This window comes from Thamnophis elegans, chromosome 2 (genome assembly GCF_009769535.1).
Source record: "Thamnophis elegans isolate rThaEle1 chromosome 2, rThaEle1.pri, whole genome shotgun sequence".
Taxonomy (NCBI): domain Eukaryota; kingdom Metazoa; phylum Chordata; class Lepidosauria; order Squamata; family Colubridae; genus Thamnophis; species Thamnophis elegans.
Window position 1 is genome coordinate 166,973,786 of NC_045542.1, and position 284,282 is coordinate 167,258,067.

At 42.9% G+C, this 284,282-nt stretch overlaps 15 protein-coding genes, 1 long non-coding RNA gene and 3 pseudogenes across 21 annotated transcripts; 16 read left to right on the top strand and 3 right to left on the bottom strand.

Moving 5' to 3' along the window:
- Positions 1-909: 909 nt before the first annotated feature.
- LOC116502805 (zinc finger and SCAN domain-containing protein 21-like) lies at positions 910-1,779 on the bottom strand. Its single transcript, XM_032208736.1, has 3 exons — positions 1,577-1,779; positions 1,247-1,370; positions 910-1,072 (listed from the first exon to the last, which is right to left on the bottom strand). Exons 1-3 carry the CDS (start codon positions 1,748-1,750, stop codon positions 918-920), a joined length of 453 nt encoding a protein of 150 aa, XP_032064627.1. The 5' UTR covers positions 1,751-1,779; the 3' UTR covers positions 910-917.
- Positions 1,780-13,217: 11,438 nt separating this feature from the next.
- Positions 13,218-29,929, bottom strand: LOC116502804 (zinc finger and SCAN domain-containing protein 2-like). Of its 2 annotated transcripts, none has more exons than XM_032208735.1 (7): positions 29,771-29,929; positions 22,698-23,192; positions 20,986-21,103; positions 20,460-20,515; positions 18,009-18,108; positions 15,594-15,677; positions 13,218-15,186 (listed from the first exon to the last, which is right to left on the bottom strand). In XM_032208735.1, exons 2-7 carry the CDS (start codon positions 23,094-23,096, stop codon positions 14,339-14,341), a joined length of 1,605 nt encoding a protein of 534 aa, XP_032064626.1. In that variant the 5' UTR covers positions 23,097-23,192; positions 29,771-29,929; the 3' UTR covers positions 13,218-14,338. The 2 variants fall into 2 exon arrangements, with proteins under 2 accessions (XP_032064626.1, XP_032064624.1); XM_032208733.1 differs by lacking the exon at positions 29,771-29,929 and adding an exon at positions 26,044-26,146.
- A 233-nt stretch (positions 29,930-30,162) lies between these two features.
- On the top strand, positions 30,163-60,631 carry LOC116502555 (zinc finger protein 91-like). Its single transcript, XM_032208433.1, has 13 exons — positions 30,163-30,313; positions 31,129-31,730; positions 33,433-33,559; positions 34,161-34,243; positions 36,181-36,307; positions 37,798-39,500; positions 46,170-46,760; positions 47,905-48,031; positions 49,887-49,969; positions 50,805-50,931; positions 52,760-52,842; positions 54,694-54,820; positions 59,230-60,631. Exons 2-13 carry the CDS (start codon positions 31,212-31,214, stop codon positions 60,261-60,263), a joined length of 4,731 nt encoding a protein of 1,576 aa, XP_032064324.1. The 5' UTR covers positions 30,163-30,313; positions 31,129-31,211; the 3' UTR covers positions 60,264-60,631.
- Positions 60,632-65,452: 4,821 nt separating this feature from the next.
- LOC116502802 (zinc finger protein 883-like) lies at positions 65,453-76,833 on the top strand. Of its 2 annotated transcripts, XM_032208730.1 has the most exons (4): positions 65,453-66,163; positions 68,381-68,463; positions 71,387-71,514; positions 74,246-76,833. In XM_032208730.1, exon 4 carries the CDS (start codon positions 74,260-74,262, stop codon positions 76,369-76,371), a length of 2,112 nt encoding a protein of 703 aa, XP_032064621.1. In that variant the 5' UTR covers positions 65,453-66,163; positions 68,381-68,463; positions 71,387-71,514; positions 74,246-74,259; the 3' UTR covers positions 76,372-76,833. The 2 variants fall into 2 exon arrangements, with proteins under 2 accessions (XP_032064621.1, XP_032064622.1); XM_032208731.1 differs by lacking the exon at positions 68,381-68,463.
- A 6,381-nt stretch (positions 76,834-83,214) lies between these two features.
- Positions 83,215-85,215, top strand: LOC116502556 (zinc finger protein 558-like). The gene is made up of 3 exons (XM_032208434.1): positions 83,215-83,253; positions 83,707-83,869; positions 84,210-85,215. The coding sequence occupies exons 1-3, from the start codon at positions 83,215-83,217 to the stop codon at positions 84,650-84,652; spliced, it is 645 nt and encodes a 214-aa protein (XP_032064325.1). The 3' UTR covers positions 84,653-85,215.
- A 112-nt stretch (positions 85,216-85,327) lies between these two features.
- LOC116502876 (zinc finger protein 883-like) lies at positions 85,328-99,525 on the top strand. The gene is made up of 4 exons (XM_032208854.1): positions 85,328-85,815; positions 88,095-88,177; positions 91,111-91,238; positions 97,032-99,525. The coding sequence occupies exons 3-4, from the start codon at positions 91,205-91,207 to the stop codon at positions 99,155-99,157; spliced, it is 2,160 nt and encodes a 719-aa protein (XP_032064745.1). The 5' UTR covers positions 85,328-85,815; positions 88,095-88,177; positions 91,111-91,204; the 3' UTR covers positions 99,158-99,525.
- Positions 99,526-103,130: 3,605 nt separating this feature from the next.
- LOC116502879 lies at positions 103,131-104,700 on the top strand. Its single transcript, XR_004254614.1, has 3 exons — positions 103,131-103,597; positions 103,773-103,893; positions 104,624-104,700. It is a non-coding gene; the product is annotated as an uncharacterized LOC116502879 (long non-coding RNA).
- Positions 104,701-105,352: 652 nt separating this feature from the next.
- LOC116502557 lies at positions 105,353-110,628 on the top strand (annotated as a pseudogene).
- Positions 110,514-120,043, top strand: LOC116502558 (annotated as a pseudogene).
- Positions 120,044-127,439: 7,396 nt separating this feature from the next.
- On the top strand, positions 127,440-136,307 carry LOC116502878 (zinc finger protein 883-like). Its single transcript, XM_032208857.1, has 4 exons — positions 127,440-127,701; positions 129,116-129,198; positions 130,472-130,598; positions 131,994-136,307. The coding sequence occupies exons 2-4, from the start codon at positions 129,124-129,126 to the stop codon at positions 133,658-133,660; spliced, it is 1,869 nt and encodes a 622-aa protein (XP_032064748.1). The 5' UTR covers positions 127,440-127,701; positions 129,116-129,123; the 3' UTR covers positions 133,661-136,307.
- Positions 136,308-137,405: 1,098 nt separating this feature from the next.
- Positions 137,406-171,980, top strand: LOC116502875 (zinc finger protein 345-like). The gene is made up of 4 exons (XM_032208852.1): positions 137,406-138,073; positions 139,128-139,210; positions 169,245-169,371; positions 170,097-171,980. The coding sequence occupies exons 1-4, from the start codon at positions 137,974-137,976 to the stop codon at positions 171,968-171,970; spliced, it is 2,184 nt and encodes a 727-aa protein (XP_032064743.1). The 5' UTR covers positions 137,406-137,973; the 3' UTR covers positions 171,971-171,980.
- On the top strand, positions 139,850-145,055 carry LOC116503813 (zinc finger protein 271-like). The gene is made up of 3 exons (XM_032210449.1): positions 139,850-139,942; positions 140,972-141,098; positions 141,789-145,055. The coding sequence occupies exons 1-3, from the start codon at positions 139,850-139,852 to the stop codon at positions 144,413-144,415; spliced, it is 2,847 nt and encodes a 948-aa protein (XP_032066340.1). The 3' UTR covers positions 144,416-145,055.
- Positions 148,635-154,791, top strand: LOC116502873 (zinc finger protein 493-like). 2 transcript variants are annotated; one of them, XM_032208848.1, is made up of 4 exons: positions 148,635-148,758; positions 150,186-150,268; positions 151,563-151,689; positions 151,883-154,791. In XM_032208848.1, the coding sequence occupies exons 2-4, from the start codon at positions 150,194-150,196 to the stop codon at positions 154,297-154,299; spliced, it is 2,619 nt and encodes an 872-aa protein (XP_032064739.1). In that variant the 5' UTR covers positions 148,635-148,758; positions 150,186-150,193; the 3' UTR covers positions 154,300-154,791. The 2 variants fall into 2 exon arrangements, with proteins under 2 accessions (XP_032064739.1, XP_032064740.1); XM_032208849.1 differs by having other exon boundaries at positions 151,886-154,791.
- A 10,900-nt stretch (positions 171,981-182,880) lies between the features above and the next one.
- Positions 182,881-191,357, top strand: LOC116502559 (zinc finger protein 345-like). The gene is made up of 4 exons (XM_032208436.1): positions 182,881-183,513; positions 188,657-188,783; positions 189,507-189,966; positions 190,082-191,357. The coding sequence occupies exons 1-4, from the start codon at positions 182,881-182,883 to the stop codon at positions 191,355-191,357; spliced, it is 2,496 nt and encodes an 831-aa protein (XP_032064327.1).
- Positions 191,358-194,094: 2,737 nt separating this feature from the next.
- On the top strand, positions 194,095-200,824 carry LOC116502560 (annotated as a pseudogene).
- A 7-nt stretch (positions 200,825-200,831) lies between these two features.
- LOC116502561 (zinc finger protein 420-like) lies at positions 200,832-211,866 on the top strand. The gene is made up of 3 exons (XM_032208437.1): positions 200,832-200,960; positions 209,029-209,155; positions 209,358-211,866. Exons 1-3 carry the CDS (start codon positions 200,832-200,834, stop codon positions 211,481-211,483), a joined length of 2,382 nt encoding a protein of 793 aa, XP_032064328.1. The 3' UTR covers positions 211,484-211,866.
- Positions 211,867-216,442: 4,576 nt separating this feature from the next.
- On the top strand, positions 216,443-222,910 carry LOC116502877 (zinc finger protein 2 homolog). Of its 2 annotated transcripts, none has more exons than XM_032208855.1 (5): positions 216,443-216,605; positions 216,775-216,895; positions 217,931-218,013; positions 219,180-219,306; positions 220,057-222,910. In XM_032208855.1, exons 2-5 carry the CDS (start codon positions 216,796-216,798, stop codon positions 221,616-221,618), a joined length of 1,872 nt encoding a protein of 623 aa, XP_032064746.1. In that variant the 5' UTR covers positions 216,443-216,605; positions 216,775-216,795; the 3' UTR covers positions 221,619-222,910. The 2 variants fall into 2 exon arrangements, with proteins under 2 accessions (XP_032064746.1, XP_032064747.1); XM_032208856.1 differs by having other exon boundaries at positions 220,060-222,910.
- Positions 222,911-225,998: 3,088 nt separating this feature from the next.
- On the top strand, positions 225,999-238,091 carry LOC116502874 (zinc finger protein 345-like). Of its 2 annotated transcripts, XM_032208850.1 has the most exons (5): positions 225,999-226,165; positions 226,367-226,487; positions 230,623-230,705; positions 233,791-233,917; positions 235,888-238,091. In XM_032208850.1, exons 3-5 carry the CDS (start codon positions 230,631-230,633, stop codon positions 237,924-237,926), a joined length of 2,241 nt encoding a protein of 746 aa, XP_032064741.1. In that variant the 5' UTR covers positions 225,999-226,165; positions 226,367-226,487; positions 230,623-230,630; the 3' UTR covers positions 237,927-238,091. The 2 variants fall into 2 exon arrangements, with proteins under 2 accessions (XP_032064741.1, XP_032064742.1); XM_032208851.1 differs by having other exon boundaries at positions 225,999-226,487; positions 235,891-238,091.
- Positions 238,092-242,299: 4,208 nt separating this feature from the next.
- Positions 242,300-260,065, bottom strand: LOC116502562 (vomeronasal type-2 receptor 26-like). Its single transcript, XM_032208438.1, has 6 exons — positions 259,868-260,065; positions 256,710-256,949; positions 252,190-253,002; positions 248,798-249,025; positions 245,276-245,402; positions 242,300-243,210 (listed from the first exon to the last, which is right to left on the bottom strand). Exons 1-6 carry the CDS (start codon positions 260,063-260,065, stop codon positions 242,300-242,302), a joined length of 2,517 nt encoding a protein of 838 aa, XP_032064329.1.
- Between the last annotated feature and the right edge of the window lie 24,217 nt (positions 260,066-284,282).

Below are 284,282 nucleotides of genomic sequence, written 5' to 3' on the forward strand. Positions count from 1 at the left end.
GACTGCACTATTTCTGGAAGGATACAGGATGATGAAATGAAACGTCACAGTAAAATTTAGTTAAATTTTGAGTACTATGTATAAGACAAAGTAATAATAGCTATAGCCAAATAAATGATTAAGAATGATAATAAAGCATTTATATATATACTAGATTGATAATATGAAATTTTATACAAACTGTAAGTGAGGATGATGGAGATGATGTTGAAAAACCTTTTTATAAAAGATAAATAATTCTCTATAGAATAGAATATAAAGATGTAATATCATCTGATGATTTCAGGATGATGTAATGAAATGCCATAATATAAATTTACTTCAAATTTAATGTTTCACATAAAAAGGATGTAATAATAGCTATGCTTAATGGCTGTTTAACAATTATAACAATTTGTATACATGTATATTAGATTGATGATACTAATAATGGAAAAAACATGGAATTGAAAATTATTAGAGAATGTTATCAATGCTAAAATAATAGAATGATTTAGAATAGGATATAAAAAATTCTTTATTATTGGATATATTGAAGAGAGTTTGAGAAGATGATATAATAAATCATTATAATATAAATGGATACATATTTAGAATACCTTGTTTAAAATGGAGAAACAATAGTGATAATCAAACAAATGAAGTATAATAAAAATGTATACAAAGATATTTGATTGACAATATGTGAATTTTGATAAAGCTCAAATGATGACTATGGAAAGGACGCAGAAAGACCTTGTAACCAATCGACACACTGTATGCAGTTGAAGAGGTTTTTATGTTATATGTTTTGTATGTTTGTGTTTGTTTGAAAATAAAAATTTTATTTAAAAAAAAGATTACTGGAAAGCTGCTTATGCTTTGAAAAAACTGGTAAGAATAGAGCTAATAAACTAGCTATGGAAAAGATATTCAGATCACTCTGGAGAGAGTTGCATGTTCTTTGAATAAACCATGTGGCAGTTTGGGAGGTGGAATCTTCCTCCTACCTGAATTGGAAGTAGAACTGTTGTTTCTGCTTCATCATAAAAAGGAGACCTTTCCATTGGTACAGGTGCAATTGTTTCATTTTCTGAGAGAAATAAAGGCAGAGGAAACAAAACATGTTTTAAAAGAGCTGGAGAAAAAACATGTCCAAAGGCCAACAAATACACAGTATTAGTGTAAAAGAAATGTATGAATAAAAAGGGTTCAGATATTAGATACTCCTGAGGACTCCAATAAATCAAAAGGAACCTTCTTTTACCTGACCGTATCTTCTGAGATGAGTCTTCCTGAGAGATCCCTCCTAAGACCGGATCTTGAAGGAGATGTGACACATTCTCTGGTGCTTTAGGTTGGGTGGCCACCTCCATGAAAGGCTCATGAACCTGAAATAGCAGTCAAAAGAAAAGAGACCATTACTGGCCCTTGCCCAAACTCTATAACCCCACTGGAAAAAGAAACATACCTGTACTTGGAAACTATCAGGCAAGCTAGGATAGAATCACCTATCTAATGAAGACATGATTTTATTAAAATTGTTCTGATTATATTAGAATGGAAATATGTAAGAATTCATTCATGTTCATCTCACCTGTTGCTTTCTCTGTAATGTCTGCTCCACATCACTCTGGAGCAAGTCTTCAATCAGGGTCATTGCCTGGGAGATGGTCTCTGCTCTACACTTCCAGACCCAACCCTCCATCTCTGGGGGCAAGATACCCAGGGACTGTTGCAGGGCCACCAAGTCCAGCCTCTGAGCTTTCATGCTGTCCTCTTCTCTCAGCCATTGACCATAAAAATGGTGGAGTCGGCTGCACTGTTCCCTCTAAGGTGCGCGCGTGCGCGGCCGCGCACGTTGCAAGAAAATCCCGCGCAGCAGTTTTTATCTGCCGCGCAGAGATTTCTTAAGGAAACGTGTGGAAGTCCTTTGCAGGCGGCTGCAACTGAATCCGGCAGTGCTGTTGCCTGTTGGAGGAGGAGAAGGCGAACCAGCCTGCCACCACCGCCCACCGCCAGCCCCGCTGCTCTTCCCGCCCCCTTCTCAGCCCCACAGTCCAGCGGTCGCAGCAGAAACTGCTCCGGGTTTCCGCTACCGCTCCCCGCATTTTCTGGACAGGGTCTCGCAGGAAGGAATCCCCTCTCCAAGGGATCCCCGTCCAGAAAATGCGGGGAGCGGCAGCGGAGACCCGGGGCTGCTTCTGCTGCGACCACTGGACTGTGGGGCTGGGAAGGGGGCGGGAAGAGCGGCGGGGCTGGCGGTGGCCGGCGGTGGCAGGCTGGTTCGCCTCCTCCTCCTCCAACAGCACTGCTGGATTTCCGCCCAACGCTGCGGGGGCGCCAGCGGGAGCTTCGGCGGCTTCACCTCAGCCGCAGCGCTGGGCAGCAAATGTGTTGGTGCTGTTGGAGGAGGAGGAGGAGGCAGCAATAGCACCTGAGGACAGGACAAGAAGCAATGGAAACTTGTCAGGAGACTCAAGAAGGAAATAAGGAGAAATCTGACAGTAAGAACAATTAAAATCAATGGAATCTTAATTCATTTGCTACAGGTTTTCAAAAGACTGGACGGCCATTTGTCTCAGATGATATAAAGACTCCTGCCTTGGACAAGGGGCTGGACTAGAAGACCTCCAGTATCCCTTCTGATTCTATGATTTTAAAAACCACAAGCTTTTTACAGCTCGCTTGCAATTTTACCAAATTTAATTCAACCATTTCCTTTTGTTATTAAATGGGTATTGCTAGTTCAATGCATATGCACTCCACTTTTAAGATGCTGAAAAAATCCCCATGACCTGCAACAAAATTCATTATTCTACTCTTATCTTGCCCTAACTTCTGATAGGTTCCTGAAATATAGATCTATAAAATTTAGTGAAAATATCTATTTTAATACAGACTCGTAAAACAGATTGGGACAAATGACATTAGTGCTCTGGGATAATAGCAGGTTTACTCTATTTGGATTTTCAGATAAAAGGTATCTTTTGTGCTAAGTTCTAACAATGTAGTTCTCTAATGTAACTATGAAACAGTCCAAATATATAATTCCCCTCAGGGAGGAATTCTGGGAGTTGAAGTCCACAAGTCTTAAAGCTGTCACGTTTGAAGACCCCTGGAGTTTTTTCCCCTAAAGGGTTAGGGGTGCAAGGGTCTTGTAACAACAGCTTTAAGACTTGCGTGCTTCAAATGCCAGACTGTCTGAGCCAACATTTTGGTTGCTAAGCAGGAGCATTGTTAAGTGATACTGATATTATATAACACTTTTAATTAAGCGGGTACCTTGAATAAACATAACTTTGAGTTTCAAATAATACTGATTTTGTTGTTGTCTTAGGTGACATATGTGAAAAAATTCAGGTGCTCAGGCATGAAAATGTGCCGCTCAAACACTATACTTTTCCGCTCACACTGAAAAAAAATTAGAGGGAACATTGGTCGGCTGCATACTTCTTGGAGTCCCTCAACATCCTGATAACAGAGCTCCCTGAAAGGGCAACAATGGACAAAGCAATGGGTGGCTGCTTCTTTCAGAATGTTCTGCCTGGTTCTTGCTGATTGTCCAAATAAATCCAAAGGCTCTTCTAAATCTACAAAGCCATTTTCATTTATGGGAGCAGAATGGGAAGGAGAGCCCCCTTCAGATCTCTTCAAGGATGAGTAATTTCTCCCCTCCATGACTGGATTCTATAGGAAGTATCTTCAGTTTCCAGGCTAAAAATGAAAATGAGCAGAAACCTATAATCTAAACACTGACAAGAACTTTCTTTCATTATTAAATATGTTTGCAATCTACATTCCTAAATCCACAAGAGTTGACTCTGGGTGGTTTGCAAAGAGAAGCACCGAAGTATAAAACACATCAAAATTTTGAAGACACAATTTTTTAAAAAAAGTTTTTGCACTCTGCAGACCTCCCAAAAACGGGCCTTTTTTTTTTTGCATGCATGCATAGCCTTTAGGAGGCTTGTAGAGTGCTGCTGGGGGGCAAAAAGGAGCAAAAGATGGTCTGTTTTTGGGGAAATGGGCCCGTTTTTTGTCAAAAAAAAAAGGGCATGCATAGCCTTTAGGAAGTTTATAGAGTGTTCCTGGGGGCTGGGGCATAAACGAGCAAATAGCAGCCCATTTTTTTGCTCTTTTTTGCCCTTCCCAGCCCCCAGGAGCACCCTGGAAGCATCCTAAAGGCTATGCACAGCCATTTTTGGCAAAGGAGGCAGGGTTTCAGGAGGCCAAAAATGCTGTATTCTGGCTATAAGATGCACCCAGATTTTCACCCTTTTTTTGAGGGAAAAAGGTGCATCTTATACTTCGAAAAATATGGTAATAACAAAAACAGCATATCACAATATTAACGAAAGACAGTTGCAAAGGGATAGCAAAATTCTTATTCATTAGACACAATATATGTCACTTGCACCACAGGTACATATAGGAATAGAATAGAATAACAGTTGGAAGGGACCTTAGAGGTCTTCTAGCCCAACCCTGTTTAGGCGGGAAAACTATACCAATTCAGATAAATGGTTGACCAATCGCCTAAAAACCTTCCAGTGTTGGAAGAAATGTCCTTCTGGGTTCAGTTCCAAGTGGGGAGAAAGACACTGGAAACATGGTGGCTGTTTGAAAGAAGGTTTTAATGGTGGACAGGATCACATGCTTCAAGATCTTGAAGAAAAGAGCGAGGAGATGCTGAGATCCCTGGGTTTTATGCTCTCTGGGCTTTTGAATTTGAGCTTGTATTCTGACTGGTTGTCAGACTCCAATGGGCCATGCAGGGGCAACTCTCTAGGCTGTCTTTTGTGCCCCAAGCTTGATTGAGCCTTGCTGGCTGATGTAATCTTCCCAGGTGCCATGTGGTGAGTTTCTGTTGCTAGATGGGTCCTATTATGGCTCTGCCTGAAGGAGGTAGATCTTTGTTATGTAGAATAGACTGACCCAGGCCTTAATGGCCCATTGACAAAGGTCGGGTGGGGGGCTATTAAGATTGAGTCTGTTTCCTGCCTACAAACATTTCTCCATTTCTCATCCTAGGAAATTCAATATTCTGCCTTTTTAATATTACCTAGGATATTTCATTCTTCTAGGAGAAGGGTGGGTGCTAACTTCCTACACAATGTTGGAGCATTCGGGAGGCAAGACTGGTTAAATGTTCTGTCAGGAAATTTCTCCTTCGTTCTGGATAACTTATCTCCTTGATTAGTTTCCATCCATTGCTTCTTGTCCTGCCTTCAGGTGCTTTGGAGAATAGCTTGACTTCCTGGCAGCCGCTGAGATATTGGGATATCAGAAAGCATATGCAAGTCTCTCTTGAAAGTTTAGAACCCTTGGGTTTTGGGATTTTCTTTTCCTTTTCCTCTTACAAATAGGTGCCAAATAGCTATCAGGGGAACATTGACCAGGGATGTAGATCAGCTTGGACCTTCTGCAGAAGGCAATATTTTCTTGCCTCCAGTCCAGGAAACCCTGATCATCTGACATGCAAATGCTTCAGATGCAATACCCAGACACCCAGCCTTGACCTTACCTGGTTCCCCGGAGCTAATTTTGTGCAAAATTCAATTTTCACTCAGAAAGGGCTCGCCTTGCAGAAATAGACACCCTCCGCACTGTGTAAAAGTGAAGCAGATGAGTGGAAGTGCCGCAGCTGGAATCTTGGGAGGGTTTAAGTTAGCCTAGTCATAGTGGATCAAAGAAGCTCTCTCGGGATCTAGGTCCAGGAAGGAGGTGCTTCCCAAGCCAGGCTGCTGTGTGGATGGATGGACGGATGGAAGAAAGAAAGGAAGGAAGGAATTTATTGATTTCTCGCCCAGACTTAGTGCAAGAAGAAAAGCGCGCAAGGGAGTATTTGTGAAAGGATGTTCCGCGTTCGTTTCCAAGGTTCGATCCGGCGTTTGGAGAGAATGCCGGTGCTGGAAAGCGGCGTGAGAAACGTGACTTCCTGCTCTCTCCTGCAAACACCGGGCAAGATCCTTTCGGGAGCAAAAGCTATTCTCTGCGAAATCCAGGTTTTTTTTTGTCTGTATGTGTGTGTGTATAGAGTGCGCCCCCTACGGGATGCTGAGGGTGACACTGGACGAGAAATGAGGTGGGAACCCAGGCCCCTGCTCAAGCTGGAGATCCTATACTATTTCAGACAAGTGATTGTCCAGTCTCTTCTTAAAAACCTCCAGTGATGAAGCACTCACAACGTCTGAAGGCCAGCTGTTCCATTGGTTAATTTTCCTCACTGTTAGGAAGTTTCTCCTCAATTCCAGGTTGCTTGTCTTCTTGATGGATGGCGTGGGTGGCTCTTCTCTCCATGTGAGACTCGATTGGAAAACCATCCCCAGTATACCATCATCCCCGGCCCTCCCTCTACTCCAAGGTCAAATCAGGTCTGGAAACCACATGGAAATCCTTAAAATCCTCACCCTTAAAACCCAAATGAAGGTGATGACTTACCTCTCTCCATTATTTTCATTTGTAATACTGAGTTGAAAATGAACAATTGAGCAGGAGATGAACTCCAAATCTTTGTTGGAATGATAGCTGAATTATTAGACAAACTATGGAAAAACAGATTTAGCTCCTTTTCAAAAGATTCTACTATCCTTACTGAGGATTAAAAATTTTATACATGCAATTTTTACACATTGCATTTTCCTCAAGAATATCACTTCTCTGAACCTTTTCTGCCCACACAGCACTGACCCATAAACCATGGTTTAAAATATTCACCAACTCATGACCACAATGAATTTTTCATTGCTAAGCAAGACACTTGTGAATTCTGTCCTACTTTATGACCTTCCTTGCCACAGTTGTTAAATGAATCACTGCAGTTATTAGTAATATAATAAGTGAATCTGGCTTCCCCATTGATTTTGCTTGTCAGGTCGCAAAAAGTGATCACATGACCACAGGGATGCTACAATGGTTGTGTGGAAAATGGTCATAAGCCACTTTTTTCAGTGCCATTGTAACTTTGAAGTCACTAAATGAATTATTGTAAATTGAGGACTACCTGTAAATCTTGATTCTCCTGACAATATTAAACCACAATGGGATCATTTAATACAAAGAATGCATTAAATAATGCCTTACTAGTAAATCATGGTTAAGGGAACTCTGGGCCCAGGGAGAAATTCTGAAGAATATTTACCAAAATAAAGATTTAGAGTTTAAGTTAGAATAACAGAGTGGAAGGCACCTTGGAAGTCTTCTAGTCCAACCTCCTGTTAGGCAGGAAATCCAATACTATTTCAGACAAATGGTTGTCCAATTTCTCCTTTAAAATCTCCAGTGTTGGAGCACCCACAACTTCTGGAGGCAAGTCATTCCACTGATGAATTGTCCTATCAGATAACATCTCCTTATTTCTAATGAGGTTCTTTCCTTGATGTTTCCATCCATTACTACTTCTTCTGCCCACAGGTTGACCCTTTTTTATGGAGATGGTTGTCCAGAGGGCAGTTGAGGGCAGTTGTGGATGTTGGCCAAGAGCCAGTCTGTGGTTTCATCTTAAGGGAACCCCTGAAGTCCCATGACTCTCTGAAACTCCCCACTTCAACTGCTATTTGTGACATTTGGAATATTCAGGAAGGGGAATGTTTGAAGGGATGGAGCTAACAGTTCCTTTCTGCTTGTGGAGAACATCTAACGTACAAAAAAAGGAATACTGTACATCTAGTAAAACACTCCAGTAATCCTGTGTGACTCTCCCCAAGAGAACTTTTCAGCTTTTGTACTGAAGATATTAAGAAACACTTTTGTTGAGCAACAGCCTCTGATCTGAGAGGATAAAAGATGGGTTTCTCTGGCATCCGGTGTGTGGCTGTGTGAAGTTATGGAAGAGCAATATGGAGGTCCTGCGTGGGGGGGGGGGGGGAATACTGAAGTAAATCATGTTGCTAAATGAAAAAGTTACCAAATAACCAACTTTTATCACAACAAAATTGCCTCAGGAAACAGAAAAGTGAAGAAACTGAGATGGCAATTTCCTCTCAGTGAGCAAAGTCAAATTCATTTAATGAGAGAAAACAGCTACGTAAATATAGGAGCAGTTTAATAAAGGAATTTGAGGAGAAACATCCATAGGAGGTGTTAAATACAGAATTAAAAATGATCTTCATAAAGTATGAAATTAAGACAAGATTAAACCTAAAGAACTTGCAAGATGGGATCAGTGTAAATTTTCAATGGAAGACCAAAGAAGCCCATATTGAATGAAGACCAAAGATTGATGACAATCATAGCATTTTCTTACAAATGCTATGAAGCACATTGCTGTAGGAACGACTTTATTTGTTCGGTTCTGGATCTCCTTCATTGGACCCTAACATTAGGGTAAGTAAGAGCCGAGGTGGCGCAGTGGTTAGAGTGCTGTACTGCAGCCACTTCAGCTGACTGTTATCTGCAGTTCGGCTGTTCAAATCTCACCGGCTCAGGGTTGACTCAGCCTTCCATCCTTCCGAGGTGGGTAAAATGAGGACCCGGATTGTTGTTGGGGGCAATATGCTGACTCTGTAAACTGCTTAGAGAGGGCTGAAAGCCCTATGAAGTGGTATATAAGTCTAACTGCTATTGCTATTTTGTGAGGCTTTTTTTCACGTCACTATTCAGAGATTTTATATACCTCAATCAGGTCCCCCAGCCTGCTGCCTTTTAAAAATTATTCCTTAACATTCTCAAACATTTTATCCATTTTTATAAAGAGGGGTTCAAGACTCATCACTCCTACGCTTTTGACTAGGCTCTTGTAATTTAGGATTTAGGATTTAACTTTATTTATATGCCGCCCTTTTCCCTGAGGGGACTCAGGGCGGCTCACAATCCAGGGGGAGGGAAAAACAAAACAAGATACACACATAAAGACAATACATCATTAAAAAGCGCAACAGTCATACTATTCGGGTGGGGTTGAAGTCTTTAGCCCCAGGCCTGTCGGGACAGCCAGGTTTTTAAGGCTATGCGGAAGGTCTGGAGGGTGGTGAGGGTACGAATCTCCACGGGGAGTTCGTTCCATAGGGTCGGAGCAGCCACCGAGAAGGCTCTCCTCCGGGTAGTTGCCAGTCAACATTGACCAGCTGATGGGATTCGGAGGAGGCCTAATCTATGGGATCTTATTGGCCTAGTGGAGGTAATTGGCAGTAGGCAGTCTCTCAAGTACCCAGATCCAATACCGTAATAATTTCCTCAATCTCAAAAATATCTGTCCTTTCCTCACCTATAGTAACTCTTCCTCTTCCCTTCTTTTCAGTATATCCTTCACTCTTTGCATTCCATGTAGGAGTTTCATCCCACCATGTATTAGATTATATTCACCGCCATGCTTTGAAATGTCATGTTCTTCATATTCACTGCATACTTTGTGCATTTGTAGAGACCCTGAAATTGATAATTTTATCCCCATATTTGCATGAGATATCCCTCTATCTGTCATACCCTTACTTGCCCCACTATTTGACACCATTGGCAACAGGAAGGGCATCCAGCCATTAAACTAGCTCCATTCAGTTGCCCTGATTCCACCCTGCAAGAGATTATGGGGTCGTTAAATGATATTTTGGGATAGGCGAGGTTGCCCTCTCTCCCCCATTCATTGAAAACAGGTCTTCAGGTCTTCTCTTCAGGTGAGGCTTTCAAAGCACTTTTCAAATATGCCCCCCAATTCTTGGGAGATGTAGCATATCATTACCAATAAACAAAAATACTTGTAGGGTTGAAATGAGGGGTCCTTGGTGCTCTCTGAACCGGGTTGTATTCTTGCAAATGGTTCATTACCCAAACAAGCTACTAGTTACAGACTAGTGAACTTGTCTGCAAGAAAACAATCAAACTCAAGAGAGCACCAAGATAGCATATTATTGCCTGCATCTCACAATTGAAGAATCCAAACTATATTGTACATGTATCAACTTGGTTACCACCTCAATCACATAAGTAACAGTAAGTGTGGTCGATAACTTCCTAGTACTGGTATGTAGTCTGCTTTTTGTATGCAGTATTATTTCTCTTTCTGATCCATATCCTTCAAGCTAAGGTAATAGTTTTACCTGAAGCTCTTTCCAATCTGTATATATGTAGGGTTTCTTAATAATGCAGATTCCTTATGGCAAGCTGATCAGTTTAGCTCTTTTTATATTCTTACATGAGTCCCTCCTATGGGAATTCTTTATGAGACGTAAGAGTACTGGAGAAAGTACTTATTGAAATCCCTAGCATTTTATTATGAAATCTTTATTATTAAAATTAGGGAGGCCCTCAATCTTTTACTTTACAAATTCAGAGTGCACAATATCATTAATACCCAAAGAAAATGATTGGTGGGACTTGTCCTTTCACAAAATGGATGACAATGCAGATATGGCCAAATTCAAAGAAAAAAAATTAATCATGAAGCAGGGTGATTATATCAATTCAAGGGAACATTTTCTGGCTCATCACAATATTTACCATCAACATCTAGCTGAAATGACATTTTTCTGGAAAACAAGAATACATCAGATTGTGCTATATCCATATTTTTTTAAAAATTGATCATTTTCCTGGGAAAATGTAGAAACCACATTCTTGGAAATAAAGATAATTCTATACTCCAGATCTTATTTTTTCAGAAGCGGATTGCAATGTTCCCTCTAATTTTTTTTCAGTTGTGTGGAAAAGTAAAGTGTTTGAGCGGCACACTTTCATGCCTGAGCACCTGAATTTTTTTCACAGAGCAATTGATTTATAGGAACCGAATTGGAATGGAGAAAAATGGTTTTGTGCGTGCATGCATGTTTTAGTGAGCGAGGGATCCAGTAAGGGAACTGCGCCTATTTAGAAAAGAAGGTAAATTATTGCAAACATGATCAGTCAAAGATAAGTATGGGGACAGGTTGGGCGGTAGAGAGAAAGTGATAAAAGAGTGGGAAAGAAGGAGAGAGACAAAGAGAAAGATGGTGAGAGAGATAGAAAGAGACGAGGAGAGAGAAGGGAGGAGAAAGTGACCGAAGAATGGAAAAGAAGGAGAGACAAAGGGAAAGAGGATGAGAGAGACAGAGAGAGAAGAGAGGAAGAGGAAAGTAAGAGAGAACATCTCATTTCAACCCTGAGGTGCAAATATTATCTTTGATTGGTAATTTTATTTGTCCATTTACTATCCAATACTCTCATTTCTCCTTAAATTCATCAAGAATTCCCTTTTTATTGAATTTATCACAATACCTTGAGAACAACTTTTTCAGCATAGCTTTACAGCTATTTAAAATATATAGTAATTTAGGTCAGGTTTTCAGAACATTAGTCTACTATTAATAAGTCACTAAGTGCAAAGAAACAGAATTCAGAAAGTTGGCTTCCCTTTTTGTAATTGCCTATTGCCTGCTTAATTTTCTACCTACATTTTTGATAACTGATATTCACTGTTGACTCAAGAAGCCCATCATAGAAAGAAACCCTCCCTATGAACTTTGTTGGGTTTCCATGGAATGAAGTTTGATCTTTTTCTCAACCATACAGTAGCATATTCTTTCTAAGGAGGATACAATCAAGATAGTCCATAATTGCCTATCAATCTAACAGTATGGCGATTGACAATCTCTTTATATTTCAACTCTAACTCTTAAAGGTTTGGTGAGGAGAAATCCAAAAATTCTTTTAAAGAGGAAAAAAAATGCTTGCACAATTGCACCCATGGAGACATGCATATATACACAACACACAGAGAAACAAACTTAACAAAGTGCTAAGTCTGCCCATCAACTAACTCTCTCTCTGGTGTGTATCCCTCCTTCCTTCAGCCCAACACTCTCACTGGCATCCCAGCCAGACGAGAGGGACTGCAGAGGGTCTCCTTGAGTCGAGAGCAGCGAGTCATTCAATGGGAAAGTTGCCTCTTGGAAGGAATGACCCGGCTTGGTTCCCGCTTTCGATCTGCCGCCCAACAACCGAACAGAGAAGCAAAGAGGCAGGAGAGACGAAGCGGGAGCCAAGCCGGGTCATTCCTTCCAAGAGGCAACTTTCCCATTGAATGACTCGCTGCCCTAGACTCGAGGAGACCTTCTGCAGTCCCTCTCGTCTGGCCGGGATGCCAGCGAGTGTGTTGGGCTGAAGGAAGGAGGGATACGCTCTCTCTCTGGCAAATCCGAGCAGCCGCTGCTGGGAGCCCGTCCCATGCCTTCTCCCAACCCCCACACCTCTTCTCTCAGCTACTTTCTGCCTTGTGGACCTAAAACTGATTGCTGTCTCCAGGCTGGCTTTCCTTTCCTATTATTGTGGAAGGCGTCTCACAAGAACCACTGCGCGGCAGTTGGAAACTGCTGCGCGGTGTTTTGTTGCCAAGTGCGCAGCCGCTCAGCTTAGAGGGAACATTGGTAGATTGTGGAATGGGGTGGAGCATGAGGACTGAAGAAAATTGAAAGTGATATGATGCAAGCAAAAAAAAAACAGAGAAAGAAAAATGCATATTAAATTTTAAGATGGAGTACGTGATCACTTTGTCAGTAAGGTTTTTCTTGATTCACTGACTTTTTAAAGCCTATAAACCAAAAGTTGAGATTGCAAAGGAATTCCTCCTTCAAATTCCACTTGAAAGCACCCATGGTGTTCCATTTGCCTCAGTCATTACAACAGAAAGAACAGGCATTGCACTTCAAGAATTTTATTTTTTCCTTGATCAACTCTCCCATCCTCCACAACATTTAAATTATGTACATTATCCAGAGTTCTTTACCAACAATAGTAATAAAATTTACAAAGGCTTATATGCATTTGAAAAACTTGCCCCACAAGAAAAATTCTTTTTTTGTTTAAAGATACTTCCACATTTCTCTTCCAGAGCTTTGGGAACCTTGAATTAAAAGCAAATCATGGACAAAGGTAAGCAGGCAGCACAACACTGATTTATTAAAAATGACTGTTTAAAACGGGGGTCCCCCACCCCAGGGCCTGGCTTAGAATCAGATTGCACAAGCGGCAGGTGAGATGTGCGCAGAGCTTCTTGCATGCAAGTGGCTTGCACTCACATGTATAATTCTACTTGCATGAGTGGTGGGCACTTGTGTTGAGTGCAAAGCTCCACTTGCACAAATGGAGCTGTCTGTGTGCCTGTTACTCGCACGGAACCATTCCCTCTCCCCCCGCCCCATGCTGGGTTGAGACGGAAAGTTTGGGGATCACTGATGTAAAGTGACAGTATGGAGATATTAAAAAAAACAAAACCCACCACTAACCAACAAATCAGCTGTAGTATTAACTATAATGATGGTTTTCCCCCCCCAAAGTTAATTTGGTCACTAGTTAGGTACCTAATTAAAAAAACAAATACATATATTGGAAGGAATTTTCTGCCACATTTGGAGCAAAGGAATCTTGGCCTACCATGCTGAATCCAGGTTGGCCAGAGAAAAATTGATCCTTAATTATTTACATCTCTTTCCACTGAATTCATGGAATCTCTTAAAATGAAGCACTATGTAATCACTGGAAATCCCCACCCCCACCCCTTTCAGACCATATTACAATTTAATACGATTCTTCCTATCTACACTCTACAATTTAATATGATTCTCCCCTATCTACATTCCCTGATGTGATGCAAGACTTTTGCTTGGGCTGAAGGTTGTTTTGAGATATGGGACTATTTGCATTGCTTCTCACTTCGGTGAATTGTCGGATGCAATTTTAAGCTGGGATATTTCCGTGCATAAAACATGCAGTCGTCCTCTGTTGGAATTCAACCTTTTAAGACTATCAGTGAAATTCATCTCAAACACTAAGCACTTTTACAAGATTTAGTTAATTTTGTATTTTGAGGCAAGCAGAAAGAACTGTGTCGAACTGGGTTTCAAGGGCCAGATCAGCACTGTAGTTCTCTGTGGGCTGGGAGGGGGGGGGAAGGGGGACGGATGCCTCCTGCACCACCCTGTCAACCAAAACGGGGCACCGGGGGTGGGTGGCGGGAACGCACAGCCCCCAGCGCCCCATTTTTGGCCTGGACGACCTCCTGTAGCACTTTGACAGCCAAAACGGGGCACAGGGAAGCTGCACGTACCCAACCCCTGTTTTGGCTGCCAGAGGCACTGTTCCTTTGCTATTTCCATGGGCCAGATTTAAGCAACCCACAGGTCAGATCCAGCCCACGGATCTTGAGTTTGACACCCTGGATCTAGATGGTAATCATGGCTGTGTGATGTAAGCCGTTTTTTTTAAAAATGTGATTCCTGTTCAGCACAGGTTAAAAAAAAACAGGGATTCAATCACATGGCCATGGCCCTCATCTTGACTTTTTAAAATCCCATCTTGCAAACACCCCTGGATAGAAGATGTGAAAAGCAGGATCCCACATCCAACAATATCTTTTCTGCACAATCTTCTTACAGGTTGCGCGTTGACTTTAAACTCGTTCCTTGGGAGCACTGGAGTTTTCTTCCCCTGCATGAACTCTCTGATGCAGTTTAAGGTCTGAGCTGTTACTGAATTGTTTCCCACACTCGGAACATTTATATGGTTTATCTCCCGTGTGGATTTTTTGATGCGATTTGAGATTCATGCTGTACCTGAACGTCATTCCGCAGTCAGAACATTTATACGGTTTCTCCCCCGTGTGAATTCTTTGATGGGTCTTCAAATTCACGCTGTGAGTAAAATTCTTTCCACACTCTGAACACTTAAAGGGTTTCTCTCTCATGTGGATTTTCTGGTGCGACTTCAGGTACATGCTGTGAGTGAAACACTTCCCACATTCGGAACATTTGTACGGTTCCTCCCCAGAGTGGATTTTTTGATGTGATTTGAGATTCATGCTGTAGCTGAAATTCATTCCGCATTCCAAACAGTTATACGGTTTCTCTCCCGTGTGGATTCGCTGATGTGATTTCAGGTTCATGTTGTACCGGAAATTCTTCCCACACTCAGAACATTTGTATGGCTTCTCACCCGTGTGCATCTTTTGATGTGACTTCAGGTTTGTGAAGTTCTTTCCGCACTCTAAGCATTTATAGGTTTTATCTCCTGAATGTGCTCTCTGCGGTTTAGGAAGGCTTACCCGCTCACTTAAGCCACCTCCAAACTCAAGGGATTTCGGTGGTTTTTCTCTACTATGGCTCGTATTTTTCATGTCTTCGTTACAATCTTCTAATTTTGGAATTTGAGAGAAGTCAGCCTCTTCAAAAGGGACAGCTTTCTCTCCCCATTTCTGTTTTTCTTCAGACTTTGATTTGTCCTGTTTACTGCTCTTTCCATCTGAATGAATCAATAAGAAGAATGTAATCAGAGAAAACTTTACCCTCAATCCTGGAAGAGCTCTTAGATTCAAAGAAGAGATGGTGCCTGGACAATATCTTCAACCAAAATGATACTTAAACACATTACAACTAAGTCTTATGTTTGTGCAGACAATATGGTTTGTAAACTATGATTTATGCCTTCACAGTTTATAACTCTGGGTTATTCTTTAAACCATCCCAAAATAAATGCAAAGTGACTTGGCATAAACACTGAAACGATGCAACATACAAACCAAAAGTTAGTTTGTTTAGTTTGGGCATACTGGGCTTTGTAAATCCAGCTTATTATAATTTATTCAGCAAACGTGGCTAAGCAAACCATGGCTTAGTGCAATGTGTGAACCCATGACTCTGAATGCTTACCTGCTGGTCTTTCTTCTTCTTGCAAATCCTTGACAGATGAATCCTCAGTAACTTCCTGCCATGATGTGAATTTAGTTTGGGGCACTGAAACAAAGTACCAAGAAAATAATAATAATAAAAAATTAATGCAGGAGAATTTTATGGTATTAAGCTATTATGGCTGTAAATTTGGACCATTGCTTAATTAAAGTTAAAACACGAATGGCAAGTATTTGTAGTTCTTACACACAGAAGAGCAACAATAGAATAGAATAGAATAAGGGACCTTCCAGAGTTGGAAGGTTAGCTAGACAGTTTGAAGATTCCTACCGTGTTTCCCTGAAAATAAGACAGGGTCTTATTTTCCTCTGACCACCAAATAAGCACTTAGCCTTATTTTTGGGGAGATCTTATTATTTTTGAGGTACAAGAGGCGGCGAGTGTGGTCACCTCATGGCTGCTGCTATGTTGCAATATTTTCAGGGAGGTCTTATTTTAGTGCATGAGTTTAAAAGCTCAATTGGGCTTATTATCCCGGGAAGTCTTATTTTCAGGGAAATAGGGTATGGAAGACATACAGCCAATCTTGGACAAGGAGCCTGGCAGTTAGCATGAATTAAGTTAGTGTTGGTGCTTATTTATTTCAATCCCACCTTTATTATTTTTGCAAATAATTCAGGGTGGCAAGCATATCCAATATATCTCCCCTTCTCCTATTTGGTGTGGGGTTTGGTCTCTGTTTATATATAGTAGCTTACTTTGCCAGAGTTAATGGGGTAAATAAACAGGGAGCAAGTTTTACATACATTAGCTCTGATGATGTTACTTAGTTGGGTGTTGTGACCCCCACCTTGTCCATTCAGAAACTAAAGCCAAACAGAACGTTCAAAGGAATGTTTTTATCAGTCCCGGCTCTTGCTGGCTGCGAGCCCAAAATAAACAGAGAAATGCTCTGGCAAAAGTCCTAATTCATAAACTGCTACAAAACAGGATTATATAAATCAAGTCACTTATCCAAGTGATTTTTCTCGATGGTTGCACATAAATGGAGAACTTGACTAGAACAGAAACGGAACAGAACGTTGGCTTCTGCAACCAGGGTGTGGCACCATCAGTCTTTTATCTGCAGGAGGAGATCCTAACGAGCAACAGCTGCTTGTTATCATCTCCTGTGAGTCCTCAATTGTTCCTTACGGTCAGCCCTTCTCCTGCGTGCATCCCGAAACAACTCACAGGAGGTTTCTGTGTCAGCCTCTCTCACTAATCCAAGGCTCAGTCATTACCTGGAGACCAACTAGTCTCTCTGAGCTCTGCTCGGAGTCAGAACCCTGTCCAGGGCTCTCCGCCTCCTCCAGGCCTGACTCATAGGGCCCCTCGCTGTCAGAGTCTGATAGCAGCTCCAAAGGCTCCTGCCGAGCCACAACAGTTGGGCATTGAAACATCTGCTAGAACACAACTTAGACCCCCACTTCACACTTCAGTTTCACACTGAAGAAAATATCCTGATGGAATCAGTTAATTCCCATCAAAATTCCCATCTCTCTCTCTCTCTCTCTCTCTCTCCAATATCCATGTCTCCATAACAAAAGATTTTAACATTTGTAAAAGATACTAGAATTGAGATGCCATAACCAATCACCTCAACCTAATTTTTATTTATTTATTACATTTTATTTATTTTATGCCTATTATTTTCATAAATAATAAAATATATCTAATACTCCGTCCTCCTCCTATTTTCCCCATAACAACAACCCTGTAAGGTCAGTTGGGGGGGGGGGGAGAGAGAGAATCACTGGCTCAAGGTCATCCAGTCTGCTTTCATGCCTATCGCAGGACTAGAACTCAGTTTCCCAGTTTCTAACTTGGTAGAATTTAGCCACTAGACCAAACTGACTTTCTAGGTTCAAGGTTCAACGTTCATTTTATTTATATGCCGCCCTATTCCCAGCGGGACTCAGGGTGGCGCACAAACCCAAAGGAGGGAAAGGGAAACACAAGAACTACAACAAAAAGTACAGGGAATTTAAAACAACCAACAGCCACACGATTCGAGAGGGGAAGGGAACTCATTGACCCCAGGCCTGCCGACACAGCCAGGTTTTAACGGCTTTTCGGAAGGCCTGGAAAGAGGTGAGGGTCCGAATCTCTGCGGGGAGCTCGTTCCAAAGGGCTGGAGCCGCCACAGAGAAGGCCCTCCCCCGGGTAGTAGCCAGATGACATTGGCTAGTAGACGGAACCCGGAGGAGGCCTAATCTGTGTGATCTAATGGGTCTTTGGGAGGTAATTGGCACTGTTTCCACTGCCTCCCATACTCTGGCACAATGCACATGGATGAGCTACTGCTGTTCTCTAAGACTCACCCACAGAGCAGCGATTAGCACAATGGATGGCAGTCATTTCTGATTTCTCATTGTAGCCAAGATGAAAACTTACCCAAAGAGGGCACCGCCCCATAATCCTCTGTAGTGTCCATCTGGTTTGGATCTAATGGAGTCCTTTCCTCCATAGTCACTCTGTTAACAGGCCCTGAGCCCTGAAAGAAAAAGAAAACATATTATTCTACAAGCCAACATTTTCTCAGTTGCCTTCAAACTTCTTAACAGAGAGAAAGCTAATACATCATGCAAAGCCAAAATATTGGTTCTTTTGTTTAATGCAAGGCAAGGCAAGAGGAATTTGTTGAACACCTGACAAAACTGCTCAGATTCCTTCCCAGTTGGAACCCGTGGGTGTTACAGGTCCATCAGAGCAGGGGTCCCCAACCCTTAGTTTGTGGTCCGACTCTGGTCCTGGACATGCCAGCAACTGAGCTCTATGCAAACTAGTGAAGCCCAATCCGCAGTATGCAGGCAGCATGCAAAACCACGCTCTGTCCAGTCCACGGAAAAACCTTTCTTCATGGAAACCTGTCTCTGGTGCCCAAAAGGTTAGAAGCTGTTGCATTAGATATACCAGGGGAAAGGTCCTATTCAGTTATTTGTGAATGATTCGATTCTGTTAAACCTGATGAAGTGGATACGGTCCAAAATGTTGTTGGTACAACCACCTTAGGTCCCATCCCTCTTGCCTGGTGAAAGCTTCCAAGATGGTGACCACCAAGTAGTGATAAATTCTTCACTGCGGGAAAAGGCGTTTCCCAGACTTTTGATGAGAGCCCAGTTCACCCTCTCCTCAAAAAAACATCTCTTGATTCCACCAGTCTGGACAGTTTTCGTCAAGTCTCCCACTTTCCCTTTCCAGGGAAGATGATAGAATTCAGAAGGTTCTGGATGAAATGAAATATCTTGACTCCCTTCCAGTCATGATTCAAGCCTGGTTATGAGATAGAAATATCCAGAAGGTGCTTTTTCAAGAGGCAACTGGATCTTCTTTAAATGTCTATTGAGATTCTCAGTCCTCCAGGTCATGGTTGTCCCAAAGGTGCTTTTTCAAGAGGCAACTGGACTTTCTGGTTTTTCTTTGAAGACGTTTTTTCTTTGAAGACGCTCACAGCTGGGTAAAATCATCCACCAACATGGGAAGAGGTACCATCAGCGTGCTGATGATATTCAACTTTATATCTCCATTCCCATGACTCAAGTAAGGCTGTTGCTGCCCTCTTGCAGTGCTTGGAGGCTATGGGGTTCTGGATGGAGAACAGCAGGCTTGGGCTCAGAGCTGAAGAAGCTTCTTGGATGAGAAGCAAAATGTCTTTAAAGTAGAAACCAGAAAGTCCAGTTGAAAAAGCACCTTTGGGACAACAATGGCCTAGATGACTGAGAATCTCCATAGACTGGTAGCACTTGTTGATGATCTCTGATGACAGCAAGATCAATGTAGTGTATTCATCCTTGCTCTCCATCTGAGTGGTTTTTTGATACTATTGACCATGGTATCCTTTTGAATTTAGGGCTGAGCAGTGCCATCTTGCACTGATTTGGCCCCTTTCTACAAGGCAGGTCCAAATCATTGCTGATAGAGTAAGAGGTCTAGTCAAGAGCCCCTCATCTGTGGATTGTTGCAGGGCTTGGTACTCTCCCCACTCCCTTTTAATATCTACATGAAGCCACTGGGGTGAAATCATCCACCAACGCAGGATGACGTACCATCAGTGTGCTGATCATACTCAACAATCTGATGATGATAATCAAAGGTGTTGAGACTCTAGAAAGAGTACACAGAAGAGCAACCAATATGATTAAGGAAGTGGAGGTTAAAACATGCAAAACGGTTGCAGGGACTGGGCATGGCTAGTCTAGTGAACAAAAGGATCAGGTGAGACATGATATAACAGTATTCCAATATTTGAGGGGCTGTAGAGAGGAGGGGTTCAACCTATTTTCCAAAGCATCTGAAGGCCAGACAAGGAAGAAAGGATGGAAACTGAACAAGGAGAGATTCAACCTAAAAATAAGTAGAAATTTGCTGACAGTGAAAACAATCAACCCATGGAGCAGAAGTTGCCTTCAGAAGTTGTGGGAGCTTCATCATTGGAAGCTTTCAAGAAGAGACTGGACAGCCATGTGTCAGAAATGGTGTAGGGTCTCCTGCTCGAGCAGGGGGCCAGACTAGAAGACCTACAAAGTCTCTTCCAACTCTTGTTCTATTCTATTTTTCAGAATTTTATATCTACATTCCCCATAACTCAAGTTATGATGCTGTTGTTGACCTCTTACAATGCTTGGAGGCTATGGTGGTCTGGATGGGGAACAACAAATTTGTAAAAGGACAAGGTGGTTTCTTCGGCAAGCTCTGTTTTTTATTCTCTATGCATCATGTATGAAGGGGACAAAACTTGTGCTGGAAAGGGATAGCCCTGTTTTTGTCATTCTGATGAAAGCCACCACCCCTCCAATCCTGCAGACACCTTTACCCCTGAGCTTCCCTGTGCAGTCCTTGTCTTACCTGACCTGCCTGCAGAGAAGCGGTGCCTCTCCCACCGTCAACGGCCACTTGATTTTCTGTAGGTAAAACAAAGACAGATTTTACACTTTGTATCTTTCACACAGGATCATGAGGAAAGGAGAACTGGGTATGTCTAGTTTAAGAGAAAGAAGGACTAGGAGAGACATGATAGCAGTGTTCCAATATCTCAGGGGTTGCCCCAAAGAAGAGGGAGTCAAACTATTCTCCAAGGCCCCTGTGGGTAGAACAAGAAGAAATGGGTGGAAACTAATCAAGGAGAGAAGCAACTTAGAACTAAGGAGAAATTTCCTGACAGTTAGAACAATTAATCAATGGAACAGCTTGCCTCCAGAAGTTGTGAATGCCCCAACACTGGAAGTCTTTAAGAAGATGTTGGATAGCCATTTGTCTGAAACGGTATAGGGTTTCCTGCCTAGGCAGGGGGTTGGACTAGAAGATCTCCAAGGTCCCTTCCAACTCTGCTATTGTATTGTATTGTAATGAAATACCATCCGCTAATCTTTACCTAGAGAGGTCGCCTTATCATTCATGATTTTCTCAAACGGTGGCCTTGGATTACTGGCAGCTGATAAACTGTCCGGGTCAGGAAACTCAGAGGCAGGTCTGGCCAGCATTCCTTGCGCCTGAAACCAAGAGGAAGAATCCATGCAAAGAAAATGACTCATTATTTTTTGCAAATGTGGGTTCACGTGGAATTGAAGGAAATCCTAGACATTATGGAAGCCTGCTCAACGAACAGGGATGAAAAAAAACCTTCAAGACAAGGAGTCTTGGTTTCAAAATCGCTATGATTTTGTTCTGTCACCTTTTAAACCAGGGGTGTCAAACTCAAGGCCTGGGGTCCAGATCTGGCCTGCGGGGTTGCTTAGATCTGGTCCGTGAAGCCGGCCTGGAAACAGCGAAGGAATGCCCCGCAGTGCCTCTGCCAGCGAAAACAGAGCTTGGGAGGGGCATGCGGGGCCCTCCCAAGTTCCATTTTTGCTGGCAGAGAGTTGCAGGAGGCCGTCACAAACTAAAAGGGAGCTCAGGAGCCCATTTTTGCTGGCAGAGTTACCAGAGGCTACCAGAGATTTCCCCAACACAAGTGTTGTTGAGCTGCCCCCACTGAAGTCAAACAAAATCTTGATGTGGCCCTCAATTAAATTGAGTTTGACACCTCTGTTTTGAACCTATTTAACCACATACTTAATGTTCACATTCTAATTTGGTTATGCCTTGCAAAAAAAGAAAAGTGCAGAGTTTTGTTCAGCAGATATATTCTCAGTGTGCCCAAAGAGAGAAATTATCAGTCAGCCTCTACCTAGGATTGAACTCACAGCCTCCTGATTGTGAGGTGAATGCTCCACCTCTAGGCCACATCACCACTCAAATGTTCTTCTCAATATAAGGTCCAATTTAATATTTCAATGTTTTATTTACTATTTCAATCTTTCAGCAGTCCACTTTGACCCCTCTCTTCACCAATTTCTTTACATGATTCCTGCCAAGACATCGATCCAATTGCCAGTTTTCTTAAAATACTGGTAAACAATGTTCATCAAGCACATAAAGGTTTACGGTACAGGTAGTCCCCAACTTACAACCACAACCGAGCCAAATGTTCTGTTGCTAAGAGAGATCGTTAAGTGAGTTTTGCCCCATTTTACAATCTTTCTTGCACAATTGTTAAGTGAATCTGGCTTTACTATTGACTTGTTGGAAGGTCGCCAAAGGGGAATCGCATGACCCCGGGACCCTGCAACCATCATATATACGAGTCAGTTGCCAAGCGTCCAAATTTTGATCAGGTGACGGTGAGGATGCTTGCTGCAATGTTTGTAAATGTGAAAAACAATGTCACTTTTTCCAGTGATGTTGTAACTTCGAATAATCATTAAACAAACTGTTGTAAGTTGAGAAATACCCGTATTTCTGCTCTTGCTGACACCTGCCTGGACTCTTTTAGAGCTTGGGGAGAACTCCTAATAGCGATTTCTATGAATTGTACATTTGGTAGCTTAGCGTGTGAGGTGATCCAAGCAAACACACTTCGTTCGATAAACTCTGGTTAAGCAAACCCAGTTTAATATTGCGCAAACAGAGAATATCCACTTTTCCAGTGCTCTGCTACACTAGAATTGGCTATTTCTTTCTTGGGTAAAATCCAGAAAAGGATGGCTTTTTGGACTGCTTTCCAAAAACAGAGCCAACAATTGAGGCACCTGAAAATACACTTACCTGCGCTCCCTCTATCTCGCTCAGAAGGAATCCTTCTGCCAAAGCAACGGCCTCCGAGCTGGTCTCCGGCCCGCACTCTCGAACCCAGTTCCCCATCTCTGGCGGCAAGATTTTCAGGAATTGCTCCAGGATCACCAGATCCAAGATCTGAGCTTTCGTATGCCTTTTGGGCTTCAGCCATTTGTGACAAAGGTCATGAATTCGGCTCCAGACTTCCCGAGGACCTTCCGCTTCTTGGTAACAAAACTCCCTGAACCGCTTGTGCTGTTCTGACCAGCAAGTGTGCACCCCACGCAGGATATTCTGCACTTTCTTCCCCCAGAATTCTGCCCCATTTCCAACATCCAGGACATCGAGGCTTCTTCCAGCTTCAAGGCTAGTCAAATCTTGGTCTTCCATCTCCGAAGTCTGCCCCAAACAGGTTAAGATGTTCACGCTGCTGGACAGCCAATTTCTTCCGTAAACTCAAATGGTTGAAACTCTTCAGCCTTAGGACTAGCAAGAAAAGATAAGAGAGAAGATAATACTTATTGTCATTTTTTACTGTGAGCACACTGGTCCCCATGAAAAATGAAGTTTTGTTGCCTGCACTCGAAAGAAAAAGCACCGTATTTTTCGGAGTATAAGACGCACCAAGATTTCGAAGAGGTAAGTAAGAAAAAATAATTTTTTTTGCCTTCCCTCAGCCCCCAGCAGCACTTCGCAGGCTTCAGCAGGGCTGGTGGGGAGGCAAAAATGTCCATTTTTCAAAAAATGGGTGGAAAATGGACAATTTTTCACAAAAATGGAGGCGGTTTTGTCTTCTCCTGGCCCCACTAAAGCTTGCAAAGTGTGCTGGGGGCTGAGGGAAGGCAAAAGCACCTCCGTTGTTGTGAAAAACTGCCCGTTTTTTGCACAAACAGGGGCATTTTTGCCTTCCCTCAGCCCTGCTAAAGCCTGCGGAGTGCTGCTGGGGACTCAGGGAAGGCAAAAACATCTTATTTTTTGTGAAAAATGGCTAATATTCAGTGTATAAGATTCATCAACATTTCCACACTCTTTTTTTGGGGGGAAAGGTGTCTTATATTCCGAAAAATACAGGATATATCTATCCATACACATCTGTAACACATATACACATATGCTATATACCTACCTACCTACCCTTTTTTTCCGAAAGTAAGATTCCCTAGATAATAAGCCCAATCTGGCTTTTGAGTGCATGCACTAAAATAAGCCCTTCCCAAAAATATTGCAGCACAGCAGCAGCCACGCTGCCTCCTACAGCTCAAAAATAATAAGACCTCCCCAAAAATAAGGTCCAGTGCTTATTGGCCTTATTAAGATCCTGTCTTCTTTTTAGGGAAAGACGGTGCACATGCGCACACAAATCACTGTCCATTTTGAATACATAGCAGAAAGAGGAAACTTGAGAAGAGTTCACAAGTCATATGGAAAAAACTGACTGAATCTAGATGTCCACGATACCACAAAACTGAAGGTAACAAGGAAATTAGGTTGTGAAGAGGATGTGTAGCATCCCAGAGAATCCTGCAGACTCTATCCAAGCACCACTTTTATGCTATGTCCTGGATAGAAGGAAGTGAACTACCCATAATCTTTTCTGCTGTCCTCACCACTCTCTTCACTGCCTTCCGGCCTCAAGTCAAATTACATTGCTGAGATTAAATGGCATTTCTAAAACTAGACAGCCGGATTAGTTTCTCCCTGGGGATTTGTAGATTATGAGGTTACAGCAACAGAAAAAACGGCCATGAGTCACTTTCTTCAGTGCCTTTGTAACTTTAGTCACTAAATGAACGATTGTAAGCCAAGGACTACCTATAGCTAGCCAAGTCAGATTTCCCTTCCACTCTTTTTCTTTTTAACTCATTCCATCCTTCTGAGGTTGGTAGAATGAGGAGCCAGATTGTTGGGGTCAATATGCTGACTCTGTCAACTGCTAAGAGAGGGCTGTAAAGCACTGGGAAGTGGTATATAAATCTAAGTGCTACTGCTAATGATCTATCACTTGTTCTACTAAGTACTGTGACCATGCTTTATCACTTGCTTGTATGTATGGACTTACTTGGACTTAATCTTCATAAATGTCAACGTATACTGAGAGCTTATGCAGTGGAGACAAATTACTTGTGTGTCCAATCACACTTGTCCAATAAAGAATATTCTATTCTATTCCTATTTTTCTATTTCTATTCTATTTCATTCTATTCCATCCCATCCCTATTCTTCTATTCTATTCATGCTATCTACTCTGGAAACTGCTAGATGCCACCAGCTATTGAAGAATAAGTGGAAAACACCCATGTTGAGTGTGTTTCAGTCTTTGGCCCATGGGGCAGGTATTAAAAGGAGCATTCTCTCAGGGCCTCCCCCCCCCCCACCCTTTTCCACCTTCATCTTCTACCCAGAGTTCCAGCCAAATTAACCACAACATCTCTCCCTTTCCCACCCACCTCTGCCTGCAATTTTTGCATTTGCTTTTTTCTCAATACGGTTTTCACATTAGCAGTCTTCCTCCAAGGAGAACAAGAAAATTAAAACATTGTGCAAGGGGGGCGCGGGGGGGGGGGGAGACGAGACAAGAAGGAAGGATCCTCTCCCAGCCACCCACTTCTGGCCCAGTTTTGCCATTGACGAATCACAATTCTCTGCCTGTGCTTGGTGGGGTTTTTTTTTTGAGTGCCCCTCAAGAAAGGGATTTAAAAAAAAAACTTCCACCCTACAAGCAAAAGAAAGAAAGAAACCCACACCGATTTTTGCATTGCAAAAACCTCCCCGTGGATCCCAGCTCTCCTAAATCCGGTGCAATCATCCCACTAGTTATATCCTTGTAAGGGATGGGGGGATAGCTTTTGGAAGGGCGGCGGGATCTTCCTTGGAAAGGCCCACGGATCCTAGAGGTGGATGTTCCCATTTAAAAAGGGGGGGGGGGAATCCTGCCTGTCTTTCTCTTTCTCTCGCCTCTTCCTTTCCAAAGGGGGGGGGAATCAAGGATCTACTTACTCTCTGCTGGCTAGGATTAGCCTGCGGGGGGTGGGGGGCTTGAGGAATGGGGGAGGGGCGAAAGCAAGGACACGACTCCAGTGGAAAGCGTGGCGGGGCCGCCGAGACGAAGGGTGCAAAAGATGGGAAGGGGAAGAGAAGGAAAGCCGTGCAGGGGGGGGGGGGGGAGCAAGGGAGCCAGGCCACGTGGGAAGCTGCGGCAAGCAGCTCTAGGGACAATGGGAGTTGTAGTACAAGCATCGGAAGGGAGGGGAGCTGGACACAAGGGGGACGCGATCACTGCACCCCGTTTTTAATCCTGCAAGGCGAAAAAGAGCTGAGCGTTGCAAAAAGGACTCACCGGAGCCAAGGATCTCCTCGCGGCGTTGGGGAGCGGGCCGAGGGAAGGCGGGGGCAGCGACGGACGCTTCCCTTTGTGCTTTGCTCCCAGCCTCCCCGCCTAGAAAATGGGGAGGAGCCCATCCGGGAGGCGGGGCGAGAAGAGGGAAGCGCGGGCTCAGCCAATGAGAAAAAGCAAAGCTACCTTGGACGGCTGAGCGGCCGGGGTTGCGCAAGAAGGGAGAGTCTAGGTGCAAACTCCGGACGGCCGCCAGAGGGCAGCCCAAGCCAAGCTTCGGAAGGCAGGATGAGCTGGCTTGCAATTGCGTCTTCCCAGCGGCTCTCAGCCCCGAAACCCGGGCAAGAGTGGAATGAGCCGTTTGGCTGTCCCATGGTGGCCGTCGGGTATGCAAAGGCTTCGTTCACCCCCTTCTGCATCCCAGTTTATGTATCCGTCAAACAGCAGGCCATGCTTTCCGATTGTGGCGTTGGAGAAGGCTTCTCGGAGTCCCTTGGACTTCAGGGAGGTCAGATCGGTCAACCCTAAAGGGGTCCTCGAGAAGGACGCAGAAGAGCAACTAGGATGATTGAAGGTCTATGAGGAAGACCCCAAAAATGCAATTCCTGCAACCGGTCTTCCTAGTTCAATCTTCATAGAGATTGATTGATTGATTTTGTCACTCATGTACAAGATAACAGGGGGGAAAGAAACATGGATAAGAACACAGGAAATGCGTACAAATGAAGGGGGACAGTAGGACAGGGACGTCAGGCACACTGGTTGTCCCAAAGGTGCCTTTTTAGGAGGCCACTGCACTTTCTTGTTTTTTCTTTTGAAGACACTTTGCTTCTCATCCAAGAAGCTTCTTCAGCTCTGACAGGATAACGGGGTGGGGAAGGATTGCTATTCCTTGCAAGACAGATGATTGATTTGCAAACTATAGGAACCAGACGCATGACTCAGGTGACCCTAACCGCCCTGTAAATGGATGTAAATTATTCCCACTATCCTGTCAGAGCTGAAGAAGCTTTCTGGATGAGAAGCAAAAGGTCTTCAACGAAAAAACAACGTCCAGGGGCCTCCTGAAAAAGCACTTTTAGGGCACCCATGACCTGCATGGCTGAGAATCTCTACAGACTATGAAGAACGGTTGCAGGAATTGAATATGGCGAGCCTAAAGAAAAGAAGGACTAGAGAAGAGATGATAGCAGCGTTCCAAAATTTGAGGGGCTGCCATAAAGAGGGGGTCAATTTATTTTCCAATGCACCAGAGGGCAGGGCAAGGAACAATGGATAGAAACTAATCAAGGAGAGAAGCAACGTGGAATTAAGGGCAAATCCTGACAGTGAGGACAATTAACCACCAGTGGAACAGCCTGCTTTCAGAACTTGTGGGTTGTGAGACAGTGGAGGATGGGGAGCCTGGTGTGCTGTGGCCTATGGGGTTGCGAACAGTCAGACACAACTTAGTGACTGAAAAACAGAAAGTCCTGGGATGGGTGTGATTGCTCTGTGTTTTGCAAGGACCCTGGGTTATTTTTAAATTCTGTGTTGCTGTAGGACCTTGATGCTGGCTTGTTTTATGCACGTACTTTGTTTCCTGCCCCAGTTATTTGATAATAGCAATAGCAATAGCAGTAGACTTATATACCGCTTCATAGGCCTTTCAGGCCTCTCTAAGCGGTTTACAGAGCATATTGCCCCCAACAATCTGGGTCCTCATTTTACCCACCTCGGAAGGATGGAAGGCTGAGTCAACCCTGAGCCGGTGAGATTTGAACCGCTGACCTGCTGATCTAGCAGTAGCCTGCAGTGCTGCATTTAACCACTGCGCCACCTTGGCTCTTAATGCAAAGAGGGACAGTTGTATAAATTCTGTGAATGAATGCACAGGTGTCTGGATGGATGCAGTTCAGATCTGTATCAGTAGTATTGTGTAACAAATTTAAGTTGAACCATTGTGTATTTAATTCAAATTTTGCTACAATTCTTAAATACCGGCCATCTTTAAATTGGTGTGTTCTTAACCCAAAGATTTGCAGTACTGATTTTGATCATGATTTAGCCTGGCACCCAACTTCCAACTGATTTACTCTCTTCCAAGAAGTCTTGGGGTTCCTTTTTGCATCTCTTTAGGCAAAACACCTCTATTTTCAGGACATGAGGAAGAGTACTTGAATCTTAAAGGTTTTTGCCCAAGATTCACCTAAGTTGCCTACGGTAGCTCTAATAGTCACTAAAGACATGAAAAAACAGGAGAAAAGCAGCATAGAATTTCTGCATTTCTTCTAAAGTATCTCAACCTTTCACTCTTTGTGTTGTTGCATATCAAAAGGACTTAGTTGTCACTCATATCTATACAGTTTTACCTAGAACAGGCAATGCATCTGATACTTTCCCCCCATAACTGCTGGTTTATAGCGTGAGTTTTCGCTTCTTGCTTTAAATTAAGCCCTAAAATAGCCTCCAACTAGTTTAGTAATACAATGGGATCCTGACGATGATTTTACCAATAGACACACCCTTTTTTTCAGGTATGAATTCTTTCTTAGCAAGAATTCTCCTTTGTGATGATGTCACCACCTCACAGTGAATCAGAATAGAGCTGGAAGGGACCTTGGAGGTCTTCTAGTCCAGGCCCCTGCTGAAGGAGATCCTATAACATTTCAGACAAGTGATTGTCCAGTCTCTTCTTAAAAGCCTCCAATGATGGAGCACCCAGAACTTCTGAAGGCAACTTCTGTTCCACTGGTTAATTGTTCTCACTGTTAGGAAGTTTCTCCTTAATTCCAGGTTGCTTCTCTCCTTGATTAATTTCCATCCATTGTTTCTTGTTCTGCCTTCTGGTGCTTTGGCAAATAGGTTGACCCCCTTTTCTTTGTGGCAGTCCCACAAATACTGCTGGAATACTGCTATCATGTCCTAGTCCTTCTTTTCTCCAGACTACCCATACCCAGTTCCTGCAACTGTTCTTTATATATTTTTGTCGTATGATTTTACCAATAGACTTACACCCCTTTTTTTTCTGGAATATATTCCTTCTTAGAGAGCAGGAATTCTCCTTCGTGTTGAAATCATACCTTACCTCTAGCTTTAGAGGAATGCACAAAGGATGAAAAACAACTTTTTACATTTGTAAAAAAACAATATCTTTATGCCCTTTCGTGGGGTAAATGTGTGATGAGGTTGTGTTTATTGTGTCAGCATATCAATGTCTTTCTGTGTGAGGACGTGTGCAGGTAGTGCTCGACGTACAAGAGTTCATTTAGTGACCGTTCACAGTTACAACGGCACTACAAAAAGTGACTTTTTGACCCTTTTTTCATACTCATGATGGTTGCAGCATCCCCATGGACACCTGATCAAAACTGACACCTTTGGCGACTGACTCATATTTATGTCGGGGGGGCCATGTGATTCCCCTTTTGTGACCTGGCAAACAAAACCAATGAGGAAGGCAGATCCATTTAACAACCATGTCACTACACTAACTGAACAGTTGCAGTGCTTTATTTAACAACTATGGAAGAAAGGTCGTAAGATGGGGGGAAATTCACTTTAAGAACTCTGTGGCTTAGCCGCAGAAATTTTGGCCTCAATGGTAGTCGTAAATCGAGGACTACCTTTCTAAACTCTAATAGGTCTGGAATTTTGTTGGCCTTGCAAAAACGGAGCTGGACTTGCACCCCAAACCCACAAGAAAACCCTATGAAAAACAAAGGAAAGAAAAAAACATACCAAAACTCACCATAATCTGCGGGAGAACGCCCTGAGTTTTAAGAACAGATCCGCCTGCCACGCTGGCAGCCCCGAGGGATCCCTTTTGCCCCCGACCGCAAACGCAAAACTAGAGCTATGAAGACCGATTTCGGGATCTGAAAGTCAACGTATGGGGTGCAAAGGGGGCAGAGAATCGCTCGCTTCGCGCAACAGACGGGCGGGATCCACGAGGTGGCGCTGCTCGGCGAGCAAGGGCTACGCTTCCCTTCCCAAGCCCAGCGGGGGAAGAAGGAGCAGCGAATCTTCGCAGGAGAGGGAGGGGCCCATCACTCGAGAGGTCTTCTCTAGGAACATTACCTTATTCACTTTAACCCTTAAGATTGCCTGCAGAAGACTGCGCAGGCGCGAGCCGCCAGGAAGGCGTCCTTCTCCCGATCGCTGGTGGTGGATGGAACTTGGAGTCCCGGGCGGGTGGGAGGAGTCTGGAGCTGGGCACTCGATCCCTTGGAATCGATCGACGGATCCAGGCGAGGCAACTGTCACCCCTTCTTCGGATCATTCCCTTCTCAAGGTTGGGGCGTCCTCTGCGGTCTTACATTTGGATGCTTTTCATCCTCCCCAAAAAAGCTGTGAAAGGTTGGGGGAAGGGAAGAGAGCGAGGAAAGTCAGGCAGAGCTCCGTCTGGTTCAGCTCAGCGTTGCTTTTGCCTTGCAATTCCCAGGCGGGTCTCTATTTGCAGACACTTCGCGGCGTTTCCAAAGCCTTTTCTCGCTGGCCTCCCTGGAAGGAAGCATTCAACCCCCGAGACAGCCTGGGACTGCTTCACCTCTATCCTCCACCCCCACCCCACCCCACGGCCCCCTTTCCCACCCTTGGTAGGGGTCCTGGCTGGTTGCTGGAGAGCCTGTCCACCGAAGTGTCATGCAATGTTTTTTCCTATATGAACTATCCATTTTGGGAGGAGGTGCTGGAGAAAAAGCCACAGCATTTTGGGGATGGGGCTGCTGTAGGAAAGACCAGAGGGTTTTGTGGTTGGGGGTGCTGGAGAAAAGGCCAGAGCATTTTGGGGTCCCACACTGGACCCGAGTTGAGTGCGTATCTCCAGCTTTGAAAATCTATTTTCAAGAAAGGTCATAAAACAGGCCAAAAGTCACTCAACAACTGCCTTAATTAGCAACATAAATATTGGTTTCAATTGTGGTGCTATATCAAGTCCTACATGTACTTCCTTTTTGAAAAGAAATTGTGTGTGTGTGTGTGTATGTGTTTAAGAGCACTGTCTTCTCTGTCTTCCCTTAAATGTTTCTTGGATAAGAACATCCTATCAACATCTACAAGCAGCTCTCTTTTTTCTCATTTTTCTTTCCTTCTGTTCCTTTCTCTTAGCTTGAAAACTGAAAGCATCCCCCCCCCCACCTTCTGTGGGAGGATTCTTATTGTTTGAGGATTAAAATTCCACATCTCCTGAAATGGCTCATTTCGGTGGCTCTTCTTACTATTCTGCTCCTCTGACCGAAAGTCCTTTTGCAAATCCAGGACAGACTTTGGATGGGTGTGACCCAGTGTCTTGGTACACCCCAAAAACTGGCTCACAATTCCCAGAAGGAAATGGATCCCGTCTTGCCTTGCTTGGACCTACTGAGAAGTGCTGGAGAAGAACGAGGAAGGAGGAAAGTGTCCTGGAAGGAGGAACCAGAAGATGGGCTGGAGATCATCAACTTTGCCGGGAGTTCTACGAAGAAGGCGAGACACCCCGAGAACTTTGCACTCGCTTACACAGTCTTTATCGTCAATGGCTGAAGCCAGAGAAACACACGAAAGCTCAGATGTTGGACTTGGTGGTCCTGGAGCAGTTCCTGGCCGTCCTGCCCCCAAAGATGGAGAGCTGGGTGCGAGAGTGTGGAGCAGAGACCAGCTCCCAAGCTGTGGCCCTGGCAGAAGGTTTCCTCCTGAGCCAGGCGGAGGAAAAGAAGCTGGCAGAAATGCAGGTGAGACAAAAATTATTTTGCAGCTAATCCTGGACTTAATAACAGTTCATTTAGTGACCATCCAAAGTTACAACAGCATTGAAAAAAAATGACTTATTATCATTATGAAGGTTGACTCAGCCTTCCATCTTTCCGAGGTGGGTAAAATGAGGGCCCAGATTGTTGGGGGTAATAGGCTGACTCTGTAAACTGCTTAGAGAGGAGAGAGCTGTAACAGCACCGTGAAGCGGTATATAAGTCTAAGTGCTATTGCTATTCATTCTTCATTGCAGCCTCCCCATTGGTTACATGATCAAAATTTGGCCGCTTGACTCATTTTTATGACAATTGCAGTGCCCTGGGATCACACAATCCCCTTTTGTGACCTGACTAAGCAAAGTCCAGATTCTCCTAAGAAACATATGACTAAGATAAACCCTGCGGTGATTCACTTAATGGCCGTGGCAAGAAAGGTCATAAATGGGGCAAAACACACTTGACAAATGTCTCGCGTAGCAACATAACTTTTGTAAGTTGTAGTAGCTGAAGTTGTAAGTCGAGGACTACCTGTATTTATTCAAAAAGGTGACAGCATGAGAAGCAATGCTGCTGAATTTTTAAATTTTTAATAATTTCTGGGCAGCAATAAGCTTTTTCTTATAATTACTAAAAATTCTTCATCATTGAGATTATTCGAAGTGTCCCTTCCTACAGATTTCCCAGGTCGAGTCCTTGACTTACAACCTTTCGTTTAGGGACTGTTCATAGCTATAACAGCACGGGGGGGGAAAGTGACTTTATCATTTTTCACACTTACAACCATTATAGTGTTCCCAGGGTCACGTGATCAAAATTCAGGTGCTTGGCAACTGGCTCCTATTTATGAAGGTTGCAGTATCCTAGGATCATGTAATCTCCTTTTGGAACCTTCTTACAAGGAAAGTAGTGGTTCAGCCAGACTCATTTTACAACTGTATTACTAACTTAACGACTGCAGTGATTCACTTAACAACTGTGGCAAGAAAAATCATTATATGGAGAAGAACTCACTTAGTGGCTGTCCTAATTAGAAATGGAAATTTTGGCATCAATTGTTGTAAGTTGAGGACTGCCACTTAGTACCACTTCATAATGCCCTGGTAAGGTCACACTTGAAATACTGCATCCAGTTTGGTTGCCATGATGCAGAAATGATGTTGAGACTCTAGAAAGAGTACAGAGAAGAGCAACAAAGATGATTAGAGTACTGGAGGATAAAATATATGAAGAACGGTTGCAGGAACTGGGTATGTCTAGTTTAACGAAAAGAAAAACTAGGGGTGACAGTCTTCCAATATCTCACGAGTTGCCAAAAAGAAAAGGGAATCAAGCTATTCTCCAAAGCACTTGAGGGCAGGACAAGAATCGTTAGAAATTAATCAAGGGGAGAAGCAACCTAGAACTAAGGAGAAATTTCCTGACAATGAGACCAATTAACCAGTGGAACAATTTGCCTCCAGAAGTTGTGAATGCTCCAACATTGGGAGTTTTAAGGAGAGATTATGCAACCATTTGTCTGAAATGATGTAGGGTTTCCTGCCTAAGCAGGGGGTTGGACTAGAAGATCTCCAGGGTCCCTTCCAATTCTATTCTAGTCTACTTGTACGTGAGAAGCCCTCTCTTTTCAGAGTGAATTTGGTTGCAGTGGACCATAAAATCATTTCCCCTCTTTTTCTTTTGACAGGTTCAGGATCCCTTCATGGAAGTGGGTGTTCAAAACCTCCAAGCACATAGAGACATGTCATCTCTCTCTCAAGAACTGGCCTTCGGAGGGATCTCCCAAGAGGATCCAGCTCAGATCACATCCGAAAGTAAAAAAGCAGTTCTGTCTTTGTTATATTTTTATATTGGTGTACTCCATAAGGAAACATAACAGGGTGCAGTTGAAAAGAAACATATTACAGAACGTTATACATTCATTGAACACATTGGTTCAGCTTGGAAGCTTACTCCAGTTTTTCTCCAAGGTCCTAATTTAACCAACAAAGACCACTTTGAACTGCTAGCATTCCCAGACAGAGATGTCTCTTTCAAGGCATCTCTCCCAATGAGGCATTGAGCACCCAAATCCAGGAGTACTCGATAAGCCTCCTAAAGGCTATGCATGCAATTTTTTTGATGAAAATCGGGCCGTTTTTTGCTCATTTTTGTCCCTGTCCCCCCAGGAGCACTCTGCTAGCCCCCTAAAGGCTATTCATGCCTTTTTTGTGTGTGGGGGAGGAAACAAACCAGTGTTTGTGAAAAACGGGCCATTTTTGGGAGGTTTGCAGAGTGTAAAAACTTTTATTTGAATTTGCCTCTTCAAAAGCTTGGTGCGTCTTATACTCCGAAAAATACAGTATATACATTTACTTTCTTGAGAATGCAGTAGGAATGTTTTCAAAATGTCTTCCTCCATTTCTGTCTTATCAGGGAAAGGAGCAATCCTGAGGTTTCCTGCAGAAGCACCTTTGTTTTGTGGTGATTCTGAAACTGCTGTTGTCATTCCAACTCAGGTAGGAGGGATCAAGCTTGCGTAAAGTGTTACTACCACTTTATAATTCCTTGGTAAGGCCTCCACTTGGAGCAATGAAGATGATTAGGGGGCTGGAGGCTAAAACATATAAAGAACAATTGTAGGAACTGCCTACTTTAATGAATAATGACAATATCTAAGGGGCTGCCACAAAGAAGAGGGAGCCAGGCTATATGTTGAGATTTTGGAAAGAATGTATTGAAGATCAATGAAGATGATTGGAGGACTGGAGGCTAAAATACATGAAAATGGTTGCAGGAATTGGTTATGTCTCGTTTAATGAAAAGACATGATAGCAGTCTTCCAATATCTAATGGGCTGCCACAAAGAAGAGGGAGTCAAGCTATTCTCCAGAGCACCTGAAGGCAAGACAAGAAGCAATGGATAGGAACTAATCAAGGAGAGAAGCAACCTAGAACAAAGAAATTTCCTGACAATGAAAACAATTAATCAATGGAACAGCTTTTCTTTAGAAGTTGTGGATGTTCCATTGCTGGAGTTTTTAAAGAAGAAACTGGACAACCATTTCTCTGAAAAGTAAAGGGTTTCCTGCTTGAGTGGGGGGTTGGGCTAGAAGACCTCCAAGGTCCTTTCCAACTCTGCTATTTTGAGGATGATTCTTTTCTCCTTCAGTGTCTAAATGTGGTTTTGATAAGGGGCATTCCAAAGCAAGCTGAATTTCTCTTCCAAAGCTAATTCACTTAATTTGCTCCCTTCTAGCGAGTGGGAGCAGCTTCCTGGTATCATTTGAACATTGCTGGCAACTCATTGCTTCTAGAAGGCCTTTTCCAGCAGCTTCAAATAGCTATTGAACTGTGTGTATCTCTCAGGGACAACATAAGACACCAGTTAACGTATCAACTAGGATTGTCCAAACACTGTGTTGAGGAAGTCACCTTCCAGACAGCACTGAAGACCTTGATCAATGGTGAATCCAAGATTCATCCCATCAGTTGTTCCAGAACCTACTGTTCCCACCAACCAAAACAAGTTTTAAAATCTTGCAGAATCAGCAATATGAATAAAACATTTATTCAGACGTATTTTCAGTCAGAAACTTTTGAATTCCGTTGATTGTAAGTAAAAACACTTACTTATACCAGACACTTAGTGGACTTTGCTCAGTAGAAAAGAGAACTGGGGCCTATTTCCACTGGTTAAAACATGGAACAAGACTTGGTTGAGGAAACCATCTTCCAGAAAGGAAAGGAGATCCAATGCCAATCCCACCAACTGCAAAAAACAGCCCTACGGACAACTTGGAAGTAACTTCCGGTTTGCCCATATGGCCCTTTTTCTGTCTCCGGAGCCTTCAGGCGGCTTCCATGAAGCCTCTGGAGTGCGAAAAAGAGCCCTCCGGGCAACCTGGACTCTGTTCCTGGAACTCCAGTTTGCACGTAGGGCCATTTCTCGCCCTCTGGAGAGCCTCTGGGGGGATGGGGGAAGCTGTTTTTGCCCTCCCCAGGCTGCTAGAAAGCCTCTGAAGCCTGGGAAGGGCGAAAAACGGGTCCATTGCAAGCCAGAAGCAGGGGGGAGGGTAGGGGTCATGCATGCATGCACATGCGGGGGGAGTCGCACGCATTGCATTATGGGTATGGGCATGCCCACGCACAACTCCCCTGCACTTCCCCTGCTTTTGGCATGTGATGGGAAACAACAAAATTTTTGGGGATCAATTGTGGTCACTACCTCAACTATGTAAAAATTGCCCAGAGACACTCTGAGATTTGGGACGGGTGGTATCTAAGCTTGATAAATAATTATTTATTTGTATTTATTTATCAAGCTTAGATACCACCCATCTCACTCTCAGCGTGACCTTGGGTGATATTCAGGTGGTACAAGTAATCCTCAACTTACGACCTCAAGTACAACTTAGAACTGTACATTAAGAGGGACTTTTTTTTTGAATTTCAGAATCATATGTCATTTGAAGATATAGTCATATTTTTTTCTGAAGAGGAGTGGGATCTGCTGAATCCTGACCAGAAATTGCTGTACAGGGAGATCACATTGGAAAATGCAAGGAACATGACCTCCATAGGTAAGGGTTCTCTTTCTACTTTTCTAGTCACATTTAACCAGCTTACCTGCTTCTCAGAACATGCTGGCCTGTTCCTTTTCTACAGTGAAGGAGAATGTATTGATTCCCCCACCGGATCAGGCAGGCAGGGCAAAAAAAATCTTCATGCTGTCTCTTCTCTGTAAAAAGGAGCAAACAGCCTCCTTATTGAGTTTTTCTTTTGGGTGGTAGCCTTAAGGGAGTGCCTTTCATTTTTATGGAATTTGGAAACCCTGATAAGACTGAATTTCATGGATCATGTGAAGAGTTAGTACTACTTTATAATGCCTTGATAAGACCACACTTAGAATACTGCATCCAATTTTGGTCACCACAATATAAAAAAGATGTTGAGATCTAGAACAGGGGTGTGAAACTGGTGGCCTACAGGGTGGATGCGTCAAGCGCAGGCCACGCCCACCCCTGCTCTGCAAAGGCAAGAAAAGGACGTGATATGTCATGTGACATCAACATGATGCGGCGAGTTTGACATCCGTGCTCTAGAAAGAGTGCAGAGGAGAGCAACAAAGATGGTTAGGGGACGAGGCTAAACCATGCTACAATTAGGTATGTCTAATTTAATGAAGGGTTAAATTTAATGAAGGGTTAAATATTCCTGGAGAATTTAGCCAATAGGACGAGTGGGCAGTAACAAGGTCGAGCTTCTGAAAATGTATATAACTTTCATGTATTGCTATGGAAGTTGTCCTCTTTGGCTCCGCCATATGAGCATGGAGGTCTCTTTTGCAAAAGTTCAATAAAGCTGTATTATTGTTCATCTATGTCCTGGTAATTTCTCACCTAAAGGGTTAATCCCTAAGTGTTAATGTCACAAACATTTACATCCATTGCAGTATACTTATGATTGTGTGATCAAAATTGAATACTTTGGCACTGGCATGTATTTATGGTGGTTGCAGTGTCCTAGGGTCATGTGATCCCCTGCGACTTTCTGACAAGCAAAGTCAGTGGAGAAGCCAGATTCACTGCACAACCATGTTACTAACTTAACAACTCCAGTAATTCACTTAACAACCGTAACTAGGAAAGTCAAAAAATGGGACAAAACCTGCTTAACAATTGTCTCGGTTAGAAATTTTGGGCTCAATTGTAGTGTTAGCGATAGCACTAGACTTATATACCATTTAACACTGCTTTACAGCCTTCTTTAAGGAGTTTACAGAGTCAGCATCTTACACCCAACAATCTGGCTCCTCATTTAACGACCTCAGAAGGATGGAAGGCTCAGTTAACCTTGATTCAGAATTGGTCAGAATCAAACTACTGGCAGTCAGCAGAATTAGCTTGCAATACTGCATTCTAACCACTGTGTCACCAAGGTTCATAACTTGAGAACTACCTGTAATGTTCAACACAGGATGTGGCAATAGAGTGATCCCTGATAATGTCTTAGTTTAGGCCTTGAATATCTTGTGAAACTCACCTTTGTTTCTTCTTTTTGTCGCAATCAGGTGAAAGGTGGGAGGATGACGACTCCAAGGAGGAGATGATAGAGCACTTGCCATCAGTAAAAAATGAAATTGGAGAAAGGATGTTCCAATGTCAATGGGGAGTCCAAAGTCCTGAGGAAAAGCAGCTAAACGGAGAGCCAGAGATAGCCCTCGCTTTTCATCGTGCAGATAACAATGCACTTCTGGCTGAAAAAAATCACCAAGAAACTGGAATGTGTCCAGGGTGTGGAAAAATATTGAAGGAGGAATCAGGATTATGTGGATATTGCAGAAGTCACCCTGTCGAGACACAACATGTAACTTGGGAATGGCTCTTTCCTCTTACTTTAAATCAAAATATATCGCTCGAGGAGAAATTATATAAACCTGTGGAATGTGGAGAGAGCTTCAGCGAGAGTAGCCATCTCAGTGACCATCAAAAGAGTCATCTCCAGGAGAATCCATATCAAGGCATGGATTGTGGGAAGAGCTTCCATCAGAAAAGTTACCTTATGACCCATGAAAGGATCCATCGAGGAGAGAAATCACATCCATGCTTGGAGTGTGGAAAGAGCTTCATTAAGAGAAGTTCTCTGACTTCCCACATGAGAATCCACAGCGGGGAGAAACCCTACCAATGTGCTGAGTGTGGAAAGTGCTTCTCTCAGAGAAGCAACCTTACTTCACATAAGAGGATCCACACAGGGGAGAAACCGTATCAGTGCCTGGAGTGCGAGAAGTGCTTCATCGACGTAAGTCACCTCACTACCCATAAAAGAATCCATACTGGAGAGAAGCCGTATAAATGTCTGGAGTGTGGGAAGAGTTTTAGTGTGAGCTGTTCCCTGACATCCCATATGAGGATGCACCGAGGAGAGAAACCGTATCAATGCATGGAGTGTGGAAAGAGCTTTATTAAGAAAAGTTCTCTGACTTCCCACACAAGAATCCACAGTGGGGAGAAACCCTACCAATGTGTGGAGTGTGGGAAGTGCTTCTCTCAGAGAAGCAACCTTACCTCCCATAAGAGGATCCACACAGGGGAGAAACCCTATCAGTGCCTGGAGTGCGAGAAGCGCTTCAACGATTTAAGTCATCTCACTTCACATAAAAGGATCCACACTGGAGAGAAGCCATATAAATGTCTGGAGTGTGAGAAGAGTTTTAGTGTGAGCTGTTCCCTGACATCCCATATGAGGATGCACCGAGGAGAGAAACCCCATCAATGCATGGAGTGTGGAAAGAGCTTCAGTCAGAGCAGTTACCTGAGTTCCCACATGAGACTCCATAGCGGGGAGAAACCCTATCAATGTGCGGAATGTGGGAAGTGCTTCTATCGCAAAAGTCGCCTTACTTTCCATAAAAGGCTCCACACAGGGGAGAAACCGTATCACTGCCTGGAATGCGGAAAAAGCTTCAGTGATGCAAGTTACCTCAATTCTCATAAAAGGATCCACACTGGAGAAAAGCCATATCAATGTCTGGAGTGTGGGAAGAGTTTTAGCGTAAGCTGTTCCCTTACATCCCATAAAAGGATCCACACGGGGGAGAAGCCATACAAATGTATGGAATGTGGAAAGAGCTTCACTGTAAGCAGTTCCCTTAGTTCTCATAAAAAGATCCACACGGGGGAGAAACCGTACCACTGTGAGGAATGTGGAAAGACCTTTAGAAAGAGTAGTTCTGTGACTTCCCACAGAAGGATCCACATACGAGAAACCATATGAGTGCACAGATTGTGAACAGAACTTCAGAGCCCCTAGTTCTGAGGTTATGATCCTCATGCAGAATTCTTTATTGGCCAAGTGTGATTGGACACAAAAGGAATTTGGATTTTTTCCACATGAGGAAATTTAATAGAAGTGGATCTTGGGTTAAAATGAACTGGTGTGGCTGAAGGAAAGAAAATGAGAAATTATCGCCCTATCAGGGAGATGGACGGTTAAGAAATTGGATGGATGGATGATAGATATAACTTTTCATTTTATAAGATTTAAGATGATAGGTTGGTGGATGAGATCAACTGAATGCTCTTGGAAGAGTTACAACTAATTGAGTCTGTCATTTGTACCTCAGTAATTGTCTGGTTTGGCATGGCAACCGAACAGGACAGGTACAGACTTCAATGAATAGTTCCGGAAAAAAACAATCATAACCAACCTGCTTTCCATTGAGCTGTACACTGCATGGACCAGAAAGAGGGCTGAGAAAATAGTAACTCATAATAATCGAAGTCTAATTCCAGCAGATTTGTGAATGTTCAAGTCAGTGTTGCAAATGAACTATGGGGTGGGGGAAATCCTCACCTTCCGTTAGGGTGAATGCGTAACAAAAATGTAATTTTATATGAATGCATGTGAATGTATTTGACTCACAGGCGACTTAAAATTAGGTAAGGGTGTGTTGGGAGAATTTCCCTGAGTCTAAAGAACCCTGATAAAGGGTGTATCTGTGTCTGTGCAGATCAGAAACTTTTTAACTTCCACCAACCCTGTGTTGTGACCCCAATTCCAATAATAAAGTTCAGGCCATCATCTCATTTCTCTCTAGGCTAGAGGTCTAGAATTCTGGGAGTTGAAGTCCACAAGTCTTAGCCAAGTTTGGGGACTCCTGCTCTAGGCATTCCATTCCCTTGCTTTTTTCCTTGCCAAATTAGACCATCTTTCCCCCCTATTTCGTCTTACCATACCAAGGGTAATCCTCAGGCTAGAAAGCCAATGCCGTGAACATCAGTACTATAGGTAGTCATCAGCATACCACCACAGTTGAGCTCAAATTTTCCATTGCTAAGCGAGACAGCTCTTAAGTGAGTTTTGTCCCATTTTACAACTTTTCTTGCTGCATTTGTTAAGCGAAGCACTGCGGTTGTTAACTTAGTAATATGTTTGTTAAGTGAATCTGGCTTCCCCATTGACTTTGCTTGTCGGAAGGTTGCAAAAAATGATAGCAATAGCCCTTAGAGTTATATACCACTTCACGGTGCTTTACAGCCCTCTCTAAGTGGTTTTACGGTCAGCCTTTTGCCCCCAACAATCTGGGTCCTCATTTTACTGACCTTGGAAGGGTGGAAGGCTGAGTCAACCTTAAGCTTGGCGAGATTCGGACTGCCAAATTGCAGTCAGCCGGCAGTCAGCAGAAGTAGCCTCGAGTATTGCATTCTAACCACTGCACCACCATGGTTCTTCCCGTGACCCTGGGACACTACAACCATCATAAATGTGAGTCGGTTGTCAAGCATCCAAATATAAATCACGTGACCATGGGGGTGATGGTGCTGCAATGGTCATAAGTGTGAAAAATAGTCATGTCACTTTTTTCAGTGCCATTGTAACTTTGAATGGTCGCTATATGAACTATTGTAAGTTGAGGACTACCTGTACTGTTGTAATAAATTTATAGAGGTCATCCTCAGCTTACCACCACAACTGAGCCCAACTTTTCTGTTGCTAAGTAAAACATTTTGTTAAGTGAGCTTTGCCCCCATTTTACGATCTTTCTTGCCAGAGTTTTAAGTGGAGCACTGCAGTTGTTAAGTTAGTAACACTGGTTGTTAAGTGAATCTGGATTCCCCATTGACATTGCTTGGCGGAAGATCAGAAAAAAGTATCACAGGACCCCAATTTGTTTATTGGTTAAAAAGAAAGAAAATAAAAAAAAATGTGTATATGGTGTAACCGTCCTGGCATTATCTCTGCCATACAAAACTAAAACATAACATGGTGCTTAACATACATTACTCACGATTACACTTATAAGACCTCTTATATACACTTACTACAAATATTACATCATCTTTCAATCTGTACCTCATAGTTCTACTCTACGACTTCTTTTCCTCAAATCCAGCCATTGATAAAATCTGCTCCAAATCTCATAGGATTCTGTTTCTTCTTTATTTTTTAATTCCATTCTATTCTGCCTAATTTAGTATTTTCTTTGTTATTTCCCATTCTGGGGGTATATTCTCACATTTCCAATGTTGAGCATAAACCTTTCTCGCAACAGTAATAATATGCAGTATTAGATAAATTAACCCTTTGCTTTGTCATTGTTATAATTCCTAGAAGAAATAGTTCTGGTTTAAATTCCAATCTGTGTCCTGTCATCTCTTCCAGCCACGTCAAAATCCTTTGCCAGTAATCTTTTGCCTTTCCACACAACCACCACGTGGTAGTATGTGCCTAATATACGATCACATTTCCAGCATTTAGGTGATAAATTTTTATACATTTTGGCTAGTCTAGCTGGAAGGAGATGCCACCTATAAAACATTTTATTAAGTTCTTATATGGAATGGTCAAAGTTAATTTCCTGCTTCTTATCCATAATTTTTCCCACTTTTCCAATTTAATATTGTACCTAATTTTTTTTGCCCATACCTCCATTATCTCTTTCACTCGTTCTTCCTCCATTGCATATTCTAATAGATATTTGTACATTCTTTTAATTATTTTTTTCTTCTGTCCCCAATAAGTTTGTCTAGTGCCGTTAAGTCTCTATTGATACCCCACATTTCCTGTCTTTCATATAGTGTGATTGAATTTGTAAATATGCCCACCATTCCAATTCCCTTGTTTTAATTGCAATCTCATTTTTAATCCCCTAATTTCAAGCATCCTAATTCTGATCACGTGACCACGGGGATGCTGCAATAGTCGCAAGTGAAAAAAGGGTCATTGGGTCATTTTTTTCCCAGTGCTGTTTGAACATTAAACGAATTACTGTAAGTCGAAGACTACTTGTATGACCAGAAACCTGGGCCTCCTCTTCCCCCTCCCACCATCTGCAACTGGGGCTTCCAGGATGAAAGCATCTCTCAAACCGCTCCATTTGTGCTCTTGGGAATCCAGCCAGCGCTTCCAACCCTTTGGAAAGCTCTAGACTTGGAACAAAGAAACGGCTTTCTTGCTCGGTACCGGCGGAAAAGAGATGGATCCGCCGAAGGCTTTTCTTCGCCTGGGGCTCTGATCTCAAAAAAGGCCGGAGAGCCGCGCAGATGCAGCCGCGCACAGGAACATCAAAGGCTCCGGGCGTCTTCGTTCTCTCCAGGCTTTGCAAGGGTTAAGGAGATCGAGTTCGTCTCCCCAGAAAGTATATTGAGTAGGTGGCCCTTCCGGCCTTCTCCTTCGCTGTCCTGGCGGACTCCCCTCAGGGGAGAAAAACCACCTATGAGGCATCCTGCGAACCTTCGGAAGAACCGTTGGAAGGGGCGGGGCTACGATTTCCCGCCTGTCTGTGAGGAGAAATCGAGCTTTAAATCACCTCTTCTGGTAAAATAACAATAACAATATTATAATAGTAATATAATTAAATAATAGTAGTGCCGAGGGATTCTACCCTAATGTCCTTTTCAAGGATAGGACTTGCCTGCTACTGTATTGAAGATAATACGGTACTAGCAAACATTGTTCCTGAGGAATAGCGGTCTAAAAGGGACAGAAGATGATTGCTGGGACATCTCTGAGGAGAAACTGAGGGAGTCCTGAAGGAAAGAAAAATCCAGAAGGAATCGAATTTCCCCAGTGGGAATGTTTCTCAAAGGCACCCAACTCATTTTTTTTTTAAAAAAAGCTACCTCAGGAATTGCAGAAGTGTGGGGAAATACAGATAGTCCTCAACTTACTATCACAACTGAGCCCAAAATTTGTTGCTATGGGGTCATTAAAAGATGATATGTATTTTGGTATAAACATGCTGTGGTGGGACTGCAACTAAAGACTTGGCAGTTATATTAAACAAATAATGTTTAAAAATGCCAAGGCAAATTGTTTAGGTTGCCAGCAAAGCCAATGATATGGTTACAAGTACCGGTAATACTTCAGAGATAAGTAGCCACAAGACTATTTCTGAAATGAAAGACTGTACAAATTCTTTATTATTCAACAGGGAAACACTGAAATATCATTTTCTTGATAACTTAGTTTCTGAAACACACTATTCTGATAGGATAAACATAAACAATTGGATAAACGAATATCAATATACATTCTTAAATTTTGTGATATTGATATTAAAAAATAATCCAGCCTAAAAATTCTGGGGCAGAGTTGTATAAAATGTATATTCTCTTTTAGGTGGATACACTATCTCAGGGATCTATTGAATTCAATTCTTCCGTATCAACTCAATTGTTTCCTTTACTAATGATTTGTTCTTCGTATGCTTGATTAGATGCTAACAAAAAAAAGTGGGAAAACCACTCTTGCCTATTCCAAATCTTTTCCTAAACAGCTGAATTGGATGATATTTTCTACCAAGGTAATTTATTTTTTCATGCTCAAGGGTTCCAGACACAAACCTATCCAAGCCCCCAATCATTTGAATGGCTGCTTTTGAACTTTGCCTATTTAATAGCTAATTAAGAAAACGAGCAGCCTTCGCATTGCATTTTCTTCCAGTGGCCTCTGAATATGGTTGATCAAAAGAGTTTCTCTTACATATCCAATTGTGGGTTATTATATTCAAAAGGAAATTGGACCATAAATTTAACACAGCATTTTCTCAGTAAATGTAGTAATAGCACTAGACTTACATACCCTCTATAGTGCTTAACTTGCCACAATTTGTTGTGATCCACACAATCAAAAGCTTTAGCATAGTCAGTGAAGCAGTAGTAGATATCCCCATGGACACGTGATCAAAACTGAGCCGCTTGGCAACTGACTCATATTTATGACCAGTGCAGTGTCCTGGGGTCACGTGATTCACCTTTTGTGACCTGCCAAGCAAAACCAATGGGGAAGCCAGATTCATTTAACAAATGTAACTCAAGTGCTTCACTTAACAACTATAGAAGAAAGGTCGTAAGATGGGGAGAGGGAAAATTCAATTTAAGAACTGTCTGGCTTAGCCGCAGAAATTTTGGCCTCAATGATAGTCGTAAATCGAGGACAACCTGTCTAAATAGGTCTGGAGTTTTGTTGGCCTTGCAAAAACGGAGCTGCACCTGCACCCCAAACTCACAAGAAAACCCTATGAAAAACAGTCAAAGGAAAGAAAAACCATATAGAAAACCACCATAATCTGCGGGAGAACGCCTTAAGTTTTAAGAATAGATTGGTCTGCCACGCTGGCAGCCCCGAGGGATCCCTTTTGCCCCCGACCGCAAACGCAAAACTAGAGCTATGAAGACCGATTTCGGGATGTGAAACGCAATGCATCGCGGACGGGGTGCTAACGGGGTAGAGAATCGCTCGCTTCGCGCAACTGGCAGGCGGGATCCACGAGGTGGCAAGCAAGTGCCCGGCGAGCAAGCGCAATGCTTTCCCAGCCGAGCGGGGAAGGAGGAGCAGCGAGGCCTTCTCTAGGAACCCTGCCTTTTTTCTCTAACCCTTAGATTGCCTATGAAATGCGCATGGGCGACCCTGCTCTCCAACTGTAAGGCGAGGACGGAGCTGCGAGGTGGGTGGAGACTAGCTGGGCCCTCGGTCGCTTGCTGCTCATCGACGGATCGAGCTGATTAAACTCTTCCCCTTTCGGATCTTTCCCTTCTGAAGGTTGGGGCGTCCCCTGTAGTCTTAGATATGGATGCTTTTCATCCCTCCGCCAACATAACTGTGAAAGATTGGAGGGAAGGGAGTGAGGAAAGTCAGGTAGAGCTCCGTTGTGGATGCTTCTCTCCCCCCCCCCCAAAAAAAGCTGTGAAAGATGGGTCGGGGGAGGGAGCGAGAAAAGTCAGGCAGAATTCCGTCTGGTTCAGCTCAGCGTTGCTTTTGCCTTGCAATTCCCAGGCGGGTCTCTATTTGCAGACACCTCGCGGCGTTTCCAAAGCCTTTTCTCGCTGGCCTCCCTGGAAGGAAGCATTCAACCCCGGAGACAGCCTGCGACTGCTTCACCTCTATCCCCGACCCCCACCCCACCCCATGGCTCCCTTTCCCACCCTTGGTAGGGATCATGGCTGGTTGATGGAGACTCTGTCCTGCAGGAAGGAAGACAACCCGCCCCAAATGTCTTGCAATGTTTTTTCCTATATGAACTATCCGTTTTGGGTGGAGGTGCTGGAGAAAAAGCCACAGCATTTTGGGGTTCCCATACTGGACCCGAGCTGAGTGTTGAGCATTGGAGGTATCTCCAGCTTGAAAAATATAGGAATATTTTGTGTTCTTTGCAAAGTTACTGGCAAGAAAGGTCATAAAACAGGCCAAAAGTCACTTAACAACTGCCTTAATTGGCAACATAAATGTTGGCCTCAAATATTGGTCCTATATCGAGTCCTATATGTACTTCCTTTTTGAAAAGAAATTGTGTGTGTTGGGTGTGTTATGTATTTAAGAGCACTGTCTTCTCTGTCTTCCCTTAAATGTTTTTTGGGCAAGAATATCCTATCAACATCTACAAAAGCAGCTCTCTTTTTTCTCATTTTTCTTTCCTTCTGTTCCTTTCTCTTAGCTTGAAAACTGAAAGCATTTTCCCCCTCTCTGGGAGGATTCTTATTGTTTGAGCATCAAAGTTCCACATCTCCTGAAATGGCTCATTTTGGTGGCTCTTCTTACCATTCTGCTCCTCTGACCAAAAGTCCTTTTGCAAATCCAGGACAGACTTTGGATGGGTGTGACCCAGCTTCTTTGTACACCCCAAAATCCGGCTCACGAGACCCAGAAGGAAATGGATCCCGTGTTGCCTTGCTTAGGTCTACTGAGAAGTTCTGGAGAAGAACGAAGGAGGACAATGTCCTGGAAGGAGATACCACCAGATGGGCTGGAGAACATCAACTTTGCCGGGCGTTCTTCTATGAAGAAACCGAGGAACCTCGAGAACTTTGCACTCGTTTACACCGTCTTTCTCGTCAATGGCTGAAGCCAGAGAAACACACGAAAGCTCAGATGTTGGACTTGGTGGTCCTGGAGCAGTTCCTGGCTGTCCTGCCCCCAAAGATGGAGAGCTGGGTGCGAGAGTGTGGAGCAGAGACGAGCTCCCAGGCGGTGGCCCTGGCAGAAGGTTTCCTCCTGAGCCAGGCGGAGGAGAAAAAGCAGGGAGAGATGCAGGTGAGACAAAAATTATTGTGCAGCGAATTCTGGACTTAACAACAGTTCACTTAGTGACCATCCATAGTTACAACAGCATTGAAAAAAGTGACGTATGACCATTTTTCATTCTTGGTTGCAGCATCCCCATGGTCACCTGATCAAAATTCTGACACTGCGGCAACTGGTTTGTATTTATGACAGTTGCAGAGCCCCTGGGACACGCTATCCCCTTTTGTGAACACCTGAATAAAAAAAGTGCACCGCAGAGTCAAATTCACTTAACAAATGTATAACTAAGTTAACCTCTGCAGTGATTCACTTAGCAACCGTGGCAAGGAAGGTCATAAAATGGGGCAAACTCACTTGACAAATCTCACTTAGCAACATAAAATTTGGGCTCTGTTATAGTTGTAAGTCAAGGACTACCTGTACTTGTCAAAAAGGTGAAAATGTGAGAAGTAAAATGGAGCAAAACTCACTTAGTGGCCATCTCAATTAGCAATGGAAATTTTGGCATCAATTGTCATAAGTTGAGGACTATCACTTAATACCATTTTATAACACCGTGATAAGACCACACTTGGAATACTGCATCCAGTTTTGGTTGCCACAATGTAAAAAAGATGTTGAGACTCTAGAAAGAGTGCAGAGAAGAGAAACAGATGATTAGGGACTGGAGGCTAAAATATGAAGAATTGTTACAGGAACTGGCATGGCTAGTCTAGTGAAGAGAAGAACCAGGGGTGATATGATAGCAGTCTTTAATACCTCAGGATTTGCCACAAAGAAGAGAGAATCAAGTTATTCTCCAAAGCACCTGAAGAAGCAAGGATAAGAAGCAATGGATAGAAACTAATAAAGGAGAGAAGCAATTTGGAATTGAGGAGCAACTCCCTAAGAGTGAGGGCAATTAACCAGTGGAACAACTTGCCTCCAGAAGTTGTGAGTGCTCCAACACTGGAAGTTTTTAAGGAGAGATTATGCAACCATTTGTCTGAAATGGTGTAGTGTTTCCTGCCTGTGCAGGGAGTTGGACTAAAAGACCACCAAGGTCCCTTCCAATTCTATTCTATTCTACCTGTATGTGAGAAGCCCTCTCTTTTCAGAGGAAACTCGGTTGCAGTGGACTATAAAATCTTCTTCCCTCTTTTTCTTTTGACAGGTTCAGGATCCCTTCATAGAAGTGGGTGTTCAAAACCTCCAAGCACATAGAGACATGTCATCTCTCTCACAAGAACTGGCCTTCGGAGGGATCTCCCAAGAGGATCCAGCTCAGATCACATCCGAAAGTAAAAAAGCAGTTCTGTCTTTGTTATATTTTTATATTGATGTACTCCATAAGGAAACATAACAGGGTGCAGTTGAAAAGAAACATATTACAGAACGTTATACATTCATTGAACACATTGGTTCAGCTCGGAAGCTTACTCCAGTGTTTCTCCAAGGTCCCAATAAGCACATATTTAATCAACAAAGGCCCCTTTGCACTACTAGCATTCCCAGACAGATATGCCGCTTTTAAGACATGTAACATCATCCCTCCCAATGAGGTATTGAGATCTGATCCAGCCAATCAACTCCTACCAAACTCCCAAATAGTAATAGCACTTAGACTTATATACCACTTCATAGTGCTTTACAGTCCTCTCTAAGCGGTTTACAGAATTGACCTAGTGCTCCCAACAATCTGGGTCCTCCTTTTACCGCCCCTTGAAAGATGGAAGGCTGATTTAACTTGAGCCAATGGCTATGGGCAGAGTTAGCCTGCAATAAATTTTAACCCCCTGCCACCAAATGAATGAGATAAGGCAAGAGTATACTTCCCGTCTAATGGAAATGGTACTGTTCAGCGCCTGCCCACTTCCTTGAAATCCTGAAAAGAAATTAAACAAAATACAATCTTAAAATCTCTCTTTATTTCAGTAGATTCTTAAGTCCAGACTTAAGGAACTTCATAGTTCACTGGGCCTTTCAGTGATTGACAGAAGCCCTTGTCTCTCATGACAAGAGAGCCATCTCAAAGCCTAACCCTTTAGGCCTCTTTATTTCACTCCTTGCTACTACCCAATTAATTGGAGAGGCCTTATTGTGATGTTGGCGCAGTGGTTAGAATGCATACAGGCTAACTCTGCTGACTGCCAGCAGTTCAATCCTGACCAGCTCAAGGTTGACTCAGCTGTCCACCCTTCCAAGGTTGGTCAAATGAGGAACCAATGGAGGCAAAGTGCTGACTCTCTAAACCACTTAGAGAGGGCTATAAAAGCACTATGAAGCAGTATATAAATCCAAGTGTTATTGGTAGTGCTATTGCTAACACAACAATTGAAGCCAAAATTTCTAAGCAAGACAGTTGTTAAGCGAGTTTTGCCCCATTTTATGACTTTCCTTGCCCCAGTTGTTAAGTGTCTATGGAGATTCTCGGTCATCCAGGTCATGGTTATCCCAAAGTTGCAACGGCCTCTTGAAAAAGCAACTTTGGGACAGTTGTGAAGTAAATTACTGCAGTTCTTAAATTAGCAACATGGTTGTGAAGTGAATCTGGCTTCCCATTGACTTTGCTTGTCGGAAATTCACAGGTGATCACATGACCCCAGGACACTGCGAATGCTATAAATATATGCCAATTGCCACGAATCCAAATTTTGGTCACATGATCACAGGGATACTGCAATGGTCATAAGTGTGAAAAATGGTCATCAGTCACTTTGTTTACCTGCCAATGTAACTTCAAACAGTACGGGTTAAACGGTATAGGTTTGCCTTGTTCTCATTCCTTCTGGATCCTATGGGGGTGCAGATTACACCCACATCATTACTTTTTACTATCAATCTGGTGTTCTCTATCAGTCCACTTCTCAATATGGAACTTGGAATTAATATACCATGTACAGATCTACTTTGCTTCCCATAATGCTCAGTGTCATAAAAACTGTTGGGGAAGATTATTGGGGCAATATGCTGACTATAACAAGCTTAGAGAGGGCTGTAAAGCACTATGAAGCGATATATAAGTCTACGTGCTATTGCTTACTTGCAGTCTCGTGTGTGAAAGAATGCTCCTTTTATTTTATTTTTTGTATGATTTTGCTCGAGAATGTAGTAGGAATTTTTTCAAAATGTCTTCCTTCATTTCTGTCATTTCAGTGAATGGAGCAACCCTGAGGTTTCCTGCAGAAATGTCTTTGCTTTGTGGTGGAACTGAAACTGCTGTTGTCATTCCAGTTCAGGTAGGAGCTTGTGTAAAGTGTTAGTACCACTTTATTATGCCTTGGTAAGACCTACACTTGGAATATTGCATTGAGTTTTGGTCACCGCACTATAAAAAAGCTGTTGAGACTCTAGAAAAAGTGCAGAGAAGAGCAACCAGGATTATTAGGGGACTGGAGACTAAAACATGAAAAACGGTTGCAGGAACTGGGCATGACTAGTTTAATGAAAAGAAGGACTAGGGGAGACATGATAGCGGGGTTCCAATATCTCAAGCTATTCTCCAAAGCACCTGAAGGCAGAACAAGAAGCTGGATGGAAACTAATCAAGGAGAGAAGCAACTTAGAACTAAGAAATTTTCTGACAGTTACAACAATTGATGAAACAACTTGCCTCCAGAAGTTATTGATGTTCCAACACTGGAAGTTGTTAAGGAGAGATTGTACAATCATTTGTCTGAAATGCTGTAGGTCAGTGGTTCCCAACCTTTTTTTGGCCATGCCCCACCTAAGCATTTTTAAAATCCCGATGCCCCTTCTGTAACATATAATTCTTGCTTTACTCAGAAAGTGAACTCTGCTCATATAAAGGAAGCCTAAAAGGCCATTAACCTGGTTTAAACAAAGTTCAAATTGCCCCCCTTCTCCATTAAAAATCAAATTGCCCACCTGTGTGGCATGGACCCCACGTTGGGAACCACTGATGTAGGGTTTCCTGCTTAGAAGACCACCAAGATCCTTACCATTTCTGTTATTCTGTTCTGTTCTATTCTACCTGTATGTGAGAATCTCTTTTCAGAGTGAACTTGGTTGCAGTGGATCATAAAATCTTCTTCCCTTTTTTTCTTTTGACAGGTTCAGGATCCCTTCATGGAAGTGGATGCTCAAGACCCCCGAGAACACAAAGACATGTCATCTCTCACTCAAGAACTGGCCTTTGGGGGGATCTCCCAAGAAGATCCAGCTCAGATCACGTCAGAAGGTAAATAAATGGTTCTTCATTTACTATATTTTTACATTGGTGGGCTCCATAAGGAATCGTAGCAAGATGCAGTTGAAAAGAAACATATTACAGAATATTATTCATTCATCGAACACGTTGGTTCAGCTTGGAAGCTTAGTTCAGTGTTTTTCTGGGGACCCGATAAGCAAATATTTAATCAACAAAGGCTCCTTTGAACTACTAGCATTCCCAGACAGAGATGCTGCTTTCAAGGCATGTAACATCATCTCTCCCAATGAGGCATTGAGCATCCTGATCCAGCCAATCCACTCCTACCAAACTCCCAAATAGCACTAGCAATACCACTTAGACTTATATACCACTTCATAGTGCTTTACAGCCCTCTCTAAGCGGTTGTTCTGACCCAGCCTTTGCAGAAGAAACAGACCCCTAGCAAAGAATAACCGCTCTTTATTTATCTCTTGTGAATTAATTGCATTCACCAACCGAAAGTCCAGGCAACAGGCCTGCAAGGAGTTAACTGCAGCAACAGACGTTATCAGTTCATTATGATCATTCCAAGCGGTGAGGCTGCAAATTAAGTTCTGGCAAGACAGTCTTTGTTGCATGAAACAAAATTAGGAAAATCTCTAGAAATGTAGTCTTCTACGACCACCACTCCCCTTTCCTTCTATTTATTCCCCAGCTAGGGAGGGGCCATTCAACATCCAAGTTTGATTTGCTTCCCAAGTAGACACCTTGTCCTTGACCTCTGTCCTCTCATATCTGCTCTGTGCATACGTGCATCTGGAACAGGGCCCAGCTGTTCTTCCTCCTCATTCATCTCTGCCTCCAAAGGCAGCAGCCACTCCGGTGGTTGGGAAATGCCAGATGGCCCTGGCTCTATCTCTGTGTCTGATGCTGAGCTCATCAGAGTCTTCCCTAGGCTCCAGAACTGGCCCAAGTTCTTCCCCAATCTCCTCATCATCCAAGTCTGCCACCATCTCTACTGGCAGCTGGTAGGCCACAACAGCGATTTACAGAGTCAGCCTGTTGCCCCCAACAATCTGGCTCCTCATTTTACCGACTTCGGAAGGATGGAAGGCTTAGTCAACTTGGAGCCGGTGAGAATTGAACTCCTGGCTGTGGGCAGAGTTAGCCTGCAATAAATTTTAACCACCACACCAATATATGAATCAGATAAGGCAAGAGTATAAGTCCCCTCTAATGGAAATCATACTGTTCAGTACCTGCCCACTTCCTTGAAATCCCAGGGAAAAATGAATCCAAGATCTTAAAATCTCTATTTCAGTAGTTTCTGCTCATTCAGAGCCCAGACATAAGGAACTTCAATTCTTCATACCTTCATTGGGCCTTTCAAGGATTGACAGGAGTCGTTGCCTATCATGACCAGTATAGTTACCTTCAAGCTTAACTCTTTAGCCTCTTTATTTCACTCCTCGCCACCTACTCAGTTAATCAGAGAGGTTGGACTTCTGGCCACAGTTTCTCATCCCTAGATCAGTGTAGGCAGCCTTATTGTGATGACGGCACAGTGGTTAGAATGCAGTATTCATGCTAATGCTGCCGGCTGCCAGCAGTTCGGTCCTGACAGACTCAGGGTTGACTCAGCCCTTCCATCCTTCCCAGGTTGGAAAATTAGAACCTGGAGTGTTGGGGGCAGTATGCTGATTCTGTAAACTGCTTAATGAAGGCTGTAAAATACTGTGAAGCGGTATTGCCATTGATATTGCTTACTTGCAGTCCCACTTCTCTGAAAGAATGCCTCTTTTTTTTTTTGCATAACTTTCTCAAGAATGCAGTAGGAATATTTTCAAAATGTCTTTCTCCATTTCTGTCTTATCAGGAAAAGGAGCAATCCCGAGGTTTCCTGCAGAAGCATCTTTGTTTTGTGGTGATTCTGAAACTGCTGCTGTCATTCCAACTCAGGTAGGAGGAATCAAGCTTGCGTAAAGTGTTAGTACCACTTTATAATTCCTTGGTAAGGCCTCCACTTGGAATATTGCATCCAGTTTTGATCACTGCAATTTAAAAAAGATATTGAGACTCTGGAAAGAGTGCAAAGAAGAGCAATGAAGATGATTAGGGGGCTGGAGGCTAAAACATATAAAGAACAATTGTAGGAACTGGGTATGTCTACTTTAATGAATAATGACAATATCTAAAGGGCTGCCACAAAGAAGAGGGAGCCAAGCTATATGTTGAGATTTTGGAAAGAATGTATTGAAGATCAATGAAGATGATTAGAGGACTTGAGGCTAAAACATATGAAAATGGTTGCACGAATTGGGTATGTCTAGTTTAATGAAAAGACATGATAGAAGTCTTCCAATATCTAATGGGCTGCCACAAAGAAGAGGGAGTCAAGCTATTCTCCAGAGCACCTGAAGGCAAGACAAGAAGCAATGGATAGGAACTAATCAAGGAGAGAAGCAACCTAGAACAAAGAAATTTCCTGACAATGAAAACAATTAACCAATGGAACAGCTTTTCTTTAGAAGTTGTGGATGTTCCATTGCTGGAGTTTTTAAAGAAGAAACAGGACAACCATTTCTCTGAAAAGTAAAGGGTCTCCTGCTTGAGTGGGGGGAGGGGGAGTTGGACTAGAAGATCTCCAAGGTTCTTTCCAACTCTGCTATTTTGAGGACGATTCTTTTCTCCTTCAGTGTCTAAATGTGGTTTTGATAAGGGACATTCCAAAGCAAGCTGAATTTCTTTTCCAAAGCTAATTCACTTAATTTGCTCCCTTCTAGCGAGTGGGAACAGCTTCCTGGTATCATTTGAACATTGCTGGCAACTCATTGCTTCTAGAAGGCCTTTTCTAGCAGCTTCAAATAACTATTGAACTGTGTGTATCTCTCAGGGACAACATAAGGCACCAGTTAAGGTATCAACTAGGATTGTTCAAACACTGTGTTGAGGAAGTCACCTTCCAGGCAGCACTGAAGACCTTGATCAATAGTGAATCCAAGATCACTTCATTAAGAGATAAGATAGAAAACTTTGCAGGTGATCTTTGATTTAGAGCCATCTGTTTAATAGAATAGGAATAGAAATTAGAACAGAATAGAATAACAAAGTTGGAAGGGACCTTGAAGTTCTTCTAGTCCAGCCCCCTGCTTCGGCAGGAAACCCTATGCCATTTCTAACAAATGGTTATCTAATATCTTCTTAAAAACTTATGGTATTGGAGCATTCACAACTTCTGGAGGTAGGTTGTTCCACTGATTAATTGTTCTAACTGTCAGGAAATGACAGTAACTGCTCAAAGTTACAATAGTAGAGAAATAAGTGACTTAGGACCACTTTTCACACTTATGACCGTTACAGCATCTCCATGGTCACATGATGAAAATACAGACACTTGGCAACTGGTTCATGTTGATGATGGTTGCAATATCCTTTTGCCACCTTCGGACCAGCAAAGCCAAGGAGGTAGTTAGGTTCATTTAACAATTATTATTAACTTAACAACTGTGGCAAACAAGCTTGTAAAATAGGGGCAAAACCAACTTAACTGTCTTATTTAACAACAGAAATTTTGAGCTTAATTGTGGTCATAAGTTGAGGATTACCTGAACTATGTGAAAATTGCCCATAGTCACTATGAAATTTGGGATGGGTGGTATCTAAGCTTGATAAATTTATCAAGCGTAGATGCCACTCATCTTACTCTCAGAGTGACCTTGGGCAATTTTCAGTTCGTACAAGTAATCCTGAATTTACAACCTCAGGTAAGTTGGAACTGTACATTAGGAGGGACTTTCTTTTGAATTTCAGAATCATATGTTATTTGAAGATATAGCCATATTTTTTTCTGAAGAGGAGTGGGCTCTGCTGAATCCTGACCAGAAATTGCTGTACAGGGAGATCACATTGGAAAATGCAAGGAACGTGACCTCCATAGGTAAGGGATCTCTTTGTACTTTTCTGGTCAGATGTAACCAGCTCACCTGTTTGTCAGGAAAAAAAAACCTCTCATAAAAACAAGGAGACCATGAACAATAAAAAGTATATTTATTTAAAATATATATTTTCTTTTGCAAAAGGATTCTCAATCATGAAAGAAAGAAAGGAAGAAAGAAAGAAAGAAAGAAAGAAAGAAAGAAAGAAAGAAAGAAAGAAAGAAAGAAAGAAAGAAAATGTTGGATAAGTCCAAATGCATGGCTTAAATACATTTAGTGTAGCAGATCACCGCCCTCACATACCAATGTCTTCTGAAGTTACATAAGTTCCTGAACCAGAAATCCCCTTTGAACTCCCTTGCCTCATTTCCTCATAACAAGACAATTAATCCCATCATGGCAGTTTCCTTCCTGCCATTTTCCAAAGTAATGTCAAACTAACCTAACCTGGTATGTTCTAATCAATTTTATAGCCTTGTTTTTCCCAGAACAAGCTTTTTACATAATTACTTATTTTAATGCTTTACACAGACGAGCTGCTATAGTTATGAAAAGTGTAAATATAGAGTCACTCTGGTTCGGTTCTTTTACAAGAATCCTATTTTCCTTATTGTTTCTCAGAACATGCTGGTCTGTTCCTTTCCTACAGTGAAGGAGAATGTCCTTAACTGCATTGATTCTTCCACCGGATCAGGCAGGCAGGGCAAAAAAAATCTTCATGCTGTCTCTTCTCTGTAAAAAGGAGCAAACACCCTCCTTATTGAGTTTCGCTTTTGGGTGGTAGCCTTAAGGAAGTGCTTTTCATTTTTTGGGAATTTGGAAATCATAATAGGCCCGAATTTCATGGATCATGTGAAGTGTTAGTACCACTTTATAACGCCTTGATAAGACCACACTTAGAATACTACATCCAGTTTTGGTCACCACAATATAAAAAGATGTTGAGATTCCAGAACAGGGGTGTCAAACTGGTGGCCCATAGGCTGGATGTGTCACACGCAGGCCACGTCCACCCCAGCTCTGCAAAGGCAAGAAAAGGACATGATACATCATGTGACATCAACATGATGGGGTGAGTTTGACATACGTGCTCTAGAAAGAGTGCAGAGAAGAACAACAAAGATGGTTAGGGAACTGGAGGCTAAAGCATGCTGGAATTAGGTATGTCAAATTTAATGAAAAGAAGGACTAGGGGTGACATGATAGCAATGTTGCAATATCTCAGGGTTGCCACAAAGAACAAGCTATTCTCCAAAGCACCTGAAGGCAGGACAAGAAGCAGTGGGTGGAAAACCAGTGGTGGGTTTCAAAATTTTTTTAGAACCTTTTCTGTAGATGTGGCCTGTTTTGTGGGAGTGGCTCAGCAGTCATGTGCTCAGCTTGGCGTGGCTTGTTGGTTGTGTGACCGGGAGGGCATGGCCAACTTGGAAAATTTGATGAAACTTACTTAACAATGCTCTTGCTTAGCAAGAAAAATTGGGTTCAATTGTGGTCATAAGTTCTCTTTCTTTCATTCATTCCTTTTTCCTTCTTTCTTTTTCTTTCTTTCTTTCCTTCCTTCCTTCCTTCTCTCTCCCCCTTTCTTTCATCTCATCCCACTTCTTTCCTTTCTCTTTCCTTCTTTCTCTCTTTCTTTCTCTATCTCTTTTCTCTCTCTCTCCCTCCATTCCTTCCTTCCTTTACTTTCTCTCTTATTCTCTTTCTCTCTCCGCCCCCCCTCTCTCACATACATCCCTTCCAATTATATTCGTAGATATATTCTGTGAACTAAAACTGGTTCCCAATAAATCCTTTGATCACGGCATTCTGTGTCCTACAAGCCAATTCATAGAGCTTCCAATTCAGCCTCTTACTGCTCTGGGGGTTAACCAAATATGGTTAGTCGCCCTGTTATCTCTTGGCTTTGGTGCCCGCCTTTTTAGCAGAGCAGCAGAGGGGGCTAATTGCAGACGGCTTTTTTTTCTTTTGCCGAAGCTAGATTTCTCTGCCGCTCGGCGGGTGACCTGGTGGGTATATGAGGGTGTTGGGCACGCCATGGAAGGCACGCACATCACACACATGCACACACCCACACACACCGCGCTTGCCGCAGTGCAAGGTGCATGCGTAAGGGAGACTGGATCAACTGGGAGGCTGGTAAAAAAGAACCCTCTGTTTTTCCGCTGCCGTGGCTCACAAAACAAAAAGGCAGGGATGCTGGCCGGCACTCTCTTCACTTACCGCTCACCCCTGCGGCTCGCTGTCTGCAGCCCTGCCTGGCTGGGAAAGTGGCGAGGGGCCGAGCGCCGGACATCATCCCCGCCACCTTCTTCTGCGAACTGTGGCAGCGGAGAAACAGGCTTCTTTTTCGCCAGCATCCCAGCTGATCCAGTTCCCCTTATGTGTGTGTGTCTCGTTTCCAATGGGGGAACGGAATCCATGCGGAGGGAGGAAAACCGCATGGATTCCCCCCTCTACCCATTGGAAATGAGGCAACTGTCAAAGAGAAGGAAGCAGTGCGTGCCACGTGGGTTTGTCCAACATCTGAAGAAGAAACAGGAGGTGAGGATTCAGACAAGCCCACATGGCGCGCACTCCCTTCTCTTTGACAGCCGCCTCGTTTCCAATGGGGGTGGGGAAGAAATCCATGCATTTTTCCTCCCTCTGCATGGATTCCACCCCCCCCATTGGAAATGAGGTGACTGCCAAAGAAGGGAGTAGCGTGCGCCATGTGGGCTTGTCCAACAGCCAAAAAAGGAACAGGAGGTGAGGATTTGGCTGTTGGACAAGCCAAGGTGGCGTGCGCTGCTCCCTTCTCTTTGACAACCGCCCTGTTTCCAATGGGGGAGATCCACACACAGGGAGGAAAAACACATGGATTTCTTCCCCACCCCCATTGGAAATCAAGTGGCTGTCAAAGAGAAGGGAGCACGTGCCACATGAGCTTCTCCCAATCCTTCTCTCCGGCAAAGGAAGTGGGTGGGCAGGGCAAGTCTGGTGCGGACAGGCAGAGGGAGCAAGCGAGTGGTGACTGGGCAGGGGGAGCGAGTGAGTGGCGACTGGGCAGGCAGGGGCAGGCCAGGGGAGGGAGCGTTCTGGTATGGGTCCTCCAGAAGCTCAGGTACGGGAAGGCACGCTAAATTTCACAAAGCAGTACACGTACCAGTGCGTACCAGCTGAAACCCACCCCTGGTGAAAACTAACCAAAGAGAGAAGCAACCTAGAACTTAGGAGACGTTATCTGACAGAACAATTAATCAGTGTAACAACTTGCCTCTCGAAGTTATGGGTGCTCCATCACTGGAAGTTTTTAAGAAGTGATTGGACAACCATTTGTTTTAAATGGTATAGGGTCTCCTACTTGAGCAAACGTTTGGACTAGAAGACCTCCAAGGTCTCTTCCAATTCTGTTATTCTGAGCCCCTAGTAATTGGGCTGTACTTATAAATACTCCAGGTTCTGAGGAGATATGAGCGCTCACCCAGGCATGTTTCCTTCCCATTTGCCCCAAGGCCTCTTTGCTGTAGACTCCCAAACTGAACACTTGTTTTCATCAACCACCTCAAAAACAATCTGAAAACCAAATAATCTTCCCCAACAGTTTTATGTTAATACTTAGGATCATGGCAAGCAAGGTAGATCTGTACATGGTATAAATGTCAAAATATTAGTTCCAACTTCCGTACTGGACCCTGGGCTGACAGGAATAGTAAAAATATTGCCCTATGTGTAATCTGTACCACCTATGTGTAATCTGTACCACCATTACACCATGTGTAATCTGTACCACCATTTGTTTGGTGACTTTTTGAAGTTACAACAGCAGGTTAAAAAGTGACTGATGACCATTTTTTGCGCTTACGACCATTGCAGAATCCTTATGGTTGTGTCATCAAAATGCAGATGCTTTGGTAACTGGCATGTATTTATGATGGTTGCAGTGTCCTGGGGTCATGTGATCACTTGTGACTTTCCAACAAGCAAAGTCAATGGAAAAGCAAGATTCACTTCACCTCTCACTTAACAACTGCAGTAATCCACTTAAGAACCATGACAAGGAAAGGCATAAAATAACAATAGCACTTAGATTTATACACTGCTTTACAGTGCTTTTACAACCCTCTGTAAGCGATTTAGAGTTAGCATCTTGCCCCCAATAATCTGGGTCCTCATTTCACCGACCTCAGAAGGATGTAAGGCTGAGTCGACCTTGATTTAGAATCTGTCAGAATTAAACTATTGGCAATCAGCAGAATTAGCCTGCAATACTGCATTCTAATCACTGTTGCCACCAAGGCTCATAACTTGAGAACTACCGGTAATATTCAATACAGGATGTGGCAATAGACCTTGATCCCTGAGGGTGTCTTAGCTTGGGCCTTGAACATCTCATGAAACTCACCTTTTTGTTTCTTCTTTTTGTCGCAATCAGGCGAAAGGTGGGAGGATGAGGACTCCAAGAAGGAGATGATAGAGCACTTGCCATCAGTCAAAAATGAAATTGGAGAAAGGATGTTCCAGTGTCAATGGGGAGTCCAAAGTCCTGAGGAAAAGCAGTTAAAAGTAGAGCCAGAGATAGCCCTTGCTTTTCATCATGTAGATAACAATGCGCTTCTGGCCGAAAAAAATCACCAAGAAACCAGAATGTGTCCAGGTTGTGGAAAAATATTGAAGGAGGAATCAGGATTGTGTGGGTATTGCAGAAGCCACCCTGTTGAGGCACAACATGTAACTTGGGAATGGGTCTTTCCTCTTACTTTAAATCAAAATATATCACTTGAGGAGAAATTATATACATCTGTGGAGTGCGGAGAGAGCTTTAGCCAGAGTAGCCAACTCAGTGACCATCAAAAAAATCATCTCCAGGAGAATTCATATCAGTCCATGGATTGTGGGAAGAGCTTCTATCAGAAAAGTCACCTTATGACCCATGAAAGAATCCACCAAGAAGAGAAACCACATCCATGGTTGGAGTGTGGAAAGAGCTTCAGTCAGAGCAGTTACCTGATTTCCCAGACGAGAATCCATAGTGGAGAGAAACGCTATCAATGTTTGGAGTGTGGGAAGTCCTTCTGCCGCAAAAGCCGACTTACTTCCCATAAGAGGAGCCACACAGGGGAAAAGCCGTATCAGTGCCTGGAGTGCGGAAAGAGCTTCAGTGATGCAAGTTACCTCACTTCCCATAAAAAGATCCACACTGGAGAAAAGCCATATCAATGTCTGGAGTGTGGGAAAAGTTTTAGCATAAGCAGTTCCCTCACATACCATAAAAGGACCCACACAGGGGAGAAGCCATACAAATGTACGGAATGTGGAAAGAGCTTTGCTGTAAGCAGTTCCCTTAGTTCTCATAAAAGAATCCATACGGGGGAGAAACCGTACCAATGTCAGGAATGTGGAAAGAGTTTTAGAAAGAGTTGTTCTGTGACTTCCCACAGAAAGATCCACATGGGAGAAACCATATGAGTGCACAGACTGTGGGCAGAACTTCAGAGACCCGAGTTCTGAGGTTATGATCCTTGTGCAGAAATGTTAGAATTTTTTATTGGCCAATGTGATTGAATACAAAAGGATTTTCACTCAACGAAATGTCATGGAAGTCGATCATGGACTAAAATGAACTGGTGCGGCTGAAAAAAGGAAAATGTGGAATTATCACCCCATATCCCTCTACCACGGAGATGGGTGATTAAGAAATTGGATGGATGGATGATAGAGATATTATCTTTTCATTATATAAGATTTAAGATGATAAGATGGTGGATGAGATCAAGCAAAAGATCTTGGAAGAGTTACAGCTAATTGAGTCTGTCATTTGCACCTCAATAATTGTCTGGTGTATAAAAATCCATACCGTGTACGGGTTCTGGGAAGTCGGGGGGGGGGGGAAGGAGGAGGGGGGGTGGGGGGGTGGAGGGAGGGAGGGATACACACAACAAAAAAAAATTGTACTTTAATGTCTTAATGATTGACAAATGATGACATATTTGTGTTTTTTTTTTTTTAAAGAAAAATAAAAAAGTTGAATATGAAAATAATTGTCTGGTGTGTCACAGCAATCGAACAGGACAGGTAAAGACTTCCAATGGATAGTTGCGGAAAAAACAATCACAACCAACTTTCCTTTCATTGAGTTGTGTATGAACTAGAAAGAGGACTGAGAAAATATATATAGACCCCTCACATCCTGGACATAATCGATGTCATTGTCCTCCCTCAGAACGCTGCTATAGGGCATTGCATACCAAAACAATGCCCTATGCCATCACACTTCATTCCCACAGCATTTCATTTTTCTCATCTATCGTATTGGTTTCTTGTGATTTATCAATTGTTTGTAACATTATTAATGATGAACTATGATTTGTGATCTATGATCTCTTAATTGCTTTTAATATGTACACTGAGCTTATGCTCCTGAGACAATTCTGTTGTGTTGTGTTGTATTGTGTTCTGTTTTACTCCTACTCTACTTCCCATTCTCCTATCCCAGGGGTTGGCAACCTTAAACACATAAAAAGTCACAAAGGTCTTAACCAAAAGCCTCCCGTTCAATTCTGGAGCCAACTGGAAGTCCAGTCCCCCCACCCTCTTCCGAGCGCGGCATTCTTTTTCCTCTGTCCTAACCGAAAGCCCTATCAATTATGGAGCCAACCAGAAAACCTCCCCCTTGCCATAGAGTCTCCTCCTGACACACTTTTCCTTTCCTAATCGGAAGTGCCTCAAAATTGTGGCGCCAACCAGCAACCGATGGATGAAAGAGCCACATGTGGCTCCAGAGCTGCATGTTGTCCTATCATATCCTCTCTGATGGTGCACCTATGGCACAGGTGGCACGCTTAGCCATATTTGCCAGCACTTGAGTAATCAGTTCCAGCACATATGTGCGTGCCAGTGAGCTGATGTTTTGCCTTCCAGAAGGCCAGGGGACGCCATTTTCGCCCTCCCCAGGCTTCAGGAAAACCTCTGGAGCCTAGGGAGGGCGAAAATCGGGATCAAAGGGCCAACTGGAAGTTCGGAAATGATCTGTTGCCAGCCTCCGGGGGGCTGGGGGAGGCAGTTTTCACCTTCCCCAGGCTTCAGAAAAGCCTCCGGAGCCTGGAGTGGGCGAAAACTCTCCCCTCCCATGCATGCGTGGGTGGGTGGGGTGCATTGCATTATGGGGGTGGGCATGTGTGCATAATTTTGGCACACCTTTACAAAAAAGTTTGCCATCATTGTCCTATCTTATCCTATCCTGTCATTGACAAATATCTATAAACCTGTTGATCACCAAAGGAAGTAGATTTAGGGAATAAAATGGCAGGCAGGATCAAAATTACTGTAAGCTCTTGGAAGAGCTATAGGTTAGTAGAGGCAAGTACCTATAAATCTGATCACTAGAGGCAGTAGATGTAAGAACTGTTAGTAGGACCTGGCACTTTACTCTTTCCTTGTGTAGGAATGCTGAATTTGCATATCTACATACCAGGTCTGATTTTCTTAATTCTGATGTCATTTACAGAGTAACAAGTTAGAAGGGACCTTGACCATCTTCTAGTCCAACCTCCTTGTTCAAACAGACTTCCAGTTCTAAATTATTTCTTTTTCACTGTTTCATTCTAGGTCAATTGATCTCTCTCCAGTAAAACTACCGGTACTTAATTTGCATTTATCTACATATTGGATCTCCTGTTTATAACTTGCTTAAAACCTATGGTTGCAAAAATGTATATACTACCTCCTGTTTATTAAAGAAATATTGATGTTTGACAGCACTACCAGTTCTCTTGCATTTAGTTTTCTTCTCTGCCGTTCTTCAGTAATGGAGAAAACTCCATTGTGGTTATGAGACACAGATCAATCGGACAACTTCACATTTTCTTTCATAATCTAACCTCTCAGATAAGGATCATTTGTTTATTCCCTTTTTTGCCATGAGGTTTATGTCTCAGAGCACCTGGTCCCTGTCTGGTATCCTTTCCTGTTCCCCTGCCTACTCTATGTTAGCACTAGTACTTAAGACTTACATACCACTTCACATTTTAATTTTAAAGAAAGTAAAAGACGCTTGCTCCTGGGGAGGAAAACTAGAAAGCATACTAAAAAGCAGAGAGATCATTCTGGCAACAAAAGTGCCTATAGTCAAGGCTATGGTTTTCCCAGTTGCAATGTATGGCTGTGAAAGATGAACCATAAGGAAGGCTGAGCGCCAAAGAATGGAGGCCTTTGAACTCTGGTACCGGAAAAGATTCCTGTGAGTCCCTTAGACTGCAAGGCGATGTAGCCCTATCTAAGTGGTGGAAGCTGAATCGACCTCGAGCTAGTCAGGATCAAACAGCTGACAGTTGGCAGAGTTAGCTTCCAATACTGCATTCTAATCACTGTGCCACCATGGCTCATGTTGCTGTTTTATTGGCAACTATGTAGGATTGATGGCTTTGTTACCCTGTCACTTGTGTGTGTGTGTGGGGGGGGGGGACTAGCAGGGAAGTTAGAGAAAGAACATGGGGTTTTATAGACTGCCCTGGTAACCCCTGTACAGGTAGTCCCCAACTGCTGCTACTATCGGTTTGCCCAATCCAGGCCAAACTTGGAGCAACCCAGAGCATAGGTTAACATCCCATAATAAGCATGGGAGAGTGCACTTAATTAGCTAAACTCTCCACCTTGGGATGTCTTTTTTAACATGCTAATAATGATTTTTTTTATTTCTAGACCTTTACTTTCTCTCTCTCTCTCTCTCTCTCTCTCTCTCTCTCTTTCATTCTTGCTTGCTTGCTTTTGCTCCCTCCCTTTTTCTTTCTTTCTACCTTCCTTTCTCTTTTTCTTTCACTCTTTTCCTCCTTTTCACTCTTTTTTCTTTCTCTCTTTCATTCTCTTTTACTTTCAGCCTTTTCCTTTTTTCTTTTTTTCTTTCATTCTCTTCCTCAATCTATTTCTGTTTATTCTTTCTTTCTTTTTCTTTCTGTCTTTCTGTCTTCTGATGAAAGAAATGTCCTTCTGGGTTCGGCTCCAAGTGAGGCTTTCAAGAAGAGACTGGACTGCCATCTGTCAGAAATGGTGTAGAGTCTCCTGTTTGGGCAGGGGTTGGACTAGATGACTACAAGGTCCCTTCTAACCCTGTTAAAGGTGAAGCAGATCCAGATGAAGGTGGAGAAAGAACTTCAAAGAGATACTATAACAGCATCAAATAAAAACGGTTGAGGCTGTTGAGAAGTGTACAAACCAGAATGTCGTCTCTCCCTCAGCACCTGAAGTGGTAAAAGAGGAAATAAAAATTAAACACTGAAAACTCAAACTTAGTTGAGGGTTGCATAACCCCTTTTTTCTTCCTTATTGGTTCTCTTTCCAAAACTTCTAGTCTTATTTTTAAGCTTCCTCTGTAGGAAGGGAACTTCACCAAGACAGTGTTGTACTAGCAAGACTAGGCCAGAAACCTCAAAAACAGTATTGTCACAAGAATCAGACTAGAAATCACTAGAATAAGAATACAAACGTTGACTCACAAATAGAGAACAAGTCAGAGAAATAGAAACTCTGAACGCATTTTAAAAGAATCTACTGAGGATAATTACAAAGGTATCTAGACAATTAGAAACAGCTGCAGAGTACAAATAATACAAAATATACGGGAGGTTCAGGAAGAAGTTACCTTTGAAATAAAGAAAGGTCAGCGTAGTAACAACTGATTAGCTCAAGATTTAATCATAAAACAGGAGGGAAATACATTAGACACATGATTAACACCCGAAGACACTAGGGCTCATCCCTGCCCCACAGAGATTACTTTAGGGCAGAGGAATAAGAGCAACACAGAATTAGAACCATTAGCAAGGGCACACACAAAAGGCAATAGCACAATAGTACTGTAGGAAGATAAAACCGGCCCTCTGCTAGAAAACTGAAATATCCTGGGAAATATTAAGAATGCAGAATATTATATTTGCCTGGATGTAAAAAGGGAGAAACCTGTTTTTAAAGACAGAGTAGCTTCCTGGAGCTTCCCTTCGTCAATGAGCCCTGACAGCCTGAGCTAGTCTACTTTACATAATAAAGGTAGGATTAGCCTTCCACAGAAACTCACCACATGGCATCTGAAACTCAGTCAAACTTTGGACTCAAAACACAGCTTACAAAGTTGCCCCTGCATGGCCCCATGGAAGTCTGACAACCAATCAGAATACATTTCTTACACAGGAACAGGAAACAGACAGGTGGGGCCGAACAGAGAGTATAAAGCCAGGAACTTTCAACCCTTCTTTCTCTTTTCTTCTTCACCCAACAACTTGAAGCAGGTGATCCCCCTTTTCTGTTCAGGATCTCAAACCATGTGACCCTGTCCACCATTAAACCATCTTTCCAAGCAGCCTCCATGTTTCCAGTGTCTTTTTCCCCACTTGGAGTTGAACCTAGAAGGACATTTCTTCCAACAGTAGGAAGAAAGCAAAAGGACTTCAAAGAGGAAAATGGAATAAAAATGTACACTTATTGTATATTGGTGTCAGCTCACCCAGGAACTCTGGTCCACCTCACTGTTGGTCTTGCCTTCCTGAAAGAAAATTAAAAAAAACTTTGCTTCCTAAATTCTTTTGTTCCAGCTGGGAAATCCGAACCCACAGAGGAAACTTTCTTTCCATCCAACACCACCTCCTCTTAATTGATATGCTTTCGTTATAGGGATCTATGAGCTGCAGGCGTTGAGAACCTCTGCATGCATTTCCAACAGATAGTCCTCGACTTATAAGAATTCATTTAGTGACCGTTTGAAATTACAATACCACTGAATAAAGCGACTTTTGATTTTCTCATGACCATTGCCGGACAAACCACATGATTACGGGACCAAAATTCCATTCCTGGGTTTCCTCCCCTCCGTCTCTCCCGTTTCTCTGACTGCCTCGGGGTTGGACTAGAAGACCTCCAAGATCCCCCCCAACGCTGTTATTCTGTTAAAGGACGGTTCCTTCCAACTGTGCTGCTCCGCATCCCTTTCCCTCCCCTCTTCCCGTTCCCCAGGCTTCGTCCCGTCCCTCTCTTTCCGTCTCTCTGACTGCCTCGGGAGAAGCAGCCCTGGACTCCCTGCCCAGGTGATCATCCCACCCGGGACCCGTTCTCCCCATGGCAAAAGGTAGGGGGACCACCAAGTGGGCGGCGCTCTCTCCCCTTTAGAGAATGGGAGGAGCTGGACATGGGAAGGGAAGGAACTGTAAGCGTTTCCTGCTTGGGCTCTGCAACGTCCTGGCTGGGGTCGTTCCGAGAAGGGGGAATCCACGTGCGTGGCCGGGAAGGAAGGCAGCGCGGCGCTGCGAGGAAAGCAAATCGCATCTCTTGAGAAGCGAAGTCCAAGCGAGGAACAGAGATGCCTCTTTCCTGTCGAGCGCCAGGTAAGAAGCTCCCTCCCTCCCTTCTTTCTCTCTTCCCACCTGGGGAAATGCTTGGACTGGTGAGCCTTCAATGCAGCTTCTTGGGGCGTTTCTAAGATCGCTCCTGCAGTCCCCACCCGTAACTTCCTTTTTTTCTCTCTGGTGCTGCTTCAGACCCAGAAGGCTTGGGGTTTAATGGATGCTAACCTGGCTGGAGGGAAAGGGGGCGCTCCCTCCCAGGAGCTGTTGTTGGAGGGAGCATCAAGTAAAGGCTCCTTCTGATGCCCTTTAACCCTCAGGATTGACTTTGCCAGAGTTAATTTAATTCCTGAATTCCTTTTCATTATTTAATTTAACTGTTTTTTTTAAAGTCTTGTGTGCAGTTCAACAGGTATCACCCTTTCCCTATAGACCAGCATGTCTCAACCTTGGCAACTTTTAAGTTAGCTGGCTGGGGAATTCTGGGAGTTGAAGTCCACGTATTTTAAAGCTGCTTATGGTTGAGAAACATTGCTGTAGGAGGCTATTCCAAAGGGCAAATCCCACCTGCAAAACTTGTTTTTGTTTCTCTTCTGAGTATCTGATGAGGCGGGTGAACATTATGTGGGTCAGGATTCTGATGATCAAGACTGCAGAGAAGAGCAACAAAAGATGATTAAGGGAATAGAGGCTAAAACATATAAAGAATGGTTGTTGGAATTGGGTGTGTCTAGTGTCAGAAAACATCTGATAAGGAGCATAGCTGCACTAGTAAGAAATTGAACAGACAACATACCATAAGGCATCTCACTTAGGGTCCTGTATTAAGGATAATAATTTATTAAGGATCCTATGTGCTTTATTAAATTTCAAATTATAACAAACAGCAAATACTTACAGAAAAATCACATTGTAATGAGGGTCAATCAGACAAGCAGCCAAAAGGGACAGTTTGAGGCTGGTTGGCCCCGACTCACTGTCCAACATGCCGCTATATAAATTCTGCTGTGTAGTCACAGCAACCGAGGCCGTTTTCTCTTCCACTAACCACAATGTCACAACACTGTTATTTTTACATACATTACAACTTGACAGTTCCTCTTTTCCCTCGATCTCAGCTCGACTCACCCTGCAAACTCACCTACCAACAGCATTGAGACATACTATTTCAACATACTTGCAGGTTACAACTTTTTAATAGACACAATAGTATTGAATACCATGATTTTAAAGAGATCATACAGATTAACATTGAATACAATAAACCTTGCCAAAGAAATATCAGGTCCATAGGCATCTATCAAGAAGCAAAGGCCTACATTATGATGAGTTTCACCTCACACTATTTGAATGAAAAGAAGGACTAGGGATGACAGGATAGCAATATTCCATTTATTGAGGGGTTGCCACAAGGAAGAGAAAGTCAACCTATTCTCCAAAGCCCCTGAAGGCAGGATAAAAAGCAATGGATGGAAACTAATCAAGGAGAAAAGCAGCCTAGAACTGAGGAAAAATTTCCTGACCATGAAAACGATGAATAAGTTGTGAAATTTTAAAAGATCCAAAATTTATGCTCACTAATTTGACAGACAACTCTGATGTACAAACAAAGGATTATTGAATTGCATTTGCAAAGGCAGGCCTCCAAGTCCCTTGCCAAGTTGGATTGACACTGTAAGTGTCATAAATATGAGCCAGTTGTTGCCAAGTGTCTGAACGCTGATCATGTGACCACGGGGATGCTGCAATGGTCATAAGTGTGAAAAATGTCCTTTTTTTTTAGTGTCATTGGATGTTTTGGCCCAATCCAACATTAAGTTAATTTTACCCAATGCAATGAGCCAATGAATCATGCCAAATTAAGGGAAGTGGGGTTCACTTCCTCTTTGTTGGTGCCAGGCCAGACCTAGTATTCCTGATGAACAACTCAGCACAGCTCATTGGGATATGGGATGGGATCTACTTGAGGCATCCAGAATCCACTTCTGTGGTGCTTTAATGCATACATTCATGGCTGAGATCATCTGCCTCTGAATCCAATCCCTGGTCCTTCCAGACCTTTCAGTTTTCCTCTCACCCAATGTTAGCAGCTTCTATGTATTGTTGCTGTGGCTGCAAAGTACTGGTACTTAAATAAACTGATTCCCTAGTTAGCTTAAATATACCGTATGTAGAACTGCCCTTCTGCACTGTAGCTTCACCAATATGGTTATGGTGTTTGATAGCAAATTATTCCTTTGCTTTTATTTTCACTCATAGACACTATGATGGCTTTGTCTTCATCTCCTGGAACCCCAGTTCTTTATAGCAGAGGATTAACAGCAGTTCATCTTCCAACTCAGGTAGGAAGAATCTCCCCTCCCTTAAAGTGCCAGTCTGATCTATTGAAGAAGCCCCCAATAACAGAAGGCAAGACAAGAATCAATGGATGGACATTAACCAAGGAGAGAAGCAACCTAGAATTAGGGGATTTTTTTTTTGTAATAGTGAGAACAGTTAAGCAGTAGAATGGCTTGCCTTCAGAAGCTTTGGGTGCTCCATCACTGGAGATGGAGACTGGACAACCATTTGTCTGGAATGGTATATAAGGTTTCCTGCTTGGGCTGGAAGACCTCCAAGGTCCCTTCCAACTATGTCATTGTTACATTATCGGGTTAAAAAGCACACACAGAGAGCTCAGTTAATTCAATGCACAGTTCCCCATACTTCTTACGGGATATTAGTTTAACCTGCGCAGGCCTTCAGTAAAACGGGAAAAAGTAGCAAAAGGTGAGCAAATTTAAAATGTACAATTGTGTGCAAAACCTTCTGGTCCCCATTAAGTGGTGGTTGTAGCAAGAGTGGGATGACCATGTACAGTTAAATCTGACTCTCCCTCATTGGAATACAACCAGAAAATACAGTTGCATGCAGAATTCAAAAATTCAGAAACAGCTTTCTGAGGGTAACGTGGCAAATATTTAGTGTGACCTCCCTCCACTTTGCTCCTCTAAAACTAAATAGACTGGAACCCTGCATGCTGTCATTGCTACCACCTGTATGTGCCCTACTATTTCATGCAAAAATGACTGTTGTCTATCTTTTATACCAGGTTTGTGCAAGGCACACTTGAGCACTCGACAGTGATTGGTATTTCACTCTGCTTATTCCTTCAGTGTGATTTGCATCATTTGAATGATTGGACTGGGACTCCTAGATAGTCAAATAACCACAACTGAGTGCAAAATGCCTGTTGCTAAAAGCGAGATTCGTTAAACGGGTTTTGCTTCATTTTAAGACTTCTCTCACTGCAGTTATTAAATGAATCACCATAGTTGTTAAGTTAGTAATGCGGTTATTATGCAAAACTTGCTTTCCCCATTGATTTTGCTTGTCAGAAGGTATCAAAAAGGGATTCCCATAGCCTCAGGACACTGCAGCCGTCATAAATATGATTCAGTGGCCAAGCGGTTGAAGTTTGGTCTCGTGGGGGATGCTGCAACGGTCATAAGTGTGAAAAAGAACCACAAGGAACTTTTTTCAGTGCAGTTGTGGCTTCAAACAGTTACGAAACTACTGCAAAATCCTTCGGAGGACTGCTTCCCTGAGGTCGTCTCATGGTAATGTGTTTTAAGACAGGGGATCACAAGGATTATTTAGCTGCCATTGTGAAATAATTATCAACTCTGTGTTGTGGCTCAGGGACTCCTGAGTGTAGGATTCCTGTACTCTTTTTTTTGAGGGGGGGGGGCTTCTTCCTTGTCTCCTATGCTTGAGCTTGACATCTTGTACAGAGACATGTTGTATGAATGTAATTCATTGGCAGCTTGCCAATAAGACCAACGTTTCATATCATTCCAGTCAAAATGCCAAAGGACACAGAACTTGACAGACATAAAATCTTACTTTTGTATCAGTGGCACTCTCAAACGGAAAACAACAAACAAATATTGGATATTCAAGATTGAAAATTATGGAAAGTCATGAAAGGTTTGCTAAAACAACAAAATGAGTCAATCAATGAATCAATCTGAATAAAGCTGGAAGGGACCTTAGAGGTCTTCTAGTTCAAGCAGGAGATCCTGTAGCATTTCAGACAATTGTCTGACCTTACTGCTAGGAAGTTTCTCCTTAATTCCAGGTTGCTTTTCTCCTTTTTTAGTTCTATCCATTGAAGGCAAGGGGACAACAAAAAAGGAGGTGGAATACTACTATCATGTCAACCCTAGTCCTTCTTTTCTCTAGACTGGCCCTACCCAATTCCAGTTCCATCCAGTTCCTGCAACCATTCTTCGTACGTTTCACTCTCTAGGCCTTTAATCATCTTAGTTGTCCTTCTCTGCACTTTTTCCAAAATCTCCACATCTTTTTTGTAATGTGGTCAAAAACTGGAAAAAGTTTTCCAAGTGTGGCCTTACTAAGATTTTATGAAGCACTACTAACACAAGAACCCCCAAAGTAAAATGTAAAGCCCAAGCTTTACTCTTGCCCAGAAATGAAATGTTGAACCCCACCTTCCTTGATTTGGTACAATTCATTGGCTCATTGCAACTCAATGTTGGATTGGGCCAACACATCCAAGCACCAGCCCATCAGTGGAAAGCAAAGGAATATGCGGTTGCGGAATTGGCCAAGCCAATAACACACTACCTAGATCAGTGATGGCTAAACTTTTTCCCATCACTTGCCAAAAGCGGGGGGAGTGCAGGGAGGTTGTTCACAGGCGCGCCCATGCCCATAATGCTATGTGCACGACCACCCCGCACGCATGTATGCGTGACCCCTGCCCTCTCCCCTGCTTTTGGCGCACAATGGACCTCTTTTTTCGCCCTCCCCAGGCTCCAGAGGCTTTCTAGCAGCCTGGGGAGGGCGAAAACAGCCTCCCCCACCCCGCCGGAAGCCCTCTGGAGGTTTCAGAAGGCTTCCCTGAAGCCTCCGGAGGGCAAAAAATGGCCGAAAAAGAAGACCGAAGTCAGCTGGCCAGCTTGGGCACTGGAGCTGACAGGACAATGCCTCATGTGCCCTAACAAATTGCCCTGCGTGCCACCTGTGGCACACATGCCATAGGTTCGCCATCACAGACCTAGATGTATCTCTAGCCAGAGGCTCTTTCCTCTTTATGTTTTTGGAAAGGTTCTCCAGGGAAGATGCAAATTTGTCCATCTTGGAAATTCTGCAGGTGGAATATGTTCATCAAGAAGATGACTTGCAAGTAATTTATTGAAGTGTTCATTGTTAAGAACGCTAATGGAATATGTTTAATTTTTCCCCCTCTACCTGTGTCAGGATTTGGTATTGCTTGAGGAACGTAGCTGTGTTTTTCTCCGTGGAGGAGTGGGCCCTGTTGGATTCTGAGGAAAAAGCCCTGTACCAAGAGGTCATGCTGGAAAACGCAAGGAATATGGCCTCCTGAGGTAAGGGTTTCTGCTAAGATATTGAAATTTAATAGTTGGAACAGTGTTGTACAAGGAGTCAGATCATTCAGTTGCAGCTGATTGGTTGGAGAGAGCTGTTTCCTGCATGAGACAATCAATGCTGGGATTGGTTAATATGAATATAAAGAGGGAGTGTCCTGGTTTCCCGCCCTTTTTCCACTGTGGGCTCTGAAATTTTACCTCATGATGATCTTGTGGTGTTTGTTTATCTCATCATGCTCTTGTTAGCCTGAATTTCTTGTTTACTGTAAATGTTTACTGCCAAAGATATTAATTTACATAAAAAGACAAGCTCGTCTCAGCATCTCTGACCTTTTTGGACACCTGATGCGCAATTCCCAGACAGATTCTCTTTCCTCTGGACTGAAAGTGTGGGAGACATGAGCACCTGATCTGTTTTTCAGATAAATGCTATTTTTCCAATAGATAAGATAGTTACATCTAGGTTGTAACTACTAGCAGAATGGTCTGTCTGATCTGCCAGATCCTCTGCAGGTGGGATCTTCCAACATGTTCTTCGAGTCTGATTATCTTGTTTATTGTAAATATTGATGTAAAATACACACACACACACACATTCATATATATGTATATGTATATGTATGTATGTATGTATATATATATATGTGTGTGTTTTTTATTTGTGCTGATAAATAAATAAAGGGAGACTAGTATAGATCTATTTCAAGCTATTTAGCTCTCATCAGCTAGCCATACCCTTACTGGGATTTGAACCTGTGCTGTATTGCATCTTAGGCAAACGTCTTAGCCATCACTAGTCTCCCTTTATTTATTTATCAGCACAAATAAAAAACACAAATATAACAAAAGGCAACAGTAAAAATATTGGGTTTCTGTCGTGATGGACTCTTGTGACGAGCCGATTGACAGATGTTGGAAGCAGTTAGCTTCCTCCCATAATTGGGGCTTACCAGGGGTTGTGACACACATATATATATATATATATATATATATACACACACACACACACATACATACATACATATATACATACACACACACACACATATACACACACACATATTCATATATGAGAGAGAGAAAGAGAGAGAACTGTCTCCTGCATGAGGCAATCTATGCTGTGATTGGTTACTGTGAGTGTAAAAGGGGAGTTTCTGTCTTTCCCGCTTTTCTTTCCCTTTGCACTGTGTAAATTTACCTCATGGTGTTCCTATTAACCTGATTATCTTGTTTACTATAAATATTGATGTAAAATGTAATTTTACTGTAAATATATATTTACTATGTATGTATATATATGTGTGTGTGTGTCTGTGTGTGTGTATGTAGTGTGTGTTTGTGTGTGTGTGTGTGTGTGTAAATGAATAGAATAGAATAAAATAGAATAGAATTCTTTATTGGCCAAGTATGATTGGACACACACACACAAACTTATATATTTTGTGTCAGCATCTCTGACTGCATTTGGATATCTACTGCACAATTCCCTGAAAGAGTCTCTTTCCCTGGACTGAAAGGGTAGTGGACGTGAACAGCCGATTTGTTTCTCAAATAAAATGCTAGTTTGTTCGATGTATGCAGATGAGAGTATCCTGCTCTACATTTCTACTCATACTTACTCTGATAAAGTGGCTTTAAATCTCCACACTGTCTCCATGAAGTTTCCCATCTTAGCCAGTTTCTGCTCCTGCCTGTCCCATTTTCTAGAGAGCTTTTTAGAAGTTGCTTTCATTTGGTTGGTTTTTGGTCTATTATGATGACACTGAAGAGCCCCAAAGGGTCCAAAGTTTTATCAGAAGGATTTATACTCATTGCAGTCATCTGGTCAGAATGAGTGCTTATGGCAAGATGACTACAAGGAATATCAATTCTTCCATCCTCCATTGTTCAATCAGAACTGAACTCATCTTGGATGAGAAGGGAAACAAATTCCAGTTGTCTTAAAAAAAAGCGCCTTTGGGATAAGGATGAATGAACAGCTCAGAGTGAGAACCAGTTTTGTTCAAGGAAAAACCTCTTAATGGAGAAGGGATTGAAATTCAGTTCCAGGTCCAAATCCCTCAACATTTCTACTTTCTCAAATTGAAATTAAACCAATTGGTTCTCCATCCTCAACAGTAGAGCTAATGGAGGATTTTATAAACAAGTAAATGAAATGCCAGCATGTGGTTATGGATTAAATCTTTGGTATAGTTAAGGATGAAGGATGTTTAAACAACTGTAGTCAGCTAAAAGTGGAGGTATGATGATGTTAATATGGTAAACATTTGAGTTAAGATATTTGAATTAATATGAATTAATAGAAGAGATGCACAAAAACTTGTTGTAACCAGCTGATATACTTTTTTATAACATATACTTGTTGTGGTTTTTTTTCCTGTTTTGTTTTTTGTTCTTTTTTGTTTTGATTTTCCCCCCCAATGTTGTGGGTATGTGTTGTTTATGTAACAAAAAAATAAAAAAAAATATTAAAAAAAAACCAGTAGAGCTGAGGACCTCTCCCTCCCCTCCAATTTTAAATGATCTCAACCAAAATGTTCAGGTTTTCATTCTATAACATTGAGGACAAGAAAGCTGCAAAGGTCAAATCTTATATCAAGTTAATACCAAGCATAGCAGAATATTTTGAACAAATGTGTGTTTGGAGCAAGTTTGATATACAGCAATGATGTTTGATCTCTTTTGCATCTAAGTTTGTGTTAACCTTTTTTTTTCCTGTTGCAAGCAGGTGACGGATGGGAGATGGAGGATTCTGGCAAAGAGGCAGCAGCACCTTTGCCAAAAGAGAAAAGGGAAGTTGCAGAAAAAATGTATGGAAAGCAAAGTTCTGAGGAAAACCTGTTAACAATTGAGCTGGAGAATTGGTATAGTTTCCCATGTGCAGACACCAATGTCTTATTGGACACAGATGATTGCCAAGAAAAAGAAGTGTGTTCAAGGTGTGGGAAAACACTTCGAGATGAATCTGGATTATGTGACTGTTGTGAAAGCCTTTCTGGAGAGAACCAAGATGAAAGCAGACAACACCCTGGAAGGACCCTTCCTCCTCCTTTACATGAAATAATACAAGAAGGAAGAGAAGTGTACAAATGTACAGAGTGTGCAGAAAGCTTTAGTACAAGCCGCTCTCTTGCATTGCATAAAAAGACTCACAAAGCAGAGGATCCACACAAATGTCTGGATTGTGGAAGGACTTTCAGGCAGAAAAATCATCTCAGTTCACATAAGAGGGTCCATAAAGAGAGGAAGCAGCATCAATGGATTAATAGGGGAAAGTCCTTCGAAAGCAGCGCCTCCCTTACTTCCCATCAAAGCCTCCACAGAGAGGAGAAGTTGCATCAACTCAGGGAGGGGAGAATGAGGTTTACTCAGAGCAAGGAACCGAATTCCCAGAAAAAAAGCCCCACTGGGAATAAGTCATGTAAATGCCTGGAATGTGGGAAGAGCTTCCGCTCTGCAAGTGACCTCACTTGCCATAATAGGATCCATACAGGGGAAAAGCCATATCGTTGCACTGTGTGTGGAAAGAGCTTCACTCAAAAAGGAAGCTTCAATTTACATAAGAGGATCCACACTGGAGAGAAGCCTTATAAATGCACAGAATGTGGAAAATGCTTCAGGACCTCCAGTGTCCTTAATTCCCATAAGAGGATTCACACAGGCGAGAAACCATATGAATGCTTGGAGTGTGGAAAAAGCTTCAATAGACTTGATACGCTAAATAAACATAACAAGATGCATAAAGGGGAGAAACCTTATAAATGCCTGCACTGTGGAAAGAATTTCAGTCAAAAAGGTCATCTTAAGTCACACGAGAGGATTCACACAGGGGAAAAGCCATTTCAATGCATGGAGTGTGAAAAGAGCTTCCGTTTATCTGGTCATCTTACTGTCCATCAGAGAATCCACACAGGGGAGAAGCCGTTTCAATGCCTACAGTGTGGAAAGTGCTTTACCAATTCTAGCAGCCTTTATGCCCACAAACGAATCCACACAGGGGAGAAACCATACAAATGCCTGGAGTGTGGTAAGAGCTTCTGTAAATCCAGCCACTTAAGTTTCCATAGAAGAATCCACAGTGGAGAGAAGCCATATCAATGTACCGAGTGTGGGAAGTGCTTTGCTAATCAAAAGAATCTTATTGTCCATAAAAGGACACACATGGGTGAAAAGCCTTATAAGTGCATCGAATGTGGCAAATGCTTCACTAGTTTGGGTTCTCTCTCTCACCACAAAATACTCCACACCGGGGATAAACCATATGAATGCCGTACGTGTGGAAAGAGCTTCAATACAAAAAATGGCTATATTGTACACAGCAGGACCCACACTGGGGAGAAACCATATCAGTGCCAGGAGTGTGGAAAACGCTTCATTGATTCTAGAGAACTGACAATCCATAAAAGGATTCACACAGGGGAGAAACCCTATAAGTGCACGGAGTGCGACATGAGTTTCAGAAGAAGTGGTTACCTTAGTATCCACAAGAGAATCCACACTGGGGAGAAACCATACACATGTCATGAGTGTGGGAGAAGCTTTAGACATAATAGTTCACTCAGGGGCCATAGAAAGCTTCACTCAGGGGAGAAACCCTATAAATGCCTGGAGTGTGGAAAATGTTATAGAGAGAGTGGTCAGCTTACCTCCCACAATAGGATCCACACAGGAGAGAAACCGTTTAAATGCATCGACTGTGGAAAGAGTTTCAGAGATGGCAGGAATCTTAAGCTCCATAAAACAATCCACACGGGGGAGAAGCCGTATCAGTGTGTGGAGTGTGGAAAGAAATTCAGAAGTTGGAGTGACCTTAATTGCCATAAGAGGACTCACAGCAGGAAAAAAATGATATGAATTGGTTCATGTTGATTCTCAAAATTTGATTCATGCCCATAGAAGTATCCCAGGAGAATCTGTAGAAATGAGTGGAGTATGGCAAGGTCTTCCGAAGCAGCAGAAACATCTTGATCCATTAAAAAGAATTCTCTTGTAGAACTAGGTATTAAGTTTTAGATATTAGATCTTTGTGGTAGAGTACAGTAGAATAAGATTGGAAATAATAAGAATAGAAATGGAATAGAATATAGAAATGGGAATGGGAAGGGAATGGAATGCTCTCATTGGCCAAGTGTGATTGGAGATACACAGAATGTGTCTCCAGTGGATACGCTCTCAGTGTTCATAACATAGAACAAGTAATCAACTTTTGTCAGTGTGAACAGCAAAGTTAAGTAGGGATTTGGAAAGTAACACATCCAAATGTCTATGGAGTTTCTCAGTCATCCAGGTTGTGTTTGTCCCAAAGGTGCTTTTATCATTTCCTCTGAAGAAATTTCCCTTCTCATCCAAGATGTTTCTTCAATTCTGCTTCTTCTTGAATGAGAAGCGAAATGTCTTCAAGGAAAAACAAAGTCCAGTTGCCTTTTGATAAAAACACCTTTGGGATAAGACATTCAGACAACATAAGGGTGCAGAAAGCTGGCTTAGAGTATAAAGAAGATGCTGAAATATTTCAAGAAGAAACATTGTAATCTAAGTGGTGAGTCCAGACCTGGTGGTGTTAACTATTCATATTTCCCTAACGTTGGAAGAATCAACTAGCGGATCTACTACAGCCATGTGAAGAAATCATGCCAGAACAAAGAAAAATAGTGAGCACATCAATGGGACAAAGTGATGGGAGAGAATGAACTATTGAACCATTACGAGACTCGAGAGTTTTGTCAAAAGTGATAACTGAAAGGATAGTGCTGTGTCTGCACCAACTAACATTAGTTGTGTTTAACCGATTTCTAGTCTGAGATACAATATTTATTGTGCTTGATTTTTATTAATGCCCTAACTTATACAGTAGTTAAAGGTTTAGCGCATACATTTCAGATATAGATTCTTTTGGGTTGGTAAATTGGACAATTATAGGAACCACTTTAGAAAATACAGGTGGCCCTTGACTTATGGCCACAAGCCCAAAATTTCCATGGCTAAGCAGGAACAGTTTTGTTCCATTAGACAACTTGTTTTGCCACAGTTGTTCAGTTAGTAAAATGGTTGTTAAGTGAATCAGTTTCCCCCATTGACTTTGCTTGTCGGAAAGTTTCATATGGCGATCAAATGACCCTGGGATGCTCCAACCAGAACAAAAATGCAGGCCAGTTGCAAAGTGTCTGAATTTTAATCACATGGTATAGGGATGCTGCAACATTTGTATGAAAAAAATCATAAATCATTTTTTTCAATGTCGTCATAACTTTAAATGGTCACTGAAGAAATGATTGTAAGTTGAGGACTAATTGTAAAGCAGCAATTGATTATTTGTTTTTAAGGCACAATCATGAATGTTAAAAATGTGTTGTTTCAGTATAACTGACAATTGCCAATTCATTGAAACCCACCTTGGAAAACATAGGGAAGGAATTTCTTAACATCAAAATCCATCAGGGCCTTGACTAGAGATCTCCAAACTTGGCAACTTTAAGACTTGTTGATGTCAACTCCCAGATTTCCTCTAGCACATGTATTTCCATGCTGGCTGGGGGATTTTGAGAGTTGACGTCTACAATGCTTAAAGTTGCCAAGTTTGGAACCCCCTGGCCTAGACTTATGGAATTATGTTGTTGTTTCTAGTGCCTTCCTACTGAACAGTCTTTAGGTGTTCAATGCATTGAAAATGGAGAAAGGATTACAGTCAATATTTCATTGCTCTTCAAGAAAAGGATTGCAAGCGTAATGAGACATCTGAATATTCACAATAAAAGTTATAATCTCAAAAGGGGAAATATGGCGAAGAGTCCTAGGATTCCTTCGAAAGGCTCAGTTTTCCCAGGGAAAAAGGCCAAATGCACAGTATGGCCTCCAGCAATTGGAAGGTCAGAGTCTAATCCGGATGGTGAATTTTGCTCCTTTTTTGACTTGTAGACTCCTGGCTCAGGAATTTTGGAAGTTGAAGTCCACAAGTCATAAATGGGCCTTAGTTCCCAACCACTGGACTACAGCATTTTTTCTCAACCACCTCAAATTCTAGAAGTTAAAGTCCACAAATCATAAAAGGGCCAAGGTTCTCCATCCTTGGTCTAAACAGAAGGATCCATGGAGATTCAGTTAACAGGGTAAACATAAAATAAAGGCATAAGTGCTTCAGAACCCCAAATGTACTATGAGACAAGGCAAAATACACAAATAGGAACGATTTGCACCTATACAACTCAGTATGCTGTTTGAAAAACAGGAAGTATCATGGAAAACTAAGCAATCTTTATGGAAGTGTTGAGGTTTCTGTGTATACAGGTTAAGATAGCTTTAAATAGCTTGGCTGATTACATGTATGCGGGAAGGCTAAGATGTTAGTGTAAAATAGTCAGGAATTACTGCAAAGGGAGATGAGAAAATTCCTTGTAAACTGTGTGGCAAATGCTGTGTAAAACCTTCCAGTGAATGTCGGTGGGATACAAAGGCTTTGAGGGAGATTTCCTTGTGTTTTTTTTTTCTGCACAATAAAGTTTTTGCTTACAATTTTCTCTTCGATGTGTTCAGTTTGAGGATCTCTTTCCTTCTTTCAACCAGATGGCAAGAGCGACCCCAATGTGTTCAATTGGAGGCATGGGCACATTTGGTAAGGGGGCTGGAGCAGGAAAGGTAAGGAAAACCAAACGTCCCTTGGAGTCCAGAAGAATCTCCTTCCCTTTTTCAACCACTTTGGAAGTGCAATTCTTGAGGAGGAAATGGGGAATACGCCAGGAACCTTCTCTCTGCAGACTTCAAGCATGCTCTGATAGGCTAGGAGCTGTTTTACTATAGGAGAAATAAGGTAGTCCTCAACTTACGACTGATGAGCCTCAAATTTGTGTTGTTAAGGGAGACATTTGGGAAGTGAAGTTTGCTCCATTTTATGACCTCTCTTGCTAAGTTGTTCATTGAATCACCACAGTTGTTAAATTAGCAACACAGTTGTTAAATGAATGTTTTTCCCATTGACTTGGCTTGTGGGAAGATGGCAAGAGGTGATCATGTGACCCCTGGACACTAGATGTGATTCAATTCCCAGGTGTCTGAATTTGGATCATGTGACCATGGGGATGTTGCAACAGTCGTAAGTGTAAAAAGAGGTTGTAAGTTACCTTTTTTTAGTGCCGTTGAAACTTCAAACGGTCACTAAATGAATGGTAGTAAGATGAGGACTACATGTACTGTGCAACTTCATATACTTTTAAATGGAGGGATTACATCTTTCTGAGCTCAGGCCTTTTCAATGGTTAAATATGAAATATTTCCTGAGAGATTTTCTTCCTCTTCAGAATGGAATGGTTGATGGGATTCTCTTATGGAGCATTAAGGGGTCTTTTGACTCTGCATTTAGTGGGGATAATATCAAAAGAAAGCAGTTTTTGTTTTCCCCACTTATCTTTATTCTTCTCTTTTGAGGGAAGACATTTTGGACTGAATGATGGTTGCCTAATACATCTCAAAGTCATATTGCTCTCAGACAAATCCTTTCAACACTTCAAACACAGGTTGTCCTCGACTTTCAACCACAGTTCAGCCCAAAATTGGCTTCCCCATTGACTTTGCTTGTCCAAAGTGTCACATGAACCCGGGACATGGCAACTGTCATAAATATGAATCAGTTGACAAGTGACTGAATTTTGATCACATGACCATGGGGATGCTGCATTGGTCTTTATTATGAAAAATGGACATGTCACTTTTTTCAGTGTCTTTGTAGCTTCGGCCACTAATCAAATGGTTGTAAGTCGAGGACTACTTGTAATGCAGCCATTGATTATTTGTTATTAAGGTACAATCATGAATGTTAATCATTTAAGGGAATAGCATAGTTGAGGACTATGCTAAGTGGATGAGAGAGGCTCCTTTTCCTGCCAACTCTGCACATCCCTTTCCCTTCTCCCACCCCTGAGCTTGTTCCCTCCCTCTCTCCCGTTTCTCTGAGTGCCTGGAGCGAAGCAGTTCTAGACTCGCTGCCCAGTTCACCATCCCACGCTGGGCCGATTCCCCCGTGGCAGAAGGTAGGGCGCAGGCAGGTGGACCCCTGAGTGGGCGGCGCCTTTAGAGAACGGGAGGAGCTGCACGGGGACGGTAGAAGCAATAAGCGCTTCCAGCAAAGGCCTGGCTGGGGTCGTTCCGGGGAGGGAGGCCGGGTCCACAAGCGTGGCCGCCGGCGATCACGGATCTTTTCCTGCGCGCATCTCTTGGGAAGCGGAGTCCGGGCGAGGAAGACAGCTCTACGTTTCCCATTGAGAGCAAGGTAAAAAGCTCCTCCTTCCTTCCTTCCTTCCTTCCTTCCTTCCTTCCTTCCTTCCTTCCTTCCTTCCTTCCTTCCCTCCCTCCCTCCCTCCCTCCCTCCCTCCTTCCTTCCTTCCTTCCTTCCTTCCTTCCTTCCTGGGAAATGCTCCGATAGGAGACCCTTCAATGCAGCCCATTGGGGTGCTGCTACGATCGCTCCTGCAGTCCCCATTTTATCCTTCGGGAGATGGTGATTTTTCCCGTCACTTCCTTTTCAGATCCAGGAGGCTTGGAGTTCAATGGCTGCGAAACCGGCGGGCAGAAAAGGGGGCGATCCCTCCCAGGTGCTGTTGTTTCGGGGAGTTGTTCTGGACGAGCCTCCTCCGGAGAGAGCATCGGGTAAAGGCTCCTTCTGATGCCCTTTAATCTTTTTGCCTCGTTTCTTTCGAACCTGGATTCGTTTTCATTGTTCAATTTAACTGCGTTTTTAAAGTCTTGTGTGCATTTAAAAAGGTATCACTTTTCCTTTGGACAACTTTATGATGTGTGGGCTTCAACTCCCAAAATTCCCCATATGTGTTTAAGTCTACATATCTTACAGCTGCCAAGGTTGATAAACATTGACGTCGTGTCGTCCAGGGTGGGGAACTAAGGCCCTTTTATGACAGGTGGACTTCAACTCCCATAATTCCACTTGGCTGAGGGTTTCTGGGAGTTGAAGTCCACCCCCATAAAAGGCCCATAGTTCCCGGCTTCTGCCGTTGGCTATTCCAAAAGGCAAATCCCAGCTGTGAAAAACGGTTTTGTAGTCTTTCTTCCTTGATTATCTGATAAGGAAAGGTGAACATCATAGAAACATAGAATAACAGAGTTGGTCCTTTGATGCATAAATTCATGGCAGAGAAAGCTGCCTCTGAATCCAATCCTTGGTCCTTCCTCACCTTTCCCTTTTCCCCTCACCCAGGGTGAGTTTCTGTGTATTTGTTGTGGCTGCAAAGGACTCACATAAAGGGGTTCCCTAGTTAGCCTAGAAATAGGCTACAATCAGCTTCCTGCACTGTATGCTCAAGAAGATCCTTAGGATGTTTGATAGCAAATTATTCCCTTGCTGTTTTTTCCCCCCACTCCTAGACATTCCCATGGCCTTGTCTTCATCTCCAGGAACCTCAGTTCTTTGTAGTGGAGGATTAACAGTGGTTGAACATCCAATACAGGTAGGAGGATTCTCCCCTCCCCTCCCCAGATATGCCAATCTCCCAATAACACAATAACACAATTAGAGGGTATCTTGGATATCTTCCAGTACATCCCTTTGTTTCAAGCAGGAGACCCTATACCTTTTCAAACAAGTGGGTGTCCAGGCTCTTCTTAAAACCTCCTGTCCACAACTTCTGAAAGCCAACTGTTCCCTTAGTTAAATTGTTCTCATTGTCAGGAAGTTTCTCCTTAATACCAGGTTGCCTTTCTCCTTGATTAATTTCCATCCATTGTTTCTTGTCCTGCCTTATGATGGAGCTTTGGAAAATAAGTTGAGCCCCTCTTGTTTGTGGCAGCCCCAGAAATACTGGATCATGGCTATCATGTCTTCCCTAGTCCTTCTTTTCTCTGGACTAGGTTATTCAGTTCCTGCAACCATTTTTCCTATGATTTGAGTCTCAAAGCCTTTAATCCACAGTTGCTCTTTCTACTTTTTCCACATCCTTTTTTGTAATGTGGTGAGCAAAACTGAACTCTCTATTCTAGGTTTAGTCTTTACTCAGGTTTTTTTTTACGCAGTGCAGATGAAAGCCCAAAGTTAAAAAGTAAAGTCCAAGCTTGACTTTTTTTAAATCTATTTTTTTATTTTTTATATTCTTTTACATATCAATGCGTGAATGGTGTGGTAATTGGATAACATACATTTCAGTACACATAAACATAGTATTATTCCTAAATAGTACATTTATTCCATTATTTCATTATACATGGCTTTTATTATTACCTTTCATTTCTGAACCATTTTTCTGTCCTTTTGTATATTTTAACATATTAATGTATAATTATTTGCCACTATTTTCTATCCCTATTTTAACTCCCCCCCTTTCATATCATTATAATATTCAAAAATCTGTTTTCCACCTATTTTGTTGTACATATTTCCTTATTTAAGTCAAAGTTCCATCCGTCATTCTTCCGTTATTCAATATCTCCTTCTATAGTTTTGGTATCAATCACAATCATTTATACATTTAGGGTATTTCTATTCATATTGGTTGGATTATTATTTTAGCAGTGTGATAGATACCAGGATAATATTTTTATATAAATGGATATGAAGAATTGGAAAAATAGATTTTGAATGACCACTATTAAATATGTATAAAAATATGAACAACAGTGGAAGGTTAGAATTTAACAATGGGCGATTAGGGAAATATATATAAATAAATATTAACCTAAACGTGTGTTAATAGTAGAATTATGTGGATTGAAGAACTGCAAAGTCCAAGCTTGACTTTTGTAGAGAGCACAGCAGCTGTCCAGATAAAGTTGCAGACACTGAGATAGACTGGTAAACTTTTATATAAATATAAATATATTTCACCTACCAATTTAGAGCAGTCTTTGTCATCATCCAGAGAAGGAAGAACAGAAGATAGTCAGGAACATCATGAGGTAAATCTAACACATCCTACAGAACACACAGAAGGGAAAAAGGAGGGAAAAAAGGGAAACACCCCCTTTATACTTACAGCAACCAATCATAGCGTAGATTGCCTCCTGTGTGAGTCAGTTCTCTCTAACTAATCAATTGCAATTGTATTGGGGCCTATTGTAGACTTTATTGTTCCAGCTACTAAATTCAATATACTAACAAGCTCCTTTGCCCAACTTGGAAACTTTGCAGTTTGTTCATTAAGAAGACTCACATGTGATTCATTCACTGAAGTGTTCATTGTTAGGGATGTTTAGGGAATACATTGTGTTTTTTCCCTCTCCCTGTGTCAGAATTTAGTATCATTTGAGGATGTAGCTGTGTTTTTCTCCGTGGAGGAGTGGGCCCTGCTGGATTCTGAGCAAAAAGCCTTATACCAAGATGTCATGCTGGAAAACAAGAGGAACATGGCCTCCTTAGGTGAGGGATTCTGTTAAGATACTCTAGTGCAATTTTTTTATTATTTAAATTAATGAATGTGAAGTTCTCCAGCATTATTATTTGTTTTTTGCTGCTGTATTCTTCTCTAAACTGCTGATTTTCTAATTTGCAAGCTCTTTATCTGAGGTTTTCATCCTTTTCTATGAAGCCTGGCTTTTCTTCACAAATGGACAGTATGGGGAGCGTGGCCTTCACAATTCACTCTCTCCCATTTGTTGAGAATCAGATTCAATCTTGCACTGGAGTACTTCCTCCCCACATCATAACATTGATATTACCAAACAGCTGTGAGCCAGTCTCTCTCTGTATCTCTCTACAGGACAAGATACTGTACTTTTCCATCAACTCTTTCTTAGGCTAGAAGTGTCTTCCCAACAAAACTTCATTCCAGCTCAACATGGAGGTAAGAAACAAAGAGAATGTATCAATTTGGACTTGAAAATGAAAATAATTAAAGCCCATGAGGAGGGGAAGAAGGTAAAGACCATAGGAGAAGAAGAAGGCCTGGCCTGTTCCACTGTTTCCACAATCCTTAAGGATAAAGAAAAGATAAAAGCAATTAAATCACATATATTTCTTCCAACATGTGAATCACTGCAGTTCTTAACAGTAACATGGTTGTTAAAGAAATCTGGTGTAGTAAGATACCAGAAAGACATAACCAAAAAGCATATCCTAGAAGTTAATAAACATACGGGCAAGAGCCATAGTCAGGAGAAAACCATACATGTAGGAAAACCACTAGGAATAACAAAGACATAGAATCTAATCTAAGGCAAGACAAACATCATAACCATTTACATAAAGTTGACACCTACTCTCAAGCACCCGCACAGGAAACAACCTTCCTCCCCTTTGTGGCAGGATGAACCCCAAGGACAAGACACCTAGGAAACAGAATCAGAAGACAAGAATCAGAGACAATCAGAATCAGAAACAGAATCAGAGCAATCATCCAGAATAAATAAATCTTTGTAAATCAGAAACTTACACAAAAGCCTCAAAAGAAAAAAAGGGAAAACCAATGCATGTACTGTGTGCTGCAGACTCTGAGCTGCGTCTGGTCCTTCCCGTTTTTCTTTCCTCAATAAAACTCATAACTTCCAGGCAGCTGTCTTCACAAAACTTTCTTTTAGCGTCGGTGGTGACTCCCAGCTGGAATGGACCGGGACATTTCTTCCAACACTGGCTTCCCCATTGACTTTGCTTGTCCAAAGCTTCACTTGACCCTGAGACACGGCAACCGTCGTAATTATGAATCAGTGGCCAAGCAGCTGAATTTGGATCACATGACCATGGGGATTCTGCAACGGTCTGTGGGAAGTTATCATCCAGCCCTCTCCCAGAAAAAATGAAATATCCTAGGAAATATTGAAAAGGCAGAATTTGTCTGAAATGGTACAGGGTTTTCAACCTGAGCAGGGGGTTGGACTAGAAGACCTCCAAGGTCCCTCCCAGCTCTGCTATTCTGTAGTTCCCTTCTAACGGTTGCTCCGCATCCCCTTCCCTTCTCCCGTCCCTGGGCTTCGTCCCCTCCCTCGCTCCCGTTTCACTGACTGCCTCGGGAGAAGCAGCCCTGGACTCCTTGCCCAGCAGACCGTCCCACGCGGGACAGATCTCTCCCCCCCCCCGTGGCAGAAGGCAGGGGGCAGGCAAGGGAAGTCCCGAGTGGGCAGTGCCCTCGGCCTTTTGGAGAATGGGAGGAGCTGCACGCGGAGAAGAGGAACCGTAAGCGTTTCCTGCTTGGGCTCTGCAACGTCCTGACTGGGGTCGAGAAGGGGAATCCACGTGCGTGGCCGGGAAGGAAGGCAGCGTGGCCGGCGGGGCTGCGAGGAAAGCAGATCGCGGATCTTTTTCTGCGCGCATCTCTTGGGAAGCGAAGTCCAAGCGAGGAACAGAGCCGCCTCTTTCCTTTTGAGCGCCAGGTAAGAAGCTCCCTCCCTCCCTTCTTTCTCTCTTCCCACCTGGGGAAATGCTTGGACTGGTGAGCCTTCAATGCAGCTTCTTGGGGCGTTTCTAAGATCGCTCCTGCAGTCCCCACCCGTAACTTCCTTTTTTTTCTCTCTGGTGCTGCTTCAGACCCAGAAGGCTTGGGGTTTAATGGATGCTAACTCGGCTGGAGGGAAAGGGGGCGAGTTGTTTCGGGGAGTTGCTCTGGAGGAGCCACCTCCGGAGGGAGCATCAGGTAAAGGCTCCTCCTGATGCCCTTTAATCCTCAGGATTGACTCTGCCGGAGTTAATTTCATTCCTGAATTCCTTTTCATTGTTTAACTTAACTTGGTTTTTTAAAGTCTTGTGTGCATTTCAACAGGTATCACCCTTTTCCTATAGACCAGCATGTCTCAACCTTAAGTTATGTGGACTTCAACTCCCAGAATTCTCCAGCCAGTCTAAGATAGCTGGCTGGGGAATTCTGGAAGTCCACGTATTTTAAAGCTGCTTATGGTTGAGAAACATTGCTGTAGTAGGCTATTCCAAAGGGCAAATCCCACCTGCAAAACTTGTTTTTGTTTCTCTTCTGAGTATCTGATGAGGAGGGTGAACATTATGTGGGTCAGGATTCTGATGATCAAGAGTGCAGAGAAGAGCCACAAAAGATGATTAAGGGAATAGAGGCTAAAACATATAAAGAATGGTTGTTGGAATTGGGTGTGTCTAGTGTCAGAAAATATCTGATAAGGAACATAGCTGCACTAGTAAGAAATTGAACAGACAACATACCATAAGGCATCTCACTTAGGGTCCTGTATTAAGGATAATAATTTATTAAGGATCCTATGTGCTTTATTAAATTTCAAATTATATCAAACAGCAAGTACTTACAGAAAAATCACATTGTAATGAGGGTCAATCAGTCAATCAGTCAAAAGGGACAGTTTGAGGCTGGTTGGCCCCGACTCACTGTCCAACATTCCACTATATACAACAAAGCACAAGACTCAAAATTCTGCCATGTTTGTCACAGCAACTGTGGCAGTTTTCTCTTCCTTTAACCACAATGTCACAACATTGTTGTTTTTACATACATTACAACCGGATAGTTCCTCTTTTTCCTCGATCTCAGCTGGACTCACCCTGCAAACTCACCTACCAACAGCATTGAGACATACTATTTCAACATACTTGCAAGTTACAACTTTTTAATAGACACAATAGTATTGAATACCATGATTTTAAAGAGATCATACAGATTAACATTGAATACAATAAACCTTGCCAAAGAAATATCAGGTCCATAGGCATCTATCAAGAAGCAAAGGCCTACATTATGATTAGTTTCCCCACACACTATTTGAATGAAAAGAAGGACTAGGGATGACAGGATAGTAATATTCCATTAGTTGAGGGGTTGCCACAAGGAAGAGAAAGTCAACCTATTCTCCAAAGCCCCTGAAGGCAGGATAAAAAGCAATGGATGGAAACTAATCAAGGAGAAAAGCTACCTAGAACTGAGGAGAAATTTCCTGACTGTGAGAACAACGAATCCCAGTGAGAGATTTTAAAAGATCCAAAATTTATGCTCACTAATTTGACAGACAACTCTGTCTGTCAAACAAAGGATTATTGAATTGCGTGTGCAAAGGCAGGCCTCCAAGTCCCTTGCCAAGTTGGATTAACACTGCAGGTGTCATAAATATGAGCCAGTTGTTGCCAAGTGTCTGAACGCTGATCATGTGACCACAGGGATGCTGCAATGGTCATAAGTGTGAAAAACGTCCTTTTTTTAGTGTCATTGAATGTTTTGGCCCAATCCAACATTGAGTTAATTTTACCCAATGCAATGAGCCAATGAATCATGTCAAATTAAGGGAAGTGGGGTTCACTTCCTCTTTGTTGGTGCCAGGCCAGATCTAGTATTCCTGATGAACAACTCAGCACAGCTCATTGGGATATGGGATGGGATCTACTTGAGGCATCCAGAATCCACCTCTGTGGTGCTTTAATGCATACATTCATGGCTGAGATCATCTGCCTCTGAATCCAATCCCTGGTCCTTCCACCCTTTTCAGTTTTCCTCTCACCCAATGTTAGCAGCTTCTATGTATTGTTGCTGTGGCTGCAAAGTACTGGTACTTAAATAAACTGATTCCCTAGTTAGCTTAAATATACCGTATGTAGAATTGCCCTTCTGCACTGTAGCTTCACCAATATGGTTATGGTGTTTGATAGCAAATTATTCCTTTGCTTTTATTTTCACTCATAGACACTATGATGGCTTTGTCTTCATGTCGTGGAACCCCAGTTCTTTGTAGCAGAGGATTAACAGCGGTTCATCTTCCAACTCAGGTAGGAAGAATCTCCCCTCCCTTAAAGTGCCAGTCTGATCTATTGAAGAAGCCCCCAATAACAGAAGGCAAGACAAGAAACAATGGATGGACATTAACCAAGGAGAGAAGCAACCTAGAATTTAGGGATTTTTTTTTGTAATAGTGAGAACAGTTAAGCAGTAGAATGGCTTGTCTTCAGAAGCTTTGGGTGCTCCATCACTGGAGGCTTTTAAGAAGAGACTGGACAACCACTTGTCTGGAATGGTATATAAGGTTTCCTGCTTGGGCTATAAGACCTCCAAGGTCCCTTCCAACTCTGTCATTGTTATAGTATCGGGTTAAAAAGCACACACAGAGAGCTCAGTTAATTCAATGCACAGTTCTCCATACTTCTTATGGGATATTAATTGCGCAGACCTTCAGTAAAATGGGAAAAAGTAGCAAAAGATGAGCAAATTTAAAATGTACAATTGTGTGCAAAACCTTCTGATCCCCATTAAGTGGTGGTTGTAGCAAGAGTGGGATGACCACGTACAGTTAAATCTGACTCTCCCTCATTGGAATACAACCAGAAAATACAGTTGCATGCAGAATTCAAAAATTCAGAAACAGCTTTCTGAGGGTAACGTGGCAAATATTTAGTGTGACCTCCCTCCACTTTGCTCCTCTAAAACTAAATAGACTGGAACCCTGCATGCTGTCATTGGTACCACCTGTATGTGCCCTACTATTTCATGCAAAAATGGCTGTTGTTTATCTTTTATACCAGGTTTGTGCAAGGCACACTTGAGCACTCGACAGTGATTGGTACTTCACTCTGCTTATTCCTTCAGTGTGATTTGCATCATTTGAATGATTGGTCTGGGACTCCTAGATAGTCAAATAACCACAACTGAGTGCAAAATGCCTGTCGCTAAAAGCGAGATTTGTTAAACGGGTTTTGCTTCATTTTAAGACTTCTCTTGCCGCAGTTATTAAATGAATCATCATAGTTGTTAAGTTAGTAATGCGGTTATTATGCAAAACTGGCTTCCCCCATTGCCTTTGCTTGTCAGAAGGTATCAAAAAGGGATTCCCATAGCCCCGGGACACTGCAACCGTCATAAATAAGATTCAGTGGCCAAGCGGTTGAATTTTGGTCTCGTGGGGGATGCTGCAACGGTCGTAAGTGTGAAAAACAGCCACAAGGAACTTTTTTCAGTGCCGTTGTGGCATCAAACAGTTACGAAACTACTGCAAAATCCTTCGGAGGACTGCTTCCCTGAGGTGGTCTCATGGTGATGTGTTTTAAGACAGGGGATCGCAAGGATTATTTAGCTGCCATTGTGAAATAATTATCAACTCTGTGTGGTGGCTCAGGGACTCCTGAGTGTAGGATTCCTGTATTCTTTTTTTGGGGGGGGCCTTCTTCCTTGTCTCCTATGCTTGAGCTTGACATCTTGTACAGAGACATGTTGTATGAATGTAATTCATTGGCAGCTTCCCAATAAGACCAACGTTCCATATCATTCCAGTCAAAATGCCAAAGGACACAGAACTTGACAGACATAAAATCTTACTTTTGTATCAGTGGCACTCTCAAAGGGAAAGCAACAAACAAATATTGAATATTCAAGATGTGGTATTCAAGATTGAAAATTATGGAAAGTCATGAAAGCTTTGCTAAAACAATAAAATGAGTCAATCAATGAATCAATCTGAATAAAACTGGAAGGGACCTTAGAGGTCTTCTAGTCCAACCCCCTGTTCAAGCAGGAGATCCTGTAGCATTTCAGACAATTGTCTGACCTCACTGCTAGGAAGTTTCTCCTTAATTCCAGGTTGCTTTTCTCCTTTTTTAGTTCTATCCATTGAATGCAAAAGAAGGGGACAACAAAAAATGAGGTGGAATACTACTATCGTGTCAACCCTAGTCCTTCTTTTCTCTAGACTGGCCCTACCCAATTCCAGTTCCATCCAGTTCCTGCAACCATTCTTCGTACGTTTCACTCTCCAGACCTTTAATCATCTCAGTTGTCCTTCTCTACACTTTTTCCAAAATCTCCACATCTTTTTTGTAATGTGGTCAAAAACTGGATCCAGTATTCCAAGTGTGGCCTTACTAAGGTTTTATGAAGCGCTACTAACACAAGAACGCGAAAGTAAGATGTAAAGCCCAAGCTTTACTCTTGCCCAGAAATGAAATGTTGAACCCCACCTTCCTTGATTTAATACAATTCATTGGCTCATTGCAACTCAGTGTTGGATTGGGCCAACACATCCAAGCATCAGCCCATCAGTGGAAAGCAAAGGAATATGGGGTTGTGGAATTGGCCAAGCCAATAACACACTACCTAGATCAGTGATGGCTAACCTTTTCCCCATCAAGTGCCAAAAGCAGGGGGAGTGCAGGGGGGTTGTACGCAGGCGTGGCCATGCCCATATGCTATGTGCATGATCACCCTGCATGGATGTATGCATGACCCCTGCTCTTTCCCTTTCTTTTGGCGCACAATGGACCTCTTTTTTCGCCCTCCCCAGGCTCCAAAGGCTTTCTAGCAGCCTGGGGAGGGCGAAAACAGCCTCCCTCTCTGGAGATTTCAGAAGGCTTCCCTGAAGCCTCTGGAGGGCGAAAAATGGCCGAAAAAGAAGACCAAAGTCAGCTGGCCAGCTTGGGCACTGGAGCTGACAGGACAACGCCTCATGTGCCCTAACAAATGGCTCTGCGTACCACCTGTGGCACGCATGCCATTGGTTCGCCATCACAGACCTAGATGTATCTCTAGCCAGAGGCTCTTTCCTGTTTATGTTTTTGGAAAGGTTCTCCAGGGAAGATGCAAATTTGTCCAACTTGGAAATTCTGCAGGTGGAATATGTTCATCAAGAAGATGACTTGCAAGTAATTTATTGAAGTGTTCATTGTTAAGAACGCTCATGGAATATGTTTAATTTTTCCCCCTCTACCTGTGTCAGGATTTGGTATTGCTTGAGGAACGTAGCTGTGTTTTTCTCCGTGGAGGAGTGGGCCCTGCTGGATTCTGAGCAAAAAGCCCTGTACCAAGAGGTCATGCTGGAAAACGCAAGGAATATGGCCTCCTTAGGTAAGGGTTTCTGCTAAGATATTGAAATTTAGTAGCTGGAACAGTGTTGTACAAGGAGTCAGATCATTCAGTTGCAGCTGATTGGTTGGAGAGTGCTGTTTCCTGCATGAGACAATCGATGCTGGAATTGGTTAATATGAATATAAAGAGGGAGTGTCTTGGTTTCCCGCCCTTTTTCCACTGTGGGCTCTGAAATTTTACCTCATGATGATCTTGTGGTGTTTGTTTATCTCATCATGCTCTTGTTAGCCTGAATTTCTTGTTTACTGTAAATGTTTACTGCCAAAGATATTAATTTACATAAAAAGACAAGCTCGTCTCAGCATCTCTGGCCTTTTTAGACACCTGATGCGCAATTCCCAGACAGATTCTCTTTCCTCTGGACTGAAAGTGTGGGAGACATGAGCAACTGATCTGTTTTTCAGATAAATGCTATTTTTTCAATAGATAAGATAGTTACATCTAGGTTGTAACTACTAGCAGAATGGTCTGTCTGATCTGCCAGATCCTCTGCAGGTGAGATCTTCCAACATGTTCTTCGAGCCTGATTATCTTGTTTATTGTAAATATTGATGTAAAATACACACACACACACAAACACACACACACACACATATATATATACACACATACACACGCGCGCGCACACACACACACACACACATATATATGAGAGAGAGAGAGAGCTGTTTCCTGCATGAGGCAATCTATGCTGTGATTGGTTACTGTGAGTGTAAAAGGGGAGTTTCTGTCTTTACCACTTTTCTTTCCCTTTGCACTGTGTAAACTTACCTCATGGTGTTCCTATTAACCTGATTATCTTCTTTACTATAAATATTGATGTAAAATATTTTAATTTTACTGTAAATATATATTTACAGTATATGTATATATATGTTTGTGTGTCTGTATGTTGTGTGTTTGTGTGTGTGTGTGTGTGTGTGTGTGTGTAAATGAATAGAATAGAATAAAATAGAATAGAATTATTTATTGGCCAAGTATGATTGGGGACACACACACACACACACACACACACACACACACACACACACACATTTATATATTTTGTGTCAGCATCTCTGACTGCATTTGGATACCTACTGCACAATTCCCTGAAAGAATCTCTTTCCCTGGACTGAAAGGGTAGTGGACGTGAACAGCCAATTTGTTTCTCAAATAAAATGCTAGTTTGTTCGATGTATGCAGTAGATGAGAGTATCCTGCTCTACATTTCTACTCATACTTACTCTGATAAAGTGGCCTTAAACCTCCACACTGTCTCCATGAAGTTTCCCATCTTAGCTAGTTTCTGATCCTGCCTGTCCCACTTTCTAGAGAGCTTTTTAGAAGTTTCCAATTTTCCAATTTAATAAAATTTGTATGCCGCCCACTCCCTAGGGACTCTGGGCGGCTTACAGACAGATAAAAAACATTACAAAATTAAAAAATAAGGTACATTATTAAAATTGCACATCATCCATTCATTGTAGGTGGGGCTGGACATTGATCAACAGCCCCAGGCCTGCCGGAACAGCCAGGTCTTGGTGGCTTTACGGAAGGCCGGGAGAGTGGTAAGGGTCCGGATCTCTACGGGTAGATCGTTCTACAGGGCCGGTGCAACTACAGAGAAGGCTCTCCCCTGGGGAGTCGCCAGCCAGCATTGTCCGGTCGATGGCACCCGGAGGAGGCCCAACCTGTGAGATCTAGTTGGTCGTTGGGAGGTATGTGGCAGGAGGCGGTCTCTCAGGTAGCCAGGTCCTAAACCATGTAGGGCTTTAAAAGTAACGACTAGCACCTTGAAGCACGTTCAGAGACCAATGCGGAGCCAGTGCAGCTCGCGGAGGATGGGTGTAACATGGGTGTATCTAGGTACACCCAATATCGCTCGCGCGGCTGCATTCTGGACCAACTGCAGTCTTCAAACACTCTTCAGGGGTAGCCTCATGTAGAGCGCGTTACAGTAATCCAGGCTTGAGGTGACGAGGGCGTGAGTGACCATTCGAAGTGCCTCCCGGTCCAGATAGGGCCGCAACTGGTGCACCAGGCGAACCTGGGCAAAAGCCCCCCTGGTCACAGCTGACAGATGGTGTTCTAACGTCAGCTGCAGGTCCAGGAGGACACCCAAATTGCGGGCCCTCTCTGAGGGTTGTATAATTTCACCCCCCAGGCTAAGACGTGGAATGTCTGGACTGTCCTTGGGAGGCAGCATCAATAGCCACTCGGTCTTGTCTGGGTTGAGTGCAAGCTTGTTCGCTCCCATCCAGACCCTGACAGCCTCCAGGCACTGGCACATCACTTCCACTGCTTCGCTGAGTTGGCACGGGGCGGACAGATACAATTGAGTATCGTCCACATATTGATGATATTTATCCCGTGCCAGCGTATGATCTCACCCAGCTGCTTCATGTAGATATTAAATAGGAGGGGGGACAGGACCGAACCCTGCGGCACCCCATATTTGAGGGGCTTAGGGGTCGATCTCTGTCCTCCAACCAACACCGACTGCGACCTATCCAAGAGGTAGGAGGAGAACCACCGTAAAACGGTGCCTCCCACTCCCACCTCCCGTAACCGCCGCAGAAGGATACCATAGTCGATGATATCGAAGGCCGCTGAGAGGTCAAGAAGCACTAGGATAGAGGAATGTCCTCTATCCCTGGCCTGCCAGAGATCATCGATCAGCGCGACCAAAGCAGTTTGAGTGCCGTAACCAGGCCTGAACCCCGACTGAAAGGGATCCAGATAGTTGCTTTCATTTGGTTAGTTTTTGGTCTATTATGATGACACTGAAGAGCCCCAAAGGGTCCAAAGTTTTATCAGAAGGATTTATACTCATTGCAATCATCTGGTCGGAATGAGTGCTTATGACAAGATGACTACAAGGAATATCAATTCTTCCATCCTCCATTGTTCAATCAGAACTGAACTCATCTTGGATGAGAAGGGAAACAACATTCCAGTTGTCTTAAGAAAAAGCGCCTTTGGTATAAAGATGAATGAACAGCTCAGAGTGAGAACCAGTTTTGTTCAAGGAAAAACCTCGTATTTCTCTCGGAGCAGTGGAGCTGTGATCTTGGTCTGAGGGGTAGTGAGATCTTACCCCTGTCATGGTCGGACCACTACCTACTGAGGCTTGACTTTCGGAGACCAAACCCCCACTGTAGGGAGGAGGAACCGAGCAGGTGGTTCCGCCCCAGGCGACTTATGGACCCCTTGGGGTTCCAGACGGAGCTTGGGGTTATTCCTGATACTCTCGCCCGCAGTCCGGCGGAGACTCTGGTTGCTGCTTGGAATTTGGCAGCGACGGAGTCTCTTAACCGGATTGCGCCTCTACGGCCGCTCCGAGGCAGTGGATCCAGGAGAGCCCCTTGGTTTACTGAGGAACTCCGGGAGATGAAGCGCCGAAAGAGACGCCTAGAGCACCAATGGAGATCCAGTAAATCCGAATCGAACCGAGCACTTTTAACATCTTGCATCAGAGAGTACATCCGGGCAATCAGGACGTCAAAAAGAACTCACATTGCCTCTCTGATTGCTTCCGCTGAGTCGCACCCAGCCGCCCTGTTCAGGATAACCCGTTCCCTCCTAAATAGGCAGGGCTGAGGATTACGTCCAATTCCTCGCGGATAAAGTTGCTCGGTTTCGGGCGGACCTGGACTCCAATTCTGCAGAACCAGCCGAGGCACTAAGGGATAATCTGGTAGGTCATCGCTGGGTTGATTTTCAGGCTGTTACCCCTGAGGACGTGGACAAGGCCATGAGAACTGTAGGTGCCCCCACATGCGTGCTGGACCCGTGCCCCTCCTGGCTGGTTGTTAACAGCAGGGAGGTGACACGGGGCTGGATCCAGGCAGTTGTTGCCGCCTCCTTACGGGAGGGGGTCTTTCCCCCCGCTTTAAAGGCGGCGGTGGTGAGACCCCTCCTGAAGAAACCATCTTTGGATCCAGCCGTTCTAAACAACTATCGTCCAGTCTCCAACCTCCCTTTGTGGGGAAGGTTGTTGAGAAGGTGGTGGCCTTTCAGCTCCAGCGGTCCTTGGAGGAAGCTAGTTATCTTGATCCATTCCAGTCAGGCTTCAGGCCTGGCTGCAGCACAGAAACCGCTTTGGTCGCATTGACCGATGATCTCTGGAGAGCCAGGGATGGAGGCCACACACATCCTGGTACTCCTTGACCTCTCTGCGGCTTTCGATACCATCGACCATGGTATCCTTCTGCGACGACTGCGGGAGGTGGGGGTGGGAGGCACTGTTTTACGGTGGTTCTCCTCTTACCTCTCGGACAGGTCGCAGTCGGTATTAGTCGGAGGGCAGAGATTGACCCCCAGGCCCCTAACATATGGGGTGCCACAGGGTTCAGTCCTGTCCCCCCTTCTTTTTAATATCTACATGAAACCGCTGGGCGAGATCATTCGACGGCACGGGATAAAATACCACCAGTATGCGGATGATACACAGTTGTATCTGTCCGCCCCATGCCAACTCAATGAAGGGATGGACGTGATGAGCCAGGGTCTTGAAGCTGTGAGAGACTGGATGGGGGTTAACAAGCTTGTACTCAATCCAGATAAAACCAAGTGGCTGTTGTGCTTCCCTCCCACTAATTGGCCAAGTGTTCCATCTCTCAGGCTGGGGGGTCAAATACTACGCCCCTCAGATAGGGTCCGCAACTTGGGAGTCCTCCTGGATCCACAGCTGACCTTTGAACACCATTTGTCAGCTGTGACCAGGGGGGCATTTGCCCAGGTTCGCCTGGTGCACCAGTTGCGTCCCTACCTGAACCGGGAGGCTCTCACAACAGTCACTCGTGCCCTTGTGACCTCTAGCCTGGAATACTGCAATGTGCTCTACATGGGGCTGCCCTTGAAGAGTATTCGGCGACTTCAGCTGGTCCAGAATGCAGCCGCGCAAGCGATCGTGGGTGCACCTCGTTTCACCCACGTAACACCTATCCTCCGCGAGCTGTACTGGCTGCCTGTTGATCTCCGGGTGCGCTTCAAGGTGCTAGTTGTCACCTACAAAGCCCTTCATGGTATTGGATCTGGGTACTTGAGAGACTGCCTACTGCCAATTACCTCCACTAGGCCAATAAGATCCCATAGATTAGGCCTCCGAATTCCATCAGCCGGCCAATGTCGGCTGGCAACTACCCGGAGGAGAGCCTTCTCGGTGGCTGCTCCGACCCTCTGGAACGATCTCCCCGTGGAGATTCGTACCCTCACCACCCTCCAGACCTTCCGCGTAGCCCTTAAGTCCTGGCTGTCCCGACAGGCCTGGGGCTAAAGATTTCAACCCCACTCGAATAGTATGACTTGTGCTTTTTTAATGATGTATTGTTTTCATGTTTGTAACTTGTTTGTCCTCCCTCCCCCTGAATTGTGAGCCGCCCTGAGTCCCCTCAGGGAAAAGGGCAGCATACAAATAAAGTATCTAATCTAATCTAATCTCTTAATGGAGAAGGGATTGAAATTCAGTTCCAGGTCCAAATCCCTCAACATTTCTACTTTCTCAAATTGAAATTAAACCAATTGGTTCTCCATCCTCAACAGTAGAGCTGAGGACCTCCCCCTCTCCTCCAATTTTAAATGATCTCAACCAAAATGTTCAGGTTTTCATTCTGTAACATTGAGGACAAGAAAGCTGCAAAGGTCAAATCTTATATCAAGTTAATACCAAGCATAGCACAATATTTTGAACAAATGGGAGTTTGGAGCAAGTTTGATATACAGCAATGATGTTTGATCTCTTTTGCATCTAAGTTTGTGTTAACCTTTTTTTTTTCCTGTTGCAAGCAGGTGATGGATGGAAGATGGAGGATTCTGACAAAGAGGCAGCAGCACCTTTGCCAAAAGAGAAAAGGGAAGTTGCAGAAAAAATGTATGGAAAGCAAGGTTCTGAGGAAAACCTGTTAACGATTGAGCTGGATAATTGCTCTGGTTTACCTTGTGCAGATACCAATGTCTTATTGGACACAGATGATTGCCAAGAAAAAGAAGTGTGTTCAAGGTGTGGGAAAACACTTCAAGATGAATCTGGATTATGTGACTGTTGTGAAAGCCTTTCTGCAGAGAAACAAGATGAAAGCAGGCAACACTCGGGAAGGACCCCTCCTCCTCCTTTACATGAAAGAATACAAGAAGGAAGAGAAGTTTACAAATGTACGGAGTGTGAAGAAAGCTTTAGTACAAGCCGCTCTCTTGCATTGCATAAAAAGATTCACAAAGCAGAGGATCCACACAAATGTCTGGATTGTGGAAGGACTTTCAGGCAGAAAAATCATCTCAGTTCACATAAGAGGGTCCATAAAGAGAGGAAGCAGCATCAATGGATTAATAGGGGAAAGTCCTTCGAAAGCAGCACCTCCCTTACTTCCCATCAAAGCCTCCAAAGAGAGGAGAAGTTGCATCAACTCAGGGAGGGGAGAATGAGGTTTACTCAGAGCAAGGAACCGAATTCCCAGAAAAAAAGCCCCACTGGGAATAAGTCATGTAAATGCCTGGAATGTGGGAAGAGCTTCCGCTCTGCAAGTGACCTCACTTGCCATAATAGGATCCATACAGGGGAAAAGCCATTTCATTGCACTGTGTGTGGAAAGAGCTTCATCCAAAAAGGAAACTTCAATTTACATAAGAGGATCCACACTGGAGAGAAGCCTTATAAATGCACAGAGTGTGGAAAATGCTTCAGGACCCCCAATGCCTTTACTCACCATAAGAGGATTCACACAGGGGAGAAACCATATGAATGCTTGGAGTGTGGGAAAAGTTTCAATAGACTTGATACGCTAAATAAACATAACAAGATGCATAAAGGGGAGAAACCTTATAAATGCCTGCACTGTAGAAAAAGTTTCAGTCAAAAAGCTCATCTTAAATCACATGAGAGGCTCCACACAGGAGAAAAACCATTTCAATGCACAGAGTGTGGAAAGAGCTTCCGTTTCTCATCAAACCTTAATTCTCATTACAGAATCCACACAGGGGAGAAGCCATTTCAATGCCTGCAGTGTGGAAAGTGCTTTACCAATTCTAGCAGCCTTTATGCCCACAAACGGATCCACACAGGGGAGAAACCATACAAATGCCTGGAGTGTGGTAAGAGCTTCCGTAAATCCAGCCACTTAAGTTTCCATAGAAGAATCCACAGTGGAGAGAAGCCATATCAATGTACCGAGTGTGGGAAGTGCTTTGCTAATCAAAAGAATCTTACTGACCATAAAAGGACACACATGGGTGAAAAGCCTTATAAGTGCAACGAATGTGGCAAATGCTTCACTGGTTTGGGTTCTCTCTCTCGCCACAAAAGGCTTCACACCGGGGATAAACCATATGAATGCCGTACGTGTGGAAAGAGCTTCAATACAAAAAATGACTATATTCTACACAGCAGGACCCACACTGGGGAGAAACCATATCAGTGCCAGGAGTGTGGAAAACGCTTCATTGATTCTAGAGAACTGACAATCCATAAAAGGATTCACACAGGGGAGAAACCCTATAAGTGCACGGAGTGTGACATGAGTTTCAGAAGAAGTGGTTACCTTAGTATCCACAAGAGAATCCACACTGGGGAGAAACCATACACATGTCATGAGTGTGGGAGAAGCTTTAGACATAATAGTTCACTCAGGGGCCATAGAAAGCTTCACTCAGGGGAGAAACCCTATAAATGCCTGGAGTGTGGAAAATGTTATAGAGAGAGTGGTCAGCTTACCTCCCACAATAGGATCCACACAGGAGAGAAACCGTTTAAATGCATCGACTGTGGAAAGAGTTTCAGAGATGGCAGGAATCTTAAGCTCCATAAAACAATCCACACGGGGGAGAAGCCGTATCAGTGTGTGCAGTGTGGAAAGAAATTCAGAAGTTGGAGTGACCTTAATTGCCATAAGAGGACTCACAGCAGGAAAAAAATGATATGAATTGGTTCATGTTGATTCTCAAAATTTGATTCATGCCCATAGAAGTATCCCAGGAGAATCTGTAGAAATGAGTGGAGTATGGCAAGGTCTTCTGAAGCAGCAGAAACATCTTGATCCATTAAAAAGAATTATCTTGTAGAACTAGGTATTAAGTTTTGGATATTAGATCTTTGTGGTAGAGTAGAGTAGAATAAGATTGGAAATAATAAGAATAGAAATGGAATAGAATATAGAAATAGAAATGGGAATGGGAAGGGAATGGAATGATCTCATTGGCCAAGTGTGATTGGAGATACACAGAATGTGTCTCCAGTGGATACGCTCTCAGTGTTCATAACATAGAACAAGTAATCAACTTTTGTCAGTGCGAACAGCAAAGTTAAGTAAGGATTTGGAAAGTAACACATCCAAATGTCTATGGAGTTTCTCAGTCATCCAGGTTGTGTTTGTCCCAAAGGTGCTTTTATCATTTCCCCTGAAGAAATTTCCCTTCTCATCCAAGATGTTTCTTCAGTTCTGCTTCTTCTTGAATGAGAAGCGAAATGTCTTCAAGGAAAAACAAAGTCCCGTTGCCTTTTGATAAAAACACCTTTGGGATAAGATATTCAGACAACATAAGGGTGCAGAAAGCTGGCTTAGAGTATAGAGAAGATGCTGAAATATTTCAAGAAGAAACATTGTAATCTAAGTGGTGAGTCCAGACCTGGTGGTGTTAACTACTCATATTTCCCTAACGTTGGAAGGATCAACTAGCGGATCTACTACAGCCATGTGAAGAAATCATGCCAGAACAAAGAAAAATAGTGAGCACATCAATGGGACAAAGTGATGGGAGAGAATGAACTATTGAACCATTATGAGACTCGAGAGTTTTGTCAAAAGTGATAACTGAAAGGATAGCGCTGTGTCTGCACCAACTAACATTAGTTGTGTTTAACCGATTTCTAGTCTGAGATACAATATATATTGTCCTTGATTTTTAATAATGCCCTAACTTATACAGTAGTTAAAGGTTTAACGCATACATTTCAGATATAGACTCTTTTGGGTTGGTAAATTGGACAATTATAGGAACCACTTTAGAAAATACAGGTGGCCCTTGACTTATGGCCACAAGCCCAAAATTTCCATGGCTAAGCAGGACAGTTTTGTTCCATTATACAACTTGTTTTGCCACAGTTGTTCAGTTAGTAACATGGTTGTTAAGTGAATCAGTTTCCCCCATTGACCTTGCTTGTCGGAAAGTTTCATATGGCGATCAAATGACCCTGGGATGCTCCAACCAGAACAAAAATGCAGGCCAGTTGCAAAGAGTCTGAATTTTGATCACATGGTATAGGGATGCTGCAACATTTGTATGAAAAAAATCATAAATCATTTTTGTCAATGTCGTCATAACTTTAAATGGTCACTGAAGAAATGATTGTAAGTTGAGGACTAATTGTAAAGCAGCAATTGATTATTTGTTTTTAAGGCACAATCATGAATGTTAAGAATGTGTTGTTTCAGTATAACTGACAATTGCCAATTCATTGAAACCCACCTTGGAAAACATAGAGATGGAATTTCTTAACATCAAAATCCATCAGGGCCTTGACTAGAGATCTCCAAACTTGGCAACTTCAAGACTTGTGGATGTCAACTCCCAGATTTCCTCTAGCACATGTATTACCATGCTGGCTGGGGGATTTTGGGAGTTGACGTCTACAAGGCTTAAAGTTGCCAAGTTTGGAACCCCCTGGCCTAGACTTATTGAATTATGTTGTTGTTTCTAGTTCCTTCCTACTGAAAAGTCTTTAGGTGTCCAATACATTGAAAATGGAGAAAGGATTACAGTCAATATTTCATTGCTCTTCAAGAAAAGGATTGCTTGTAATGAGACATCTGAATATTCACAATAAAAGTTATAATCTCAAAAGGGGAAATATGGCGAAGAGTCCTAGGATTCCTTCGAAAGGCTCAGTTTTCCCAGGGAAAAAGGCCAAATGCACAGTATGGCCTCCAGCAATTGGAAGGTCAGAGTCTAATCCGGATGGTGATTTTTGCTCCTTTTTTGACTTGTAGACTCCTGGCTCAGGAATTTTGGAAGTTCAAGTCCACAAGTAATAAATGGGCCTTAATTCCCAACCACTGGACTACAGCATTTTTTCTCAAGCACCACAAATTCTAGAAGTTAAAGTCCACAAATCATAAAAGGGCCAAGGTTCTCCATCCCTGGTCTAAACAGAAGGATCCATGGAGATTCAGTTAACAGGGTAAACATAAAATAAAGGCATAAGTGCTTCAGAACCCCAAATGTACTATGAGACAAGGCAAAATACACAAATAGGAACGATTTGCACCTATACAACTCAGTATGCTGTTTGAAAAACAGGAAGTATCATGGAAAACTAAGCAATCTTTATGGAAGTGTTGAGGTTTCTGTGTATACAGGTTAAGATAGCTTTAAATAGCTTGGCTGATTACATGTATGCGGGAAGGCTAAGATGTTAGTGTAAAATAGTCAGGAATTACAGCAAAGGGAGATGAGAAAATTCCTTGTAAACTGTGTGGCAAATGCTGTGTAAAACCCTCCAGTGAATGTCGGTGGGATACAAAGGCTTTGAGGGAGATTTCCTTGTGTTATTTTTTCGGCACAATAAAGTTTTTGCTTACAATTTTCTCTTCGATGTGTTTAGTTTGAGGATCTCTTTCCTTCTTTCAACCAGATGGCAAGAGCGACCCCAATGTGTTCAATTGGAGGCATGGGCACATTTGGTAAGGGGGCTGGAGCAGGAAAGGTAAGGAAAACCAAAAGTGCTTTTGAGTCCAGAAGAATCTCCTTCCCTTTTTCAACCACTTTGGAAGTGCAATTCTTGAGGAGGAAATGGGGAATACGCCAGGAACCTTCTCTCTGCAGACTTCAAGCATGCTCTGATAGGCTAGGAGCTGTTTTACTATAGGAGAAATAAGGTAGTCCTCAACTTACGACTACACGTGAGCCTCAAATTTGTGTTGTTAAGGGAGACATTTGGGAAGTGAATTTTGCTCCATTTTATGACCTCTCTTGCTAAGTTGTTCATTGAATCACGACAGTTGTTAAATTAGCAACACAGTTGTTAAGTGAATCTGTTTTTCCCATTGACTTGGCTTGTGGGAAGATGGCAAGAAGTGATCATGTGACCCCTGGACACTACAATGGTCATAAATGTGATTCAATTCCCAGGTGTCTGAATTTGGATCATGTGACCATGGGGATGTTGCAACAGTCGTAAGTGTGAAAAGAGGTTGTAAGTTACCTTTTTTTAGTGCCATTGAAACTTCAAACGGTCACTAAATGAATGGTAGTAAGATGAGGACTACATGTACTGTGCAACTTCATCTACTTTTAAATGGAGGGATTACATCTTTCTGAGCTCAGGCCTTTTCAATGGTTAAATATGAAATATTTCCTGAGAGATTTTCTTCCTCTTCAGAATGGAATGGTTGATGGGATTCTCTTATGGAGCATTAAGGGGTCTTTTGACTCTGCATTTAGTGGGGATAATATCAAAAGAAAGCAGTTTTTGTTGTTTTCCCCACTTATCTTTATTCTTCTCTTTTGAGGGAAGACATTTTGGACTGAATGATGGTTGCCTAATTATTAGGCCCTAATACATCTCAAAGTCATATTGCTCTCAGACACATCCTTTCAACACTTCAAACACAGGTTGTCCTCGACTTTCAACCACAGTTCAGCCCAAAATTGGCTTCCCCATTGACTTTGCTTGTCCAAAGTGTCACATGAACCTGGGACATGGCAACTGTCATAAATATGAATCAGTTGACAAGTGACTGAATTTTGATCACATGACCATGGGGATGCTGCATTGGTCTTTATTATGAAAAATGGACATGCCACTTTTTTCAGTGTCTTTGTAGCTTCGGCCACTAATCAAATGGTTGTAAGTCGAGGACTACTTGTAATGCAGCCATTGATTATTTGTTATTACGGTACAATCATGAATGTTAATCATTTAAGGGAATAGCATAGTTGAGGACTATGCTAAGTGGATGAGAGAGGCTCCTTTTCCTGCCAACTCTGCACATCCCTTTCCCTTCTCCCACCCCTGAGCTTGTTCCCTCCCTCTCTCCCGTTTCTCTGAGTGCCTGGAGCGAAGCAGTTCTAGACTCGCTGCCCAGTTCACCATCCCACGCTGGGCCGATTCCCCCGTGGCAGAAGGTAGGGCGCAGGCAGGTGGACCCCTGAGTGGGCGGCGCCTTTAGAGAACGGGAGGAGCTGCACGGGGACGGTAGAAGCAATAAGCGCTTCCAGCAAAGGCCTGGCTGGGGTCGTTCCGGGGAGGGAGGCCGGGTCCACCAGCGTGGCCGCCGGCGATCACGGATCTTTTCCTGCGCGCATCTCTTGGGAAGCGGAGTCCGGGCGAGGAAGAGAGCTCCACGTTTCCCATTGAGAGCAAGGTAAAAAGCTCCTCCTTCCTTCCTTCTCCTTCCTTCCTTCCTTCCTTCCTTCCTTGGAAATGCTCGGATAGGAGACCCTTCAATGCAGTCCATTGGGGTGCTGCTACGATCGCTCCTGCAGTCCCCATTTTATCCTTCGGGAGATGATGATTTTTTCCCGTCACTTCCTTTTCAGATCCAGGAGGCTTGGAGTTCAATGGCTGCGAAACCGGCGGGCAGAAAAGGGGGCGATCCCTCCCAGGTGCTGTTGTTTCGGGGAGTTGCTCTGGACGAGCCTCCTCCGGAGAGAGCATCGGGTAAAGGCTCCTTCTGATGCCCTTTAATCTCTTTGCCTCGTTTCTTTCAAACCTGGATTCGTTTTCATTGTTCAATTTAACTGCGTTTTTAAAGTCTTGTGTGCATTTAAAAAGGTATCACTTTTCCTTTGGACAACTTTATGATGTGGGCTTCAACTCCCCAAATTCCCCATATGTGTTTAAGTCTACATATCTTACAGCTGCCAAGGTTGATAAACATTGACGTCGTGTCGTCCAGGGTGGGGAACTAAGGCCCTTTTATGACAGGTGGACTTCAACTCCCATAATTCCACTTGGCTGAGGGATTCTGGGAGTTGAAGTCCACCCCCATAAAAGGCCCATAGTTCCCGACTTCTGCCATTGGCTATTCCAAAAGGCAAATCCCAGCTGTGAAAAACGGTTTTGTAGTCTTTCTTCCTTGATTATCTGATAAGGAAAGGTGAACATCATAGAAACATAGAATAACAGAGTTGGTCCTTTGATACATAAATTCATGGCAGAGAAAGCTGCCTCTGAATCCAATCCTTGATCCTTCCTCACCTTTTCCTTTTCCCCTCACCCAGGGTAAGTTTCTGTGTATTTGTTGCTGTGGCTGCAAAGGACTCACATAAAGGGGTTCCCTAGTTAGCCTAGAAATAGGCTACAATCAGCTTTCTGCACTTCATGCTCAAGAAGATCCTTAGGATGTTTGATAGCAAATTATTCCCTTGCTGGTTTTTTTCACTCCTAGACATTCCCATGGCCTCGTCTTCATCTCCTGGAGCCTCAGTTCTTTATAATGGAGGATTAACAGTGGTTGAACATCCAATGCAGGTAGGCGGATTCTCCCCTCCCCTCCCCAGATATGCCAATCTCCCAATAACAGAATAACACATTAGAGGGTATCTTGGATATCTTCCAGTACATCCCTTTATTTCAAGCAGGAGACCCTATACCTTTTCAAACAAGTGGGTGTCCAGGCTCTTCTTAAAACCTCCTGTCCACAACTTCTGAAAGCCAACTGTTCCCTTAGTTAAATTGTTCTCATTGTCAGGAAGTTTCTCCTTAATACCAGGTTGCCTTTCTCCTTGATTAATTTCCATCCATTGTTTCTTGTCCTGCCTTTTGGAGCTTTGGAAAATAAGTTGATCCCCTCTTGTTTGTGGCTGTGGCAGCCCCAGAAATACTGGATCATGGCTGTCATGTCTCCCCTAGTCCTTTTTTTCTCTAGGCTAGCTATATTCAGTTCCTGCAACCATTTTTCCTATGAAAGCCTTTAATCCACAGTTGCTCTTTGCATTTTTTCCACATCCTTTTTTGTAATGTGGTGAGCAAAACTAAACTCTGTATTCTAGGTTTAGTCTTTACTCAGGTTTTTTTTAAAGCAGTGCAGATGAAAGCCAGCCCAAAGTAAAAAGTAAAGTCCAAGCTTGACTTTTTTTAAATCAAATTTTTATTTTTTATATTCTTTTACACATCAATGCGTGAATGGTGTGGTAATTGGATAACATACATTTCAGTACACATAAACATAGTATTATTATTCCTAAACAGTACATTTATTCCATTATTTCATATTTATACATGGCTTTTATTACCTTTCATTTCTGAACCATTTTTTCTGTCCTTTTGTATATTTTAACATATTAATGTATAATTATATACCACTATTTTCTATCCCTATTTTAACTCCCCCCCTTTCATATCATTATAATATTCAAAAATCTGTTTTCCACCTATTTTATTGTTCATATTTCCTTAGTTAAGTCAAAGTTGCATCCTTCATTCTTCCGTTATTCAATATCTCCTTCTATAGTTTTGGTATCAATCACAATCATTTATACATTTAGGATATTTCTATTCACATTGGTTGGATTATTATTTTAGCAGTGTGATAGATATCAGGATAATATTTTTATATAAATGGATATGAAGAATTGGAAAAATAGATTTTGAATGACCACTATTAAATATGTATAAAAATATGAACAAGAGTGGAAGGTTAAAATTTAACAATGGGCGATTAGGGAAATATATATAAATATATATATATTAACCTAAACATGCGTGTTAATAGTAGAATTATGTGGATTGAAGAACTGCAAAGTCCAAGCTTGACTTTTGTAGAGAGCACAGCAGCTGTCCAGATAAAGTTGCAGACACTGAGATAGACTGGTAAACTTTTACATAAATATTAATATATTTCACCTACCAATTTACAGCAGTCTTTGTCATCATCCAGAGAAGGAAGAACAGAAGATAGTCAGGAACATCATGAGGTAAAGCTAACACATCCTACAGAACACACAGAAGGGAAAAAGAAGGGAAAAAAGGGAAACGCCCCCTTTATACTTACAGCAACCAATCATAGCGTAGATTGCCTCCTGTGTGAGTCAGTTCTCTCTAACTAATCAATCGCAATTGTGTTGGGGCCTATTGTAGACTTTATTGTTCCAGCTACTAAATTCAATATACTAACAAGCTCCTTTGCCCAACTTGGAAACTTTGCAGTTTGTTCATTAAGAAGACTCACATGTGATTCATTCACTGAAGTGTTCATTGTTAGGGATGTTCAGGGAATACGTTGTGTTTTTTCCCTCTCCCTGTGTCAGAATTTAGTATCATTTGAGGATGTAGCTGTGTTTTTCTCCGTGGAGGAGTGGGCCCTGCTGGATTCTGAGCAAAAAGCCCTGTACCAAGATGTCATGCTGGAAAACAAGAGGAACATGGCCTCCTTAGGTGAGGGATTCTGTTAAGATACTCTAGTGCAATTTTTTTATTATTTAAATTAATGCAAGTGAAGTTCTCCAGCATTATTATTTGTTTTTTTGCTGCTGTATCCTTCTCTAAACTGCTGATTTTCTAATTTGCAAGCTCTTTATCTGAGGTTTTCATCCTTTTCTATGAAGCCTGGCTTTTCTTCACAAATGGACAGTATGGAGAACGTGGCCTTCACAATTCACTCTCTCCCATTTGTTGAGAATCAGATTCAATCTTGCACATGCTGTACATGAAGGGGGGAAAAAAGCCATATGGAACGGGTTAAGAACAAAGATGGAGTATATAAACAAAAGTTTAATACAGTACTGTAAATAAAAGACTTTCAAATACTGTGCTGCCATTGCTATGCTTTTGTCAAGGGAAATAAATGGTTGACAGAGAAGGAAAACACATTCTTGCACTGGAGTACTTCCTCCCCACATCATAACATTGATATTACCAAACAGCTCTGAGCCAGTCTCTCTCTGTATCTCTCTACAGGACAAGATACTGTACTTTTCCATCAACTCTTTCTTAGGCTAGAAGTGTCTTCCCAACCAAACTTCACTCCAGCTCAACATGGAGGTAAGAAACAAAGAGAATGTATCAATTTGGACTTGAAAATGAAAATAATTAAAGCCCATGAGGAGGGGAAGAAGGTAAAGACCATAGGAGGTCTGGCCTGTTCCACTGTATCCACAATCCTTAAGGATAAAGAAAAGATAAAAGCAATTAAATCAGCTCCAGGAACAGATGCCATAATCATGAGAAATAGGACAGGCCACATTTCAAAAACAGAACAACTCCTTGTGCTTTGGATTGACAAAGTCCCATTAGTCTTCATATGATTCAGGCAAAGGCACACAGCATTTTTAAAACGTTAAAGTGAGGAGTGGATGAGGAGTAACTTTGGAGCCAGCCGTGGATGGTTTGTGCGATTCCGAAAACTATTTAATTACTATAACCTACGAACAACATGTTAAAGCTGTGTGTGCTGATGAAGCTGCCCAACACTTTCCAGACCCAACTGGATTAATTTTACTGTAAATATATTCCATTCCCCCCCCTCTCTCTCTCTTCACACACACCACACACACAGACGTAAAATGCATTAATTTATACAAAGCTTGTGTCAGCATATCTGACTTCATTTGGATACCTACTGAGCAATTCCGTGTGTCAGGCTTGGAAGTCATTGGGGGTGTAGGGCCTCAATGATGACAATGATGATGACGACACTTAAGAGCCCTTTGGGTCCATGATTTGATCATAAGGATTTTTACTCCTTGCAGTCATCTGGTGGGAAAGAGTGTTTACGACCAGATGACTTCAAGGAATATCAATCCTTTCATCCTCCACCACTCAGTCAGAACTGAAGAAGCTTCTTGGATGAGAGGGGGAACATCTTTATATAGTTTTAATATTGTAAGTCATCCTGGGTTTCCTTATGGCAACTGAAAAATCAATAAATTTAAGGAATGATTGAATGAAAGAATGAAGAAAGAAACAAAGGCTGTTTTTAAGTGTCCCTCCTCTCCTGCTTCCTGGGAACTAAATGTGAAGCAGATGATCTGATGGTTCCCGCCCCATAAATTTTAAATGATCTTATCCAAAATTTTCATGTTTTCTTTTTGTGCCATTGAGGACAAGGGAGAGCCAAAGGACAAATCTTATATCAACTTAATACCAAGCATAGCACCATGTGTCAGGCTTCCAATATCAGACAAAAAATGATAAAAACTCTGAGCTTGATGATTTTTCAAAGTATAAATTTATTAGTCAAGTCATATTGGCGCATCTGGTGAAAAACCGACTGTAAAGGTCCTGAAGTTTCCCCACCCAAATCAAAGTTCTTGCCCTCACAGTCTACTCATCCATCACATGGTCCAATCAGGTCACAGTCTAAGACCAAGTTGTTTTCCTCCCATGCCTCACCAGGTGCTGATGAGAATGTCCTTGGTTCCCAGGGGAAAGAATTCTATTTTGGCTACACATGCTCAGCTATCTCTACTCCGCCCTCCCATTCCCACAGCTCTACCCAGCCACGCTGTGGCAACCCTAAACATGATCCAAAATGGCTACCGGGTTGAAGCCAAGTTTGAACTAATGGGATTTTGAAAGAAATTTGATACTGTTCAAATATAGCAATGGTGTTGATCCCTTTTGCACCTAAGTTTGTTTTATCTTTTTTTTTCTGTTACAAACAGGTGATGAATGGGAGATGGAGGGTTCTGGCCAAGAGGCAGCAGGACTGTTGCCAAAAGAAAAAAAGAAAGTTTCAGAAAAGATACATGGAAAGCGAAGTTCTGAGGAAAACCAGTTAACGGTTGAGCTGGAGAATTGCTCTGGTTTATCTTGTCCAGATACCAATCTCTTATTGGACGCAGATGATTACCAAGAAAAAGAGGTGTGTTCAAGGTGTGGGAAAACATCCCGAGATGAATCTGGATTATGTGACTGTTGTGAAAGCCTTTCTGCAGAGAAACAAGATGAAAGCAGACAATACTCCAGAAGGACCCTTCTTCCTCTTTTACATGAAATAATACAAGAAGGAAAGGAAACGTACAAATGTACAGAGTGTGCAGAAAGCTTCAGTACAAGCCTTTCTCTTGCATTGCATAAAAAGATTCACAAAGCAGAGGATCCACACAAATGTCTGGATTGTGGAAGGACCTTCAGGCAGAAAAGTCATCTGAATTCACATAAGAGGTTCCATGAAGAGAGGAAGCAGCATCAATGCATTAATGGGGAAAAGTTTTTCGAAAGCAGCGCCTCCCTTACTTCGCATCAAAGCCTTCACAGAGAGGAGAATTTGCATCAGTGCAGGGAGGGGAGAACAAAGTTTACTGGGAGCAAGGAACCAAATTCCCGGAAAAAAAGCTCCACTGGGAATAATTCATGTAAATGCCTGGAATGTGGGAAGAGCTTCCGCTCTGCAAGTGACCTCGATTGTCACAACAGGATCCACACAGGGGAAAAGCCATATCATTGCACAGTGTGCGGAAAGAGCTTCATACAAAAAGGCAATTTCAATTTACATAAGAGGGTCCACACTGGAGTGAAGCCGTATAACTGCACAGAGTGTGGAAAATGCTTCAGTGCCCCAGGTACTCTTACTACCCATAAGAGGATTCACACAGGGGAGAAACCCTATGAATGCTTGGAATGTGGAAAAAGCTTCAGGACCTCCAGTGACCTTACTTTCCATAAGAGGATTCACACAGGGGAGAAACCCTATGAATGCTTGGAGTGTGGAAAAAGCTTTAGCAGAAGCTGCACTCTAACTTTGCATAATAGGATACATAAAGGGGAGAAACCTTATAAATGCCTGCACTGTGGAAAGAGCTTCTATCAAAAAAGTCATTTTAAATTACATGAGAGGATCCACACGGGAGAAAAACTATTTAAATGCCTGGAGTGTGGAAAGAGTTTCAATTCCTCCAGACACCATGCTGCCCATAACAAAATCCACACGGGGGAGAAGCCCTTTCAATGTCTGCATTGTGGAAAAAGCTTCAGTCAAAAAGTTAATCTTAAATCACATGAGAGGATCCACACAGGAGAAAAACCATTTCAATGTACAGAATGTGGAAAGAACTTCCATTTCTCAGGAAACCTTACTGCCCATCACAGAATCCACACGGGGGAGAAACCCTTTCTATGCCTGCAGTGTGGAAAGCGCTTTGCCCGTTCTGATAGCCTTCATGTTCATGAACGAACACACAGAGAAACGATATAAATGCCTGGAGTGTGGAAAGAGCTTCCATAATTCCAGCCACTTAATTTCCCATAAAAGTATCCACAGCGGAGAGTAACAGTGCACTGAGTGTGGGAAGTGCTTCAGTCAGCCAAGTAGTCTTACTCTCCATAAAAGGACCCACATGGGTGAAAAGCCCTATAAGTACATCAAGTCCAACAAACACTTCACCGATTCCGGGCCCTCACTTGCCACTAAAGGCTCCAAACTAGGGAGTAACCACAGAAATGCCACACATGTGGAAAGGGCTTCAATGCAAAAATTATATTAGATTTTTACAACCCCTGGTAAGCCCCAGTTATGGGAGGAAGCTAACTGCTATATATATATATATATACTATTTATATTTATGTACTTAGCAGAACCCACACTGGGGAGAATCCATATCAGTGTCAGGAATGTGGAAAATCCTTCAGTGATTCTCAAGAATTGAAGATTCATAAAAGGATTCACACGGAGAAACCATATAAATGTATGGAGTGTGGTATGAGTTTCAAAAGAAGTGGTTACCTTCAAATGCACTGGGACTGCCAGGAGCTGCAGCCTTCTGTTTCCTTGGTCAGCTCACTCGGGCTTGGCTTCGCATGGTGGCAGCAGACAGAGGCAGAGGCATGGGGCGGATGGCAGGTGATCCTTATGCGCTGTGCGGACTGCAGGCAAAGTAAGATATGATGATGGACCTACGGCCGGCTGCCTGCTCCAGCCCACCGAATCAGCTTTCTTATGGCTTGTGCGTAGCATCTGGATCGCTTGCGTCCCCCCTCCCCCCGGCGCCTCTGCCTCCATCTGCTACTTGGAAAGGTAATCAACTCATCTGCGCTGTGAGGACTTTGGCTGCTGCAGAGTATCATTGTGTGCGCTTGCTGCCTCCTTTGTTGGCCACACCCAGCCTCTTCACTAGGGCTTACTTTGGGATAGGGCTTAAAAACTAGATGGGTTTATTTTCAAGGTAGGGCTTATTTTTGGGCTACCATGGTATTAGATGTTTGTGCTTGAATAGAATAGAGAGAGGAGAGCAGAATAGAATTATTTATTGGCCAAGTGTGATTGGACAGAAAGGAATTTGTTTGGAATTGTGTGCTTAAGCTCTCAGTCTACATACAACAAGTGATTAACTTTTGCCAAAGCGAACAGCAAAGGTAGGTTGGGATTTGGAAACTAACACAACTAGATGTTTATGGAGATTCTCAGTCATCCAGGTTGCGGTTGTCCCAAAGGTATTTTTTTCAAGGAGCAACTGGATCTTCTTTGTTTTTTGGGAACTGGAGAACATTCTTTGAATGAGAAGTGAAAGGTCTTTGAGGAAAAACAAGAAAGTCCAGTTGCCTGTTGAAAAAAAGCACATTTGGGAAATACTTTCGGACAAAATTAGGGTGCAGAAAGCTGGCTTAGAGTATAGAGAAGATACTGAAATATTTCAAGAGGAAACATTGCAGTTTAAGTGGTGAGCTCCAGAACTGGTGGGAAACATGGACCACCCATATTTCCCTAATGTTGGAAGGAATCAACCAGTGGATCTACTATACCCATGCAAAGAAATTTACGCCAGAACAAAGAGAAATACGATCTTTAGTGAGAACTTTACTAGGAGAAAGTGATGGAGGAGAATGAACTAATGGACCAATACGAGACTCAAGCTTTGTCAAAAGTAATAACTGGAGGGGTAGTGCTGTGTCTGCACCAGCTACAATTGGTTGTGTCTCACTGATTTGTGGTCTGAGATACAATATTGATTGTGTGTGTGTGTTTCATTAATGCCCTATTTTTGGTCGATAAATTGGACAATTTAGGGAACCAGCTTTAGAAAATACAGGTGGCCCTTGAGTGATGACCACAATTAAAGCCCAAAAGTTCCATGGCTAAGCAAGACAGTGGTTATGAGTTTTGTGCCATTTTACAACTTTTCTTCCCACAGTTTTTCAGTAAGTAACATGTTTTTTAAGTGAATCTGACTTCCCCATTGACTTTGCCTGTCAGAAGGTCTCAAATGACCCTGGGATGCTCCAACTATCAAAAATACCAATTGCACGAATCACATAACACAGGGATTTGACAATGGTTCTGTAAAAAAATTCATAAACCACTTTTTTAAATGCTGTTGTAACTTCGAATGGTCACTCAGAAAATGATTGAAAGTTGAGGACTAATCGTAAAACTGCAATTATTTGTTTTTAAGGCACCATCATGAATGTTAACAATGTAACGAATTGTGTTGTTTCAGTCTAACTGACAATTGCCAATTCATTGAAACCCATCTGGGAAAACAGGGAAGGAATTTCTTAACATCAATGTTACATACTGACAGCCAGTATGGTAGTTTCCACCAAGGTCCTCTCATCCGGCAGGAAACATACTCAAATTGATTGGTTGAGAGGTCTGCGGCTCCCTATAAAAGGGCTGCTGCGAAACAGAGTCTTTGCTGGATTGTACATAATTGTCACTAAATAAAGAGCTGTTGTTGCTGAACCCTGAGTCTTGCCTCTTCCATTCACCCGATCTAACAATCAATATCTGTCACTGCCTAGATTAGGGTTCTCCAAACTTGACAACTTTAAGACATGCGGACTTCAAATCCCAGAATTCCTCTGGCACACATGTTACCATGCTGGCTGGGGAATTCTGGGAGTTGAAGTCTACAAGTCTTAAAGTTGCCAATTTTAGAGATCCCTGGCCTAGTTGTATGGAATTATGGTCTGTGGTTGTTTCTAGGGCCTTCCTACTATAAAGTCTTTCAGTGTCCAACATACTGGAAATGGAGAAAGAATTATTTATTTTTATTTTATTTATTAGACACATTTATATGCCGCCCAATCCCAAAGGACTCTGGGCGGAATTATGGTGAATAGTTCCTTGATTTTCAAAAAAAAAAAAAAAGGATTTACAAGCATTATGAGATAACCTGAATCTTCACAATAAAATCTCAAAAGGGGGAAGATGGAGAAGAGGCCTACGATTCCTTGGAGAAAGCTCAGGTTTCCCAGGGAAAAAGGCCAGATGCACAGTTTGGCCTCCGACAATTGGAAGGCCAGAGTCATCAGGGGTGGTGAATCTTGGTCCTTTTTTTAACTTAGTCCACACCGGCTCTGGGATTCTGTAAATTGGAAGTGCATAAACTATGAAAGGGCCAAGGTACTCCAGCCCTGTCTAGACAGAAGGATCCATGGAGATTCAATTAACAGGGTAAACTTAGAATAAAGGCATAAGTGCTTCAGCTTACTAAACCAGAGGCCCAAATGTATTAAGGGACAAGGCAAAAGGCAGAAATGGAGATTTGAATACCTCAAGAAAGAAGTATGCTGAAAATAGGAAGTATCATGGAAAGCTATGCTATATTACTGCTGAAACGACATTTACAAAGGTGTTGACGTTTCCCTGTGCACATATTGGAATAGATTTAAATAGCTTGGCTGAGCTCTCTATTACATATACCCGGTACCTATCTAGGCAGGTTAAGATAACAGTGTAAAACAGGCAGGAATTACTTTAATGAGAGATGAAAACATTCCTTCAGGCTCTGACTTGTAAAGTGTCTGGCAAATGCTGTGTAAAAACCCTCCAGTGGACGTTGGTGGGGTGCAAAGGCTTTGAGGGAGATTTCCTTGTGTTACTTTTTCTGCACAATAAAGTTGTTGCTTACAATCCCAATCTGTTCAATTGGAGGCACGAGCACATCTGGTAAGGCGGCTGGAGCAGGAAAGGTAAGGAAAAACCAAAAGTGCCTTTGAGTCCAGAAGGATTTCCTTCCTTCTTTCAACCACTTTGGAAGTGCAATTTTCGAGGAGGAAATGGGGAATACGCCAGGAAACTTCTCTCTGCAGGCTTCAAGCATGCTCTGTTAGGCTTGGAGCTGTTTTACTATAGGAGAAATAAGGTAGTCCTCGACTTACGACTTACTTACGAAATAAGGTAGTCCTCGACTTACGAGATTTTTGTTAAGGGAGATGTTTATTATGTCTCCATTTTGTAACCTTTCTTGCCTCAGTTCTTAAGTGAATCACCATAGTTATTAAATTAGCAACACAGTTGTTAAGCGCATCTGGCTTCCCCACTGATTTGCTTGTCTGAGGTGTCACATGACCCCAGGACATGGCAACCGTCATAAATATGAGTCAGTTGTCAAGTGGCTGAATTTTGATCACATGACCATGGGGATGCTGCACTGGTCTTTAGTGAAAAAATGGACATAAGTAACTTTTTTCAGTGTCGCTGTAGCTTCGGCCACTAATCAAATGGTCATAAGTCGAGGACTACTTGCAATGCAGCCATTGATTATTTGTTATTATGGCACAATCATGAATGTTAGTCATTTAAAGGAATAGGTTGTATGTGGATAAGAGAGGCTCCTTTTCCTGCCAACTCTGCCCTTCTGTTCCCTTCTCCCATCTCTGGGCGTCGCTCCTCCTCCTCTCCCCTGTTTCTCTGACTGCCTGGGCCGAAGCAGCGCTGGACTCCCTGCCCAGTTCACCTTCCAGGCTGGACCGATTCCCCCGTGGCAGAAATTAGGGCGCAGGGAGGTGGGGCCTCGAGTGGGCGGTGCCTTTAGCGAATGGGAGGAGCTGGACGGGGACAGGAGAAGCTATAAGCGCTTCCAGCTTTGGCTGGGATCGTTGCCGAGAGGGGCATCCATTCCACGTGCGTGGCCGGGAAGGAAGGAAGCGTGGCCGCCGGCGATCGCGGATCTTTTCCTGCGCGCATCTCTTGGGAAGCGGAATTCGGGCGAGGAAGAGAGCCGTATGTTTCCCATTGAGGGCCAGTAAAAAGCTCCGCCTTCCTTCCTTCCTTCCTTCCTTCCTTCCTTCCTTCCTTCCTTCCTGGGAAATACTCAGATAGGGGCCCCATCAATGCAGCTCATTGGGGCGCTGCTAGGATCGCTCCTGCATTCCCCATTTTCTCCTTTTGGAGATGATTTTTTTTCCTGGCCCTTCCTGATCGTTTCCCGTCACTTTCTTTTCTCTTGGACTGTTTCATATCCAGGAGGCTTGGAGTTCAATGGCTGCGAAACCGGCGGGAAGAAAAGGGGGCGATCCCTCCCAGGAGCTGTTGTTTCGGGGAGTTACTCTGGACGAGCCGCCTCCGGAGAGAGCATCGGGTAAAGGCTCCTTCTGATACCTTTTAATCTCTTTGTCCTCGTTTCTTTCATCCCTGAATTCGTTTTCGTTGTTCAATTTAGCTGCACTTTGTGTGTATTTAAAAAGGTATTTCCCTTTTCCTGTGGGCCATTTTTTTCTCAACCTTGGCAATCTTATGATGTGTGGGCTTCAACTCCCAGAATAACTCAGCCAGTCATAAAAGGGCCCTGATTCCCCAGTTCTGCCCTAGGCTATTCCAAAAACCCAGGTCCCAGCTGTTAAAAAAGAGTTTTTGTAGTCTTCCTTGATTATTTGATAAGGGAAGGTGTACATCATAGAAATATAGAATAACATAGTTGGTCCTTTGATGCATATATTCATGGCGGAGAAAGCTGCCTCTGAATCCAATCCTTGGTTCTTCCTCACCTTTCCGTTTTCCCCTCACCCAGGGTGAACTTCTATGTATTTGTTGCTGTGACTGCAAGGGACTCACAAAAGGGTTCCCTAGTTAGTCTATGAATAGGCTAAAATCAGCCTTCTGCACTTCATGCTCAAAAATATCATTAGGATGTTTGATAGCAAATTATTCCCTTGCTGTTTTTCCCCCCCACTCCTAGACACTGTCATGGCCTCGTCTTCCTCTCCCGGAACCTCAGGTCTTTGTAATGGAGGATTAACAGTGGTTGAACTTCCAATGAAGGTAGGAGGATTCTCCCCTCCCCTCCCCAGATGTGCCAGTCTCCCAATAAAAGAATAGCACAATTGGAAGGGATCTTGGAGATCTTCTAGTCCATCCCCTTGTTTCAAACATGAGACCCTATACCAGTGATTGCTAACGTTTATGGCACCATGCCCAACGTGTGTGCATGTCCCCTGTGTTTGCGCCCTGCCCCCTGCATGCACCCCGCCCCTCGCATGTGCATACATCCCCCACATGCACCATGCTTCCCGCACATGCACGGCAGAGACCCGAGGAAAAGCTGCCTGGCGGGAGGTGTGCGCATGTGCGGTGGAGCTGGGCTGGAGCGACAGCTGGAGTGCCCACGGAGTTGTTCACTACCATTTCAGACAAGTGGGTGTCCAGCCTCTCCTTAAAAACCTCCTGCCCACAACTTCTGAAGGGAAACTGTTCCTTTAGTTTATTGTCCTCACTTTCAGGAAGCTTCTCCTTAATTCCAGGTTGTTTTTCTCCACAATTAGTTTCCATCCATTGTTTCTTGTCCTGCCTTATGGAGCTTTGGAAAATAAGTTGAGCCCCTCTTGTTTGTGGCAGCCCCAGAAACACTGGATCATGGCTATCATGTCTCCCCTCGTCCTTCTTTTCTCTGGACTAGCCATATCCAGTTCCTGCAACCATTTTACCTATGATTTAGTCTCAAAGCCTTTAATCCTTAGTTGCTCTTTGTACTTTTTCCAAAGTCTCCACATCTTGTTTTGTAATGTGGCGACCATATTCCAGGTTTGGTCTTTGTCAGGTATTTTTTTAAAGTGGTGCAGATTGAAAGCCCAGAGTAAAAAGTAAAGTCCAAGCTTGGCTTTTGTAGAGAGCACAGCACCTGTCCAGATAAAGTGGAGACACTGACATGGACTTGTAAACTTTTATACAAGTATAAATGTATTTAACCCACCAATTTAGAGCAGTCTTTGTCATCGTCCAGAGAAGGAAGAACAGAAGATAGTCAGGAACATCATGAGGTAAAGCTAACACATCCTACAAAACACACAGAAGGAGAAAAGGAGGGAACAAGGGAAACACCCCCTTTATACTTACAGCAACCAATCATAGCTTACATTGCATCATGCATGAGTCAAAACTCTCTAAGTAATCACAATTACGTTGCGGCCTATTGTAGATTTTACTGTTCCAGCTACTAAATTCAATATCCTAACAGGCTCCTTTGCCCAACTTGGAAACTCTGCAGTTTGTTTATTAAAAAGAGGATTCCCATGTAATCCTTGGTAGTGTTCATAGTTAGGGATGTTCATGGAATACATTGTGTTTTTTCACTCTCCCTGTGTCAGGATTTGGTATCATATGAGGATGTGGCTGTGTTTTTCTCCGTGGAGGAGTGGGCCCTGCTGGATTCTAAGCAAAAAGCCTTATACCAAGAGGTCATGCTGGAAAACAAGAGGAACATGGCCTCCTTAGGTAAGGGATTCTCTTAAGATATCTACATTTAGTAGCCAAAGGTCAAATTTTATATCAATTTAATAACAAGCATTGTACAATGTTTTGGACAAACAGGAGTTTAACTATTCAAAAACAGCAATGGTGCTTGATCACTTTTGCATTTAAGTTTGTGTTAACTTTTTTTTTTTCTGTTGCAAGCAGGTGACGGATGGGAGATGGAGGATTCTGGTCAAGAGGCAGCAGCACCTTTGCCAAAAGACAAAAAGGATGTTGCAGAAAAGATGTATGGAAAGCAAAGTTCTGAGGGAAATCTGTTAATGGTTGAGCTGGAGAATTGGTCTCGCTTCCCATGTGCAGATACCAATATCTTATTGGCTGCAGATGATTGCCAAGAAAAAGAAGTGTGTCCGTGGTGTGGGAAAATATTCAGAGTTGAATCTGGATTGTGTGACTGTTGCCAAAGCCCTGCTCGAGAGAAACAGGATGAAAGCAGGGAAACCTTCAGAAGGACCCTTCTGCCTCCTTTGCATGAAATAATACAAGAAGGAGGGGAAATGTACAAATGTACAGAGTGTGCAGAAAGCTTCAGTACAAGCCTTTCTCTTGCATTGCATAAAAAGATTCACAAAGCCGAGGATCCATACAAATGTCTGGATTGTGGAAGGACCTTCAGGCAGAAAAGTCATCTCAATTCACATAAGAGGGTCCATGAAGAGAGGAAGCAGCATCAATGCATCACCTGCGGAAAGACCTTTGGAAACAGAACCTCCCTTACTTCCCACCAAAGCATCCACAGAGAGGGTAAAATGAGGTTTACTCGGAGCAATGAAACAAATTCCTGCAAAAAAAGTCCCAACGGGAATAAATCATATAAATGCCTGCAATGTGAGAAGAACTTCCACTATGTAAGTGACCTCACTTACCACAGCAGGATCCATACAGGGAGAAAGCCGTATCCTTGCATTGTGTGCGGAAAGAGCTTTGCACAAAAAGGCAATTTAAATTTACATAAGAGGATCCACACTGGAGAGAAGCTGCATAAATGCGCAGAGTGTGGAAAATGCTTCAAGACCTCCAAAGCCCTTATTTCCCATAGGAAGATTCACACAGTGGAGAAACCATATGAATGCTTGGAGTGTGGAAAGAGCTTCAGTCAAAAAGGTCATCTTAAGTTACATGAGAGGATTCACACGGGAGAAAAACCATTTCACTGCCTGCAGTGTGGAAAGTGTTTTGCCCGTTCTGATGGCTTTCATGCCCATGAACGGACCCATACAGGGGAGAAACCGTACAAATGCCTGGAGTGTGGAAAATGCTTCAGTGCCCGTGGTACCCTTACTTCCCATAAGAGGATTCACACAGGGGAGAAACCCTATAAATGCTTGGAGTGTGGAAAGTGTTTTGCCCGTTCTGATGGCTTTCATGCCCATGAACGGACCCATACAGGGGAGAAACCTTATAAATGCCTGCACTGTGAAAATAGTTTCAGGCGAAAAGGTCATCTTAAGGCACATGAGAGGATCCATATGGGGAGGAAACCATTTCAATGCCTGCAGTGTGGAAAGTGTTTTGCCCGTTCTTATAGCTTGTATGTCCACGAACGGACCCACACAGGGGAGAAACCATACAAATGCCTGGAGTGTGGAACAAGCTTCCGTGATTCCAGCCACTTAGTTTCCCATAGAAGAATCCACAGTGGAGAGAAACCATATCAGTGTGCTGACTGTGGGAAGCACTTCAGTCAAACAAGTCACCTTAATAACCATAAAAGGATCCACACAGGTGAAAAGCCTTATAAGTGCAACGAATGTGGCAAATGCTTCACTCGACTGGAGAATCTCTCCCGTCACAAAAGGCTTCACACCGGGGAGAAACCATATGAATGCCGCACATGTGGGAAGTGCTTCATTACAAAAAATGAGTATATCCTACATAGCAGGACCCACACTGGGGAAAAACGATATCAGTGTCAAGAGTGCGGAAAACGCTTCAGTCTTTCTAAAGAACTGATAATTCATAAAAGGATTCACACTGGGGAGAAACCCTATAAGTGCTCGGAGTGTGGCATGAGTTTCAGAAGAAGTAGCTGCCTTGGTATCCACAAGAGGATCCACACGGGGGAGAAACCATATATATGTCATGAGTGTGGAAAAAGCTTTAGACACAATAATTCACTCAAGAGCCATAGAAGGCTTCACTCAGGGAAGAAACCCTATAAATGCCTGGAGTGTGGAAAATGTTACAGAGACAGTGGCAAGCTTACCTCCCACATGAGGATCCACACAGGAGAGAAGCCATTTAAATGCACTGACTGTGGAAAGAGTTTCAGAGTTGGCAGGAATCTTAAGCTCCATAAAAGAGTCCACACAAAGGGAAAAGCCGTATGAGTGTGTAGAGTGTGGAAAGAAATTCAGAACCTGGAGTGACTTTAGTCGCCATAAGAAGAAACAGTAGGAAAAGACGAAGCTAATTGGTTCATGCTGATTCTCAAAATTTGCTTCATGGCCATAGAACTGTCCTAGGAGAATCTATAGAAATGCATGGAGCTTGGGAAGGGTTTCCAAAGCAGCAGAACCTTCTTCATCCATTAAAAAGAAGAGTTGCCTTGTATAAGTAGCAATTAATTATTATATAATTAATTATTGGATATTAGATCTTTGTGCTAGAGTAGAATAAAATTGGAAATAATAAGAATAAAAATAAGAATAGACTAGAAACAGCATAGCATGACACAGCATATAATTCTGTATTGGCCAAGTGTGATTGGGCATACAAGGCATGTGTCTCTGGTGGAAACACTGTCAATGTACATAACATACATAACAATAGCAATAGCAATAGCAGTTAGACTTATATACCGCTTCATAGGCCTTTCAGCCCTCTCTAAGCGGTTTACAGAGTCAGCATATTGCCCCCAACAACAATCCGGGTCCTCATTTTACCCACCTCGGAAGGATGGAAGGCTGAGTCAACCTTGAGCTGGTGAGATTTGAACAGCCGAATTGCAGAACTGCAGTCAGCTGAAGTAGCCTGCAGTGCTGCATTTAACCACTGCGCCACCTCGGCAATAACATTGTTGGTCGGTAAATTGCACAATTTAGAGAACTAGCTTTAGAAAATACAGACCTTGGCTTATGATCACAATTAAAGTCCAAGTTTCCATGGCAAAGCAAGACAGTTGTTAAGTGAGTTTTGTGCCATTTTACAACTTTTGCCAGTTGTTCAGTTAGTAACATAGTTGTTAGGTGAATCTGGTTACCCCATTGACTTTGCTTGTTGGAAGGTTTCAAACAGTGATCATATGACCCTGGGATACTCCAGCCATCAAAAATATAGACCAGTTGCCAAGTGTCCAAATTTTGATCACATGAACAAGGGTGTTGCAACATTTGTGTGAAAAAACTCATAAATCATTTTTTTTAACTTGTGAACTTCAACTCCCAGAATTCCTCTGGCACAGATGTTACCATACTGACTGGGGAATTCTGGGAGTTGAAGTCCATAAGTTAAAATCTCAAAAGGGGAAAGATGGCGAAGAGGCCATAGATTCCTTAAAGAAGGTTCATGTTTCCCAGAGAACAAGGCCAGATGCACAGTTTGCCCTCCGACAATTGGAAGCCCAGAGTGTCATCTGGGATGAGGAACCTTGGTCCTTTTTTGACTTCAACTCCCAAAATTCCGGTACAAAGGCTTTGGGAGAGATTTTCTTGTGTTACGTTTTCTACACAATAAACTTTTTGCTTACAATCTCCACCTCAATGTGTTCAATTGGGGGCATGGGCACATCTGGTAAGGCAGCTGGAGCAGGAAAAGTAAGAAAAACCGAAAGTCCCTGGAGTCCAGAAGGATTTCCTTCCTTCTTTCAACCAGATAGCAAGAGCAATTCTTGAGGAGGAAATGGGGAATACGCCAGGAACCTTCACTCTGCAGACTTCAAGCATGCTCTGTTAGGCTTAGAGCTATATAACTAGGAGGAAAATATCTTCTCCAGGTAGTCCTCTACTTACGACTGCAAGTGAGCCCCAAACTTTTGTTGTTAAGTGAGATGTTTGATAAAGTGCATTTTGTTCCATTTTGTGACCTTTCTTGCCTCAGTTGTTAAGCAAATCCCTGCAGTTGTTGAATTAGTAACGTGGTTGTTGAGTGAATCTGGTTTTTCCCATTGATTTCGCTGGGTCGCAAGAGGTAATCACGTGACCCCTGAACCCTACAACGGTCATACATGTGATTCAGTTCCCAAGTCCCTGAATTTTGATCATGTGACCATGGGGATGCTGCAACAGTCATTAAGTGTGAAAAAGGGTCGTGAATTAACTTTTTTCAGTGCTGTTGAAATGTCAAACGGTCACTATATGAACCGTTGTAAGGCGAGGACTACCTGTTCTGTGTACCAGCATTTTTTCTTGTGAACTTCATAGACTTTTAAATGGAGGGATTACATCTTTCTAGCTCAGGCCTTTTTAGTTAGATATTAAATATTTCCTTGCTTAGAGGGTTTCTTCCACTTCAGAATGGAATGGTTGATGGGATTTTCTTATGGAGCATTAAGGGGTCTTTTGACTCTGCATTTAGTGGGGATAATATCAAAAGAAAGCAGTTTCTTTATTCTACCCTTTATTCTCTTTTGGGGGAAGACATTTTGGACTGAACGATGGTTGTCTAATACATCTCAAAGTCGTATTGTTCTCAGACATGCTCTATCAACACTTCAAACACAGGTTGTCCTCTACTTTCAACCATCGTTCAGCCCAAAATTTCTGTAGCTAGAAGTAATTTGAGAAGTCAATTTTGCCCCATTTTACGAATTTTCTTGCCGTAGTTGTTACGTGAGTCAAAAGTTAGCACCCACCTCTCTCCTAGAAGAGTGAAATATTTTAGGAAACATTAAAAAGGCAGAATATTATATTTCCCTGGATGAGAAAAGGAGAAACATGTTTTAAAGACAAAGCAGCTCGGGGGGGCGGAGCCTGTCGCCGAAGAGGGCTCAACGGAGCTCCTCTCAGAGATCTGGTCTGTGTATCTAAATAAGATCATAGATATCACCCCTTTTTGGCTAGAAAGGGGCAGGGAGTTTTAGCTCTGTGGCTAGGGTCTATTCGTAGTTCACAGCCTTCTTCCTTTTTTTTTGGCTGTGGACGGAGATTAGATCCAGCGTAAGCGGAGCCTTTATCTCCAGCCAGTTCTTCTCAGCTGTTTTTTTTGCAGCCCTAGACAGGCGACTCCCCCCCCAGGACAAAGCAAAGTTGTTTGAAGCTAGGATTAATACGGGCGGGTCCCACCCCTGTGAGATTTTTGCTTTTATTACTATCTTAAACACCAGCCTCATTTGTCACAGAGGCTTCTTTGTTTAAACGGACTTCAAAATGGCGATTTCTCTCCGTTGGTGACTGATAGGGGACGTACTTAGCCGGCTTTATCTTCCTGCAGACCGCTCCTTAACAAAATAATTTTTTTCTTTTGGAAACAGAGGGGAGCGAGAGCGCTGTTTATTTGTTTATTTATAATGCCACCCAGGTCAAAAGCGAAGCGTTTCTCTACGAATGTGCTTAAAGAATCTATGAATGAATCTAAAGAATCTACTATGAAATCGCTGCCCTTGTCTCCTACGCCCTCTACTGGAGAATTCTTAACACAGGAATTTTTCTTTCAAATGCTTAAGGATTTTAAACAGGAAATCAAGGAATTTGTATTGGAGCTATATGGTAATTTAAAGTCTAAAATTGCCCAACTGAAGGCGAGTACGTCTGTAGCTGTGTCTACCCTGACAGATTATACCGCTGAAATGGAGAATAAATTGGAAAGCTTGGAGGAGGCTAATTCTAAATTGACTACTAATATTCAAACTTTACAACAAAAAATTAGAGATACTCAAGAACAGCTCGTTATGATAAATTTTAACAAGAAGGCATTTGCAATAAGAGTCAGAGGATTGCGCGAAAAGGAGCGAGAGAATCTGAAACAGACCTTTGTTGAGGCCTTCAGCCATGCGGTGGGAAGCCCGGGACTTAATTTTGATTGGCAGATCCGGAAAATCTATCGCCAGAACTCGATGGTAGCGGAACAGCGACAGCTCCCGAGGGACATAATTATATATTTCTCCACAAAAGAATCCAGAAATGCGATTATGCAAAAGTTTTACAATAACAGGTTGCGAGTCGATGGGCAGGATCTGATTGTCTTCAAAGAAATACCATCCCAGATGTTAAAAGCAAGAAGAGACTATACTTTTCTAACTAAGGAGCTTATAAACCACCAGATTCAATATAAATGGGAGGCCCCAGCCGGCATTACGATCACATTTGAGAATCAAAGATTTCATCTCAATTCTGTTTCGGAGGCTTGAGATTTCTACTATAAGACTTTGAAGGCGGGACTTCCTGATTTACTTGGAAAAGAGGAGAGACAAGCCGAAGGAGAAGGCAAGCAGCAGACCACATGGCTGCAAGATGGAGGGGGTAGCTCTCCCTCTCTCGGAGAAGCAGAAGAGCGGAGACCGAGGATTTAGACATTCCAAAATATTCGCCAAAGTTTTGGATTGAATGGGGGTTTGCGATCTCTCTCCGGTAGAAAAAGTGGAACTGGATATTGGTGGTGCGATATTGGGACTGAATTATGTGGATGCTGAATGTATACTTCACGGGACTTGTATGTCTGAATTTTAATTTAAACTGTCCAGGACTCTAAAGTGAAGAGAGTGGTGATGGTAACTTTATTGAACTTTAGTTGGGGAGGAGGGAGTCGGGTAACGCGAGATAGGTGGAGGGGGAGCGAAAGCCTGATCAGAGTATTTCGAGTTAAAAGGTAAACTGACCTCTGTGTGAATTATTGTTTGAAAATAAGGTTAAGAAAGATCATTTGGAGGGACTATGGGAAATAGTGGTAAACATCAGAGAAGCAAGGTATGAGAGTAAAATGCATGCGGAATGATTTATGTTGTTTAAATGCAAAGGACGAGGGTAAAATGCATGCGAAATGATTTACGTTGTCTAAATTCTATTAGAAGGGAAAGCTTGATGAGATTATTTTAAAATAGAAGGCAAATTGATTCTTGTGTAAAGTATATGTGGAATGATCCACGCTGCTTAATTTTTATTAGAAGGGAAAGTTTGGTGAGATTATTTTGAGCTAGATTGTATACCGATGTCTGTATAAATTTGTATAAATTTTTATTTGAATATAAGGTTAGCTTGAGGAGAGTATTTTAAGATAGAATGCAAACGGATTTTTGTGTAAAGTATTATTTGAATATGTGGATAGATCCACGCTGCTTAAATCTTATTAGAAGGGAAAGCTTGGTGAGATTATTTTGAGCTAGATCGTAAACTGATGTCTGCACAAATTTGTATAAATTTTTATTTGAAAATAAGGTTAAGGAAGATGAACTGGAGAGTCTATAGGAGGTTGGGGTAAATAACAAAGAAGCAAGAGACAAGAATAGAATACATATAGAATGATTTATACTGTCTAAATATAAATAAAGATGAGGGGCTGAGCTTAATACAAAGAGCTCTTTTTTTCTTTTTTTTTCTTTATTTTCCTTTTCTTTTCTTTTCCTTTTTATAATTTGTAATCTCTTTTTTATCTATTTTTTTTATATATATTACTTTTATTTTGAATTCATACGATCATAAGATACTTTAGAAGGGGTTTAACAGAAGGCAGTGCCAGGTGTGGGCCCTGGGAAGTCGGGGGGACTAGGGATGGGGATTTATGGGGGGTGGGTGGGTGGGAGCTTATATAGTTTCAATAAGAAGAAGAATGCACTTATATACGGTTGTTCTTTCTTTTTTTCTTTTCTTTCTTTATATTTTTTTTCCTTGGTTTATTTTATTTTTTATTTCTTTATTTTTTATCATATTATAGCTCAATAAGAGTTGAATAAAGGAATACACCAAGGGGAGAGGTAGAGGGAAAGAAGAGGGAGGAGTAAGGAAGGAGTAAGGGGAATGTAAGGAGGGCGTAAGGGGAATGCTAGGAGGAAGGGGAGAAAGGAAGGTTTGAGGGGATAGGGAAGTAGGAGGGGAGTGTTAGAGGGAGGAAAGGAAAGTTGGAGGGGAAAGATGGGGTGTATGGAGGATGGAAGTGTCAGGTGGGGTTGTGAATGATGATGAGTTGTGTTTTCTTTTTTATTTTATTTTATTTCTTTTCTTATAGCAAATATCCAGTATATAAGTGATTGTAAAATGGAATCTGAAAATGAATAAAATATATATTGCAAGACAAAGCAGCTCCCTGCCTCCCCTTCAGTTCCAGGGTGATGGGATTAAGACAGGGCCCTGGGAACATGATAGGATTATGTTCTACTCATCTCACCACATGGCACCTGGGAAGATTACATCACCCAGCAAGGCTCAACCAAGCCTGGGACTCAGGAGAGCCTACAGGAGTTGCCCCTGCATGAATCCATGGGAGTCTGACAACTAATCAGAATACAAGCTCAAATTCAAAAGCCCAGAGAGGGCATAAAACCTGGGCACTTTCAGTATCTCTGCCCTTTTTTCTTTGAGATCCCCAAGGCCTGTCACCCTGTCGACCATGAAACCACCTTTCCAAGCAACTTTCATGAATCCAGTGTCTTTTCCCCCACTTGGAAATGAACCTAGACATATATTTCTTCCAACATGTGAATCACTGCAGTTCTTAACAGTAACATGGATGTTAAAGAAATCTGGTGTAGTAAGATACCAGAAAGACATAACCAAAAAGCACATCCTAGAAGTTAATAAACATACGGGCAAGAGCCATAGTCAGGAGAAAACCATACATGTACGAAAACCACTAGGAATAACAAAGACATAGAATCTAATCGAAGGCAAGACAAACATCATAACCATTTACATAAAGTTGACATCTACTCTCAAGCACCCGCACAGGAAACAAGCTTCCTCCCCTTTGTGGCAGGATGAACCCCAAGGACAAGACACCTAAGAAACAGAATCAGAAGACAAGAATCAGAGACAAACAGAATCAGAGCAATCATCCAGAATAAATAAATCTTTGTAAATCAGAAACTTACACAAAAGCCTCAAAAGGAAAAAAAACTGTACAAAAGGGAAAACCAATGCATGTACTGTGTGCTGCAGACTCGGGAACGTCTGAGCTGCCTCTCGTCCTTCCCGTTTTTTTTTTCTCAATAAAACTCATAACTTCCAGGCAGCTGTCTTCACAAAACTTGCTTTTAGCGTCGGTGGTGACTCCCAATTGGAATGGACATTTCTTCCAACACTGGCTTCCCCATTGACTTTGCTTGTCCAAAGCTTCACCTGACCCTGAGACACGGCAACCGTTGTAAATATGAGTCAGTGGCCAAGCAGCTGAATTTGGATCACATGACCATGGGGATTCTGTAATGGTCTTTATTTATTTATTTACATTGTCATTGTACGTATATACACAGTAAACCCATACAACGAAATTCACATAACACCCGGAAACCAGGCCCAATACACATGACAATCCCCAAACACACCCACCCACCAAAAATTCCCCACCCCTTTAGTGTGAGCAATGGACATAAGTCACTTTTTCCAGGGACATTGCAGCTTTGAAGGGCCATTAAACGAATGGTCGTTAAGTGGAGGACTACTTGTAAGGCAGCCATTGATGATTTGTTATTATGGCACAATCATGAATGTTGGTCATTGTAGGAGATGTGTTGTCAGTTGAGGACTGCCCTGTTAGGATCAGTGAATAAGGCAGCCGCCTTTATCTGGCTACTCCAGTTTTTCCCCAAAAGGGTGATTTCCAGCTAACTTAGCTGCTCTGCATCCCCTTCCCTTCCCTCATCCCGTCCCTGGGCTTCGTCCCCTCCCTCTCTCCCGTTTCTCTAATTGCCTGGGGCAAGAAGCAATGGACTCGCTGCCCAGCTGACCATCCCACCCAGGACCGGGGTGGATGGGTGGGCGGCAGCAATGGGGACCCCCGAGTGAATGGCAATCCCGACATTTAGAGAATGGGAGGAGCTGGACGGAGAGGGGAGGAGCTATAAGCGCTTCCACGAGCGTGGCCGGGAAGGAGGGGGCTTAGCCGGCGGGGCTGCGAGGAAAGCGAATCTTTTCCTGCGTGCATCTCTTGGAACGAGGATCAGAGCCGCCTTTCCGTGAGGGCGCCAGGTAAGAAGCTCCCACCCTCCTTGCTCCCTCCCTCCCTTTTTCGCACGTGGTAATCGTGGAGGAAAACACTTGGCTGGGGTCGCTCTGGGGAGGGGGATCCACGTGCGTGGCCTGCGGCGATCGCGGATCTTTTACTGCGAGCATCTCTTGGGGGCGGGCGAGGAAGAGAGCCGCCTTTTTCCTATCGAGTTCCAGATAAGACGCTCCTTCCTTCCTTCCGTCTCACCTGGGGAACTGCTTGGACAAGTGACCCTTAATAGAAGTTTCTGAGGCGCTATTAAGATCCCATTTTATCCTTGGGGAGATTATTACAATTATTTTCCTGGCCCTTCCTGATCGTTTCACTTCCTTTCTCTGCTCTGTTTCATATCCGGGAGGCTTGGAGTTCAATGGCTGCGAAGCCGGCGGAGAGAAAAGGGGGCGAGCCCTTCCAGGAGGTGTTGTTTCGGGGAGTTGCTCTGGACGAGCCTCCTCCGGAGAGAGCATCGGGAAAAGTCTCCTTCTGATGCCCTTTAATTTCTTTGCCCTCGTTTCTTTCATCCCTGAATTCCAGTTCATTGTTCAATTTAGCTGCGTTCTTAGTCTTGTGTGTATTTAAAAAAGTATCGCCTTTCTTTCGGGCAACTTTATGTGTGGACTTCAACTCCCAGAATTCCTGAGCCATCTCTGTCATGTATTCTGGGAGTTGAAGTCCCAACAGCCATTAAAGGTCTATATTCTTTCATTTTTACAGTAGGCTATTCCAAACGGCATGTCCCAGCTGTGAAAAAGTGTTTCTATCGTCTTCTCTGATAATCTGATAAGGAAAGGTAAACATTATAGAAACATAGAATAACAGAGTTGAAGGTCTTCTAGTCCAACCCCCTGTTTGAAGAGGAGTATTTTATACCATTTGAGACAATTGGCTATCCAGTCTTTTCTTAATAGCCTCCAGTGAAGGGGCATCTTAGGATTCTGGTGATCAGGATTCTTACATTGAAATGGCTGAAATAAAGACTTATATCCCATATCTGGGAAAGGTGATACAGAATTTGAAAGTGAATAGGACTGAGTCTCTTTGTTGGTGCCTGGGGAGGCCTTTTATTCCTGATTAACAACTCAGCACAACTCCCTGAATATGGGAGGAGATCTGCTTGCGGCATCCAGAGTTCACCTCTGTGGTTCTTTAATGCATACTTTCATGGCTGAGAGAGCTGCCTCTGAATCCAATCCTTGGTTCTTCCTCACCTTTCCGTTTTCCCCTCACCCAGGGTGAGCTTGTATGTATTGTTGCTGTGGCTGCAAGGGACTCACATAAAGGGGATCCCTAGTTAGCCTAGAAATAGGCTAAAATCAGTCTGCACTGTATGCTCAAGACGATCCTTAGGGTGTTTGCTAACAAATTAATCCCTTGCTGTTTATTTTTCACTCTTAGATACACTCATGGCCTCATCTTCATCTCCTGGATCCTCAGTTCTTTATAATGGAGGATTAACAGCGGTTGAATTTCCAATGCAGGTAGGAGAAGTCTCCCCTCCCTCCCCAGATGTGCCAGTCTTCCAATAACGGAATAGCACAATTGGAAGGGATGTTGGAGATCTAGTCATGTGACGGCAAAGCTATGGCACACATGCCACAGGTGGCACAAGGAGCCATATTTGTTGGCATGCCAACCATAAGCTCTGGCATGCCAGCTGATTTTTGCTCTTCCAGAGTGATGGGAGAGGCCGTTTTCATCCTCCTCAGGCTTCAGGAAAGCCTCTGGAGCCTGGGGAGGGCGAAAAATTGCCACAACGGGCAAACTGGAAGTTTGTTCCCGAACTTCCAGTTGGGCGTTTGGCAGTTTTTCGCCCTTCCCAGGCTTTAGTAAAGTCTCTGGAGCCTGGGGAGGGTTCATGCGTGGATGTAGTGTGCTCATGGGCAGATGAGCAGAGATAATTGAATTGATATGCACGCACGATAGCACATGCAATTTTGGCACGCCATAAAAGAAAGGTTCACAATCACTATTCTAGTCCATCCCCTTGTTTCAAGCAGGAGACCCTATACCATTTCAGACATGCAGGGGTCCAGTCTCTCCTTAAAAACCTTCTTGCCCACAACTTCTGAAGGCAAACTATTCCATTTGTTTATTGTTCTCATTTTCAGGAAGTTTCTCCTTACTTCCAGGTTGCCTTTCTCCACAATTAGTTTCCATCTATTCTTTCTTGTCCTACCTTCAGGTGCTTTGTGGCAGCCCCTCAAATATTGAAATACAGCTGTCATGTAGTCCTTATTTTCTCTAGACCGGCCATATCCAGTTCCTGCAATTGTTTTTCATATGTTGTAGTCCTTAGGACTTGAATTATCTCATCTGGGAAAAGTTATCTGGAGACTTTTATATAAATATATTTAACCGACTAATTTACAGCAATCTTTGTAATCATCTAGAGAAGGGAGAACATAAGATAGTCAAGAACATCATGAGGTAAATCTAACACATTCTACAGAACACACAGAAAGAAAAAAAGGAGGGAAAAAGGGGAACACCCTGTATATTCTTAAAGCAACCAATCATAGCTTAGATTCCATCATGCAAGAGTCAGCACTCTCTTAATCAGAATTGTATTAGGGCCTATTGTAGACTTTACTGTTCCAGCTACTAAATTCAATATCCTAACAGGCTCCTTTGCCCAACTTGGAAACTGCAGTTTGTTCATTAAGAAGACTCACATGTAATTAATTCATTGAGGTGTTCATTGTTGGGAATGTTCATGGAATACATTGTGTTTTTTCCCTCGCCCTGTGTCAGGATTTGGTATCGTTTGAGGATGTAGCTGTGTTTTTCTCCGTGGAGGAGTGGGCCCTGCTGGATTTTGAGCAAAAAGCCTTATACCAAGAGGTCATGCTGGAAATCAAGAGGAACATGGCCTCCTTAGGTAAGGGATTCTCTTAAGGTATTTAGATTTAGTAGCCAAAGGTCAAATCTTACATCAACTTAATGTGGGATTCATTGTCTCATTGGGAAATAAGCAATGAGCAGCCGAAACCTCCAAGAGAAAACAATGGTAATTTTCTTCCTATCTTTGTTCAATGGGCATACCGTATTTTTCAGAGTACAAGATGCACCGAAGTATAAGACGCATCAAAGTATAAGACGCACCCAGGTTTTGAAGAGGCAATTTTTTTAAAAAAGTAGGTAGGTAGATAGAGGGATAGAGAGGGAGAGAAAGAGAGAGAAATACAGTAGGTAGGTAGGGAGAGAGAGAGAGTAGGTAGTTAGGTAGATGTTTCCAGGTTTACTTAGCCATGTGCTGGAGAAGGAAATCGCTGACAACCTGTAGCACCTAAAACTCATCAACCACTCTAACTAAAGAGCTTTCCGAAAGGGGGGAAAAAAAGGTTTTGCACTCTGCAAACCTCCCCGAAACAGCCTGTTTTTCGCGAAAATGGACCCTTTTTTTAATAAAAACCATGAATAGCCTTGGGGGGGGGCGCTTGCAGAGTGCTTCAGGGGTGTTGGGGGGGGCAAAAACAGCCCATTTTTTTGGTCAAAAAAATGCATGCATAACCTTATGGAGGCTTATAGTGTTGCTGGGGGCTTGATGGTGAGGGAAACGGCCCATTTTTTGCTGATTTCTGTCCTCCCCAGCCCCCAGGAGATCTCTGAAAGCCTCCATAAAGCTACGCAATGCCATTTTGGTGAAGGGGAGGGGTTTCGGGAGGAAAAAATGCATTCAGTGTATAAGACGCACCCAGATTTTCAGCCTCTTTTTAGAGGAAAAAAGATGCATCTTATACTCCAAAAAAATCACTCTAAATCACCAATTCTTTTGCCTTATATTCTCTAGTACTATTACAAATTTACCTTCCACCTCTTCTTCACTGGCTTTGAAATAATGATGTCACAACCTATCCAAAGTGTCCAAAGTGAATACATTATCTCTACCCCTGATTACATCTCCCACTACTCTAATTTTCCCCCTCCCCATATTTACAAATTTCCTTTTGTGATCCTAGTTCCTATCATATCTGTAAATTCTGGTTATGGCTGGTTTCTAGCATAGCAGAGGCCTCAGATCCTAGCTCCTACATACAATTCTCAAGCTTCAGCCTAGCTCATGAGATTAGAAACATATGCAACGTATTTCGTTCACAGGCAAACATGATTTTTTCAATTCTGTAAAAACAATACAACTCTGTTTCCCACATTAATAACAAGCAAAGCATCTTGTTTTGAACAAATGGGAGTTTGGAGCAAGTTTGATATACAGCAATGGTGTTGATCCCTTTTGCACCTAACTTTGTATTAATATTTATTTTTCTATTGCAAGCATGTGATGGATGGGAGATGGAGGATTGTGGCCAAGAGGCAGCAGCACCATTGCCAAAACACAAAGAGGAAGTTGCAGAAAACATGTATGGAAGGCAAAGTTCTGAAGAAAACCTGTTAATGGTTGAACTGGAGAATTGCTCTGGTTTCCCTTGGGCAGATACCAATGTCTTATTGGACACAGATGATTGCCAAGAAAAAGAAGTGTGTTCAAGGTGTAGGAAAACACTTCGAGATGGATTGGGATTTTGTGACTGTTGTGAAAGCCCTGCTGGAGAGAAACAAGATGAAAGCAGGCAACATTCTGGAAGGGCCCTTCTGCCTCCTTTACATGAAAGAATACAAGAAGGAAGGAAAATGGACAAATGTATGGAATGTGGAGAAAGATTCAGTACAAACCTTTCTCTTGCATTGCATAAAAAGATTCACAAAGCAGACGATCTACACAAATGTCTGGATTGTGGAAGGATCTTCAGGCAGAAAAATAATCTCAATTCACATAAGAGGGTCCACAAAGAGAGGAAGCAGCATCAATGCATTACTGGGGGAAAGACCTTCGGAAACAGCACCTCCCTTACTTCCCACCAAAGCGTCTACAGAGGGGAGACATTACATCAACTCAGAGAGGGCAAAACAAAGTTTACTCAGAGCAAGGAACCAAATTCCCAGAAAAAAACCCCCAGTGGGAATAATTCATGTAAGTGCCTGGAATGTGGGAAGAGCTTCCGCTGTGCAAGTAACCTCACTTACCATAATAGGATCCATACAGGGGAAAAGCCATATCATTGCGCTGTGTGCGGAAAGAGCTTCACCCAAAAAGGAAACTTCAATTTACATAAGAGGATCCACACTGGAGAGAAGCCGTATAAATGCACAGAGTGTAGAAAATGCTTCAGGACCTCCAGTGACCTTACTTCCCATAAGAGGATTCACACAGGGGAGAAACCCTATGAATGCTTGAAGTGTGGAAAAAGCTTCAACAGACATGCTACTCTAACCTTACATAATAGGGTGCATAAAGGGGACAAACCTTATAAATGCCTGCACTGTGGAAAGAGCTTCAGTCAAAAAGGTCATCTTAAGTCACACGAGAGGATTCACACAGGGGAAAAACCATTTCAATGCACGGAATGTGGAAAGAGTTTCCATTGTTCTGGGAACCTTAATGCTCATCAGAGAATCCACACAGGGGAGAAGCCTTTTCAATGCCTGCAGTGTGGAAAGCGCTTTGCCCGTTCTGACGTCTTTCATGCCCATGAACGGACCCACACAGGGGAGAAACCATACAAATGCCTGGAGTGTGGAAAGAGCTTCCGTAAATCCAACCACTTAAGTTCCCATAGAAAAATCCACAGTGGAGAGAAACCCTATCAATGCACCGAGTGTGGGAAGTGCTTCAATAATCCACGTACTCTTTCTGTCCATAAAAGGACCCACACAGGTGAAAAGCCTTACAAGTGTACCGAATGTGGCAAATGTTTCACTGTTTTGTGTTCTCTCTCTCGCCACAAAAGGCTCCACACTGGGGAAAAACCATATGAATGCCATACATGTGGAAAGAGCTTCAATGAAAAAAAAGGTATATCCTACATAGCAGAACCCACACTGGGGAGAAACTATATCAGTGCCAAGAGTGTGGAAAACTCTTCATTGATTCTAGAGAACTGACGATCCATAAAATGGTTCACACTGGGGAGAAACCTTATATATGCATGGAATGTGGCATGAGTTTCAGAAGAAGTGGTTGCCTTGGTATCCACAAGAGAATCCACACTGGGGAGAAATCATATACATATTGTGAGTGCGGAAAAAGCTTTAATCAAAGTCATTCACTTCAGAGCCATAGAAGGCTTCAATCAGGGTAGAAACCCTATAAATGCCTGTAGTGTGAAAAATGTTATAATGAGATTGGCAGTCTTACCTCCCACATGAGGATCCACACAGGAGAGAAGCCTTTTAAATGCATCAGCTGTGGAAAGAGTTTCAGAGACGGTAGGAATCTTAAGCTCCATAAAAGAATCCACACAGGGGAGAAGCCGTATCAGTGTCTGGAGTGTAGAAAGAAATTCAGAAGCGGGAGTGACTTTAGTCACCATAAGAAGTCACACAGCAGGAAAAGACAACGCTAATTGGTTTGTGTTGGTTCTTAAAATGTGTTTCATGCCCACAGAGGTTTCCCAGTAGAATCTGTAGACATGCATGGGTATAGGAAGGGCTTCCGAAGTACCATAACCTTCTTCATCCATTATAAAGAAGAGTTGCCTTGTATAACTTGGAATTAACTTTTGGATATTAGATCTTTGTGCTAGACTAGAGTAAATAAGATTAGAAAGAATAAGAATAAGATTTGAATTGAATAGAAATGGAATAGAATAGAATAAAAAATGGGAATGGGATAGGAGGGGAAGGGAATGCAAAGGGAAGGGAATGGGAATGGAATTTTCTCATTGGCCAAGTGTGATTGCACATACCAGGAATTTGTCTCTGTTATGTATGTACATAACATGCAACAACTGATCAACTTTTGTGACTGCAAATAGCAAAGGTAAGTAGGGTAAAACACATCCAGATATCTATGGAGATTCTCAGTCATCCAGGTTGCGGTTGTCCAAAAGGTGCTTTTATCAAAAGGTGGCTGGACTTTTTTTTTCCTTGAAGAGATTTCCCTGCTCATCCAATAAATTTCCTCATTTGTTTCTTCTTGAATGAAAAATGAAACGTTTTCAAAGTCCAGTTGACTTTTTAATAAACCACCTTTGCGAGAACATCTTCAGACGTCATTAGGGTTCAGAATTGTCGCTTAGATATTGTATAGGGAAGGTGGTGAAATATTTTAAGAGCAAACATTGTAATCTAAGTGGTGAGCTCCAGACCTGGTGGTGTTGAGCACCTAATTTCCCTCATTGGAAGGTATCAAGCAGTGGATCTACTATACCCCTGTGGAGAAAATCACGCCAGATCAAAGAGAAATAGGATTTTCAGTGAGCACTTCGCTGGGAGAAAGTGACGGAGGAGAATGAAATATTGAACCAATACGAGACCGAAATGTTTTGTCAAAAGTAATAACTGGAGGGATGTTGCTATGTCTGTACCACCTAACATTCTTTGCGTTTAACTGATTTCTGAGATAAGATATTGATTGGGGTTGATTTCTATTAATGCCCTAACTTATACAGTAGTTAAAGGCTTAGTTTATACATCTCAGATATATTCTTTTTTGGGTCGGTAAATTGGTCAAATTAGGGAACTAGCTTTAGAAAATACAGGCAATCCTTGACTTATGACCACAATTAAGCCCAAAATTTCCATGGCTAAACAAGACATTTGTTAAGTGAGTTTTGTGCCATTTTACAACTTGCCACAGTTATTCAGTTAGTAACATGGTTATTTATTATTAAGGCAGAATCATAAATGTTAAGAATGTGTTGTTTCCATCTAATTGACAATTGCCAATTCATTGAAACCCACCTTGGAAAACCCAAGGAAGGAATTTCTTAACAGCAAAATCGGTCAGGACCTACACTAGGGATCTCCAAAGCTGGCAATTTCAAGATTTGTGGAGTTCAACTCCCAGAATTCCTCTGACATACGTGTTACCATGCCTGCTGGGGAATTCTGGGAGTTGATATCTAAAAGTAGTTGCCAGGTTTGGAGACCCTTGCACTAATGATGGAATTATGGTCTGTGCTTGTTTCTATTGCCTTCCTACTATAAAGTATTTCGAGGTCCAGCACACTGGAAATGGAGAATAACTATGGTCCATATTTCCTTGCTCTTCAAAAAAAGGATTACAAGCATTTTGAGACTCAAATCATAAACGGGCCAAGGTTCTCCATCCCTGGCCTAAATAGAAGGATCCATGGAGATTTAATTAAGAGGTTCAACTTAGAATAAAAACATAAATGCCTCAACTTGCTAATCCAGAGGCCCAAATGTACTATGGGACAAGGCAAAAGGCACAAATAGGAGAGATTTGAAGACCTCAAGAAAGAAGTGTGCTGGAAATAGGAAGTATCATGGAAACCTATGCTATATCATTGCCGAAGCGACATTTACAAAAGTGTTGACGTTTCTCTCTGCATACATTAGGTTAGATTTAAATAGCTTGGCTGAGCATTGTATTACATAGATGCGAGCAGATTAAGATTTTAGTGTAAAACAGGCAGGAAGGACAGTAAAGGCAGATGAGAAAATTCCTCCTGATTCTGACTTGTAAACTGTGGCAAATGCTGTGTAAAACCCTCCAGTGGACGTTGGTGGGGTACAAAGGCTTTGAAAGAGATTTCCTTATGTTATTTTTTCTGCACAATAAACGTTTTGCTTACAAACTCCCAACTCATTGTGTTCAATTGGAGGCATGGGCACATCTGGTAAGGCAGCTGGAGCAGGAAAGGTAAAGAAAAACCAAAAGTCCATTTGAGTCCAGAAGGATCTCTTTCCTTCTTTCAAGCAGATGGCAAGAACAATTCTTGAGGAGGAATTGGGGAATACGCCAGGAACCTCTGCAGACTTCAAGCATGCTCTGATAGGCTTGGAGCTGTATAAATAGGAGGCAAATATCTTCTCCAGGTAGTCCTCCACTTACGACCGCAAATGAGCCCCCAACTTTCGTTCTTAAGTGAAATGTTTGAAAAAGTGAATTTTGCTCCATTTTGTGACCTTTCTTGCCCCTGTTGTTGAGCAAATCCCTGCAGTTGTTGAATTAGTAACAGGGTTGTTGAGTGAATCTGTTTTTTCCCATTGATTTTGCTGGGTCGCAAGAGCTGATCACGTGACCCCTGGACCCTACAACGGTCATAAATGCGATTCAGTTCCCAAGTCCCTCAATTTTGATCACGTGACCATGGGGATGCTGCAACGGTCGTTAAGTGTGAAAAAGTGTCATAACTTACTTTTTTTCAGTGCTGTTGAAACTTCAAACGGTCACTATATGAATTGTGGTAAGGTGAGGACTACCTGTACTGTACTAGCATTTTGTAGCTTTGAAGGGCCACTAAATGAATGGTCGTTAAGTCGAGGACTACTTGCATGGCAGCCATTGATGATTTGTTATGGCACAATCATGAATGTTGGTCATTGTAGGAGATGTGTTGTCAGTTGAGGACTGCCCTGTTAAGATCAGTGAATAAGGCAGCCTCCTTTTCCTGCCTACTCCAGTTTTCTTCCAAAAGGGCGATTCCCCCTAAGTTTGCTGCTCCCCCTTCCCTTCTCCCATCTCTGGGCGTCGTTCCCTCCCTCCCTCCTCTGTTTCTCTGATTGCCTGGAGCAAAGAAACAATGGACTCGCTGCCCAGCTGACCATCCCATCCGGGGGGGGGGGAGAAGCGGCAGCCATGGGGACCCCCGAGTGGGCGGTGCTCCCCGCCCTTTAGAGAATGGGAGGAGCTGGACGGAGAGGGGAGGAGCTATAAGCGTTTCCAGCTTAGGCTCTGGAAAGTTTTGGCTGGGGTGGTTCAGGGAGCTGGATCCACGTGCGTGGCCGGGAAGGAAGGGGGCTTAGCCGGCGGGGCTGCGAGGAAAGCGGATCTTTTCCTGCGTGCATCTCTTGGAACGAGGATCAGAGCCGCCTTTCCGTGAGGGCGCCAGGTAAGAAGCTCCCTCCTTCCTTGCTCCCTCCCTTCCCTTTTCGCACGTGGTAATCGTGGAGGAAAACACTTGGCTGGGGTCGCTCCGGGGAGGGGGATCCACGTGCGTGGCCGGCGGCGATCGCGGATCTTTTACTGCGAGCATCTCTTGGGGGCGGGCGAGGAAGAGAGCCGCCTTTTTCCTATCGAGTTCCAGATAAGACGCTCCTTCCTTCCTTCCGTCCGTCTCACCTGGGGAACTGCTTGGACAAGTGACCCTTAATAGAAGTTTCTGAGGCGCTATTAAGATCCCACTTTTTCCTTGGGGAGATTATTATTATTTTCCTGGCCCTTCCTGATCGTTTCCCGTCACTTGCTTTTCTATGCTTTGTTTTAGATCCTGTAGGCCTGGAATTCAATGGTTGGGGAACAGGCGGGCAGAAAAGGGGGTGGTCCCTCCCAGGTGCTGTTGTTTCGGGGAGTTGCTCTGGACGAGCCGTCTTCGGAGAGAGCATCGGGTAAAGACTCCTTCTGATGCCCTTTAATCTCTTTGCCCTCGTTTCTTTCATCCCTGAGTTCGTGTTCATTGTTCAATTTAACTGCGTTTTTAGTCTTGTGTGCTTTTAAAAAGGTATCGCCTTTCCTTCGGGCCACATTATGAGGTGTGGTCTCCCAGAATTTCCCATGTGTGTTGAAGTCCACATATCTTACAGCGCCCAAAACTGAGCAACCTTGCTGTAGGCTAGCTGTGGGGAACTGGGGCCTTTTAGGACTGGTGGACTTCAACTCCCAGAATTCCTGAGCTAGGTGTGTCAGGTGTTCTGGGAGTTGAAGTCCAAGAGCCATAAAAGGACTATATTCTTTCATTTTTACAGTAGGCTATTCCAAACGGCATGTCCCAGCTGTGAAAAAGTGTTTCTGTCCTCTTCCCTGATTATCTTATAAGGGAAGGTGGACATTATAGAAACAGAATAACAGAGTTGGAAGGGACTTTGGAGGTCTTCTAGTCCAACCCCCTGTTTGAGGAGGAGTATTTTATACCATTTGAGACAATTGGCTATCCAGTCTCTTCTTAACAGCCTCCAGTGAAGGAGCATCTCAGTTAAGATTCTGGTGATCAAGATTCTTACCTTGAAATAGCTGAAATAAAGACCTATGTCCCGTATCTGGGAAAGGTGATAGAGAATTTGAAAGTGAATAGGACTGAGTCTCTTTGTTGGTGCCTGGGGAGGCCTTTTATTCCTGATTAACAACTCAGCACAACTCCCTGGATATGGGAGGAGATCTGCTTGAGGCATCCAGAGTCCACCTCTGTGGTTCTTTAATGCATACATTCATGGCCGAGAGAGCTGCCTCTGAATCCAATCCTTGGTTCTTCCTCATCTTTCCATTTTCCCCTCACCCAGGGTGAACTTCTGTGCATTGTTGCTGTGGCTGCAAGGGACTCACATAAAGGGGTTCCCTAGTTAGCCTAGAAATAGGCTAAAATCAGCCTCTGCACTGTATGCTCAAGAAAATCCTTAGGATGCTTGTTAGCAAATTATTCCTTTGCTGTTTTTTCCCCACTTTTAGACACTCTCATGGCCTCATCTTCATCTCCAGGAACCTCAGTTCTTTATAATGCAGGATTAACAGCGGTTGAACTTCCAATGCAGGTAGGAGGAGCCTCCCCTCCCCTCCCCAGATGTGCCAATCTCCCAATAACAGAATAACAAAATTGGAAGGGATCTTAGAGATCCTCTAGTCCATCCCCTTGTTTCAAGTAGGAGATCCTACATCATTTCAGACATGTCCAGTCTCCCCTTAAAAACCTCCTGTCCACAACTTCTGAAGGCAAACTGTTCCATTAGTTAATTGTTCTCACTGTCAGGAAGTTTCTCCTTAATTCCAGGTTGCTTTTCTCCATGATTAGTTTCCATCCACTGTTTTTTCTCCTGCCTTCTGGTGCTTTGTGGCAGCACCTTAAATATTGAAACACAGCTGTCATGACTCCACTAATCCTTATTTTCTCTAGACTAGCCATATCCAGTTCCTGCAATCGTTTTATATGTTTCAGTCCTCAGGACTTGAATTATTAGTTGTTCTTCTCTGCACTTTTTCTAAAATCTTAATATCTTTTTTGTAATGCCACCAAAACCCAATGAGTATCCCAGGTGTGGTCTTACTGAGATTTTATGAAATGATACTAATACTAAGCCCAAGGTGAAAAGTAAAATCCAAGGTTTACTTTTGCACAGAAATTAAACGCTGAACCCCATTTTCCTTGATTTGGCATGATTCATCCTCTCACCACAATGGGTAAAATCAACAGAGTATTGGATTTAGCCAACATATCCAAGGTCAAGCCCATCAATGGACAAAAAAAGGAATATGGGGTTGCTGCTCCTGTAGAATCATCCAAACCAATAAAACATTAACTAGATGAATCTCTTCATGGTAGTGGATCTGGGTACTTGGGAGACCGCCTCCTGCCAATTACCTCCTCGAGACCGATTAGATCTCATAGATTAGGCCTCCTCCGAGTGCCATCTGCCAGCCAGTGCCGGCTGGCTACTACGCGGAGGAGAGCCTTTTCAGTGGCAGCTCCGACCCTCTGGAACGATCTCCCCGTGGAGATTCGTACCCTCACCACCCTTCAGACCTTCCGCGCAGCCCTCAAGAACTGGCTATCCTGCCAGGCCTGGGGGTAAAGATTTGATCCGCCCCCACCCGAATGTTGAATGAATGTTGTTTACTTTTAATTATGTGTTATGTTATATGTTATTGTCTGTATCCCCCTCCCCTATAAGTTGTTAGCCGCCCTGAGTCCCCTCAGGGAAAAGGGAGGCCTATAAATAAACTTATTCAATTCAATTCAATTATTCAATTCAATTCAATCTCTAGCCAGAGACACTTTATTTTGAGAAAAGTTCTCCAGAGGAGATGTTCTGTCAAGAAACTGCACAGTAGCTGTTCAGATGAAGTTGAAGATACTGACACAGATTTGTAGACTTTTATATAAATATAAATATATTTAACCTACCAATTTACAGCAATTTTTGTAATCATCCAGAGAAGGAAGAACAGAAGATAGTCAGGAACATCATGAGATAAATCTAGAACATTATGAAGAAGACACAGAAGGAAATAAGGAAATGCCCCCTTTATACTTACAGCAACCAATCATAGGTTAGATAGATTGCATCATGCATGAGTCAGCACTCTCTAACTAATCAATCGCAATTGTGTTGGGGCCTATTGTAGAGTTTACTGTTCCAGCTACTAAATTCAATATCCTAACAGGCTCCTTTGCCCAACTTGGAAACTCTGCAGTTTGCTCATTAAGATGAAGATTCGCATGTAATTAATTCATTGATGTGTTCATTGTTAGGAATGTTCATGGAATATGTTGTATTTTTTCCCTCGCCCTGTGTCAGGATTTGGTATCATATGAGGATGTCGCTGTGTTTTTCTCCATGGAGGAGTGGGCCCTGCTGGATTCTAAGCAAAAAGCCTTATACCAAGAGGTCATGCTGGAAATCAAGAGGAACATGGCCTCCTTAGGTAAGCGATTCTCTTAAGATATTTACATTTAGTAGCCAAAGGTCAAATCTTACATCAACTTAATGTGGGATTTGTTGTCTCATTTGGAAATAAGCAATCAGCAGCCAAAACCTCCAAGAGAAAACACTGGTAATTTTCTTCCTTACTTTGCAAAGACCACACACACTCAGGTACAGTGGACACACCCTAAATCATCAATACTTTTGCCTTACATTTTCTAGTACTATTGCAAATTTATCTTACACCTCTTCTTCACTGGCTTTGTAATAATGGTGTCACAACCTGATTACATCTCCCACGACTCTAATTCTATCTCCCCCTGCCCTTATTTACACATTTCCTTTTGTGGTCCTAGTTCCTATAAGTTGTCTCTAGAGTAACTATCATATCAGTAAATTCTGGTTATGGCTGATTTCTAGCATAGAAGTTTCTACATACAATTCTCAAGCTTCAGCCTAGCTCATGAGATTAAAAACATATTCAATGTAGCTTCATCACAGGCCAAAATGTCTTCTAACAATTCTGTAAAAATAATACAACTCTTGTTTCCAACATTAATAGCAAGCATAGCATCCTGTTTTGAACAAATGGGAATTTGGAAGAATATTGATAATGTTCAAATACAGCAGTGGTGCTTTATCTCTTTTGCACCTAAGTTTCTATTAACTTGTCCTTTTCTGTTGCAAGCAGGTGACGGATGGCAGATGGAGGATTCTGGTCAAGAGACAGCAGCACCTTTGCCAAAAGACAAAAAGGATGTTGCAGAAAAGATGTATGGAAAGCAAAGTTGTGAGGTAAACCTGTTAATGGTTAAGCTAGAGAATTGCTCTAGTTTATCTTGTCCAGATACCAATGTCTTATTGGACACAGATAATTGCCATGAAAAAGAAGTGTGTCCAAGGTGTAGGAAACTACTTCAAGATAGATCGGAATTATGTGACTGTTGTGAAAGCTCTGCAGGAGAGAAACAAGATGAAAGCAGGCAACACTCTGGAAGGACCCTTCCGCCTCCTTTACATGAAAGAATACAAGAAGGAGGGGAAATGTACAAATGTACGGAGTGTGCAGAAAGCTTCAGTACAAGCCTTTCTCTTGCATTGCACAAAAAGATTCACAAAGCAAAGGATCTACACAAATGTCTGGATTGTGAAAGGACCTTCAGGCAGAAACACCATCTCAATTCACATAAGAGGGTCCACGAAGAGAGGAAGCAGCATCAATGCATTACTGGGGCAAAGACCTTCGGAAACAGCACTTCCTTTACTTCCCACCAAAACGTCCACAGAGGAGAGAAATTACATCAACTCAGGGAGGGTAGAATAAGGTTTACTCAGAGCAATGAACTGAATTGCCGGGAAAAAAATCCCACTGAGAAGAAATCATGTAAATGCCTGGAATGTGGGAAGAGCTTCCGCTCTGCAAGTAACCTCACTTACCACAATAGGATCCATACACGGGAAAAGCCGTATCATTGCACTGTGTGCGGAAAGAGCTTTGCACAAAAAGGCAACCTCAATTTGCATAAGAGGATCCACATCGGAGAGAAGCCGTATAAATGCACAGAATGTGGGAAAGGCTTCAAAGCCCCTGGTGCTCTTACTTGTCATAATAGGATTCACACAGGAAAGAAGCCCTTTCAATGCCTGCAGTGTGGAATGTGTTTTGTCCGTTCTGATAGCTTGCATGCCCACGAACAGACCCACATGGGGGAGAAACCATACAAATGCCTGGAATGTGGAAAAAGCTTTGATTATTCCAGCCACTTAACTTCTCATAGAAGAATCCACAGTGGAGAGAAACCGTATCAATGCACTGAGTGTGGGAAACGCTTCAATAATCAAAAGATTCTTACTGTCCATAAAAGAATCCACACAGGTGAAAAGCCTTACAAGTGCGCCGAGTGCAACAAATGCTTCACTGGTTTGGGGGCTCTCTCTTATCACAAAAGGCTCCACACTGGGGAGAAACCATATGAATGCCACACTTGTGGAAAGAACTTTAGTAGAAAATATAGCTATATCATACATACCAGGACCCACACTGGAGAGAAACCCTTTCAATGCCTGCAGTGTGGAAAGTGTTTTGCACGGTCTGATAGCTTGCTTGCCCATGAATGGACCCACATAGGGGAGAAACCATACAAATGCATGGAGTGTGGAAAGAGCTTCAGTGATTCCAGCAACTTAAATTCCCATAGGAGAATCCATAGTGGAGAGAAACCACATCAATGCGCTGAGTGTGGGAAGCGCTTCAAAAATCAACAGAATCTTACTGTCCATAAAAGGATCCACACAGGTGAAAAGCCTTATAAGTGCATCGAATGTGGCAAATGCTTCACTGATTTGGGGACTCTCTTTCGCCACAAACGGCTCCACACTGGGGAGAAACCATACGAATGCCATACGTGTGGAAAGAGCTTCAATACAAAAAATACCTATATTGTACATAGCAAGACCCACACAGGGGAGAAACCATACAAATGCATGGAGTGTGGAAAAAGCTTCTGTAATTCCAGCCACTTAACTTCCCATAGAAGAATCCACACTGGAGAGAAACCATATCAATGCACTGAGTGTGGGAAGCGCTTCAGTCAAACAGGTTCCCTTATTCTCCATAAAATGACCCACACAGGTGAAAAGCCTTATAAGTGCACCGAATGTGGCAAATGCTTTAGTCGACAGTGGAATCTCTCTGTTCACAAAAGACTCCACACTGGGGAGAAACCATATGAATGTCACACATGTGCAAAGAGTTTCAATACAAAAAATGGCTATATCCTACATAGCAGGACCCACACTGGGGAGAAACCATATCAGTGCCAAGAGTGTGGAAAACTCTTCAGTGATTCTGGACAACTGACGATCCATAAAAGGATTCACACAGGGGAGAAACCCTATAAGTGCATGGAGTGTGGCATGAGTTTCAGAAGAATTGGTTACCTTTGTAGCCACAAGAGAATCCACACGGGGGAGAAACCATATACATGTCATGACTGCGGAAAGTGTTATAGAGAGAGTGGCAAGCTTACCTCCCACATGAGGATCCACACAGGGGAGAAACCCTATAAATGCCTGGAGTGTGGAAAGTGTTATAGAGAGAGTGGCAACCTTACCTCTCACATGAGGATCCACTCAGGGGAGAAACCCTATAAATGCCTGGAGTGTGGAAAATGTTATAGACAGAGTGGTCACCTTACCTCCCACATGAGGATCCACACAGGAGAGAAGCCGTTTAAATGCATCGACTGTGGAAAGAGTTTCAGAAATTGCTGGAATCTTAAGCTCCATAAAAGAATCCACACAGGAGAAGCCGTATGAGTGTTTGGAGTCTGGTAAGAAATCCAGAACCTGGAATGACTTTAGTCACCATAAGAAAACACACAGTATGAAAAGACAATGCTAATTGCTTAGTATTGATTCTCAAAATTTCCTTCATGTCCATAGAAGTGTCCCAGGAGAATCTGTAGAGATGCATGGAGAAAGTGATGGAGGAGAATGAACTAAAGAACCAACATGAGACTCCAGAGTTTTGTTAAAAGTAATAACCTGAGGGATTGCGCTGTGTTTGCACCACCTAACATTGAGTGTGTTTAACTGATTTCTAGTCTGAGATACGATATTGATTGTGCTTGATTTTTATTAATGGTGTAGTTTATACAGTGGTTAAAGGCTTAGCATGCCCATCTCAGATATAGACTCTTTGGTCGGTAAATTGGACAATTTAGGGAATTGGACAATTTAGGGAAGCTTTAGAAAAAACAGATGGCATTTGAGTTACAACCACAATTAAGCCCAAGTTTTCCATGGCTAAGCAAGACAGTTGTTAAGTGAGTTTTGTGCCATTTTACAACTTGTCTTGCCACAGTAGTTAAATAAGTAACATGTTTGCTAAGTAGATGTGGTTTCCCCATTGACTTTGCTTAAGGAAAAGTTTCAAACGGTGATTACATGACTTCAACTATCAAAATTACAGGCCAGTTCCAAAGTCCCTAACTTTTGATCACATGACACAGGGATGCTGCAACGGTTGTTTGAAAAAATTCATAAATCTTTTTTTTCAGTGCTGTTGTAAGTTCGAACGCTCACTGAACAAATGATTGTAAGTTGACGACTAATTGTAAAGCAGCAATTGATTATTTTGTAAGGTCCCAAAATGTACTTGAGTCACCTGAATGCCAAAGAGTGAGGCCCAAAAAGAACTTGGAAAAAGTAACAGCTTTTATTTGTATAAAGAAGAGCTGGGTAGACCATTCCGTTGCATACAGACAAAGAGCATGCAGTGAAAGGCCACACTTTGGGAAAAGTATGGTGTCCTTTTATACCTTCATAGATATCAGCTTAGTACCCAATTCTGGCCTCCTAGCCCATCCCTTCCTTGGAGCCCTGCATTGTCCGTGGAGCAAGGAAGAGAGGGGCTTGGTGCTTAGCAACACAGGTATTATCCCAACGTAACCTTGCAAAGCCTTGACATATCCCACTTCTTGAGATATGCACCAGGCACTGAGTTGTACAAAAAAACAAGATAACAGAAGTTGGATCACTGGTAAAACAAATAGCAAAGGCAATTCCAGTCCTTAGCAAAGAAGTCTTAGAAAAGCAAAACGGCAAGTTAAACGAATTCTACTGATTCTACTATTATGTTCCACTAATTTTACCTTTTGTTGTTGTTGTTGTTGCTGTTGTTGTCGTTATTATTATTCCCTTCAATTTATTATTAAGGCAGAATCATGCATGTTAAGAATGTGTTGATTAACTGGCAGTATTGGGGAGAACAGCATAAATGCTTCAGCTTGCTAAACCAGAACCCCAAATGTACAATGGGAGAAGGCAAAAGGGCCAAAGAGGAGAGACTCGGAGAAGAAGTATGCTGCAAATAGGAAGTATCACGGAAAGATGAAGCTACATTTACAAAAGTGTTGAGGTTTCTCTGTGCACACATTAGAATAGATTAATAAATAAATAGCTTGGCTGAGCTCTGTTACATATTCCAGTATGTAGGCAGGTTAAGATGTTAGTTAAAAGAGGCAGGAATTACTGTAAAGGGAGATGGAAAAATTCCTCCTGATTCTGACTTGTAAACTGTGACAAATGTTGTGTAAAACCCTCCAGTGGACGTTGGTGGGGTACTAAGGCTTTGAGGGAGATTTCCTTGTGTTACTTTTTCTGCACAATAAACTTTTTGCTTACAAACTCCCAACTCAATGTGTTCAATTAGAGGCATGGGCACATCTGGTAAGGCAGCTGGAGCAGGAAAGATAAGAAAAACCAAAAGTGCCTTTTGAGTCCAGAAGGATCTCCTTCCTTCTTTCAAGCAGATGGCAAGAGCAATTCTTGAGGAGGAAATGGGGAATACGCCAGGAACCTTCTCTCTGCAGACTTCAAGCATGCTCTGTTAGGCTTGGAGCTGTATAAATAGGAGGCAAATATCTTCTCTAGGTATTCCTCCACTTACGACCGCAAATGAGCCCCCAACTTTCGTTGTTAAGTGAGATGTTTGAAAAAGTGAATTTTGTGACTTCTTGCCTTCGTTGTTAAGCGAATCCCTGCAGTTGTTGAATTAGTAATACGGTTGTTGAGTGAATCTGGTTTTTCCCATTGATTTTGCTGGGTCGCAAGAGCTGATCAGTTGACCCTGGACCTTACAACGGTCATACATGCGATTCAGTTCCCAAGTCCCTGAATTTTGATCACGTGACCATGAGGATGCTGCAACGGTCGTTAAGTGTGAAAAAGGATCATAAGTTAATTTTTTTCAGTGCTGTTGAAACTTCAAACGGTCACTATATAAACCGCTGTAAGGCGAGGACTATCTGAACTGTGTAATAGCACTTTTTCTTACGTAGTTCATAGATGTTTAAATGGAGGGATTACATCTTATAGCAATAGCAATAGCAGTTAGACTTATATACCGCTTCATAGGGCTTTCTGCCCACTCTAAGCGGTTTACAGAGTCAGCATATCGCCCCCACAGTCTGGGTCCTCATTTCACCCACCTCTGAAGGATGGAAGGCTGAGTCAACCTTGAGCCTGGTGAGATTAGAACTGCTGAACTGCAGATAACAGTCAGCTGAAGTGGCCTGCAGTACTGCACCCTAACCACTGCGCCACCTCGGCTCTTTCTAGCTCAGGCCTTTTTAATTAGATATTAAATATTTCCAAGCTGAGAGATTTTCTTCTCAGAGTGGAATGGTTGATGGGATTCTCTTATGGAGCATTAAGGGGTCTTTTGACTGCATTTAGTGGGGATAATATCAAAAGAAAGCAGTTTTTGTTGCCCCCCCCCTTGTATCTTTATTGGGGAAAGACATTTTGGATTGAACAATGATTGTCTATTGCATCTCAAAGTTGTATTGCTCTCAGACACATCCCTTCAACACTTCAAACACAGGTTGTATAAAATTAGCACCCACCCCTCTCCTAGAAGAGTGAAATATTTTAGAAACATTAAAAAGGCAGAATATTATATTTTCCTGGATGAAAAAAGGAGAAACATGTTTTAAAGACAAAGTAGCTCCCTGCCTCCCCTTCAGTTCCAGGGCGATGGGATTAAGACAGGGCCCTGGGAACATGATGGGATTATGTTCTACTCATCTCACCACATGGCACCTGGGAAGATTACATCATCCAGCAAGTCTCAAACAAGCTTGGGACTAAGGCAATCTACAGGAGTTGCCCCTGCATGGCCCCATGGGAGTCTAACAACCAATCAGAATACAAGCTCAAATTCAAGGGCCCAGAAAGGGCATAAAAGTTGGGCACTCTCAGCATCTCTACCCATTTTTCATCAAGATCTCCAGGGCCTGTCATCCTGTCCACCATGAAACCACCTTTCCAAGCAACTTCCTTGAATCCAATGTCTTTTCCCCCACTTGGAACTGAACCCAGATGGACATTTCTTCCAACACATGAATCACTGCAGTTGTTAACAGTAACCCGGTTCTTAAACAAATCTGGCTACCCGTTGTCAGAAGCTCCATATGACCCTGAGACATGGCAACCGTCATAAATATGAGTCAGTGGTCAAGCAGCTGAATTTGTCTCGCATGACCATGGGGATTCTGCATCAGTCTTTCACGAGAGTGACAGACATAAGTCACCTTTTCCAGGGCTGTTGCAGCTTGGAAGGGCCAGTAAACAAATGGTCGTTAAGTCGAGGACTACTTGTCATGCAGTCATTATTTGTCATGGCATAATCATGAATGTTGGTCATTGTAGGAGATGTCTTGTCAGTTGAGGACTGCCCTGTTAGGATCAGTGAATAAGGCAGCCGCCTTTTCCTGCCTACTCGTTTTCTTCCAAAAGGGCGATTCCCTTCTATCTTAGCTGCTCCCTTCCCTTTCCTTCTCCCATCCCTGGGGGTGGTTCCTTCCCTCTCTCCTCTGTTTCTTCTATTGTCTGGGCTGGGCAAAGAAGCAATGGACTCGCTGCCCATCCCATCCCGCGGGGGGGGGGGGGAGTGGCAATAATGGGAACCCCCAGTGAGCGGCGTTCCCCGCCCTTTAGAGAATGGGAGGACGGAGAGGGGAGGAGCTATAAGCGCTTCCACGAGCGTGGCCGGGAAGGAAGGGGGCTTAGCCGGCGGGGCTGCGAGGAAAGCGGATCGTTTCCTGCGTGCATCTCTTGGAACGAGGATCAGAGCCGCCTTTCCGTGAGGGCGCCAGGTAAGAAGCTCCCTCCTTCCTTGCTCCCTCCCTTCCCTTTTCGCACGTGGTAATCGTGGAGGAAAACACTTGGCTGGGGTCGCTCCGGGGAGGGGGATCCACGTGCGTGGCCGGCGGCGATCGCGGATCTTTTACTGCGAGCATCTCTTGGGGGCGGGCGAGGAAGAGAGCCGCCTTTTTCCTATCGAGTTCCAGGTAAGAAGCTCGCTTTCCCCTTCCTTCCTTCTTCCCTCCTGGGGAACTGCTTGGACAGGTGACCCTTAAATGAAGCATCTGGGGCGCTGCTGAGATCCCATTTTATCCTTGGGGAGATTATTACTATTATTTTCCTGGCCCTTCCTGATCGTTTCACTTCCTTTCTCTGCTCTGTTTCATATCCGGGAGGCTTGGAGTTCAATGGCTGCGAAGCCGGCGGGGAGAAAAGGGGGGCGATCCCTTCCGGGTGATGTTGTTTCGGGGAGTTGCTCTGGACGAGCCTCCTCCTGAGAGAGCATCGGGTAAAGGCTCCTTGTGATGCCCTTTAATCTCTTTGCCCTCGTTTCTTTCATCCCTGAATTCGTTGTCATCGTTCAATTTAAGTGCGTTCTTAGTCTTGTGTGTATTTAAAAAAGATATCGTCTTTACTTCGGGCAACTTTATGTGTGGACTTCAACTCCCAGAATTCCTGAGCCATCTCTGTCATGTATTCTGGGAGTTGAAGTCCCAACAGCCATTAAAGGTCTATACTCTTTCATTTTTACAGTAGGCTATTCCAAACGGCATGTCCCAGCTGTGAAAAAGTGTTTCTGTCCTCTTCCCTGATTACTTATAAGGTGGACATTATAGAAACATAGAATAACAGAGTTGGAAGGGACTTTAAAGGTCTTCTAGTCCAACCCCCTGCTTGAGGAGATTTATACCATTTGAGACAATTGGCTATCCAGTCTTTTCTTAACAGCCTCCAGTGAAGGAGCATCTTAGTCAGGATTCTGATGATCAGGATACTTACCTTGAAATGGCTGAAATAAAGACCTATGTCCCATATCTGGGAAAGGTGATAGAGAATTTGAAAGTGAATAGGACTGAGTCTCTTTGTTGGTGCCAGGCCAGGCCTTTTATTCCTGATTCACAGCACAACTCCCTGGATATGGGAGGGGATCTGCTTGAGGCATCCAGAGTTCACCTCAGTGGTTCTTTAATGCATACATTCATGGCCGAGAGAGCTGCCTCTGAATCCAATCCTTGGTTCTTCCTCACCTTTCCGCTTTCCCCTCACCCAGGGTGAACTTCTGTGCATTGTTGCTGTGGCTGCAAGGGACTCACATAAAGGGGTTCCCTAGTTAGCCTAGAAATGGGCTAAAATCAGCCTTCTGCACTTCATGCTCAAGAAGATCCTTAGGATGCTTGCTAACAAATTATTCCTTTGCTGTTTTTTCCCCCACTTTTAGACACTCCCATGGCCTCGTCTTCATCTCCAGGAACCTCAGTTCTTTATAATGGAGGATTAACAGCAGTTGAGCTTCCAATGCAGGTAGGAGGATTGTCCCCTGCCTCCCCAGATGTGCCAATCTCCCAATAACAGAATAACAGAATTGGAAGGGATCTTGGAGATCTTCTAGTCCATCCCCTTGTTTCCAGTAGGAGACCAGTGATGGCTAACCTTTTTCCCATCATGTGCCAAAAGTTGCGGGAGCACAGGGGGGTTGTGCGTGGGTATGCCCACACCCATAATTCTATGTGTGTCCTCCCCCCCCCACTTTTGGCACATGATGGACCCATTTATCGCCCTTCCTAGGGTCCAGTGCTCCCCCCTGGAGGCCCTCCTGTCGCTTTCCTGAAGCTTCCGGAGAGTGAAAAACAGCCTAAAATGAAGGCCGAAGTGAGCACACGCTTGAGCTGACAGGGCAACGCCTCGCGTACCCTAACAAATGGCTCTGCATGCCACCTGTGGCATGCGTCCCATAGGTTCGCCATCACAGCCGATACCATTTCAGACGTGTGAGTGTCCAGTCTCTCCTTAAAAAACCTCCTGTCCACAACCTCTGAAGGGAAACCGTTCCATTAGTTAATTATTCTCACTGTCAGGAAGTTTCTCCTTAATTCCGGGTTGCTTTTCTCCATGATTACTTTCCATTCATCGTTTCGTGTCCTGCCTTCTGGTGCTTTGAAAAATAAGTTGAGCCTCTCTTCCTTGTGGCAGCCTCTGAAATATCGAAACATTGACAATTATCTTAGTTACTCTTCTCTGCATTTTTTCCCAAAACCTGAACATAGGTTTGTAACGTGGTGACCAAAACTGAATGCAGTATTCCTGATGTGGCCTTACTAAGGTTTTATGAAATGATACTAATACTAAGCCCAAGGTGAAAAGTAAAGTCCAAGATTTACTTTTCCATAGAAATTAAATGTTGAACCCCACTTTCCTTCATTCGGCATGATTCATCCTCTCACTGCAGAGGGTAAATTAACCCAGTATTGGATTTGGCCAACATATCCAAGGTCAAGCCCCCCCCCTCTCTCTCTCCCTCTCCCTCTCCCTACCTACCTACCTACCTACCTACCTACCTACCTACCTACCTACCTACTGTATTTCTCTCTATATATTTCTCTCCCTATCCCTTTACCTATCTACCTACCCTCTCTACCTACCTACCTAGTGTATTTCTCTTTCTTTCTCTCCCTCTCTATCCCTCTATCTATCTACCTACTTTTTTAAAAATTTGCCTCTTATAGTCCGAAAAATATGGTACATGTAATCCATGGAAGTGTTCACAGTTAGGAATGTTCATGGAATACGTTGTATTTTTGTCCTCTCCCTGTGTCAGGATTTGGTATCATTTGAGGATGTAGCTGTGGTTTTCTCCGTGGAAGAGTGGGCCCTGCTGAATTCTAAGCAAAAAGCCTTATACCAAGAGGTCATGCTGGAAAACAAGAGGAACATGGCCTCCGTAGGTAAGGGATTCTCCTAAGATATTTACATTTAGTACCAAAGATCAAATCTTATATCAACTTAATAACAAGCATACCACAATGTTTTGGACAAATGGGTGTTTGGAAGAATATTGATAACTATTCAAATACAGCAATGGTGCTTGATCCCATTTACACCTAAGTTTGTTTTAACTTTTCTTTTTTCTGTTGCAAGCAGGTGACGGATGGGAGATGGAGGATTCTGGCCAAGAGGCAGCAGCACCTTTGCCAAAAGACAAAAAGAATGTTGCAGAAAAGATGTATGGAAAGCAAAGTTTTGAGGAAAACCTGTTAATGGTTGAGCAGGAGAATTTGTCTAGTTTCCCATGTGCAGATACCAATGTCTTATTGGATGCAGATGATTGGCAAGAAAAAGAAGTGTGTCCAAGGTGTGGGAAAATATTCAGAGATGAATTGGGATTATATGACTGTTGTAAAAGCCCTGCTGGAGAGAAACAAGACAAAGGCAGGCAACACTCCAAAAGGACTCTTCCTCCTCCTTTACACGTAGGAATACAAGGAGGAGGGGAAATGTACAAATGTACTGAATGTGCAGAAAGCTTCAGTACAAGCCATTCTCTTACATTGCATAAAAAGATTCACAAAGCAGAGGATCCACACAAATGTCTGAATTGTGGAAGGACCTTCAGGCAGAAAAATCATCTCAGTTTACATAAGAGGGTCCACGAAGAGAGGAAGCAGCATCAATGCATCACCTGTGGAAAGACCTTCAGAAACAGCAACTCCCTTACATCCCACCAAAGTGTCCACAAAGAGGAGAAGTTGCATCAACTCAGGGAGAATAGGACACGGTTTACTTGGAGCAATGAAGCAAATTCCCGAAAAAAAAGTCCCACTGGGACTAATTCATGTAAATGCCTGGAATGTGGGAAGAACTTCCGCTCTGCAAGTGACCTCACTTACCATAGAAGGATCCACACAGCGGGAAAGCCGTTTCATTGCACTCTGTGTGGAAAGAGCTTTGCACAAGAAGGCAATTTCAGTTTACATAAGAGGGTCCACACCGGAGAGAAGCCGTATAAATGCACAGTGTGTGGAAAATGCTTCAAAGCCCCCGGTGCCCTTACTTCTCATAAGAGGATTCACACAGGGGAGAAACCCTATGAATGCTTGGAGTGTGGAAAAAGCTTCAACAGACGTGATACGTTAACTAAACATAATAGGATGCATAAAGGGGAGAAACCTTATAAATGCCTGCACTCTGGAAAGAGCTTCAATCAAAAAGGTCATCTTAAGTCACATGAGAGGATTCACTTGGAAGAAAAACCATTTCAATGCACGGAGTGTGGAAAGAGCTTCAATCGCTCTTCACACCTTACTGCCCATAACAGAATCCACACGGGGGAGAAACCATACAAATGCCTGGAATGTGGAAAGAGCTTCAGTTATTCCAACCACTTAACTTCCCATAGAAGAATCCACAGTGGAGAAAAACCGTATCAATGCACGGAGTGTGGGAAGCGCTTCACTCATCAACAGAGTTTTACTGTCCATAAAAGGATCCACACAGGTGAAAAGCCTTGTAAGTGTACCGAATGTGGCAAATGCTTCACTGATTTTGGGGCGCTCGCTCGTCATAAAAACGTCCACACTGGGGAGAAACCCTATGAATGCCACACTTGTGGAAAGAGCTTCAATAGAAAAGATGGCTATATCAAACATAGCAGGACCCACACTGGGGAGAAGCCCTTTCAATGCTTGCAGTGTGGAAAGTGTTTTGCCCGTTCTGATATGTTGCATGCCCACAAAAAGACCCACACGGGGGTGAAACCATATAAATGCCTGGAATGTGGAAAGAGCTTCAGCCATTCCAGCTACTTAATGATACATAGAAGAATCCACAGTGGAGATAAACCATATCAATGCACTGAGTGTGGAAAGCACTTCAATAATCCACGTAGTCTTACTGTCCATAAAATGCTCCACACAGGTGAAAAGCCTTATAAGTGCACCGAATGTGACAAATGCTTCTCTAATTTGGGTTCTCTCTCTCACCACAAAAGGATCCACACTGGGGAAAAACCATATGAATGCCACACGTGTGGAAAGAGTTTCAATACAAAAAATGGCTATATCCTACATAGCAGGACCCACACTGGGGAGAAACCATATCAGTGCCAAGAGTGTGGAAAACGCTTCATTGACTCTAGAGAACTGACGAACCATAAAAGGATTCACACAGGGGAGAAACCCTATAAGTGCATGGAATGTGGCATGAGTTTCAGACAACGTGATTGTCTTTATATCCACAAGAGGATCCACACTGGAGAGAAACCATATACATGTTATGAGTGCGGAAAAAGCTTTAATCAAAATTATTCACTCAGGATCCATAGAAGGCTTCACTCTGGAGAGAAACCCTATAAATGCCTGGAATGTGGAAAATGTTATAATCAGAATGGCAGTTTTACCTCCCACATGAGGATCCACACAGGAGAGAAGCCATTTAAATGCATCGACGGTGGAAAGAGTTTCAGAGAAGGAAGGAATCTTAAGCGCCATAAAAGAATCCACACGGGAGAAATCGTATCAGTGTCTGGAGTGTGGAAAGAAATTCAGAAGCGGGAATGACTTTAGTCGCCATAAGAAGACCCACAGCAGGAAAAGCCGATACTAATTGGTTCATATTGATTCTCAAAATGTGCTTCATGTCCACAGCAGTGTCCCAGGAGAATCTGTAGAAATGCATCAACTGTGGAAAGAGTTTCGGAGATGGCAGGAATCTCAGGGTCCATAAAAGAATCCACACGGGAGAAGCCGTATGAGTGTGTGGAGTGTGGAAAGAAATTCAGAACCTGGAGTGACCTTAGTTGCCATAGGAAGATGCACAGCAGGAAAAGACAACGCTAATTGGTTCATATTGATTCTCAAAATGTGCTTCATGTCCACAGCAGTGTCCCAGGAGAATCTGTAGAAATGCATGGAATATGGGAAGAGCTTCCAAAGCAGCAGAAAAGTCTTGTTCCATTAAAAAGAAGAGTTGCCTTTTATAACTAGGAATTAACTTTTGGATATTAGATCTTTGTGTTAGAGTAAATAAGATAACAAAGAATAAGAATAGAATAGAAATAGCATAGAATATAGAAATAGGAAGGGAACGGAACGGAAGGGAATAAGATTAGAAACAATAAGAATAAAAATGGAATAGAATAGAATAAAAAATGGGAATGGGATAGGAAGGGAATGCAAAGGGAAGGGAAGGGAAATGGGAAGGGAATGGAATTCTCTCATTGGCCAAGTGTGATTGCATATACCAGGAATTTGTCTCTGGTGAATAAGCTCTCAGTGTATATAACATACAACTGATCAACTTTTGTCCATGCAAACATCAAAGGTAGCTAGGGATTTGGAAGCTAACACATCCTATGGAGATTCTCAGTCATCCAGGTTGCGGTTGTCCTAAAGGTGCTTTTATCAAAAGGCAATTGGACTTTTTTTTCCTTGAAGAAATTTCCCTTCTCATCCAAGAAGTTTCTTCAGTACTGTTTCTCCTTGAATGAGAAGTGAAATGTTTTCAAGGAAAAACAAAGTCCAGTTGACTTTTGAAAAAAAAACCCACCTTTGGGAGAACACCTTCAGATATCATTAGGGTGCAGAATACTCGTTTAGATATCGTATAGGGAAGGTGGTGAAATATTTTAAGAGCAAACATTGCAATCTTAAGTGGTGAGCTCCAGACCTGGTGGTGTTGACCACCCATATTTCTCTTGTGTCGGAAGGAATCAAGCAATGGATCTACTACACCCATGTGGAGAAAGTCACACCAGATCCAGAAATAGGATCTTCAGTGAGCACTTAACTGGGAGAAAGTGATGGAAGAGAATGAAATATTGAACCAATACGAGACTCCAGAGTTTTGTCAAACGTAATAACTGGAGGGATGGCTCTGTGTCTGCACCACCTAATATTGGTTGTGTTTAACTGATTTCTGAGATAAGATATTGATTGTAGTTGATTTCTATTAATGTCATAACATACAGTAGTTAAAGGCTTATCATATATCATATACATCTCAGATATAGTCTTTTTTGAGTCTGTAAATTGGAGAAATTAGGGAACTAGCTTTAGAAAATACATGGTCCTTGACATATGACCACAATTAAGCCCAACATTTCCATGGCTAAGCAAGACAGTGATTAAATGAGTTTTGTTCTAGTTTCTACTTATTTTGCCACAGTGGTTCAGTTAGTAACATGGTTGTTAAGTGAATCTGATTTCCCCATTGACTTTGATTATTGGAATGTTTCAAATGGTGATCACATTACCCTGGGACACTCCAAATATCAAAAACACAGGCCAGTTGCCAAGTGTCCAAATTTTGCTCACATGACACGGAGATGCTTCAAAGGTTGGGTGAAGAAATCCATAAATCATTTTTTTTCCAGGGCCATTGTAACTTCAAACGGTCATTGAAGAAATGATTTAAGTTGAGGACTAATTGTAAAGCAGCAGTTGATTATTTGTTATTAAGGCAGAATCATAAATGTTAAGAATGTGTTTCCGTCTAACTGACAATTGCCAATTCATTGAAACCCACCTTGGAAAACATAGGAAAAGAATTTCTTAACCTCAAAATCGGTCAGGACCTACTCTAGGGGTCTCCAAAGCTGGAAATTTGAAGACTTGTGGACTTCAACTCCCAGAATTTCTCTGGCATACGTGTTACCATGCCTGCTGGGGAATTCTGGGAGTTGAAATCCAAAGGTTTTAAAGTTGCCAGATTTGGAGACCCTTGGCCTAGAGATGGAATTATGGTCTGTGGTTGTTTCTATTGCCTTCCTACTGTAAAGTCTTTCGACATCCAGCACACTGGAAATGGAGATAAATTATGGTCCATATTTCCTTGCTCTTACAAGCATTTTGAGACTCAAATCGTAAAAGGTGCAAGGTTCCCCATGCCTGTCTAAATAGAAGGATCCATGGAGATTCAATTAAAAGGTAAATTTAGAATAAATGTATGAATGCCTGTTTGCTAATAGTCCCAAATGTACTATGGGACAAGGGCAAAAGGCACAAATAGGAGAGATTTGAATACCTCAAGAAAGAAGTGTGCTGGAAATAGGAAGTATCATGGAAACCTATGCTATATCATTGCCGAAGCGACATTTACAAAAGTGTTGATGTTTCTCTCTGCATACATTAGGCTAGATTTAAATAGCTTGGCTGAGCATTATATTACATAGATGCAGGCAGGCTAAGATGTTAGTGTAAAAGAGGCAGGAAGTGCTCTAAAGGCAGATGAGAAAATTCCTTCTGACTCCTACTTGTTAACTGTATGGCAAATTCTATGTAAAACCCTCCAGTGGACGTTGGGGTACCAAGGCTGTGAGAGAGATTTCCTTGTGTTACTTTTTCTATACAATAAAGTTGTTGCTTACAATCTCCACCTCAATGTGTTCAATTGGAGGCATGGGCACATTGGATAAGGCAGCTGGAGCAGGAAAGGTAAGGAAAAACCAAAAGTGCCTTTTGAGTCCAGAAGGATCTCCTTCCTTCTTTCAACCAGATGGCAAGAGAAATTCTTGAGGAGGAAATGGGGAATACGCCAGGAACTTTCTGCAGACTTCAAACATACTCTGATAGGCTTGGAGCTGTTTAACTAAGATATCTTCGGCAGGTAATCCTCCACATATGACCACAAGTGAGCCCAAAACTTTTGTTGTTAAGAGAATTAGTAACACGGTTGTTGAGTGAATCTGGTTTTTCCCATTGATTTTGCTGGGTCGCAAGAGCTGATCACGTGACCCCTGGAAGCTACAACGGTCATACATGCGATTCAGTTCCTAAGTCCCTGAATTTTGATCACGTGACCATGGGGATGCTGCAGTGGTCATTAAGTGTGAAAAAGGGTAGTAAATTACTTTTTTTCAGTGCTGTTGAAACTTCAAACGGTCGCTATATGAACCGTTGTAAGGCGAGGACTATCTGAACTGTGTAATAGCACTTTTTCTTATGTAGTTCATAGACGTTTAAATCTTTGTAGCTTGGGCCTTTTTAGTTAGATATGAAAATTTTCCTTGCTTAGAGGGTTTCTTCCTATTCAGAATGGAATGATTGATGGGATTCTCTTATGAGGCATTAAGGGGTCTTTTGACTCTGCATTTAGTGGGGATAATATCAAAAGAAAGCAGTTTTTGTTGTTTCCAAGCAACTTCCTTGAATCCAGTGTCTTTTTCCCCAGTTGGAACAGAACCCAAATGGACATTTCTTCCAACACATGAATCACTGCAGTTGTTAACAGTAACAGGGTTGTTAAACAAATCTGGCTTCCCCATTGTCAGAAGCTCCATATGACCCTGAGACATGGCAACCGTCATAAATATGAGTCAGTGGTCAAGCAGCTGAATTTGTCTCACATGACCATGGGGATTCTGCAACAGTCTTTAGTGCGAGTGATGGACATAAGCCACTTTTTCCAGGGCCGTTGCAGCTTTGAAGGGCCACTAAACGAATGGTCATTAAGTCAAGGACTACTTCTAAGGCAGCCATTATTTGTTATGGCACAATCATGAATGTTGGTCATTGTAGGAGATATGATGTCAGTTGAGGACTGCCTTGTTAGGATCAGTGAATAAGGCAGCCTCCTTTTCCTGCCTACTCCAGTTTTCTTCCAAAAGGGCGATTCCCTTCTATCTTAGCTGTTCCCTACCCTTTCCTTCTCCCATCCCTGGGCGTCGTTCCCTCCCTCTCTCCCCTGTTTCTTCTATTGTCTGGGGCAAAGAAGCAATGGACTCGTTGCCCAGCTGACCATCCCATCCCGGGGGCGGGGGAGCAGCAGCAATGGGGACCCCCAGTGAGCGGCGTTCCCCGCCCTTTAGAGAATGGGAGGAGCTGGACGGAGAGGGGAGGAGCTATAAGCGTTTACTCGTGCGTGGCCGGGAACGAAGGGAGCTTAGCCCGCGGGGCTGTGAAGAAAGCAGGTGTTTTCTTGCGCGCATCTCTTGGAACGAGGAACAGAGCCGCCTTTCCGTGAGAGCGCCAGGTAAGAAGCTCCCACCTCCGTCCCTCCCTTCCCTTTTCGCAGGTGGCAATCAGAGCATCAGGTCCATCTCCTTTTGATGCCTTTTAATCTCTGTTCCCTCTTTTAATCCCTGAATTTGTTTTCATTGTTCAATTTAACTGCGTTTTTAAAGTCTTGTGTGCATTTAAAAAAGTATCGCCTTTGCTTCGGGCCATGTTATGTTGTGTGGATTTCAGCTCCCAGAATTTCCCAGGTGTGTTGAAGTCCACATATCTTACAACTCCTAAGATGGAGAACAGTTGTTGTAGGCCAGGGGTGCGGAACTGCGGCCCTTTTAGGACTGGTGGACTTCAACTCCCAGAATTCCTGAGCCAGCTGTGCCAGGTATTCTGAGAGTTGAACTCCAACAGCCATTAAAGGGCTATACTTTTTCACTTTTACAGTAGGCTATTCCAAAAGGGAAGTCCCAGCTGTGAAAAAGTGTTTCTTTCATCTTCCCTGATTATCTGATAAGGGAAGATGAACATTATAGAAACATAGAATAAAAGATTTGGAAGGGAGCGTGGAGGTCTTCTAGTCCAACCCCCTGCTTGAGGAGGAGTATTTTATACTATTTGAGGCAATTGGCTATCCATTCCCTTCTTTTTTTTTAAAAAAAAACAATTTTTATTTGGTTTTAAACAAGGACAAACAAACATCAAAGTAAAAAAACCCATCTTCCATTACAAATTGTAGAAAGTGTGTCAGTTGGTTACAGTATTTCCATGCATCTCTTCCATAGTCACCACCTGGTTTTCATATCAAATCACATATTTTAAATTCACCTATATTCATGTATATTGCAATTATTATATCTCAACCTTAATTTGACTATAATTGTTTTTACATCCTTTTATATATAATATTCAAAATCTACAATAGGGTTATATGATAACATTCCATTAAATCATCCTAAATCATCCAATCACAATACATCTTTATAACATATTCTATATAAAACTTTTAAACCTCCTCTCATAATCTCCATGTGTTGTTTATATAAAATTTCATATTATCAAGGTAATATATCTATATGTATTGTTATCATTATTAATCATTATTTAACTAGCTACTGTCGCTTCATTTTATACATACTACTAGTAAACTAAATTTAGTTTAATTTTTTATTATACATTTTCATTGCATCAACCTGTATCTTTTCAGTAATAGTACGGTCTTATATCTCTTGCCATTTGTAGCATTAATGTTCTAGTTACTTTCTTAATAAATCTTATATAAACTTCTCTTGGCAACATGTTATTCCTTTCGTATCTCATAAAAGCTTGAAACCCAACATCTGTTCTTTCCATCAGCTTATCTTTGGTTATCCCTAGTGCTTCTGTCAAGATTTCTATCTTTATCTCCGTCAATTTTTCTCTCTTTTCTTTTGTGCTTTGAAGTCTGGGGTAGAGTTCCAATCCATCTATCTCCCCTTTCCATATTCTGCTCTTGCCATTACCAACCACACTCACTTTGTTGTCAGTATCCACAGTTTTCTTATCTCTGCTCATTTTTTTCTTCCATCTTTGGAACTCTGTCCTCCACTTTCTTCATTTGGTAAACATCCTCAGTTTCTCCATCAGATTTTTCTGTTTTGTATTCCATATTCTCCAATCTCTTTTCAATTCTCTCTGTCACAACTAATAGATTTTGAATTTCAAACATAATCATTTGCAATGTTACAGTTTCCTTTTTCTGCTGAGCCATTCTTTCAAGTTTGCAGACACTGCCACTGTTCAAGGCTATTTTAATAAACTTCAAACAGGTTCATTTATTATCTTTCAAGTCAAAATGTTGTCTTCCCTCCAATAGCTAGTGATAGAACTTCCAAAAGACACCTGTATAAACAACTTGTGCTCTTCCTACTATCACTGTCAGTAAACAAACTGAAAGAACCTTGAATCTCAAGTGATCAAAGAGAAAGAAGAAAAAACAATGTATCCAGCTTCCAGCCTCTAAGTGGCAGTGTAACTGCTTTTCCTCCTGTTGTTACAACCCACTTTATAATCATTCTTATTATCTTTATATTCCAAGCTTAAGAAAAAAAACTTAAACAGAGATAAAAAAACAATCAAATCAATCAAATCAAGCATTATAAAAAAAGAAGGAGAATTTTAATCCATAGGTATAAGCAAAAGTGCAAAATGAAGAAGAAAGAATTAATCCATTGAGTTTAAAAATAGGGAGCCCCTGCAAAAGTTCCATCCGTGAAAAAAAAAAGAAAAGTTCAACTAAGGTTCTCACATAACCACGTAGTCATAATGAAACTAGAGCTCTTTGCATGAAGCCTGTCGCTCAGATAAGGGAAGCAAGAGAGTTATTTGCTTCTATGCAAAGTCATAAGGTGCTTTCATTAAGGTAATAATTGTATAACCAATCAGAAATAAGTTAGATATTTCTGCTTTCTACAAGGTATAAAGATATGTGTTTTCCTTCAGAACACTGTTCAGATATTCATATGGCTACCTTTGCTAACCTATTTCTGAACCTTTCTTTGGCTGCCAAATAAAACTATTTCTCCCAGATCCTGGAAAGTCCAAGTCCTGTTATTTTCCGCAACAGTTTTGCTAAATATACTTAGCGCTAGGGCTAGAGAATCTGAAAGAGAATTGGACTGAGTCTCTTTGTTGGTGCCAGGCCAGGCCTTTTATTCCTGATTAACAACTCAACACAACTCCCTGGATGTGGGAGGGGATCTGCTTGAGGCATCCAGAGTCCACCTCTGTGGTTCTTTAATGCATAAAGTCATGGCCCAGAGTGCTGCCTCTGAATCCAATCCTTGGTCTTTCCACACCTTTCCATTTTCCCCTCACCCAGGGTGAGCTTCTATGTATTGTTGCTGTGGTTGTAACAGACTCACATAAAGGGGTTCCCTAGTTAGCCTAGAAATAGGTTAAAATCAGCCTTCTGCACTGTATGCTCAAGAAGATATTTAGGATGTTTGCTAACAAATAATTCCTTTGCTGTTTTTTTTCATTTCTAGACACTCTCATGGCCTTGTCTTCATCTCCCGGAACCTCAGGTCTTTGTAATGGAGGATTAACAGCAGTTGAACTTCCAATGAAGGTAGGAGGATTCTCTCCTCCCCTCCCCAGATGTTCCAATCTCCCAATAACAGAATAACACAATTGGAAGGGGTCTTGGAGATCTTCTAGTCCAACCCTGTGTTTCAAGCAGGAGACCCTATACCATTTCAGACAAGTGGGTGTCCAGTCTCTCCTTGAAAACCTCCTGCCCACAATTTTTGAAAGCAATCTGTTTCATTAGTTAATGGATCTTACTGTCAGGAAGTTTCTCCTTACTTACAGGTTGCCTTTCTCCATGATTACCGTATTTTTCAGAGTATAAGATGCACTAAGATTTTTAGAGGCAAATAAAAAAAAGGTTTTTGCACTCTGTTTTTTGTCAAAAAAAGGTCATGCATAGCTTTTAGGAGGCTCCTGGAGGCTGCCCCCCCTCAAAATGGCCTGGTTTTCGCTCATTTTTGCCCTCCCTATCTCCCAGGAGCACTCTGGAAGCCTCCTAAAGGCTATACACAGCCATTTTTGCAAAGGGGGTTGGGTTTCAGGAGGCCAAAAATGCTGTATTTGGTGTATAAGACGCACCCAGATTTTCAGCCTCTTTTTTGAGGGAAAAAGGTGCGTCCTTTACTCTGAAACATACGGTAGTTTCAATCCATTCTGCCTTCTGGTGGTTTGTGGCAGCCCCTCAAATATTGAAATACAGCTGTCATGTCTCCCCTAGTCCTTATTTTCTCTAGATTAGCCATATCCAGTTCCTGCAATCATTTTTCATGTTATAGTCCTCAAGGACTTCAATTATCTTAGTTGTTTTTCTCTTCACTTTTTCCAAAATTTTAACACCTTTTTTGGTAATGTGATCAAAACTGAATGCAGTATTCCAGGTGTGGCCTTACTAAGGTTTTACATTACTAATACTAAGCCCAAGTTGAAAGTCCAAGATTTACTTTTGCACAGAAATTAAATGCTGAACCCCACTTTCCTTCATTCGGCATGATTCATCCTCTCACCACAGTGGGTAAAATTAACCCAGTGTTGGATTTGGCCAACATATCCAAGGTCAAGCCCAACTAGATGAATCTCTAGCCAGAGGCATTTTATTTTGGGAAAAGTTATCTGGAGAAGATGTTCTGTCAAGAAATTGCACAGCAGCTGCAGATGAAGTTGGAAGATATTGACACAGATTTGTAGACTTTTATATAAATATAAATATATTTAACCTACAGGTTTAATACAATACAATTCAATAGCAGAGCTGGAAGGGACCTTGGAAGTCTTTTAGTCCAAGTCCCTGCCTAGGCAGGAAACCCTATACCATTTCAGACAGATGGCTATCCAACATCTTCTTAAAGACTTCCAGTGTTGGGGCTTTCACAACTTCTGGAGGCAAGCTGTTCCACTGATTAATTGTTCTAACTGTCAGGAAATTTCTCCTCAGTTCTAAGTTGCTTCTCTCCTTGATTAGTTTCCACCCATTGCTTCTTGTTCTACCCTCAGGTGCTTTGGAGACTAGTTTGACTCCCTCTTCTTTGTGCAACCCCTGAGATATTGGAACACTGCTATCATCTCTCCTCTAGTTCATTTATTATCTTTCAAGTCAAAATGTTGTCTTCCCTCCAATAGCTAGTGATAGAACTTCCAAAAGACACCTGTATAAACAACTTGTGCTCTTCCTACTATCACTGTCAGTAAACAAACTGAAAGAACCTTGAATCTCAAGTGATCAAAGAGAAAGAAGAAAAAACAATGTATCCAGCTTCCAGCCTCTAAGTGGCAGTGTAACTGCTTTTCCTCCTGTTGTTACAACCCACTTTATAATCATTCTTATTATCTTTATATTCCAAGCTTAAGAAAAAAAACTTAAACAGAGATAAAAAAACAATCAAATCAATCAAATCAAGCATTATAAAAAAAGAAGGAGAATTTTAATCCATAGGTATAAGCAAAAGTGCAAAATGAAGAAGAAAGAATTAATCCATTGAGTTTAAAAATAGGGAGCCCCTGCAAAAGTTCCATCCGTGAAAAAAAAAAGAAAAGTTCAACTAAGGTTCTCACATAACCACGTAGTCATAATGAAACTAGAGCTCTTTGCATGAAGCCTGTCGCTCAGATAAGGGAAGCAAGAGAGTTATTTGCTTCTATGCAAAGTCATAAGGTGCTTTCATTAAGGTAATAATTGTATAACCAATCAGAAATAAGTTAGATATTTCTGCTTTCTACAAGGTATAAAGATATGTGTTTTCCTTCAGAACACTGTTCAGATATTCATATGGCTACCTTTGCTAACCTATTTCTGAACCTTTCTTTGGCTGCCAAATAAAACTATTTCTCCCAGATCCTGGAAAGTCCAAGTCCTGTTATTTTCCGCAACAGTTTTGCTAAATATACTTAGCGCTAGGGCTAGAGAATCTGAAAGAGAATTGGACTGAGTCTCTTTGTTGGTGCCAGGCCAGGCCTTTTATTCCTGATTAACAACTCAACACAACTCCCTGGATGTGGGAGGGGATCTGCTTGAGGCATCCAGAGTCCACCTCTGTGGTTCTTTAATGCATAAAGTCATGGCCCAGAGTGCTGCCTCTGAATCCAATCCTTGGTCTTTCCACACCTTTCCATTTTCCCCTCACCCAGGGTGAGCTTCTATGTATTGTTGCTGTGGTTGTAACAGACTCACATAAAGGGGTTCCCTAGTTAGCCTAGAAATAGGTTAAAATCAGCCTTCTGCACTGTATGCTCAAGAAGATATTTAGGATGTTTGCTAACAAATAATTCCTTTGCTGTTTTTTTTCATTTCTAGACACTCTCATGGCCTTGTCTTCATCTCCCGGAACCTCAGGTCTTTGTAATGGAGGATTAACAGCAGTTGAACTTCCAATGAAGGTAGGAGGATTCTCTCCTCCCCTCCCCAGATGTTCCAATCTCCCAATAACAGAATAACACAATTGGAAGGGGTCTTGGAGATCTTCTAGTCCAACCCTGTGTTTCAAGCAGGAGACCCTATACCATTTCAGACAAGTGGGTGTCCAGTCTCTCCTTGAAAACCTCCTGCCCACAATTTTTGAAAGCAATCTGTTTCATTAGTTAATGGATCTTACTGTCAGGAAGTTTCTCCTTACTTACAGGTTGCCTTTCTCCATGATTACCGTATTTTTCAGAGTATAAGATGCACTAAGATTTTTAGAGGCAAATAAAAAAAAAGGTTTTTGCACTCTGTTTTTTGTCAAAAAAAGGTCATGCATAGCTTTTAGGAGGCTCCTGGAGGCTGCCCCCCCTCAAAATGGCCTGGTTTTCGCTCATTTTTGCCCTCCCTATCTCCCAGGAGCACTCTGGAAGCCTCCTAAAGGCTATACACAGCCATTTTTGCAAAGGGGGTTGGGTTTCAGGAGGCCAAAAATGCTGTATTTGGTGTATAAGACGCACCCAGATTTTCAGCCTCTTTTTTGAGGGAAAAAGGTGCGTCCTTTACTCTGAAACATACGGTAGTTTCCATCCATTCTGCCTTCTGGTGGTTTGTGGCAGCCCCTCAAATATTGAAATACAGCTGTCATGTCTCCCCTAGTCCTTATTTTCTCTAGATTAGCCATATCCAGTTCCTGCAATCATTTTTCATGTTATAGTCCTCAAGGACTTCAATTATCTTAGTTGTTTTTCTCTTCACTTTTTCCAAAATTTTAACACCTTTTTTTGGTAATGTGATCAAAACTGAATGCAGTATTCCAGGTGTGGCCTTACTAAGGTTTTACATTACTAATACTAAGCCCAAGTTGAAAGTCCAAGATTTACTTTTGCACAGAAATTAAATGCTGAACCCCACTTTCCTTCATTCGGCATGATTCATCCTCTCACCACAGTGGGTAAAATTAACCCAGTGTTGGATTTGGCCAACATATCCAAGGTCAAGCCCAACTAGATGAATCTCTAGCCAGAGGCATTTTATTTTGGGAAAAGTTATCTGGAGAAGATGTTCTGTCAAGAAATTGCACAGCAGCTGCAGATGAAGTTGGAAGATATTGACACAGATTTGTAGACTTTTATATAAATATAAATATATTTAACCTACAGGTTTAATACAATACAATTCAATAGCAGAGCTGGAAGGGACCTTGGAAGTCTTTTAGTCCAAGTCCCTGCCTAGGCAGGAAACCCTATACCATTTCAGACAGATGGCTATCCAACATCTTCTTAAAGACTTCCAGTGTTGGGGCTTTCACAACTTCTGGAGGCAAGCTGTTCCACTGATTAATTGTTCTAACTGTCAGGAAATTTCTCCTCAGTTCTAAGTTGCTTCTCTCCTTGATTAGTTTCCACCCATTGCTTCTTGTTCTACCCTCAGGTGCTTTGGAGACTAGTTTGACTCCCTCTTCTTTGTGCAACCCCTGAGATATTGGAACACTGCTATCATCTCTCCTCTAGTCCTTCTTTTCATGAAACTAGATATACCCAGTTCCTGCAACCGTTCTTCATACTGTGTTTTAGTCTTCAGTCCCCTAATCATCTTTGTTGCTCTTCTCCGCACATTTTCTAGAATCTCCCCATATTTTTTAAATCGTGGTGACCAAAACTGAATGCAGTATTCCAAGTGTGGCCTTACCAAGGCATTATAAAGTGGTATTAACACTTCACGTGATCTTGATTCTATCCCTCTGTTTGTGCAGCCTAGAACTGTGTTGGCTTTTTTGGCAGCTGCTGCATATGCTGGCTCATATTTAAATGGTTGTCCACTAGGATTCCAAGATCCCTCTCACAGTTACTACTATTGAGCGAGGTACCACCTATACTGTACCTGTGCATTTTGTTTTTCTTGCCTAAATGTAGAACCTTACTTTTTTCACCATTGAATTTCATTTTGTTAGATAGTGCCCAATGTTTAAGTTTGTCAAGATCCATCTGTATCTTAAGCCTATCTTCTGGAGTGTTTGCTATTCCTGCCAGCTTGGTGTCATCTGCAAATTTGATGAGTTCCCCATTTATCCCCTCATCCAAATCATTGATGAAGATGTTAAAGAATACTGGGCCTAAAACAGAGCCTTGAGGTACTCCACTGCATACTTCGCTCCATGAAGATGCAGTTCCATTGAGGACTACATGTTGAGTGCGGTTGGTCAGCCAGTTACGAATCCATCTGATGGTGATGCTGTCTAACCCACATTTTTCTACTTTATTTAGTAGTAGGTTATGGTCTACTTTACTAAATGCTTTACTGAAGTCCAAGTAAATTATATCAACAGCTGTCAGCCTCTGTTTCGCTACTTGCTTTCGACTGCCATTGAAACAGGAAGGGGGAGGCATGGTATTTGGGAAGGGAAGTTTTAAGCACAGGAGTGTGAAAAGGGAGTTTTGTTCTCACCATCTACTGCGCATGCTGGAGATAGTGGATGGGCCCACCAAGGCCAACAGTCCTGCATACCAACCTGATGATATTTTTTGAAGATGGAATTCACATGACACCTGAGGGGATCTGTAGATTGGACTAGGGATGGGGCTACCAGGGGGAGGGGGTTAGGTCACATATTGATATCTATGATTACACACACTTTTGCCTCATATCTTGCTTTGCTTAGCTGCTATCTTTTCATAACCAGTAAAAGTACTCTTAATTCTGTGAAATGGAGGTAAGTGGTTTCTTTCTTGGTTGCTGAAGGAGGCTGGCTTGAAAACAGCATTTATCTGGTCCACTAATTTTGTCACTTTGTTGAAGAATGCAATAAGATTAGTCTGGCATGGTCTGTTTTTGACAAACCCATATTGGCTTTTGGCTATTATTTTGTTTACTTCTAGGTGTTTGCTAATTCGTTGCTTGATTATCTTTCCCAGAATCTTTCCTGGTATTGAGGTCAGGCTGATAGGTCAGTAGTTTCCTGGATCTGTTTTTCCCCCCTTTTTTGAAGATGGGAACCACATCAGCTCTTTTCCAATCCTCTGGTAGTTCCCCAGTGCTCCAGGATCTCTGAAAGATATAGTTCAGTGGTTCTGCGATCTCGTCTGCCAGTTCCTTCAGAACCCTGGGGTGTAATCCATCCAGTCCTGGTGATTTGAAGTCATCTAGAGTAGACAGGTGCTCACTTACCATTTTCTTCCCTATTTCAACTTGTGTTCCCAAGCTGATTTTTGTGGTGCTGTTTTTGATAAGTTGGACTGTTTTTTTCCCTTTGTGTAAAGACAGATGCAAAAAATGAGTTAAATAGTTCTGCTTTCTCCCTGTTGCTGGTCATCTTATTGCCATCTTCTCCCAGCAATGGACCAATTGTTTCCTTAACTTTTTTTCTTGTTTTTAACATGTTGGAAGAAGCTTTTTTTGTTATTTTTTACTCTTATCGGAAGCCTTTCTTCATTGTGAGACTTAGCTTTCCTCACTTCATCTTTACAGGCTCGGGCTATTTGCTGATATTCTGTCTTAGTTATGTCCCCCCTTTCCACTTTTTATACATCTCTTTTTTGTCTTTCAATTTGTCAGAGCATTCTTTATGCAGCCATACTGGCTTCTTTTGGGAGCTGTTATTTTTCTTCTTCATTGGTATTGTGCTAGACTGGGCTTTTGTAATACTATTTTTCAAAATTTCTCAAGCTTCTTGAGTTGTTTTCCCCTTGAGGATTCTCATCCATGGAATCCTTCCCAAGTTCTCTCTAAGTTTATTGAAATTAGCTCTCTTAAAGTCCAAGATTCTAGTTTGACTTTGTCTTACTATTTGTGTTTGTATAATGTTGAATTCCAATATTGCATGATCACTTGCCCCCAAGGTTCCTGTAGCTTCAACACCTTCTATCATTTCCTCTCAGTTAGTGAGAATTAAGTCCAATATGGCTTATCCCCTTGTTCCCGTCTCTACTTTTTGGAAACAAAGTTGTCTGGTGGTTTGTTAGGAACTGTTTGATTTTCCGCTTGGTACAGAGTTTATTTCCCAGTTGATGTCAGGGTAGTTAAAATCCCCTATTACTATTGTGGTGTGCTTCCTACATACCTTAGTTAGCTGACTAGCAAAAAGTTCATCTACTTCCTCTGCTTGGTTGGGTGGCCTGTAGTATAGACCTATGGCAATATCATTACCCACCCCAACCATTAATATTGACCCAAATGCATTCAAGATAGTTCTCATCAAGTTTACAGCAGTCTTTGTCATCATCCAGAGAAGGAAGAAAATAAGATAGTCAGGAACACCATGAAGTAAATCTAAAACATCATGCAGAACACACAGAAAGAAAAAAAGGAGGGAAAAAAGAGAGACACCCCTTTTGTACTTACAGCAACCAATCATAGCTTAGATTGTATCATGCATGAGTCAGCACTCTCTTACTAAGTGATCACAGTTGTGTTGGGGTCTATTGTAGAGTTTACTGTTCCACCTACTAAATTCAATATCCTAACAGGCTCCTTTGCCCAACTTGGAAACTCTGCAGTTTGTTCATTAAGATGAAGATTCGCATGTAATTAATTCATTGAAGTGCTCATTGTTAGGAATGTTCATGGAATATGTTGCATTTTTGTCCTCTCCCTGTGTCAGAATTTGGTATCATTTGAGGATGTAGCTGTGTTTTTCTCCGTGGAGGAGTGGGCCCTGCTGGATTCTAAACAAAAAGCCTTATACCAAGAGGTCATGCTGGAAATCAAGAGGAACATGGCCTCCTTAGGTAAGGGATTCCCTTAAGATGTCTGTATTTAGTACCAAAGGTCAAATCTTATATCAACTTAATGTGGGATTCGTTGTCTCATTTGGAAATAAGCAATGAGCAGCCAAAACCTCCAAAAGAAAACACTGGTAATTGTATTCTTCACTTTGCAAAGAGGGTAGACCACACACAGATACACACACACACAGGTACTGTGGACACACCCTAAATCATCAATACTTTTGTGTTATATTCTCTAGTACTGTTACAAATTTACCTCTCACCTCTTCTTCATTGGCTTTGTAATAATAAAGTGAACACATTATCTCTACCCCTGATTACATCTCCCATGACTCTAATTCTACCTCCCCCTGCCGTTATTTACACTTTCCTTTGTGGTCCTAGTTCCTATGGGTTGACTCTAGAGTAACTATCATATCGGTAAACTCTGGTTAAGGCTGGTTTCTAGCATAACAGAGGCCTCTGATTCTAGCTCCTACATACAATTCCCAAGCTTCAGCGTAGCTCATGAGATTAGAAACATATGCAATGTATTTTGTTCACAGGCCATTCTTACAGTTCTGTAAAAACAATACAACTTTGTTTCCCGCATTAATAACAAGCATAGCATCCTGTTTTGAACAAATGGGAGTTTGGAAAAATATTGATACTGTTCAAATACAGCAGTGGTGCTTGATCCCTTTGGCACCTGTTTGTATTAATTTTTCTTTTTCTGTTGCAAGCAGGTGACGGATGGGAGATGGAGGATTCTGGTCAAGAGGCAGCAGCACCTTTGCCAAAAGACAAAAAGGATGTTACAGAAAAGATGGATGGAAAGCAAAGTTCTGAGGAAAACCTGTTAACGGTTGAGCTGGATAATTGCTCTGGTTTACCTTGTGCAGATACCAATGTCTTATTGGACACAGATGATTGCCAAGAAAAAGAAGTGTGTCCAAGGTGTGGGAAAACACTTCGAGATGGATTGGGATTTTGTGACTGTTGCCAAAGCCCTGCTGGAGAGAAACAGGATGAAAGCAGGCAACCCTCCAGGAGGACTCTTCCTTCTCCTTTACATGAAAGAATACAAGAAGGAGGGGAAATGTACAAATGTATGGAGTGTGCAGAAAGCTTCAGTACAAGCCGCTCTCTTGCACTGCATAAAAAGATTCACAAAGCAGAGGAGCCACACAAATGTCTGGATTGTGGAAGGACCTTCAGGCAGAAAAATCATCTCAGTTCACATAAGAGAGTCCATAAGGGGAAGAAACCTTATACATTCCTGCACTGTGGAAAGAGCTTCAGTCAAAAAGGTCATCTTAAGTCACACAAGAGGATCCACACAGGAAAAAAACCATTTCAATGCCTGCAGTGTGGAAAGAGCTTCAATTACTCTTCACACCTTACTGCCCATAACAGAATCCACACGGGGGAGAAGCCCTTTCAATGCCCGCAGTGTGGAAAGTGTTTTGCCCGTTTTGATAGCTTGCAGGTCCACGAACGGACCCACACAGGGGAGAAACCATACAAATGTCTGGAGTGTGGAAAGAGTTTCGGTGATTCCAGCCGCTTAACTTCCCATAGAAGAATCCACACTGGGGAGAAACCATATGAATGTCGCACTTGTGGGAAGAACTTCAGTAGAAAATATAACTATATCGTACATAGCAGGACCCACACTGGGGAGAAACCCTTTCAATGCTTGCAGTGTGGAAAGTGTTTTGCCCGTTCTCATAGCTTGCATGCCCACGAACGGACCCACACAGGGGTGAAACCATACAAATGTCTGGAGTGTGGAAAGAGCTTCGGTGATTCCAGCCGCTTAACTTCCCATAGAAGAATCCACACTGGAGAGAAACCATATCAATGCGCTGAGTGTGGGAAGCGCTTCAGTCAAACACGTCTCCTTATTCTCCATAAAAGGAGAATCCACAGTGGAGAGAAACCATATCAATGTGCCGAGTGTGGGAAGTGCTTCAGTACTCCACAGAATCTTACTGTCCATAAAAGGATCCACACAGGTGAAAAGCCTTATAAGTGCACCAAATGTGACAAATGCTTCTCTAATTTGGGTTCTCTCTCTCGCCACAAAAGGATCCACACTGGGGAGAAACCATATGAATGCCACAGGTGTGGAAAGAGCTTCAATAGAAGATATTGCTATATTGTACATAGCAGGACCCACACTGGGGAGAAACCATATCAGTGCCAGGAATGTGAAAAACGCTTCCATGATTCTCAAGCACTGATGATCCATAAAAGGATTCATACAGGGGAGAAACCCTATAAATGCACGGAATGTGGCATGAGTTTCAGAAAAAGTAGTTTTCTTGGTATCCACAAGAGGATCCACACGGGAGAAAAACCGTATACATGTTACGAGTGCGGAAAAAGCTTTAATGAAAGTAATTCACTCAGGATCCATAGAAGACTTCACTCAGGGGAGAAACCCTATAAATGCCTGGAGTGTGGAAAATGTTATAGAGACAGTGGTAGTCTTACCTCGCACATGAGAATCCACACAGGAGAGAAGCCATTTAAATGCATCAACTGTGGAAAGAGTTTCGGAGATGGCAGGAATCTCAGGGTCCATAAAAGAATCCACACGGGAGAAGCCGTATGAGTGTGTGGAGTGTGGAAAGAAATTCAGAACCTGGAGTGACCTTAGTCGCCATAGGAAGATGCACAGCAGGAAAAGACAACGCTAATTGGTTTGTGTTGATTCTCAAAATGTGCTCCGTGCCCACAGAGGTTTCCCAGGAGAATCTGTAGAAATGCATGGACTATGGGAAGGGCTTCCAAAGCAGCAGAAAAGTCTTGATCCATTAAAAAGAAGAATTACTTTGTATAACTAGGAATTAACTTTTCGATATTAGATCTTTGTGCTAGTCTAGAGTAAATATGACTAGAAAGAATAAGAATAGAATAGAAATAGCATAGAATATAGAAATAGGAATGGAAGGAATTCTCTCATTGGCCAAGTGTGACTCGGCATACAAGGCATGTGTCTGGTGGATACACTCTTAGCTTATATAATATATAACATTGATCAACTGTTGTCAATACGAACAGCAAAGGTAGGTAGGGATTTGGAAACTAACACATCCAGATGTCTATGGAGATTCTCAGTCATCCAGGATACGGTTGTCCCAACGGCGTTTTTATCAAAAGGAAACTGGTCTTTTTTGTTTCCTTGAAGAGATTTCACTTCTCATCCAAGAATTTTCTTCCATTCTGAACTGAAGAAGTTTCTTGAATGAGAAGTGAAATGTCTTCAAGGAAAAACAAAATCTAGTTGACTCTTGAAAAAAAGCATCTTTTGCATTAGACATTCAGACAACATTAGGGTGCAGAAAGGTGGCTTAGATATCATATAGGGAAGATGATGACATATTTCAAGGGGAAACATTGCAACCCAAGTTGTAAGGTGCAGAACTGTTTTTTTAGTTTAGTTTTATTAAACATTTATAGGCCGCCCTTTTCCCTGAGGGGACTCAGGGCGGCTTACAATAATAGGGGAGGGGAGTGCAGGACAAAACACAAAAAAAATGTGAGTAAAAATAATTAGCGGTAAAAACACAACATTCATTCAACATTCGGGAGGGGCGAGAGTAAAGTCTTATCCCCAGGCCTGACGGGATAGCCAGATCTTGAGGGCTGTGCGGAAGGCCTGGACGGTGGTGAGGGTGCGGATCTCCACGGGGAGATTGTTCCATAGCGTCGGAGCTGCAACTGAGAAGGCTCTCCTCCGCGTAGTCGCCAGTCGGCACTGACTGGCGGATGGAATTCGGAGGAGGCCTACTCTATGCGATCTGATGGGACGGAGGGAGGTAATTGGTAGAAGGCGGTCTCTCAAATAGCCAGATCCACTACCATGGAGCGCTTTGTGAGTGGTAAGTAGGACCTTGAAGTGCACCCGGAGATCAACAGGTAGCCAGCGCAGCTCACGGAGGATCGCTGTTGTGTGGGCGAACCGTGGTGCGCCCACAATCACTCGCGCGGCCGCGTTCTGGACTAGCTGAAGTCGCCGGATGCTCTTCAAGGGCAGCCCCATGTAGAGCACATTGCAGTATTCCAGCCTAGAGATCACAAGGGCTCGAGTGACTGTTGTGAGGGCCTCCCGGTTCAGGTAGGGCCGCAACTGGCGCACCAGGCGAACCTGGGCAAATGCCCCCCTGGTCACAGCTGACAAGTGATGGTCGAAACTCAGCTGTGGGTCCAGGAGGACTCCCAAGTTGTGGACCCTGTCTGAGGGGTATAAATTTTGACCCCCCAGCCTGAGTGATGGAGCGTCGGCCAAATTGTTGGGAGGAAAACACAACAGCCACTCGGTCTTGTCCGGGTTGAGTACCAGTTTGTTAGCTCTCATCCAGTCTTTAACAGCCTCAAGGCCCCGGTTCATCACGTCCACCGCTTCATTGAGTTGGCATGGGGCGGACAGATACAACTGTGTATCGTCCGCGTATTGGTGGTATTTTATCCCGTGCCTCCGAATGATCTCGCCCAGCGGTTTCATGTATATGTTAAATAGTAGGGGGGATAAGACCGAACCCTGCGGCACCCCATAAGTTAGGGGCCTCGGGGACGATCTCTGCCCCCCCACCAACACCGACTGCGACCTGTCCGAGAGGTAGGAGGAGAACCACTGCAGAACAGTGCCGCCCACCCCCACCTCCCGCAGTTGTCGCAGAAGGATACCATGGTCGATGGTATCGAAAGCCGCTGAGAGGTCAAGGAGAACCAGGATGGACGCATGGCCTCCATCTCTGGCTCTCCAGTGATCATCGGTCAATGCGACCAAAGCGGTTTCTGTGCTGTAACTGGGCCTGAAGCCGGACTGGAAAGGGTCAAGGTAGTTAGCTTCCTCCAAGGTACGCTGAAGCTGGAAGGCCACCACCTTCTCAACAACCTTCCCCACGAAGGGGAGGTTGGAGACTGGACGGTAGTTATTAAGAGCGGCTGGATCCAAGGATGGTTTCTTCAGGAGGGGTCTCACCACCGCCGCCTTGAGCGCGGCGGGGAAGTGCCCCTCCCGAAGAGAGGCGGTAACAACCGCCTGGATCCAGCCTCGTGTCACCTCGCTGCTGTTGGCAACCAGCCAGGAGGGACACGGGTCCAGTATACAGGTGGAGGCACTCACAGCTCGCATAGCCTTGTCCACATCCCCAGAGGCAACATCCTGAAACTCAACCCAGAGATGGTCTGCCAAGTCATTCCCCTGTGTCTCGGCTGGATCTGCGGGAGTGGAGTCCAGGTCCGACCGAAACCGAGCGACTTTGTCCGCCAAGAACTGAACATACTCCTCAGCCCTACCCTGTAAGGGGTCCCCCGTCTCCCTCCTATTTAGGAGGGAGCGGGTTATCCTAAACAGGGCGGCTGGGCGGGACTCGGCGGACGCTACCAAGGTGGCAATGTGTGTTCTTTTAGCTGTTCTTAATGCCCCGATGTATTCCTTGGTGCATGCTGTCAAAAGTGCCCGGTTCGGTTCGGACCTATCGGATCTCCACTGGTGCTCTAGGCGTCTCCTCCGGCGCTTTATCTCCCGGAGCTCCTCGGTGAACCAAGGAGGCCTCCGGGAGCTGCTGACCCGGAGGGGCCGTAGTGGCGCAATCCGGTCCAGAGACTCTGACGCTGCCGAGTGCCAGGCAGCAGCAAGAGTCTCCGCTGAACTGTGGGCGAGAGTGTCAGGAATAACCCCAAGCTCCGTCTGGAACCTTACAGGGTCCATAAGTCGCCTGGGGCGGAACCACCTGGTCGGTTCCTCCTCCCTACGGTGGGGGTTTGGCCTCCGGAAGTCTAGCCTCAGTAGGCAGTGGTCTGACCACGACAGGGGTATGATCTCATTACCCCTCAGACCAAGATCATAACTCCACTGCTCCGAGAGGAATACGAGGTCGAGTGTGTGACCTGCTGAGTGGGTTGGGCCTTGAATTACCTGGGTCAAGCCCATGGCTGTCATGGAAGCCATGAACTCCTGCACTCCGTCAGAGCGTTCACCGAGCGAAGGCAAGTTGAAGTCCCCCAGAACCATAAGCCTAGTGAACTCAACTGCTAGCTCGGCTACTGACTCGAGGAGTGAGGGGAGGGCTGCTGCAACGCTGTTGGGAGGCAGGTACGTTAGCAGCAGACCCACTTGACCCTTGAGGTCCAGCTTCAACAGTAGGGACTCACACCCGACAAGCTCCGGAGCAGGGATCCTACGAGGTGCTAAAGACTCCCGGACTACAATAGCCACACCGCCACCCCTTCCCTGGGCTCTTGGCTGATGAAGCACCTGAAATCCGTCTGGGCACATCTCTACGAGGGGGACTCCTCCCTCCGTGCCCAGCCATGTCTCAGTAATACATGCCAGGTCTGCCCCCTCGTCTAAAATCAAGTCCCGGACGAGGGGAGCCTTATGAACAACAGACCTGGCATTTAGCGACAGCAGCCTGAGACCAGGGTCCTGATTACTCGCGCCATCTGACCTTGGAGTGGGACTCCTAGGGCCGGAAGGAGGGATCTCTGTGATATAGCGAACCCTCCTTCCCCGGTAATGGCCTGCCCTAAAGTCCCCGCCGTATCTGCCCCTCCCTGTTATGGTTTCTTCAGGTGTTGCCGCCCATTCATATTTCCCTAATTTTGGAAGGAATCAACCAGTGAATCTACTACACCTATGTGAAGAAAATCACGCCAGAACAAATAGAAACAGAATCTTCAGGAAGCACTTCGCTGGGAGAAAGTGACGGAAGAGAATGAACTAATACGAGACTCGAGAGTTTTGTCAAAAGTAATAACTGGAGGGATTGTGCTGTGTTTGCACCACCTAACATTGGTTGTGTTTAACTGATTTCTAGTCTGAGATATGATATTGATTGTGCTTGATTTTTATTAATGATGTAGCTTATACAGTAGTTAAAGGCTTAGCATACCCATCTCGGGTATAGAGTCTTTTTGGTTGGGAGATTGAACAATTTAGGGAACCAGCTTTAGAAGAAACAGATGGCATTTGAGTTGTGACCACAATTAAGCCCCAAATTTCCATGGCTAAGCAAGACAGTTGTTAAATGAGTTTTGTGCCATTTTACAACTTGTCTTGCTACACTAATACAATGAGTACCATGGTTTTGCTAAGTAAATGTGGTTTCCCCATTGACTTTGCCTAAGGAAAGGTTTCAAATGGTGATCTCATGATTCAGGGACACTCCAGCTATCAAAAATACAGGCCACTTAGAAAGAGAATTTTGGTCACATGACACAGGGATGCTGCAACGGTTGTTTGAAAAAATTCGTAAATCTTTTTTTTCCCCAGTGCTGTTGTATGTTCCAACGCTCACTGAACAAATGATTGTAAGTTGACCACTAATTGTAAAGCAGCAATTGATTATTTTGTAAGGTCCCAAAATGTACTTGAGTCACCTGAATGCCAAAGAGTGAGACCCAAAAAAAGACGCTTGGAAAAAGTAACAGCTTTTATTTGTACAAAGAAGAGCTGGGTAGACCATTCCATTACATACATACAAAGAGCATGCGGTGAAAGGCCACACTTTGGGAAAAGTATGGTGTCCTTTTATACCTTCAGAGACATTAGCGTAGTACCCAACTCTGGCCTCCTAGCCCATCCCTTCCTTGTAGCCCTGCATTGGCTGTTCAGCAAGGAAGAGAGAGGCTTGGTGCTTAGCAATACAGGTATTATCCCAACGTAACCTTGCAAAGCCTTGACATATCTCGCTTCTTGAATATCCACCAGGCACCGAGTAAAACAGCAAGTTAAACTAATTCTACTGATTTTACTTTTATTATGTTCCACTAATTTTACCAGTTCTATTCTTATTCTTATTTCCCTTCAATTTATTATTAAGGCAGAATCATGCATGTTAAGAATGTGTTGATTAATTGGCAGTATTGGGGAGAAGAGCATAAATGCTTCAGCTTGCTAAACCAGAACCCCAAATGTATAATGGGAGAAGGCAAAAGGGCCAAAAAGGAGAGACTCGAAAAAGAAGTATGCTGCAAATAGGAAGTATCACGGAAAGCTAAAGCTACATTTACAAAAGTGTTGAGGTTTCTCTGTGCACACATTAGAATAGATAAATAAATAAATAGCTTGGCTGAGTGTGAAGTTTCCGCTGTTCGCCCATGAGGCCAATGTTTGAGAAAAGACAGGAGACAAATTTTCTCGGGATGGAGCGACCCAGATTGGGACCTGAGAGCCCCTTTTATTGAGACAGGACAAAGGCAGGAGGAGCAATAACATGTGATAAAAAACAGCCTGTAAAAGTACAATTTCTAATCTACTGCTTCAGGAAAGTTCTCTCTATATATGGTCAAATCCTGGACGTCAATGGTAGAGCACATCTCAGAATGTTATGTTATTCACTATCAGGTTGTTATGGCTTTCTAGGAGTTTGTTTTCTCCTGTGTGATTCAGCGTGACTCTGCAAGCCCTAGTATGAACTAGGCCATGGAGGACACACACCTGCACAAGGAACTATATTACAACATCTCCTACTTTTTTATTTTCTTTTTGTCAAAAAGACTTTCCCTCTTCATCTACCAGGGCTAATCACAGCATTCTACACATAAACCAATATAAAATCACATCATGGCAAAGGGTGGGCAAAGGGGGAATAGAAAGTTATAAGCTGCATGGCATTGCGGGGAGAAAGGGCATGTGTGGGAGTAGCTGGCTCACATAGTTCATGTTACATGAGGCTGCATAGTGAGTCCTGGCCATTTAGGCCGGAAAGATGTTTCTGGTGCGATGTTTTTGCATCCCTGTGTATGTGTGTTTCAGACAGCAGAAACTGCCCTGCACACACACACACGGAATGTTTTTGTTTTTTAAAAGGCAGCGTCTCCTTCTTCGTCGCTGGGCATGCGGAAGGGAGCTTTCCCCATGCAAGGGGTTGACTGTTCATGTAACTCCATGTGGTTGACAATGTGAATGTTCTTCTGTGGAGCCAAGCTAGGGAGTATATTCTTACACATAGTTAATAAAGAGGGTACACATTGAATACAGCAACACAACAGTATCAGCAAAGCAACAAGGGTTATAACGGTCTTGGAAACATTTCCCAACCAGCTAAAATTTGGTAACCAAGAGGTCATCCAGTCCCACCAGGAGTCCAAGGCTTTGTATGTTTGTCTAACCGCTTGAACGGTATCATGTAATTTGTCCACACTGGTTTCCATTTGTCCGGACTGGTTCAAATAATGACAACAGGTAGCATTCAACCAAACACATAGTAGGGGGATCTGCGGCGAAAGACGGAGCAGCCAGGCGGGGGAGTGTACGGTGGAGGGTGCTCTGCTCTGTGTTCCAGGTCAGAGACAGAGACAGCCTCAAGCTGTGGTTCCTGCTGGTTGGTCATGGTCAGGCTGCTTCTGTGTTTGTGTAGGTGGTTGTATAGGTGGTTTTGGCAAATATGGTCTTACGTGCCATCCTGGAATCCAAAGAACTTTCTCTTTGAGTTGGATTGCAGCGTAGTTCCTTTACCAGGTAATCAGGTCAGCAGGTCCTCGCCACGTCAAGTCAGGCAAGCAGCGATAGTAGGCAGGTGGACGGGAGGTGTCTGCAGTAGGTGGAGCTGCAAAATGACGAGTCGCTGCCGAGGATGGTGGCTGCCGGTGTGTTGCACTGCTGGGAGGCCAGGGGGCGTTTTCCCCTATTGCCAATATATCTGCCCAGGGCATGTTTTAATGTCTGGTTGGCGTGCTCAGCCAACGCCTGAACCTGGCTGTTATAAGGAATGCCAAATTTATGCACAATGCTCCATTGGTTACAAAAGGCAGCAAAGGCTGTTTTTAATTCTTTTGGGTGTCCCAGCGATGCAAAGGTCCGAATAGAATGATTAATAACATGTTTGGTGGCTTCACCCCTTTGTGGGGATGCCATAATGTAGCCTGAATACGTATCAATGGAAACATGTAAATATTTCCAAGGGGCAAATGGAGGATATTGGGTAACATGCATTTGCCAAATTTAGCAACACTCTGTCCCCCTGGGGTTAACTCCCATCGGGAGGGGGTTTGCCTGCTGGCTACAGGTGGGGCACTGCTGAACAATAGCAGAGCCTCATTTGCAGTAATGCCAAATTGTTTTATGAGCGCTTTTTTATTCTGGTGAAAGTAAGAGTGGCTATCCCAAGGTGTGATAGCAGAACAAACATTGACATGGGGTGGGGGGGCTGATGCCGCAGCGTCAGCAACATCACTGCCCTCCTGGAGAGGCCCAGGGAAAGGCTGATGACTTCAGATATGGGAGACATGGAAACAATAACAGCGAGAGGAGACAAGACCTTGTAAAGTGAGAAACAGAGACAAAAGTTGTGAATCAATAGAAGGAGAGAGATAAGACTCATACAAAGAGGTTATAATCTGAGTCACATAAAGATTAAACAGTCATTTGTCAAATAACTGAAAGGCCAAGATGGAAGCGGCCAATTCATCTCTTTGAGCAGATTTTTGTGGCTCTGTGAGCTGGGTGTGCCATGTACCATCCTCCTGCCAGGCACATGCTCCCATCGGCAAAGACAGTTATAGCGTCTTTGATAGGAAAAAGCTGTTGAAGGAGGCTTCCACTGGAGCAGAAGGGCTTTGTAATTAGGGCTGCAAAAAGGGTGGGTGTCTGAGAAATAGTGGACAAGTGTCATGAGATCACATTCTTGGGAAATCAAATTTGGATTGGGGAGGCCACAGCGCTCCCACGGGTTGGAGAATTTTATTAACAGTCTGCAAATCATGCAAAAAATGCCATTTACCAAATTTCTTTTCTATAACAAACACAGGGGTGTTATAAAGGCTGTGGGATATCTCTTTCCTCTTCCTCTCTTCTCTCTCTGTCCCTCTCTTCACGTTCTCTTTCCCTCTTTTCACATTCTGTCACTTTCTCTTTTTCCCTTCTCTCACTCTTTGTCTTTCTGTCTCTTTCACTCTTTCATCACTTTCTCTGTACTCTCTACTGCCCAACCTGTCCCCATAATTTACCTACTAAATAGGCGCAGTTCCCTTACTGGATCCTTCGCTCACTCAAACACATACACACACAAACTTACACATGCACAAAACCATTTTTCTCCATTCCAATTCAGATCCTATAAATCAATTGCTCTGTGAAACATCTGTGAAAAGAATTCCAAGGGCTTCCCGGGGGGCCGTGGCCTGCAGAGGCCCCGTATCAAACCCATCCCCTCCCTTTAGCTGAGGGGCGGTAACATTGTTATACAGACCCTTGGCAATCGCCTTGTTAATCTCTCTAAGGTATTCGGAGGTCCAAATGGCATACTGAGAGGGGGTAAGAAGCATGCCTGTCAAAAGGTTTTGGAACAGCATCCTGGAGAGCGCTACGCCACACTTGCGGGGCGGGGGAAGGGAGAGGGGAAACCTTCTCTTCCGGAGAGGCCGGGGGAGGTGGAGGAGTTTTGGAGAGGGCCTCAGGAGGGGCGATCTCCTAGTAGCGCGGGGGAGATGTTGCCGAAGGCTTAAAAGCAGCCCTCTGCATATCTTCCTCATGAATTTGAAGGGATTTTACAAGAAGTCTCCAAGTAGTGAGAACTTCTGGCAGGGCTCGAGGTTACTTTAAGAGAGCCCTTCTCAGGGTAAATGGGACAATTCTTAGATGTAAGCCAATAGAGAGAGGAAATGTTTTTTCGGGGGAATGGGAAGCGGATGACCTGTCGCCTGAGAGATTGCAACAGACGATTTAATGATTTCCCGAAGCTCCTGCAGGTGTGCAGTTTGAGCCTTCGAGAAACCTGAGCCCATACTCACGATTGGGAGGGTGCTCTGTTCGCTAACAGCAGGCCCTGGTTGCGAGACTTTGCCAAGTCGGGGATGAGTGAAAGGCTGGTGACACAGGAAGATCATGTCGATCACGTTGCATCACGTAGGGTTGATCACGTCACATCAATCACGTCGGAGTCACCAAATGTGAAGTTTCCGCTGTTCGCCCATGAGGCCAATGTTTGAGAAAAGACAGGAGACAAATTTTCTCGGGATGGAGCGACCCAGATTGGGACCTGAGAGCCCCTTTTATTGAGACAGGACAAAGGCAGGAGGAGCAATAACATGTGATAAAAAACAGCCTGTAAAAGTACAATTTCTAATCTACTGCTTCAGGAAAGTTCTCTCTATATATGGTCAAATCCTGGACGTCAATGGTAGAGCACATCTCAGAATGTTATGTTATTCACTATCAGGTTGTTATGGCTTTCTAGGAGTTTGTTTTCTCCTGTGTGATTCAGCGTGACTCTGCAAGCCCTAGTATGAACTAGGCCATGGAGGACACACACCTGCACAAGGAACTATATTACAACAGCTGAGCTCTGTTACATATACGTTACATATACCAGTATGCAGGCAGGTTAAGATGTTAGTGTAAAACCAGGATTACTGTAAAGGGAGATGGGACAATTCCTTCTGACTCTGACTTGTAAACTGTGTGTTGCAAATGCTGTGTAAAACCCCCCAGTGGATGTTGTTAAGAGTATAAAGGCTTTGAGAGAGATTTCCTTGTGTTACTGTTTCTGCACAATAAACGTTTTGCTTACAATCTCCCAACTCATTGTGTTCAATTGGAGGCATGGGCACATTTTGTAAGGCAACTTGTGCAGGAAAGGTAAGGAAAAACCAAAAGTGCCTTTGAGTCCAGAAGGATCTCTTCCTTCCTCCAAAATCTCAGGGGTTGCCACAAAGAAGAGGGAGTCAAATTATTTTGCAAGGCACCTGAGGGGAGAAGAAGAAGCAATGGGTGGAAACTAATCAAGGAGAGAAGCAACGTAGAACTGAGGAGAAATTTCCTGACAGAACAATTAATCAGTGGAACAACTTGCCTTTAGAAGTTGTGAATGCCCCAACACTGGAAGTCTTTAAGAAGATGTTGGATAGCCATCTGTCTGAACCGGTATAGAGTTTCCTGCCTAGTCAGGGGGTTGGACTAGAAGACCTCCAAGATCCCTTCCAACTCTGCTATTGTATTATTGTATTATTCTTTCAACCAGATGGCAAGAGCAATTCTTGAGGAGGAAATGGAGAATACGCCAGGAACCTTCTCACTGCAGACTTCAAGCATGCTCTGATAGGCTTGGAGCTCTTTAACTAGACGCAAATATTTTCTTCAGGTAGTCCTCCACTTATGACCGCAAGTGAGCCCCCAACTTTACTTGTTAAGTGAGATGTTTGAAAAAGTGAATTTTGCTCCATTTTGTGACCTTTCTTGTCTCTGTTGTTAAGCAAATCCCTGCAGTTGTTGAATTAGTAATACGGTTTTTGAGTGAATCTGTTTTTTCCCATTGATTTTGCTTGGTCGCAAGAGCTGATCACTTGACCCCTGGACCCTACAACGGTCATACATGCAATTCAGTTCCCACGGGGTCAGCTAAATCCATTATCGCATGGGACACCCTCAAGCATCTGGTACCATCTTTCCCAAAGCGTCGCCTGGCGCCATGCAATTGCATTTTAAAAGATTATCAGAATAACCCAATTCCTCTTAAAGGAAGTGGTACCTTCTTTGTAAAACATGGCCAATTTAAAGGTAATTTGCCTATGGTCATGGTGTCAGACCCCTTAGCTATCCTACTGGGATTAGATTGGTTTGAGGCTTTGGGGCAATCTATCACAGGAATCCACACAACGCTGGCTACCGGAGACTTCAATGACCTCACCAGAGAATTTAGCGATGTATTTAGCAATACCTTAGGTAAATACATCGGGTCTCCTATTTCTTTTGATTTAGATCCTAGTGTTATGCCCATACATCTTAAAGCAAGAAGGGTTCACTTTGCACTACAGGCTAAGGTAGATGCAGAGCTAGCTAGATTAATTAAACAAGGGATATTAGAGCCAGTGGAGTTTGCAAAGTGGGAAACCCCTTTAAAGTCGGACGGATCCATTAGGATCTGCACCGACTATAAGGCGACAATTAACAAAGCCTTACAAGCCCACCCATATCCGGTTCCAGTTGTGCAGCATCTGCTGCACTCATTGGGCCGCGGTTACATTTTTGCTAAGCTTGACTTAGTTCAAGCTTATCAACAGTTAACAGTGGATGATGCGACAGTTGACGCTCAGACGATCGTCACCTATCATGGGGCATTCCAGTGCCGCAGACTCCACTTTGAAGTCTGCATCGCATCCAGAATTTTTCAAAGTATCATGGAGAGAACGCTCCATGGTCTTGCCATGGTCTTACCTTATTTTGATGACGTGCTTATAGCAGCGAATAATAAGAAAGAACTGACAAATAAATTAAGAGCCATTCTTCAGCAATTTAGGAACAAAGGTTTAAAATTAAAAAAAAATCTAAAAGTTACCCTGGAGTGACTGCCGTTGAATTGCTGGGCTTCCATATTGATGCCCAAGGTATTCATCTGGCTCAATCTAAACTGGAAGCTATTAAAAATGCCCCGGCTCCCCAATAGAGTTGAACTACAAGCCTTCTTGGCTTACTAAACTTTTACACTATCTTTTTGCCCCATAAGGCTTCCATCACGGAACATTTGCATCGGTTGCTTGACAACTCTACGTCATGGAGATGGGGCAGCCACAAAGCACATGTGTTTGCGGCTGTCAAATCCCTCTTGACGGCTTCTGCAATATAACGAGTCATTACCACTTCTCCTAGCCACTGATGCCTCCCGCTATGGTGTGGGAGCTGTTTTAAGCCATTGTTGCCCAAATGGCAGCGAGGCTCTCATAGCCTATTTTCCCCGCTCCTTGTCCAAGGCAGAAAGAAATGTCCCCTTGTTATTTCCCAGTCCTTAGGAGGAGCTGTCGGGGGAGCTTGTCTAGATGTTTAGCATGGAAGGCATGCCATAACCCAGGCTTGTATGTCAGCATCCAATTTGGGCCACCAAACATAACCACGACCCAAAGCTTTCATTCTGGCTATGCCAGGGTGACTCAAATGCAGATACTGTAAAATAGGGGTGCGCAAAGGGGGTGGTACCACTACTTTCGTTCCCCATAATAAACAGTCTTTGAGTTCAGAGAGCACCAACCATTTCCTAAAGAACGGTAGGAACTCTACAGATAATTGCTCTTTGGGCCAATCCCGCCGGACCCATTTCAGAACTTTTGAGAGAATGGGATCTTTTTTTGAATGGGCTGCGATGTCAGTTGGGGAAAGTGGCAACTCCAGGTCGTCAATTAAAAGGACTGTGCCTGCAGGGGCTGTGTCCTGGGTTATGATGAGTAGCAGACAATTACATCATCCAGCAAGTCTCAAACAAGCTTGGGACTCAGGACAACCTACAGGAGTTGCCCCTGCATGGCCCCATGGGAGTCTGACAACCAATCAGAATACAAGCTCAAATTCAAGGGCCCAGAAAGGACATGAAACCTGGGTACTCTCAGCATCTATGCCCCTTTTTCATCAAGATCTCCAGGGCCTGTGATCCTGTCCACCATGAAACCTCCTTTCCAAACAACTTCCTTGAATCCAGTGCCTTTTTCCCCACTTGGAACTGAACCCAGATGGACATTTCTTCCAACACATGAATCACTGCTATTGTTAACAGTAACAGGGTTGTTAAACAAATCTGGCTTCCCCATTGTCAGAAGCTCCATATGACCCTGAGACATGGCAACCATCATAAATATGAGTCAGTGGTCAAGCAGCTCAATTCATCTCACATGACCATGGGGATTCTGCAACAGTCTTTAGTGCAAGTGATGGACATAAGCCACATTTTCCAGGGCCGTTGCAGCTTTGAAGGGCCACTAAACGAATGGTCATTAAGTCAAGGACTACTTCTAAGGCAGCCATTATTTGTCATGGCATAATCATGAATGTTGGTCATTGTAGGAGATGTGTTGTCAGGTGAGGACTGCCTTGTTAGGATCAGTGAATAAGGAAGCCTCCGTTTCTTGCCTACTCCAGTTTTCTTCCAAAAGGGCAATTCCCTTCTAAATGTGATGTTTCGCATCTCCTTCATTCCTCATATCCATGGGCTTTACCCCCCCTCCCCTGTTTCTCTGATTGCCTCGGGATTGGACTAGAAGATCTCCAAGATCCCCCCTACTGTATTATTCTGTTTAAGGATGGTTCCCTCCTAACTTTGCTGCTCCCCATCCCTTTCCCTACCTTCCTCACGTTTCTCTGATTGCCTGGGGCAAAGAAGCAATGGACTCCCTGCCCAGCTGACCATCCTAGCCAGGACTCCTGGGGCGTAGGGGGCAGCCATGGGGATCCCGAGTGGGCGGTGCTCCCCGTCCTTTAAAGAATGGGGGGGGGCTGGACGGAGGGGGGGGAGGAGCTATAAGTGCTTCCAGCTTAGGCTCTGGAAACTTTTGGCTGGGCTGGTTCAGGGTGCTGGATCCACGTGCGTGGCCGGGAAGGAAGGGAGCTTAGCTGGTGGGGCTGCGAGGAAAGCGGATTTTTTCCTGCGTGCATCTCTTGGAACGCGGACCAGAGACGCTTTTCCGTGAGGGCGCCTGGTAGGAAGCTCCCCTCCTGGGGAATTGCTTGGACAGGCGACCCTTAAATGAAGCTTCTGGGGCCTTGCTAAGATCCCACTTTCTCCTTGGGGAGATGATGATGATTATTATTTTCCTAGCCCTTCCTGATCATTTCACTTGTTAAGCGTCACTTTCTTTGCTTTGCTCTGTTTCAGATCAAGGAGGCTTGGAGTTCAATGGCTGGGAAACCGGCCGGAAGAAAAGGGGGCGATCGCTCCCAGGTGCTGTTGTTTCGGGGAGTTGCTCTGGACGAGCCTCCTCCGGAAAGAGCATCAGGTAAAGCTCCTTCTGATGCCTTTTAATCTCTTTTCCCTCCTTTCTTTCATCCCTAAATTCGTGTTCATTGTTCAATTTAACTGCATTTTTTAAAGTCTTGTGTGCACTTAAAAAGGCATCGCCCTTTTCCTGTGGGCCATTGTTTCTCAACCTTGGCAACTTTATGATATGTAGATTTCCCATGTGTCCACATATCTTATAGCTCTCACGGTTGAGAAACCTCTTTCTAGGCCAGTGGTGGGAAAGTGGAGCCATTTTAGGACTGGTGGACTTCAATTCCCAGAATTCCTGAGCCAGCTGTGTCAGGTATTCTGGGAGTTGAAGTCCAACAGCCATTAAAGGTCTATACTCTCATTTTTACAGTAGGCTATTCCAAAAGGCCAATCCCAGCTGTGAAAAAGAGTTTCTATCCTCTTCCCTGATTATCTGATAAGGGGAGGGGAACATTACAAAATTGCAGAGTTGGAAGGGACCTTGGAGGTCTTCTAGTCCAACCCCCTGGTTGAGGAGGCGGGGTCTATACCATTTGGGACAGTTGTCTATCCAGTCTCTTAAAAGCCACCAGTGAGGGAGCATCTTAGTCAGGAGTCTGATGATCAAGATTCTTACCTTGAAATGACTGAAATAAAGGTCCATGTCCCGTATCTGGGAAAGGTGATAGAGAAACCACAACCGTTTTGCTAAAAATCCTTAGTGCCAGGGCTAGAGAATTGGACTCTTTGTTGGTGCCAGGCCAGACCTAATATTCTTGGTTAACAACTCGGCACAGCTCCCAGAATATGGGAAGGGGGTGCTTGAGGCACTCAGAGCCCCCTCTGAGGTTCTTTAATGCATACATTCATGGCCCAGAGAGTTGCCTCTGAATCCAATCCCTAGTCCTTCTACACCCTTCCCTTTGAGCTTCTAGTATTGTTGCTGTGGCTGCAAGGGACTCACATAAAGGGGTTCCCTAGTTAGCCTAGAAATAGGCTAAAATCAGCCTTCTGCACTGTATGCTCAAGAAGATCCTTAGGATGTTTGCTAACAAATAATTCCTTTGCTGTTTCTCCCCCCCCCCCACTACTAGACATTCCCATGGCCTCATCTTCATCTCCCGGAACCTCAGTTCTTTGTAGCAGAGGATTAACAGCGGTTGAACTTCCAATGAAGGTAGGAGGATTCTCCCCTCCCCTCATGTGCCAGTCTCCCAATAACAGAATAACATAATTGGAAGGGATGTTGGAGATCTTCTAGTCACGTGATGGCAAACCTATTGTACGCATGCCACAGGTGGCACAAAGAGCCATATTCGCTGGCATACCAGCCATCAGCTCTGGTGTGCCAGCTTATTTTTGACCTTCCAGAGGGATGGGGGAGGCCATTTTCATCCTCCCCAGGTATAAAGAAAGCCTCTGGAGCCTGGGGAGGGCGAAAAACGGCTGCAACGGGCCAACCTGAAGTTTGTTCCCAAACTTCTGGTTGGGCTGTTGGGGCCATTTTTCTCCTTCCCCAAGCTTTAGTAAACCTTCTGGAGCCTGGGGAGGGTTTGTGCGTGGGGCCGTGTGCTCATGCGCAAATGGGCGGAGAGAATTGAATTGATGTAAAATTTTTGCATGCTGTAAGAGAAAGGTTCACCATCACTGTTCTAGACCATCCCCTTGTTTCAAGCCGGAAACCCTACACCATTTCACACATGTTTGGGTCCAGTCTCTTCTTAAAAACCTCTTGCCCACAACTACTGAAGGCAAGTTTCTTGTCCTGCCTTCTGGTGCTTTGTGGCTGCCCCTAAAATATTGAAATACAGGTGTCTTGTCTCTGCTAGTCCTTACTTTCTCTAGAATAGCCATATAGACATAAGGTGAAAAGTAAAGTCCAAGATTTACTTTTGCATAGAAATTGAATGTTGAACCCCACTTTCCTTCATTCAGCATGATTCATCCTCTCACCACAGTGGGTAAAATCAACCGAGTATTGGATTTGGCCAACACATCCAAGGTCAAGCCCATCAATGGACAAAAAATGGAATATGGGGTTGCTGCTCCTGTGGAATCGGCCAAACCAATAAAACATTAACTAGATGTATCTCTAGCCAGAGACATTTTATTTTGAGAAATGTTCTCCAGAGATGATGTTCTGTCAAGAAACTGCACAGCAGCTGTCCAGATGAAATTGAAGATACTGACACAGTTTTGTAGTCTTTCATAAAAATATAAATATATTGGACCTTCAAATTTACAGCAATCTTTTTCATCATCCAGAGAAGGAAGAACACAAGGTAGTCAGGAACATCATGAGATTAACACATCCTACAGAACACACTGAAGGAAAAAAGGAGAAAAATGCCCCCTTTATACCTAACAGCAACCAATCAAAGTTAGATTACATCATGCATGAGTCAGCACTCTCTAACTAATCAATCGCAATTGTGTTGGGGCCTACTGTAGAGTTTACTGTTCCAGCTACTAAATTCAATATCCTAACAGGCTCCTTTGCCCAACTTGGAAACTCTGCAGTTTGTTCATTAAGAAGACTCACATGTAATTAATTCATTGATGTGTTCATTGTTAGGAATGTTCATGGAATACATTGTATTTTTGTCCTCTCCCTGTGTCAGAATTTGGTATCATTTGAGGATGTAGCTGTGTTTTTCTCCGTGGAGGAGTGGGCCCTGCTGGATTCTAAGCAAAAAGACTTATACCAAGAGGTCATGCTGGAAATCAAGAGGAACATGGCCTCCTTAGGTAAGGGATTCTCTTAAGATATTTACATTTAGTAGCCAAAGGTCAAATCTTACATCAACTTAATGTGGGATTCGTTGTCTCATTTGGAAATAAGCAATCGGCAGTCAAAACCTCCAAGAGAAAACACTGGTAATTTTCTTCCTTACTTTACTCAGGTACAGTGGACACTTCCTAAATCATCAATACTTTTGGATTATATTCTCTATACTATTACAAATTTACCTCCCACCTCTTCTTCCCTGCCTTTGTAATAATGATGTTACAACCTATACAAATTATCTAAAGTGAATATATTCACTCCTGTTTACATCCCCCACTACTCAAATTCTAGCTCCCCTTGCCCTTATTTATGAATTTCCTTTTATGGTCCTAGTTCCTATAAGTTGTCTCTAGTGTAACTATCATATCAGTAAATTCTGGTTAAGGCTGGTTTCTAGCATAGCAGAGGCATCTGATCCTAGCTCCTACATACAATTCTCAAGCTTCAGCCTATCTCATGAGATTAGAAACATATGCAACGTATTTTGTTCACAGGCAAACATGTCTTCTTTCAATTCTATAAAAACAATACAACTTTGTTTCCCACATTAATAACAAGCAAAGCATCCTGCTTTGAACGAATGGGAGATTGGAAGAATATTGATACTGTTCAAATACAGCAGTGGTGCTTGATCCCTTTTGCACCTAAGTTTGTATTATTTTTTCTTTTTCTGTTGCAAGCAGGTGACGGATGGGAGATGGAGGATTCTGGTCAAGAGGCACCTTTGCCAAAAGAGAAAAGGGAAGTTGCAGAAAAGATGGATGGAAAGCAAAGTTGTGAGGAAAACCTGTTAACGGTTGAGCTGGAGAATTACACTAGTTTCTCATGTGCAGATACCAATGTTTTATTGAATGCAGATGATTGCCAAGAAAAAGAAGTGTGTTCAAGGTGTGGGAAAATACGAGATGAATCGGGATTTTGTGACTGTTGTGAAAGCCCTGCTGGAGAGAAACAGGATGAAAGCAGGAAACCCTCCAGAAGGAGCCTTCCTCCTCCTTTGCATGAAATAATACAAGAAGGAGGGGAAATGTACAAATGTACAGAGTGTTCAGAAAGCTTCGGTACAAGCCGCTCTCTTGCATTGCATAAAAAGATTAAAGCAGAGGATCTACACGAATGTCTAGATGGTTGGAAGAACCTTCAGTCAGAAAAATCATCTGAGTTCACATAAGAGGGTCCACGAAGAGAGGAAGCTGCATCAATTCATTAATAGGGGAAAGTCCTTTGGAAACAGCACCTCTGTTACTTCCCATCACAGCATCCATAGAGAGGAGAATTTGCATCAACTCGGGGAGGGTAGAACGAGGTTTACTCAGAGCAATGAACTAAATTCCCCCCCCAAAAGCCCCACTTGGAATAATTCATATAAATGCCTGGAATATGGGAAGAGCTTCCACTCTGCAAGTGACCTCACTTACCATAATAGGACCCATATAGGGGAAAAGCTATATAATTGCACTGTGTGCGGAAAGAGTTTTGCACAAAAAGGCAATTTCAATTTACATCAGAGGATCCACGCTGGAGGGAAACCGTATAAATGCACAGAGTGTGGAAAATGCTTCAAAGACCCCGATGCCCTTACTTCCCATAGGAAGAGTTACACAGGGGAGAAACCCTATGAATTCTTGGAGTGTGGAAAAAGCTTCAAAAGATGTGATACTCTAATCTTACATAATAGGATGCATAAAGGCGAGAAACCTTATAAATGCCTGCACTGTGGAAAGAGCTTCAGTGGCGAAGTTTATCTTAAGTCACACAAGAGGATCCACACAGGAGAAAAACCATTTCAATGCACGGAGTGTGGAAAAAGCTTCCGTTTCTCATCAAACCTTCATTCTCATCACAGAATCCATACAGGGGAGAAGCCCTTTCAATGCCTTCAGTGTGGAAAGTGTTTTGCCCATTCTAATAGCTTGCATGCCCACAAACAGACCCACTCAGGGGAGAGTCCATACAAATGCCTGGAGTGTGGAAAGAGCTTCGGTAATTCCAGCAACTTAAATTCCCATAGGAGAATCCACAGTGGAGAGAAACCATATCAATGCATCGAGTGTGGGAAGTGCTTCACTACTCAACAGAATCTTACTGTCCATAAAAGGATTCACACAGGTGAAAAGCCTTATAAGTGCACCAAATGTAGCAAATGCTTCACTGATTTGGGTTCTCTCTCTCGCCACAAAAGGCTCCACACTGGGGAGAAACCATATGAATGTCACACGTGTGGAAAGAGCTTCAATAGAAAATGTAGCTATATCGTACATAGCAGGACCCACACTGGGGAGAAGCCCTTTCAATGCCTGGAGTGTGGAAAATGTTATAATGAGATTGGCAGTCTTACCCTCCACATGAGGATCCACACAGGAGAGAAGCCATTTAAATGCATTGACTGTGGAAAGAGTTTCAGAGACAGCAGGAATCTTAAGTGCCATAAAAGAATCCACACAGGGGAGAAGCCATATCAGTGTCTGGAGTGTGGAAAGAAATTCAGAACCTGTAGTGAGTTTAGTCGCCATAAGAAGACGCACAGCAGTTAGCAGTTAGACTTAGCAGTTAGACTTATATACCGCTTCATAGGGCTTTCAGCCCTCTCTAAGCGGTTTACAGAGTCAGCATATTGCCCCCAACAACAATCCGGGTCCTCATTTTACCCACCTCGGAAGGATGGAAGGCTGAGTCAACCCTGAGCCGGTGAGATTTGAACAGCCGAACTGCAGAACTGCAGTCAGCTGAAGTAGCCTGCAGTGCTGCATTTAACCACTGCGCCACTTCAGCAGGAAAAGACAATGCTAATTGGTTTGTGTTGGTTCTCAAAATGTGCTTCATGCCCACAGAGGTTTCCCAGTAGAATCTAGACATGCATGGAGTATGGGAAGGGCTTCCGAATTACCATAACCTTCTTCATCCATTAAAAAGAAGAGTTGCCTTGTATAACTAGGAATTAATTTTGGATATTAGATCTTTGTGCTAGTCTAGAGTAAATAAGATTAGAAAGAATAAGTATAAGAATTGAATTGAATAGAAATGGAATAGAATAGAATAAAAAAATGGGAATGGGATAGGAAGGGAAGGGAATGAAAAGGGAAGGGAATGGGAATGGATTCTATGTGATTGCACATACCGGATATTTGTCTCTGTTATGTACGTACATAACATGCAACAACTGATCAACTTTTGTGACTGCAAATAGCCAAGGTAGGTAGGGTAAAACACACCCAGATGTCTATGGAGATTCTCAGTCATCCAGGTTGCGGTTTTCCAAAAGGTGCTTTTTTCAAAAGGTGACTGGACTTTTTTTTTCCTTGAAGAGATTTCCCTGCTCATCCAATACATTTCCTCAGTTCTATTCCTTCTTGAATGAAAAATGAAACGTTTTCAAGGAAAAACAAAGTCCAGTTGACTTTTTAAAAAACCACCTTTGGGAGAACACCTTCAGACGTCATTAGGGTTCAGAATACTCGCTTAGATATCGTATAGGGAAGGTGGTGAAATATTTTAGAGCAAACATTGTAATCTAAGTGGTGAGCTCCAGACCTGGTGGTGTTGAGCACCCAGTTTTCCCTCATGGTGGAAGGAATCAAGCAATGGATCTACTATACCCATGTGGAGAAAGTCACGTCAGATCAAAGAGAAATAGGATCTTCAGTGAGCACTTCGTTGGGAGAAAGTGACGGAGGAGAATGAAATATTGAACCAATACGAGACTCAAAAGTTTTGTCAAAAGTAATAACTGGAGGGATGTTGCTGTGTGTGCACCTCCTAAATTGGATGTGTTTAACTGATTTCTTAGATATGATATTGATTGTGGTTGATTTCTATTAATGCCCTAACTTATACAGTAGTTAAAGGCTTAGTTTATACATCTCCGATATATTCTTTTTTGGGTCGGTAAATTGGACAATTAAGGGAACCAGCTTTAGAATATACAGGCAGTCCTTGACTTATGACCACAATTAAGCCCAAAATTTCCATGTCTAAGCAAGACAGTTGTTAAGTGAGTTTTGTGCCATTTTACAACTTGTCTTGCCACAGTAATTCAATGAGTAACATGGTTGCTAAGTAAATGTGGTTTCCCCATTGACTTTGCTTAAGGAAAGGTTTCAAATGGTGATCTCATGACTCAGGGACACTCCAGCTATCAAAAATACAGGTTAGTTGCAAGTGTCCGAATTTTGATCACATGACACAGGGATGCTGCAATGGTTTGGTGAAAAAAAATCCATAAATCTTTTTTTTCAGTGCTGTTGTATGTTCAAATGCTCACTGAACAAATGATTGTAAGTTGACGACTAATTGTAAAGCAGCAGTTGATTATTTGTTATTAAGGCAGAATCATAAATATTAAGAAAATGTTATTTCTATCTAACTGACAATTGCCAATTCATTGAAACCCACCTTGGAAAACATAGGAAAGGAATTTCTTAACCTCAAAATTGGTCAGGACCTACACTAGGGGTCCCCAAACGTGGCCATTTGAAGACTTGTGGACTTCAACTCCCAGAATTCCTCTAGCATATGTGTTACCATGTCTGCTGGGGAATTCTGGGAGTTGAAATCTAAAAGTAGTTGCCCGGATTGGAGACCCTTGGCCTAGAGGTGGAATTATGGTCTGTGATTGTTTCTATTGCCTTCCTACTATAAAGTATTTCGAGGTCCAGCACACTGGAAATGGAGAAAGAATTATGGTCCATATTTCCTTGCTCTTCAAAAAAAGGATTACAAGCATTTTGAGACTCAAATCATAAAAGGGCCAAGGTTCTCCATCCCTGGCCTAAATAGAAGGATCCATGGAGATTTAATTAAGAGGTTCAACTTAGAATAAAAACATAAATGCCTCAACTTGCTAATCCAGAGGCCCAAATGTACTATGGGACAAGGCAAAAGGCACAAATAGGAGAGATTTGAATACCTCAAGAAAGAAGTGTGCTGGAAATAGGAAGTATCATGGAAACCTATGCTATATCACTGCCGAAGCGACATTTACAAAGTGTTTCTCTCTGCATACATTAGGTTAGATTTAAATAGCTTGGCTGAGCATTGTATTACATAGATGCAGGCAGGTTAAGACGTTAGTGTAAAAGAGGCAGGAAGTGCTCTAAAGGCAGATGAGAAATTCTTTCTGACTCTGACTTGTAAACTGTATGGCAAATTCTATGTGAAACCCTCCAGTGGACATTGGGTACAAAGGCTTTGAGAGGGATTTCCTTGTGTTACTTTTTCTATACAATAAAGTTGTTGCTTAGAATCTCCACCTCAATGTGTTCAATTGGAGGCATGGGCACATCTGGTAAGGTGGCTGGAGCAGGAATGGAAAGGAAAACCAAAAGTGCCTTTTGAGTCCAGAAGGCTCTCCTTCCCTCTTTCAACCAGATGGCAAGAGCAATTCTTGAGGAGGAAATGGGGAATACGCCAAGAACCTCTCTGCAGACTTTAAGCATGCCCTGATAGGCTTGGAACTGTACAACTAGGAGGCAAATATCTTCTTCAGGTAGTCCTCCACTTACGACCACAAGTGAGCCCCCAACTTTTGTTGTTAAGTGAGATGTCTGATAAAGTGAATTTTGCTTCATTTTGTGGCCTTTCTTGCCTCCGTTAAGCGAATCCCTGCAGTTGTTGAATTAGTAACACGGTTGTTGAGTGAATCTGGTTTTTCCCATTGATTTTGCTGGGTCGCAAGAGCTGATCACTTGACCCCTGGACCCTACAACGGTCATACATGCAGTTCAGTTCCCAAGTCCCTGAATTTTGATCATGTGACTATGCCAATGCTGCAACGGTCGTAAGTGTGAAAAAGGGTCCTAAATTACTTTTTTCAGTGCTGTTGAAACTTCAAACGGTCACTATATGAATTGTTGTAAGGCGAGAACTACCTGTACTATACACTAGCATTTTGTAGCTTCAAAGGGCTGCTAAATGATCCTTAAGTCAAGGACTACTTGTAAAGCAGCCATTATTTGTTATGGCACAATCATGAATGTTGGTCATTATAGGAGATATGTTTTCAGTTGAGGACTGCCTTGTTAGGATCAGTGAATAAGGCAGCCTCCTTTTCCTGCCTACTCCAGTTTTCTTCCAAAAGGGCGATTCCCCCTAAGTTTGCTGCTCCCCTTTCCCTTCCCTTCCCCCATCTCTGGGCATGTTACCTCTCTCTCTCCCCCGTTTCTCTGATATCCTGGTGCAAAGGAGCAATGGACTCGCTGCACAGCTGACCTCCCCACCCAGGACCCTGGAGGGGTGGGAGACAACCTTGGGGACCCCCGAGTGTGCGGCGCTCCCCGCCCTTTGGAGAATGGGAGGAGCTGGACGGAGAGAGGAGGAGCTATAAGCGCTTCCAGCTTAGGCTCTGGAAACATTTGGCTGGGGTTGTTCCGGGGACCTGGATCCACGTGCGTGGCCGGGAAGGAAGGGAGTTTAGCCTGCGGGGCTGCGAGGAAAGCGGATCTTTTCCTGCGTGCATCTCTTGGAACGAGGAACAGAGCCGCGCTTCCTTAAGGACCCCAAGTAAGAAGCTCCCTCCCTCCCTTCTTTCTTTCTTTCCTTCTTTCTTCCCACCTGGGGAATTGCTTGAACAGGTGACCCTTAAATGAAGCTTCTAGGGCTCTGCTAAGATCCCACTTCCTCCTTGGGGAGATGATGATGGTGATTTATATTGCTGGCCCTTCCTTATCGTTTCCCGTCACTTTCTTTTCTCTGCTCTGTTTCAGATCCGGGAGGCTTGGAGTTCAATGGCTGCGAAACCGGGGGGGGGGGAGAAAAAGGGGCGATCCCTCCCAGGAGCTGTTATTTCGGGGAGTTGCTCTGGACGAGCCGCCTCCGGAGAGAGCATCGGGTAAAGGCTCCTTCTGATGCCCTTTAATCTCTTTGCCCTCGTTTCTTTCATCCGTGAATTCGTTCTCATTGTTCAATTTAACAATTTAACTGCGTTTTAAAAGTCTTGGGTGTATTTAAAAAGGTATCACCCTTTTCCTGTGGGACATTGTTTCTCAACGTTGGCAACTTTGTGATATGTGGATTTCAACTTCCAGAATTTCCCATGTGTGTTGAAGTCCACATATCTTACAGCTCCCAAGATTGAGAAAAATCTAGGCCACAGGTGGGAAAGTGGAGCCCTTTTAGGACTGGTGGGTTTCAATCCCTCAGCCAACTGTGTCAGGTATTCTGGGAGTTGAAGTCCAATAGCCATAAAAGGCCTTTTCTTTTTCACTTTTACAGTAGGCTATTCCAAGAAGCAAGTCCCAACTTTGAAAAGAGTTTATCGTCTTCTCTGATTATCTGATAAGGGAAGGTGAATAACAGAGTTGGAAGGGACCTTGGAGGTCTTCTACTCCAACCCCCTGCTTGAGGAGGGGTTGTATATACCATTTCAGACAATTAGCTGTCCAGTCTCTTTTTAAAAGCCTCCAGTGAGGGAGCACATGACCCCAGGATGATGTGACCATTATTAATAGGAACTAGTTGCCAAGTGTTTGTTCAGGTGACCAAGGGGATGCTACAATGGCCGTGTGAAAAGCTGTCAGCAGGAATTAAGTTTTCCAGTGCTGTTGTAACTTTGAATGGTCACTAAATGAATGACTTTAATTTGAGGACTATTTGTATATGTGAGAGAGAATTGGTCTCTGTCTCTTTGTTGGTGCCAGGCCAGACTTAGTATTCCTGATTAATAACTCAGCACAACTCCCTGGATATGGGAGGGAATCTGTTTGAGGCATCCAGAGTTCCCCTCTGTTGTTCTTTAATGCATACATTCATGGCAGAAAAAGTTGCCTCTGAATCCAATCCTTGGTTCTTCCTCACCTTTCTGTTTTCCCCTCACCCAGGGTGAGCTTCTATGTATTGTTGCTGTGGCTGCAAGGAACTCAAATAAAGGGGCTCCCTAGTTAGCCTAGGAATAGGCTAAAATCAGCCTTCTGCACTGTATGCTCAAGAATATCCTTAAGATGTTTGCTATCAAATTATTCCCTTGCTGTTTTTTTTCACTCCTAGACATTTGTAGTGGAGGATTAACAGTGGTTGAACTTCCAATGAAGGTAAGAGGATTCTTCCCTCCCCAGATGTGCCAGTCTCCCAATAACAGAATAGCACAATTGGAAGGAATCTTGGAGATCTTCTAGTCCATCCCCCTGTTTCCAGCAGGAGACCCTACCATTTCAGACATATGGGGGTCCAGTCTCTCCTTAAAAACCTCCTGCCCACAACTTCGGAAGGCAAACTGTTTCATTAGTTAATTGTTCTCACAGTCAGGAAGTTTCTTCTTAATTCCAAGTTGCTTTTCTCCATGATTAGTTTCCATCCATTGTTTCCTGTCCTGACTTTTGGTGCTTTGTGGCTGCCCCTAAAATATTGAAACACAGCTGTCATGTCTTCCTCAGGACTTGAATTATCTTAGTTGTTCTTCTCTGCACTTTTTCTAAAATCTTAGTATCTTTTTTGTATTGGTGACCAAAACTGAATGCAGTATTCCTGGTGTGGCCTTACTAAGGTTTTATAAAATGATACTAATACTAAGCCCAAGGTGAAAAGTAAAGTCCAAGAATACTTTTGCACAGAAATTAAATATTGAACCCCACTTTCCTTCATTCGGCATGATTCATCCTCTCACTGCAGTGGGTAAAATCAACCAAGTATTGGATTTGGCCAACATATCCAAGGTCAAGCCCATCAATGGACAACAAAAGAATATGAGGTTGCTGCTCCTGTGGAATTAGCCAAACCAATAAAACATTAACCAGATATATCTCTAGCCAGAGGCACTTTATTTTGGGAAATGTTCTCCAGAGAAGATGTTCTGTCAAGAAACTGCACAGCAGCTGTCCAGATGAAGTTGAAGATACTGACACAGTTTTATAGTCATAAAAATATAAATATATTGGCCCTTCAAATTTACAGCAGTCTTTTTCATCATCCAGAGAAGTAAGAACATAAGATAGTCAGGAACACCATGAGATTAACACATCCTACAGAACACAGGAGGAAAAAAGGAGGAAAAACACCCCCTTTATACTTAACAGCAACCAATCAAGTTAGATTACATCATGCATGAGTCAGCACTCTCTAACTAAGTAATCACAATTGTGTTGGGGCCTATTGTAGAGTTTACTGTTCCAGCTACTAAATTCAATATCCTAACAGGCTCCTTTCCCCAACTTGAAAACTCTGCAGTTTGTTCATTAAGATGAAGATTCGCATGTAATTAATTCATTGATGTGTTCATTGTTAGGAATGTTCATGGAATATGTTGTATTTTTGTCCTCTCCCTGTGTCAGAATTTGGTTTCATTTGAGGATGTAGCTGTGTTTTTCTCCGTGGAGGAGTGGGCCCTGCTGGATTCTAAGCAAAAAGCCTTATACCAAGAGGTCATGCTGGAAATCAAGAGGAACATGGCCTCCTTAGGTAAGGGATTCTCTTAAGATATTTACACTTAGTACCAAAGATCAAATCTTATATCAACTTAATGTGGGATTCGTTGTCTCATTTGGAAATAAGCAATCAGCAGCCAAAACCTCCAAGAGAAAACACTGGTAATTGTATTCTTCACTTTGCAAAGAGGGTGGACCACACACACACTCAGGTACAGTGGACACTTCCTAAATCATCAATACCTTTAGATTATATTCTCTAGTACTATTACAAATTTACCCCCCACCTCTTCTTCACCGGCTTTGTAATAATGATGTCACAACCTGTCCAAAGTATCTAAAGTGAATATATTATCTCCACCCCTGATTACATCCCCCACTACTCTAATTCTATCTCCCCCTGCCCTTATTTACAAATTTCCTTTTGTGGCCCTAGTTCCTATCATATCGGTAAATTCTGGTTAAGGCTGGTTTCTAGCATAGCAGAGGCCTCAGATCCTAGCTCCTACATACAATTCTCAAGCTTCTGCCTAGCCCGTAAGAATAGAAACATATGCAACATATTTTGTTCACAGGCCAACATGATTTTTTCAATTCTGTAAAAACAATACAACTCTGTTTCCCACATTAATAACAAGCAAAGCATCTTGTTTTGAACAAATGGGAGTTTGGAGCAAGTTTGAAATACAGCAATGGTGTTGATCCCTTTTGCACCTAACTTTGTATTAATATTTATTTTTCTATTGCAAGCTGGTGATGAATGGGAGATGGAGGATTCTGGCCAAGAGGCAGCAGCACCATTGCCAAAACACAAAGAGGAAGTTGCAGAAAACATGTATGGAAGGCAAAGTTCTGAAGAAAACCTGTTAACGATTGAGCTGGAGAATTGCTCTGGTTTCCCATGTGCAGATATCAATGTCTTATTGGACACAAATGATTGCCAAGAAAAAGAAGTGTGTTCAAGGTGTAGGAAAACACTTCGAGATGAATCGGGAATTTGTGACTGTTGCGAAATCTTTGCTGGAGAGAAACAAGATGAAAGCAGACAAAACTCCAGGAGGACCCTTCCGCCTCCTTTACATGAAAGTATACAAGAAGGAAGGGAAATGTACAAATGTACGGAGTGCAGAAAGCTTCTGTACAAGCCATTCTCTTGCATTGCATAAAAAGATTCACAAAGCAGAGGATCCACACAAATGTCTGGATTGTGGAAGGACATTCAGGCAGAAAAATCATCTGAGTTCACATAAGAGGGTCCACGAAGAGAGGACATCAATGCATCACCTGTGGAAAGACCTTTGGAAACAGAACCTCCCTTACTTCCCATCAAACCATCCATAGTGAGGAGAGGTTGCATCAACTCAGGGAGAGGAGAACAAGGTTTACTCAGAGCAATGAACTGAAAAGCGCCACTGGGAATAAACCATGTAAGTGCCTGGAATGTGGGAAGAGCTTTCGCTCTGCAAGTGACCTCACGTACCACAATAGGATCCATACAGGGGAAAAGCCATATAATTGCACTGTGTACGGAAAGAGCTTTGCACAAAAAGGCAACTTCAATTTACATCAGAGGATCCACGCCGGAGGGAAACTGTATAAATGCACAGAGTGTGGAAAATGCTTCAAAGCCCCTGGTGCCCTTACTTCCCACAAGAGGATTCACACGGGGGAGAAACCCTATGAATTCTTGGAGTGTGGAAAAATCTTCAATAGACGTGATACACTAACTAAATGTAATACGATGCATATAGGGGAGAAACCATATAAATGCCTGCACTGTGGAAAGAGCTTCATTCAAAAAAGTCATCTTAAGTCCCACAAGAAGAGCCACAAAGGAAAAAAAACCATTTCAATGCACGGAATGTGGAAAGAGCTTTCGTTTCTCATCAAAATTTAATGCTCATTGCAGAATCCACACAGGGGAGAAGCCCTTTCAATGCCTGCAGTGTGGAAAGTGTTTTGCCCGTTCTGATAGCTTGCATGCCCACAAAGAGACCCACTCAGGGGAGAGTCCATACAAATGCCTGGAGTGTGGAAAGAGCTTCGGTTATTCCAGCAACTTAACTTCCCATAGGAGAATCCACAGTGGAGAGAAACCATATCAATGCAGCGAGTGTGGGAAGTACTTCACTACTCAACAGAATCTTACTGTCCATAAAAGGATCCACACAGGTGAAAAGCCTTATAAATGCACCGAATGTAGCAAATCACTGATTTGAGTTCTCTCTCTCGCCACAGAAGCGTCTACACTGGGGAGAAACAACATGAATGCCACAGGTGTGGAAAGAGCTTCAATAGAAGATATTGCTATATTGTACATAGCAGGACTCACACTGGGGAGAAACCATATCAGTGCCAGGAATGTGAAAAACGCTTCCATGATTCTCAAGCATTGATGATCCATAAAAGGATTCACACAGGGGAAAAACCCTATAAGTGCACGGAGTGTGGCATGAGTTTCAGAAAAAGTAGTTGTCTTGGTATCCACAAGAGGATCCACACGGGAGAGAAACCATATACATGTTATGAGTGCGGAAAATGCTTTAATACAATAAATCACTCATGAACCATAGAAGGCTTCATTCAGGGGAGAAACCCTATAAATGCTTGGAGTGTGGAAAATGTTATAATCAGAGTGGCAATCTTGCCTCCCACATGAGGATCCACAGAGGAGAGAAGCCGTTTAAATGCATCGACTGTGGAAAGAGTTTTAAAGATTGCTGGAATCTTACGGTCCATAAAAGAATCCACACGGGGAAAAGCCGTATGAGTGTGTGGAGTGTGGTAAGAAATCCAGAACCTGGAGTGACTTTAATCGCCATAAGAAGACGCACAGCAGAAGAAGATGACTCTAATTGGTTCGTGTTGATTCTCACAATTAGTTTCATGCCCACAGAAGTGTCCCAGGAGAATCTGTAGAAATGCATGGAATATGGAAAGAGCTTCCAAAGCAGCAGAAAAGTCTTGATCCATTAAAAAGAAGAGTTACCTTGTATAACTAGGAATTAACTTTTGGATATTAGATCTTTGTGCTAGACTAGAGTAAATAAGATAACAAAGAATAAGAATAGAATAGAAATAGCATAGAATATAGAAATAGGAATGGAAGGAATTCTCTCATTGGCCAAGTGTGACTGGGCATACAAGGCATGTGTCTGGTGTGTACGCTCTCAGCATACATAACATATAACATTGATCAACTGTTGTCAATGCAAACAGCAAAGGTAGGTAGTGATTTGGAAACTAACACATCCAGATGTCTATGGAGATTCTCAGTCATCCAGGATACGGTTGTCCCAAAGGCGTTTTTATCAAAAGGCAACTGGACTTTTTTTTTCCCTTGAAGAGATTTCCCTTCTCATCCAAAATTTTTCTTCCATTCTGAACTGAAGAAGCTTCTTGAATGAGAAGCGAAATGTCTTCAAGGAAAAACAAAATCTAGTTGACTCTTGAAAAAAAGCATCTTGGGGATTAGACATTCAGACAACATTAGGGTGCAGAAAGGTGGCTTAGATATCATATAGGGAAGATGATGAAATATTTCAAGGGGAAACATTGCAAGTTGTGAGTGCAGCACTGGTGTTGACAGCCACCCATATTTCCCTAATGTTGGAAGGAATCAACCAGTGGATCTACTACACCCATGTGAAGAAAATCACTCCAGAACAAATAGAAACAGAATCTTCAGGAAGCACTTCGCTGGGAGAAAGTGACGAAAGAGAATGAACTAAAGAACCAACACGAGACTCGAGAGTTTTGTCAAAAGTAATAACTGGAGGGATTGCGCTGTGTTTGCACCACCTAACATTGGTTGTGTTTAACTGATTGAGATACGATATTGACTGTGCTTGATTTATATTAATGTCGTAGCTTATACAGTAGATAAAGGCTTAGCATACCCATCTCAGATATAGACTCTTTTTGGTTGGGAAATTGAACAATTTAGGGAACCAGCTTTTAAAAAAAAAAGATGGCATTTGAGTTATGACCACAATGAAGCCCAAAATTTCCATGGCTAAGCAAGACAGTTGTTAAGTGAGTTTTTTTTTTCCATTTTACAAATTGTCTTGCTACATTAATACAGTGAGTAACATGGTTGCTAAGTAAATGTGGTTTCCCCATTGACTTTGCCTAAGGAAAGGTTTAAAACTGATCTCATGACTCAGGGACACTCCAACTATCAAAAATACAGGCCAGTTGCTAAGTGTCTGAATTTGGATCACATGACACAGGGAGGGATGCTGCAACAGTTGTTTGAAAAAATTCATAATTCATCTTTTTCAGTGCTGTTGTACGTTTGAATGCTCACTGAACAAATGATTGTAAATTGACAACTTATTGTAAAGCAGCAATTGATTATTTTATAAGGTCCCAAAATGTACTTGAATCACTAGAATGCCAGAGTGAGACCCAAGAAGAGTCTTTTATTTGTATAAAGAAGAGCTGGGTAGACCATTCCGTTGCATACAGACAAAGAGCATGCGGTGAAAGGCCACACTTTGGGAAAATAGCAGTAGACTTATATATACCACTTCATAGGCCTTTCAGGCCTCTCTAAGCGGTTTACAGAGAGTCAGCATATTGCCCCCAACAATCTGGGTCCTCATTTTACCCACCTCGGAAGGATGGAAGGCTGAGTCAACCCTGAGCCGGTGAGATTTGAACCGCTGACCTGCTGATCTAGCAGTAGCCTGCAGTGCTGCATTTAACCACTGCGCCACCTTGGCTCTTCTAAAGTATGGTGTCCTTTTATACCTTCAGAGACATCAGCTTAGTACCCAATTCTCCTAGCCCATGCCTGCCTTGTAGCCCTGCATTGGCTGTGCAGCAAGGAACAGAGAGTCTTGGTGCTTAGCAACACAGGTATTATCCCAACGTAACCTTGCAAAGCCTTGACATATCCCGCTTCTTGAAATACACCAGGCACCGAGTTGTACAATAAAACAAGATAACAGAAGTTGGATCACTGGTAGAAGCAAATAGCAAAGGCAATTCCAATCCTTAGGAAAGCAATTCCTACAGAAGCAAAATAGCAAGTTAAACTAATTCTACTGATTTTACTATTTTTACCGTGTTTCCCCGAAAATACGACAGGGTCTTATTTTCTTTTGCCCCACGAAATATGGCCTTGGGCTTATTATCAGGGAGGGCTTATTGTTTTGGGATTGGTGGGCGGCTGTTCCCTTGTGAGCAGACTCCTGAAGAGCCGGCCACAGCCATAGGGGCGAAGCAGCCATGAGATAACCATGCTCACGAGCAGCCACCTGGCAAATCCCCTCTCCAGCCGGGCAGAGCACCATTTACTGACCTAGGGGGTATCACTAAGGTGCCAAGCCACATGGTGTTCTGCCCGCCCCCCCCCCCCAGCTCCCACAGCTTGGCACATTCGGGATACCTCCTAGGTCAGTGCATGGAGCTCTGCCCGGCTGGAGAGGGGGGTTGCGCAAGCGTCTGTTCCGCCTCCAGCAAGCATGCCTCCCAGCCTCACCAAGCCCTTGCGCAGCTCTCCCAGGGCCCCATGGCCGCCATGCTCCGAGCATAACTTCCAAACTCCAAAACTCGGCTGCCAAGTCTTCCAGCATCGGCCGCTGTAGGAGTGCTCTCTATGGTGGGTGGGCTGCCGGACAGAGAGTCTTCCGGACAGAGAGTCTTCCAGCAGCCGGCCCACCATAGAGAGCACTCCTACAGCGGCCGATGCTGGAAGACTCGGCAGCCGAGTTTTGGAGTTTGGAAGTTAAACTCGGAGCGTGGCGGCGGTGCCCTGGAAGAGACATCACCTTGCCAACAAAAGTGTGCATAGTCAAGGCTATGGTTTTTCCAGTTGCAAAGTATGGCTGTGAAAGTTGGACCATAGGAAAGGTTGAGCGCCAAAGAATGGAGGCCTTTGAACTATGGTGCTGGAGAAGACTCCTGCGAGTCCCTTGGACTGCAAGGCGATCAAACCAGTCAGTCCTAGAGGGGATCAATCCTGACTGCTCTTTAGAAGGCCAGATCCTGAAGATGAGACTCAAATACTTGGCCACCTGATGAGAAGGAAAGACTCACTGGAGAAGAGCCTCATGCTGGGAAAAGACTGAGGGCAAAAGAAGAAGGGGATGACAGAGGAGGTGGCTGGATGGAGTCACCGAAGCAGTAGGCGTGATCTTAAATGGACTCCAGTGGATGGTAGAGGTAAGGAAGGCCTAGAGGAACGTTGTCCATGGGGGTCTCGATGGGTCAGACACAACTTCGCAACTAACAGCAATTGGGGATAATATCAAAAGAAAGCTGTTTTTGTTGTCCCCCCCCCCTTGTATCTTTATTCTTCTCTTTTGGGGAAGACATTTTGGATTGAATGATGGCTGTCTACATCTCAAGTCCTATTGCTCTCAGACACAACCCATCAACACTTCAAACACAGGTTGTCCTTGACTTACAACCCATGTTCAGCTCACAATTTCCGTGGTTAAATGAGAAACATAAGTCAATGTTGTCCCATTTTACAATATTTTTTGCCCTAGTTGTTACATGAATCACCCCAGTTGTTAACATTAGCAACATGGTTGTTAAAAATATCTGCCTTCCCCATTGACTTTGCTTGTCCAAAGCCTAACATGACCCTGAGACACGGCAACCATCGTAAATATGAGTCCGTGATCAAGCGGCTGAATTTGGATTGCATGGCCATGGGGATTCTACAACGGTCTTTATTTATTTATTTACATTGTCATTGTACCTATATACACAATATACCCATACAACAAAATTCACATTAACACCCAGAAACCACATGACAACCCCCAAATAACACCCCCACCCACCAAAAATTACCCTTTTAGTGTGAGCAATGGACGTAAGTCACTTTTTCCAGGGCCACTGCAGCTTTGAAGAGCCCCTAAACGAATGGTCGTTAAGTCGAGGACTACTTATAAAGCAGCCATTATTTGTTGTTATGGCACAAAGATGAATGTTGGTCATTGTAGGAGATATGTTGTCAGTTGAGGACTGCCTTGTTAGGATCAGTGAATAAGGCAGCCTCCTTTTCCTGCCTACTCCAGTTTTCTTCCAAAAGGGCGATTCCCACCTAACTTTGCTGCTCCCCGTCCCCTTACCTCCTCCATCCCTGGTCTTCGTCCCCTCCCTCTCTCCCTTGCTTCTCGCACTGCCTAGAGCGAAGCAGCCCGAAACTCGTTGCCCAGCCCCACCGTGGACCGATTCCCCCGTGGCAGAAGGAAGGGGGCAGGCAGGGGTCTCCCGAGTGGGAGGCGTTCTCCGCCCTTTAGAGAATTGGAGGAGCTGGATGGGAAAGGGGAGGAGGAGCTATGAGCGTTTCCAGTTTGGGCTCTGCAAACATTCCTGGGGTCGTTCCGGGCGTGTCCGTTGGCGATCGCGGATCTTTTCCTGCGAGCAAATTTGGGGGACGGGCGAGGAAGAGAAGCGCCTTTTTCCTATCGAGCTCCAGGTAAAAAGCTCCTTCCTTCCTTCCTTCCTTCCTTCCTTCCTCCCTCCCTCCCTCCCTCCCTCCCTCCCTCCCTCCCTCCCTCCCTCCCTCCCTCCCTCCTTCCTTCCTTCCTTCCTTCCTTCCTTCCTTCCTTCCTTCCTTCCTGGGAAATGCTCGGATAGGAGACTCTCAATGCAGCTTCTTGGGGGCGCTCCTAAAATCGCTCCAGCACACACCAACATTCTCCTTGCGGAGATTATTATCATTTCTTTTTTGCTGGCCCTTCCTGATCGTTTCCCGTCGCTTCCTTTTCTCTACTCTCTTTCAGATCCGGGAGGCTTGGAGTTCAATGGCTGCGAAACCGGAGGGCAGAAAAGGGGGCGATCCTTCCCAGGTGCTGTTGTTTCGGGGAGTTGCTCTGGACGAGCCTCCTCCGGAAAGAGCATCGGGTAAAGGCTCCTTCTGATACCTTTTAATCTCTTTGTCCTCGTTTCTTTCATCCCTGAATTCGTTTTCATTGTTCAATTTAGCTGCCTCCTTAGTCTTGTGTGTATTTAAAAAAAGGTATCGCCTTTCCTTCGGGCAACTTTATGATGTATGGACTTCAGTTCCCAGAATTTCCCATGTGTGTTGAAGCCCACATATCTTACAGCTCCCAAGATTGAGAAACCTCGTTCTAGGCCAGTGGTGGGGAAGTGGAGCCCTTTTACGACTGGTGGACTTCAACTCCCAGAATTCCTGAGCCAGCTGTGTCAGGTATTCTGGGAGTTGAAGTCCAACAGCCATTAAAGGTCTATACTCTTTCATTTTTACAGTAGGCTATTCCAAAAGGCATGCCCCAGCTGTGAAAAAGTGTTTCTGTCGTCTTCCCTGATAATCTGATAAGGGAAGGTGAACATTATAGAAACATAGAAGAGAAGTCCAAAAGCCATAAAAGGCCTTTTCTTTTTCACTTTTACAGTAGGCTATTCCAAGAAGCAAGTCCTAACTTTGAAAAGTGTTTATCGTCTTCTCTGATTATCTGATAAGGGAAGGTGAATAACAGAGTTGGAAGGGACCTTGGAGGTCTTCTACTCCAACCCCCTGCTTGAGGCGGGGTTGTTTATACCATTTCAGACAGTTAGCTGTCCAGTCCCTTTTTAAAAGCCTCCAGTGAGGGAGCACATGACCCCAGGATGATGTGACCATCATTAATAGGAACTAGTTGCCAAGTGTTTGATCAGGTGACAAAGAGGATGCTACAATGGCCGTGTGAAAAGCTGTCAGGAGTTACGTTTTCCAGTGCTGTTGTAACTTGGAATGGTCACTAAATGAATGACTTTAATTTGAGGACTATTTGTATATGTGAGAGAGAATTGGTCTCTGTCTCTTTGTTGGTGCCAGGCCAGACTTAGTATTCCTGATTAATAACTCAGCACAACTCCCTGGATATGGGAGGGGATCTGCTTGAGGCATCCAGAGTCCCCCTCTGTGGTTCTTTAATACATAAATTCATGGCAGAAAAAGCTGCATCTGAATCCAATCCCTGATCCCTCCTTATCTTTCCCTTTTCCCCTCACCCAGGGTGGACTTCTATGTACTTGTTGCTGTGGCTGCAAAGGACTCACATAAAGGGGTTCCCTAGTTAGCCTAGAAATAGGCTAAAATCAGCGTTCTGCACTTCATGCTCAAGAAGATCCTTAGGATGTTTGACAGCAAATTATTCCCTTGCTGTTTTTTTTCACTCCTAGACATTCCCATGGCCTCGTCTTCATCTCCCGGGACCTCCGTCCTTTGTAGTGGAGGATTAACAATGGTTGAACATCCAATGCAGGTAGGAGGATTCTCCCCTCCCCTCCCCAGATGTGCTAGTCTCCCAATAACACAATTGGAAGGGATCTTGGAGATCTTCTAGTCCATTCCCCTGTTTCAAGCAGGGGACCCTGTACCACTGATGGCTAACCTTTTCCCCATCATTTGCTAAAAGTGGTAGGAGCACAGGGGGGTTGTGCGTGGGCATGCCCACACCCATAATTCTATGTGTGCCCTCCCCCCTGCTTTTGGTGCACGATGGACCCATTTTTCACCCTTCCTAGGCTCCAGAGGCTCTTTCCCCCCTCCCCAAGGCCACCTGGTGACGAAGGGCGTTGGGGGCTTTCCTGAAGCCTCCAGAAGGTGAAAAACAGCCTAAAATGAAGGCTGAAGTGAGCTGCACACGCTGGAGCTGACAGGGCAATGCCTCGCGTACCTAACAAATGGCTCCGCATGCCACTTGTGGCATGTGTGCCATAGGTTTGCCATCATGGCCTATACCATTTCAGACATGTGAGTGTCCGGTTTCTCCTTAAAAACCTCCTGCCCACAACTTCTGAAGGGAAACTGTTCCATTAGTTAATTGTCCTCACTGTCAGGAAGTTTCTCCTTAATTCCAGTTTGCTTTTCTCCATGATTAGTTTCCATCCCTCGTTTCTTGTCCTGCCTTCTGGTGCTTTGGAAAATAAGTTGAGCCTCTCTTTCTTGTGGCAGCCTCTGAAATATTGAAACACTGACAATTATCTTAGTTGCTCTTCCTCACTTTTTCCAAAACCTTAACATATTTGTGTAATGTGGTGACAAAACTGAATGCAGTATTCCTGGTGTGGCCTTACTAAGGTTTTACAAAATGATACTAATACTAAGCCCAAGGTGAAAAGTAAAGCCCAAGATTTTCTTTTGCATAGAAATTAAATGTTGAACCCCACTTTCCTTCATTCGGCATGATTCATCCTCTCACTGCAGTGGGTAAAATCAACTGAGTATTGGATTAAGCCAACACATCCAAGGTCAAGCCCATCAATGGACAACAAAGGAATATGGGGTTGCTGCTCCTGTGGAATCAGCCAAACCGATAAAACATTAACTAGATGTATCTCTAGCCAGAGACACTTTATTTTGAGAAAAGTTCTCCAGAGAAGATGTTCTGTAAAGAAACTGCACAGCAGCTGTCCAGATGAAGTTAAAGATACTGACACAGTTTTGTAGTCTTTCATAAAAATATAAATATAATGGACCTTCAAATTTACAGCAGTCTTTGTCATCATCCAGAGAAGGAAGAACAGAAGATAGTCAGGAACATCATGAGGTAAATCTAATACATCCTACCGAACACACAGAAGGGAAAAAGAAGGGAAAAAGGGGAAACGCCCCCTTTATACTTAACAGCAACCAGTCATAGGTTAGATTACATCATGCATGAGTCAGCACTCTCTAACTAAGTAATCACAATTGTGTTGGGGCCTATTGTACACTTTACTGTTCCAGCTACTAAATTCAATATTCTAACAGGCTCCTTTGCCCAACTTGGAAACTGAAGTTTGTTCATTAAGAAGACTCACATGTAATTAATTCATTGAGGTGTTCATTGTTAAGAATGATCATGGGATATGTTGTATTTTTGTCCTCTCCCTGTGTCAGAATTTGGTATCATTTGAGGATGTAGCGGTATTTTTCTCTGTGGAGGAGTGGGCCCTGCTGGATTCTGAGCAAAAAGCCTTATACCAAGAGGTCATGCTGGAAATCAAGAGGAACATGGCCTCCTTAGGTAAGGGATTCTCTTAAGGTATTTACATTTAGTAGCGAAAGGTCAAATCTTATATCAACTTAATAACAAGCATACCACAATGTTTTGGACAAATGGGTGTTTGGAAGAATATTGATAACTATTCAAATACAACAATGGTGCTTGATCCCTTTTTCACCTACGTTTGTCTTAACTTTTCTTTTCTTTTTTCTGTTGCAAGCAGATGACGGATGGGAGATGGCGGCTTCTGGCCAAGAGGCAGCAGCACCTTTGCCAAAAGACAAAAAGGATGTTGCAGAAAAGATGTATGGAAAGCAAAGTTTTGAGGAAAACCTGTTAACGGTTGAGCTGGAGAATCGGTCTAGTTTCCCATGTGCAGATACCAATGTCTTATTGCACGCAGATGATTGCCAAGAAAAAGAAGTGTGTCTGTGGTGTGGGAAAATATCCAGAGATGAATTTGGATTATGTGACTGTTGCCAAAGCCCTGCTGGAGAGAAACAGGATAAAAGTAGGCAACCCTCCAGAAGGAGCCTTCCTCCTCCTTTGCATGAAAGAATACAAGAAGGAGGGGAAATGTACAAATGTACAGAGTGTGCAGAAAGCTTCAGTACAAACCGCTCTCTTGTATTGCATAAGAAGATTCACAAAGCAGAGGATCCACACAAATGTCTGGATTGTGGAAGGACCTTCAGGCAGAAAAATCATCTCACTTCACATAAGAGGGTCCATGAAGAGAGGAAGCAGCATCATTGCATCACCGGCGGAAAGACCTTTGGAAACAGCACCACCCTTACTTCCCATCAAGGCATCCATAGAGATGAGAAGTTGTATCAATGTAGGGAGGGTAGAATGAAGTTTACTCGGAGCAATGAACCAAATTCTCGGAAAAAAAGCCCCATTGGGAATAAATCATGTAAATGCATGGAATGTGGGAAGAGGTTCCTCTCTGCAAATGACCCCACTTACCACAATAGGATCCATACAGGGGAAAAGCCATATCACTGCACTGTGTGCAGAAAGAGCTTTGCACAAAAAGGCAATTTTAATTTACATAACAGTATGAACAACAGAGAGACGCCGTATAAATGTACAGAGTGTGGAAAATGCTTCAAAACCCCCAGTGTCCTTACATGCCATAAGAGGATTCACACAGGGAAGAAACCCTATGAATGCTTGGAGTGTGGAAAAAGCTTCAATAGACTTGATACGCTAACTAAACATAATAGGATGCATAAAGGGGAGAAACCTTATAAATGCCTGCACTGTGGAAATAGTTTCAGGCAAAAAGTTCATCTTAAGTCACACGAGATGATTCACACGGGAGAAAAACCATTTCAATGCATTGAATGTGGAAAGAGCTTCCATTGCTCTACAAACCTTACTGTCCATCACAGAATCCACACGGGGGAGAAGCCCTTTCAATGCCTGCAGTGTGGAAAGTGCTTTGCCAATTCTAGGAACTTTTATGCCCACCAACGGACCCACACAGGAGAGAAACCATACAAATGCCTGGTGTGTGGAAAGAGTTTTGGTGATTCCAGCCAGTTAACGTCCCATAGGAGAATCCACAGTGGAGAGAAACCATATCAATGCACCGAGTGTGGGAATTGCTTCAGTTATAAAAGTCACCTTAATAACCATAAAAGGATCCACACAGGTGAAAAGCCTTATAAGTGCACTGAATGTGGCAAATGCTTCACTCGGCTGGGGACTCTCTCTGTTCACAAAAGGCTTCACACTGGGGAGAAACCATATGAATGCCGCACATGTGGAAAGTGCTTCATTACAAAAAATGAGCATATCCTACATAGCAGGATCCACACTGGGGAGAAACCATATCAGTGCCAAGAGTGTGGAAAATGCTTCCGTGATTCTGGAGAACTGACGAGCCATAAAAGGATTCACACAGGGGAGAAACCCTATAAGTGCACGGAGTGTGGGATGAGTTTTAGAAAAAGTGGTTACCTTTGTATCCATAAGAGGATCCACACTGGAGAGAAACCGTATACATGTCATGAGTGCGGAAAAAGCTTTAGTCGAAATCATTCACTCACGATCCATAGAAGACTTCACTCAGGGGAGAAACCCTATAAATGCCTGGAGTGTGGAAAATGTTACAGTGACAGTGGCAAGCTTACCTCCCACATGAGGATCCACAAAGGAGAGAAGCCATTTAAATGCATCGACTGTGGAAAGAGTTTCAGAGATTGCTGGAATCTTACGGTCCATAGAAGAATTCATACAGGGGAGAAGCCGTATGAGTGTGTGGAGTGTGGAAAGAAATCCAGAACCTGGAATGACTTTAGTCACCATAAGAAAACGCACAACATGAAAAGTCAACACTAATTGGTTCGTATTGATTCTCAAAATTTGTTTAATGTCCACAGAATTATGCCAGTAGAATCTGTAGAAATGAATGGAGAAAGTGATGGAAGAGAATGAACTAAAGAACCAACACGAGACTCCAGAGTTTTGTCAAAAGTAATAACTGGAGGGATGGTGTTGTGTTTGCACCACCTAACATTGTTTGTGTTTAACTGATTTGTATTATGAGATATGATATTGATTGTGCTTGATTTTTATTAATGTCCTAGCTTACAAAGTAATTAAAGGCTTAGCATACCCAGCTCAGATATAGACACTTTTTGGTCGGTAAATTGAACAATTTAGGGAACCAGCTTTAGAAAAAACATATGGCGTTTGAGTTATGACCACAATTAAGCCCAAAATTTCCATGGCTAAGGAAGACAGTTGTTAAGTGAGTTTTGTTCCATTTTACAACTTGTCCTGCTACATTAATACAATGAGTAACATGGTTGCTAAATAAATGTGGTTTCCCCATTGACTTTGCCTAAGGAAAGGTTTCAAACGGTGATCTCACGACTCAGGGACACTCCAGCTATCAAAAATAAAGGCCACTTGGAAAGTTCCTGAATTTTGATCACATGACACAGGGATGCTGCAGCAGTTGTTTGAAAAAATTCATAAATCTTTTTTTTTCCAGTGCTGTTGTACATTCGAATGCTCACTGAACAAATGATTGTGAGTTGATGACTAATTGTAAAACAGCAATTGATTATTTTGTAAGATCCCCAAATGTACTTGAGTCACCAGAATGCCAAAGAGTGAGACCCAAGAAGACGCTTGGAAAAAGTAACAGCTTTTATTTGTACAAAGGAGAGCTGGGTAGACCATTCCATTACATACAGACAAAGAGCATGCGGTGAAAGGCCACACTTTGGGAAAAGTATGGTGTCCTTTTATACCTTCAGAGACATCAGCTTCAGAGACATCAGCTTAGTACCCAATTCTCCTAGCTCATGCCTGCCTTGTAGCCCTGCATTGGCCGTGGAGCAAGGAACAGAGAGTCTTGGCGCTTAGCAACACAGGTATTATCCCAATGTAACCTTGCAAAGCCTTGACATATCCCACTTCTTGAGATATGCACCAGGCACCGAGTTGTACAAAAAAATAAGATAACAGAAGTTAGATCACTGATGAAGCAAATGGCAAAGGCAATTCCAATCCTTAGCAAAGTAATTCCTACGAAGCAAAACACAAACTAATTCTACTGATTCTACTATTATTATGTTCCACTAATTTTACCTATTCTATTATTCTTACTCTTATGTCCCTTCAATTTATTATTAAGGCAAAACCATGAATGTTAAGAACATGTTGATTAATTGGCAGTTTGGGGGAGAAGAGCATAAATGCTTCAGCTTGCTAAACCAGAACCCCAAATGTAGAATGGGAGAAGACAAAAGGGCCAAAGAGGAGAGACTCGGAGAAGAAGTATGCTGCAAATAGGAAGTATCACGGAAAGCTAAAGCTACATTTACAACAGTGTTGAGGTTTCTCTGTGCACACATTAGAATAGATTAATAAATAAACAGCTTGGCTGAGCTCTGTTACATATATGTTACTTGTACCAGTATACAGAAAGGCTAACAAATGTTAGTGTAAAACCAGGATTACTGTAAAGGGAGATGGGACAAGTCCTTCTGACTGACTTGTAAACTGTGTGGCAAATGCTGTGTAAAGCCCTCCAGTGACGATTGGTGGGGTACAAAGGCTTTGAGGGAGATTTCCTTGTGTTACTTTTTCTGCACAATAAACGTTTTGCTTACAAACTCCCAACTCATTGTGTTCAATTGGAGGCGTGGGCACATCAGGTAAGGCGGCTGGAGCAGGAAAGGTAAGGAAAAACCAAAAGTGCCTTTGAGTCCAGAAGGATCTCTTTCCTTCTTTCAACCAGATGGCAAGAGCAATTCTTGAGGAGGAAATGTGGAATACGCCAGGAACCTTCTCTCTGCAGACTTCAAGCATGCTCTGATAGGCTTGGAGCTGTATAACTAGGAGGCAAATATCTTGTACAGGTAGTCCTCAACTTATGACCACAAGCCCCCAACTTTCGTTGTTAAGTGAGATGTTTGATTAAATGAATTTTGCTTCATTTTTTGCCCTTTTTTACTAAGTGTCAGCTTCTGCTTTGCTGTCGCTTCAGCTGCCATGAAACGGGGAGGGAGGGCATGGTATTTGGGAGGGGTTACTCATTGTGCTGGAGGAAGGTTCTGGAGTTCACCGACTGATCGGACTATGCATGCGTGGGTGTTTCCCGCGAGGACTAACGGCACCGACATTCCATCTTTGTGATGCCTTTTGAAGTTATCTTGCACCTGACACTTGGAAGACTTATGATTGGACTGGGACTATGATGCCAAGGGGTGGGGAATGGGCTCTTCTATATATCAATCGCTTTCGCGCCTAATTATTCAGACTTCGGTACGCTTTACCTTTAATCATTCTTAATTAGTAAAAGTACACTTGATTTCCACACATGGAGTCTCGTGGTCTTTCTTTCCTAATTAATTAATGGAGAGGAGCTGACACTAAGTTGTTAAGTGAATCACCACTGTTGTTAAATTAGCAACACAGTTGTTAAATAAATCTGGTTTTCCCATGAACGTTGCTCCTCAGAAGGTCACAAGAGGTGATCTCGTGACTTCTCAGGACTACAACGGTCATAAATGCAATTGTTACCAAGTGTCACGTGCTCAAGGGTTGTAGCTGTGAAAAAGTGTCGTTACTTTTTTTCAGTGCCGTTGAAACTTCAAACAGTCACTACATGAACTGTTGTAAGACGAGGACTACCTATAATGTGTACTAGCAGTTTTTCTTGTGAACCTCATAAGTTTTAAATGGAGGGATTACATCTTTCTGAAGAGACCTTTTTCACAGTTAAATATTTCCTAGGTTGAGTTATTCTGCTTCAAAATAGAATAGTTAATGAGACTCATATAGCATCAAGGGAGTCTTTTCACTGTTTATTGATTCTATTCAAGAAGCAGCAGTGAGAAATGGACATGGAAACACTGATTGGTTCAAAATTGGGAAAAAATTCCAGGAAGGCTGTATACTGTCATCCTGCCTATTTAACTTCTATGTAGAGCACATCATGAGAAAGGTGGGGCTAGATGAATCACAAATTGGAATTAAGATTGCCAAGAGAAACACCAACAACCTTAGATATGCAGATGATACCACTCCAATGGCAGAATGTGAAGAGGAACGAAAGAGCCTCTTGATGCAGGTGAAGAAGGAGACTGCAAAAGTTGGCTTTAAACTCAACATTAAGAGAACTGTTGATGGCATCCGGTCCTCTCAATCCCTGGCAAATAGATGGGGAAGAAATGGAGGTAGTGACAGATTTTATTTTCTTGGGCTCCAAGATCACCGCAGATGGGGATTGTAGCCAAGAAATGAAAAGACTCTTGCTTCTGGGGAGGAAAGTTATGGCAAATCTAGACAGCATACTAAAAAGCAGAGGCAACAAAAGTGCCTATAGTGACGGCTATGGTTTTCGAGGTTGCTATGTATGGCTGTGAAAGTTGGACCGTAAGAAAGGTTGAGCGCCAAAGAATGGAGGCCTTTGAACTATGGTGCTGGAGAAGACTCCTGCGAGTCCCTTGGACTGCAAGACGATCAAACCGGTCAGTCCTAGAGGAGATCAACCCTGACTGCTCTTTAGAAGGCCAGATCCTGAAGATGAAGCACAAATACCACTAATGAGAAGGAAGGACTCGCTGGAGAAGAGCCTAATGCTAGGAAAGATGGAGGGCAAAATAAGGAGATGACAGAGGTGGCTGGATGGTCACTGAAATAGTAGGCATTAAATGGGCTCCAGAGGATGGTAGAGGACACGAAGGCCTGGAGGAACGTCCATTGAGTTGTGATGTGTCAGATACAACTTCGCAACTAACAACAGTTGGGGATAATATCAAAAGAAAGCTGTTTTTGTTGTTTCCCCCCCCTCTTGTATCTTTATTCTCTTTTGGGGGAACGATGGCTGTCTACATCTCAAAGTCATATTGCTCTCAGACACGTCCCACCAACACTTTAAATACAGGTTGTCAACTTACAACCACCACTCAACCCAAAATTTCTGTGGCAGTGAGAAATTTGATGTCAATTTCGTCTTTTTTTTCCAATATTTCTTCCCATAGTTGTTATGTGAATCACCACAGTATTTAATATTAGCAACATGGTTGTTAAAAATATCTGCCTTCCCCATTGATTTTGCTTGTCCAAAGCTTCACATGACCCTGAGACACGGCAACCGTCGTAAATATGAGTCAGTGGTCAAGCGGCTGAATTCGGATTGCACAACCATGGGGATTCTGCAATGGTGTTTATTTATTTATTTACATTGTCATTGTACGTATATACACAGTATACCCATACAATGAAATTCACATAACACCCAGAAACCACACGACAATCCCCAAATAACACCCCCACCCACCAAAAATTCCCCACCCCTTTAGTGTGAGCAATGGACGTAAGTCACATTTTCCAGGGCCGTTGCAGCTTTGAAGGGTCATTAATTGAATGGTCGTTAAGTTGAGGACTACTTGTAAGGCAGCCATTGATGATTTGTTATGGCACAATCATGAATGTTGGTCATTGTAGGAGATGTGTTGTCAGTTGAGGACTGCCCTGTTAGGATCAGTGAATAAGGCAGCCGCCTTTATCTGGCTACTCCAGTTTTTCCCCCCCAAAAGGGTGATTTCCACCTAACTTAGCTGCTCCGCATCCCTTTCCCTTCTCCCATTCCTGGGCGTCGTTCCCTCCCTCTCTCCCTTGCTTCTCTGACTGCCTGGGGCGAAGCAGCCCTGGACTTGCTGCCTACCCAAGCGGGAACGATTCCCCCGTGGTAGAAGGAAGGGGGCAAGCAGAGGACTCCCGAGTGGGAGGCGTTCTCTGCGCTTTAGCGAGTGGGAGGAGCTGGACGGGACAGGGGAAGAGCTACGAGCGTTTCCAGCTTGGGCTGTGCAAACTCCTTCCTGGGGTCGTTCCGGGGAGGGGAATCCCCGTGCGTGGCCGGCGGCGCTCGCGTATCTTTTCCTGCGCGCAACTCTTGGGGGCGGGCGAGGAAGAGAGGCGCCTTTTTCCTACCGAGCTCCAGGTAAAAAGCTCCTTCCATCCTTCCTGGGAAAAGCTCAATGCAGCTTCTTGGGGGCGCTGCTAAACTCGTTCCCGCAAACACTGACATTCTCCTTGGGGAGATTATTATAAAAATTTTGCTGGCCCTTCCTGACCGTTTCCCGTCACTTCCTTTCTCTGCTCTGTTTCAGATCCGGGAGGCTTGGAGTTCAATGGCTGGGAAACCGGCGGGCAGAAAAGGGGGCGATCCCTCCCAGGTGCTGTTGTTTCGGGGAGTTGCTCTGGACGAGCCTCCTCCGGAAAGAGCATTGGGTAAAGGCTCCTTCTGATACCTTTTAATCTCTTTGTCCTCGTTTCTTTCATCCCTGAATTGGTTTTCATTGTTCAATTTAAGTGCGTTTTTAAAGTATTGTCTGCATTTAAAAAACGTATCGCACTTTTCCTGTGGGATATGTGGATTTCAACTCCCATAATTTTCCATGTGTGTTGAAGTCCACGTATCTTAACAGCTCCCAAGATTGAGAAACCTCGTCCTAGGCCAGGGGTGGGGAAGTGGAGCCCTTTTAGGACTAGTGGACTTCAACTCCCAGAATCCATCAGCCAGGTGTATGAAGTGTTCTGGGAGTTGAAACCCAACTGCCATTAAAGGGCTATAGTCTTTCATTTTTACAGTAGGCTGTGAAAAAGTGTTTCTGTCCTCTTCCCTGATTATCTTATAAAGGAAGGTGAACATTATAGAAACGTAGAATAAAAGAGTTGGAAGGGAGCTTGGAGGTCTTCTAGTCCAACCCCCTGTTTGAGGAGGAGTATTTTATACCCTTTGAGACAATTGGCTATCCAGTCTTTTCTTAACAGCCTCCAGTGAAGGAGCATCTTAGTCAAGATTCTGGTGATCAGGATTCTTACCTTGAAATGGCTGAAATAAAGACCTATGTCCTGTATCTGGGAAAGGTGATAGAGAATTTGAAAGTGAATAGGACTGAGTCTCTTTGTTGGTGCCAGGCCAGGCCTTTTATTACTGATTAACAACTCAGCACAACTCCCTGTATATGGGAGGGGATCTGCTTGAGGCATCCAGAGTCCACCTCTGTGGTTCTTTAATGCATACATTCATGGCCAAGAGAGCTGCCTCTGAATCCAATCCTTGGTTCTTCCTCACCTTTCCGTTTTCTCCTCACCCAGGGTGAGCTTCTATGTATTGCTGTGGCTGCAAGGGACTCACATAAAGGGGTTCCCTAGTTAGCCTAGAAATGGGCTAAAATCAGCCTTCTGCACTGTATGCTCAAGGAGATATTTAGGATGTTTGCTAACAAATTATTCTTTTGCTGGATTTTTTTCCACTCCTAGACATTCCCATGGCCTTGTCTTCACCTCCAGGAACCTCAGTTCTTTGTAATGGAGGATTAACAGTGGTTGAACATCCAATGCAGGTACTAAGATTCTCCCATCCCCAGATGTGCCAATCTCCCAATAACAGAATAACAAAACTGGAGGGGATCTTGGAGATCATCTAATCCATCCCGCTGTTTCCAGCAGGATACCCTACAACATTTCAGACATGTGGGGGTCCGTCTCTCCTTAAAAACCTCCTGCCAACAACTTCGGAAGGCAAACTTCCATTAGTTAATTGATCTCACTTTCAGGACATTTCTCCTTAATTCCAGGATGCTTTTCTCCATGATTAGTTTCCATCCATTGTTTCCTGTCTTGAATTACCTTAGTTGTTCTTCTCTGCACTTTTTCTAAAATCTTAGTATCTTTTTTGGATTGGTGACCAAAACTGAATGCAGTATTCCTGGTGTGGCCTTACTAAGGTTTTATAAAATGATACTAATACTAAGCCCAAGGTGAAAAGTAAAGTCCAAGAATACTTTTGCACAGAAATTAAATATTGAACCCCACTTTCCTTCATTCGGCATGATTCATCCTCTCACCACAGTGGGTAAAATTAACCCAGTGTTGGATTTGGCCAACATATCCAAGGTCAAGCCCATCAATGGACAACAAAGGAATATGGGATTGCTGATCCTGTGGAATTAGCCAAACCAATAAAACATTAACTAGATGAATCTCTAGCCAGAGGCATTTTATTTTAGGAAAAGTTCTCCAAGAAGGGGTTCTGTTAAGAAATTGCCAGTAGCTGTCTAGATGAAGTTGACGATACTGACAGATTTGTAGACTTTTATATAAATATAAATATATTTAACCAACAAATTTACAGCAGCCTTTGTCATCATCCAGAGAAATAAGAACATAAGATAGTCAGGAACATCATGAGATTAACACATCCTACAGAACACACTGAAGGAAAAAAGGAGAAAAACGCCCCCTTTATACTTAACAGCAACCAATCATAGGTTAGATTACATCATGCATGAATCAGCACTCTCTAACTAATCAATTGCAATTGTGTTGGGGCCTACTGTAGAGTTTACTGTTCCAGCTACTAAATTCAATATCCTAACTGGCTCCTTTGCCCAACTTAGAAACTGAAGTTTGTTCATTAAGAAGACTCACATGTAATTAATTCATTGAGGTGTTCATTGTTAGGAATGATCATGGGATATGTTGTATTTTTGTCCTCTCCCTGTGTCAGAATTTGGTATCATTTGAGGATGTAGCTGTGTTTTTCTCCGTGGAGGAGTGGGCCCTGCTGGATTCTAAGCAAAAAGCCTTATACCAAGAGGTCATGCTGGAAATCAAGAGGAACATGGCCTCCTTAGGTAAGGGATTCTCTTAAGATGTCTACATTTAATACCAAAGGTCAAATCTTTAGATCAACTTAATGTGGGATTCGTTGTCTCATTTGGAAATAAGCAATGAGCAGCCAAAACCTCCAAGAGAAAACACTGGTAATTGTATTCTTCACTTTGCAAAGAGGGTGGACCACACATACAGACTCAGGTACAATGGACACACCCTAAATCATCAATACTTTTGCCTTATATTCTCTAGTACTATTACAAATTTACCTCCCATCTCTTCTTCATTGGCTTTGTAATAATGATGTCACAACCTATCCAAAGTATCTAAAGTGAATACATTATCTCTATCCCTGATTACATCCCCCAATACTCTAATTCTATCTCCCCCTGCCCTTATTTACAAATTTCCTTTTGTGGTCCTAGTTCCTATGGGTTGTCTCTAGAGTAACTATCATATCGGTAAGTTCTGGTTAAGGCTGGTTTCTAGCATAGCAGAGGACTCTGATCCTAGCTCCTACATACACTTTTCAAGCTTCAGCCTAGCTCATGAGATTAGAAACATGCAATGTATTTTGTTCACAGGCAAACATGTCTTCTTTCAATTCTGTAAAAACAATACAACTTTGTTTCCCACATTAATAACAAGAATAGCATCCTGCTTTGAACAAATGGGAGTTTGGAAAAATATTGATAATGTTCAAATACAGCAGTGGTGCTTGATCCCTTTTGCACTTAAGTTTGTATTAACTTTTCTTTTTCTGTTGCAAGCAGGCGACACATGGGAGATGGAGGATTCTGGTCAAGAAGCAGCAGCACCTTTGCCAAAAGAGAAAAGGGAATTTGTAGAAAAGTTGTATGGAAAGCAAAGTTCTGAGGAAAAACAGTTAACGGTTGAGCTGGAGAATTGCTCTGGTTTCCCATGTGCAGATACCAATGTCTTATTGGACGCAGATGATTGCCAAGAAAAAGAAGTGTGTCCAAGGTGTGGGAAAACACTCCAAGATGAATCTGGATTATGTGACTGTTGTGAAAGCCTTTTTGGAGAGAAACAAGATGAAAGCAGGCAAGAGTTCTCCAGAAGGACCCTTCCTCCTTCTTTACATGAAATAATACAAGAAGGAGGGGAAATGTTCAAATGTACAGAGTGTGCAGAAAGTTTCAGTACAAACTGCTCTCTTGTATTACATAAAAAGATTCACAAAGCACAGGATCCAAACAAATGTCTGGATTGTGGAAGGACCTTCAGGCAGAAAAGTCATCTCAATTCACATAAGAGGATGCATAAAGGGGAGAAACCTTATAAATGCCTGCACTGTGGAAAGAGCTTCAGTCAAAAAGGTCATCTTAAGTCACACGAGAGGATCCACACAGGAGAAAAACCATTTCAATGCACAGAGTGTGGAAAGAGCTTCCGTTTCTCAGCAAACCTTAATGCTCATCACAGAATCCACACAGGGGAGAAGCCCTTTCAATGCCTGCAGTGTGGGATGTGTTTTGCCCGTTCTGATAGCTTGCATGCCCACGAACGGACCCACACAGGGGAGAAAGCATACATGGAGTATGGAAAGAGCTCCGGTGATTCCAGCCACTTAAGTTTCCATAGAAGAATCCACAGTGGAGAGAAACTGTATCAATGCACCGAGTGTTGGAAGCGCTTCACTAATGAACAGAATCTTACTGTCCATAAAAGGATCCACACAGGTGAAAAGCCTTATAAGTGCACCGAGTGTGGCAAATCCTTCACTCGACTGGGGAATCTCTCTCGTCACAAAAGACTCCACACTGGGGAGAAATCATATGAATGCCGCACATGTGGAAAGATCTTCAATGGAAAATATTGCTATTTATCACATAGGAGGACGCATACTGGGGAGAAGCCCTTTCAATGCCTGCAATGTGGAAAGTATTTTGCCCGTTCTGATAGCTTGCATGCCCACGAACGGACCCACACAGGGGAGAAACCATACAAATGTCTGGAGTGTGGAAAGAGCTTCGGTGATTCCAGCAACTTAAGTTCCCATAGGAGAATCCACAGTGGAGAGAAACCGTATCAATGCACCGAGTGTGGGAAGTGCTTCAATAATCAACAGAATCTTACTGTCCATAAAAGGATCCACACAGGTGAAAAGCCTTATAAGTGCACTGAGTGTGGCAAATGCTTCACTCGACTGGGGACTCTCTCTCTTCACAAAAGGCTCCACACTGGGGAGAAACCATATGAATGCCACACTTGTGGAAAGAGCTTCAATGGAAAATATAGCTATATATTACATAGCAGAACTCACAGTGTGGACAAACCAGTGACAGGAGAGTGGAAAGCTCTTATGTGATTCTGGAGAACTAACGAGCTATAAAAGGATTCACACAGGGGAGAAACCCTATAGGTGCACAGAATGTGGGATGAGTTTTAGAAAAAATAGTTACCTTTGTATCCACAAGAGAATCCACACGGGGGGGGGGGAACCATATATATGTCATGAGTGCGGAAAAAGCTTTAGTGGAAATCATTCACTAAGGATCCATAGAAGACTTCGCTCATGGGAGAAGCCCTATAAATGCCTGGAGTGTGGAAAATGTTACAGAGACAGTGGCAAGCTTACCTTCCACATGAGGATCCACACAAGAGAGAAGCCATTTAAATGCATCGACTGTGGAAAGAGTTTCAGAGATGGCAGGAATCTTACGGTTCATAAAAGAATTTGCACCGGAGGAGCCATATCAGTGTGTGGAGTGTAGAAAGAAATCCAGAACCTGGAATGACTTTAGTTGCCATAAGATGCACAGCAGGAAAAGACAACGCTAATTGGTTTGTGTTGATTCTCAAAATTAGCTTCATGTCCACAGAAGTGTCCTAGGAGACTCTGTAGAAATGCATGGAATATGGGAAGAGATTCCAAAGCAGCAGAAAAGTCTTGATTCATTAAAAAGAAGAGTTGCCTTGTAAAACTAGGAATTAATTTTTGGATATTAGATCTTTGTGCTGGTCTAGAGTAAATATGATTAGAAAGAATAAGAATAGAATAGAAATAGCATAGAATATAGAAATAGGAATGGAAGGGAATTCTCTCATTGGCCAAGTGTGACTGGGCATACAAGGCATGTGTCTCCAGTGGATACTCTCTCAGTGTAATAACACACAAGTGATCAACTTTTGTCAATGCAAATAGCAAAGGTAACATATCCAGATGTCTATGGAGATTGTCAGTCATCCAGGTTGAGGTTGTCCAAAGATGTTCTTATCAAAAGGCAACTGGACTTTTATCTTCCTTGCGGAGATTTCCCTTCTTATCCAAGAAGTTTCTTCTGTACTGAACTGAAGAAGCTTCTTGAATATGAAGCGAAATGTCTTCAAGGAAAAACAAAGTAACAAAAACATATTTCTCTAATGTTGGAAGGAATCAAGCAGTGGATCTACTACACCCATGTGGAGAACAAAGAGAAATAAGATCCTCAGTGAGCACTTCACTGGGAGAAAGTGACGGAAGAGAATGAAATATAGAACCAATACGAGACTTGAGGGTGTTGTCAAAAGTAATAACTGGAGGGATGGTGCTGTGTGTGCACCAGTGGTGGGATTCATTTTTTTTTACTACCAGTTCTGTGGGCGTGGCTTGGTGGGCGTGGCAGGGGAAGGATACTGTAAAATCTCCATTCCCACCCCACTCCAGGGGAAGGATACTGCAAAATCCCCATTCCCTCCTCACTCCAGGGGAAGGTTACTGCAAAATCCCTATCCCTCCCGATCAGCTGTGTCTCGGGAGGCAGAGAATAGATGGGATGGGGCCATTCAGCGGTCGCAATTACCTGTTTTCCAAACTACTGAAAATTTCTGTGATTATCGGTTCTCTGGAACTGGTCAGAACCTGTTGAATACCACCTCTGGTCTGCACCATCTAAATTTGGTTGTGTTTAACTGATTTCTAGTCTGAGATACGATATTGATTGTGTTTCTTTTCTTCCATTAATGCCTTAACTTATACAGTAGTTAAAGGCTTAGCTTATACATTTTGGATGTTTTTGGTCAATAAATTGGACATTTCAGGGAACCAAGCTTTAGAAAATACAGGTGGCCCTTGACTTATGACTACAATTTTGATCATATGACACTGCAACAGTCGTGATAAAAATGTCATAAATCATTTTTTTAAACCAAAGAAACGATTTTAAGTTGAGGACTAATTGTAAAACAGCAATTGATTCTTTGTTATTAAGGCAGAAACATGAATGTTAAGAATTTAAGGAAATGTGTTGTTTCAGTCTATCTGACAATTGGCAATTTTTTGAAACCCATCTTGGAAAACATAGGGAAGGAATTTCTTAACATCCACATCGGTCAGGACCGACACTAGGGTCTCCAAATGTAGTTTAAGACTTGTGGACTTCAACTCTCAGAATTCCTCTGGCACAGACGTTACCATACTGACTGCGGAATTTTGGGAGTTGAAGTCCATAAGTTAAAATCTCAAAAGGGGAAAGATGGCGAAGAGGTCTACGATTCCTTGGAGAAGGCTCAGGTTTCCCAGAGAACAAGGCCAGATGCACTGTTTGACCTCCGACAATTGGAAGGCCAGTGTCTCATCAGAGGTGGGGAACCTTGGTCCTTTTTTGACTTGTGGACTTCAACTCCCAAAATTCCGGTACAATGGCTTTGGGATAAATTTCCTTGTGTTACTTTTTCTACACAATAAAGTTGTTGCTTACAGTCTCCACCTCAATGTGTTCAATTGGAGGAATGGGCACATCTGGTAAGGTGGTTGGAGCAGGAAAGGTAAGGAAAAACCAAAAGTGTCTTTGAGTCCAGAAGGATCCCCTTCCTTCTTTCAACCAGATGGCAAGAGCAATTTTCGAGGAGGAAATGGGGAATACGCCAGGAACCTTCTCTCTGCAGAATTCAAGCATGCTCTGTTAGGCTTGGAGCTGTTTTACTATAGGAGAAATAATTTGTACAGGTAGGCCTTGACTTACAACAATTGAGCCGAACATTTTTGTTGTTAAGTGAGACATGTTAAGTGCAGTTTGCTCCATTTTGGGACCATACCACAGTTGTTAAGTGAATCTAGTTTTTTCCATTGACCGCTTGTCGGAAGGTCGTAAAAGGGGATCACATGACCCTAGGACACTGCAGTGGTCATAAATGTGAGTCAGTTTCCAAGATTTTGGAAAGTGTAAGTGTGAAAAAGGGTCATAACTCACTTTTTTAAAATGGCTGTTGTAACTTCAAACGGGCACTAAATGAAATGTAAGTGAAGCACTATCTGTACAGTGTAGAAGTAGTTTTTCTTCTGAACTTCATATAGGTTCTTTTAAATGGAGGGATTAAAAATTTCGCTGCTCAGACCTTTTAAATAGTTAAATATTTTTTAGCTCAGACCTTTTAAATAGTTAAATATTAAATATTTCCTAGCTCAGAAGTTTTCTTCTGCTTCAAGATGGAATCATTAATTGGTTTAAATAGTTCTGCATTTATTGGCGATAATATTAGAATAAGATTGGAAGGGACCTTGGAGGTCCTCTAGTCCAACCCTCTGTTTAGGCAGGAAACACTGTACCACTTCAGACAAATGGCTATCCAACATCTTAAAGACTTCTAATCTTGGAGAATTCACAGCTTCTGGAGGCAAAAGTCACTTGGTAAGTGACTTTTGTGGATTTTTTTGGATTGAATTGCGGTTGTCTAATACATCTCAAAGTTGTATTGCTCTCAGACATGTCCCTTGACACTTCAAATACAAGTAGTCCTCGACATATGACCATCATTCTGTCCAAAATTTCTGTTGCTAAGTGTGACTTTTGGTAAGTGACTGTTGTGCCATTTTAGCATAGTTTTTGCCGTGGCTGTTGCTTGAATCGCCACAGTTGTTAAGTTGGTAACAGTTGCTAAGCAAATCTGTTCGAAGGTCACAAAAGATGATCACATGACCTGGGGACACTGCAACCGTCATAAATATGAGTCAGTTGTCAAGGGGTTGTTAATTTGGATCACGTGACCATGGGGATGCTGCAACTGTCCTTAACTGTGAACAACAATTCTAAATCATTTTTTTCACTGCCATTTGTAACTGAACTAAACAAACGGTTGGAAGTTGAGGACTGCTTCTGATGCAGCAATAGATTATTTGTTATTAAGGAACAATCACAATTGTTAATCATTTTATGGAAATACATTGTAAGTTGAGGACTACCCTGTTAGAATAGGTAGACACGACAGACTCCTTTTCCTTATGGAAACCTTACAGAGAAATTTCCTGACAGGACAATTAATCAGTGGAACAATTTACCTCCAAAAGTTGTAAATGCTCCAACACTGGAAGTTTTGAAGAAGAGATTGGACAACCATTTGTCTGAAATGATACAGGGTTTTCAACCTGAGCAGGGGGTTGGACTAGAAGACCTCCAAGGTCCCTCCCAGCTCTGTTATTCTGTAGTTCCCTTCTAACGGTTGCTCCGCATCCCCTTCCCTTCTCCAGTCCCTGGGCTTCGTCCCCTCCCTCGCTCCCGTTTCACTGACTGCCTCGGGAGAAGCAGCCCTGGACTCCTTGCCCAGCAGACCGTCCCACGCGGGACAGATCTCTCCCCCGCCCCCGTGGCAGAAGGCAGGGGGCAGGCAAGGGAAGTCCCGAGTGGGCAGTGCCCTCGGCCTTTTGGAGAATGGGAGGAGCTGTACGCGGAGAAGAGGAACCGTAAGCGTTTCCTGCTTGGACTCTGCAACGTCCTGACTGGGGTCGAGAAGGGGAATCCACGTGCGTGGCCGGGAAGGAAGGCAGCGTGGCCGGCGGGGCTGCGAGGAAAGCAGATCGCGGATCTTTTTCTGCGCGCATCTCTTGGGAAGCGAAGTCCAAGCGAGGAACAGAGCCGCCTCTTTCCTTCTGAGCGCCAGGTAAGAAGCTCCCTCCCTTCTTTCCTTCTTCCCTTCTTCCCACCTGGGGAAATGCTTGGACAGGTGAGCCTTCAATGCAGCTCCTTGGGGCGTTTCTAAGATCGCTCCTGTAGTCCCCACCTTTTCCTTGGGGAGCTTATTCTGCCGGCCCTTCCCGATCGTTTCCCGTAACTTCCTTTTTTCTCTCTGGTGCTGTTTCAGACCCAGAAGGCTTGGGGTTTAATGGATGCTAACTCGGCTGGAGGGAAAGGGGGCGATCCCTCCTAGGACCTGTTGTTTCGGGGAGTTGCTCTGGACAAGCCACCTCCGGAGGGAGCATCAGGTAAAGGCTCCTCCTGATGCCCTTTAATCCTCAGGATTGATTCTGCCGGAGTTAATTTCATTCCTGAATTCCTTTTCATTGTTTAATTTAACTTGTTTTTTTAAAAGTCTTGTGTGCAGTTCAACAGGTATCACCCTTTTCCTATAGGCCAGCGTGTCTCAACCTTGGCAACTTTTAAGTTATGTGGACTTCAACTCCCAGAATTCTCCAGCCAGCTTAAGATAGCTGGCTGGGGAATTCTGAGAGTTGAAGTCCATGTATTTTAAAGCTGTTTATGGTTGAGAAAACATTGCTATTCCAAAGGGTAAATCCCACCTGCAAAACTACTCTTTCTTTCTCTTCTGAGTATCTGATGAGGAGGGTGACCATTATGTGGGTCAGGATTCTGATGATCAAGACTGCAGAGAAGAGCAACAAAAGATGATTAAGGGAGAAGAGGCTAAAACATAGAAAGAATGGTTGTTGGAATTGGGTGTGTCTAGTGTCAGAAAACACCTGATAAGGAACATAGCTGCACTAGTAAGAAATTGAACAGACAACATACCATAAGGCATCTCACTTAGGGTCCTGTATTAAGGATAATAATTTATTAAGGATCCTATGTGCTTTATTAAATTTCAAATTATATCAAACAGCAAGTACTTACAGAAAAATCACATTGTAATGAGGGTCAATCAGACAAGCAGCCAAAAGGGATAGTTTGAGGCTGGTTGGCCCCGACTCACTGTCCAACATGCCACTATATACAACAAAGCACAAGACTCCAAATTCTGCCATGTTTGTCACAGCAACTGTGGCAGTTTTCTCTTCCTTTAACCACAATGTCACAACATTGTTATTTTTACATACATTTTACATACATTTACATACCTGATAGTTCCTCTTTTTCCTCAATCTCAGCTCGACTCACCCTGCAAACTCATCTACCAATAGTATTGAGACATACTATTTCAACATACTTGCAAGTTACAACTTTTTAATAGACACAATAGTATTGAATACCATGATTTTAAAGAGATCATACAGATTAACACTGAATACAATAAATCTTGCCAAAGAAATATCAGGTCCATAGGCATCTATCAAGAAGCAAAGGCCTACATTATGATGAGTTTCCCCTCACACTAGTTGAATGAAAAGAAGGACTAGGGATGACAGGATAGCAATATTCCATTTGTTGAGGGGTTGCCACAAGGAAGAGAAAGTCAACCTATTCTCCAAAGCCCCTGAAGGCAGGATTAAAAGCAATGGATGGAAATTAATCAAGGAGAAAAGCAACCTAGAACTGAGGAGAAATTTCCTGACCATGAGAACAATGAACTAGAGGAAGGACTTGCCTCCAGAAGTTGTGTCTGCTCCAACACTGGAGGTTTTTAAGAAGAGATTGGACAACCATTTGTCTGAAATGATATGGCAGGTGTGTCAAACTGGCAGCCAATGGGCCAGATGTGTCACACGTAGGCCACGCCCAACGTAGCTCTGTCAAGGGGAAAAATGTGAAAGGTCATGTGACACGGGGAGTTTGACACCTGTGGTATGGAGGTTTGAAGACCTCTGTTATTCTGTATTCTGAAATAACTGAAATAAAGGACACGTGTGGGAAAGGGTGATATGGAAACCACATGAGGCTTGCTAAAAATACATTGCAACAGGATGTAGGCATGGCTACCTTGGTATTTTCCTTACTGTGTCATATACTGTCAATCAACCAGCTGTGTTTCCTGCTTGGGTGACTAGGTAAAATATAGAAGCGTGCTGAAAAAAATATACAGGCTCTTTCCCAGGCTTTGTCCAAATCTGAGTACAAGTATTCCTTGATTTACAACCACAGTCGAGCCCAACATTTCTGTTGCTTAGTGAGACAGTTGCTGAGTGAGTTTTGCCCGCTTTTATGACCTTTCTTGCCCCAGTTGTTAAGACAACCTTGGCAGTTGTTCAGTTAGTAACATGGTGGTTCAGTGTCAGGGGAAAAACCTGATTATGAGCAGAGCTGCACTTAATAACAATTGGACAGACAGCACACCACAAAAAGCCTCACTCTTGGATTCAGAGGTTTATTAGAATTTAGAGCATAATAAACCTAAAGCTCTTACATGAATCATATTGCAATGAGGGTCAATCAGACAAGCAGTCAAGGGGATGCTTGAGACTGAACAACTCCCATTCTTCACTCTTGCCTTATATTCCTTAAGTACTGTATATAAAGTAAGTATATAAAGTAAGGTTCTACATTTAGGCAAGAAAAACAAAATGCACAGGTACAGTATATGTGCCACCTTGCTCAATTATAATAACTGTGAGAGGGATCCTGGAATCCTAGTGGACAATCATTTAAATATGAGCCAGCAGTGTGCAGCAGCTGCCAAAAAAAGCCAACACAGTTCTAGGTTGCATAAGCAGAGGTATAGAATCAAGATCACGTAAAGCGTTAATGCCACTTTACAAGGCCTTGGTAAGGCCACACCTGGAATGCTGCTTTGGTATTTTACATTGTGGCAACCAACAGTTTTGGTTGCCACAATGTAAAAAAGATGTGGCGACTCTAGAAAGAGTACAGAGAAGAGCAACAAAGAGGATTAGGGGACTGGAGACTAAAACATATGAAGAACGGTTGCAGGAACTGAGTATGTCTAGTTTAATGAAAAGAAGGACTAGGGGAGACATGATAGCAATGTTCTGATATCTCAGGAATTGCCACAAAGAAGAGGGAGTCAAACTATTTTCCAAAGAACTTGAAGGTAGAACAAGAAGCAATGGGTAGAAACTAATCAAGGAGAGAAACAACTTAGAACTGAGGAGAAATTTCCTGACAGTTAGAACAATTAATCAGTGGAACAACTTGCCTCCAGAGGTTGTGAGTGCTCCAACACTGGACGTTTTTAACAAAATGTTGGATAACCATTTGTCTGAAATGGTATAGGGTTTCCTGTCTAGGCAGGGGGTTGGACTAGAAGACCTCCAAGGTCCCTTCCAACTCTGTTATTCTATTCTATTCTAAGTCACAAAGGTTTTCAGGATTCTGCCATCTTGCCATAAGCAACAGGGCAGTTGCTCATTCCTTCAGCCTAAACGTCACAACATTAACTATTTCTGTATATGTGACCAACATATGTTTTTCCCAGGATTTTAGCCCACCACCATCTTGCCAGCTAAGCACCTATCCTGCTTCCAAAGCACATTTCCAACATACACAGTGTAATTTCCACATACTGTGTGTTTGTGTGTGGGGGACACAAGTCCATCACACACAATCCAACCACTGACTTTTCATATGTTAATCAATGCTGATTTGTGTGCTGGGTCTGCAATCCCCCAAACCTTCATAAATACAGCCATTTCTTGATTATGACCTATGCTACAACGTGTTAAAGCAGGCTTTAATATTCCTGAAGTTTGGCAGGTAATTTCTTATTAATGCTGGACCTTCTCCAAATTCCCTGAGATAACAGCAACCCAGGGAACTGGATTAGGGACAACATCAGTAGTAAGTAGATTCAGGTCCCCGTTTTGCAAGCTTCTCGCAGAAGGTTACAAAATGTGATCATATGACCCTAGGGCACTGCAACCGTCATAAATATGAGCCAATTGTTGCCAAGTGTCCGGATTTTAATCACGTGACCATGGGAATACTGCCAATGGTCGTAAGTGTGAAAAACAATCATGTCATTTTTTTCCAGTGCTTGGTAACTTTGAACAGTCACTAAATGAATGGCTGTAATCTGAAGACTACCTGTATATGTATGACTCAGAGAGAATTGGACTGTGGCTCTTTGTGCCAGGGCAGACCTGGTACTCCTGACTACTCAGCACAACTTCCTGGGATGTAGGATGGGATTTGCTTGAGGCCTCCAGAGTCCACCTCTGTGGTGCTTCAATGCGTAAATTCATGGCTGAGATCATCTGCCTCTGAATCCAATCCCTGGTCCTTCCACCCTTTTCAGTTTTCCTCTCACCCAATGTTAGCAGCTTCTATGTATTGTTGCTGTGGCTGCAAAGTACTGGTACTTAAATAAACTGATTCCCTAGTTAGCTTAAATATATGTAGAATTGTCCTTCTGCACTGTAGCTTCACCAATATCCTTAGGATGTTTGATAGTAAATTATTCCTTTGCTGTTTTCCCCCCCTCACTCCTAGACACTCTGATGGCTTTGTCTTCATCTCCCGGAACCTCAGTTCTTTTTAATGGAGGACTTACAGCGGTTAAACTTCCAACTAAGGTAGGAGGATTCTCCCCTTCTTTAAAGTGTCCCAAAGGTGCTTTTTCAGGAGGCAACTGGACTTTCTTGAAAAAGCACCTTTGGGACAACCATGACCTGGATGACTGAGAATCTCTACAGACTCCCTTAAAGTGCCAGTCTGATCTATTGGAGAAGCCACCAATAACAGAGGGCAAGAGAAGGAAGAATGGATAGAAACTAACCAAGGAGAGAATCTACCTAGAGCTAAGGAAATTTTTTTGTGAATTTGTAAATTGTGAGAACAATTAACCAGTAGAATGGCTTGCCTTCAGATGTTTTAGGTTAGTGATGGCTAACCTTTTCGTCGCTGTGTTCCAAAAGCGTGCACACTCATAATGCAATGGGTGCACAACCCCCTCACGTGCACCTCGCCCCCTGTGCATACGTGCACAATCTCCCTCTGCTCCACGTGACATGCACACGTGACCCCTTGCGTGCCTGTCCCCCACCCATGCGACCCCCCACCCTCCCGCGCATGCGCCCCACCCCTGGACATGTGCAGCAGAGACCCGAAAATTAGTTGGCCGGCAGGAAGTGTGCACCCATGCATGGTGGAGCTCAGCTGAGGTGAAGGCTTGCGTGCCTGCAGAGAGGACTCTGTGGGCCATAGGTTCACCGTCATGGTTTTACTGATCCATCACTGGAGGCTTTTAAGAAGAGTCTGGACAGCCATTTATCTGGAATGGTATATAAGGTCTCCTGCTTGAGCAGGGGGTTGGGCTAGAAGACCTCCAAGGTCCCTTCCAACTCTGTCATTCTGTTATATCCTGTTATTTTGTTACATTATCGGGTTAAAAAGCACACCCAGAGAGCTCAGCTGATTCAGTGCACAGTTCCCCATGCTGATTATGGGATGTTAGTTTAAACTGCGCAGACCTTCAGTAAAATGGGAAAAAGTAACGAAAGATCAGCCAATTCTGCCATGTACAGTTGTGTGCAAAAGCCTCAGGTCACCATTAGGTGATTGTTGTGGAAAGAAGGCACTGACCATGTGAGAAGAATATAATGGGGCTCTGCAGTTCCTTGGTGTTGATCCGGGGTGGGTTGCTGTCGGTTTTACTACTAGTTCGCAACCCGTGCACATGTGCGCTATTCAATGTAAACTGTTCGCGCATTCGCAGAACAATTTACAGTGAACTGCGCATGCGCACTCACTAAAATCCAACATGGTGGTGACATCAGCAGCTGTGAGGGAACCGGTTCGGCGGCATGTCAGGCATGGGCGTCACTCTCTGTTTGGCCGAACCAGCACAACCCACCTCTGGTGTTGATGTTGTATACCTTTCACACGTCCTTTAAACACAGTAGGATTGGGGAGGGGGCATTTTATGTCCTTTCTTGCCACAGTTGCTAGTGGGTTGGACTAGATGACCTATAAGGTCCCTTCCAACTTTGTTAATCTGTTAAATCACCACAGTCGTTATGGAAAATGACTTTTATGGATCATAAAAGAGGATTCGGAGGGTCTCAGATCATTGCAACCGTCATAGTCAATTGCCAAGCGTCCAAATTTTAATCTCGTATATGTGGGGATGCTGCAACGGTTGTAAGTATGAACAATAGTCATAAGTCAGTTTTTTTAAGTGCTGTTGTAATTTCAAACGAACTGTTGGAAGTCAAGGACTACCTGTACGCTAAATCCTTAGGAGGACTGGGTGAGACCTAAGACTTTTGCTTTTAGTAAGTGTTGTAATGAGACATGGGATATTGTGTCAGCATAAAGGATGTCTAATATGCTGAAGTAGGATATCTATTTTGGCTTATCTAAAGTGCACATATGGTATCTGTCTGCTTATCCGCCAACTTGTTTATTAGACATATATTGTTAGTTCCCCAAAATATGAGACCCTTGAATGTAACCAAATATGGTTAGACGGGATGAGCACGTCATCACCCATATATAAGGAAGTCCCTGAAACCTCCTCGGGGTTCAGGCCGTTTATCCTTTGCTTTGAACCTGCGCAAATAAACCTCTCCTTCTCTGAAGTGCTGGCTTATGTCTCGTCATTTTCCACAACACTCTCCTTGATCAGCTTCTATTCATTGTTTCTTTTTGCTGCCTTCCGGTGCTTTGGAGAAAAGGTTGATTCCCCCTATTGTTGCAACCTTCAAATACTGAAACACGGCTATCATGTCACTCCTAGTCCTTCTTTTCTCTAGAATTCCTGCAACCATTCTTCATGTTTTACTCTCCAGGCTTTTAATTATCTTAGTTTCTCATCTCTGCCCTTTTTCCAAAATCTCCACATCTTTTTGTAACATGGTGACCAAAACTCCAGGTGTGGCCTTAATAAGGCTTTATAAAGCACTATTAATACTTCACATGAAACCCCAAAGTCAAAAGTAAAACCCAAGGTTTACTTTTACACAGAAATGAAATGTTGAACCCCACTTTCCTTGACTTGGCACGATTCATTGACTCGTTGCATTGGGTAAAATTAACTCAAAGTTGGATTGGCCCAACACATTCAAGCTCTAGCTCATCAGCAGAAAGCAAAGGAATATGGGGTTGTGGAATCGGCCAAACCAATAACACATTACCTGGATGAATCTGGATGAATTATCTAGCCAGAGCAGTGGTGGGTTCTGGGTGGTACGACCCGGTATGACCATACTGGTGGTAGCCAGGAGCAATAGACACTGTACTGGCACGGAGGCTCATTTGTCCTACCTGCCCACCCATGTTCCTTACCTGTTTTTGCAGCAATGGACCAATTGCGCACACACAGCGTGCGGCCCCTGTGTAACCTCTGCCAAGCAACTGGGTGTCACAGGGCGATGGAGTGCATATCCGTGTGCAGCGCACGTGCCTGATTAGGATGCCCGGCCCTGTGCACAGCATACTGGTTGCGACGAGAGCCGGAACCCACCACTGAGCCAAAGGCTCTTTGCACTTTATGTTTTTGGAAAGGTTCTCCAGAAACAATTCAAATTTGCCCTGCCTGGAAACTCTGCAGGTGGAATATGGTCATCAAGAAATGGACTTTCAAGTAGTTCATTGAAGTGTTCATTGTTAGGAATATTGATGGAATATGTTGTGTTTTTTTTCCTCTCTCTGTGTCAGAATTTAGTTTCATTTGAGGATGTAGCTGTGTTTTTCTCCATGGAGGTGTGGGCCCTGCTGGATTCTGAGCAAAAAGCCTTATACCAAGAGGTCATGCTGGAAATCAAGAGGAACATGGCTTCCTTAGGTAAGGGATTCTGTTAGTCTCTCCTGCTCGGGCACAGGGTTGGACTAGATGACCTACAAGGTCTCCTCCAACTCCATTAATCTGACATAATACAATTAACACACCACTATTGAAAATAGCAAAAGATATTGAAATTTAGTAGCTGGAACAGTGGAGTTGTACTATAGTTGATTGGTTGGAGAGAGCTGTCTGCTACATGAGGCTATCTCTGCTGTGATTGGTTAATGTGAGTGTAAAGTGGGGAGTGTCCCACCTTTTTTCCTCTGTGTGTACTAATTTTACCTCATGATGATCCTGTGGTGTTGGTTTACCTCATGATGCTCCTGTTAACCTGACTTTCTTGTTTACAATAAATATTGATGTAAAATATATTAATTTATGTAAAACTAGAAGCTTGTGTCAGCATCTCTGACCTCTTTGGATACCTGCTGCACAATTCCTGACAGATTCTCCTTTCTCTGGACTGAAATGGTGATGGTTGTGAGCACCTGATCTGTTTCTCAGATAAAATGCTCATATATTCATTATATGCAGTAGAAAAGAGTGTCCTTATCTAAGTTTCTACTCCTACTTAGTCTGCTCCCGGGGGCTGGGGGGGGCGGGGCAAAAAAACAAGCAAAAAATGGCCCATCTTTCATGAAAATCGGCCCATTTTGTGTAAAAAAAAAGAGGCATCCATAGCCTTTAGGAGGCTTATAGAGTCCTCCTGTGGGCGGGGGAGGCAAAAATGAGCAAAACATGGCCCATTTTCACTCATTTGTTTCCTCCCCAGGCCCCAGGAGCACTCTGGAAGCTTCCTAAAGGCTATGCATGGCCATTTTTGCAAAGGGGGTGGGATTTCAGGAGGCCAAAAATGCTGTATTCAGTGTATAGACGCACCCAGATTTTCACCCTCTTTTTTGAGGGAAAAAGGTGCATCTTATACTCCCAAAAATACGGTAGTTCATCTGGTTGGTTCAAGCTCTGAGAAGCTCTGTTTGACTCTGTGCTACATTTGGCCTTGCAAAACTAATTGGCAATTAGGTCCCTGGCAGTGTTTCAAGGGAGATAAAGGTGAGTGCTTATCAGCATTACCCTGAAAGACTATGGCAACTTGAGCAGACATCTGTCAGACTCTTCACAGGCTGTTTGTGAATCATTATGAGCTGTGAATGACCATAATTCACAGCCATATAATAAAAGAGGGTTTTTGGGATAAGATTGTGATTTATGCTTTCTCAGGAAGCCTAGTTCAGAACACAGTGCTAATGGCCAGTTGACTGCAAGGAATATCAATCCTTCCATCCTCCACCATTCAGTCAGAACTGAAGAAGCTTCTTGGATGAGAGTCAAAATGTCTTCAAGGAAAAAAAAACACACACTGTGGGATACACACCAGAGTGACAACCATTTTTTTTCAAGGGAAAACCTCTTCATGGATATGAAGCTGAAGCTCAGTTCCAGGTCCAGGTCCCTCAAAATTTTCACCAGATTAAAATTAAACCACTACACTTTCCATCATCAAGTCTATTATCTTTTAGTTAGGATTGAGTATTTGTATTTTTATAATATTTTATTTTGTATAGATTTTATGTAGTTTTTATCCCTTTAATATCACAAGCCCTCCAGGGTTTCCCTAGGGCAAGATGAGAGACCAATAAATTAACGAAGGTAGGAACAAATGAATGAATATAGGCCACTTTTAAGGGTCCCATCTGCTGTCATGAAACTAAATATGAAGCAATTGAATAGATGGTTCCTCCTCCAAATAAGGTTCAATGATCTTATCCAAAATCTTCAGGTTTTTATTCTGTACCATTGAGAACAAGAGAGACCCAAAAGCCAAATCTTTTATCACTTTAATATCACTTTAATACCCTGTTTGGAACAAATGGGAGTTTGGAAGAATATTAATACTGTTCAAATAAAGCAATGGAGTTTGATCCCTTTCATGCCTAGGTTTTTCTTAACTTTTTTTTTTCTATTACAAGCAGGTGACGGATGGGAGATGGAGGATTGTGGCCAAGAGGCAGCAGCACCTTGGCCAAAAGAGAAAAAGGAAGTTGCAGAAAAGATGGATGGAAAGCAAAGTTCTGAAGAAAAACAGTTAACGGTTGAGCTGGAGAATTGCCCTGGTTTCCCATGTGCAGATACCAATGTCTTATTGGAAACAGATGATTGCCAAGAAAAAGAAGTGTGTTCAAGGTGTGGGAAAACACTCCGAGATGGATGTGAATTATGTGACTGTTGTGAAAGCCCTGCTGGAGAGAAACAAGATGAAAGCAGGCAACACTCCGGAAGTACCTTTCCACCTCCTTTACATGAAAGAATACAAGAAGGAAGAGAAATGTACAAATGTATGGAGTGTGCAGAAAGCTTCAGTACAAGACACTCTCTTGCATTGCATAAAAAGATTCACAAAGCAGAGGATCCACACAAATGTCTGGATTGTGGAAGGACCTTCAGGCAGAAACGTCATCTGAGTTCACGTAAGAGAGTCCACAAAGAGAGGAAGCAGCATCAGTGCATCACCTGTGGAAAGACCTTCAGAAACAGCAACTCCCTAACATCCCACCAAAGCATCCACAGAGAGGAGAAGTTGCATCAATGCAGGGAGGGGAGAACAAGGTTTATTCAGAGCAAGGAACTGAATTCCCAGAAAAAAAGTCCCACTGGGAATAATTCATGTAAATGCCTGGAATGTGGGAAGAGCTTCCGCTTTGCAAGTGCCCTCACTTACCATAGAAGGATCCATACAGGGGGAAAGCCGTATCATTGCACTCTGTGCGGAAAGAGCTTTGCACAAAAAGGCAATTTTAATTTACATAACAGGATCCACACGGGAGAGAAACCCTATAAATGTTTGGAGTGTGGGAAAAGCTTCAACAGACGTGATACTCTAAACTTACATAATAGGATGCATAAAGGGGAAAAACCGTATAAATGCCTGCACTGTGAAAAGAGCTTCTATCAAAAAGGTCATTTTAAATTACATGAGAGGATGCACACAGGAGAAAAAACATTTCAATGCATGGAGTGTGGAAAGACCTTCTATTGCTCGGCACGTCTTACTGCACATCACAGAATCCACACAGGGGAGAAGCCCTTTCAATGCTTGCAATGTGGAAAGTGCTTTGCCAGTTCTGGTGGCTTTCATGCCCACGAACAGACCCACACAGGGGAGAAACCTTATAAATGCCTGGAGTGTGGAAAGAGCTTTGGTAATTCCTACCATTTAACATTACATAGGAGAATCCACAGTGGAGAGAAACCATATCAATGCTTTGAGTGTGGGAAGCACTTCAGTCAAACAAGTAACCTTAATATGCACAAAAGGATCCACACGGGGGAAAAGCCTTATAAATGCACTGAATGTGACAAATGTTTCACCCGTTCATGGTCCCTCACTTCCCACAAAAGGCTCCACTCCGGGGAGAAACCATATGAATGCCGCACATGTGGAAAGTGCTACAATACAAAAACTGACTGTATCGTACATAGTAGAACCCACACTGGGGAGAAGCCATATCAGTGCCAAGAGTGTGGAAAATGCTTCAGTGATTCTCGAATACTGACGATCCATAAAAGGATTCATACAGGGGAGAAACCCTTTAAGTGCATGGAGTGTGGCAAGAGTTTTAGAAAAAGTAGTTATCTTCATATCCACAAGAGGATCCACACTGGGGAGAAACCATACACATGTAATGAGTGCGGAAAAAGCTTTACAAGCGATAATTCACTCAGAAACCATAAAAGGATTCACTCAGGGCAGAAACCCTATAAATGCCTGGAGTGTGGAAAATGTTTTAGTGTGAGTGGCCATCTTACTTACCACAATAGGCTCCACACGGGAGAGAAGCCGTTTAAATGCATTGAGTGTGGAAAGAGTTTCCGAGCTGGCAGCAGTTTTAGACTCCATAATAGAATCCACACAGGGGAGAAGCCATATGAGTGTGTGGAGTGTGGAAAGAAATTCAGAACTGGGGGTGACTTTAATCGGCATAAGAAAACGCATAGCAGGAAAAGATGACACTAATTGGTTCGTATTGATTTTCAAAATTTGCTTCATCCCCACAGAAGTGTCCACAGGAGAATCTGTAGAAATACTTGGCAAATGGGAAGGGCTTCCAAAGCAACAGAAGCTTTTCGACCCATTAAAAATAAGTGTTGCCTTATATATTTAAGTCACGCCAGAAGAGAGGTTACTGCTGGTTCGGCCCGGTTCAGCCGAACAGGTAGTGGAATTCAGGCCGGGGTCACAGAACCGGCAGCGACCGAGGCCTGCCTGAACCAGTTCCCTCACTGCTGCTTGGCTGCTGCCATTTTGGATTTTAGTGACTGTGTGTGCGTAGTTTACTATAAACTTTTTGGTGTATGCGCGCAGAACAATTTACATTGAACATGGCACGCAGGTTGCACGCAGGTTGCAAACCAGCAGTAACACCGGCAGCAAGCCACCCCTGCGCCAGAACAAAGAGAAAAAGGATCTTCAGAGCACTTCACTGGGAGAAAGAGACGCAAAAGAATGAACCATTGAACCAATACAAGACTCAAGTTTTTTTTTGTCAAAAATAAACACTGGACGATTGGTGTTGTTTCTGCACCGTCTAAAATTTGTTGGGTTCAACTGATTTCTAGTCTGAGATACGATATTGATTGTGTTTGTTTTCTGTTAATGCCCTAACTTGTACTGTAGCTAAAGGCTTAGCTTACACATCTCAGATATGCTGGCTCAGGAATTCTGGAAGTTGAAGCCTATAAGTATAAAAGGCCCAAGGTTCACCATTTCTGATCTAAATAGAAGGATCCTTGGAGATTCAATTAACAGGTTAAACTTAGAATAAAGGTGGAAATGCTTCAGCTTGCTAAACCAGAACCCCAAATATACTAAGGAACAAGACAAAAGATACAAATAGGAAAGATTTTCACCTGTACACCTCTAAAAAGAAGAAGTATGCTATTAGAAAAATAGGAAGTATCACGGAAAAGTACTGCTGAAGCAACATTTATGAAAGTGTTGAGGTTACTCTGTACATGTTAGGATAGCTTTAAATAACTTGGCTGGGCTTTGTATTATGTACGGTAAATATAAATGTAAAGGTTCCCCTCACACAGATGTATTAGTCGTTAACGACTCTAGAGGGCGGTGTTCATCTCCGTTTCAAAGCCGAAGAACCAGCACTGTCCGAAGATGTCTCCGTGGTTATATGGCTAGCATGATTACACAGCGAAGGCACACGGAACATTGTTACCTTCCCACCAAAGGTGGTTCCTATTTGTCTACTTGCATTTTTACATGCTTTCGAACTGCTAGGTTGGTAGAAGCTGAGACAAGTAACCGGAGCTCACTGCATTACGCTGCGCTAGGGATTCGAACTGCCAACCTTTCTGATTGACAAGCTCAGCGTTTTAGCCACTGAGCCTCCGTGTCATGTTTGTATTATGTATACTATGGCTAAAATGTTAGTGTAAAACAGGCAGGAATTACTGTAAAGGGAGTTGAGGAAATACCTTCTGACTCTGACTTGTAAACTGTGGGAAATGCTCTGTAAAACCCACTGGTAGGCGTTGGTGGGATAAACTGGCTTTGAGAGATCTTTGTGCGTCACTTTTTCTGCAGAATAAAGCTTTTGCTTACAAGCTCCACCTCAGTGTGTTAAGTTTGAGGCACGAGTACGTCTGGCAACGCAGCTGGAGCAGGAAAAGTAAGGAAAACTAAAAGTCCCTTTGAGTCCAGAAGGATCTCCTTCCTTCTTTCAACCAGATGGCAAAAGAAATTCTTGAGGAAGAAATAGGAAATATGCCAGGAACCTTCTCTCTCTGCAAACTTCGAGCATGTTCCATTAGGCTTGGAGCTGTTTTACTATAGGAGAAATTCTTTTGTACTGTGTAGTGTAGTGTAATGTCAATACACTTAAATGTATTAAATATTTCTCAACTCAGACCTTTTAAATATTGAAATATTAAATATTTCCTAGCTTCAACTTCAAAATGGAATGGTTAATGGGGTGCTCTTATGGAGTATAAGACAGTCTTTTGATTCTGCATTTATTAGGGATAATATTAGAAAAAAGCTGTTTCTGTGCCCCCACCTTTTATTTAAAGATTTATTCTCCTCTTTTGGAGCATGGGAGAAATCTCTAAGTTGTATTGTTCTCAGATATGCCCTGCCAACACTTCAAATATTATTTTGCTGCATTTGAAACATAGAATAACAGAGTTGAAAGGGACCTTGGAGGTCTTCTAGTCCAAACCCCTGCTTATACCATTTCAGACAGATGGCTGTCCAGTCCCTTAAATTTTAAAAGCCTCCAGTGATGGAGCACGCACAACTTCTGGAGGCAAGTTGTTCCACTGTCAGGAAATAGTGGAGGCGAATCAGATTTGCAAGTCTCTTAATAAAAGTAGTTTTAACTTTGCTACAGAGTTGATTTCCTAGTCTGGTCTACTCATGACAGGCATCTTGGACAGTTAAGAGTGTCTTAACTCAAGAGCATCTTGAGTTAAAAGTGCTGGCACACAATTTGGGAACTGGTTGAAATTTAGAACTGAGCTAGCAGTCCAGTGTTTCTCAACCTTGTCAACTTGAAGATGGGTGGATTTCAACTCCCAGATTCCCCCTCCAGCCATGCTTCATGCCAAAGTGTGGAAATACTGCTTCAGTCAAACACACATTGAGACAACAGCTGCACAACAGCTTTCTGATTTTCATACTCTTTTCTTATTTTCTTCCTTCTGAGCCAAAAGTCCCAATTTTTTTTCTTGGTCACTTGTTGCTCACATTGGAAGAAGAACTTGAGGTTCAACTCCTAACCAGATCTCCTTTCTTTCAAGATTCTTCCGTGGGTGGACTTTGATTTCCAGGACCCAAAACTGAAGCTGAATGAGATAGGCCAAACTCTGGATGCGGACTCACACTTCCTGCTCCTGGCCCCCTGTCCAGTGGTGCATTCAAAAATTTTAGCAACTGATTCTCTGCCTGGTTGCTGGCTGGGTGTGGCCTACTCAATCTCCTGCACCACAGTGTGTATGTGAGGGTGTTTTCGCCTTCCTCAGGCTTCAGAGGCTTTACTTGAGCCTCTGGTAAGGCGAAAATAGCCTCCCCGGGCTCCAGAGGCCCTTTCCAGACTTCTGGAACTTCCAGGAAGCCAGTTTTATGCCCTCCCAGAGCCTCTGCATGGGCCATGCATCCAAAATGAGCACCTGTGGAAACTCCTGGCAGGGGAGGGGTGGGCATGGCCAGCTAGTCCTTGCAACTACCAGTTCGACGAGCCATATGTAAAATTAGCATCCGGTTCACCCAAACCAGTCCGAACTGGCTGAATCCCATCCCTGTCCCTCTCCAAGGGGCCAACCCACAATATTCCCCCTTTGCAACAAGCTCTGGGAAAATTTCAAGAGTCTGAAGCTACCATGCTGCCAGGACTTCTGAGGTTGGAAGAGGGAGCCCCCTAGTGGCTCTTGCTAACAAATGCCAAAAAATTGTGCATGTGTGTGTGAAGTGCAGTAAGGAGGAAAAACCCTTTTATTTCTCAAGTGTTTCTCACAATCAAAATTGACAACTAAGGAAATGCCAGGTGTCTCATTATGATAAGGAAAATTGTTAATGCTTGGTAAGATGCATATAGATGAATGATTTTGCAATACCAGCTAATCAAGCTTGTGTGTTTATTCACTTATTTATAAGCCACCTTTGTTATTTTTACAAATAACTCAACGTGGCACACCTATCCAACACACCTTTCTCCTGTTTTCATCACAACAACCATCCAGTGAGATGAGGTGGGCTGAGAGAGTGTGATTGGCCCAAGGTCATGCAGCTGGCTTTCATGGCTAATGTGGGACTTGAATTCACAAGGTTTTTTTTGCTGAAAACGTCTGGAGGCAAGCTGTTCCACTGATTAATTGTTCTCACAATCAGGACATTTCTTCATAGTTCTAAGTTGCTTCTCTCTTTGTTTAGTTTCCATTCATTATTTCTTGTCCTGCCATCAGATGCTTTGGAGAATAGCTTGAGTCCCTCTTCTTTGTGGTAACCCCATAAATATTGGAATGCTGCTATCATGTCATTCCTTAGTTCTTCTTTTCATTTAACTAAACATACCCAATCCTTGAAACAGTTCTTTGTATGTTTTAGCCTCCAATCCCCTAATCATATTTGTTGCTCTTCTCTGCATTTCTAGAGTCTCAACATCTTATTTATATCATGGCAACTGAAACCGGATGCATTATTCCAAGTGTGATCTTACCAAGACATTATAAAGTTATACTATAGTAATTGTTCAGCTTTTCGGTAAAGGATTCCTTTATATATATGTAATCACCTAGAAAAGCAGCCAGAGAAACAGACTGAAAAATAATTAATGAACTAAAACTCTCATGGGAATTATACTGTTAAGAAAATCAGTTTCCCATTTCATTTTTCAATATTAGCTTCTCTTTTGTATTTAGATCTGTTCTTAGTAAAATAATGTAGCACTTGGGGAGGAAGATACATCCCAGCAGTCCAGCACTGGAAGCCAAGATGGAGAAGACCTGCACGGCCACCATATACTTTCCCTTGGTGCTCAAGTAGGTGGGTACAAAGGATATCCAGACGCTGCAGAAGACCAGCATGCTGAAAGTGATCAACTTGGCTTCGTTGAAGGCCCCTGGGAGGTTCCTAGCTAGGAAAGCCACCATGAAACAAATGGTGGCCAGGAAGCCCATGTAGGTGAGAGCAATGTAAAACATAACAGTGGAGCCTTCATTGCACTGCAGAATGATCTCCCCAGGCTGTGAATGCATGTCGGAATCAGGGAACGGGGGAAATACTCCTAACCAGATGGAAGAAAGGATGACCTGGATGCTAGAACAGGAAAGGAGGAGGGAATTGGCCAAACTTTTCCCTAACCATCTCCTCACTCTGTTCCCTGGCTTTGTGGCTAGGAAGGCCAGCACCACCATGATTGTTTTGGCCAAGACAGAAGAGACAGCAACTGAGAAAATGATGCTGAAGACTGTTTGTCGAAGAAGGCAAGTGGCTCTCCTTGGCCGACCAATGAAAAGGAAGGAAGTGCAGAAAGAAAGCAGTAGGGAGACCAGGAGAACATAGGAGAGATCCTGGTTGTTGGCTTTGATAATGGGAGTTTCTCGGTACTTACTGAAGATTCCCAAAACAAAACTTGAGATCAAGATTAGGAAGAGGGCAAAGGAGGTAAGGATGACCCCCAAATTCTCCTGATATGACAAGAAGGTGATGATTTTGGGGATACATTGATCTCGGTTCTTGTTCTGATGTTGATCTTCTGGACATCTGCTGCAGTGGTCTGCATCTGCAAAGGACAAATGTAACATCTTCCATACATGAATATAGTGGGAATTATAATTTATAGTACAGGAGTCATATTTTGAACACAGAAAACTCAAACCTAACACTTTGTGTGTCGGTTTGCATGGGAGAGGAGGAGAGGAGGAGTTATGAGTGCATATTGGTGTATGTGCTTGCCTGCACAAGTAAGTTGCCAAAGCTGATAAAGAGAGAAAGGGTAGCTGGGTGAAGAACGGGCAGAGTTTGAAGCAAGACATGCTTTGTTTCCAAGAAATCTTGTTTTCTGGAGGCTTTTCCTGCCTTGTTCCTTCTCTGAAGGAATGTTGGGAACACAAGGTGAGAAGTTAGATGCTATCCACATGGTGTTCAAAAAACAACCTACATTTAAACCCTAGCAAGACAAAGGAGATGGTGCTGGATTTCCAGAAGCACAGAAAGGAGCCTTCCCCACTGTATATCAAGTGGGGCTATATGGAGAGGTTTTCCTCTTTTAAATTCTTGGGAGTTCTCATTAGACAAGACCTCACCTGGAAAAACAACATATCCCTGGTGATTACAGAGAGTTCATTTTCTGTGGAAAAAATCAGGTGGAACAATGGCTGATGACCTCTTTCTATCAGTTTATGATAGAAAGTATCCTGACATACTGTGTAACAGTATGGTACTGTTCTGACCAAGGCTTTCCAAGAGCATTAAACAAACTTCTTATCCCGGCAAAAAACACTTTTATTAATTTACAGTGAATTCTGCTCATTCACAACAGCAAAGTCTTTCAAAGGAAGATTTATGGTCACAAATCTTATCTGGCTTGGAGAGCTGACAGGTCAATATTTGCAGAACTTGGAAAGGAGTCTTGGAGAGTCACTAAGAAATTAGCGAACAAATTGTCTCCTGCAAACTCCACTCCCCTTTCGCTCTTCTTTTATTTCCTCTGGGAGGGGCCATTTATTGTCTGGCTTTACTCTCAAGTTGACCCCTGCTCTTTAGTTGTTCCCTTCATCTGGCAACTCTGTGCATGTGCACTCTGGGACCAGGATCCAGCTGTTCGTATGCCTCACTGATGTCTGACTCTGAAGGCAGCTGATAACTGGCATACAGCTCTGGCCCTCTCTCTGCCTCTGACACAGAGCCCTCATCAGAGCCTTCCCCAGACTCCAGGACTGACCCATGTTCCTCCCCAACCTCCTCACTGTCTGAATTTGCTGCCAGCTGTGCTGCCCTGGCAGACTACAACAGGTATGTTGGTTCAACAGCTGTGGCAGGAAGGTACTACAGAGAGTGATTAATTCGGTACAAGAAACCATTGGTTTTCCCCTAACACCACTGGATGACATTGCCAATTCTCATTGTTTCAGCAGAGTAAGGAAGATACTTAGGGATGGTTCACATCCTGTTCAGTGTCTTTTCTCACTATTACCCTCAGGCAGAAGACACAGAAGTATAGCTAGTCAGATAAACAGGTTTAAAAACAACTTTTATCCATGGGCTGTCAGATTCCTAAATACAACTACAATCACTCCATGCATACATGGAAACATATGACTTGTTTCCCCCTAATTACCATATTTTTCAGACTATAAGACGCACCAATGTGTAAGATGCACCACGAGTTCAAGATTTGGGGCAAGGCAAAATGCCCTGCTGAAACTTTCAGAGTGCTTCTGGGGGCGGAGGGAAGGCAAAAAAGCCTTCATTTTTCACAAAAATGGGATGTGGGGCAGGGCTTCGGGGGGCAAAAAATGGCTGTATTCAGTGCATAAAATGCACCAACATTTCCAAGCTCTTTTAGGGGGAAAAAGGTGCATCTTATACTCCGAAAAATACGGTGCTAGTTTAAGGACCATTTTCTTCCTGTTGTCTTGTATTTTTGTTATGGATTGCACCAGTAGAGGCTAAATCAATTTCATTGTATATATGTACAATGACAATAAAGGTTATTATTAAGTTTAATATAGGAAGAGGGAGAAAAGAGAGGAAAAATATCTCAATGAAAAAAAAGCTTCATAGAAAAGATCTCTAGGAACTTTTGCTCCTTTCCCAAAGTCTACCTTGACTCTTAAGTCACCCACCTTCTTGAGTGGAGATGCTCCCTTCTGCACAGGGGATGCAGTCATAACAGCAACTTGGTTTTCCCTCCTGGACCACCTTGAAGTATCCGGGTTGACAAGCCTCCACACACCGAGAGTATGGCCAGGGCTGAAAATGAAGAGAATTGTCATTTAGAACCATCTGCACAACTGATCACTTATGAAATGAGATGTAGAGTTGGAAGGGGATTGACAAAATAGGCAGGGGTGGGCTTCAAATTTTTTTAGCAAGGGTTTTCTGCCCAGTTGCTGGGTGGACGTGGCCATGATGGGCATGGCTCAGTCAGTCTCCTGCACCGTGTGTGTGTGTGTGTGTGTGTGTGTGTGTGTGTGTGTGTGTTGCTTTTGCCCTCCCCGGGCTCCAGAGGCTTACCTCAAGCCTCCAGGAGGGCACAAACGGCCTCCTCTGGCTCTGGAGGCCCTCTAGAGTCTGGAAATGAGCCTGTTTCCAGTCTTCCTGAACTTCTAGTAGGCCCGTTTTTCATTCTCCCTGAGCCTCTGTATGCACCTGGCACTTATCTGCATCCAAAACGAGCCTCATGGGGACTCCTTGGAGGGGAGGAGAAGGGTGGGCAGGGCCAGCCAGAAGTGGGATTTAGGAATTCTCCGAACTGCAAATAATCTTAGCTAGAAGTTCTCCCAAACCTCTGTGAACCCACAGCTGCCCACCCCTGAAAATACCAACCAGCCATGGTGGAGCAGTGGTTAGAATGCAGTATTATAGGCTAACTCTACTACACAGTCAGGAGTTCGATCCTGGGGGGGCTTGAGGTTGACTCAGACGTCCATCCTTCGAAGATTGATAAAATGAGGACCTAGATTTTGGGGAGCAATATGCTGATATTGTAAATTGCTCAGAGTGTGCTGTAAAGCACTATGGGGTGGTATATAAATCGGAGTGCTTGCTAGGTTGAGCAAAATCAAGCATTCCAGAAATAGAATATTCTAGAAAACTCTGGAAGATTCATTTCTCCTTAGAATATTATGCTGACCATTCCAGGGTTGGCCCAATAATTTTCTTGAAAGTAATTCTTGAACTTGGAAAGCATTTGTGATACTCCAGTCGTGGTATTCTGGACAAAGTAGACCTATTTTGGGGGTGGCCTCCTCTGGCTCTGGAGGCCCTCTGGAGTCTGGAAATGAGCCTGTTTCCAGTCTTCCTGAACTTCTAGTAGGCCTGTTTTTCATTCTCCCTGAGCCTCTGTATGCACCTGGCACTTATCTGCATCCAAAACGGGCCTCATGCGGGGAGGGGAGGGGAGGGGAAGGGTGGGCAGGGCCAGCCAGAAGTGGGATTTGGGAATTCTCCGAACTGCACATAATCTTAGCTAGAAGTTCTCCCAAACCTCTGTGAACCCACAGCTGCCCACCCCTGAAAATACCAACCAGCCATGGTGGAGCAGTGGTTAGAATGCAGTATTATAGGCTAACTCTGCTACACAGTCAGGAGTTCGATCCTGGGGGACTTGAGGTTGACTCAGACGTCCATCCTTCGAAGATTGATAAAATGAGGATCTAGATTTTGGGGAGCAATATGCTGATATTGTAAATTGCTCAGAGTGTGCTGTAAAGCACTATGGGGTGGTATATAAATCGGAGTGCTTGCTAGGTTGAGCAAAATCAAGCATTCCAGAAATAGAATATTCTAGAAAACTCTGGAAGATTCATTTCTCGTTAGAATATTATGCTGACCATTCCAAGGTTGGCCCAATAATTTTCTTGAAAGTCATTCTTGAACTTGGAAAGCATTTGTGATACTCCAGTCATGGTATTCTGGACAAAGTAGACCTATTTTGGGGGTGGCCTATGCTTGCCAACTGCTTCCCATTTGGAGGACTGACTTCTGGAATATTGCCAGAGCTAATCTGGAACAACTATATCATGACTATTCTGAAAAGAAATGGAAATAGTGGAATTCTCCAGCATCCGTTCTATCAAATCTCTGACCACAGCTTTAACTTATTGTCATTTGTCTGAAATAGTATAGGGTTTCCTGCTTAGGCAGGGGGTTGGACTAGAAGACCTCCAAGGTCCCTTCCAACTCAGCTATTGTATTATTGTATTATTGAATCTATATGCATCCAAATGAACAAATGCAGTTTTACTTCTCTTAAATCTTCCCTCCATTTCCTTTTATTCTTATTTCATTTCTCCCTGTGTCTTTGGGACATAAAATTTTCTCCTTAGAGTCTAAAAAAACTTCTTGCCCATTGTTGATGCTGAATGAAAGGAATATTAATGTACTTCAATTATTGCTGATGCATGCTACATAATTGAGGAAGCCAAAGACTAGTAAGAAGAAGACAGTATGTGTTAGATACTTGCTTCAACTATAATGGTTTCCACCAAGGTCATCGGTTCCGGCGGGAACAGAGGTTAATCTCATTGGTCGAAGGGTCTGACAACTCCCTATAAAACAATCCTTCGCTGGATTGTTCTTACTTGTTGTACTTAATAAAGAGCTGTTGTTGCCTTTTAGCCTTGTGTGCCTTTCCATTACCCGATCTAACAGTATGTGCTCCATCAATTATAAAAAAAGCCTTTCGATTGTGTCAATCAAAACAAGCTGTGGAATCTGTTTTTAAAAACGGAATCCCAGAATATCTAATTGTCTTCAGGAGAAGCGTATACACAGATCAGAAAGAGTAGGGGTGATATGATAGCAGTCTTCTAACATTATATTAAAAAAAGATGTTGAGACTCTGTAAAGAATGCAGAGAAGAATATCAAAGATGATCAGGAGGCTGAAGACTAAAACATATGAAGAACAGTTTCAGGAATTCTGTTTGCCTAGTCCAGTGAAAAGAAGCATAAGGGGTGACATGATAGCAGTGTTCTAATTTTTGAGGGGCTCCATAGAAGAGGTTCCACAAATCTACAGTGCCGTTTAGAACCGGTTCCAGCTCCCTCCCCCCGCCTGTCCGCACATCATCAAGATGAAGAGCAAGAGGAGGAATTCTGGGAGTTGAAGTCCACAAGTCTTAAAGCTGTCAAGTTTGAACACCCCTGGGGTTTTTTTTCTAAAGGGTTAGGAGTGCAAGGGTCTTGTAACTTGACAGTTTTAAGACTTGCGTGCTTCAAATGCCAGAGTTCTTGAGCCCACATGACTGGAGGAGGAATTTTGGGAGTTGAAGTCCTCAAGTCTTAAAGCTGTCAAGTTTGAACATCCCTGGGTTTTTTTTCTAAAGGGTTAGGGGTGCAAGGGTCTTGTAACTTGACAGCTTTAAGACTTGCACACTTCAATGCCAGAGTTTCTGAGCCAACATTTTGGTTGCTAAGCAAGAGATTGTTAAGTGAGTTTCACTACATTTTACAAGTTGGCCATGCCCACCCAGTCACATGGCCGGCAAGCCACTCTCACAAAGCAGGCCACAACTACAGAAGAGGTTCTAAAAAAATTTGAAACCCACCGCTGGTATAGCCTATGCTCTCCTGCTTGAGCAAGCTGTTGTACTAAAGATCTCCGAGGTCTCTTCCAACTCTGTTATTCTGTTATTTTTTTACCTGATTGTTCCATTTGGACCACACAATGGCTTCCTTGTTAATGCTGAATTTGACGCTTGCAGATTTATTTCTTGCTAGATTTCCAAATTTCACTCTGGTGGCTGACCTATTAGGAAACCACAACCAGCTCACGATGTTAAAGTCAGCCATCAAATTTCCATTTCCATCCGCATACATTCCGTCCATGGTGTTATTGTAGATCTGGGGGTTCTTCAGGAAAGGGTGGAGCTGCAGAGAGGAGATGGAACAAGGTTAAGGTGACCAGATGTCCCGATTTCAGCGGGACAATCATGATTTATAACAATTTGTCCCGTGTCCCAGGCCGTTTTTAAAAAGTCCCGATTTTCTGGCTTCATGTTGAAAGCCCAGTGGATTTGCTTAAGAAATCCTAACCGGGGCAAGACAAAAGACACCCTGTCTAACCTCTCTCTCTCTGTCTCAGTACTTTCATTGAAGATATTAAAACGTTAAAGCAACAAAACGGACCCCCCTGCACCCCTTTTACCTCATTTTATAAGAAAAAATGACCAAGTACCATAGAGCTGCAGGAAACACTTGGCTAGAGAGGTTGCGAGTGTTACTTCCTGGATTTTCCGGAGGGGAGGGGGATGGAGGTTGGAGGTCTGCTCGTGTAGAAAAAATGGTGGCAAAGTTTCTTTGAAAAATATTTCCCTGACTAATTTCACCATTTCAATTTGCTCAGTTCTTTGTATTAACATCTACATCAGTGGTTCCCAAACTTGGCAACTTTAAGACTTGTGGACTTCAACTCCCAGAGTTCTCCAGCCAGAAGAGCTAGGAATGCTCACTTGTGCCTGCTGGTAAATGAGCTGGGTTTTTTTCTTTTATTTTTTAAATGTATTTTAAAATAATATTTTATTTATTGTGCATAAGATTTTTTAAAATTCTGTGTGGATTCTTTTTTTAAATTGTCTTAGACTATTTAAAAAAAGGTTCTATCCAAAATAAATTGAAGTGAAACCATGTTTAAAAATTCTATGCACAATACTTTGAAATATATTGTGCATAGAAAGAATAATTTGAAATGTTTTACTTCAATTTATTCTGCGTAGATTCTTTTTTTAAAATTGTCTTAGGCTATTTAAAAAAAGATTCTATCCAAAATACAAAATACCAGCTGCAGTTATTCACTTAAGAACTGTGGCAAGAAAGGTGGTATAATGGGCTTAGTGACCAAAGTTACAATGGCATTGAAAAAAGTGACTGATGACCATTTTTCACACTTAGCGACCATTTTCACACTTAGCAACCGTTGCAGCTTCCTCATGGTCACGCAATCAAAATTTTGATGTTTGGCAATAGATTCGTATTTATGATGGTTTCAGTGTCCTGGAGTCATATAATCACCTTTTGACAAAGTCAAATGGGGAAACCAGATTTACTTATGTTACTAACTTATCAGCTGCAGTTATTCACTTAAGAACTGTGGCGAGAAAGGTGGTATAGTGACCAAAGTTACAATGGCATTGAAAAAAGTGACTGATGACCATTTTCACACTTAGTGACCATTTTCACACTTAGCGACCATTGCAGCATTCTCATGGTCACGTGATCAAAATTTTGATGTTTGGCAACAGTTACAATTTATATTTGTAAATTGTAGTTATGTTGAAATAAAAAAAATATTACAATACTATTTTTGCGTTGTATGAAAATTTTTGTTGCTCCATATAAAATTTTTAATCACCCCCCCCCCCCCACTGGTCAAAGTGTCCCTCTTTACCAATCTGAAAATCTGGTCACTTTAAACAAGGTAGAAGATACATTATCAATGTTGTTATCTCAGTTATGAAATACCACACCTGCATCTCTAATGGTGTCTATAAATCACTTTATGTACAAAGGAATGATTTCATTCTGAATGTGTTTGCTTTCAGAATTTGGGATATATATAATCAATCTATAGGGCAGTGCCTTGGTTAAGGGGCAGGGCTTATTGACTGGAAATTCACAGCTCAGGTTCAAAACCTGGTCACCAGGTGACAGGATGAGCTGCTGTCCTCGCCCCAGCTCCTGCCAACCTAGCAGTTCGAAAGCATTCAAATATGAATAGCTAAATAGGTACCACTTCACTGGGAAGGTAACAGTGCTCCATGATGTCATGCCAGACACATGACTGCAGAACTGCTCCCTTCTGCACTGTGGCACAGTGGTTAGAATGCAGTACTGCAGGCTACGTCTGCTGGCTGCTGGCTGTCTGCAATTTGGTAGTTTGAATCTCACCAGGTTCAAGGTTGACTCGTACTTCCGTCCTGCCAAGGTGGGTAAAATGAGGACCCAGATTATTGGGGGCAAGATGCTGACTTTGTAAACCAGCTAGAGAGGGCTGTAAAAGCACTGTGAAATGCTATATACAGTAAGTCTACATGCTATTGTTATTGCTATAGTTGGCAATGACTAGCAGAGTAAAATTTCATGGCCAGTTTATTGATTCTGACAGATTTTGGGCCCCATTCAAATGATGCAATGAAAGATAATGGTAAAGTAGGAAATACAACGAGAAGAGTATATAAATTCCTTCCTCAAATATCTTGAAATTGAGTAAAGAAAATCTCCATGCACAGAAAAAGAAGAGCTATAATGGTATGGGACCCCAATTACATTCATGAAATGTAATTGTAGCAATGCATGTACTGTTTGGAGAGAAATATAAATAATGGATTTTGGAATTGCTAAACCTGTCTATGAAGAATCCTCAGTCCTCCAGGTCATGGTTGTCCCAAAGGTGGTTTGAGAAATCGGACTTCCTCAATTTTTTCCTTGGAAAATGTTTAGCTTCTCATCCAAAAAACTCCTTCAGAACTGAAGAACTTTCTTGGATGAGAAGCAAAATATTTTCCAAGGAAACCCCCTCCCCATGAAAGTCCAATTGCCTTTTGGAAAAACCATCTTGGGGCCAAACCTGTCAGGTTCAACCAGGGGTGAAATGCTATCGGTTCAGACCCGTTTGCCTGAACTGCTAGTAAAGATGCCAGCGGTTCACTTGAACCGCTAGTAAAAAAAAGTGCTACTGACGATCTGCTATGCTGTGCAATTTATATTAGCTAGAAAGCAGGAGTTCCTGCTTTCCAGCTATTCTAAATCACATGGCACAGCAGATTCCCCCCTTGCTGTTGGTTTATCTTTGCAGGTACACTTGGTAGCAGGCTCCGCCCACCCACCCGGATGTCATTTTGACACTCTGCGCATATATGGAAGATTCTGCGCATGTACGGAAGATTCTGCGCATGCACGGAAGGTCCTGTGCATGTGGGAATACACGCGTGTGCATGCTTCCATTGCTACCAAATCAGTAGCAAAGGTAAGTGGATTTCACCCCTGGGTTCAACCCATTTATTTCACCCTTTTTTATGAGATGGGAAAGGGAATACCTGCCACGGCTGAAGCTTTTGAATTTCTAGCCTATCTTTTCTCGCCATTATTGTCCTGAGGGATTGAGAGGAATAGGCCTCATGTAAGGCACGGGCCACTGTCCAGATGGCATTGTAAGTTAAGGAATTGTCTAGTGAGAAGATCCTCTCAATCTTCTCCTGAGGCAGAATCTCCAAGTTCTCTTTCTCTGAACACCTTGTCCGGCCTTTCACAGACAAGGTAGACTTTGCATATGAACAGTGAAAATGTTTATGTGTGAACTGCTCCATAAGATGGTAGAAATATTTAAAACCATCATATCTGGTCCTTTTCTTTGTCTGGATAAGGAAAGAAAAAATACTGTGGGTATATAGGAAAGGGAAATCACTATATATTATCTCCATAGTGAGGTCCCATAAAGCTGTTGTGATCCAGACTTTCCCTAGAACACGTTTTCTCAAGAGCTTAAATATATAATCGGTAATAAATATTCCAGTTAGGAAAGATGTAAACTCTGCATAGTAAACAAACACGTTGATTTGCCTCCATTTGTGGAAAACAGAAATCAGATAGTCGAAATTCTTGCCATTCAGTAAGGTGGGTTGTGCAAAAACAACACAAATGCCATTCTGTGCCAGCACAGCAGGGAAAGTCCTAATGAAATGTTCTCCATTATCAGTGTCTGCAGCCAAGAGTCCCGTGAACGTCCACCGAAAGTATTGGAGCAATTTAATAATACCCAAGTATTGGGCACCTTCTTTGGGGACGGTCCGGGAGAAAAAAGGAAACTGAGTTTTATCATTCATGGATGGTGAAGTAAAAGTGTAGCTGATCTGAAATAGAAAACAGAAGAACGACGCCTAATGATATAGTACTGAAAAAGTAGCATTAGAGCTCAGATAATGACTGGATGACTCCAGACTAGCTTGATGGACACAATGGGACAGTACAACACCAGAAGGCAAGACAAGAAGCAATGTGTGGAATCTAATCAAGGAGAGAAGCAACCCAAAACTAAGGAAAAATTTCTTGACAGTGAGAATAATAAACCAGTGGAACGACTTGCCTTCAGAAGTTGTGGGTGCTCATGAGAAACCGGAAGCGTTGCGGAAAGACCAGTTGGAAAAATAGCAGGCTCTGGTGAGCCATATGAAAATCCAGCTGGACAAACTGTTGTCGGGAGGTCTTCAGACTGGAGGGATGGGGAAGAAGAAGAGACATCTTGGATGACCAAGAGGAACCAGCAGTTCCTCAGTAGGTCAGAGAAAAGCTCTTCAAACTGGCAGCTGAGGGCAGCGCCCATAACTAAATGACTGCTGCAAAGCTGGAGCATCCAGAGTAAGCTATCTGTGCAGGAGTGGTGTTGGAACGGACTGTTGAAACCAGGTGAGTGATTAGTCAACTCACAGGTAAAAAGAAAATCTGATTTCGATCTTAAAAAGGATCCCAGAGCTGAATCAGCGGCTAACTGGCTTTTGGGGAATTTTATTGAAGAAAAAGGAGGTAGCGGAGGTTAAAACACTAAGAGGATTTTTGTCTTCTGCAGTTTGGAAGTGAAGAAATTAACTCATAAAAAGGAAGAGCCCAGGGAGATGTTCCTTTTCTCCTTATTTTATTATATTTTTTGTGGATTTAAAGCGCTTTTGACAGCTATTGACAATCAGCTGTTGGATTGTATTGTGGATTGGAAAGAGCCATATATTGGCAAGAAGAAAGTACTACATCAGCTAGTGAAAGCAAGCAAGCAAGAGTGCAGCTATGAAGTGTGACCTTGGCTAGAGGAAAATATACTTTGAAACTGTGAGAATCTTTAAGGAATATCTGTTTTTGTAACATTATTTGGCTGCAATTGTTTATAGCTGTGGAAGTGAAAAAACCACCACCTTGGACTGGACTAATGCTAAAATTGAGCAATAGAACTTAGAAGACCCTAAATTTGTAATTAAATGTGGTATAACCCCAAAATTTAAAAATCTGTTAAAATAGTTAAATTTGTATTATGGAGATTAGGATGTATGATGAATTAATTATTTGGGATGCTGAAAAGTGTGTGAAATATTAATTGGTAAAAAAAAAGAAAACCAGAGGGAGCATACAGAGCAAGAAATAGGAGAAGAGGCGGTAAAAGAGGGTGTCAGGCCTGCAATTATATTCCTTTTAGAATTTTGCCCTGCCACACTTTCTCTTATTTCATTATGCTGTTTCATTAGTATAGTTGATGGAAGGGGGGAACAGACAGGAGTAGAATACATTGTGGAATGTATTATTAACATTCTTTCCTAGAAGACCAAGGTCATAGTTTGTCTCCGCACTTTTACACCTGACCGGAAGCAGCTGGGTGTGGATGCCAGCGTGGAAGAAGAAGATTGGACCATGTGATGGATTGTGGGTGTGGGGACAAGAACATGAACTTGGGTGGAATTCTGATGTAATTTCCAGAATTGGGATTAACGCAGATGTGCTAAGATGTCTGCTTTATTAAACTGGAACTTTAAGGATCGTTTTGCCTTGGACTCTGATTTAATTCTACATGATACTTGGAATGCTGACAGAGGGCACAAATGAGGAACAGGAAGACAATATGGAAGAAAGAAGGATTGAAAATAAAATGCAGATAGATGATTTCACTGGGATTTATAGTACAATACAATATAATACAATACAATACAATAGCAGAGTTGGAAGGGACCTTGGAGGTCTTCTAGTCCAACCCCCTGCCTAGGCAGGAAACCCTATACCATTTCAGTAACAAAGGAAAAGCAGACAAGGGGGAAGATCCCCCAAAAGAAACCACCAAACAGCAAAGAAGAGAGGAGCACAGGGAAACTGGAGAAAATTACCAGAATAATAAAATTAAATACTCTGAAGAAAAGTTACAATAACCATAAAAACAGGAAAAAGAAAAAGAAGAAGTTAGGAGAAAGGGGGAGAAGAAGAAAAATGATTAGACGTGGAATTCTTGAGAGACCAAGAGAAAATGGTTAAAAGAGGAAGAAAGGAAAAAAGAGTTACATTAGTAGACTAAAGGAAATAGTAGTAAGATTGTTAATATTATGTAACTAATTAAGAAATAAAGAAATTATAGTATATTGTTAATTGTGGAAAAAAATGAAAGAAATGCTCTCTATGTTAAAATTTAATTAGAGGATATATGTTGTTTATAGTAAAATAGATCAACAGAGGAAACATGAAATGATAATTTGGTATAACTTTGAAGGGGCAATTGAAGATATTGTTTATCTAATAAGAAAAATAAGTATAAAAATAACGAAAAATTATGAAAACATTAGGAAAAATAATGGAAGAGAATAATTTGGCTGAAAATGGAAACAGAATTATGATATAAAATGGATTATGTAAATGAGAGCATGTAAAAGAAAGGATCCAGACAATGCTTTGTTTATATAATATGTGAAAATTTGTAGTAGAAAATAAAAACCTTGAAACAAGAAAAAAGAAGTTGTGGGTGCTCCATCACTACAGGCTTTTTATAAAGCATCTCATCGATAGACATTATGAGGGCTAAAATTGAGAGGAAATCCAACTCTCTTGTAGGAGATGACCAGGCTGAGCCCAAGGAAGGAGTCAAGCATGTAACCAGTCTCAAGTTACTTCATGCCCACAAACGATCTATAATAAATTCAGCCCTCCTTGAATTCAATCGAATTCTTATCTACCGCCAGTTTGCCTTGACTATTAGTAGTTCAGATTCTTATAGAGAACTAGCATGGAATAAACATAGCTTCGCTTCCTGATATCTTGCACTGGACACCTCCTCTTATGAGAAGTGAGCAGGAGACCTTATACCATTTCAAATAAATGTTGTCCAGTCTCTTTTTGAAAGCCTCCAGTGATGGAGCACGCACAACTTCTGAAGGCAACTTGATTGCTCTTGATGAACCCTGATTCTCAGCTCACTCCCCTTAGACATTACATCTCTTCCCTCCAGTTTCTTTAGGGCTCTAATGCTGGGAAAGATAGATAAAAAGAAATAGAAGAAGACAATGACTAGCAGCAAGGTGGATGGTCTCAGATGCAGCATCAATGAGTGCATTGTTGGACCTAAAAGATTAGGTTAGGAATGGATTGCCATTGAGAAAATCTAGATGTGTGGTCATCAGGATTTTAAAAAAACAATTAAAAGCATGTAATTAATCAATCAACATCAAACAACGGACTGAAATCAAACAACTGATGGAAACTAATTAAGGAGAAAAGTAATTGAGAACTAAGGTTCAAGCAACCTAACAGTGAGAACATTCCACCAGTAGAACAATTTGACTTCAGAAGTTGTGGGTGCGCCATCACTGGAGGCTTTCAAAAAGTGATTGGACAACCATTGATCTGAAATGGTATAGGATTTCCTGCTCTAGCAGGTAGTTCGACTAGAGAGGACCACCAAGTTCCCTTCCAACTCTGATATTATATGTATATGTTTTGACTTTAGAAATCTGAATCCATAAATACCCAACATTTGTGGACATTTCTGAGTAAAAGTCTCATATGAGGAAAACAGTAAACTATCCTTCCACTCACATACCTGTGCTATTTTGTATATGCCCAATAAAGCAGCAATGTGGATGGATATGTCAGAATCAGCCTCTTCCAGGAGAACCAGCATGTCTTTCTTCCTTCCACAACTGTAGTTGGGAACATTGGCCTCTCCAGTTGACAGCAGGTCCAAGAGACCATCCAAAGTCATTCGTCTGTTTCTAAAGTTGTCTTGGAGATTGTATCCCAGAGTGATGTTGGGTAAGAGCTGGGGATCTTTGTTGATCTCCTGAATGGCAAAAAGGAAGGACAGAATTTTCCAGTACATCACATCTCCTTCCCTGAAAATATATGCACATTTTGTCATCATTCTGCATTGAGGAAAAGTAATGTTCCTGAATTAAGGATCTCTGATTAATTCCACATTTCTGCATCACTGAATTAAAATAGAATTGTAGACTCTAAGACTCTAGAAAGAGTGCAGAGAAGAGCAACAAACATGATTAAGGGACTGGAGGCTAAAGCATACAAAGAACAATTGCTGGAAATGAGTATGTCTAGTTTAAAGAAGAGAAGGATTAGTGATGACATAATAGCAGGGTTCCAATATCTCAGGGGCTGCCACAAAGAAGAGGGAGTCAACTTAAAATCCAAAGCACCTGAAGGCCAGACAAGGAATAGTGGATAGAAACTGATCAAGGGGAGATTCAACCTGGAAATAAAGAGAAATTTTCTGACAGTGAGAACAATCAACCAATGGAACAGAAGTTGCCTTCAGAGGTTGTGGAAGCTTCATCACTGGGAGCTTTCAAGAGACTGGACTGCCATCGGTCAGAAATGGTATAGGAACTCCTGTTTGGGTGGGGGTTGGACTAGATGACCTTCCAACTCTGTTAACCTGTTTAAAAACTCTGAAAGTTTTAAAGAATAGATTGGACAACCATTTGTCTGAAATAGTGTAGGGCTTCCTGCCTGGGCAGAGGGTTGGACTAGAAGACTTCAAAGATTTCCCCCCCAACTCTGTTATTCTATTGGAACTGAAACAACTGGGACAATTTGCAAATCAAAGACTGCATCTTAGCCCCCAAAATGTTCCTGGTACTGATAAGGCATCTCTCTACCTTTCTAGGTCTTATGAAATGGCTTTCTAACAGTCCAGTCACTCCTTAGGAATTTATCACTGAATGTATGAATAGATTGTGTGGAATTGTCTGTATATGTAACAGATCACAAGAAAGGCTACTTAAAGAAGGAAGCTATGTGAAGAATTGTACTGAATTATTAGCTCCTGTATACCCTCAAATGAAAGGGTATGATCTCTTTCTATGTTTCTTTGCATTTCCACCTTGCTCCCTTGGTCTGAATCTCCTGAGAATACTCATGTACTCAGTGTCCATTGTGGGATTCATTTTTGCATATTTGTCTCATGAATTCTATGAAGTGATTGGATGTTCCATCTTGCTTATCTATTCCATCAATCCTGTTTATCTATTTCGCATTCTGCTTTTTATTAGTTTTGTCTGTGTTGATATTGTGAGCTGCCGAGAGCTGTTTTGGAGTTGAGTGGTGCTCAAATCTAATAAAATAAATCAGTCAATTAATCAAAATAGAGCTGGAAGGGACCTCTAGTCCAACCCCCTGCTCAAGCAGGAGACCCTGTACCACTTCAGACAAGTGACTATCCAATCTCTTCTTAAAAACCTCTACCCACAACTTCCGAAGGGAAGCTGTTCCACTGGTTAATTATCCTCACTGTTAGGAAGTTTCTCCTTAGTTCCAGGCTGCTTCTCTCCTTTATTGGTTTCCATCCATTGTTTCTTGTCCTGCCTTCTGGTGCTTTGGAAAATATATTGACCCCCTCCTCTTTGTGGCAACCTCTCAAATACTGGAATACTGCTATCATGTGACCCCCTAGCCCTTCTTTTCTCTAGATTAACCAAACCCAAATCCTGCAACGATTCTTCATATATTTGGTCTCCAGGCCTTTAATCATCTTAGTTGCTTGTCTCTGCACTTTCCCCAAAGTCTCAATATCTTTTTTGTAATGTGGTGACCAAAATTGCAACGCACTCCATGCGTGGTCTTACCAAGGCTTTATAAAGCAGTACTAATACTTAATGTGATTTTGATTCTATGCCTCTGTTTATACAACCAAGGATTATATTAGCTTTTGAGCTCCCTCTCAGGGTTTTGCCAATTAGCTTTGGCCCATCTTGGTATTTATTTGGCTAGTTCCTACAAGAGGCTTAATTTGATGACTGAAAGACCTCAAGTGGCATTCAGACAACGTGCAAAGCTTTGGTACGGTGAACCCTACCTCTTGTTTGTGTTGGTGAGTGTTTGGTATGCAGCAGGCCTGTTACATTAACTTGCAACTGAATGTATTGGATAATCCCATAAAATGGGTTAATTGAGCAATCAGGACTTGTGTGCATTGTGCAATTCTGTCCATTTTGATTAGGTAAAAGTGGGGGAGAAATATAACTCAGAAATCACTGAGCTATCAAAGTTTTATGGTCTTTCCTAGATCAGTTGAGTGAGGAAAGCGAAAACTGGAAAGAAGATAGAAGATAAGTATAAGTATAATCTTTATTGTCATTGTACTTAAATAAAATGTTGTATAAGCAACATAGCAGTGTAAGATGTGGACAGAGAACAGCAACAAAACAAAGAACCACAAAGAAACAGTGCTGTAACTTAAGAGCAAACTCACAAAATGGAAACATATAGAAATAGGAAAGTTTAGAGTCAGTGTGCAATGAGACTCTGTCTTCTAAAAAGTTCAATTCAGCAACTATTTAGTAAATAGCACTAACATAGCCCTTAGACTTACGTATATACTGCTTCACAGTGCTTTCACAGCCCTCTCTAAGTGGTTTACAAAGCCAGCATATTGGCCCCAACAATCTGGGTCCTCATTTTACTGACCTTGAAAGGATAGCTGAGTCAACCTTGAGCCTGGTAAGATTTAACTGCCAAATTGCAGGCAGCCGGCAATCAGCAGAAGTAGCCTGTAATACTGCATTCTAACCACTGCACCACTGTGGCTCATAATTGAGTTTTAAAAAGAAAAGTAACTTCACACAATACCAACTTGATTTATGCATAAAATAGTCATGTGCCAATCTCAGAGAAAAAGCACAGGTGGTGGTTTAGCTCCATCATCGATGGGATGACTTACCCGTAAAATTTTGTAGAGGGACTCACGTTGAAACTAAATGGCTGGATCTTAGCAAGATTGGTTGCAGAGAAGAGTCCACTAATGAGATGGAGTCCTGGCTTGTAATGATTGAACGGCTCTACTGCGTCCCTCCCCATAGTCAAGAGGCATTTGGCACTGAGTATCCTGCAGGTAGCTTGTGGCAACAGGAAGAGCAGCATGAGAAGCAGAAGGAACCAGACCATGCCTGATCTGATGGTGATTGTATCACCTTAGGAGATGCACAAAGTCTTTTGAAGCAGGATCGAATTTCAATGGGTTTTCTAAGCCACATAAAGTCCAGCAAGGATTTTCCAGTGATAGAACTAGAGCCAATACATTAACACAACAACTGTTGGCTGTGAAGCTTAGTCCAGCTTCCCAGTGGCATGAGATGTATTTATGCACTAACTTTACTACTGGTAAATATATTGCTACAGTATATGTTGCCCCTGTTGTTTATTTCAAGGCCCATTTCCAGAGGGGAAAAGAATCCCTTGGCAATGAAGGCAATGAAGAAAACACAGTCATGTTAATAATTACAAGGAGTAGTATGGCCTTTGTGAAATCTTCAGGTCTGTGTGGATCCATGTGCTGGAATCAGCTGGAGGATTACTGATGCAACTCTTACTACAAATCAAGGAAGGAGGCTGATGGGTTTGGCTCAACTTTTTCTGATGGAACTCTTTCAGAATGGCCAAGACCGAGACAACATCACCAGTGTCCTTAGACCTCCTTCAATGCTAGTCATTAATCTAGCCTTGGCTTTCCTTTCTGGACATTCGTGAAATAGACATGATCCTTCATCTTGAACTTACTTAGGGACAAGTGGGAGCGAGTGACAAAATGTGTGTTTATAACACAATAACAGAGTTGCAAGGCACCTTGGAGGTCTTCTAGCCCAACCCCCTGCTCAAGCAGGAAACCCTGTATCACTTCAGACCAAAGGTTATGCAATCCCTTCTTAAAAACATCCAGTGATGGAGCACCCACAACTTCTGAAGCAAGTTGTTTCATTGATTAATTGTTGTAATTGTCAGGAAATTTCTCCTTACTTCTAGGTTGGTTCTCTCCTTGTTTAATCTCCATCTATTGCTTCCTATTCTGCTTTCAGGTGCTTTGGACAGCCCATTAGATATTGGAACTCTGCTATCACATCATCCCCTTATGCTTCCTTTCATTAAACTAGACATACCCAATTCCTGGAAGTCTTCTTCATATATTTTATCCTTCAGTCCCCTAATCATCTTTTTCATTTTTCTTTTCACTCCTTCTAGACTCTCAACATCTTATTTATATCATTGCAACCAAAACAGAATTATTTCTTTCCATTGTTTCTTGTCCTGCTTTCAGGTGCTTTGGAGAATAGGTTGACCCTGACATATTGGAACACTGCTGTCATGTCACCCCAGGTCTCTTTTTTCACTAAACTAGACATACCCAATTCCTGCAGCCATTCTTTGTATGTTTTAGCCTAACCTTTGTTGCTCTTCTCTGCACTCTTTCTAGAGTCTCAACATATTTTTATATTGTGGCAACCAAACTGGATGCAATATTCCAAGTGTGTTCTTACCAGGGCATTATAAAGTATTACTAACACTTCACAGCAGCAGTGGATTCCTACCAGTTCTAACCTCTTCTATAGAAGAGATTCCAAAAATCTACCATGCCGTTTAGAACCAGTTCCAGCTCCCGCCCCCTGCCCATCCGCACCACGCTTGCTCCGCCCACCACTCACTGAATGGCTGGCTCACCAATCACTCCATCCGCCTCTAAGAGTCCTATCTAAACCTTAAAGTCTTAAAGCTGTCATGTTTGAACATCCCTGAGGTTTTTTTCTAAAGGGTTAGGGGTGCAAGGGTCTTGTAACTTGACAGTTTAAGACTTGCACACTTGCACACTTTAATGCCAGCGTTCCTGAGCCAACATGACTGGAGGAGGAATTCTGGGAGTTGAAGTCTTAAAGTTGTCAAGTTTGAACACCTCTTGGGAACTTTTTTTCTAAAGGGTTAGGGGTGCAAGGGTCTTGTAACTTGACAGCTTTAAGACTTGCGTGCTTCAAATGCCAGAGTTTATGAGCCAACATTTTGGTTGCTAAGCAAAAGCGTTATTAAGTGAGTTTCACCACATTTTACAAGTTGGTCACGCCCACCCAGTCACATGACTAGCAAGCCACTCCCACTTGGTCACATGGCCAGCAAGCCACTCCCACCCAGTCACATGGCCGGCAAGCCACTCCCACAAAGCAGGACACACCTACAGAAGAGATTCTAAAAATTTTTGAAACCCACCACTGCTTCACAGGATCTTGATTCTATCACTCTCTTAATGCAGCCTAGGAGTAAATTCTGTTTCTTACATACAGATGTGTGACCTCATGAGGTAAGTCCCAAAAGAGTGGACTTTTTGTCATTATTATGATTAAAAACGGACACATGTGAAGGATGCTAATATTTCTGGAGAGAACATAACTCATCTCATGCTGTGGTTGAGTTTTTCCATTCTGTGGTTGAGTTTTCTCATGATGTGATTGAGTTTTCTAATTCATGCTCTTTAGTTTAACAGATACCAAAGAAAGAAAGCACTTCCTGATATTGTCCTGATATTGTCAATAGGAGCCAATAAAAGAAAAGGCAGAAATGGGTGTGAAAATTAAAATTAAAAACAAAAACCCAAGTAAAACATAAATACTAAGTGCTTACTAATATTATTTTTACTAATTATTTTCAGATATATGTGCATAGACACTACAGGGTTCTGTTGTTGCTTAATCAAAAAAAAATTCCCCTAAAGCAAAATTCAATGTTGGTTGCTCTAAAGTAATCATCTTTAGATACTAGCATTCCACACCAAACTGGGACAATCTACAAAGTGTTTTAACTCAGTGAGTAACTAAAAAGGGTAGGGCTCTACCAGCTTCTTGTGTCTTCAATGTTTACCTTGAAGCTCTGAATCAGATTCAGTGATTAAGCACAATATTCTGGAGGGCATATATCATATTCTCCTTAACACCATTTTGGGGCTGGTCAATCCAAGGTAGAGATTCAGATTAGCTTGGACTGGCAGCCTTCAGTCTTTGCACAATTCTAACTTTTGTCCAGTGATTCTACTTCTCCAGTGGTGGGATTCAGCTGGTTTGCACCGGTTTGGGTGAACTGGTTGCTACATTACCATTCCCCCCACTATCAAAGTGGATTCTGGGCATTGTGCTACACTGCAATGGAGAAACAGCAATGAAGCGGCCGGCGCAAAGAAAGGAGAGGCTGCTTTCCCCCTTTCTTCTCCCTGCTCCTCCTCCTTCCCTCCTGCCAGCCGCTCTGTTGTTCATTTCTCCATTGCAGTGCAGCTCAGCATCCAGGATCCACTTTGATAGTGGTGGGTGGGTGGGTAATTTAACAACTGGTTCACCCAGGGTCAGGTTGGGCCATGCCTCCCACCACAGCCAACCTGGCCCTGGATGAACCAATAGTTAAGTTATTTGAATCCCACCACTGTACTTCCTTTTGCAATTCTGGGCATCGTCCCACAGGTACTTTTCAAAACTTAACTGGATTTTCTTTGTTCTTTTTCTTTTTCTTCTTGAAAATATTTTGCTTTGCATCCAAGAAGCTTTTCCATTTCTTCAGAACTGAAGAAGCTTCTTGGATGAGAAGGAAAATATTTTCAAGAAAACAAAAAACAAAAACAAAAGAAATCTAGTCAACTTTTGACCTGAATGATTGAGAATCTTCAGAGACAATTCTGGGCATCCAACCTGGATCCTTAAAAGAGTCGTGGTGGTGCAGTGGTTACAACGCAGTTCTGCAAGCTACTTCTGCTGACTGCCAACCTTGGAAGGCTGGAAAGCTGAGTCAACCTTGAGCCGGTGAGATTTGAACTGCCAAACTACTGTTTGAATCTCACTGGCTCAAGGTTGACTCAGCCTTCCACCCTTCCGAGGTGGTTAAAATGAGGACCCAGATTGTTGGGGGCAATAGGCTGACTCTGTAAACTGCTTAGAGAGGGCTCTAAAGTACTGTGAAGTGATATATAAGCCTAAGTGGTATTGCAATTGCTATCCTATTGGAGAAAATGCTGAGCCATATCATCTTCTCTGAGCTGTTGCTGTCCACTAAAAGAGACTTTTAGTGAGCTGTGTGCCCAAAATGGCAATGGAAGCTAGCCCTTTAATAAAATTTGTTATTAGAATGCATTTGTTTGATTGATGGCCCTATATCTCAATCCTTCCTATCCACAGCTCATTGGGACTTCCTGGATGATGTAATACTTAAAACTAATATAAAAGCTCTGTTTTGGATCAGGACTAAAACAGCAACATGAAAAGAGAGTTCATTACATTGTAAACAGGATTTAAAGTTGTTGAGAAGTCTGTCTTTCTATCTATTGTACCTATTATCTACCTGTCACCATTTTAAAAAAATAAAACAGTTTAATTACTAAAATGCCCATAAGTGGCTTGGAAAACAAAAGTAATAAACAATCTTAGATGTCTTTCAGAGCAAACAAGTTCTTTTAATTGAGGAATGTCTTGATAAAGCCAAACCATTGAATGGGGACAAGGGAAAGAAATAGGGGAAGAGAAAGAGTTCTCCTGCTGTTTGTGATATAAATACCATTTGTTAGAATCACTTTTCTCTTTTAGCTTTCATAATTAGTTGTTCCTTAGTATTGAGCTCTGGCCTCAAAATAATAATGTAGCACTTGGGGATGAAGATGCAGGCCAGCAGCCCAGCACTGGAGGCCAAAATGGAGGTGACCTGCACAGCTACCATGTACTTCCCTTTGGTACTGAGATAGGTGGGCACAAAGGAGATCCAGACACTACAGAAGACCAGCATGCTGAAGGTGATCAGCTTGGCTTCATTGAAGGTCCCAGGCAGATTCCTGGCCATAAAAGCCACCGTGAAACAAATGGCAGCCAGGACGCCCATGTAGCCAAGAGCACAGTAAAACATGGTGACGGATCCTTCATTGCATTGCAGGATGATCTCTCCAGGCTGAGAGTGTAGGTCAGACTCAGGAAATGGGGGAGAAGTGCCAAGCCAGCTGCTGCAAATGACAATTTGAAGACCAGAGCAAGAAAGGATAATAAAGTTGGACAAACTCTTCCCCAGCCATTTCTGAACTTTATTCCCTGGCTTGGTGGCCAGGAAAACCAGCACCACTGTGATGGTTTTGGCCAGGACAGAAGAAATGGCAATAGAGAAGATGATGCTGAAGGTTATCTGTCGGAGGAGGCAGGTGGCTCTCCTTGGTTGGCCAATGAAGAGGAAGGAAGTGAAGAAGGAAAGCAGGAGAGAGACCAGGAGGATGTAGGAGAGATCTCTGTTGTTGGCTTTGATGATTGGAGTGTCTAGGAATTTAATGAAGATTCCCAAGACAATGGCTGTGGTTAAAGACAGGAACACGGCAATGGAAGTTAGCATGACCCCTAAATAGTCTTTATAATTTAGGAAGGTTTTAATCTTAGGAATGCAGTCATCTCTACTGATATTTGGATGTTGATCTTCTGGACAAGGGGTGCATTTTTCTGAATCTGAAAAGAACAAGAGTATTACCACTGGTTCTTTCACCTTTTACTGAAGCTATTATTTGCATAAAATTAATAAGAATTGAATGTTGACACATAAACAGTTAAGAATAAAGATGTGGAATGCTCAGTGCTAGAGGCAGAATATTATATTTCTCCAAAGGAGAAATAGAGAAACATGTTCTTAAAGGCAGAAAGCAGCCCCAGTCATCATGTATAGTAAAACAACTTCTAGCAGATGCCTGAAGTCTTTAGAGATGAATAGTTTGTGCCCATTAAGGAAGATCTAGTCACAAACAAAACACTGTCAGCTCCAGCTGATGGATAGGACATGACTTTTGGGACATAATGAGATAATTCAATTCAATTCAATTCAATTTATTGAGTTTGTATGCTGCTCTATTCCCAAGAGACTCAGGGTGGCTCACAATAAAAAAGGGAGGGGATACAAAAAATAAAATAAAAACAACAATTTAAAATTCTACAACAGCCATAACCTCAGATGGGGCTGGATAGTTCAACAGCCCCAGGCCTGCCGGAACAGCCAGGTCTTAACCGCTTTGCGGAAGGCCGGAAGTGTAGTAAGGGTCCAGACCTCCACGGGGAGATTGTTCCAGAGGGCCGGAGCAGCCACAGAGAAGGCCCTCCCCCGAGGAGTCACCAGCCGACATTGGCCGGCAGATGGAATTCGGAGGAGGCCTAATCTGTGAGATCTAATAGGTCTTTGGGAGGTAACTGGCAGGAGGCGGTCTCTCAAGTACCCAGGTCCAATACCATGTAGGGCTTTAAAAGTAACGACTAGCACCTTGAAGCATGTCCGGAGACCAATAGGCAGCCAGTGCAGCTCGCGGAGGATAGGTGTAACGTGGGTGTACCGAGTTGCACCCACAATCGCTCGCGCGGCTGCGTTCTGGACAAGCTGAAGTCTTCGAACACTCTTCAAGGGCAGCCCCATGTAGAGCGCGTTACAGTAATCCAGTCTTGAGGTGACGAGGGCATGAGTGACTATCTGAAGGGCCTCCCGGTCCAGGTAGGGCCGCAATTGGTGCACCAGGTGAACCTGGGCAAAGGTCCCCCTGGTCACAGCCGACAGATGATGTTCTAGAGTCAGCTGCGGATCCAGGAGGACTCCCAAATTGCGAGCCCTCTCTGAGGGGCATATAATTTCACCCCCCAGGCTGAGAGATGGAATAGCTGGACCATCTTTGGGAGGGAGCATCAATAGCCACTTGGTCTTGTCGGGGTTGAGCGCCAGCTTGTTCGTTCCCATCCAGACCCTAACAGCCTCCAGGCACTGGCCCATCACTTCTACCGCTTCACTGAGTTGGCACGGGGCGGACAGATACAGCTGTGTATCGTCCGCATATTGATGGTATTTAATCCCATCACCTTTAGAATAGCAAAAGGCACAAGGTTCACTTAATTGCACAATCCCCTGCAGCATCTCAGAACCTTATAAAAATCAATTTACTCATCAAACCAATTTGTCAGCTGTCCCAGAACTACATGCTGTTGTTAGTTCTGCTCATCAATAAACAGAGTCTTTCTTTCCAGTCAGACTCCATTTTATTTCCAGTACCTTTCTCCCGATTTGGAACTGGACTGGATTCCCCCCCCCAACAATTGAAAGACCAAAAAAGAATGACAATGAATCAAGCAGCAATATTGATGGACTCTACTTACAAAGGAGCATAGGTGGGCATGGAATGTTACATAAGATGGTTGAAGAAAAAAAGGGCATTTGGAAGATTATCTGAAGAATGATGAAGAAGATGCACTGACACGAGTACACACCAAGGTTTACTAAGTAATTTGAAAGACCAAACTTGGCTACAGGAAAGACCAAATGAGGAGCAGAAAAGAGACATGGCCAACAAGCGGGGCGGGGGGGGGAGAGACAGAGACAGAGACACAGAGAGACTGAGAAAGAGAGAGAGGGGGGAGGGGGAGGGGGAGGGGGAGGGGGAGGGGGAGGGGGAGGGAGAGGGAGAGGCAAAGCAGTTATCGGCAAGATCTGGCAATGGTTATGAGCAGGGCATTTGAAGAGTCAGAGGGGCTAATTCTGGCTGCAGAAAACCAAGCCTTAAAAAACAAATGCATTCAAAACCAGAACTGTGAAGATCGCAACAGACAGCAAACGATGCCTCCGCAAAGAAGCTGATGAAACAATGGACTGCTTGGTTAGCTGCTGCAAGAATAGCAATTGCAATAGCAATTAGACTTATATACCGCTTCATAGGGCTTTCAGCCCTCTCTAAGCGGTTTACAGAGTCAGCATATTGCCCCCAACAACAAACCGGGTCCTCATTTTACCCACCTCGGAAGGATGGAAGGCTGAGTCAACCCTGAGCCGGTGAGATTTGAACAGCCGAACTGCAGAACTGCAATCAGCTGAAGTAGCCTGCAAGATCACCCACACTCACTACCAATAACAGCATGACAAAATAGCAACAATGGTCCATTGTAAGATCTGCAAGAAATACCAATTGTCTGCAAGCAAGAACTGGTGGGACCATAAAATACAGAAAGTAGAAATATAAAATGAAGATGCTAAATTGCTCTGGAAGTTCCTTTCATTTCCAGTCAGCAAAATGTTAGCAAACAGTCTTTCAGAGGAATGCTTATCCGCACGCACCTTATCTCGCTTGGAGTGTTGCCAAATAACTAGTTTCCAAACACAGACAAAACAAATCTTGGCACAGAGTCTCTTATAATCACAAACAGAACTTTCCAGACCGAATGGATGAATTGTTTCCTGCAAAAGCCTACTCCCCCTTTGTTCCTCTTTTGTTTCCTATGGGAGGGGCCAATCACCTCCAAGGTATGGCTTTACTCTTAAGTTGATTTTGCTTTCTTAGTTGTTCTTGTGTTCTGGAAGCTCTGCACAAGTGCGCACTATGAACTGGCTCCAGCTGTTCTTCTGCCTCACTGCTGTCTAACTCTCTCTCTGCCTCTGATGCAGAGCCCTCCTCTGAACTTTCCTCAACCCCCAAGTCTGCCCCATGTTCCCCCCCAACCTCCTCACTTTCTGACTCTGCTGCCAGCTCTGCTGGCCACCGGCAGGCCATAACAAAATGGGAGAAAACCACAAAATATAAAGCCCTGAAATAAAAGCACAACTGTGGCAAAATAAAGTAAAGACGGTACCAATAGTAATCAGCGTCTTGGGAGCAATCCCAAAACAACTGGAGCACAACTTGAATATTATCAGTATTGACAAAATTACACTCAGTTGCAAACGGCAGTGTTACTTGCAACAGCATACATCTGAGGTCCCCAATGTCTAAGGTGACCAGATTTTCAGATTGGTAAAGAGGGACACCATTGACCGGGGGCGGGGGGGGGCAGCTTGATTAAAAATTTTATATTTTGTCAAAAGGTCACACAAGGCGATTACATGACCCCAGGACACTGAAAGCATCATAAATATGAATCTGTTGCCAAACATCAAAATTTTGATCACGTGACCATGAGGATGCGGCAATGGTCGCTAAGTGTGAAAATGGTCATCAGTCACTTTTTTCAATGCCATTGTAACTTTGATCACTAAGCCCATTATACCACCTTTCTTGCCACAGTTGACAGTTCTTAAGTGAATAACTGCAGCTGATAAGTTAGTAACATAAGTGATCTGTGATAAGAGCCTGGAGGAAACACTTTGTGGCTTTGAGATGGATAGAAGCTACTTGAGATTGACCAATCAATCAGTCTCAAGACATGGAGACTCTGGAAAGAGTGCAGAGAAAAGCAAGAAAGATGATTAGGGGACCAGAGGATAAAATATATGAAGAACAGTTGCAGGAATTGTGGATTTCTAGTCTATAGAAAAGAAGATCTAGGAGTGACATGATGGCAGTCTTCCAATATTTGAGGGGCTGCCCCAAAGAAGAAGGGGTCAACCTATTCTCCAAAGCCCCTGAAGGACAAGAAGCAATTAATGGAAACTAACCAGAGAGAGAAGCAACCTAGAACTAAGAAGAAATTTCCTGACAGTGAGGACAATTAACCAGTGGAACGGCTTCCCTCCAGAAGTTGTGGGTGATCCATCACAGGAGGTTTTGAAAAAGATAATGTACAACAGTTTGCCTAAAATGGTATCAGGTCCCCTGCTTGAGCAGGGGGTTGGACTAGATGACCTCCAGCTCAGGTATTCTGCATTCTTCTCTAAGAAAGACAACAGGGGCTGGAAAGTCCATTTAGTGGCTTGCAATGGCCATTGCAACCCTCATTCCACAATGTTGGTGTTGCAACTGTTGACCTTGGAGGTCTTCTGAGCATACCTCAGCTGAGCAGGAAGGGAACTTTTGCTTTTGGAGGCTTCACAGCAAGGGTGGTGCCTCCCCCTCCCCCCCTTGGCTTGGATCACACCTCTGCTGGGCAGGCAGGGATCCTTTGCTTTTGGAGGCTTCACAGCGGGGGTGGTGCCTCCCCTCTTCCTCCTCGGCTCGGATCACACCTCAACTGGGCAGGCAGGGATCCTTTGCTTTTGGAGGTTTCACAGCAAGGGTGGTGCCTCCCCCTCCTCCCCCCTCAGCTTGGATCACATCTCAGCTGGGCAGGCAGGGATCCTTTGCTTTTAGAGGCTTCACAATGGGGGTGGTGCCTCCCCCTCCTCCCCCTTCGGCTCAGATCACACCTCAGCTGGGCAGGCAGGGATCCTTTGCTTTTGGAGGCTTCACAGCGGGGGTGGTGCCTCCCCCTCCTCCTCCTCGGCTTGGATCACACCTCATCTGGGCAGGCAGGGATCCTTTGCTTTTAGAGGCTTCACAATGGGGGTGGTGCCTCCCCCTCCTCCCCCTTCGGCTCAGATCACACCTCAGCTGGGCAGGCAGGGATCCTTTGCTTTTGGAGGCTTCACAGCGGGGGTGGTGCCTCCCCCTCCTCCTCCTCAGCTTGGATCACACCTCATCTGGGCAGGCAGGGATCCTTTGCTTTTGGAGGCTTCACAGCGGCGGCGATGCCTCCCCCTCCCCCTCCTCGGCTCGGATCACACCTCAGCTGGGCAGGCAGGGATCTGGGCTTTGGCGGCTTCATTTAATATTTAAAAAATATTAAATTAAAAAAATAAAAGAAAAAAACCCGGCTATGGAGGGCATCCCAAGCGGAGCTCCCCCCACCTAGCTGCGTTGCGCACACGTGCGGGCATTAAAGGAATCCGGCATGTTTTTTTTTTAAAAAAACCACCATCCGCCCGCTCACTCGCCCGGCCCGTCACTTACTCTGAGTTCGGAGAAGCGGCGGCCCCAGGTGGCTCTTTTCACGGAGGCTTTCCCACGACTTGTCCGGAGGTGGGGCTGGAAAGGCGAGCTCGCTCCCCCACCCATCCGCCTGCTCACTAGCTACGCTACCCCGCCCATGTGAGTGGCAGCGGATGGGCGGGGGAGCGAGTCGAAGAAGGCGCCAAAAATAAGCGGGATCTTTTGGGAATGGCCCAGTACACGGGAAAAATTATGAGAAGGCGTGCCTGTCACGCCAATGTGGGACGTCTGGTCACCCTACCAATGTCACCCACCTTCCTGGGTGGAGATGGTTCCTTCTGCACAAGGAATACAATCATAGCAGCAGATGGGCCTCCCTTCCTGTGCTACCTTCCTGAATCCTGGATGGCAGCTTTCCACACACCTTGAAGGAGGCAGGGGCTGAGGAAGGAGAAGAAGAACATCCAGAAAAATGAATTTATTTTAAGAAAAGTAGGGAAGGATCGATAACCTCATCTAAAGAATAACTTGCAGGCATCTCGCTAACCTATCCTCCCATCGAGTGGTGAAATTTTCCCGACTGGTTCTGTGGGCGTGGCTTGTTGGTCATGTGACTGGGCGAGTGTGGCTGCACAACTGACTCACACACAATATAAAAGCAGCTGGACTTCACACAAAATGGCCCCTGCGACAATCAGGAACCTCACAGACAATCAGACACAGCTGATTGTCACACAGCTGATCATCAGAACTTTTTAAAAAAACTTTGTTTTTGAATTTTTTTACTATCGGTTCGGGCAAATAGGTACTAAAATGCTAAAAAAAAAGTTCCATGGATTGTGTGGCACAGCTGATTGTTGGAACTTTTTAAAAAAACTTTTAAAAGCATTTTTTACTTTAGGCGAACCAGCCCAAACCAGTAGCATTTCATCCCTGCTCCCATCTAAAGATAAGAACACACACAAGTTTCAGAATTTGATTAGTTTAGATATTGACTTCTTCAAGGGAAGGTCAAGAAAAAGACAAACTTTCTGAAGTGAAATCGGAAGTCCTTCGAGCCACTATCAACCCCATTAAGAGAATGACGGAAAGCATGAAATAAGGAGGTTTCTTCACCTTGTTCATCTTTTCCATCTGAGCAATCTTGTTCTGATTGATTACCAGTTTGGAACCCTGGATTCCCTGTCTTTCTAGATGCCCAGATTGAATCCTGGTGACGGACTTGTTGGTGTAAACTATCCAGTTCACAATGTCCAAGTCAACAGCTGGGTCTCCATTCTCATCAAAATAAACCCCATCAATGGAATGATTATAAAACTGGGGTTTTTGAAGGAAAGCATGAAACTGGAAAGGAAGAGAAATGGGGTATATTTGGAAAGGAAACCAGAAGCCCTATGATAAGATTTGCCTTATGGGTGAACTGAATATTTCTCTACACAAAGCCCAGGTTCTAGATTTATTTACTCTTTCAAGGCAGAAACTGTAAATATTTAAACCATAACAGCTACTAATTTTCTGCTTAAGGTAAAGATAAAGGTTCCTCTTGCACATATGTGCTAGTCAGGAACGACTAGCACATATGTACTCATCTGTTTCAAAGCTAAAGAGCCACCACTGTCTGAAGATGTTTCCATGGTCATATGGCTGGCATGACTAAATGCCAAAGGTGCATGGAACACTGTTACCTTCCCACCTACTGGAAGTTTAGGAAGGCCTCCAGAGGGCCTACGAAGACTGGGGAGGCAATTTTAGCCCTCCAGGAGGCTCAAAGAAAGCCTCCAGAACCCGGGGAGGGCATAAATGTCCCCCTGCCATGGTGCAGGATGCCAACTAGGCCATGCCCATCATGACCACGCCCACCCAGCAACCGGGCATAGAACTCCCTGCTAAAATTTTTGAAGCCCACCCCTGAAAATACCTGCCAAGCCTTCAGCCTTGGACCTCCCAGGTTCTCACCACTGTTTCTCACTGGCTGCTTGGATCTGGAGAAATAGGCTGAATGCAAGGCCAGGCCCACAGCCCAGATTATGTTGTAAGTGAAAAAGCTGTCAAGAGACAGGCTTCGCTGCATCTCTCCCTGAGGAAGTAGCTCCAGTTCTTCTCTTTCCCTGCACCGTCTCCAGACCTTCACAGACAAGACATCCTTGATGGAGGAACAGGTAAAGGATTTCTCTACAAAGCGTTTCATGGAGGAGTGAAATTGCTTGAAAGCATCAAAGGCCACCCTTTGATTTGTCTGCACAAGAAAAGAAAATAAGCCACAAATGTTTTGGAAGGTAGAGACGCTACTTTCTATGAAATCCCAAGTGAGATCCCAGCAGGCTGCCATGATCCAGACTTTGCCTGAAACAGGTTGCTTAAGATGTGTAAGCATAACGTGCATAATGAATATTCCTATCTGGAATGAACTAATCTCTGTACCGTAAAGAAAGACGTTCACTTGACTCCACTTGGCAAATGGTTCCAAATCCAACACCAGGTTTCTGATTTTTATGGAAAACACTTGAGACAAAACTGGACAAATGCCATTCTTGATCAGCATGGAAGTCATTGTCCTCATGAACCTTTCCCCCTGGTCCGTTTCTGGAGCCATCAGACCAACCAAGGTCCACCTGAAATGGAGGAGCAGTTTGACCATCCCTGGGTACTGGACCCCTTCAGCGGGGAGCATTGGGTAGAAGAAAGGAAACTGAGTTTTATCCCTCAGAATTGGGGAAACAAAACTGTAACTGATCTGAAAAAGAAAGACAAATTTATTAAGTGACCCGTATTAGCCCCCAAATAGCAATTCTCTTCCCACCGAACACTTCTGAAATAAAGATCCTTTGATGGAGACTTTACTTCTCTGCTCAGGTATGGCTTTTATTTCCACTTGCTCCCTAAGTGCACCATTTTGCTGGTCCAAGGCATCAGAAGAGTCCTCACATCTGGTTTGGGACCATAGCCAAAGGGAAGATCTCAAAGGTGCTTTTTCAAAGGCAATTGGACTTTGTTTTTCCTTAAAGATGGTTTGCTTCTCTGTTTTGTCTCCCCGTTCTGAAGAAGCAAAATGTCTTTAAGGAGAAACAAAGTCCAGTTGCCCTTTGAAAAAGCACCATTGGGACAACCATGACTTGGAAGACTGAGAATCTTCATAGATAGATGAAGATGTCTACTCTCTTTTCTCCCTTTAACAGAACAACAGAGCTGGAAGGGACTTCTTATCCAACTCCCTGCTCAGGCAGGAACCCTATACCAGAAGTCAGCAACCCATGGCTCTGGAGCCACATGTGGCTCTTTCAACCCTCTGCTATCTCCAGATATCAGCCGAATTTTGAGAGGAGCTTCCGATTTGTGGGGAGTGGAGAAAGCAGACCATGCCAAGAGAGACACTATGGCAAGGGGTGGGTTTTCTGCTCAGCTCCACAGCTGAAAGGACTTTCAATTAGGACAGGTAGAGGAAAAAAGACGCTGCCCTAGGAGGAGATTCTTAGGTGGGGAAACCGGACTTCCGGTCGACTCTGGAATTGAATGGAGGGCTTCCGGTTAGGACCTTTGTGGGTCTTTGAGTGTTTAAGGTTGCTGACTCCTGCCGTATACCATTTCAGACAGATATTGTCATCCAATCTTTTCTTAAAAACTTCCAGTGTTGGAGCATTCACAATTTCTGGAGGAAAATTGTTCCATGGATTAATTGTTTTAACTGTCGGGAAATTTCTCCTTAGTTCTATTTTGCTTCTCTCCATTGTTTCTTGTCTTGCCTTTGAAAATCCTAATCCCTCATCTCCAATGCCCATGATAAAACTCTGCTCTTGAATTTAAAATTCTATGGCTATATTATCCTCTCAGTAAATAAATACCTGTGGGACTTTGTAGGTGCCCAACATGTTTGAAACAATGATGGAGAGGTCCGCATTGGCCCCTTCGAGAACGGCGAGTGTGTTTTTCTGCTTCCCACATCTGTAGTTGGGAACATTGGCCTCTCCATCTGAAAGCACGTCCAGAAGAGCATCCAAAGTAATTTGCTCACTGAAATAGTTTTCATAGATATTATAACCTAGAGTGATGTTAAGTAAGAGACTCCTAGAATCATGGTTGAACTGGTGGACAGCAGAAAGAAAGGAGAGCATTTTCCAGTATTTTGTGTATTGTCCCCTGCATGTATTAGAAAATGAATCAAAAGAACATTTTACTGAAATACTATTCAATATTCTACTTCACCTGGTATCAAGAGTTCTTATGTGAGAATTAAGTTTCCTAAAAACATGATGTCAGAGTGCGCACAGCATGACTACTGTTTTGAGACAACCCAGAAGCAAAATACAGGACACAGAGGTTCGTCTTACAAATAGTGGTTTATATACAAGACTTCTGTATACAAGGCATACAGGATGGATGTGTGTGTGTGTATGTGTGTGTGTGTGTGTGTGTGTGTGTGTGTGTGTGTATCTGTGTGTGTATCTCAGTGGTGGGTTGCTGCCGGTATTACTGCCAGTGCAGCACACAAAAATCTTTGTGCCATACACTAGCAGAGGAGATACGCCATCTCATCGCCTCCTTTATATAGACAGCTTCTTAAAGTGGCAATAGCCCGGCTTCTTAAAGCAGCAGTGCTGTCTCATCCTCATTTCATCATCTTAAGTTACAGCGTTACATTGGCTGGTCAGCTTTAAATCATCATTACCCTGAGATATTAATATAGAAAACAGATTCATGATATTTCATAGCATTTTAGAATCAATTGTTTAATCTCTCCTATTAAGGGTGCTTGATATCCTGAAACATCTCGCATAAATGTAATACTTAACATACTGAATTCATGTTATCTCTAAACAAATCTAAATAATATTGGCTTTTGTTTACTCTGGTTTTATAAATACCTTCGAAGTTGGACCAAGAATTCAATCTAGTTTAAAGATTTCTCTCTTTTTCACTCTTTTGTAAAATTTGGAAATTTTATGTATTCATCAATATTAAGTATAGAACATAAAGGTAGAAAGAGCCAAGGTGGCGCAGTGGTTAAATGCAGCACTGCAGGCTACTGCTAGATCAGCAGGTCAGCGGTTCAAATCTCACCGGCTCAGGGTTGACTCAGCCTTCCATTCTTCCGAGGTGGGTAAAATGAGGACCCAGATTGTTGGGGGCAATATGCTGACTCTCTGTAAACCGCTTAGAGAGGCCTGAAAGGCCTATGAAGCGGTATATAAGTCTACTGCTATTGCTATTAAGTGAATTTAGAAGAACAATTCTATTGTGTTTAGAATTTCATTTTTGTTGAGCTTGGGAGCATTAAATATTTGACATAATTTCATTGATGAGAATCATATATTTACAAAACCAGTGAATAAGTACATTCTTAACTGTGACTCTCTCATCTCAATATCTATGGACATTCTCAATCATCCAGGTCAGGGTTGTCCCAAAGATATTTTTCAAAAGGCAATTGGACTTTTTTTGTCTTTGAAAACGTTTCTCTTTCCATCCAAGAAGCGTTTTCAGTTCCTTCTTCAGTGACATGATAGTAGTGTTCCAATATCTAAGGGGTTACTACAAAGAAGAAGGGCACAACCTATTCTCCAAAGCAGCCGAAAGCAAGACGAGGAACAGTGAATAGAAACTAATCAATGGAGAGAAGCAACCTAGAACTAAGAATAAATTTCTTGACACTTAGAACAATTAATCTGTGGAATGACTTGCCTCCAGAAGTTGTGGGCGCTCCAACATTGGAAATTTTAAAGATGAAATTGAATAACCATTTGTCTGAAATGTTATAGGGTATCCTACCTGAGCAGGTAGGACTAGAAGACCTCCAAGGTTCCTTTACAGCTATGTTATTCTATATTCTGTTATTCTGTTGCCTTTTGAAAAGCACCTTTGGGATTTTCATTTCAACCGTGAAGGTTTTTAGGAAGGTTTTCCCCATCACAATTGAAGGAGAAAATAGAGTATTTCTGAGAACTTGCAGCCATGTCATTTTCAGAAATCAAGATCACTTTGAGGATGGCTTTCTTCTTTTCTTCATGGACCAGAGAGGAGTAAGGAAGAATCATTCCATACTCCATGGGCCCAATGTAGCTCTGCTTAAAGGAAGCGAAGAAAGGGAATGTTTGTTTTCTATGTTGAAATGACAGCAACGATCTCTTCTTTGATCATCTTCCTTGATAGTCTTGAGGAGCCTCATCAACTGCAGGATGTAGAATGGGTCCCCCAAATATAATAGGACAGAAAGAGAGCATAAGTTGCAGTTCAAAGGGAAAATAGCTGTTCAATTTCACAGGGCTGGAGCTGACTTACAAGAATAATTGAATGGAAGGAGTCTTGTTGAAGCTAAAGGGTAGAAATCTAGCCTGGGTTGCAGAGATTATGCCACTAATGAGATAATGTCCTGGCTTGTAATAATTCTGCGAATAAACCTCTTCCTGCTCCAGAGTCAAGAGGCATTTGGCTCTGCGCTGCTGGGAAGCTCCCTGAGGCCACAAAAGAAGCACAAAGAGAAGTAGCAGCAACCTGACTTCCTCGCTTGATCCACTGTGGTGCATTGCAAACTTCTTCTCAAAGGATGAGGCGAACAGGTCAAAGAAATGAAAGCTCTCTTCTGAAATACAAGCTTCACTGGCTTTCCTAATTCAGAGGCCAGACAAGGCTTCACATCTGAAGGAAAGGGAGATAAACACAGCTCCTCCCTGCCTTAAAAATCTTCCCATGCTCTCTTTTTCTCCATAACCATTTATCAATCAACCTTTCTGATGAGAAACTGCAATGCAGGATTACTCTGATGCCTGGCTTTTGACATCAAAACATGTTTTTGATGTGCTTGTTGATCAATTTACTCCATAATTCCAGAAAGGTCTCTTGAGACTTAATAGAAAGACACCAGATAAAACTCAACGATTAGGATAATTGCAAGGAATGGAAAAATCCCCTCTAGAAGCTTTGAATTATTCAGTAAGAAGGCACCCAAAGGGAGAACTCGCAGATGTGGCTTCAAACTTAGAAAACAGGACAGTGGAGAATTTGACCCCCAAACTTTTGGCATGGTCATGAATATGAATAGGCTCACAGCAATGCAAATTTATGTCCTGTCCATGTTCTTCTATAGGTAAAGGTAAAGGTTCCCCTCGCATATATGTGCTAGTTGTTCGCAACTCTAGGGGGCAGTGCTCATATCCATTTCAAAGCTGAAGAGCCAGTGCTGTCCGAAGATCACTCCATGGTCATGTGGCCGGCATGTCTAAATGCTGAAAGCGCATGGAGTGCTGTTACCTTCCCACCAAAGGGAGTTCCTATTTTTCTACTTGCATTTTTATGTTCTTTCGAACTGCTAGGTTGGCAGAAGCTGGGACAAGTAACAGGAGGTCCCTCCATTACACGGTGCTAGGGATTCGAACCGCCAAACTGCCAACCTTTCTGATCGACAAGCTCAGCGTCTTAACCACTGAGCCACCTGTTCTTCTATACAGCTGTACAATTGAAAAAGAAAGATTCAAGAGTACAGGCAGTCCTCAACTTACGACCACATTTGAATCCCAAAATTATTTTGCTAAGTGAGACATTTGTTAGGTGAGGCTTGCCTCATTTTACGACCCTTCTTGCCATAGTTGTTAAGTGAATCACTGCAGTTGTGAAATTAGTCACAACAGTTATTAAGTGAATCTGGCTTCCCCATCGACTTTGTTTGTCAGGAAGTTACAAAAGGGGATCACATTATCCCGGGATATGGCATCCATGATAAATATGAGTCAGTTGTCAAGCATCTAAATTTTGATCACGTGACCCTGGGGATGCTGCAGTGGTTGTATATGTAAAAAATGGTCTTAAGTCACTTTCCCCAGTACCATTGTCACTTCAAACAGTCTAATAATAATAATAATAATAATAATAATAATAATAATAATAATAATAATAAATAAATAAATGAACTATTGTAGTCTACCCATAGCCTTTTTAACCAGTTTTAACAACCAAGAAATAAGAACTTACAAAGAATCTTGAAAACTGAATAAGAAAAACTCCTGTCTTTCATCAGTGAATTCATTAAAGCCAAGTCTCTTTGAATTGTGTGAATCTTTTTTCCAGCTTGTGAGCCTGTGCTCTTTTCTCCAATAAGATTAAACCTGAATCTGTTTGTTTTTTCTTAACTATCTGAGATTTTTCTATGACCTTTCCTGCCCTTAAGTGAGTCTCAGAGCTTTCTCTTTTCCTCTATAATCTCTGTAGATTACGATTTTTAGGGGAGTTGAGCTTCATTGGTCTAGTTAGCAGAGAAGGATGAGCAACTGAGATAGCCAGTAGCTTTTGTTTTGAAGAGTAATAGCAATACATTTTAGTCTTACAGTATATATTGCCTCATTATTGCAATATATTGCAGTATATAAGAGTCGGGATATTGCCCCTAAGAATCTGGATCCTCATTTTACCAACCTTGGAAAGATGGAAGGCTGAGTCAACCTTCAGATGGTCAGGATTGAACTGCTGGAGTGAGCAGTGAGTTAGCCTGAAATACTGCATTCTAACCATGCTGACAAATTGGGGATCATCAAATGCATTTCTTGTTAATTTTATTCCTATTTCTCCTTTTAAAATTCAACAAAACTGAAGAGAAGGGGAGGATGCTTGGCATGAGATGTTTCATTGTTGGCCTCAGTTAGTTCAAGGACAATTCATCTCGTTCCATAAAGCAACAATAAATACCCTGTTCTTGGTTTGAAAAAGTCACTGCTCTTTGTGAAGCTAGAAGAAACCTTGATTATATATTTCTTCAATTAATAATGCCTTTATTAAATATAATGCCTATAGTAACAATTTGAAAGATGAGTGGCCCCAAAATTAAAGAAATGTATGCATTGAGATGTAGAGACACACAATAATTCTAAATATTCAACTGGAAAAATACATGAGAAACCCATTATTTATTTACTTTTAGTCAAATAACATTATGATTCACTTGGATTTATCACACGACATGATTAAGAGGTAATTTATAATAGTTACTGTTTTATTTTAACATCAGATGTTCTTTTGTATTCAGATTTGGCTTCAGAATGATAATATAGCATTTGGGGATGAAGATGCAGCCGAGCAGGCCAGCATTGGAAGCCAAGATGGAGAAGATCTGCACGACCACCATATACTTCCCTTTGGTGCTCAGGTAGGTCGGCACAAAGGACACCCAAACACTGCAGAAGATCAGCATGCTGAAGGTGATCAGCTTGGCTTCATTGAAAGCCCCTGGGAGGTTCCTGGCTAGGAAAGCCACCATAAAGCAGACAGCAGCCAAGAAGCCCATGTAGCTAAGAGCAACATAAAACATGGCAGCAGAGCCTTCATTGCATTGCAGGATGATCTCTCCAGGTTGAGAGTGCAGGTCAGAGTCAGGGAATGGGGCAGAAGTGGCCACCCAGCTGATGCAAATGAAAACTTGGACACTGGAACAACCAAGAACGATGGAGTTGGCCAAGCTCTTCCCTAACCATTTCTTCAGTTTATTCCCTGGTTTTGTGGCCAAAAAGGCCATTGCTACTGTGATTGTCTTTGCTAGGACAGAAGAGATGGCAGTTGAGAAGATGATGCTGAAGACCATTTGCTGCAGGAGACAGGTTGGTTTGGTTGGCTGACCAATGAAGAGGAAGGGGGTCAAGAAAGAAAGGAGGAGTGAGATCAGGAGGATGAAGGAAAGGTCCTGGTTGTTTGCTTTGACAATTGGAGTTTTTAAGTGTTTAATGAAGATTACCAAAACAAAGCCCGAGATTAATGACAAGAAGAGGGCAATGGTTGCTAGCACAATTCCCCAAAAGTCTTTATAGGATAAGAAGGTTATAGCCTTGGAGATGCAGCGATCTTGGTTTATGTTTGGATACTGATCTTCTGGACATTTGGTGCAAGATTCTGCATCTATAAGGAACATCCATAACAAAAAGAAAGAAAATAAATATTCTTATATAAAAGACACTGGTTGGGTGAGAGATGACGTTGAGGGACTGGAAAGGAAGACGTGATAATATGAATTGATGTATGTGGTGGAAGACCTTAAAATATCTCGGTTAGGCAAACAAAATATAAGTTTTGGGTGGTGATGGCCAATGATTCTGGAAAGTGAAAGGACCTTCTCCTCTCCATACTCTTAGAACAGTGCTGGGATTCCAAAAATTTTACTACCGGTTCTGTGGCTTGGTGGGTGTGGTTTGGTGGACATGGCAGGGGAAGGATACTGTAAAATCTCCATTCCATAGGAGAAATTGTCTACTTCCACACTACAGAAGGAAAACATTGGCACTGTAATAATAGTGAAAGCAAACAAAGGGTGGCAGACTCTGCTATAACTCTCCTACTCCATCAGCTGCTGTTCTCCTGTTGAGTTGATGGAGTAGCAGTGCTAGAGAAGCCCTAAGACTTAATCCTTCTCTCTCAGATTCTCACTACTCAGAGAAACTGTCTAAATGGCAATAGCAATATGTCTATGGAGATTCTCATTCATCCAGGTCATGGTAATTTCAAAGGTCCTGTTCAAAAGCTAACAAGAAGCTGAAGCTGCTGAGAACTGAAAAAGCTTCTTGAATGAGAAGCAAAATGTCTTTAAGGAGGAAAACCAAGAAAATCCAGCTGCTTTTTGAAAAGCAGGTTGGACAACAATAGCAATCGCCCTTAGACTTATATACTGCTTTACAGTACTTTACAGCCCTCTCTAAGCGGTTTTACAGAGTCAACATATTGCCCCCAACAATCTTTTTATTGAGCTCAGAAGGATGGAAGTCTGAGTCAACCTTGAGCCTCATCAGGATCAAACTCCCAGCACTGGGCAGAGTTAGCCTGCAATACTGCATTCTAACTACTGTGCTACCTTTCCTTATAATCCCAGACCCCCTCATTGTCCCACAATATTTTTATGCGCTGCCCAAGTTTAACATCCAATGTCATCTCTTACTTCTTAGTCTCAGAAATGGTGAAATAAATTCTGCATATTAGGTTTAAAAAATTATCAAGAAAAGAACCAAACTTAGAATTGCCTTTCTATAGCCTTTCAAGGTAGAATGTTGGTGTTTTCCTCAAGATTTTCCTGTTGTCACCCACCTTCTTTGGTTGAGATTGTTCCTTCTGCACATGGAAAACAGTTGTAGCAGCAAATGGGTTTTCCTTCACGAGCCACCTTCACAAACCCAGGACGACAGCTTTCTACACACCTGGAAGGAGGCAATGGCTAAGCAGAGAAAAAAGAAGAATATTGAAGAAATGAATTTACTTCAAGAGAGAAAAGGAGAGAGCATAGTAAGGAACGAATAATGATCTTCAGTTTAAGGTTTAGTTTTGCTTAATTCTAAGCCTATCCAAAACATGGAGATCATCTTACTGATTCAGTTATATATTGCTTATATCTCCTCTTCTGAAATTTCACACTACACTTTCTAGATTTAGGTTCTACATTAGTGGCCCAAATGTATTTTTACAGAGGACAACTGGACTTTCTAGGGTTTTTCCCCCCATGAAAATGTTTTGCTTTTCATTCCAGAACTTTCTTCAAATCTGAAGCTTCTTTGATGAGAATCAAAATGTTTTCAAGGGGAAAAATCCACGAAAGTCCAGTTGACCTGTGAAAAAGGACCTTTGAGAAAACCATGTTTGAGAATCTCCATTGACATTCTACATTAGGTTAATCTAGAGAAAATAAGGATTAGGGGGGAAATAATAGCAGTATTATAGTATTTGACAGATTGTCACAAAGAGGCAGGGTCAATTTATTTTCCAAAGCACCAAAGGGCAGGACAGGAAACAATAGATGGAAACTAATCAAGGAGAAAAGCAACCTGGAACTAAGGAGAAACTTCCTAATAGTAAGGACAATCAACCTGTTGAGCAGCTTGTCTTCAGAAGTTGTGGGTGCTTCATCACTGGAGGCTTTTTTTGGAAGAGACTTGACAGCCTCTTGTCTGAAATGATATAGGGTCTCCTGCTTGACCATCAGGTTGGACTAGAACAGTGGTCACCAACTGGTGGTCTGTGGACCACCAAACTAAACTACAACCCCTGGGATGGATACGTGCAATGAATGTTTGTGTTGCTGCAGAGAGTCTCCCCCTCTGGAGCCTTTTTGTGCAGTTCAGAAGGGGGAGAAATTCTGACTTGGGGTCTGCTTCAGCTTCCTTGTGTGGGGCTTTGGGTGAAGACTGGAGGGAAGTGCCACTGGTGGTGAAGAGCCGGAGGGCCTTGTTCCAGTGGGACTGTATCATGGCCTAGAACTGACTGACTATCTCAGCTCACTGAGCCTCCAGGCGCCAATGCCTGACCATGCATTCCCTCAGGTCTTCCCTCTGCTTGGAAAGTCTATGCTCATAGTCCTCAGGGAGTGCTTCTGCTGAGCCTCCTTCTTGGTCAGATCCAATTTGAAATGAGCCAGCTGTTTTGCCAACCCTTTCTCAGGGTGGCTGCTTAGCTTCAACAATTGATTCATGTTGGGGCCCTAAGGAGCCTGGGCAGGCGGGCAAGGCGTAGCTAGGAGGAGGAGGGGCAAGTAGAGGCTGGCAAGGCGCCCATTGAATTGAGTGACATTGAGTTGGCCACACCCACCCAGCTGGTCATTAGGCAGATCATATTAGTGGTCAGCGGGATTTAAAATTATGAATTTAGTGATCCCTGAGGTCCAAAAGGTTGGTTACCCCTGGGCTAGAAGACCTCCAAGATCCCCTACAGCTCTATTCTGATTGATTCTGATTAATATTACATTATTTCAATGTAGGTTGGATGGAATACAGGTCGTCCTTCACTTACAACTATTTATTTAGCAATAGTTTGACGTTACAATGGGACTGAAAAAAAGTGATTGGCCACTGGTCCTCACACAAACAACTATTGCAGGATCCCCAAGATTTGGGCACGTATTTAAGAGATCAGCCTCATCCTGGGTCCTGTGAATACCATTTATGACCTTCCAAGTTGTTTACTGACATGCAAATTCAATGGGGGCGGGAGCTGCATTTGTTTAACAACCACATGATTCACTTAACAACTGCAGTGAATAATATATCAGCATCAAACAATATATTATTTACCATCAAGAACTAATGAGATAAAATTGACCAACAGTTCAATCTCCCCCTCCCAAATCAAGAGCAACTCCGTTATTAAAGGCATTAGTAGGTATGAAATGAAAGCAATACTCACTTTGCTCAGCATTTCCATCCGTGCAACACTATTTTGATTAATTGCAAATGTATGCCTTCCTAGATGCCCCAATGTCATTCTAGTGATGGTTTTATTGGCAGAAACTACAGAGTTTAGGATGTCTAAGTTAGCCGCCAGATCTCCTTTCTCATCCAAGTATACACCTTCCATGGAATTATTATAAAACTGGGGCTTCTGGAGGAAGGAGTGAAGCTGGGATGGAAAAGAGAAAAAAAGGTTTAGAAAGTAAGTCAACATTTCTTCAATCTATGCCATAGCCATCTCTTCACTGCTTCAGCTCGCACTTCCTGTGCTTTTTGAAGGAAGTTGAACATCACTTGCACTGATAAGCTTTCTTTTCTAGGCTATTATAGTTTGGCTTTTATTAAAGAAGTTTGGGAAGAAGATACAATGGCTCCACATATTGATGAATTGGATGTTTGTAGGAGATTGACTGGCAGATCTTTGGGTGACAGTTAACAGGGGGATCACACTAGAATCCCTATGTAGCTCCAAGCTCCAATTCCCCTTCATGAATTCCATGAACACTTATCAAACTCAGGC

Excerpts from the sequence above, each read along its gene's own strand:
- LOC116502805 (XM_032208736.1), bottom strand. The coding sequence starts at position 1,750 with ATGAAAGCTCAGAGGCTGGACTTGGTGGCCCTGCAACAGTCCCTGGGT. Across the intron at positions 1,371-1,576 it reads CATTACAGAGAAAGCAACAG|GTTCATGAGCCTTTCATGGA; the intron begins GTGAGATGAACA and ends CTGCTATTTCAG. Across the intron at positions 1,073-1,246 it reads ATCTCAGAAGATACGGTCAG|AAAATGAAACAATTGCACCT; the intron begins GTAAAAGAAGGT and ends TATTTCTCTCAG.
- LOC116502804 (XM_032208735.1), bottom strand. The coding sequence starts at position 23,096 with ATGGAAGACCAAGATTTGACTAGCCTTGAAGCTGGAAGAAGCCTCGAT. Across the intron at positions 20,516-20,985 it reads TGATAAGGCGACCTCTCTAG|AAAATCAAGTGGCCGTTGAC; the intron begins GTAAAGATTAGC and ends TTTTACCTACAG. Across the intron at positions 15,187-15,593 it reads AGAAGAAGAAAGACCAGCAG|ATGGAAAGAGCAGTAAACAG; the intron begins GTAAGCATTCAG and ends TGATTCATTCAG.
- LOC116502555 (XM_032208433.1), top strand. The coding sequence starts at position 31,212 with ATGGCTCATTTCGGTGGCTCTTCTTACTATTCTGCTCCTCTGACCGAA. Across the intron at positions 39,501-46,169 it reads TCCACATACGAGAAACCATA|AAACTGAAAGCATTTTCCCC; the intron begins TGAGTGCACAGA and ends CTCTTAGCTTGA. Across the intron at positions 46,761-47,904 it reads AAAAGCAGGGAGAGATGCAG|GTTCAGGATCCCTTCATAGA; the intron begins GTGAGACAAAAA and ends TTCTTTTGACAG.
- LOC116502802 (XM_032208730.1), top strand. The coding sequence starts at position 74,260 with ATGGAGGATTCTGGCAAAGAGGCAGCAGCACCTTTGCCAAAAGAGAAA.
- LOC116502556 (XM_032208434.1), top strand. The coding sequence starts at position 83,215 with ATGTGGATTGAAGAACTGCAAAGTCCAAGCTTGACTTTT. Across the intron at positions 83,254-83,706 it reads AAAGTCCAAGCTTGACTTTT|GGAATACATTGTGTTTTTTC; the intron begins GTAGAGAGCACA and ends AGGGATGTTTAG. Across the intron at positions 83,870-84,209 it reads GAGGAACATGGCCTCCTTAG|GACAAGATACTGTACTTTTC; the intron begins GTGAGGGATTCT and ends ATCTCTCTACAG.
- LOC116502876 (XM_032208854.1), top strand. The coding sequence starts at position 91,205 with ATGCTGGAAAACGCAAGGAATATGGCCTCCTTAG. Across the intron at positions 91,239-97,031 it reads AAGGAATATGGCCTCCTTAG|GTGATGGATGGAAGATGGAG; the intron begins GTAAGGGTTTCT and ends TGTTGCAAGCAG.
- LOC116502878 (XM_032208857.1), top strand. The coding sequence starts at position 129,124 with ATGGCCTCATCTTCATCTCCTGGATCCTCAGTTCTTTATAATGGAGGA. Across the intron at positions 129,199-130,471 it reads CGGTTGAATTTCCAATGCAG|GATTTGGTATCGTTTGAGGA; the intron begins GTAGGAGAAGTC and ends GCCCTGTGTCAG. Across the intron at positions 130,599-131,993 it reads GAGGAACATGGCCTCCTTAG|CATGTGATGGATGGGAGATG; the intron begins GTAAGGGATTCT and ends TTCTATTGCAAG.
- LOC116502875 (XM_032208852.1), top strand. The coding sequence starts at position 137,974 with ATGGTTGGGGAACAGGCGGGCAGAAAAGGGGGTGGTCCCTCCCAGGTG. Across the intron at positions 139,211-169,244 it reads CGGTTGAACTTCCAATGCAG|AATTTGGTATCATTTGAGGA; the intron begins GTAGGAGGAGCC and ends TCCCTGTGTCAG. Across the intron at positions 169,372-170,096 it reads GAGGAACATGGCCTCCTTAG|GTGACGGATGGGAGATGGAG; the intron begins GTAAGGGATTCC and ends TGTTGCAAGCAG.
- LOC116503813 (XM_032210449.1), top strand. The coding sequence starts at position 139,850 with ATGGGTAAAATCAACAGAGTATTGGATTTAGCCAACATATCCAAGGTC. Across the intron at positions 139,943-140,971 it reads AATATGGGGTTGCTGCTCCT|GATTTGGTATCATATGAGGA; the intron begins GTAGAATCATCC and ends GCCCTGTGTCAG. Across the intron at positions 141,099-141,788 it reads GAGGAACATGGCCTCCTTAG|GTGACGGATGGCAGATGGAG; the intron begins GTAAGCGATTCT and ends TGTTGCAAGCAG.
- LOC116502873 (XM_032208848.1), top strand. The coding sequence starts at position 150,194 with ATGGCCTCGTCTTCATCTCCAGGAACCTCAGTTCTTTATAATGGAGGA. Across the intron at positions 150,269-151,562 it reads CAGTTGAGCTTCCAATGCAG|GATTTGGTATCATTTGAGGA; the intron begins GTAGGAGGATTG and ends TCCCTGTGTCAG. Across the intron at positions 151,690-151,882 it reads GAGGAACATGGCCTCCGTAG|CAGGTGACGGATGGGAGATG; the intron begins GTAAGGGATTCT and ends TTCTGTTGCAAG.
- LOC116502559 (XM_032208436.1), top strand. The coding sequence starts at position 182,881 with ATGGTGTCAGACCCCTTAGCTATCCTACTGGGATTAGATTGGTTTGAG. Across the intron at positions 188,784-189,506 it reads GAGGAACATGGCCTCCTTAG|GTGACGGATGGGAGATGGAG; the intron begins GTAAGGGATTCT and ends TGTTGCAAGCAG. Across the intron at positions 189,967-190,081 it reads GATGGTTGGAAGAACCTTCA|CATCCATAGAGAGGAGAATT; the intron begins GTCAGAAAAATC and ends TTCCCATCACAG.
- LOC116502561 (XM_032208437.1), top strand. The coding sequence starts at position 200,832 with ATGAGGATCCACAGAGGAGAGAAGCCGTTTAAATGCATCGACTGTGGA. Across the intron at positions 200,961-209,028 it reads GTATGAGTGTGTGGAGTGTG|AATTTGGTATCATTTGAGGA; the intron begins GTAAGAAATCCA and ends TCCCTGTGTCAG. Across the intron at positions 209,156-209,357 it reads GAGGAACATGGCCTCCTTAG|ATGACGGATGGGAGATGGCG; the intron begins GTAAGGGATTCT and ends TGTTGCAAGCAG.
- LOC116502877 (XM_032208855.1), top strand. The coding sequence starts at position 216,796 with ATGGCTGGGAAACCGGCGGGCAGAAAAGGGGGCGATCCCTCCCAGGTG. Across the intron at positions 218,014-219,179 it reads TGGTTGAACATCCAATGCAG|AATTTGGTATCATTTGAGGA; the intron begins GTACTAAGATTC and ends TCCCTGTGTCAG. Across the intron at positions 219,307-220,056 it reads GAGGAACATGGCCTCCTTAG|CAGGCGACACATGGGAGATG; the intron begins GTAAGGGATTCT and ends TTCTGTTGCAAG.
- LOC116502874 (XM_032208850.1), top strand. The coding sequence starts at position 230,631 with ATGGCTTTGTCTTCATCTCCCGGAACCTCAGTTCTTTTTAATGGAGGA. Across the intron at positions 230,706-233,790 it reads CGGTTAAACTTCCAACTAAG|AATTTAGTTTCATTTGAGGA; the intron begins GTAGGAGGATTC and ends TCTCTGTGTCAG. Across the intron at positions 233,918-235,887 it reads GAGGAACATGGCTTCCTTAG|CAGGTGACGGATGGGAGATG; the intron begins GTAAGGGATTCT and ends TTCTATTACAAG.
- LOC116502562 (XM_032208438.1), bottom strand. The coding sequence starts at position 260,065 with ATGGTCTGGTTCCTTCTGCTTCTCATGCTGCTCTTCCTGTTGCCACAA. Across the intron at positions 256,950-259,867 it reads TCCAGCCATTTAGTTTCAAC|GAGATCAACAAAGATCCCCA; the intron begins GTGAGTCCCTCT and ends TTTGCCATTCAG. Across the intron at positions 243,211-245,275 it reads GAGCATCTCCACTCAAGAAG|ATGCAGACCACTGCAGCAGA; the intron begins GTGGGTGACTTA and ends TGTCCTTTGCAG.